This window comes from Ammospiza caudacuta, chromosome 8 (assembly GCF_027887145.1).
Source record: "Ammospiza caudacuta isolate bAmmCau1 chromosome 8, bAmmCau1.pri, whole genome shotgun sequence".
Classification (NCBI taxonomy): Eukaryota; Metazoa; Chordata; class Aves; order Passeriformes; family Passerellidae; genus Ammospiza; species Ammospiza caudacuta.
This window is the reverse complement of record NC_080600.1, coordinates 17,827,902-18,116,259: the sequence shown is the minus strand read 5'-3', so window position 1 is coordinate 18,116,259 and position 288,358 is coordinate 17,827,902. Positions and strand designations below refer to the sequence as shown.

The 288,358-nt window shown below is 40.8% G+C and overlaps 6 protein-coding genes and 4 non-coding genes across 12 annotated transcripts; 2 read left to right on the top strand and 8 right to left on the bottom strand.

Annotated features, from left to right (window-relative positions):
* Positions 1 to 2,764: 2,764 nt before the first annotated feature.
* CARF (calcium responsive transcription factor) lies at positions 2,765 to 34,016 on the bottom strand. 2 transcript variants are annotated; one of them, XM_058809533.1, is made up of 19 exons: positions 33,919 to 34,016; positions 29,847 to 29,968; positions 28,117 to 28,356; positions 26,998 to 27,118; positions 24,815 to 24,944; positions 24,344 to 24,428; positions 20,495 to 20,684; positions 18,189 to 18,309; positions 17,141 to 17,284; positions 16,475 to 16,708; positions 15,917 to 16,079; positions 14,869 to 14,944; positions 13,143 to 13,273; positions 11,786 to 12,149; positions 10,607 to 11,311; positions 6,885 to 6,984; positions 6,225 to 6,267; positions 4,346 to 4,399; positions 2,765 to 3,305 (listed from the first exon to the last, which is right to left on the bottom strand). In XM_058809533.1, the coding sequence occupies exons 3-15, from the start codon at positions 28,297 to 28,299 to the stop codon at positions 11,193 to 11,195; spliced, it is 2,061 nt and encodes a 686-aa protein (XP_058665516.1). In that variant the 5' UTR covers positions 28,300 to 28,356; positions 29,847 to 29,968; positions 33,919 to 34,016; the 3' UTR covers positions 2,765 to 3,305; positions 4,346 to 4,399; positions 6,225 to 6,267; positions 6,885 to 6,984; positions 10,607 to 11,192. The 2 variants fall into 2 exon arrangements, with proteins under 2 accessions (XP_058665516.1, XP_058665515.1); XM_058809532.1 differs by lacking the exons at positions 2,765 to 3,305; positions 4,346 to 4,399; positions 6,225 to 6,267; ... (1 more) ...; positions 29,847 to 29,968; positions 33,919 to 34,016 and having other exon boundaries at positions 10,467 to 11,311; positions 28,117 to 28,244.
* Positions 34,017 to 34,203: 187 nt separating this feature from the next.
* On the top strand, positions 34,204 to 42,116 carry WDR12 (WD repeat domain 12). The gene is made up of 13 exons (XM_058809529.1): positions 34,204 to 34,291; positions 34,373 to 34,467; positions 35,500 to 35,594; positions 36,243 to 36,349; positions 37,170 to 37,285; positions 37,679 to 37,833; positions 38,485 to 38,530; positions 38,720 to 38,805; positions 38,972 to 39,112; positions 39,223 to 39,328; positions 40,236 to 40,368; positions 40,884 to 40,956; positions 41,664 to 42,116. Exons 1-13 carry the CDS (start codon positions 34,251 to 34,253, stop codon positions 41,739 to 41,741), a joined length of 1,272 nt encoding a protein of 423 aa, XP_058665512.1. The 5' UTR covers positions 34,204 to 34,250; the 3' UTR covers positions 41,742 to 42,116.
* A 23,932-nt stretch (positions 42,117 to 66,048) lies between these two features.
* Positions 66,049 to 89,862, bottom strand: FAM117B (family with sequence similarity 117 member B). Its single transcript, XM_058809748.1, has 8 exons — positions 89,334 to 89,862; positions 82,418 to 82,569; positions 77,941 to 78,033; positions 77,356 to 77,469; positions 71,575 to 71,718; positions 70,336 to 70,561; positions 69,386 to 69,506; positions 66,049 to 67,485 (listed from the first exon to the last, which is right to left on the bottom strand). Exons 1-8 carry the CDS (start codon positions 89,860 to 89,862, stop codon positions 67,167 to 67,169), a joined length of 1,698 nt encoding a protein of 565 aa, XP_058665731.1. The 3' UTR covers positions 66,049 to 67,166.
* A 9,693-nt stretch (positions 89,863 to 99,555) lies between these two features.
* BMPR2 (bone morphogenetic protein receptor type 2) lies at positions 99,556 to 203,671 on the bottom strand. Of its 2 annotated transcripts, none has more exons than XM_058810009.1 (13): positions 202,757 to 203,671; positions 151,331 to 151,504; positions 149,897 to 150,076; positions 123,976 to 124,086; positions 123,366 to 123,457; positions 121,108 to 121,338; positions 118,096 to 118,210; positions 116,368 to 116,528; positions 115,101 to 115,248; positions 114,016 to 114,152; positions 111,071 to 111,243; positions 108,758 to 110,019; positions 99,556 to 107,060 (listed from the first exon to the last, which is right to left on the bottom strand). In XM_058810009.1, the coding sequence occupies exons 1-13, from the start codon at positions 202,830 to 202,832 to the stop codon at positions 106,813 to 106,815; spliced, it is 3,108 nt and encodes a 1,035-aa protein (XP_058665992.1). In that variant the 5' UTR covers positions 202,833 to 203,671; the 3' UTR covers positions 99,556 to 106,812. The 2 variants fall into 2 exon arrangements, with proteins under 2 accessions (XP_058665992.1, XP_058665991.1); XM_058810008.1 differs by having other exon boundaries at positions 99,556 to 107,063; positions 202,757 to 203,668.
* A 22,560-nt stretch (positions 203,672 to 226,231) lies between these two features.
* NOP58 (NOP58 ribonucleoprotein) lies at positions 226,232 to 251,493 on the bottom strand. Its single transcript, XM_058809351.1, has 15 exons — positions 251,353 to 251,493; positions 249,048 to 249,124; positions 246,991 to 247,043; positions 244,769 to 244,893; positions 243,638 to 243,774; positions 242,410 to 242,474; positions 240,989 to 241,123; positions 239,983 to 240,128; positions 238,911 to 239,037; positions 238,112 to 238,275; positions 237,289 to 237,423; positions 236,030 to 236,091; positions 233,399 to 233,532; positions 228,442 to 228,563; positions 226,232 to 227,757 (listed from the first exon to the last, which is right to left on the bottom strand). The coding sequence occupies exons 1-15, from the start codon at positions 251,395 to 251,397 to the stop codon at positions 227,701 to 227,703; spliced, it is 1,584 nt and encodes a 527-aa protein (XP_058665334.1). The 5' UTR covers positions 251,398 to 251,493; the 3' UTR covers positions 226,232 to 227,700.
* On the bottom strand, positions 238,658 to 238,743 carry LOC131560985 (small nucleolar RNA SNORD11). Its single transcript, XR_009275037.1, has one exon. It is a non-coding gene; the product is annotated as a small nucleolar RNA SNORD11 (small nucleolar RNA).
* On the bottom strand, positions 239,804 to 239,887 carry LOC131560986 (small nucleolar RNA SNORD11B). Its single transcript, XR_009275038.1, has one exon. It is a non-coding gene; the product is annotated as a small nucleolar RNA SNORD11B (small nucleolar RNA).
* On the bottom strand, positions 241,755 to 241,842 carry LOC131560989 (small nucleolar RNA SNORD70). The gene has a single exon (XR_009275041.1). It is a non-coding gene; the product is annotated as a small nucleolar RNA SNORD70 (small nucleolar RNA).
* On the bottom strand, positions 246,660 to 246,748 carry LOC131560988 (small nucleolar RNA SNORD70). Its single transcript, XR_009275040.1, has one exon. It is a non-coding gene; the product is annotated as a small nucleolar RNA SNORD70 (small nucleolar RNA).
* A 3,800-nt stretch (positions 251,494 to 255,293) lies between the features above and the next one.
* Positions 255,294 to 265,833, top strand: SUMO1 (small ubiquitin like modifier 1). The gene is made up of 5 exons (XM_058809385.1): positions 255,294 to 255,407; positions 260,388 to 260,462; positions 261,668 to 261,745; positions 263,368 to 263,439; positions 264,275 to 265,833. Exons 1-5 carry the CDS (start codon positions 255,396 to 255,398, stop codon positions 264,341 to 264,343), a joined length of 306 nt encoding a protein of 101 aa, XP_058665368.1. The 5' UTR covers positions 255,294 to 255,395; the 3' UTR covers positions 264,344 to 265,833.
* Positions 265,834 to 288,358: the final 22,525 nt, after the last annotated feature.

Here is a 288,358-nt window from a genome sequence, read left to right as displayed (position 1 = left end):
AACATCAGTGTACCACCAAAAGTATTAGGCTGTAGTTAATCTCTGAAACTTCTTATCTTACTAATGTTAATTATGCTGGCTGACTTTATGGTACATCTTGTTAGCACCTGTCCCCAGTGAAACTTTTTCCATTTTTGTAGTTATTAGCTAATCTCACTAGCAATCTCTCATTTTGCAAAGGAGTTCAGAAGTCTGAAATAAGAGGAATGGAGAAACTTTTGTTCATAGATTAAACTAGATGAATAAAAACATTTCACTATGAAAACATCAATCTTTTTCAATCTTTTTACAATTGCAACTGATGGACCCTAGGTCACAGCTCCTGAAGATACTAGATTTGGTTCCAGTGTAGTCTGCCTTTTTTTTTTTTTTTTAAGATGTTAAATTCACTAATTCACTTTGCCTGATCCAAGGAAAAACCTCAAGTTTATGGAATACTTGAGCACAAAATATTTTTGGTAGCTATGGAACATGGATAATCATGGACTTTTCCAGAGCAGCTGGTGGCTAAATAAAAAATGAATAATTCCTTTCCCTTTTATAAAACTTAGAAAGAAAAGAGAATTGCCATATATATTACTTCTATGGCCCTGACATGGCCAGGAAAACTTAACAAATAAATTATACACAAATAAACAGTAAGACAATAATCAATAATGAGTGATACAATTGGAAGAAAATACTTGAAGTTACAGTGAAAGTACAATTCTTTCTGAAGCTCATCTAATTCATTATCAAAGAAGTCTTTTTCATCCAACTGTTCATAAACAGTTTTATGGACAACTAACAATTCACCATGTTTCTTGTAACAGAGACTCTTCCCTTTATAGTGAAATGTGAAGAGAGAAGATGAAAAGATTAATTTAGCTAATGTTAGGAAGCTATCCATCAATTTTATATTCCATTGCCCCCATTATAAAGCAGTAAGTGCATCATAGTACCCTGACTAGGAACCCTTAATGTCCAGTGCCAGGTATTTTCCAAAGATGGTGTAAGAACATTTATATAAAATTTACCCTCTAAAGGAAGTTCCCTTCTTAATCAGGAAAATAATCTCTGGAAAGCACAAGAATATACATCTCATTGCCAAACTCTGCTTATTTCTTTTCCCAAAGTTAACAGCACTTTCACCGAAGATGCCACTCACCACAAACTTTGCCCCATTCTGAAGCACTGCTAGACACAACACTGGGGAGATGCCACACCCTTAGCACCTGTAAGAACAGCTTTACCAAAGTATATAAAGTAGAATCTACTGCTGCAGCATCCTCTCCTCAGAATGACTCTCCCATGCTCAAACCTGTAAAAATATATCTGGTATTGTTTTCCAGCTGAAATGTAAGGGGTTAGACATGTTCCTGAGTTAATTCTCCACCTGAGGTCTACTCTAGTGAAGTGAGTATGCTGGACTTGAAAGGCCTAACCAGAATACATCCAGAAATGGAATTCCTGATTCAGACAAGGTACCCTACTTCCTTCACACAAAATTAATTCTTAAAAATAAAAAATTAAAGGCAATAGTGACTTGCAGTGATCAAACAGACATCAGGATTTTCCACTATGACTTGTGCCCAGATGTAAATTTCAATATTTGAATCAATATGAGGAAAGCTAATTTAATTTATTGCCAATTAAAATGGATTAAAGCACTGAGAAACAAAAGCAAATTCAAACAGCACATTCCCTTCCCATTGCCCTCTTTCCTTAGACTCAACTTTGAGCCCCCAGCTTCTCTGTCTCCCCTCATCCAAGGCAGCACAAGGCAAAGAGGAATATGGGCATTGCAGTCTGCAACAGCTCCTTTCTGTTGCTCCATCATGGTCCTCTCCACAGGCTGCAGTCCTTCAGCAGAAGCCTGTTCTGGCATGGCTCCTCTGCAGTTCCTTCAGAAAAATCTGCACCTGCTCTGGCATGTGATCCTCTGTGGTCTGCAGGGAACATACCTGCTCTGGCACCTGAAGCAATTCCTCCCTCTCCTTGTTCTCTGACCTTAGTGCTGAAAGGGCTGTTTCACCTTCTTCCTCACTCCTCTGTGCCATGCAGCATTTTCCCTTTCTTGCAGACCCCTCCCCAGAGGTGCCCCAGCTTCACTGATATGCTCAGCTGTGTGCTGTGTCCATTGCAGAGCTGCCAGGAACCAGCTGTGTCCTGCACAGGGCCACCCACACCAGGGCACCCGAACTCAACACAGAAGCACAAACTCAAAGTTGAACATTAAGAACTTCCTGGCCATCTCCTGTGCTCTCTTTCAAGCTGTGCCCAAAGAGTCATTTGTGGGACACAGTGGGGCAGACCCACAGACTGAGCTGGACTCACAGCAATAACTTTGTACTGATAAGGTGCTGGTGCACCAAGGGCAAGACACTGCTATCACCAGCACAACAGCTCTGCATTTGTGCTGGCCTATGTGGAGATACAGGTGCAGGAGCAGAACCTGTGGCAGGTGCCTCCTCTGAGGACTTCTGGAGTGAAGGGGGCAGTGGAGCTCACCCCAGTATTTCCCACTCCTTAAGCAAAATGCAATGATAGCTTACATTTCAAACAAAACCCTCAAACAAAACTGAGGACAGAGAAATTTTCTAAAATGATAAATTTGTTTCTGTGCTGCTCTGAGTATGAGAAAGAGGCAACAGGAGAAAGGCAGAAAAGTCAAAAATCAGAACATGTTAAAACTATTTCCCCACTCCCAAAAAGCAATGAGTACAGTGGTAGGAGACAACAAAAAATTGCTAGGCCAGTGAGAGGTAATTTTATGGCTTGTATTATGTGCAAAGTTAGAGATGCACTAGCACCTGACATGAAAAACCTGTGCAGCCAAGAAATTATTGTGAGGATATTGATTTTAAACTAGTAAATGCCTCTTTCCACAGATCATCTGTTCTCAGCAGAAGTCAGGTGAAGAAGGTTCCCATTTCCTTCATCTCTTTCCATGAACAGAACAGCTCAGATGTGATAACAGCTTTGTCAACAGCCAAAACCACAGAGTTATCAGACCAGTTTGCATTCAGAAGATAACCAGCACACTGAAGATAAAAGCAAAATACACAATTAACATTCTAGCTTTTATTAGATGTGAGCTCAGAGCATAAATAGTAACAAAATCAACAATTAAAAAGCAGTATATTAAAAAAAAACATTTACCATCTAAAGTGAGCCATTTCAGCAATAAGAAATTGCCATCTTCAGCTGTAACTTTGAGAGCTTTCTATCTCCTGCAAGCAGTTTTTTGCAAACTTGTCTTCCTCTTCTGTTCTCTGCTCTGGTCTCTTGACAGTTATCTGGAGCGCTCTCAGAGGTAAGTGATCCTGAGAAAACAGCAAATGAACTAAGAGATAAAAGTGGAAGACAAGGGGGAAACACCTGCACACTTCTGACAACTGAAGTGTCCTCTGTTAGAAACAAAATTTCCAGTTCTCTCTCACATTTAATTTTATCTTTAAAAGAAACAGCTATGCAAAAAAGTTAAATTTATGTAACTTAACAGTGACCTGATAAAACAAACTGAACTTAGATCTATGATAGATTTTTAGGCCCAACTTGTGATTAATTTGCAGAAACACTGTTAAACTGTAAGCTGGCTGTGGGGAGAAATTGAGATTTGTTTTCTTCTCACTGCTGACTAGTGTTTGTCAAGGAACATATTTAAGAAAAAGTATTGTGTAAGGGCAATGCTATGTAAAGAGCAGGAATGCCTACTTTCCATTATATTCTTCAGTTGCTTATTCCTTCTACCAGCTCCTATTCCTAAATTAAGGACACTTGAGGGTGACTGTTCTGGGCACTCCCAACTCTCTGTACATTTTCCACCAAGTTTTCATACACAGAGACTTTATCTTCCCTTAAGCTGGAAAGCAGAATTCCATGAGCCATCCTTCAGGAGATTAATATCAGCAGCTTTGTATCAGGCAGAAACACAAATGCAGCTGTTCTTGGGAGCTGGAAGATTTATCTTCCACTCAACAAGCACTGCAGAACACAGGGGCATGGCCTCAGAATTTGTCCCTAGCTCAGACAGAACTCAGATTAAGATCAAACTCACAACAGAAGGCTCTCAGTTCATGAGATCTGACCATTTTTGGCACCACTGGTATCACTAAACCAATGCAAATTCCATGCACAAAGAAAATTTGCCCCATCTAGAACTGATGTGACAGATGTTAATCAACAAGAGGTGGTTTGCAGAAATTGTTACTGGCATGCTGTCAAGTGACCAGGTAGATCATGCAAATGAAAAAGTGCCCTCATGTGATGGGACAGGTGTTAACTATGGACTCTGGTGTTAGATGCAAGACACTGAACACAGCACAGATGGAAGATCACCTACAGAGAAAGAAAAGTGCCAAACCTTTCAGGCTCTAAGCATGGTGGTTTTGAGGGGTAGTTTGGAATGCTTCATGTTCTGGATAAAAAGAAAAAGAAAGTGAAAAGGCTTTGGTTATTTTAGGTTATTAAAGGGCTAGAAATATACAACATTATTAAGTTAAAGCTTACTCTGTAAAAAGTGTGTATCTGAAAGACTCTGGATAAAAGCTCTCTGCTGTTTCTTTATAAATAAGCTTTTATTTACTTTAATAAAATGCACAGAGACAGTAAAGAGATCAAGGAGATGCCACTGGCCTACAGTTTCAGTATGACATGCAAAGATGGCAATGTATGAATGAGTATTCATTAACATTTTAGGACACACTCATAAAAATATTGAGATCTGTCAAAACACTAGGCATTTTGTTGAGTAGACCAGAGAGAGTCAGCAATAATACTAATATTCTGAAAAGGAAGATTTACTTTTATTCTCTATTGGAAAATCCTCTTCCTCCCACCAAAGAAAGTGCATTACATAGAAGTCATGTCATCAAATTTTATTCTCCTCTGTTTCATTCCTGCAGGTCCTCTCACAAGATCTTACACACTTTCATGCTCTCCACGTTCCTTGAAAGCTTGTAGAACTTCTTGAGTGGGCAAGCAGAAAGAACAGCTATGTCAGCACAGAGACAATCACTGCTTGTCAAGGCTGCTTTCAGGACTAGCACAGACAATGTCAGTCTAGCACAAGGACACTGGCACTGAGCCCCCTCTCTCACTGATCTGGCTCTCCTATTGTCATTTGATTGCCACACCCAATTATGTTCTAAATAGTATCTACAGAACAGAAACTGTTCTCCAAAGAGCAGAAATATTCCTATGATCTTTCCTGGAGCCACTGAACTGTCAACACTTGACCAAGGGAGAGAGCTGAATGTTTACAGTATTTTAGTGGCAGTTTATGCTGTATTGGCACTGTCCTGCTATAGAAATCCAGAGAAATTAGACAAATGTCCAAATGGCAGATCCAATAGTATGTAAGCTTTTGCCCTCTAGTTCCTTCCTAGTTAAGACCCAGAAATCAACTCTTGTGAAAGCACTACACTACAAACAGATTTTCATGATGAGCCATATCAATCCCTGTTAGAAAAAAGATGAGGAGGAGTGAGAAATTTAATTTGCTCAGAACAGCATGCTCTTGTTTAAACAGGCAGAATGTCATTAACAGAAGCCAGTACATGCCAAATGACCAACTGAGCCACACTGCAGAGAGTGAAGGATGGTTGTAGTACAAACATGAATTCCAATTACCCACATAAAAGATCTGAATATCTGCATCATTTAACCACAGATAAGTGTAATTAAAATAGTATTAAAGAACTATGTGCAAACAACTATAGTCATATCTCCATTTTATTTTGAGGTACATACATCTATATATGTATGCATATGTACTTTAAAACTACAAAGTATCCAAAGGTGACTTGTGTGAGGGACTATCATATACACGCTTTTTGCAAGGTGTCTTCTATCTATCAGAGGCTAAAGACTACTGATGAGAATTACTCCCACAGCTCCTATTTTCCTGTCCAAGGAAGGCTCCTTAGGACAAGGACACTACATGTAAAGCTTTCCATGCTTTTAAAACCCCTTCTGTACAAGAACAGGATGGGGTCCTAGTTGACAAACATGTACCAGTAGTTTGCATGATACAGCAATACTATTTATGATCACTCCTTTGAAGACTCTCCAGAAAACACTTCAAATCCCTTCAGAAAATAAACATTTCATTTGTCATGTGCATCAGAAATGGAATGGGATACTAAGATGTAAGAGCTTACATTGGAAAAAAAAAAACAAAAAAACATATGCACACACATTCCTGTTATTTGCTCTCTCCTCCTTTTCCCCCCAGATCATACCTTAGCTGCTGTTTTTGGATAGGCCAGCTGGATAGCTTCTGACCTAAAAAATTAACATCACCTGTTTTACACATGGCTGGTTTCATTCATTAATGAGGTGCATTGTTTTGGGGAGAAGATAATTGCTACTGATGGGATAGGCTCTGAAGTCTATTCCTACAAGAGCTTTGTTCAGAAAGGCAAGGCAGATCAAAGATGATTTTCTCATCAGAGACCAATAAAGAGCAGTAACTTTTCCTACCATCCTCAGCTGTATCACACTTTCTATCCCTAATGGAACAGAATCTTCCTACCTAAACATCTGAGAACCTGTCTGCTTGAACAGCCTTAAGGGAGAAAATTGCACTTTTGCCAACAGACAGACAATTTAATAGGCATCTACTACCCACAGCCAGAATCAGGAATTCAAGTGGTATCAAAGAGGTCAGCCCTAACAGCTGGCAGAAACCATCCTTTCCTCCTTGTTTTATCAAATCTTTTCAGTTGCTGTGAATGTAAATGGTCTGTAAAATAGGGCTCCTTCATACTCATCCCAGTAACAATGATAAACCCCTAAGCAGGCAAATAAAAAACCTTAATGCAATTTAAAGGAATATATGTACTTGTGATTGTGGGGAAAGAGGGAGAAAAACTGATGGGGCAAAGCTCACCAGTGTTTACCTGTGCAGTGAACTCAGCAGCTCCTTCAACAGTCCAGCAGTGAAACACTGAGAATTGGAGGGCCTGAGGGCATGGGATTTCTGTGGAAGCCTTAATAAGTCTGAAGAAAGAGACATTTGGGCAGATACTGAGCTGCAGTCAGTGGGATGAGAAAAGCAGCAGGTTAATTCAGTTGGAAAGAAAAGGTTTGTTTTCCTTGGTAACAGGTAAAGAAAAAGAGTCTACAGCCCTGGGCTGAAGCTTCAAGAGGAGTTTCTTCTTTATATCAGAAGCTAAGAATGGGCACCTCAGACTATGGGGAGTCATTTATCTGCCTCTGGTGCTCACCAAAACTGAAGCAGCTTTTCTGCTTTTAAGGGCAGGGCAGGCTTCCCTTCTCTTCATACCTTTAAATTCCTACCATGAACTCACACTACCCACTACTGGCATAGAGAGGACTATGGATAGACTCAGGAACTGCATTGAGCCCTTGGGCTCTCAACCCCAAAACCCCCCAGGCACAGCCCCCATCTGCCCTCCCAGCAGGATCCTTGCTTTTCAGCAATTTCTTCCACCTGAAGTAGTTCTTCCACCTGAAGCTTCTCCCTGAAGCTGTCTTACTTGTTCTCCATCATCCTTAAAATCCACTGCCCTGACAGAGCTCTTGCATTTCTCCCCATGAGCCCCCATAGCCACAAAATAGACCAGTACTTGAAAAGAACAAGTAGTTTACATTTGAATAGGAATATTTTACATTAAGTTACTATAGAAAAAAAATATACATACACATACATACACAGACATTTGTGCCTCTAAATTTTGTGGAAACTGCAATAATTTTGTACCACAAAAAGCACTCATTACCAGTATTAGTTTCCGTCCAAGAGGCCTCCAGCCTTGAATGAGAGCTATACATATGTACCTTTTTACACCTTCTCTACATTTTACCAAAAGGTTATCTTTGCATGCACATACAGAAGCACATCTCTTTTTGTAAAGCAACCAACCACTCTTACAGACAACCAACAACAATAACTGGATAGGATAAGTGCATAGGATAACCAAGGATAACTGGAGAATCAGTTGTTCATTTACAGTACTGTTGAAGGACAGGAATTCTAGATTTTCAAAATAAGTGCTTGCACACAACAACCACAAGAAAAAGTAAACATCTGCAATTCCAACACAAAGTAATAACCAAGTACTCTGCATCAAGCTACATAGATTACTCTGAAAAATCAGCCTTGAGTATTCTATTTAAACAACTTTAACAATTACACGTGGCACCATTTAATTCTGATCTTTTTCAGATACATAACAGTCTTCTCTGTAAAATATAGGTGGATATTAGTGAAAAAATACATTAAATCAAACATAGAGACTGGACATGGGGGTGAGTTCATATTCCTCCTTCAGCAACACGCACAAAACAAATGTAAAACACACTTTGAAAAAGAATTATTACATTAAATTAAAATAAATGACACAGTAATAAACTGAAATATGTATCTGGAAGACAAAGAACTGAAATACTGCAAAAATTAAGAAAACTGAAGACAAAAATGTGAGTATTGACTCAAGAATCATTTAAAATAAATTTCCCAATAAACAGAATAACAGAATTGCAAGTCTGATCCCCAGCTCTTAAAAACAACTAATTCTTTATTGCTTCTTTAAAATTCTTGCAACTTTTTCTTCTATTGTTTTCAGAGTACCATGCAAATCAGGATAGAATACAAAATTAATTTCAGAACCTGCAATTCAAGATGGTTTTCTCCAGCTGTGAGCAGTAGGTCAAAACCAGAAATACCACCAGAAATACTGTGCAGCACAGGAGGAAACTGTAGCTCATGGTGGAAAGAACTGTGCACAAACCAGAACTGTTAATGAGGGAACTAAGCAAGAACTGATGGAAATATAACTTGACTTTCCTTAAGCTTTTACTCCAATCACAAATGTATTGTCTGCTTTGAAGAGAACTAAAACGTCTTGCTGGTAATCTTTAGCTGTAATTTATTCTTTTGAAAAGAAGGATTCTCAACAATGAGGAAAAATTCTTAAAAAAAGAGCAATATAGGGAAAGAGAATATAGGTTGGAATGCAATAGTTTAAACTTTAAGAAAAGCTGGCCATGATGGAATTATTGAACACAGCAGCATAGAAGGAGGTAACCATTCTGGTATGCAGTTTTTGAGTTGGAAAAGAGAAGGGGACTGCTGAGTGAGTGCTCCAGAACTAACACTGCAGCAGACAACTTCCATCTGGGAGATATTTTGGCAATTAGCAAAATGACCTACCAAGAAAAACCACCAACAAACAAATAAGGCAAGATTAAAAACCCCAACCAAATAAATAAGTGCCACAGGTGAATCTTGTGGGATTTTTCCTACCTAGGAACGAGTAAAGCATACCATAAAACAAGTCAGTGTAGATACTAAATATTAGAGGCTCCGAAAAAATGGAGATTTTTTTTAATGCACTTGCCTGATAAAATACTGGCTCTTGTTTAATAAGAGCATAATCCTGTTGGAAAATTCTAATGGGACCTAACCCAGAAACATTAGCTTTAAACAAATAATATTTATAATGTTAGTTAGCCACAGAGAAGTTGATATATGTTAAGACTAAGATATAGCACCTAACAGATTTTGCATATAAAGGCATTCGGAACTCAAGTTCAATGTAAGGCTTTTGAAAGTTTTAGCTTTAAATAAAATGAAAAAGTAATTTTAAATCGCCACTGTTTAGAAGATGTTTGTGAATGCTTGAGTGCAAGGTAAAGTAACAATTTAAAAATGTTAACATTTTGGTTCATATAATATTCACAACACTTTCTTCTCTACATAAATGAACTAATAAATTTCCCTGGGGTTATTTGTTTGCTTGTTTTCAAGTCTGAAAAAGAGAGAATCCTCACACTGGATTCTTCCACAGCATGCAGAAAAAAACCCCTATTTTATGATCAAGCTCTCAACTAGTTAGCAGGAACTAATAACAAAAAGGCTCCTATTGCTGTATAGAAACTACTCTGAATGTTGCTCTAGGAATTCAACATCTGAAGCAAACAATGCAATTGCTTAACTTGATGTTTATGTTGTTATTAGTTTTAGTTCATTTACAGCTTTAAATTGATTCCAAGTTATTTGTAGGTGTGATTTTTTTTCTAAATGTCTGTCACACATTACACAGCTCAGTGCTTGTCACTTACTATGGCTTTACCTCAAATATTACTAAACTTTAATTTTTATCACATTTTATTTTGTAAAGATTCCTGGTAATTATTTGAATTGTATGGACCACATAAGTCTTAGAATATGTCACCTTTGAAAAAGATTAGTTTATTTTCTGAATGTTGTGGTGACAGCATACTTGGACATAGTGCTTTGATTGCTTCCTTTGTTTTCTTGGGCTTCTCTTTGTTAGGAATGTATCCACAAGCCCTACATACCAAACAACAGCAGCTTAAATCACATTTGTCTGAGCTGATAGCTTCAAGTACTCAAAGCAAGAGGTAGATAAGCTGAAATGGCAGCATCAATCATTTTCCATGAGAAAGACTCCTACATTTAGTTGTTATGACCAACTGCAATCACAGTACCGCTGCAAAGGAAGGCTGCATGCATCAATGAACCTCATTATAAAGCCAGAACTTAAGTTCAAAGGTGTCAAGTCAAAAACATTCACTGTTACAATTCACACACTTTTCTTTATCATACAACCTTATGTTCACCTGGAAACCTCACCTTTCTCCTCTCCTTGATCTTCACACCATTAACATTATGATCAGGTCAAAGTTGCATTTTCTTAAGCATCCATGTCCTTTATCACTTTGAAGTTTAGCATCCTGGACCTTCCTTTTGTCACAAAACCATTGCCATACTGATCCACTCTGCTGTTGGATTCTGTGATCTTGGAGCTGACAGATTCTATGGTCTCTGTAGTACAATAAAAGTCAAGGGTTTCAAGCAGAAAATGTGAACCCAGCATTGTGATCCACATTCTAAAGCTAAGGAATTAAATTGTGGAAGACCTTCAGAAACAATGAACAAAATGACCATTTGGATAGAATCCAAATTACTCAAAAATTGAAACAGAAGAGTGAGGTGGTGTTCCACGGGGCAACGGAATGACCTGGAGTTGGCAGTGAGCCCCATCAGTCCAAGCAAAACAGCTTTCTATCAGAAGTACTCTAAAATATGCTTATTCTGAAAGTCATATAGAAATTAAAAAAGAATGGCAGTACTTTGAGAGCACCTGCCTTTCCTTCCAAGACATTTAGAGTTCTCCAATTTGAAAATCCTTCCAGGCTTCACAGGTGAAGGTGAAGAACTATGGTGAGGAACTGTGGCAGTCTCTGATTTTATCTGTTTCCATAGACAATGCTTTCTCTCTTGGTTCTTGTTTAACTTGGCTCACACAAGTAACAACACCCTCTGTACTTTCTTCAGCTTAAAAACAAAACAAAAATCAAACACTGAAGTTCAAACTCCATTGACAACGCTTCAGCCCCAGTAACTGTGCATTTAAAAGAAAAATATTTCAGGAACTCAAGCTAATAGTTAAGGCATATATGAAGTTTACTGCTTTTTAGCTTGATAGCCAGTTATGTCATCTACTGTGCTCTAAAGCATTGCAAGATGACATGAACTTGCTCCAGTAAGGCTCCCCTCAAGTAACAATATTTAAACCAATTTATAAAAAAAAAATAAATGTTTGGAGATATAAAATCTCTTCCACAAAAAACATCTTTCCCCTTTCCCACAGAAAAATAAAAAAACTAGTTAGAACTGTCTGAAAGAAGTCTGTCTTGGAGTTCCCCACTATCAACACATTTGTCTCCTTTCTTCAAGACACACAGAACAAAATCCACTGTATTTTCTCTATTCTATTATTGACATATTATTGAGAAAACTACAACTTACTAAGTGCTGGCTGGCTGTCCACAATCCGTACTGGGATAGTCTGCACATCTCCCAAGAGAATCTGCTGCACTCCTCCTTCCAGGCTTCTGGAGTCATCCACCCCTTCGCCTGGCACCAGCTGGCCCATGGCAAGCAGACTCTGATCAGAGGCAGGCAGAGCCCCAAAAGCAGGCACAGCAGCACTGTCCTGTGTCAGGCCAGCACCTTGCAGACTGTGCCCCTGACCCAGTGCTAGAGAATGGCTGCCTATTGCACCCCCCAGGGAATCCAGGAGACCTGCAGGGCTGGGAGGGGAATGGTTATTTACAGCTAGCAGGGCTGTTGATCCGTTTGTCGAGGTAAATGCTGACTGCAGCTGTAATCCCTGTGGAAGAGAAGGCAGAAGTACCAACCTAGGAGTAGTTACAGCAGAAGGAGTTTGCATTTAACAGCATGTATTGTCTAGGTGGCTTCTGACTTCTTACTCATTAACTCTTCTGAACACTCAATCCCAGCAACTCTAGGCTCAAAATGTACTTGAAAACAATTAGGACAATGGAATCCAGCAGCATTTAGAAGATTGCTTCTGACCATAAAGTTCTAATTTTGGATTGATGTTCAGTTTCAGATCATTCCCCAGTACTGTCCATTCCCACAAGAGGTGGGTACTACAAGCTAAGCACACTGCTTTAAATAAAATGATGTGAGATGGAGTCAGGCTGTCCTCAGAAAGAGAAGAAACAGCAAGTAGAACAGAATCTTACTACAGATCATTTTTCTAGAGAAAAAGTGCATTTTGTTGGGGTTCAAGAAATACGAAGGCAGATTTTCAAAGTAGTTAAGGAAGAAGGATAAGAGAGCCAGCTTTGAAGGGAGATGAGCTTTAAAAGAAGCTCTTTTAGCATGACATTCTTATCCCTCCCTCTCCAGCCTTTCAACCTGCATGTTTACAGCTCTGAGCTAGAAGCAGTTTCAGGATTTTAAGATATTTTCTTAAGAGGCTGGAGAAGGATTTAAAAGGAATAAACAAGATTGTCTTATCTCCCTTCAGTTTTGTAGCATTTTCATTATGAAATGACTGGACCGTGGAAAATGAACTTGGTTTGAGGTGGAAACCCACTGCTGTTATCCTCTTGGTTTTGCCTTCACAGGAGACCCTAACTTCAAAGTGTCAAAAGATGGAAGTGGGATCCCCTGCACCACAGCTACCTGGTCAACGTGACATGCAGGAGCAACCAGAGTAAGAGCTGACAGCTACTTCCAAGTGCGTGTTACCCAGCTACGTTTGGGATCTGCCGAGAGGGAACATGCTGTTCTAGCTTGCCTCCAGCACCTCCAGCACAGCATGTTTGATGTTCTGTGCATGACCTGACTGTACCTGAAGCTGTGCAAATATCTTGGGCTGAAGTGAGGAGAGTGAAGACAGCAGCTGAGCTGTTTCTGGTACCAAGGACTCCCCGCTCTGGTTGGATTCTGCTTTGGTGATGACTGACTCGACTCCTGAGCTCCCTGTGGTGCCAAAGTGAGGAAGCAGACAGTTATGACAAATCTCTTCTTCCTGTTTAATAAAAGCCTCCCCTGTGAACCAAACTCCCTTCAATCTCAATACAGATATACAGAAGACATACATATCCATACATATATGCTGTTCTCTTTGCAGAGCTTGGTTGCTAAAGAAAGAAGACTGGGTATGAGAGAAAGATGATACTGCAGGAAATTTGTATGTACCTGTACAAAGCAAAAACCAGAGGCACCAATAAATCTGTTCTTGAGAGCAAAGTAATTGCACCCTACACTGTGCTTTGAATTTGTAGTCATAAAATAAAAGCTGAAACATTTCTAGCAAAGCAGCAAATAATTTGACAATAACTATACCTGAGTAAAGGCTTAGAAACACACAGGTATCAAAAGAAAGGATTGTCTTTCAAAATAAAGATCTACACAGGAAATTTTCGGTGTCTCACTACTCCCCATCTTTGTGAAATCAGCATTAACTTCCATGCAATATCATCTAAAGTCCGTTTATCTGGAGGTCTTTCAGCCTACAGGTTATATAATATCCTCAAAATACTTATTTAATGCAAGAATGATGCACCTAATTTCCTGAAGTTTTGCAAAAACTGAGATTTGCTTATAACAATTTCTGCAAGAAAACTTCTCATGAGATCATTCCTATTTGAGCTACCCAGAACATTTTGGTTAAGCTTTATGCAGACACAGGCAGACAGTGCTCAGCTTCTTATTTCTTAGTTCCACTGTTATGGAGGTAATAGAGGAACTTGCCCTGTGAATGCAGATTAGTCTGGTGAATGCAAAAATTTGAAAATTATCAATTGCAAAAGATTTTCTATCAGAAAATCACAGGAAAAAATTCCAGCAATCTGAGTGGAGGTACGTTTTTCAATATATATAATGATCTGCACTCTCTTAACTATCACAACTGACCAGAAGACACATACAAACCTATAAATCTTCTTGAACACAAGTACTTCAAATATTTAGACTATTCTGAATATTATACAGAGATCCCATACGCATACATGAATGTTCACATGCAGGAAGAGATAGTCCTCTCCCTGAGCTGTATTCTATAGTGACACCCCCGGGAAAAAAGGTAATAGTTCAAATCTCTACTTGCTACAAAGAAAATTGGATCACATGGAGATAGGGAGCTCTGCACAAACAAGTTCTGTTACTGCCTGATTTCTTAAATGTACAGTTGTCTCCATTTGGCACAAGTTGAAATTAAAACAAATATGTATATTAAAACATATATGTGTATATACATATATGTTGAAGTGAAAACAAATATGTATACAGTTCATATAAAAGTTCACTAAATTTTTTGTTTGCTTGAAGATGCTAAATAAAAGCCAAATTTATAATTTTAATACTTCTGCCAACACCATCATGACTACGCCTATTTTTCCACACATGCGGTCAAATAAAAAAAAAAGTAAACCAAAAAAGTTATGGCAAAATAATCCTTCTTAAGTTCACCTGAGTGACAGGACATGACAGCAACCTCCTGGGAAGGAAAATGAACTTGGGTGACACAGCTAATAAAAGACATTTGGAGACACAGGTTACACGTGCAGTCCTACCATCAGAAGGTGCTGAGGCAAACGCAACCGTCACTGTTTCTGTGAGGACATTCCCACTGTCTGTGGTCCATTGCAGCTGAAAGGACAAAGAACTCAGTTCTCAGAAAGGGTGCAAGCTTGTCTACAGGAACACAGGCTCAATACAGGACTGATAAGAAAACAGTGTCTAAAATTACATTTGCTTACTTCTTTATAATTAGGCATTTTAGGACCTCTAGATTCAGAAAAAAAAGTACTGTAAAAGATTTTTAAACATGCAGTGTGTATGAGGAAGATTATCTGCTTTACCTGCTCTTAAGAGTTTAATAGATTTTAAAATATAAAATAGTGAAACCATTTGGCTAACTAACAAGCACACTCATTCACCTGGGCTACACCAGTGCAGGGAGAGGGAAAAGACTGATGACACAGCATGATTTAACAGTGCTGTTTGTCAAAGCTGATTTTAAATCAGCCATTTCTTAGCAGTTAGTCTCATAACTGGGAAAGTTAGGATCACTGTGTACACTTCAATACTCAATACATGGAAGAAAATTAAGGAACAAGGTTTAACAGAAGATTCAACTCCAACCTCACTGCACTTACTATAAAGTGCATTTATTACTATCAACACATTCAAAATGTTTATTAAGTCCTAATTTAGACAGCATCTGAGACACACTTCACCCCCATTTTTTCAGCTACTGAAAAGTAGTAGTAGCTTCTTCAAAACATAGACAGTGACAAAGGCATGAATAAAATTTTATGCCACGTGTCAATTTTTCTACACCAATGGCTTCCAGTTCATGCAGTCATCAAGAAGTGCTAATATGGTGTCATTTGTCAACCAACTAACAGCAATCTACTGCTGACAAGATAAATACTGAATAAGGTCAGAAGATTTTATTCACATTTAATCCAGTCTTACTCAGCCACAGATTCCACTAAAATATTTCTGCTGGAAATATAAAGTCACAGAAAATTTTGGATGAAATACAGCTAAGTGGTAAAATTAAGATTTCCAGTATTTAACTCCAAAAATCAAAAAGATACACAAAGGCCAACATACCGTTGCTGGGATACTTTCTGAATCATACACCATCTCTCCATTCCGTAGGGACTTCTGCACTTCATGAATGTGGTTCTTGATGTCATTCACAGTGGGGAAGAAGGACAGGTTATGTCTTTCTGGCACTTCATCAGGTGTGAACAATTCTCTTTCCACATACTTTCTGTCATATGTTAAAGGACATTTATTACCATACTAAAATATATTCCATTATTTCCTGCTGTTAAGAGACCCTGTTACCTTCTCCCTCCCATTGTTGCAATGACAAGACAAAAGCAAGCTAGATTGATCTACTGAGACAGTTCTCTGTGCATTGGCTACAGAATTTGGAATTTAAAACCCCCATTTATTCAAGTAACTTTAAAGAGTACAGCAGCTCTTTCAGGAGGCTATCTACAATGATATGAAAAGATATCAAAAGTTGGGAAAAACAGACTTATGACATCTGGGAATTAGATTCAGTAATGCACCAGCATTGCTCTTTAGCTGCAAAGCAAATGAATCAATTACAGAAGTAGATATAGCACTATGGGCTGAGCACTGCAGACAGTTCTGTACCTTAGCTGCTTCCTCACTGCATAGACCTGCTCCACTCCCTGAGACACCAGCTCTCGGATCTTGTCTGCCACTTGAGGATGAAGTCGAGAAGGCAGAGTAGTGTTCTCATCCCTAATGACCTCCTCCTCCTCCTCAGGAGAAGACATAGAAAGATGGGATGGTGAAGGAGGGAGGCAGGAAGTTTCCATCTCATGATATTGGTGGGCTTGCTGAGTAGGTAACTGTACATACCACCTAGCAAGAAGGAGAGAGGTTATACACACAATTCTCAAACAAAGGCAATAAATTAGTGTCTTGGGGGAACAGTTGAGGACTACCAACAACCTAGTCAGTGTGACAAATTTTTACAGCCCCTGAGCAAGAAATTGTCTTTCAGAACTTGGGGCCTTCTCATACCTTTCAATGCAAAACAAACTAGATCAACCCTAAAACAATACAACTATTTCTATCAATATCCTGCATGGAAATACCTGCTGAAGTTCCTTAGCTTAGTGCTTAACACATTTACCAAATTAATACTTCACTGCCACAGAAGTCTTAAAGACATTGTGGATTTTTTTACTATTAACAAGTGACTAAGTAAAAAAAAAAAAAAAAAAAAATCAAGTAAAATACTGCTCTTTTCGGCTTCATTTGTGAAAATAAAGAAAAAAGTGGAAGTTTCACCTGAGCACACCACCAGCATCTATCAAGTTCTTCTTCAGCATGTTGAATGCTTTCTCCTGCTCCATTCTTATGATTTTCTTGTCAATTTTAGGGTCAGTAGGAACCCTGTATTCTGGAAACTTTTGGACCTTTTTAATATAGATCCTTCCAAGGAGGAATAAAAAAAATTCTCCATCAGTATACTTTGTCCTTGGGAAGGGAAAGGCAAAAATCCCACTTACTTCATATCAGGCATTAATATAGAAAAAGTTCAAGCAGAGTGATGTCAGGTGTGAGGAGTCTCTAAAAGAACTTCAAATTCTTAAGGATATATTAATAGGTATGGATGCTGACAGACACACTTCTGGTCTGGAAGCCACTCAGCCAGAGTGATTTTACTCCTCAGCAAAAGCCCTCGTCCCTGACTATAGTAAAAGCACAACACCAATTGTGAACAGGCTGCAGTTCACCCAGCTATGCAGAATTGAGCACATACAGACCTAGCTGCAACTATCATCAAGCACACTCTGAGCTCAGTGAACACTGAACAAGCACCCAGGAGAATGCTCAAGGGTGAGGAAAAAAACCATTAGTGTTGAAGAAGGAGAAAATCCCCAGTGAACAGGAAGAACTGTAACTCTTTCAGCACACAGGACATGTGCTAAATTAGGATAATTGACTGATATCAGTGCAATTAAAAGCCTGAAGAAACAACAAATAAGATGACAAAGTTTTAGAAGCAGAAATAGTCACCAAAGGAAACCACAATAACTTGTGAATGCTCAGGTAGATAATGAATCCCACTTGTATTTCATAGAGTGATGTATTGCTACTTTGCTATTTTGCAGAGAACCTATCAAATTTCAGCCTTATTCAGTCAGACAGGACAGCATTTCCTCCTTACCTCTACAAAAGTATCAACCTCAAATTATCAAGGAGATAAAGCAAAAGAGCTACAAGAGCTGTGAGTATCAGCTACCATCCCAAACCAGTGCTCTGTCATGGCTCACAGAAAGAAAGCTTTCCTAGGATGCTCAGTCACTCTTACAGCTTTATATATAATTCTTACCTTGCTGGACAAGTGGCTTTGTACAGCTGGCTAGAGGTGCTTTCCTGCTCACCAGCTTTTTTGGGCTGAAATCCTTTCCTCCTTGGCCCATATTGGCACTCCATTACAATGGCTCTGCTTCCTGGAAACAGAAAGTAATGCTCTCTGTTCAAGGAACCACTTAATTCATTACAGTAAAATACTAACTACAGAAGAAATGAGAGTTCTGAAGCAGTCATTTCTGTTTGCCATCAGGCTCTTCAGAAGGCAGAACCCTCAGGTACAGCAAGCAAATACAATGCAAATGCTTCTCTCCCAGCATGTAAGAACACAAAGCACTTTAAACCATTTCTCAAACTTATTACACCTCACAGCACTCCTCAAATATGTGAGGGCAAAATATTGGACTTTGCCTGGTGAGCACCAGTACTTTATAAGATCAGAAGTCTTGCAAGCTATCAAAGGAGCACAGTACTGGTAATAAACATAAAAAGCAGAACCCCCAAAACAACAGAAAAAATCCCCAGCTGAAATCAAAGGTGTGATGGTTTTGGCTGGGATAGAGTTAACTTTCTTCACAGCAGCCAGAGTGAAGCTGTGTTTTGGATTTGTGCTGGAAGCAGTGCTGATAACACAGGGGTATTTAGTTACTGCAGAGCAGGGCTTACACAGAGTCAAGGTCTTTTCTGCCTCTCACCCCACCCCACCAATGAGGGGGCTGAGGGACACAAGAAACTGGGACAGGACACAGCTGGGACAGCTGACCCAAAATGACCAAAGTCATATTCCATGTCATGTGGCATCATGTGCAGCATATAGAACTGAGGGAAGCAGGAGGAAGGGGGGGACATTCAAAGTTAGAGTGTTTGTCTTCCCAAGTAACTGTTACAAATACTGTCCTGGGGATGAAAAGCTGAATGAATTCCTTACTTTGCTTTGACTGTGTGTGTATGGATTTTCCTTTACCTTTTTAAACAGTTCCTATCTCAGCTCATGAGTTTTCTCAATTTTACCTTTTCAATTCTCTTCCCACCCTGCTGGGGGAATGCGTGAGCAGCTCTGTGGTGATTTCCAGCTGGGGTCATACCATGAGACAAGGTCAGCAGACATTTCCAGCCTCTTGGCTTAAATCAACACTTCAGACCATGCTGTCCCATAAAAGCTCAGCCTTGCAGTTAAGAAATCCTAACTGCTAAATAACAGTTTCAGCACAGTACACCCATACAAAACCAGGCAGGCTCAAACAAATACTGCTTTGCTCTAAACTAAAATTAAGTGACTTCTTCCAGTCAGAACTCTAACAAAAGGGATTGACAAGCAAAGCATTAAAGTGGTCAAGAAAGGAACATCTTCCAAATTTCTTCCACATCATGTTTAGTTATATTTTATTTATAGTTTGTGTACTCAAGTAAGCAGGCAAGGAGCTGCCTATGCCACAAGTGATATACCCAGAAACTTCTGAAGTATTATATAAAAGCAACATAATGTGTTTCCATAAGATACCAAATGATCTAGATGAAACTAAAGATGTCTCATACGCATGTTGGGGAAAAAAAAGAGTAAGTTGCTTTGATTTTATTTCTTAGTTTTCTTTTACCTCACAGTTTATGGCTGACGCTTTAAAACTGGTGCTAACATTTCCCTTTTTCAGCAACTTTCAGGGAAAAAAAAAGGAAAAACCCCAAACATAACTTATATGTCACTCATTTTCTCTATGTAGCAAGTAAAGCCCGTTCATTTTATATCCGAATTAAACTCTTGGCAACTTCACGTATGTACTGCATGAGCTAAATATGTAACTACCAAGCTGTGAAGCCTGCATGAACATTTCAAAAAGAACCCCAAATGCTATAAGTCTCTCTGCTGAGGTCTGTTGATGATTATCTTGCTTGTTTGTTTGGCATTTTGAATTTATTTATTTATTACTTTAATGTTTGCAATTTAAATAGTTTATTCACTCTTGTGCAACAAACTCTTCTAAAGATCTTCAAGTTAGGCAAGAATAATCGAACAAACTCTTACCCTTACAAGACCTTTCAGATCCTAATAGAGCAAATGAGACCTCTCCCTAAAGACCTCATCACAAGAACTCCCATCAAATGGTACTTAGCTAATCTCTAAAGAACAAAAGGAAACAATCACAGCAAAACACAAAAAAGGAAACAATCTCCTTCAGACTCTCACAGCAGTGTGCAAGCTGCTCCCTTTTTTATGTTTGTGTCTCAACCTTATCAGAACTAAGGAACAACATAAAGATTCTTCTTTGCGGCCAGCTGGGAGGTGATGTTGAAATTTTGCAAGTAGTTATTAAAACAAAAGTTAGTTACCTGCATTGACAAAGGGGATCCCATCATATGGGACATACTGGGATTTCCACATCAAGCGTGTGGCGGGTTTGGCGGGGCTCGGAGACTGGCGCGTGCCCCACACGCTCTGTGTCTGCTGCTTGTGCAGCGCCAGGACGCTCTCTAACTCTGCCTCGCTCACGCAATAGCCGCGGTACGAGTCCCCAATTCTCTGCGTGGAAAGGACGGGAAACAACAGCATTATTCACCCAGCTGACTGCTAACACTACGCGTGAAAGCACTCAGGGACTCCGGCAGCTGAGAACACAGGCCCAGATTTTTGGCACTCCATGTTTTTTGTCCCCACAGTAGTATCCTCATGAAGAGATTTATCATAGGATCTAACAGAAGAGCAATCCCCACTGAGGTCAGGAGTTTGTCAGTCATTCAAGACCCTGAGAACACCAAGAGCCCCTAAAAAGGTTACAGTCACTGTCAACTCTGATTTCCAGAGGACAACTTCACTCCTGTAGTTTACCACCAACACATACTTCTGTTGCAGTCACTGACTAGACAAATTAGTATTAGATTAAGGTTTTCACTTGACTGCCATAGAGGAGCTCTGAATCCCTAATAATTGTCTCTGCATCTACTGCAACACACACTGCACCTGCCCATACCACCAGTAACTGTCTCACCTACTTAGTGCACTAACTCTGAAATGAATGTCTTACACAACATCCCTCCCAGCCTTTGAGGCACTCTTGATTCTCAGCATTACACAGAAACTTACTATACCAGATTTGCCATGTGCAAACTGAGGATGGTTTCATTAACTCTGCTAATGTCAGGGCAACTCCACAAAAATTGCATCTAACTTGACTCAAAGAAGTTATCCAGCTACTCAGTAGTTCCTACTCCAGCTACTCAGTAGTTCCTACTCCAGCTACTCAGTTCCATCGCAGTTGTTTCAGTGCTGGTCCGCCAAGGCCAGCCAACAAGCAATAAAATTACTGGAAGAGAAAAGAACTTTTCATCCAAACTCAGAATGCAACACTTGCTTCTGTTCATATGCAGCTGAGGGTCAGGCTGGCCAAGCAGCTGTAACAGCCAGAGTAGTTTGCCAGCTCAGTCTTAAGGTGTTAACAGCAGGAAAAACACATGGTGAATGAGTACTAAGGTCTCTGATTGATTTGCCACCTTCACTGACAGAACAGCTAGATGTTTAAATAATACTGACAGCAAAAGAGCAACAGTGTCTCCCCAAGGTTATCAACAGATACCTTAGCAACAACTGCTTAAAACCTGCCTCACACTCATCTAAGAAAAACAGAATGTCTGTGGTTAGCAAGACCTGAAGTCAACAATGAACCAGTGACGATCTTGTGAATGAACTGGGCCAGCACAGTGCTGCTGCTGCTGGTGCAAGGGCATGCACGGAGGGTTGTGTGTGCAGTGGGTGAGAGTCACTGGGACACGAGCTGCTCACACCTCAGAGCTCACTGCTCTGCAGGCACTGCTGCAGCAGCTGACCATGTCTGCACAGGCTGCACTCACACGGCTGTGGGAGCAAGAGACATTGGCAATCGTTTAGCTAGAAGTTATAAATAACACTTCTGAACAAAACTTGATCTGAAAAATTCAGGAGAAGGAAAGCAGCCTGAGAAGTACCAGAACTTCTTTCTTTCCAGAAGTCTGGAATGTTGCCTTTCAGAAGAGGGATTACAGCACCACTGCACATAATAAATGCTGCAAAACCTGCTGTTTTTTTTTTACCCATACCTTATACCTGTCACTAAAAATAGGTCACTGACTTTATTCTAGAAAGATGAGAAGACTGACAAAACTGTTGTGCCAGAAAAGTAGCAAAAACAGTTAAAGAACTCTCTCCTATTCTGGCTTTTGCCCAAGTTAGATCATTTTCCCTAAACTGGTGGAAGGGGAGGAGGAAGACAAGAAGAAAACCATACAGCACGCAAGATCCCTGCTTTCTACAGGCTTCACAAATAGGAAAAAAATGGACAAACAAGAGTACCTTCCTCAGACAAATAGTGGTTAATTAATGTAGTTTTAAATTTAATTGTATGGTTAATTAATGCAGTTTTAATTACATTTTATTTCAGTAGGCTGATACATGCAGGAAATGCATTCTGATCAGACCACTGAAAACTAAATACAAGTTATTAAAAGAAACTGTTTAAATTAACTCTGCAACAATGTAATTACCTTGAAGCAATCACATGCTCTTCAGCCCTTTAACTCCAAGGTTCAAGCCAAAAAATTGAGTGATTCCTTCTTTCTCCCCTGGCCTTGCCTCAGCAAAGTACATAAAAGCTAACCCTAGAGTACACACATCAAGACTGCAGATTTCCTTGAGGAAAGGGTACAGAGGCACTTTGCAGTCCAGACACAGCAAGTGTAAGCTGAACATTTCGAGGCAGCCAGCTTTTACTGCTCTGTGTTTGCGCACAGTCCCAACTGCCCAAGGAGTCATTGGCCTTAGGAGAGCAGTGGCTTCCCCTGCTGACACCTTGTGTGTCACAGAGACTGCAATACTGCTTTAAGCTTGTTTCAATTCTGGCAGACAACTCAAAGAGTGGAATTGTGAGCTGACATATCCAAATTGGATCTCCAAATTTCAGTAGGACTCTTCAATTTTGCTACTAGTAACAAAACGTTTTGACACCTGAAAGATAATTGACACCTCAAAATCCCAAATAGCTTATGCCCAAAAAAAGGCACAATACATCCCAGCACTCTCTGGTGGATCAGGGAGGATTAATGCTTACAGGCAACAGTTCTGCTGAACAGCAGAGGGAGATGTTTGTGTCCTCAGAACATATTGAAATAGACACTATTTGTATTTCCTTTTCTTTAAAAAGAAGAACCTTTCTATAAATGTCACTGTGAATTTTAAACACGGTAGGTGAAATTTCTTGTAATAGAGAGACAAAGCAGATCCTAAGTCCTCTGATACTATGATACCAATTATAAATGATTCAGATAAGCCTCATGGATGTTAAGACAGGAAAGAACCTACCACATAGTGCTAAAAACACAGTGAATTTTATGAACTAACTGTCCAACTGATTTAAGCAACTGTTTCTATAAAAATGGTATCTCCACCATGGAAGAATTCAAGCTAAGAATTTTCTGACTACTTAACATTTATGTGGACATAAGAGTGGACGGTACCACCTGTATTAAATAAATGGCATAATACAAAAGGAATAGATTAATATATTTAATTTTAAAATTGTTTCTAAGCAGATACAGAAAGAAATTCAATGTCTAGGTCCCTCAAACTTCTAGTTGCCAGTGGCCAAGCCAATAGAAAAAAAAATGGGAGAAATATCTAAAGAGATTACGCAGCTACAGAGTATTTAAAAGCTTTCCTTTTAAAAAGTATTAAGAGAAAGTAAAATAAACATCTGTCAGGAAGAGTCTGGCAGCAGGAGGAAGGGGTAGCTGGTCTCAAGAAACTTCCCACCTCAGACTTGACACTGGCCAATCACATGGATTTTGATTTCCATGTGATAACACAAACCACATGGACAGTTGCAGAAGTCAGCAAATTTTGCTCTGTCATTCAACAGCAAACCCTGTTGAACAACACGTGGCACATAATGGCTCTTCCCAGCACTACAAGGTATCAGGTTTTCAGCACCACTTCTTTTAATTCAGGAGCAGTTGATGGTCAGTTATTCTAAAATTCTCAAAATAGAGAGGGATTTCACAGCATTTTATGTGTTTAACTGTGCTAGCAGTACCAGTGCTATATACCAAGAAGCTTGAACACTTCTACAGTAATAAATGATTCCTTTCAAGGAACAGGAACAGTGTCTCAGAGGTAGATGATAAAACATTCTGTCAGAATTCTTTGTGACCCACCTCACAGTTCCTGAGACGGCGTGCCCATGCAGGCGTATTTAGTGGCAATGGCTGAAGAGGGATGGGAAAAGAATCTTCCACTGCCCTGAAAAAAAAATAATAGAAGTCTATACAGATATTCAGAAAAGCAACAACTTAGTCTAAACTACAGGCAAGATCAAATCAGTGTATTATGTATAATCCTAGAGCATATGATCAAACTATGGATATTGTATTAACATGCCTTAAAAAATCTGTGGTTTTCATTTTCATATTCTATTTAATTGTTAAAATAACTTACAGTGAATAAAAGTATTAAAAAACCCCACTGGTTTCTACATTCAAGTCCTCCAAACATTCAGTACACTGTGTGTTCATAACCTCTTTTCCATGGTAATTTTGTGATAACCATTGCAAAAACAAACTGCAAGAAAAAAAGGCAGTGCTAACATTGCATCAAAGTGATTGTTCATCCTTTAACCCCTGACCTACCTGGTGGTTGTTTTTTTTGATACAGTGAGAGATGCCTGTGGATGTAGAATGTAACTGCTTGCACTGTCTGCTATGGAAGCCACCACCACAGTCTGCAGATTCCCATCACCACACTTCTCTTCTGAAATATCTTTACCAAAAAAAAAAAAAGCAGCTTCCTGATTAATAACTGAATATAGAATGAGGAAAAACAAGCTATGATCAAACTTTGTATTTGAAGCAAGCATTTTGATGTAGGAAAGAAATTTTATAGATGATAAAGTAGTCTAATAGTTGTGAATCAGTGCTCAAACTCCATGTGCTCCAGTGCTCACACTGGCACACATATGAAGATACACTTGGTAAGGCTGCTTATATTTAATGACTATGGTAATTGTGAAGGTAAATAATCAGAGCAATTTGCAAATTACTCTGCTTTCAGGAATCCATATAGGATTGCACAAGTATTTGGTTCAGCTGCAAGTCACACACTGGTTGCTTTTAAAACAAGAAAAAATGAGGTAATGATATTGCTTTGTACTTAGAAAAGAACACTCAAACAAGAAAAACAGGCCTCTTGTAATTGAATCTGACATGCTGTTAGAACAAATGTTTTAGCCTTTCTTGGTAATGGGGAGCAATCCACAAGCCAAAAATTGCTCTTAGATTGAAGCCTGTGTGTACAGTTAAACAAAAACATAATGGAAAACTGTGAAAGCAGACATTCAATATTTTGGTCTCAACAAAAACACATGAGGTCTCTTTAGATGAGGGATTTTTGCCCTTCAGTTATGAAAGCTTCTTTCCCTCATCCAGAGAGAGTGGTAAGCTATTGACACAGTACAGAAATGGATCCACACAAAGCTCCATAAGAAGATTCCTAAGTGTGCACTTGGATTAACACCACTCTGGCTCAAAGCACTGGTTCCTCCTGCAGGGACGTGCCCTTAAGACACTACAGGCTACTCTGAAGTCTGCACCATTCTGGCATTACCACCATGTGCAGACAAGTGAAGCTCAGGAGCTGACAGGCCACTCTCCTTTCTCTTCTACCTCCACAGTAAACTGGCAAGTCTTCCCAACTGTCTAAAATGGAAATGCAAAACTACTATTTAATATTTCAACTTAGTGCTTACAAAGAGTAGCAGCAATTATTTTGTAACTAACAGCTCCCAGTCAGCTTTAAAGTAGAGTAAGACTCTGCTGTAATCAAACCTGGTTTTACCCCTGAAAGAGCTGGAGAGAGAGGGAAGGTTGAGCATTAGGGTAGGAACAAGTCTTTCAATGCAAGGTCAGGAAAACATATTGCAACCCTAAGTGAAAAGAGCTAGATCACTGCTTGAATGCCAAATCTTTCTTCTATTCACCCAGCACCAGGACTCTACTCTTTTTCTGAGCTATCATTCCACATGAGCACTTAGCCAGTGCTCCAATCTTGACAACTTTATAGAGAGAAGGAAAAAACAATTTAAAAAACATTTGAGAGTTTAACAAAATGCGACCACCTCGTTCTCAGTCTCACTCTGTGAATGCAACCTAGTACACAGCATTTTGCCATCCACCAAGGATTGCAGATAATAATCAATGCTTTCAGATTTCAGTATGTCCATTTCCTAGAGAAAACCTGAAAGTTTGGCTTCCAGTGTATCTCAGCACATGCTTAAAATGTGACAACTAACACATCCCAATGAACGGAAAGTTACATCTTATTTTCCTTGACTGGGAACTGAATTTCTACCTAAATGATTCATTCTTGGCTTCATAGAAGATGCATCATCACCAGTGATGTCTGGAACAGAAGATTTAATGTTCTTCTGGCCTGTCTGCATTACAGAAATTAACTACTTCACTCACAATGAAGTAAACAAATACTGAACATTTGAAGCCAATAGTACAGCTGGTGGCACAAATATCCTTATTAAAGGTAAATAAAGCAAGAAACAACTCTGTGCTTTATATGTTAATCTAATCTACCCATCACATGCCCTTCAGAAAGGGGGCATAATAGCTCTCATAAGCTTTCATTATGCTTTTGCCCAGCAGGAAATGTGGTGTGGGAGGCACCAGATCCACAATCAGAAAGCAGGTTCAGGGTGCATTCTGTCTTATTCCTAAGGAAAGGAAAAGAGGTGCTTAAAAAAGACCATGGAGGATGAGCTTAGTCACAGGAGCACAAACCCTCAAGTCCCACAGCTTAAACTCACCCTGTGTGCTGGTCACATCCAGAAGCTGACCTGGAGGAATAATCACTTGGGTCACTCCTGGCTGGGCAGAAGGAATGACATGCAGCACCTGCCCATTTTCTGACTGGCTGGTAACAATCATCTGGAAGGCAGTCACACAGAAGGATTAATGGTTCCAGTTTGTATGGTGATCTTGCAGCATGACTGGGTTTGATTATTACCAGAACAGGAAATATTTTGCTTAGAGTTAGGAACTGTATATTTACTTGACTTTACGTAATAAGCAAACTGTCTCTTTATTGTCAATTTCTTAAAATTACTTTCCCCTTTTAAAATAGGTCTTTAATTAAAGAAAGAAAAAAAAAAACAAAAACGGTACTTGACCTGATTCTACATTGAATTACACATTTATTTGAAACTGACAATTCTGCTATTACACACAAATACCTGAAAGCCATTCATAGTTGGATTCACTGTAACTCCACTCATGGACTAGCAGAACTAATAGTAACATAAAAATTGTGAGCTTTATTTCTAAGAAACTGACCTCTATGGGCAGCATTTCATGCAAAAGCAGAGAGAAGAAAAGTCCCAGGGCTTAAAAAAACAATACAAATTCAATCATCTGGGATTCTGAAAAACTTGAACAACTTATCGTGGTATATTTACACAGGACATAATTACACAGGACTCTGGGTGAGAGAGTTACCTTTTTTACAAAGTAGGTGTTACAAATTACAAAGTAACATTTTAAGAAAATTAATTGACGGAGAAAGGTGAAACATAATGACTTAGCTTACTGCTAATGTTCTGATTCCCCCAAAAAACCAGAGATTTATCCAGGGAATATAGAGAAAGCAGCAGCAGTAGAAATACAAGATCTTGTCACACTGCAGCATCCAGGCTCAATAGTGACAAAAGACATCAGTTTAAAATTAGTAATGGTTGCAGACAGGATGTGCCTACCTGAAGAAGGGCAACTGGAGCATGAACTGTACCACTGAAAAGTTCCACCTTGTCGCTAGATATAAAGTCTGAATCAGCTGTTGCTACACCAAACCACCAGTAAGAGAGCTCTTCAGCGAGCTCCCTGGTGTGTGAACACAGCCGCAGGCCTGCCTGCCCTGGGTGAACACTCACCATGGGTGCACCGGGCCCTCCCAGGGGCTGCAGCTCACACAGCGGCTGCCTGGGCTGCTCTGCCCCGCGCAGTTCCTCGGCAGAGCAGGACCGCGCCTGGGGAGGGCTGCCCGACAGGGGGACTGCGATGGGCAGGGCTGGGGCAGAGTCGCTCTGGCCGAAAAATAGATCCCTGGAATCCATGCACCTCAGTTGCTTTCACAGAGGAAAAACAGTAAAATGTACTTTGAGCAGCAACTTCTATGAAGGGAAAAAAAAAACAAAACAAGAAAGAGAAAGGAACATTTAAAACCAGAGTGCTATAGTGTATACTCAGAGGAGCTCTTGTCCTTCTGGACCAAGAAGCTAACACTAGCAGTTCTACTTTTGTTTTCTACTTCCATTCTTATTCCTGCTTCCTAGAATGAAGTCTCTCTACTAAGACAAAAGAAAATCCCTTTCGCTCAAAATCTACTCCCCAAAAACCATGTATCACTTTAAAACACCTCAATCTGCCCAGAAACTGAGACTTATACCAAAAACAAAACTGTAAAATATTCACCAACTTGATTTGAAATCCTAGATACTCTTCCACTTGGCCTTTCCATACATGCATTTAGCTATGAAGAAAAAAAATCTCTACACATTTTAAAAATTCTTTACAACAGAAGAAATACAAGCAACACAACCTCTGATTCAAGGGCAGGAATTGTACAGCATAAGATCAAGAATCAGAGTTTCAAAATCTTAAAAAAATAGAGTGTATCTTCATCAAGTTTGTAGAACCAAAGTCTTAGAGTACATGCCATTTTCATTAAATTAAAGAGCATAGGCACAAATACTTGTCTTGTGGAAACTCTGACAACAGAAACATTAAGCATGTAAAATAATGGGAAAATAGGCAGTCCTTGTGACAATAACATGTCAAGGTGTCATTTGGCCAATGCAAGAAGGGCTGCAATTTGTTCTATTTCTTGCAGCAACTGCACAAACAACTCTGATGTTTTTGCAATAAAAATTAATACACTACAAATCAAAGAATGAGGAAAAGTGTTCCTAAATTTTATCTAAAGTCAGATTAAATCTAAACAGCCCCATCAAAAATTCTGCAGGTATAAATTCTGTGCTGAAACTGTCTACAGTGAACTACATCAGAAAAGCAGCACCAAACAAGTGGCACCTGTTGTGTTAAAGCCATTGTGCACAGACCATGAGCACACAAGTAAATCACTACGTGAATGACATTTCATGTCAGAAAAACATTCAGCAGAAGAGGATTCATGCACAGAAATCTCCCCACATAAGAAGATCTGGCAATATCTAATAAAAAATACATGAAAGACTCCTCTCCCTCAATGCATACACAGGTGTCCTGCATCCCTGGACTCTTTATTTGTCACATTTGGTCACTAAGCAATGCCACCTCATTTTCACCTGTTCTGAACCTCTCCTACTCCAACACATGTCACAAAGCATTCTTTTTTAAAGAGTTAACAAAATAAAACATTCATTTCCTCAGCACTATAGTAGGAAATAATCACTGATGGTTGTCATTACATGTAACATCTGGATATTCATCAGTTCAAAACTGAATGGCACAGGAACCCAAGGGAAGGATGCACATTCTTAAAAGACATGATGCATTACTCTAAGGGCAAGAAAAACCCCTGCATTGATGAAATAGCATATTTGAAACTCATCAGAGTGGAGGTAAAGGAAGCATCTACAAGGACAAAGCATTCATAGCTCACCTGAAAAATCTGATCATTTGTTTCTGACTCTCCTGTAGCATTACAGCTGCCTATGAACAAATCATTAGATCCTTCCATAGCAATATCATGGTCAGCTTCACTCTCTTCCATTACAAGGTGACCTGAAAAGGTTACAGAAGTTCATTTTAGCCTTCTGCCAGGAGATTGCTGCAGGTGTTGTCTTCAGGTTTTACAAACTCAGTGTCACAAGTTCTAAAGCTGTTGCAAGGTAACAGCAAAGCTCTCCAGAAATCCTTGCCTCCTTATCACATTATTACTCACTGCAGAAAAATTCCAGTGTGCTGCTCCAGGAGTAGAGCTTAGCCTTTTATATGAGACAATTTGCTTGATTTGTCATTGCATACACAGATACAAAACACACATACACCCTCCCACGATTTTCATCTGAATATGTCCAAAAGCACTGAACTAACAACCACACACATCCAGAGAACACTTGATATTTAGGCACATGCCAGCAGTGCTTTATAAATACATTAGTCACCTTCTTCCATAATCACCAGACAGAATTTGCATTATGCAACTCTGTCATGCAGACATCTTGAAGCAAATCAATTTGTTTTAAAGGCTTATAAGACAGCATATAAAAGAAATAAAATTACTGTTGTTAGTCTACAGTGGTATGCTTCGGGCAGAAAAAAAACACCAGATATGGAAAACAAAATTTGGCATTAATCACGTGGTGGAAGACAAAAAGAGTTCCCAGCAGTTCAGAGATCTACCTCCTATCCCAAAGGAAGCTTCAAGATACTCAGCTGCCCATTGCAAACCTTCAAACAGACAGATAATATTGGACAGTGAATTGCCACATGCACAGGACAATGCTCTCATGCACACAGCACACCCTGTAAAGCAGCAACCAATCCCAAACATTCACAAGCAGCAGGACAAAATGACAATTAATTTGGCCCCTGCCTAACAAGAGTTTACATCTATAAGACTACACACACAACATACCCAAATGAACAGCAGAAAACTCCTGTAGTTTGGGGTGAAGGAGGGGGAAGGGTGGTCACGATTTTTCCCTTCAGTATTTTATTTTAAAGACAGGCTGCATTATATTAGCACATGACTCCTACCAGCTGTATCTTCTTCACCACACCACGCAAGCAAATTCCTCAAGATGGACCTTCTTGGCTCTGGAATTTCAACTGTTTACAGCTTTTGCAAGGAGACTGTAACAGGCTAGAGAGTAACTTCAAAAGAACCCTACAACTCTTAAAGCACAGATTTATTCTGCTTTGCAAAGGTATAAAGGACACAAAGGCAAAGCAAATCCACATCTCCTTGGCTTTTGAAGCTGAATAAAGCATCGTGCTGATACAAACAACATTGAGAAGTTAAGCAGCTCATATGCTCAATATATTAATACTTTAATCTAAAGCAGATTTATTTTTCCATTCAATTTTCAAGTGATGACACTCCAGACCAAGTTCCAAATGAAGTTACCTCATGTTTACCAAATATTTTTGAGCTTTGGATCTGAGAACAATTATAAGACGTTTCAGTTAAAATGTCTGAAGCATCTTAGCAGCAAATGGAAAAAAAACCCCAGAAAACCAGATTTCATCATCACTCAGCCATTTCCTCTCAGCTCAAAGATGTAAAGAAGAGACAGCTGTTTTGCAAAAGCAGCACATTTAGTTCTTTGAGATAAACTGAGTTTGTTCCAGATACCGATAACACGGACTCCGAGCATGCTGGAACCCAACAACAGAACACAAGGACAGCTCTATGGGGACACACCATGACCCCAGCAGCCCAACATCCTGTAGCTAACAATAGTTAATAACAAAGCTCAGGGGGAAAAATCCAGCAGTGAGGTAAATACACAGTGATATTTATCCAGCTTCCTTTCATAGGCAGCGCATATATTTTATATTTGCGTTTAAAATAATCCCTGTGGTACAATTTTGCCCCATGATTTTGTCAGATCAGTGTTGTAACCTAGGCAAACCACTGGCACACACACCACTTGGAAAATCAACTTCATGGTTTAACCATCCAGGTTTCATTAACCCAAGTGCTTGTGTGCAACCACAAACAAAAATTATTATTTTTTGTCTAAAAGAAATATGCTTCTACAGAGGTGTACAAGTACATGCACAGTTAATGGATCTTACAGTTGTATAAATATTGCTGAAGAATTCTCCAAACAGGAGAGTTAAATCCTGTATATTTATGTATACGTAAGTATAGGAATATTTGTTAGGAACGTAGTAAATAACAAGTAAGTATCACCTCATAAACATTAAGTGAGCACCACAAAAATTCCCACTGTAACACCAGGGCATCACACGTTTAACAGGTGGCTAAAGGAGAAATGTTGAAGTTTAACGTTAGTGTACAGTGGGAACAAGAGCTGCATCCTCAAAGCACACAGGCAGATCACTGTGCCTCAGCTTAACACAACTCCACTCCCACCACTTTATAGGCTGCTTCCAGATTCCAGTATTCCAGGGCCATTTCCAACACATGAGTTAGGGTATTTTAATGCCACAGGTCTATTTCCTTCACCCTGCTTCCATTTGGGAAGCCCTTTTCTCAAGTAAAGGGAAATCTATGGCCATTGTTGTCCCAGGTTCACCTCTACAAAGACAGCAAGCAGCCACAGAAACTGCTACCACAGGCAAACATGATAACCATGATAACCACATGAGCACTGTAATCAGGGTGCTGGTTATACTTAACAGAAAATACATACAATTGAATGCTTCACCATCAATTTCTTTTGAGTTTTCTACAAGATTATAAGAAGACTTTGGATAACTGCATAGCTTACAGCAATCAAAATTCACTGTCTGAAAAAGCTCCCTTTGAGGACATTTCTCTACAACAAATTCACAAGGGCGCGAATTACAGCAAAACATATCAGGGAGGAAATCAGGACATAGTGATACTTCCCAGTAAAGGAGTTACAATTAGCTTTGTCAGCCTGTACTAAGTTTGAGATTTAGCATTATCTCTATCACGGAAGAGGAGGCAGATGCTGTTAAGAATACAGAGAAGATCTGGGGACTCACACATAAAAGGATTCTCAAGTCAGTTTTTGGAAGACAACGCCAATAGCTGGAAAATTACCCTGTGTCAATTTCGCTGACAAACAACGCTAGGTCTGTGAAGTATGCTTCAGAAATAGATGAGATTTCAGAGCCTCACGAAACGGCAAACACCCAGCACCCGCCCGCTCCAACACCGAGTCACCACTCAGGGAAACCCCGGCTGCTCCCAGAGGCCACGAACAACTGTCAGAAAGGTGGGGGAAAAAATTTTATAAACAGCGCAAGCACACAGCATGTCCTCACACAAGCAGCCTTCTCCCAGAACACCAAACTCACTTGCAGCTTCTTTTTAAGTCCACCGCGCGTTGGATTTATTACTTCTAGTAGGCAGTTTATTGTGGGTGTGCCGCTTGACGTGCAGAGAGACACAACCCGAGTGACTCCGAGCAGAGACCACCGCTCCAGCGACCCCGGGCGGCACACGGGGCACTGCCCGGCCCGAGCACAGCCGGGACACAGCCCTGACAGCCCGGCACAGCTCTGACACATCCCGGGCACAGCTCTGACACAGTCCGGCACAGCCCGGACACAGCCCCGCAAAGCCCGGACACTGCCGGGACACTGCCCTGACACAGCCCGGCACAGCCCGGACACAGCTCTGACACATCCCGGGCACAGCCCGGACACAGCCCTGACACATCCCGGGCACAGCCCGGACACAGCTCTGACACATCCCGGGCACAGCTCTGACACATCCCGGGCACAGCCCGGGCACAGCTCTGACACATCCCGGGCACAGCCCTGACACATCCCGGGCACAGCCCGGGCACAGCTCTGACACATCCCGGGCACAGCCCGGCACAGCACAGGCACAGCCCTGACACATCCCGGACACAGCCCTGACACATCCCGGACATAGACCGGCACAGCCCAGGCACAGCCCGGGGCGGCCGCCCTCAGGAGCGGCCCCAGGAACCGCTCCCGCACCTGCGAGGGACCCCGGAACGCGCCCCAGCCCCGAGGAGCGCGGAGGGCACCTCAGCCCGCACCTGTCGCACCCCTCGGCACCACAGCCCCGCGGCGGGGGCGGCGGGAAGCACCGGCCGGGGCCCCGTCGCGGCGGCCCGGGGGGAGATGCCGGAGCCGCGTTACTCCACCTGGGCTCGGCTCCCGCAGCCCCGCCGCCATGCGCGCCTCCGCTCCGCGCACGCGCGCCCGCCCTCAGCTCGGAGCTGGGCGGGGGCGCGCGGGGGGCGCCGGGAAGGCGGCGGCGCGCGGCCTCTCGGGAGCGCGGCGGGCGCGCGGCACGCGGGCGGCGCGCGGGGCCGCGGGGGGCTCGGCCGGGGCGCGCCGCGACACGTGCTCGGTGCCGGCGACAGCCATGGCGCAGCTCACGGCGCGGTTCCGCACCGAGAACCGCAGGTGAGCGGCCTCCCCTGCCGGGCCGGGGGTGGGTTCGGGAGCGGGTGACGCGGAGGCGGTAACGGAGCGCTGTGCCCGCAGGTTCGCCGTGGAGGATGTGCCCTTCTCGGTGCCCGCGACCTCCGAGACCACCGACCTCAGCCACCTCATCAACAAGCTGCTGGCCGCAGCGCACGGTAGGTGCCGCGGCCGGGGCGGCCCCTCGGAGCCCGGCGTGCCCCGTGTCCCCAGGCCGGGCCCGGCCCCGCGCGGGCTGTCACAGCCGGCGGCACCCGCGGGGCCCCGAGCCGGTCCTGCCCCGCCGCTTTGGCCCGGCTGCCTGCCGTGAGGCAATCCTGGAATTGATCTGAAACGCTGCGGTACCGGCGCTGCCGGGCATTCCCAGAGAGATCGACCACAGGCTGGAATGCTCTGTGTGCCCGGCACCACAGGCCAGGCTGCCGCAGCAGATGGGAATGGAAGTGTTGCTCCAAACCTGGCACAAGATCTAATGAAACCAGAGGTTTCGTTTTTATAACAGCCTTTAAGAAAACTCAGCTATTCTGTCGGTGCTGAAATGGGCCGACTGACTTGAAAGCTGATCTGGGAAAGCCACTTGTGCGATGTTGTTGGAAAATCCCATCTTCTATAAGAAACTGGGTCAGTGGTATTATACCCTGCTTCTTGAACCTTTTGCAAGTTGCTTTCAACCCGTGACATTGCAAACAATTCTGAACAGAACACTGGTCCACAGTGCAGTGCTTCTGCCAAAATGCAGAGCCTTTGTCATTTATGCCGTTATGAAGGGAGAAATACGAACCAAAAGTTCTTAGGATTTTCCTACTGTTGCCACAAATACAGGGCTCTAGCTGGTGGTAATGAGAATGGCACCTACGGAACAGTCAGGAAGCACCACTGGGGTTTGAGTACACAGAGCTACAGAGAAAATACAATAAGAGGCAAACAACTCTTTGAACCCCAACAGCAAATTTTCCTTCCTCTTAAATAATCCCACAGAAGTAAAGGGCTGCCCACTTAAAACTGGGAGAAGAAACTAATTGGTTGGGGTTTTTGTTCTTGTTGTCATTTGTTTTGGGGGTTGTTTATGTTTGGGTCTTTTTTAAACTCTTCCTGGCTCCATTTCCTGAACCATTCACAAAATTATACCATTCTTGACAGTGACAAATAAATAGTGACACCTTAACATTGATTTTCCCCATTTGTTTCAGAGGATCACAAGTATGTGGAATTTGACTTCCTTATCAATGGCCAGTTCTTGCGGTTGCCGCTGGTCACACACATGGAAATGGAAAACATTTCCACAGTAAGTCATACTCAGTGTCTCTCCTGCTTGGGCAGTAGAACATATTTAGCCAGTTTGCTTCAATCTGATTTGGATATTACACTGTTGGCTGGGTAGATTTCCTTGCTCAGTTTCATTTCTTTCCCAGGAGAATTCCCTATATTTTTAAATCTATTACAAACTGCAGTGATTAGAGACTGCAGACAGAGCAGTGCAAGGATATTATCCAATCTGTTGTCTGTGTACAGTTCAGAGGGAAATTCTTCTCTTATTCAGTTCATCATTGGACTGAATACATTTTTGTCTCTTATGGTGGGGGATAATGGGAATGCTTAATATTACCTCTAGAAAATGTTGCAGTGTTTTAGACACCAGTTTTGTATTAGTAAATGTAGAAGAAGAGAAATGTAAGAAGACTGAAATCACTTGCTTTTGCTTCCAGCTTGCTATTAATAGTAATTTGATAAAAAGATGGAAAGCAATGTAATTCACACTCTTTTTTCTAAATATTTTTGTTCTACTGATGTGGCAAAGAACTTGGATACCAAGACCTTTGCTCAATAAACTTGTATATTTGTGCCACACTACAGTTAAATTTTACTGTTAAGTGATTAAAAAAAAACAAAACCATGCTACATCACTAAATAAGTATTTTGTCTGTGAGCTCAGGAAGAAGTGGTGGAAATAGAGTATGTGGAGAAATACATGGCCCCTCAGCCAGAAGAATGCATCTTCCACGATGACTGGATCAGTTCAGTTCAAGCCACTGAAGAATGGTACCACACTAAGCCAGTTCTAAGTTTTGTCTTGCTTATTCATGTTCCTCCCTGGTATCAAATAGAGTGGTATTTTCTCTTTAATAATCCCTTGGGTGGGGTTTTTTTTCCTCTTAGCTTTTTTTTTTTTTTAACCTGTCAAGTCAGGTACTTGCTTTTGTAAGCAGTTCGCTTGTTATACTGTCACAACAGTGACTTTAACACAGGTAGAAAACAGCTAGAGACACTGAACTTGAGATATTGCTTGTACAAATGAACAAAATAAATGCTGTTTAGTATCCTTTTTCTTAAAGGAAAACAAGTTTTCCTCATTACTCTCTTTTGCTTAAACCCTTGACTTCCAACATTACACCCATCAGCAACAAATAGAATAGCTTACCTTTCTCCAGAGATTTTCCTGAAAAAAAGCCAAAGAGGCATCATTGCCTTTTTCTACTGAATTTTCACATTTATTTCCCAATGAGCTTGGTAACATTCATATATTAAGTAGAGATTTGAAAATGCTTTGAGAACCTCTGGCAACATAGTAAAACTAACAAATTGAGTTTTGAATTATGTAAATTGTGTAAGGGATCTTAAGTCACATCAACCAGAACATGCAGTACTCTCACTGCTTGTCTTTCTAGCCTGTACTCTTGGCCTCCCAGTTGCAAGGGTTTAACAAAGCTTTGCTATGTAGCAAAAAGACATGTTTTCCTCTTTCATGCTATTTCTTTTAAACCGATTTCTCTGCTAATAGTTTTGCCACGTTTCTGGTTGAGGCTTTATTTCATAAAAACATTTGTTGGTCTTAAAGATGTTTCCAATGCTGTACCTGCAGGATATTAACTGGCTGCTACGACCAGACTGCTCGGATCTGGTCTGTGGAAGGAAAATCCATCACCACAATAGTTGGGCACACAGAAGTAGTGAAGGATGTGGCGTGGGTGAAGCAAGGTCAGTATATATAGCAGGGGGATAGTAGTAGTTTGATTTACTGGGTGGGGGGAATGTTAGCATTCCTTAACTATGAATATTTAATTGTCTAAATGTAATTATTTAAATCTCTGTCAGTGGTGTAAGAAATTAAGTCGTGGTGTGCAGAAAGTAGTCCTTTGACAATAATGAATATAGTCACTTTAAGATGGTTGTTTTCTATCCACCCTGCAGTCTCCATTAGCAAATGCTGGTGTATATGTAGTTATAGTAACTGTACTTGCAGGGCAACATGATGTAAACTGAAGCACATATAAGTTTCTGTCTATCTGCTATTTCCTCTAGTATTAGAATAATTATTTATAAAAACCTTGGAAAGCTGAGTTGGGCATGAGTGTAACTTTTCTTCCTCAGATAGTTTATCATGCCTGTTACTCAGTGCTTCCATGGACCAAACTGTCCTGCTCTGGGAGTGGAACGTGGAGAAAAACAAAGTGAAAGCCCTTCACTGCTGCAGGGGACACGCTGGCAGTGTCGAGTCCGTGGCTGTTGATTGCACAAGAACCAAAGTGAGTGACTTCTGGAAAGAAACCTTAGTGGTTTGGGATTTAGCAGCCTGTACCTCAAAAATCCTGGTTTTGTCCTTGCATGGGTATTCATCATCATGATTTTATGACAAAGTGATAATTTCCCAGTTTTGTTATGAGTGGTGGCTATTGAGGATTAAGAGTGTCACATCAATGCTAAGCCATAGAATCACAAAATCATTTAGTTCAGAAAACAAGTTAAAATTTAAATGCATGAGAATTTTATGCTATAATGAAGTATTTTCAAATTTGACCTAAATTTTCATGGCAGTTTTGGTGGGAAAAAAATTTCCAGAGTTCTTGGAAGAAGCGGGTTATAAAGAGGTTTTTTCCCTTCACCCAGGAATTCAACAGTTATGAGCACTCCTACCAAAGGTGGAGTCACTGCTCCCAGCTTGACTCAATATCAGACAGTTTAAAGTCAAACTTTTTGGTGCTGAAGGAAATAGGTATTCTGTAGATATTTTTCCTACAAAGGAAGTAGAAAGAATAATTTGATGTATGCCAAACATTTTGGGGGGGATTTTAGGAGCCCAGCACTGTTACTTGTGTGTCAGAACCCATTTTTCAAGCAGGTCTCTCTTCCAAGGTCCATCTGAATCAACATTTAACAAAATGTTTCTGTTTATACAGTTCTGCAGTGGATCCTGGGATAAGATGTTAAAGATCTGGTCTGCAGGTAAGATGTAAGTTTTTAAGGTTATACATCACTATGCTGAGTTACTGGTTTAGTTAATTACACAGTTTCAGATCTTGTTATCAGCTGCATGATGGCTGTAGGCACCATAAATATGGGGATTTGCTTAATTACTTACATGGAGATGGAATTCAAAAATCTGTAGCTCAAGTCTCCTGTCTTCTGTCCCAGTACCTACAGATGAAGAGGATGAAATGGAAGAAGCAGCTAACAGACCACGGAAAAAGCAGAAAACTGAACAGCTTGGACTAACAAGGGTAAGATGAGCTCTGGGTTTGTTCAGGATTTTTCTTTAGAAGTGTAGCCACAGCAAATAATTTCTCTTTACTAAAGGTAACTTTAAAACTGCTGGTATGTCTCAGGACAATCAGACTCTTTTATTTGTTTGATAACTGACTCAAATCTGTCCCCATTGTATTTTAGACTCCCCTGGCAACCCTGTCTGGCCACACAGAAGCCATCTCCTCTGTGCTGTGGACAGATGCTGAAGAAATTTGCAGCGCATCATGGGACCACACCATTAAACTCTGGGATGCTGAGACTGGAGATCTCAAATCCACTTTGGTGAGATCATTATACTCGGGCTGTAGGTTAGCTGAGTCCTGCTCAGAGAAAAAGAAAAAGCTGTGTAAAATAGTAGCTCCTGTCTTAGTTACTGTTTTCTTTGCTGACAGACAGGAAACAAAGTGTTTAACTCTGTCTCCTACTCACCCCTGTGTCGCCGCCTTGCATCAGGGAGCACCGACAGACATATCAGGCTGTGGGATCCTCGCAGCAAAGGTGAGCTAAACATGGTGGTCTCAAAGGTGTTCTTCAGAGTCAGAACTTTGTCCTGTCAAGAGACATCTCACAAACTTTTCTGGTCCCTCTGCTTGGAACCAGCCATTTGGGGGCTTTTATTAAATACAAAACTTACATCTATTTCCTGTATTCTGGTGCAAGACTTGTTTTAAAGTCTTACCTAAGAATTTAGAAATTATTCTTTTTTTTTTTTTTTAACTTACTAATGAATGTCAACTGTGCAGTTGCAGAATGGATTTTTTTTGTAAGGTTCAGGCTGAGGCTGGTCTGATAACCATTAAAGTGAAACAGTAGTCACTTGGACATGGTACCATATTTCATAAACAGATGGAATTACAGATATTATGGCTGAGCCTATCAGATTTATTGTCACAGACACATTTCATAGAATGGTCTGAGTTGGAAAGGACCTTAAAGATCATCTACTTCCAACCCTCTGCCCTGGGCAGGGACTCCTTCTACCAGAGCAGAGTGCTCAGAGCCCACCCAGCCTAGCCTTGAACATATCTCTTTTTGTAGGTACTGGAAGGCCACAAATAGTAAATAACATTTACTTGTTTAGCTTCTGTAAATCTAATCCAAAGTTCACCAGCCTATTACATATTGCTAATAAAAATAATTTTTTTGGTTGGTTAAAAAAAATCTTTGAAAAGGAAGTTTAGTGACAAGAAAATACATTCTGAGCAGTTTCAGGTTGGTTTCTTTTTTCTTTGGTTTAGTTTCTTTCTTTGGGTTTATTTCTTCCCCAAAACTTGTGTGGCTTACATTTTTGTTCACTTTATTTAGATACTTAACTTGAACTGCAATTGCACTGGATTTTGTATACATCTTCAAATGCTGGTTTCAGCATCTGCTGACGTCTGTGTTTTTTCCTCTTTCTATTCAGATGGCTCCTTGGTTCTCCTGTCTCTGACTTCTCACACAGGCTGGGTGACATCTGTGAAGTGGTCACCTACCCACGAGCACCAGCTGATCTCTGGTTCTTTGGACAACATTGTGAAGCTTTGGGACACAAGGAGGTAAAATAAACCTGTGCTTGTTGTTGTGCAAAGGCACATAAGCTTACAGGGTGAGCTACCCCTCATGAAACGGAAAAAGCAGTCAGTCAGTAGAAACACCTGTGGCATTTGTGAAAACCCTCTAGGTTTTGGAAGTCAACCATAAAAGGGAGAAAAATACTTTTAGGCTACCACAGGGCTGGAAAGCTTATGCTGTTGAGCAGCATCTACACATGGAAGAAGGAAGCTGTAATAAATTCTTCCCAACAAGTGACTGAATTTCAGTCTCCAAGTTGTTTGCAAGTAGATGAAAAATGTTGTTGCTTTCCTCTTTGGGGATGTAGGAGAGGAAAATACTGATGTGATTGGCTCTGGGGAAAGCAGAGGAAGCATCACAGATGGTCAATGTCTGTACTCTCTCAAAGTGTTTATAACTGCTTGATCACATCTGTTTGATAGCATTGGGATTGCATTTCTGCCTGGGAGCAGTTGTTGTCTGTGATTGCTCACACAACTTCAAACCTGTTTTTCACCAGCTGCAAAGCTCCTCTGTATGACTTGGCTGCTCATGAAGACAAGGTTTTGTGCGTGGACTGGGCAGAAGCAGGGGTAAGAATCTGAAGAGCAAGTTACTTGATTTATATGCATGATGTTTAAGAAGAGAGCTAAGAGCAGTCATGGGCTGTTACCTCCTTATGCTTAAAGCTAGAAGAGAACAGGCAGCTGTAGTTGTGCTGTGTTTGATGTCTGGTGATGTCCCAGGCACTGCAGCGTGTCCCCACACTCTGCAAAGGGGAAAGGTGGGAGCGGGAGCTCTGTGGCTTTAACTGAGCTCAGTTAAACAAGAAGAGACAAGAACAGCACTGCACCTTACTCAGAGAACACATGTTCCAAGGTAGCCTCCCACCATGGGGACTTAAAGCATGAAGAAAAGCTGGGGCCTGGCCATCAGTACATGTAGAAGGGGAAACTGTAGAATCCTCTAGAGCAAGCTGTTCTGCCACTGCAGTGGTACACACATATTTAAAATTACCAAAACCCCCATTCTGTGAATGTTCAAATTCTCAGTGTGGCTCCTGTTCACTGTAAAAGTCAGGAAAAGCTTTAGCAGCTTTCCTACACAAGTTTCAATTCTAATTTAAGAGGAGAGTAAGAGACAAAGTTGCTTCTGTACTCTGATTCTGGGATTTAGTCATGCATTAACAGTTCATAATTCACTGCTGCTTTTTACAAAGGAAAGAAAAACTGAGTCCTTAACTTCTGTGTACTTATTTTGCTTAGTTCTGATATTAATCACAGTTTCCTTCTCTCATTAGTTGTTACTGAGTGGAGGAGCAGACAACAAACTGTATTGCTACAGATACCCAGCTACAGCCTCTGATGTTGGGGCATGAAGGTCAACAGCCAGAAGACTTTTTTTTTTATAAAGAACGATCTCTATGTGCATCTCTACACAATCAACTTCTGAAGAAGGGAGGAGTTTGTTGCTCAGAGAGCTGTTCCTGGTTTTGTATTGGTAACCTATATCCATATTTGTCACAGAAAAATAGGAAAGCCCAAGTGGAATTAATGTGAAACAAAGCAAAGGTAATTTCCTCCCTTCTGGATAGCTTTGAATTAACATCTTTTAAATTACTATTTGTATGGCCCTTTTAATAAGAAGTAAACTGTTTGCTGATACTTACAGAAAAAACTACTCAATGACTAAATTATTTTTTGAGTTTACCTGCTTTATGTTGGGGAAAAAAATAAACCTTTTATCAACAGTTCATTGGTTTAGTGTGTCATTTCAGATAAAAATGAGATTTCAGCTCTCCTCTCAGTCTGGCTGTTGGCAGTTCTTACGATTTAGTCCTTAATTAAGAACCCAGGCTTCTTTCTAGGATGAAGACTTGGTATGTATGCAGTATAAATAGCATACATTTATATGATGATATACAGGAACTTGACAGATTTATTGGCAGATGAAATATTCCATATTTTAGTGGCTCATAAATTAGGGTTGTAGATTATAAGAATGCCAGCCTTGCACTACAGTACTTGTGCTGCAGTACCACTCATGTGGTGTCTGGGACCTAAGGATGTGTAGAAACAATGGTGGATCACACAGAGAAGGCAGAAGTAGAAGGAATTTGTTCTTACAAAGAACAGATGCAAAGAGGTGCAATAGCTTTTAGGTCGATAGAGAATAAGCACTATTCAAACATGCTCAATTTCTCTGCTGCTGGTTTTGCTTTGAGTTCAGCATTCAAATGCAAAAGCTTTGCTGCAGCTTGTTAGATTACATGCATGTGCTGTTCAAGCAGCACCCTGTTAAACTGTGTGCAGACCTCACTTGAATATCCTCACCAGTGCCTTGGCTTCCAATCAGTGTGACACCTGTACAGCACTAACAAGTGAAATGCTTAAAGTAATAACTGTTCTTTGAAGAGTGGGAACTCTAACCTCCATGTTTATAATATAGTCATATCATATATAAACTATATATATACTTCATATATAGTTCTGAGTAAGGACTTTTAAGAAATATCAAAGAGCAAAACTGGTGAAAATGACAAAGGACAGGGTAAGGATCTCTGATCCCTTTGCTCTGCAAGTGAAGTACTGCAACTAACAACTTATATGTCTAAAGACTCATTAAAGCAAGGTAAATAAGCTTAATATGGTTTTCTTGCCTTCCCAGAAAGATTTACAAAACACTTCTTAAAAAAGATTATGTTACCTGAAGTGTCAGCTTCTCTTAGACTAATATTATTTAGACTCAAGCAAACCCAGTGGCATTAGTTGTTTTAATTTCAGTGAATCCATCAGATCTATTTGTTACCTGTAAAAAAAATACACAGAATGTATCTAAGAAGGTAAGTTTTGATAGACCAGAGTGACAAGCAGGAGCGTTTTTATACCCTCCTCTTGTCTGGAAAAGTACTGTGGCAAAGGAACAGCCAGAGAAGGAACTAAGTAAACCATATTAACATGAAGTGATGCCAGTGTGAGTACAATGTATTTTTGGAATATATCCATTACCACTGTCCATAAATTATCCTGAAACCAATACATTTTACATTTGGCTGACAATTCTTTCAATAACCTGTAATCTTAAGTAAAATGTTTTAATAAGACTTTTGAACATGCAGTCCTTCCATTTAAAATAATCATGTGAAATTACAGTGATCAACATGAGTTGATTTTAAAACTGCAGAAGAACTGAGTCAAAAACATGGTAATCCAGAGTCAAGGTGCTGATGGTGACTCTACTCACAAAAAATAATTCCTTCCTCCTCTGAAAACCATTTCTGCATATTCTTAGTGCCCTAGCAGCATAATACAAAACCATAAAGAATTTTTATGTACCAACTGCCAATTTTGCTTAAATATAAAAGTGATTCTACAAGGGAGGTTAACAAAGACAATCAGCTAGTGCAAGATTGACCTACATTTGTTTTTTTATTGATGGGGGGTGGGGGTAGGTTTGTTTTTGAGAGGCTGTGCAATGCACATTGTTCTATTTCTTTCTTTTCACTCTGCACTAACACCTGGCATGAACTGTCCACCAGCACACATGTGCTGCCTCTAAACACAGCTCAAACACCACCATGCACTGACACACATCAAAAGCATTAGCACAAGACAAGGTTTCACCTGCTTGGTCCCTGGCTTAGTGTCACATTTGCATTTTCTCTTCATGTGTTTCCTTTTACCCAGCTGGTTCTTTCAGCTTTCTTCTTGCTTTGAGAATTTCATCTTTGCTTCTGGATGGCTGCCATCCCTTCCCTACAGCCAGCCCTGGCAGAGCACTGGTTTTTCTTTCTTGTTGGCATTTGGGTTTTTTAATCTGTCTTCTCTCAACTGCAAGACTGAATTAAAAACAAGGGAAGGGGGAAGGAAACATTAAGTAAAGTAAATATTCCAGTGACACACAGCCTGAACGTGTGTGTGTGGACAATGTAGACACAGGAGTTTGGGCCAGCAGTGCAGATCTCCAGCCAGCACTGCTCTGCCTGTCCCTTTCAACTACAGTCCAGAGCCCAAGGTGAGATTTGCCCTTAGTGAAGATAAACTTACTGAAGTTTTGATGGGTTTTGTACAGGCTGATAAATTTCCAGGATAAACACAACATACTCCTCTAGATTTTAGCATGCATACCTTAGGAAACAGATCTAACCACATATGCTTAAAGTGACTTCTGCAATTTAAACAAAAGTGTTTCACTGAGTTCAGAAGGAAGCGCAAAGATAAAGGAATGCACTTCTAATGAAAACTCCTAAAATGTGAGGTTTTCTCCTGAATTTTCTGACACTTCTGCAACAGAAAGCACTAGATAGGCACATGCACAAACTCCCTAAAGGAAAAACACACTTTTGGTACACTCCTATGTTAGTTTAAGTCTTATTAAATGTGGATAGAACTTGAAGAATTGCAGAATTTTTAAAGGCTTTCTCATTACTGAATTAACTGAGAGTACAAATTATCTCCAAATTTGTGTGATGATAAACATGATTCTCAAAAAAGCAAACAACCCCTCCAAACAACAACAAGCAAAAGTCCCAAACAAGCAGCAGATTTAGGCTGATCTGTTCCATGACCTCTGAAATTTCAGCATGTGCTCTTTTCCCTTACTGTGGAGAAGGCAAAAGGTTTTATCAGAATAAAACTTAATGAGAACTAGGTAAACACACTTCAGATTTCTACTCTCCGTCAGAATGGGGCTGCCAAGCTGGCCCTGACACACCCCAGTCCAGGGGTAAATACAGTTTATGGATTAACACCCTGCTTCAATTTGAGATACTTCATTGGCTAACAACAAATTGTATTGGCTTACATTGCAATTTATAAGCCAAAAAAAGTCCCATCAAGTTTGAATCACCAATTTTGTTTGATGTAAGCTCACTGGCAGAGATCTCAAATTACAGGCAGAATTTGGGATGAAATTAGTTGCCATGAAAACCAACTTAAACTGCCCTGTAAATTGCATGAAAAAAGTGGCTTTTCAGCTGCCAGTGAGAAGCTGGCTAAGTCTGGTCTAGGAAAGACAGCTGCTCAGTCTGGATGAGTCTATCAAGCCATCCAAATCAAGATGTGTACTGTAGGGAATACTGAAAACATAACTCAAACCACAAAAATGTAAATTTCTGTAGCAATTTCAGCAATCATACTTGAAACCTTCAAAATGTTGATTTTGCATGTCTTTGCAATCTATTCCATTGGACAACTAGCAGCCTGTGTCCAACAGGGGATCTTGGTAGAAAAACATAATGGAACTAAATAAACATTGAAAGAAATGCTCTGTGATTACTACTTACACTTTCAGTCTATAATGTATAATTTAAGCAAAGAAATTTCTTTAAATGCTTGAAATTACCTCTGAATGCAAACCAGAACTCACAAGAAGCTGTATAGAGAAACATGATAAGCCAGTTATAGCAAAACATCTCAATAATCTATATTGCTTATCCAAAAGTCCCTCCCATCATACTTCCTACTGTCTATGGTCTATAAATTTAGAATAGGGAAGTACTGATCTTCAGTCAGTCCACAGCTGTTCTAAACTGCATGTGAAAGACAGCTGAAATCCCTTGGAAGAGCCTTCAGGAAATGCTCAGTGAATTCATTCCTCTCCTTTAACTCTCTCTCTATCCCAGTTCTTGAAAACTATTAAAGTCTGTTATACACACATGCACAAACCAGAAATCTCTCATGGATTTCTGCTCCCAAGATAGGCAAAAAGAAAAAATAGGTGACAAATCACAGAAGAAATACTGGAAATTGATTCATTCACCAAAGAATGAAGATGATTATGTGGTAACATCTGATGCAGAGCTGGATGCCAAATTTGTGATAAACCTATGGACCATGAGGAGAGTCAGTATGAATTAATAGTTGGAATATGAACACATGAAAATGGCTCATTCTCCCAGCCAATAACAAGTACTAGTTACTTTCAACAGGGCACCCTCAGTTGCCTGTATCATTTGAAAAACCCAAAAAATGCTATCAATTAGGTTGATAGTGTTAGAAAAGACGTTTTCTGAAGTTGTTCAGCACCAGAGAGGAAGGCAATCTTAAGCTATTTTCCCCTCTCATGTTGTCACCACCATACCTGTGCACACATCCCTGCACACATTTGGTGGAACAGCTTAGCAGGTTTGAGTTTGCTTCAGGAACCAAAGTGGTACTGCAGAGTCTGGCAGCCAGGCTGAGAAATCTTTGTCACATGGACTTGTTTGGGGATCAGCAGGTTGACAACACCAAATAAGCTACACTCTCCTTTTTAAAAATACTTGCAGCATTGAAGGCTAGAGGGTGACATAAATTCCTTGTTTGTGTCATTGCAAGCCTTAGGCACACTGCTGATTGAGCAGTGGATGTGGACACCCAGAGCCATCTGTTCAAAGCACAGACTGAACCAAAGTCTGCAAGGTGTGGCATGGCTGTGCCTTAGTGGGAAGTGTTCATGCTATGATGCTTGGGATTCACAACAAACTTGTTTTCTAATGTCTCCTGTTAAAAGCCACTAATTCATTTTCTACTTTAAAGAGCACAAATTCCCATCTCTCTCCCAATCTTTTCCTCTCAGGTGTTGTATAAACTTCAGCCCAAGTGTGAAAAGATTTGTGCAAATCTGCAAAAACTTTTTGATCTTAAAAAAACAAAAAGGTCAAAATTTGACAGAATTTCCCTGAGTTCCACTGGAGAGATCTCTCAGGTCTCAGATTGGTAGTTTGTTATTTTGGTGGATTCTGAGCATAGGATGAGCTGCTAGAATTTGCTGACAGTAGGTTTTTAATACTTAGAGTAGAAATCAAGAATACTTTTGATGTTACACAAAAGATCTTGTTTCCATCTTACATCAACATGCAAATGGTCCTCTTGATATAAGCATACGATATGAAAGAATAGTGAATTTAACAATCATAATGTTTTGCCTTTAGATTTAAGAGTATACAGAGACCTTCAATGGACATTCTCTGCTGTTTCTCAGAACACAGTACTTATCTCCTGCAGCTATAATGCTAAACAAAGTGTCTCCTAGATCTAAACAGCACAAATTCGAACAGATCCTGGTTTCAGCTAACCTGCTCTAATTCAGAGCATGTCAGTTAATATAGTGAAGTCTATCCAAATCAATGGCATTAATACAGATTTTCAGAGAAGCTTACATGCAGCCTGTGTGCAATTTACAATAATTAGATCTTGTATCTTAATGTAGCTGAAAACTGAGTCAAACCAATCTCCAAAAAATCAACTACTCCATGTCAGTGAAGGCTTTTCTGACAGGAAATAAATAAGATTTGTCTTCATAGTAACTAAGCTTTGGAAAAATGGTGAGGGGGAGGAGATGATGGTTTTTCTCCTCTTCTAATCCAATCTATTTGAACAGAGGAATCAAAACAACAGCTGTTTAGTGCAGTGCTGGCGCCACAGAATCCAGCATGAACTCACCAAAGATGAGGAGATGAGGAGGCTACACCTTCCCTATTTCAGCTTTGCAGTCTCTAGGCTGCTGTGACTTAAAGGTGCAAGTCCAAATGGTCCTGTTAAAAAGCAGCCATGACTTTTGCCAGGAGAGCAGTTTCCAAGCTGTGCACCATCCCACCACACACTACTCTGAACCTCTGCAGTATCCATAGGGTTTGCTTGCTACATGTAAACACAGGATTATGAGACAAATCTGACCAGATCATTGTTGAGAAAAATATTATACTACATACCAGAGAAGTCTGTCTTAATGAAAGGATTCTCTATTGCTAATACTTTCTCAGCCTGCTGCAGTATAGTGCAGCAACTGAAAAATATTTTCACTTTTGGGATGTCTGAATTGTAATCTCTTATATCTTGGCCGACACATTTGAAGGCAATAAGTTTGCTTACCTAGCTCAAGTATAGCTTTTGCCATTTCCTACCTTCCTTTTGTATTTATTTTTTATGATTTGTGATACAACAGTTTGTAGGGCTCCTATTCAAAAAAAGTTGGAGAGAAGCAAACTCTGTAGCAGTATCTTGCCATTGACTCTCCTTTTGCTATCCACTCCCTGGTTTATAAGCCAAGTATCTAGTTTCTTATTCCTCACAGGGTCAAGAAGGTAAAATCTTCCTCATTTTAAATAGACCTTTAGGCTAGCACTCCAATATAGCAGACACTCTGGGCTCCCAATGCCATGTATTTCTCTTCCTACACACATTTGAGTCCCTTGTGACAGCAGGGCCAGGGCAGCAGGCTGTATTTACCTTTGTCCCACCTTTTTGTCGGTGACATTTACTCTGAGTGCCTGTGCTGTTAGTTCCCCCCACCCTGAGAGGGGCTCCTGAGCACAGAAGAGCAGGGCTGAGCTCCAAGGAAGCACAGCCTTGGCTCAGATGCAGCCCTGGCTGCTGACACCAGCCCGGCACCACCAGCAGGCCCTGGCAGGGACCTGCCTGCAGTCAGACCTCTGCACACCTGTGGCTGAAGCCACCACCCCCTCTCCAGGAGCTAATCCTCCCTCCTGGGTGTGCTCAGAATTACTCTTGGTGAAAGGCACAAGGAGCTTGGATCATCACCCTTCTCTGACTTTTTTCTTGGTTGCATTTCATAAACTGCCTACAAGTAGCACTCAGCACTCATCAGTAACTAACTTCCACTCTTGTTTCTGTTCTTCATGTTGCTAAGAAGCTTAATTGAATTGCTATGAGATAAAAGAATGCTTCTATATTTTAAATTTTCTACCTGAACTGATTATGTCCACAAAATAATAAATCAACAATTTCCTGCTAAAAAGTGTTATTTTTTAAATGTTCTTCCATTCAAATGGCCTGTATAAAGATCTACTACTGATCAGTAGAATACTGATGGGGACTTTATGGTACAATACACATCAAAAAGCTTCTCATAGTTTCAGGTTATTCTTTCTTTTCTCCTTCTTTTTAGTATTCTTGTTATCTAAATAAGTACCGAATGTGTAACATTAGGGATATACAATCTCTATCTCTCCCTAGATATATATTTATACAATATATAACACCAGGGCACATTAAAACATTTATGATCTCCTGAGGAAGTCACTGCTTGGGATTGACCACAGAGATTAGATTTGGGATTTCACTAAAAAATACATTAATGCTGCATTTTCACAAGTAAAAGAATAAAAAGTCCTCTGTTAAATATTCAATCTAATTATACTTTGCAGGGACTATTACCAAAGCTGTAATTGTAATGAAGAAATAATTTTTATAATGCTTGAAAACTTCAATAGCACATTATACTGAAAAACAGTAATTATGGATTAAAAAAGACTTTGTGTCTTTCCAATTAAAATATTAAAGTCCAGCATAATAATATGCAATTGCTCATGTGTTATTCTTTATAAATCATACAGTGTAAAATGACAACTAACGTGGAAAGATAGTGGAAAAGAAACTCCTCCTCCATTGCACCTTTACCTCTTAAGCCTTAAAAAAATCACCACCAAAACCATCTTGGGATAGTAAAATCAATATTTGACAGATATTATAAAAACATTTATGGGAAATGGGTTGGAAATGAATATTTAAAACTACATTACAACTGCATAGCCTTTTAAACTGCTGTTTTCAATGAGCATTTCAAAAATGTTAATCAAACCTATCTAAAATGCTTATCAATATACACATAAAATCATATACACAAGTGGTTTCTCATTTATTTTTAACTTTTTGCATTTCTGTTATTTGGGGAATCATTTATACACTATAACTTACATATAAATCTATTTAGATATTATAATTTTTTAATAAGTTTCCATAAGTTGCAAGAAAAAGAACAGAAAATTTACCTTATAAAGTTCCTGGAAACATTACTGGAAACATCTTATTTCCTGCATTCAGTTAGAGACATTTTAGTAGAAACCCAGCAAACCTCACCATGTTTAATAACATGGTAAAATATTTACATTTATCTTCCTTTGTAGCATGCCTGTATATCCCTTAAACATTTTTTTCTTCCCAATGTCTACCATGTCACCATTGTTCCATGTGAAGTCTGACATGTACAATAATGACTTTTTTTTTATTTCACTATTCCCCCACCCCCAGGTACCCTACATCTAACTGCAAATGTTGTTAAAATCTGAAGGTTGTTTTATGCACCTTAGCAGCTTGGAACAATGTGCTGGTTCTGCCACCCTCAGAGCTCTCATGATAAAAATTGTTAATAAATTGGAATTGCCACATTTTATTTTTATATTACTTATTTTATAGCCATATCTGAGGAGGAAAATAAGGTAGAGCTCTTATCAATGTCTCAGGTAGATTACAATGTAAGCCAATCTGGATGCAAAGACATGTCATCATTAGCTGAAATACATACTGAGGTATTTATTGTATCTCTAAAGTGAGCTCAGCAAACAAAATAAAACTAAACAAATCCCCTCCACAGCTGGAGAACAACCCCCTGTTGTTCTCTATATTTGTTATTAAAACTGAAGAATGTGCTTACCACCATGAACAAGTCACCATAAAAGAAACCTTGCAATGACTTTGTATTCATTTAGACAATTCCTTCCCAAAGTCTTTCCTCCATCTTCCGTCCCTCCAGTTACTCTTTAAGTGCTTTTCTGAGCAAACAAAAGGGAGAAGGGGAACTTCTTTTCTGCCTGAAACACTCTCCTCCAGGACGACAGTGTAATTATATGCAAAGTGCACAGTAAAGTGTAGAAGATGTAGCAGGGACTTGGTAACCAAAAAGATTGTGTTGCTAGGGGAACAGGGGCAAAGGGGTCTGAGTGGAAAATTTATACAGACCTTTAAGAACTATAAATGCTGTAATTAGTGCAACAAACTGCCCCTGCTTGCACTGCATAGCCCAGGTCTCCCAATCCCCACAGTCAAGATGCTGCAAAACAAAATGAATCTAAGCCAAAACTGCACGTCTACTGCAAATAGGTTACTGTAAAAGAATACCTTCACTTCTCAGTTTTCACTTTTAGGAATTGAGGAGGTTATAATTACTATCCAGTGTTTAATACATTTTTCTCCAATAGTTGGTCAATGTCTGCACAATAGACATGATTACATCACATAAGCACAAAAACCTCATAACAATAGAAATCTGTAGGACTGGGACTTATTCTCAGTTGTTTTAAATTCACAGATTCTCTAATCAGAAACAGTTGCAGGTAGTATACTGTAGAGTAAGAGTCAAAGACTGAACTTCTTTTGCCTTTGCATGTTCCACCTTCCACAGGTTTAGATGCAGATGGAAGGAAGGGCTACCAAATCTGAGTTTGAGAAGCTGCAGGGGCACAGGCTGGAAGGTGAATCTGCTTTAAGGCAGTCACTGTACCTGTTGTCACATTTCCTGTAAGTCTATCAGGTATCTGCTCTATCCAGACCCCTCCTGCTCACCTGCCCTTGCCAGTTCCCCATGATTTGAGTGTGCATCTTCCCATGCTAAGTATGGATCAGATGCCTTTGTTTGCCTGCCTGCAGGAACGACCTCTCCTGAGCTGCAGTCTTGTACAGTTCACTCATCTTTTTCAATGAAAAACTTCAGAATTTAATTTTTTTTTCAACTAAAGAAATAAAAGAGGAAGAATTCTGCAGAGCCTTCTAGGAAGCAACACAGAGAAAGGCTAAGCCCTAATTCCTTGTCTTCTTCCAAGCAAATAGTTTCTGTGCTCATTCACCCCTGAATATTCCAATTATCCTTCTAATCCAAAAACTACCTGCACAAGCACCTGGACATGAGAGCTGCATTCTCAGTAGTGAGTTTTTAAATTTAGAATATTTGAAGCTTTATGAAGAAGCGGCTATAAGATTGGATTGTATTTTTCAAGCTTGGGATGAGGCTTTTTAAAAAAGTTAATCAAATAGGAAGCCAAGTGTTTGAGATGTACATATTGTAGAACCAGACATGTAAACAAAATGCAAACAGCAGCCAGCTTGAAATTAGTTCAATGAATTCTTCACCTGTAATTCTGTAAACTGATTGAGCTCATGTCCAAAGGCCTTGAACAGCCTGTGGCTTCTCATTTGTATCATTCTGTTGCAAGCAGGCAAATTTCTTTTATGCTAAGACAGGCTTTCTTACAGATAGGAAGTTTCAGAAAAGGAGATTGATGAATTCAGCACACTCAAGGTCATTCCCCATGGTAATTTGCCAATGTGTACAGAAAAGGAGAACATTTATTCTCCTTCACCCTCACTTTTTCCTCTTTTAAATCTTGCTGGCCTTATTGTTTATTAAAATTCCAGCTATAAAAATATTTTTATGGAATTAAGAAATCAGATTAAATTAGTACATGGCTGTAGAGCATTGTAACTTAGAAAATGGAATCTTCTTAAGTGCGACCAAAATTTTGGCATACCATCATCTTCCTGAGGAAATACCAACAGTCCCAGTGTTACGAAGTACAACCAGAATTTCTGTAACAGTTTCTAAACCCATTATTGAAACTATTTTTACAAGCAGAAACTTGAGAGAACATCATCATTACACATTGTGCACTGGAAGAATCAATAAATTGGAGAGATGGAACAAGAGGTCATTGTGTTCTCTTTCCCAAGAAAGATTTTTTCCTAGCCATTAGAGTAGTCTCCCTTAAGCAACCCCAGTGAAGAATGTGGAGAGGAGAAAGATGACATTTCCAGAAATATCAGTAAGCAACAAGCACAAAAAATAAAATACACTCTTGAAGAATCATAAACATTCTGTACATGTTTCATTAGAAAGGAAATAGCTGCTTCCCAGAATTCTCAAAAAAAGCCCTCAACTAAAAAAAGACTAATTTCTAATCTTCTACTTGCAGCCTTTCATGTTATTTCTTTTTCATGTTCTGAACACACATTTTACAGCGTGTCTAATATTTTACCCAGCTAGCTGAACTACCAGGAAGAGGAAAGTTAACCCTTAGATTATTAAACCCTTGAAACACCTAAGATAGTTTCCCCGCAGATTGCATGGTAGAGTTTAAAGGTCCAGGACCATGGTAATGAGGTCACAAATGATTGTGGCCCTCTTTATCCTGGGCCACTCACCCACAGTGCCAAGCAGTCCCTCTGTACACAGGGCTCACATCTGCAGCCCTTAGGACTCCTTGTTTGTCCTCTCTAAGCGCAACCCCAGCTCTCAGTCTGTCCTTGAAGCATATCAGAGCTGACCACCCCACACTGGTGATGCAGCACTGGGGTAGAGTTGGCACACACAAAAAATTGGCTCAATTTTCACCTGATCCCCCTTTGGGAGGAAGGCAAAGCAAACAGTTTTGTTTTGATTCAGATTTCAATAGCAGCTGTCGGAAAGCCGCTCAGCACTTTGGAATGTCAGAAGCAGTCCCTTTGAAGCTGGATTAGAGGGAGATGGAGACAGCCAAGAGCACTGAGAAGATAGCTGAGTAACCATGGAGTAAAACTTACTGCATATTCACAGACAGAAAGAACCCATTCTCTGTCACATGCAGCTCACCCCCAAATCTTGCAAGCAAGGCCCAAACTAAACCTATTCCTTAGGCTTGTCTAATCCATTTTCATTAAATAACTGTGTAACATGTACTAGGACAAGAACTCTAAAAATAAATCTGCCGGTCTTATTGGAGGGGAAGCTGCAATGCCTGCAAGCCAACAAAAATAACAATTTTTCATTCTACTCACAGTTCAGGAAAAATATTCATGTTTGCCAAATTAAAAAAAAAAGACAAAACTGATGGGAACGGAAAATATTTTCATGCCGAAAGAGGATATTACAAACAATTGAGACTCAAAGTCAAATGTCTCTTTATCCTTTTTAAAGGAACTTTCTGAAATACAACACCCAATTTTTGCAAGAATGATGTAACCTTTAAACAATACTACTATAAACACTTTGTCATCTAACTTTCATATAATTATTTAACAAATTACGATGGAGCTGACCCACCCATGCCTACATATCTGAGAATTTCTTCTGGCCTCCTGGCTTTAATTTTCAGTCCTTCTGGCAGTATTGAAAAAACTGAAAAAGAGCTGAAAATTTCAGGCCTACTTTTATTTTAGAAGTTATTCCAGAAGTTCACAATACAGAAGTTCAATGAAGATACAACATGCAGATAAGCAAGACTGATGATTCTCAGATTTGAGCCTAGAAAATGGTTTAAAAAAAAAAAAAAACCCAAGAAAAGTGCCTATAAACACCTTTACTCAAAACTATTTTTTGACATTTCCTCAGAAGAGAGGGTAGGTGGAACAGCTTTTCCATGGGATCAGCCTATATATATGTATACCCTAGGGCTGATCTAGACAGCACCTGGAAGTACCAGCAGAAGCATCAGTGGTTTGGGGTCACTTGGCCTGTTCAGCTGGACAAGAGGAGGCTGAGGAGAGACCTCACTGCAGTCACAGCTTCCTGTGAGGGGAAGAGGAGGGGCAGGCACTGATCTCTGCTCCATAGTGACCAGTGACAGGACCAGAGGGAATGGCCTGAAGCTGGGTAAGGGGAGGTTTTAGATTGGATATTAGAAAAAGATTCTTCACCCAGATGGTGGTTGGGCACTGGAATGGGCTCCCCAGGCAAGTGGTCCTAGCACCAAGCCTGCCAGAGCTCAGGAAGCATTTGGACAATGCTCCCAGGCACAGGGTGTGACTCCTGGGGATGGCACTGTGCAGGGCCAGGAGTAGGACTCAGTGTCCCCTGTGGTCCCTTCCAACTCAGCTTATTCTGTGATTCTATCTCAACCATCATTCCCCTCCTCTAGCTGAGATGGTTTGAAAAACCCAGCAACTCTGTACTGAAACATGATAACAGCAACAAGAATATTTTCCACACAAAGCTCTGCAAGAGGAAAAGGAGAAAGGAGTGTTTCAGCCTGAAAGACCAGGAGTCACCCAGCCTAAGACAGCAGCACACATTTTCAAATGCTTCCCAGTCAGAGGCACGTGCATGATAATCTGAAAAAGAGAGGAACAGCTGGCTCATTAATACATTAGCCACATGCAGGGTTAGGATGAATCAATTCAGCTACAGCTTCAGAAGTGCCAACACCTCTACAGAGAGGAAAAGCTTTGCTCTGCCCTCTTATAGTGGCCAACAAACTTCTATGCCACCTGCAGAATCAGTTACTCCAAAGCATGAAAAAATTTCTGCAGACCCTGGACTTTCAAATGAGAACATGCACTCATTTAAGAAATGCCAGTTGAAATCTACAGCAACCAAATGAAAACTTCACTACTTATAGAAATTAAGTTTTCATCTTGAAAGTAGGTTATGATAGTTATCTGGATAAGTTTACACATAAAGACATTACATCCCACTGTCCTACTTTACACATGGCTAAGTTTTGCAAGAGAGAAGACAACTAGAAAACTGAAGGAAGTAAAATTCTGTTATGTTTTGGCAACTAGAAAATTGAAAGAAAACAATTAGTCAATTCTCAATATATCACATCAATATTCTGGGAATCTGGATCCCTTACTAAGTCCTGATTCTTTCAGCATTGATCAGCCAGAAAAAAATACATTAAGCATTGGATTTAGAATTTCATAGTTTGAATGTAGACTCTTAAAATGTATATTTTAAAATACTCAGCTAAGTTGCTTTTGCCAGACAAAGAAAATAAGAATCAGAAATAGACTTGAACTGAGCAGATTAAAATGAATTCTTGTAGACTTTCCAGTAAATCCACAAAAAAATCTTTCATTTTTAGAATTCAGGTGCAATTGTCTTGTATGCAATAAATACAGTTCTAGTGTTCCTCAAATCTGTATCAGTAATTCAGCCCCCCCAAAAAGGTAAGAACCACCATCTCTAATTCTTACAATAATCAGGTCTTGTAAAGCATGTTTTATAATGTAAAGTATGTAGTGTTCAGCACTACAATAAATTCAGAAAGGAGTAACAGCTGATGCAGTTAATAATATCTACTGGAGCATTATTTCCTTAAGCTGCTCAAAATTCAAGCAACTAGAATAAGTACTAATTTATAATAACTGAGTCACCACAGGGTAGCCTGTGCCTTGTACTGAATCCAATACCTCATATTTTACAGCATCTTAATCCTGTAGTTGACATCCAATCCACTACTTCCCAAAAAGTTTTTAGCAAAAGTGATAACATCTGAATTTGCAATAGGAAAATGAAACAACATATGACCTCTTGTCCTATGGATCTTTTAGGCTCCCACAAACTCATTTTTCTCTCTTTGAGAGGTCAGCCACATTTGGCACTTCCCAGTGCAAGCACTACACTACAATGTTGGCCAGCAGTACCACACTCCTGGTGCAGGGAGAGAATTTGTTCTTTACTTTGCATGCTCTAAGCCCACTACTGCCAGAAAATGTTCCAGTAAGAGAAGGGGAAAAAATAGTAATATAAACACTCTTATCAAACAGCATCTGACACTGGCTGCACCCAGTCTCAGTAATGGAACTCAGGCTGAAGGAAGGAGAAAACGTTCAAGCAGATTGCATTCTATTGGATTATGAAATACTTTTTGGAAGAAACACCAAGTTTGTACTTGATTAGGATCTCAATTCTAGGTGGTCCAAAACATGGTTTGAGTTGCATTCAGTGTGTGAAGTACTCAGTCTACCACTTAATTGCATGGACCAATTAATTCAAGTTAGGCCAGCGCTTTTAGTTTGTTGAGACAAGAACATACTTAAGTTACTTTTTTTTTGTCTACAGATCTATCCTGAGGTCAATTAAAATATTTTATTATTTAAAATGTCTTATTGTATTTAACAACAAACATTATCTTATCTTTTCTTCTAGCTGTCTAGAATAGTATCATAACTGAATTAACATAGTTCAGTAATTTTGCAGATCTGGATCTCCTTTCAAATCCAGATGCCACTGGATATTCAGTGAACTGCTTAATGTTTAAATAGTTATCCTGTGGGCAGATATTGACAGTATTTTATTACAGTGGTCTTTAAAACAGACTCATTTCATTTCACTGCTACAAAAGGGTTTAATATCCTGCTACAGACACGTACCCTCACCTGGTGTGATGGTGAACATTTAAGTTCCAAGAACAACAGCATTAAAAGGATCCTACTATGAGTTTTAAGAGAAAAATCTGTCTCTAACACCTTGGGTTTGTGACATTTTGGAGCTGTTTGAAAGCCTATTAAGCTGGTATGGTTCAATGCACGTAAGATTTGATTTGTGATGCATCAAAGAGGATAAAAAGGGGGGGAACTAGATCTAGCTAATTATTTTTTATCCCATGGCCATCTAAAAATAAAATCCCTGGGGTTACGAGGCAAATAGTAGTTCCAGGAAAATACTCCAGGGCATACCAAGGATTCTTTTTAATTGTTCTATCTTCAAGGAAATTGCATGCTTACGACTCACACCTGAGACAGCAAAACTGTATTTGGGACATAAAAGTGGGTGTGATGATGGTAAAATTTCCCAACCCTGAGAAAGCCATGAACCTTGGTTTTTCATAGAATCATGTAACAGCTTTGGTTGGAAGGGATCTTAAAGATCATCTTGTTCCAACCCCCCTGCAGTGGGCAGGGACACTTTCCATGAGACAAGGCTGCTCAAAGCCCCATCCAATTTGACTTCCAGGCATGGGGCATCCACAGCTCCTCTGGACACTAAAAGCTTTGGAATTGTTCTGCTGTCTGCAGTTTCACGGGACCTTCCTTGGCAACAAAGGTGAGACTGAGCACAAATTCTGCATTGTTTCTCCTGCAGTTAGAATAGAGATGCAGTATGCCAAAAACGAGGCACGGTTGAAATCTTGATATTGCCAAAGAAACACATGAAACACCCATGCAGACTAGGCCAGGATGCAGCCCTTTCATGAATTTGCCCATGAAATGTCTCTGCCTTAACTTGCAATTAACTTCTTGCAGCACCAAAACCAGCATCAACTCTCTATGGGTTCCAGTAAGGCCAAGACCATGGATAATCACACTGCAAGACAGAGTTTGAAGATTTTTTTTTTTTAGTTTATGCTGCTCTTGCCTTCCTGATCCTGTCATTTCTGACTGCACAGCAGTGGGTTTTAAAAGCTGTTTTGACTGGGGTTGTGGCTCTAAAAAGAGATATATGGAGCCACTGGAAGTGCTGTGGAAGAAAATAACAGATATGTAGGCAATACAGCTTTAAACAAGCCATGTAACTGAACACACATTTGTGAAATGATGCTCCTTAAGTGGCTGCCTGTGATGCTGCCCAGAGATCCCAGCGTAAGATCAGAATCAACCTCTGACTCCTGAGCTCCGGGACCTGCTGCTTCCCTTGGGTTTGCCTTCCTATGTGGATGGATTTGGTGATTTGGGATGGCAGCTGTCACACACCTGCAGGAGAATGCTGCCATCCATCCTACTCTTGGAGCAAAACCAGCTCCCTGCAGTCCTACTGCAAGAAATTTTTCGAACTTGGCAAACATCTCCCTGAAAACTGAAGATAACTTTATGGGCTAAAGACATGGCTTAGAACTTGAATCAAAAAATCATTACAAAAAGGTCATTTTTTGTGTGAGGAAAGGAAATTTTTCCATTGAAATTGCAGAAACATGCTACAGAACAACCTCTTAATGAGGAATTAAGTATCTACAATTCACAAATGGTTGAGAATGTCTAAAAAAAACCCCCAGAACAACCCTAGACCAAATTGCTCTACTTAAACAGGAAATAGAAAACAAAAACTTCATCTCAAGAGAGAAGTAACTCATAATTATCTGACTGCTCAGCCTAGTTTGTGGTGTCCCAGCTGATGTTAACTGTATTCATTACAGCAAATATAGGTAATTTTGCAAAACTGCAAACCATAAACCAAATTCTGCTGTAGCCCTTCATCTATTCTACATAGCACCTGACTACATCTTGCAGCTAAGCAGCACTTTCATGAATCCTGTATATAGAAAAATATTTTTCAGAAATTACTAAAATCTTGCAAAAGCCACACAAAAGATTTGGGCTAGGCTAGGCCAGGATGTACCTTCTTAGTTAATTTGTCCAGTACAAGATGTTGTAGGTCAAGTTCTAACTTGTAATTAACTTCAGAGATTTGGAAAGATGAAGGGCAAAGAGAACACTCTCTTACCTGCTGCCTGCCTGACACACAGAGCCAGATTAATTATGGCAGTTTCACTGTTCAGTTACTTGAAGTGAACCCCCACTGGGAGAAAACAGAGAAACCTCCCTAACAGCCATTTCCACCAACAGTGAAATTAATGTTTACAGTGGTCAGCTACACATCTGTAGTTGGAGAAGGCATCCACAACAAACTGTGCAAACAGTTTTCTAATCAACAGCTTAATCACAGCAGTTACATCCCCATGCTCATAAGTGTAGGAATTAATGAACAGTGTTCTACTTTGCTTGCAGTAATGAGATTTTAACTTACTACTGAATCTTTTCTTTACTACAAGCAATGTCACCACAGTGTGAAATTGCTATTGACCACAGACCTGCTCCTACGTCAACACAAGCATCAGTGACAGGGCCACAGCCCAGGTTACGTGAAACAAGAGTTCTGTAAACAGACAGTGCAGGAGGAGATGAATCAGGCTTGTTTGGCAGGAGTAAGACTTGGAAAAAAGCACATGCAGCGGTGATGAATCCAGCCAATTTCAAGTGTGGGAGACCTTCACCTAAATTATCTCCTCCATCCTATTCTAACTCATGTCTGCACTACAGAGCACTTAACCAGGACATGTCTGGCAATGAACAGTGCTTCTGTAAATGCTGTGTACAGATGAAATAGTGTTAGACAGCAGCATTTCTAAAGTTTGGAAGTCTGGGTGGGATGACTATCGTACATTTCCAAATGCTGAGTGGAGAGCCAGGAAAAGGACAGCAAGCGAATATGATAAAACACAAGAAGCTTTGGCTTACAACTTCTATAGTAATTTGCTATGCAGTCAGATATAACCTCAAGAAGAAACTGAGATACCTGAGAAATCTTCCTAGCAGTCTCCTGCCTGATTATCTTACAATCTGAAGAAAAAAAAAAAAAGAGCAGCTATTTAACTGAGGAACATAAGTGCTTATAATGCAAACAGCAAATCAAGAACTGGAAGATGGTCACTGCTCACCAAAGAGATGCTCTTTCCATTCTTTCTGTCTTCACAGATGATCTTCATCAGCATCCTAATGTCTGACAGTTTTTCTATATGTAATGCAAGGTGCGAAGGTATTTTGAACACCAGACATATTTACAGTAAAATCATTCTTACATGCACAAAACCAGAAATACTAGATTTGTAATCAGTGGTGAAGAAATAGTTTGATGGAGAATGAGGTCATAGACTATTTAATAAAGAATCAGATCCTGTTCATCTGGAAACAGGCAAACATCCACAGACAACTGAACAGATGAAAAAGACTAAAATCTGAGAAAGTACCAAATGCTCCAGATTTCATTGACTGTGAATTACTCTTTTAATTTCAGCCAAGCAGTTTTCCTACTTGGATGCAAATTGACCCATGGTCTCTGGTTGTGAAATGCACAATATTGGGAACTTGATGTTGATGTCATATTTATTGTCCCAAACTTTTTCACCACTGGAAAATCACAAGCTAGCTCGGCCTGGAGGGACACACACTAGTAATCCTTCAATTCTTCAAGATTCCAAGAAATCTGCCTCTCCATTCTGAAATGAAATCTAGCTGACAATGATTTTCCAGAAGGGGAATTGCTCCAAGCCTTTTACGCAAATTAGACCAAAATTTAATATAAGACCTAGCAAAAAACCTCCAACCAAATAATTTATCTAGTTTACCACCTCTAGTTTACAGAAGCTTTGGCTCCAAATTCTGCTCATGAAGAAAGATGCTTGTTTTGAGTAAACAGACAGGTGTAGGACATGAGACTATTTCAACAATCAGCCTAAGCGCCTCCTCAGGTAGGCTTCAGCAATTGCATTCTACTGAACAGCAGAAGGAACCTACCAGCAGGAATCCAGGGCTTTTCCTCAGTCCTGCTCTCGTACCTTCACTCCAAGGAGAACACATGCTGAATCCTTCTGTTTCCAAAATCCAGGACTTTAGGCACCTTCCCCTAATGTGGAATTGTAGTGTCCTCAGGAACTGACCAAACTTACTGAAGATGAAGACAGGGAAAGGCAGAATTTTCAGAACTGTTCTCCAGGATGCACTGCAGGAACGAGGGTATGAATTAAACAAATACTTCCCTTCTGATTATTTTTTTCCAAAAGGGTTTAAAAAGTGCTTATTTTATTTGTAGTAAATGCCCACTACCCTCAGGGCAAACGCTCAGGCAAATCTCCAGACTGTGCAAACACAAAAACCCCTTGCTACTAAAAATAAATCCAAGATTAGCCCATAACTTCAAGTGACAACTTTTTATTTTAGGCAAAAACAAAAAAAAAAGGCCAAAAACATTCCGCTATTGCAGTTTGTAAAATTTTCACTGTTTTCAGTAGAAACAGTTCACAACTCTGAACGCAATATTCAAATAACATTGTGCAAAATTGTACTGGCATAACTACACATAGCAAAAAGACTAGTGTAAATCAAGAATTCCATTGAAATTAGTTGAGCTGCTCCAGTTTTACAACAGTGTACATCACCTCAGAATAGGCCCTTTTTTACAGAACATCCCTGGAATTCCTCTTGCTTACAAAAATTGCTTTACATGCAACAAGTAACCTATCAGTACAACATAAGCAAGAACATCTCCACAAGTTATCACAGTGTAACAGAGGAAAACATGTCAGCCAATTTCATACAAAGGCAAATCTAATGGCAGTTTTGAACATCCCTTGACTGCTACCCTCAAAAATTGCACATTTTAATAGAAGAAATAACTTAGAATGAAGCCAAGCTATGTTCTTAACTATCAGTACATTGACAATTAGGATGTATTATGGGGGTTGTTTTCTTTTTTTAGCTTAGTAGATTTTTCCAAAGAGAGTTGCTCCAAAAGTTTGTGTAATAAATGTTAATTTGCAGTGTTATCAGGCCAAGTCCTCTTCTGCTATTCAGATAGATCTGTTAACACTACAGAAGTCTCTGTAGTCAAATACAAATCCCAATGAAGAACTATTAAACAAAGACCATACCTTAAGCATTTACTGACAACATGCAATGAAACCAAGCAAGCAGTACCGGGACTCCATTTCCATTTGGAGCATTCAGAAAGAGACTGCTGCAGTTCAGCTGGGGTACAGGACTGGAGTTTCACAGAACACTGGTGAGTAGTTAACATTCTCCCCCACTTGATGTGCAAAGTAACAGTTTCCAAATAATGTGTCTAAGTAATTCTTTGCATAAACAGAACACTAAGAGTGGAACTGATTTTCAGAGATGCTGAATGCTCACAAACTCATATCAAGAAAATACACAGGTACATCTGGCAGTGATTGGTAACTTTGTTTTCCTGTATACCCATAATCAGAAAAACAATTCTAAAAAGAACTCTTTGATCACAGTAAAACCAATTGTTCCCCAGTGCTTTTCACCTCCCTAGGTTATGAAGGACTTACCTTCTATTGCCTTTCCTAACAACAAACATTTTTGGTTTAACATATATCAACCTGGCTCGGGTCTAAGTCATCTGATGAAGGGCACACACCAGAACTATGGAATTATATGGAGAAAGCACAAGTCCTGATGTTCTCAAGTGTTTGGGTGCTTTTATTTCCTTTTTGTAGATTATGTTAATCTAATGAGGACAAGTAAGAACAACACATAAGCTTTGCTCTGGAGATGCATGTAAAGTGTGCATCAGTTCTGGAAGAGATCAGCTCTGCAAGTCTGTACATGGGAAAAAAAAAATAATAAAAGGTTCTCAAAAATACCAGCTCTGTCTCCAAGCACACAAATTAAAGCGGCAGACCTGTTTGCATGCACACAGTAAGTCAAACAGAAATCAAGACACCCATGAAATCACCCTGCAGGAATGATCTCTGTAACTGCAAGTCTCTGGTCACTTCCTATGCTTCCTCCTTTGCCCTCTCAGCTTGATGGAGAAGGTGTCAAGTACTCAGCAAGGAAACATTTAGCAAAGAAATATGGACATCACTGGCACTGAGTTTCTGCGAAGACATCAATCAGCATTTTAGAGATGTTAGGGAGAGAGAACAGATAATACTTCAGCAAGGACTTAATGTGCTACCACTGAATTCTCTTAATAAGCAACAAGACATTTGGCCTGAGGCAGAGGAAAGGTTAATGGATATGACTTTGTTTCCTTCTTCCCAAAAAACTCAGTCTCAGTGTTTTTCAACATTCTCAGACTCTGAATTCCAGGAAATTGTATTTTAGAACAAATCAAAAAATAGCCCTGAGACTAAACATACTTTATAAGAGCTGCTATTGCTTTATGTAAATCAAACACAGCAATCATTTACCGCCACAGTAAGTAATATTTAATTTTCACTCCCTTTTTTGCTCACTTGGGATACATACCTGAAACCAAGAATTTCTTTCCAAGATATATGTACTTAAGCACTGTCTGTTACTTTACCAAGTACTTAAATGCTATAGGATAATGGCACCATCAAGGAAAGAATAGCTGATGCAGGTCAAACTTTACCAAAGGAGCCCTCTTCTCCTGTGCCTTGAGTTTTTGAAAAAACAATTCTAATAATCACAACTGTCACCACAGACTTTGTTACAATGCACTCCTTCCTTATGATTTAAGTAGAATTTACAACTGGAGTAACAGCATTTAGTACATCTCAAAATCAACTGCCAGTGTTATTGAACACAACCACCAGCTTTTAAGTGTGGCTAGAAGTGTAGCATACCAAGAAAACAAGAATATCAAATGTATCAAGTTGTGCATAAAAACAGATCTTTACTGTTTCTTAAGCTACAAAGTAGGCAATAGGGGAACTGACTAGGTCTATGCATAGTTAGGATTTTAAGTAAGCCAAAAGAATTTGAACTCTTTCAGTAAAACTGTGCTTCTGTGATGCACAGGTCAGCTCCCTCCAAAAATGAACATCCCACTCTATACATATAAGAATTTTTAAAAAGCTCCATGCACTCTCAAAGCTATTTGCAAATCGATTTAAATACTTCAGCTAGCAGCTATGCTATGGCACAAGACAGCACATAAAAAATTTAAGGCTAATTTTTGTCTGCACACATCAAAGCTGTCTCAGAACAAGAGCTGTCATATTTTCTTAACTCTGAGTCTTTAGTGTGGATTTGTAATAAACTTGAGCTGCCACAGCAATAGTAGAGTTGTCCTGTATATAAAAAAGACTGAATGTTGTCCTGAATGCTGTTCTTTTATAAAAAGCAAAAACTTCACACATTTACATTTGGTTTTTATCAGAGCAGCTCACTAATTTGTACAGTACATTGTCCAATAACATACAAGGTAAACTACCAGAGAGATACTCAAGTTCTACAACAACAGGTGCAAAAGAAAGTCCTACGGTAAGAAAGCCCACTGCTGCTTGGGAGAGTCACAATGTGATGAAAACAAACATCAGAATGCATTTTGGTGAAGTCAGTTAAGTGTCAAGGCTGTAATAAAGGCTATTTGTTAACTTTAGCCCTTCTTAATGGTTCTTAACCATTCAGTTAAGATCTCCTAATAAAGCACTAGGCAGTTTGGCAACAATGAAGTTCTTTACATGCTACTGTTACAGAAATAGAAAACAGACTTAAAAGCACTTCCTTCACCTGAATATGATCCGGATCAGTCACACCAGGTTTAAACAAACCTATCTAAAGCAGTATATTTTAGACTTCAAATTGCACTGTAAGTGTTTCAGAAGAAACAAATTAATACCCACAAAGCCTAGAAAAGAACTATCAGCTGGCAAGATTACACAAGTTTGGTGCACAAATCTGCTTATTTTTAAAGCTCTGTTCCTCAACAACTCCAGGTGACTGGCAATGTCAGTGTAAATCAAAACTGTTACTTCAAAATAATCCTGTCCATTTTCATGGGAAAATAGATAGTAAGCCAAATTATTCTTGTCTGCTAATTTAACAGGTGAAATACTTTTATACCTTCTGGTACAATTTTAATTTACTGGGTTTTTTTGCATAACATTTTAAAAATACTATAAATAGAGAACTTGCACATTCTAGCATGATTTACACTTACTTGCTGAACGAAGTACACTGCAGCCATAGTTACTAATACAGAACATAAAGGAACAGCAAATATGCATCAAAATTATGATGATTATCTGCACACATATGCAAGGGTTTTTCCCCTAAATCAAATTGTTTGCAAGCAAATCCATCATCTTAAGCACTGAACAAGACTGTTGTATCTGCAATATCATCTTTAAATAGTTGCCATTATGAGGAGACCTGAGAATACAACTGATCCATGGAAACTATGTCGATGGAAGTTGTGTATATGCAAGTCAGGGAGACCTGCTTGTGTGTAACAGACCAATATTCAGACCCAGAGACTGTCCACAATGACATTTACTTTGAAATTACTGAATCTAACTCTGTTAAAGAGGTACAAGATCAATTTGTTTTATAAGTGACTATGACACTGGTATTCAGGTCATTGGAGCTTTCTGCATATCTATAATTGTATTAACTCAAACCCAAGTAATGCACTCCAGGAACACATGAGAAACCTCAGTGAAGTTCCTGAACAGTTTCTGTTTGCAGTTTCCTGCCCCCCCCCCCCCGCCCCCCCATTTTTGCCTTTCACTGTAATTTCAAAGCAACCATTAACTGCCACATTATCAGGACAAACCAAGTATCAAAAAATCCTGTTTTACATGCCAGCCTAAGCTGCTAGTCAAAAAGAGAGAACACATCTGCTGCTGTAAACTTCTGCATAACAGATATCATGCCTGACAAACGATCACCTTCAACGGACACACAAACACCACTATGACAAAAGGGAGGAAACCATGCACAGGTATTTCAGTACTATGTGGCCAGGGTCTATAATACAGTGATGAATCACATCAGAGCAAATTTGTATCAAGAGTGATTAATGATTCAGGCTGACTCATAAGGATCTAAGCAAGCCTGTAAGAGCCAAGTATTTTCTGGAAGAAAGCATACTGAGTAAGAGGATAATATGTTTTTTCCCTACATCTGCACAAAAATTCTATGGACAAATAGAACAATAGCAGGGCAAGTGCTTTAAAATGCAATTTTCCAGCCAATAAACCAACACTAGTAGGAATTCCGTGAAGGAAGGAATTTTAAGAATGTGACTTACCAGAAGCACAAATTTTTGATATCAAAAAATTTACACAATACACTAACACTGTTTTTGCATACTCTTCTTTTTAAAAGTTTAAACATATTAACTTGTTTTGCTTTGTTTAGGTCTGAGGCTGTTCAGCAAGGTCACATAATTTGAGATTGCTGCAATAGTTCAGCAATCCTTTGGTCCCATGAGCTGTAAGCCAGCAAAGTATAAAAAAATCGTTCCCTACCAAAGGAAAAAAAAAAAAGGGTAGGGGGATCATCACCAGGAAACACCATCTGCTACAAACCAGAAAGGCAAAATTTTGTTACAAAATACACATTTTCATACAAAAGACATCTTGCAAAACCATCTGATTGCCCCTCCCTCTGCAGATTACAATGGTAAATGGGATCAGCTGGCTGATCTTGAGACTTGTTTTAGTGGGGAAAAAAAAGTCAAGAGGACACACACCATCAAAACAACTGGTCCTTTAAATGGGAAAGGATTATGATAGTCTTTGTTTTCACCAGTGTTTAAAAAAAGCAGAAGAGAAACAGAACCAGAGTCTTCCAAAGCAGGAAGTACAACAGCATATCAGCTGCTGCATCCTCCTGAACTTCTCAATGTGCTACAAACTGTCAATTATGCAAACAGTTTTGATTATGGCAGTGCCATAAATTGTTAAAACAATGCGTGTGTGTGATCAGAAAGGTCCGGTCAACTGGTTCCATTTTTTTCCCAGTAGTTGCCCAGAAAAAAGTCAAGACAATCTAAATTATTCTTCAGCTTCCTCAATACATCCTGGCTGCTGGAGCAGAGAGCTCTGTGGTATTACTGTACTTGTTCCACGAGAGATCCTGTCTTGATCTGTGCTTGTAGTCAAGGAGGCCATAGAAATGGGCTGTAACAAACCAGGCGTCATGCTGGAGGAGACAGTCAGGCTGTGTGTAGTGCCCTTAAGTGTGAGATCCTGTGTGGGAAGAAGTGGCTTGAGGATGCTGACAAGACAGAAAGCAGAGCCACTTTTCGGAATGAAATTCACTTTGTTCTTGTCAGGGCAATAGAAGGCTGGAATTTCGTGCAATGGCTTTGGCCTAGAAATAAAATACACACAATAGTTTTATGGAACAATCAAATTCTGCCAATGGCAGGGATGCACTGCTGAACACATCACCAGAAACAAGTTGAGGTTTCAATGTGAATTATTTCAGCTACTCAATAATGACTTAATGACACTCACAGCACACAGCAAATGACAAGATGGTTTAAACTGCTTGTTTAAACATGCTGCAACTAACAGCATGTTCTTAGGGCAGGCTGTTTCCAAACCAACTTTATGCTTGATCACAAACCCTATCCATGAATTAGCACATTCATTATACGAGAAAGAATTTTCAATCATGTTCTCCAGAAACTGTCACAACCCAACCAGTTCTGCCCCACATACAGACACTATTTATACAGTAAGCCCTGTGAAAGAAAGCTGGCATAGCAATGATCCTAATACTGCATATCTCAAAGGAGTTCATAATCATCTGGAGTTGCCCTTTTCTATACTTTTGCCTTCTTTGCATGTTCACATGAGTGTGCCCTGACTCTCCGCAGAAGATGACCCCAATCTTACTAAAAAACTCAATGCAGAGAGTAAAATGTAGTTTTCCTGATCAAGCACCTATCTATACTCGGGGAAGGAGGTGCGGAACACAAACGTAGATCCTGACTTGCAGTTTTGCCATCTCAGCATGGAACTCAGCCCAAGACATGCTTTAAGAAAAACAGAGCTGGAATGGAAATCATGGATAGCTTAGGAATGCCTTCTGTGCTCTAACGCTGCAATGTAAATCTACTTACAGTAGCCAAAGTCTACTTTAAGACAGAACTATAGAAATCTGCTTTAAATTCTCTCTTTATTGCTTGAAAATAGCCACCAAAAATTTTTATTCACTTTTTGTTGTTGCCAGCATTGTCCTTCAGCCTATAACCTCTCCTTCCCTTCCTTGTGTTTGTAAAAGAGCCATGTTCTCTTCTGTCTTTGTTTTACTAAGCCAAGCAAGCCAATCTTCCAGTGTATTTTTGTAGAGATACTTTATTGTAAAAAGAAATCCTGCTTATAAGACAGGGTACATTTCCATCCCAGCTGATTCTCCCCAGTGTCCAGAAAATTCAACCCCACTTGTAAATTTCCTTCCCAAATGAAAATCCTGTATAGGATTTTCAAATAGAAATTACATTAAACAAAAGGTTGAGCTTTAAATAGTTACACTCATGTATTCCACATACACATAGAATTCAAGTAACAGATGTGCAAAGATGTTTTTTCATCACACTGCAGTGTCTGAGGACTGCTATGGCTGTGCAGAAACTTCTGCAGAAGCCTGTTTCACTCTAATATAAGAGGATTGTAACCTATCTATACTCCTTGTATACTCATGTGACAAGATGGAATTTTTAACTGTAGGTTAAGATTCTAGTATACAAGTGAAATAAGGGTATAAAAACTACTTTGAAATAATAATAAAACACAACCTCCTAGAATATTCCCAAATCACAAGAGCTGGCTTTTCCAGAATAATCAAAGCAGCAAATACTCAGGATCAAGTTCACTCTTCTGTCACTAGAAGTTTCACAACTACATTGATTTAGCTGAAAAGGATATGGTCTTCGGAGTCTAGATTACTGGATGTGCCTGTCAAGCTGTGACATACATTAGCTGATATTACAGCCTGTTAACACCTCTCCCACTATCTGCCAGGTAAGAGATTCCTCTCAAATTATGCTGGTTTTTAAAAAATATCACTCAAGATTTTAACACTAAATTTCAACAGTAAAATATATACAGATATGCCAATATATAGTCACACCAAAAAACAGAGATCAGGTTGTTAGCATGGCTTTAGCAACTGGACTAATAACTTCTGTCTGACACAAAATCAATAAAGCAATAATTAATCTGATTCTTAGATGTTATTTCTTACGTAGCAAAAATCAACTTACAAGTTTTCCTCAAAGACTTTCACCTTTTCACAGCCCTCAGGAGGTTCCCGCTTGAACATGTAGCTGTTGTTGGGTTTTGGCGAGGTAGCGTATTTTGGCAAGGGAGAATTATTCCCATTTTCTGCAGGAAGAGAGTTGCTCATTATATAAATGTGACACACTATAAAAAACCACAAGAGCTACCTTTAAATGCCCCCTGAATTTTAAGCCACTTCATTATCAATGTTATGAAATTCAAAAACATTTCATTTGCCTTCAAAGCCTTCATTTGCAAATAAGCTTTCTTATCTCAATTTCTTTCCTTCTTTCTGTTTCTTCTTATAACATTTTCAGGCTCCTCTGCAACATCTGGTCATTCCTGGACATTTTCAGTTTTTAACTGCAAACCTAAATCTGTGGTTCTGTACTGTCACCACCTACCCAAAAGAAATGGGCAGAAGCCATATTCTTTAAAAAACAGAACAGGTTTATGTTGAATTATAAAATTCTCCTAGGATCTCTCAGAAGATTCCAGATGAAAGAAGAATAATTAAATAAACCCTAAACACTTAAACTTTTATGGGTATGTCTATGAAATGCTATAAGGTTGCAGATTTTGGCCAAGATCATAAAAAATACTCAACACAAGCAAAAGGACTACTGTGCTGTTTCACCTGATACTGTACATTGTTGCTTCTTCAACCTGCTTAAAATACTCAAATAATCTATTATTTAAAAGAAAAGCTTTTTGGGAAGCACATTCCTCAGTCACATCGATCCAGTTTTAACTAATATGTGTGCACACATACGGAGCATTTGGAAAAAACCTGGTCATGTACAAAAAAACATACAAAAAAGCCCACATTCTACCATTTCTCTATGGATGCAGGGAACAAACCCTCTCTTTTACCGATGCAGTTACGCACATCGCACAAGTTCAGCATTGTTGAACTTTTAAAGTGACACAGTACCTTTATCTCTGGAATCACCAAGCAGATCATCTGCAGAACACGGGCTTTCCTCCCTGCCTTCGTTGCAGATGGTGAGAAAGGAGCTTGGAGACACGGACTGGGAGCGGCTGCTGTTGTTGCTGCCCTTATCTGCCCCACCGGGGGTCTGGGTGTCAATGCTGCGGGTGCTGCTGCTGCGCTGCGCCAGTGGAGGCGGGGCACGGTGCCCGTCTGGGATATCTTGAGGCTGTTAGAATTAGAGGTATCAGACAGCTGCTCTTGTCTGCATAGCAATTGCTTTAAATCCAGGAATGGTGAGGGTCTTTTTGGGTTTCATAAAAGCATTTAAGAAAGAAAATTTTATTTGTTACATGCAAATTCAAAAGAAACTAAAATGTCAGATTCAGAAACTAAGGACAACAATTTATAAGATTTCTCATCATCACAAAATTCTTGAGGCTGGAAGGAAGCTCTTGAGATTATCATCAAGTCTAACATCTCTGCTCAAGCAGACTCAGGTAGAACAGTGTATCCAGGACTCTGTCCAGTCAAGTTTTTAATATCTCCACAGACAACGATTCCACAACGTTTCTGGGCAACTTGCTCTGGGCTTTACACACCTTCACACATTAAAAAAAAAAACCCAAACAAACAAAATCCTAACATTTTTAAATTTATGCCCACTGCTCCTTTCCCCATCACTGGGCACTACTGAAAAGAGACCAGCTCCCTCCATTTCTGCACATGAGATGTTCATGTACATTGATAAGATCCCCGGAGCTGTCTCTCCTCAAGGCTGAACACTCCCATCTCTCTCAGCTTCTCTTCATATCAAAGACATTCTGGTTCCTTAATCATCTTCACAGTCTGTATTTCTGATACCTTAGTACTAAATCCACCTCTAAAAACCACTAAAATAAAATGAACATTAAAAATGGGCAAATTATGGTTCACCCAGCATAGGGATACTTCAGCATGGGCAAAAAAAATTAATACAAAACCTCTCAAACCAGACATTTTGCTTTTCCCTGTTTTACTGAGGTTTCTTATTTAGAGGAAAAGGTTCAGATTCAAGCTTTAACTCTTTCATTCCTTTAGCTTTCCAAGAGACTTTTCAACTTAACCTTATTAAATAATAAATTAAAATATAAATAAAATTAATTCCAGACAAATTTAATTCAACAGTGCAAAAAAAAAGTTTATGATCTCAAAGCAAAACAAAAATAATTATATAGACCAAACATGGTGGCAGATACATACAACAAGTTGCTCCTCTTTGTCTCCTGTCTCCTTAATTATTATCTCAATCTCTTGATTCAATCCTTCTACGCTGTTTCGGAACCGTGACCCCGTTGATTTGGTAATCGGTATCACAGGAACGAGAGCACTCTTTGGGATGTGAGCCTAAAGAACAGAGACAATAAGAAAACAATGTAGATTTATATACAAAACAAAGTTACTATTTCTACCCAAAAGTGACCCTTGAAACAGAACACATCTACATTTGAGTATCAAGGACTTATACGAAACCTTAGTGATTGTGTTCAAATGGATGCTTGAACTGAAGGCAGACGTCCTGAATTTTGTTTCCAAACCAACTTCTAGCAGGAAAAGCTACATAACCTAGTCTCAAAATCTCCCTTGATATGGTCTGCCTCTAGCTTGACATAGCTTTACAAGTGAAAATGAACCAGTAAACATTTAAATGTAAGTAATTTTGAAGCCTTTGAAATACATTCACATTTCTCCTAAAGTGAGCTATACCACAATGTCAAATCACTCATTGTTGGATGGTAACCATGTTAAAATGATATTTTAATGGAAATTTGTGGCCACCTGCAATAACATGACACATGCAGAAGGAAAATTGTTCCACAAATGCAAGATTGCACTATGTTAAAAATTAAGACCAGTGTATTAACTGTATTAAGACAGAATAAAACATTGTAAAAAACAACTTAGGGAGACTTCCACATAAAGAATAAAATCCCAAACCAAAATGTTAATACTTAGTTGCTTCAGAAGGAAGATTAACAGTTTAAAAATCCAGTGTTTCAAAATATGCACAAAAACTTCATTCTCAGAAAACACATTACTGAAATTTCCCAGAGCTCCCTTTGGCACACGACAACTTCTTGAGATTTCCCAGTTTCTCCATTAGCATCTGCCCTCCTGTTAAAAAAGTCTCCCTGCCAGAACATTAGAAGATTCTATACTCATTAAGCAGTGATAATGTAATACTTTCTGCAAAAATTCAGTTCAACTCAAAGAACAGCACAACACACTGAAGTCACAGTAGAATTCCCACGTAAAACTCCTCTAATGAATGAGGGATCAGCATTATCTGGTCTTCAAAGTCTGTTTTTGTTGGGGGGGTTTATTTTAATTTTTCCTTTAAGTAATAAGACTACATAGACACCAAAGCATTTTAATTTCCTGTGTACATTCTCAAAAACCACACAAAGCTTGTCTGGCAGAAAACCTACCTCAGAAAAATTAATGTACACAAGACATTTTAAGCACAGATCATAATGGAGACTTCTTATCACAATCACAAATCTCTACAGCAGCAGAACTCATGAATTATATTTGTTCTACTTTCCTGAAACATTAGGTTAGCCATAAAAAAAACCCCAAAACCAAACATTTAAAAAAGACTTGCACAAGAACTACAAAAGCTTCTGTTCAGGAAATGCTTGTCACTCTGTTTCTGTCAACAAAAATGAAACAGTCTCATAGTGGCCAAACTTGTGAAGAGTCTCCCAAGTCTTGCCTGAAGATGAAAAAAAACCACTGGAGAAGAGCACAAAAAGTCTGAGAAAGTAATCCTGCTAATTCTGTTCCAAGCAAGGCCTTAGATCAACAATCCAGTAAACTAATACAGGTTGGTGTGCAGTAACAACATAGATATATCAGCACAAGTTCAGGCACTAAAGGCTGTTTATGCACCCAGTTATTCAACATACACATTCTTAGGACAAACTGAGCTTGTTAAAAAGTAGAACACAAGTATGCTTTAAGATTTCAGCAGCCATTAGCAAAATGTGGGAACTCTTCACCTTTAAATGATTGCCTACCATAAAAATTCTTAGGTTCATGCTACTATTTGAAGAGCTCAAAGTAGATTCCGTAGAGTTCAATATAGTTCAGTACAGCATGTTTCACTTCCAGGAAAAATAATATTCTGTACCTGACTGAGGATGATTTCTTAGCCCAGGGTGCTAGAGGGTGGAAAAGGAAGGAGCTATCGTGACATGGGTGGAACAATCAGCCTCAAAACAACAAACTTTATTACAAATACTGCCTTCACAGAGGTCTGCATGGAGATGCAGGAATAGGCTACTAGCTCTGGACCACTCATCTGAATACCCAGGAATGCTCACAAGGAGGCAAGGTGCCAATCACAGGGTAATAATGACTGTGCTCACACAGTAACACATTGGCACAGAGTTTTCAGTTCTGAGACTTACAGGTATGGCATACACCCATGAGGCAGGAAAAAAGGGTGATGACAAATCTAAATTGTTCACAGGCATTTCAGGAAAAACGCTCAAAGCTCTTCCAATTTTTCACAAGTAACAAAACTAAACAGAATCCCAGGGCTTGTGATGCTTTTGCATCAAGCCACCTCTAGGCTGAATGTATCATGGTAATTGTACTCAAAAAAATCAATGTTCCACCTAGTGAGCTGGTAAGAGTGACACCAAAAAAACCAAGCCCCCAACACTGTGAACTGCATGCAGTTGATCTCAGTATCAATCAATTGGTCAGACACTGGGGACACAGGGTTGCTAGGAAAATGAAAGGAGCAGGGGCCTTGATGGTTCGGAGTGCCACGTAAAAATGTAGTATCAGCCAAGTGCACTGAGGAAAAAAACATTATGTTGCAAAAAAATAATCCATTTATTCTTCCATCTGGTTTCAGTTCTGGCCTCAATTCTAGCTTCTTCCGTATACCAACACTGAGAATATAAAAAGATCCAATTGTTTTGACTCCTGTTCACAGATTTAGTACCATGCAATTAACTCAAAATGTTCTCAGAAGCATCCTGAGATCACCTGAGTAGGCTATGACATTTCTGCAAACTTCTCTTCCAGTTAAAGAGAGACAGAAAGGAACATTTCCTGAATAACAAAAAAACCACACAAACAACAAAACAACCATTTGTTCTGAAAAAAAGCTGTAGTCAACAGCAAGGGCTTGATCCTCCCCAGCTATTTCCTGATTGTGAGCAGAGGGTCAGGAACAGCGAACAAGCTCATTCTATGGAGATTGTGCAGATTTCTTTCTTCACACAAAAATCGTATTAGAAAGAAGCACAAATAAACAACCAATCAGAAGCTCAGCTAGCAAGAACCACTAAAAATTTTGCTGTAATTCAAGAATTGCAATAAAGTTTAAGTATGGAAGAAAAGAGGAAATAAATCCACTAAAATTTCTTCTTTTAACTAGAAGAGAATGCCATTTTCCAAATGTTAAACAGAGTTTACCTGGTCTCTGTGAAGGAACTACTGACACAAGTTCCTAATACTTTCTCACCTTGTGAGGAATCCAACTCCTTGAGCTCAGAAATCTTTACATGACCCTTTAGAGTCAACAAACACAAAAGTTTCCTTCAAGCTAGGAATGTAAAAAATAATTTCTAAATATTCTAATTACTAAATTCTGGTTTCCACACAGTCCTTCCCACAAATCCTGAAGGAACAGAGCTGCTGCCAAAAATTCTAGTTTAGCAGCTCTCAAAAAAAGAATGAGAAAACACAGGAACTTTGCCCTTGATGACTACAGCTATAGATTTTCACAGAGTTAAAAAACAGCTGCTAAATGCCATTAATCTAAACGCTTCACTTAGTCTTTGAATCCTTCTTTAACTTCTTCCCTTTGGAAGTAGCTTGACACAACTGGCACAGAATTCACCAAGAAAAACAATGTTTTGTTTTGTAACAGTCCTGGAAAAGCTGCTTTGCTTCAATTTACATTTCATAGTTTGTTTCATGAGCCCAAAAACTAATTATCCATTGCACAATATTTTATTCAGGCACTACAAGATTTGGCAGAACATAAAGACATCCATAGCAGAAACAAAATAATAAAACTATCATGCTGTTTAAAAAGTTATATACATAATTTGGGGAGGTATTTTTCAGAATAGTAGCATTGTTGTTCATTTTTGAAATTAAAACTCACTAAGATGATCTGTGCTAAAGTGGCAATACCTTAGCATTCAGAAACCCACAGGTTTGTAGAATGCCAAGCAAATCTATTAAAATGCATGTAATTCTCCAGTGTACTAAAGGGCCCACATCAAAAGTCCTTCAGTATACTTTTTGGTTGAAAATGTCCTCAAGTTCTACAAATTCAGAAAAAACCACCTTAATCTAGTATGCTGCTCTGTATTTTCTTTTGGTTTGGTTTTTTTAACCAAAAGTTTGACACATGTTGTATGTTGATTTTCATGAACTTTCTCAAAACCCCCTAGAAAGGGATTGGGTCAGTTGTCTTTCTTTATTCATGATTTTGGACTGTTCTGACTTGAGCAGTCAATAAAATCAGCACCACAGTACACTGCACCCACACTTCAGTAATTCCTAAATTGCTATGTCAAAAAATGTAATTCTAAAAAAAATTCCTAAATATTTCCAGTAGCAGAGAATTCAAACTACCGACAAACTGAATTCAAGAGGCACACAAATACTGAAAAGCCATGACTGCTAACTAAATGTCCTACAGCAGGGATAAGAAGTTAGGGTCTGAGACAAAAGGGGCTCATGACTTTTATACAAAGCAGGAGTTAAGAACAGCAGAGTAGAAGAAATTCAAAACACTATTTTCTTATTTTCATTCTTGAAGTAGAACACACTCAGACAAGCTGACTTTGAAAGAAAGAATGAAAAAACCTGACCTAAATTATTTCCATAAGGATGGAATGACAGAAATGAAAATTTTTATTATTATGATATTTGTTGGAACAATTAATGTCATTTCAGGAGTAATTGGGAATGTAATTAGATTTTCAGAGAAGTTTCACAGCTGAACTACTTTCTCAATTCACAACACTGACAGTTTCCTAGTTTCTTTCAACTACATTGCCTTGCCAAGGCTATTGTGAGGGATTTGTTCGTTTTGTAACTGTCAAAAAAATTGTGTGTATCAAATGTACATTCATGAGATATCAGTAGGGAGAGAAAAAAAACTTTCCTTCTGAAAAAACTTACCAAACTTTTCTATTGGTTTTTCTAAAGTTACTCAACAAAAACACACTTGAAAAATGATCTGTGTTTTTGAAAGCCTTTAATTTTTTTACACCTGCTATCAATTGAGCTAAAAATATTACACCTCTGTCAACCTGACCTCATTAGAAGCCTTGAAATAAAACCGAAACTGCACATAGAATGTGTGGTGGCCTAACCATCACATTTTTTGTAGAAGGGATTAGTACTTTAAGTCTCAAGGCAGAATAAATGGGAAAAAAATACAAAATCTTAAAAAGGCTGAATGATTTTATGAAATGTGTAAACACTTAATCTCATGGAGTAGCCCTTTGTCAGGTAAACTCTCTAAATCTCATCACAGTATTAGATGAGTGTTTGGCAAGACAAAATGTGCCCAGAAAAGCTACCTTTCATTAGAGTACACAGTTTTACCAGCAGTTTGCTCCATGCCATACTCTATGTGCAAAGTTGTAACTGTCACAGCAACATGTAATGAAGATGGTCTGTAGTTTTAGATTTAACTTAGCTGTCATCCTTTTGTGCAACCTGCAGAATGCATTTTAAAAACCTTGCTTCAAGGACATATTTAACTACCTGAAATTATCTGAAAGTGGGAGTTCAAAGCCAGCTCACCCAAGTAACCAAAAGATCTGGGCTACCATTCACTCAAGCAGCCAAAAGAAAGCTCTATTTCATAAAATTCACCTACAGCTACAACATATAGGAGTCCGTGGCATTTCTAAGTTCCCTCTAATAAAAATCACAACTTTGAAAGGATCTAAAAGTAGTATTAGGTACCCAATATGGGCAAAAAGCACTCAGCCTTACCTGACTGTGGTTAATGGCTGCATGGTTGCCATGAAAAGGGGACTGCCTTTCCTTGTCCCGATGATGCCTGCTGCTGTGTTTGCTTCTCTGCAGCTGTTGACGCAATTTTGCAATCTAACAAAGGAAAAATTCATGTCAGATTTCAACATGTGTATTCAGGTACACAGGTAATTTCACCCATTTATTCCATCACTTAAAATTATTTACTACCATAACATTCATAATTACTGCCAGCACTAGATTACATTCAAGTTCTTTCAAATCTAGTATGCTGGCTAGCAGTTCAGCTGATGCTCAGAAGACACCTCTAGAGGTTTAGTGAAAGAACTTGAAATACATAAAATTTGAAAGTAGTGAGGTCACTGCTGTTATTTCCCTCTTTGATAAAAAGATGCCACTCACATTTAACATTTTCTTTCCCACACATTCAGATAGCAAATGAAACTCAATTTCATATTTTGTACCAAGCCTGCCATCTGTATAATTACACAAAGTAATAAAATACTCTTGCCTTCCTGAAGCATCATGGCAACAGTGCATACCAAAAAAAAACATTTAATCCAAAGTTCTCAAGTAATTTCTGACCTCCTTGAGCTGTTCATTGCTGCCCCATGATGATGAACGTTTGTGTGAGCTTCTCTTCTTTTCTAAATATTCTTCAGCCCAGGCACTTTCTGTCTGTAGGAAGAAGATTACAGGACTAATTAAAAAAGGTAATTGCTACTTTCTGGCAGAATAATTTGAGACAAATTAGAAAAGAGAACATTTAAGATATGCTAGGTTCAGAACTGAAAGTGAACAGTAACTAACTAGAAGCCTCTCTCACAGGTAAGGTACAAAAAACCAGAGTGGAACTATATAAATAAAAAACCCAAATCCACAACTTTCAGACCTAGCGTAATATAGAGATGTGCTAGTTTCCCTTCCAAATGACCGAGCATAAGGCAGTACTCACAGCCAGACGTACCACAGGCAGCTACAGAGCTCTGAAGAACCACTGTGAACTAGGGGAGATTTCCTGCACAGATGCTGACCTTGTTATTGCTGAAGCATTAGCAAGGGTGGCTTGGTGTAAGCACTGTGAAAAGCCTGCACCAGCACAGCTTCAAAATCACGTTCTTGCTCTCAAGAATGAGAAGGAAAGCAAAGCATATAAGCACCACTAGAGCTATTGCAAAGCACAGAATAAATTTATTAATGCCTCAAAGGGTTCCAAGTTCACAGTTGGTCCAGGCCAAGCAGAAAGCAACATAGATAGTACTAAGCTGGTTTCACTGAACCAACAGAGCCATTAGTGTTTAATAAAAAATCTCACAAACATATTGTGGTGAAGGAGTTTTGAGAAATGCAAGGTATCATTCAGACACACAGTATCTCACGTAAGGAAATGCACAGGCAAGCCTGTGATAATACTGCATGATACTGCTTTATGGGCAGTTTGTGTTCCCACCTAGCCACCTCCAGCAATGTCTTCAAACACAGTGAACTGCAAAGGCGCTAAGAGGACAGATAGTAGCATCTATCAGTCTCTGAGCAGTCACAGGAAGTAAGGGGAAGAATTTCTGGAAGTACTTTACACACTGAAAAAGACAGCAAATTCCTAGAAATTCACCCTTGCCACCAAGCAGTTCTTGGCACACAGTGGTGATCTAGCTAACCTCATTTCCTGGATATCTCACTTTCTCCTATCGAGAAGAACTTGGATTGCCTCCAAGTCTTCGCATCTACAGTGTGCCATGGCTGGTTGTTCTTAACATGAGACTAACAGTTTGCAGAAGCCACATGCTGACCTTTCCTAGCCCAGCTGCACTTGGATCACAGAAACTCAAGTCTTTTGTGGTATTAATCCCTATTTTGCAGGGAATATGGAACCTTAACCCCAAATATACAGGTTGCAACCCCACCAGTTTCAGTTACAGACACAAATTTCATATAAATGAAACCTCCATTATCAGTATTTTTTAATCTTCATCATTCCAAATCAAAAACTAACTAGGACAAATCTGAATAATCAAGTTAATAGGGTTGCTTTGAAATTCCTATTTCATAGCAAAACTAGAATCCATTACAATCTGTTTTTCTAGAAAAGCACTCACTGATCTTCATAATAAAATAGAATAATTGATAACCCCCATTTCCAAGTACCAGTCTTTGTCTAATCAATTCTCAAATGTCAGTCAGGAGTATCATCCTATCCTCTAACTCCTGGAACAGTAAGCTTTAGCTACTAATTCTAGCTTCCCAACTCAGCACAGTCATTACACTTGCCTACAGGAGAATAATTAGTCTTTGCCTTTAATTTATATTCAAGACTGACTCAAGATTCAAGAATTATTTAATAAATTAATATCTGATTCATTTTAAAGTATTAAAGTTGCTTTAATGCTCATCCTCAAAACAAATAGTTAGAAATCTTTTCAGATTGAACTATAGGAAACCCATACATCAAAACAGAAATGCAATACTATTTTAACAAGCCTTCTCCTATTCATTCCCCAAATTTTGATTATTATATTTATTATCAAGAAATAGACCAAATAACCAATAGGCAAAGTGGGATTTATATTTCTCTGTTTCTTGAAGTACTACTACTTGCTTATTAGTTCTTACCATGCTCGACATCCTCCCACTTTCTAGAATTACAAAGAAATTAATTTAAGGCTGAATTTATTACAGACAGTAGAACATTTCAGAAAAAAAGTCTTAAGAGGCAAAAACTTTCCAGTCAAAATGAATTATTTAAGAATTAAAAAAACACCAAGTAGTTCTCATTTAACTTCTAAGAGAAACATGTTTCATTCAAAGCAAAAAAGATGAGATGATTAACACCTGTTTTATGAGCACTTAATAAGTGTAGGTATGAATTCTAGCCAGACCCTTGCATGCCCAATAATACACCTATTCATCACCCAACAACTATTCTCCACGTACACAATTCAGTCTAGTTTTATAGACAGGTTTCATCAAAATCCTCAGTTGCAGGAGGAGTCTGACAGAGACAGTCTCTGCATGACCTGAGGTCCCTTACACAGCTCTCAGCCATGACCATGGGCATTTCTAGAAAGGCCTGCAAGCTGCAGTGTGCCACTAAATGCTGTCTCTTCCCAGTCTGCCTCCTGAACAACTCTGCTCCCTGTGCCATAACTCCATACAATCAAGACACCCTGCTTACTCAACTTGAAAGCCTTTTATAACATTGCCAATTAAATTCCTGTTCTCAGAATACATTCATTTCTTGTCAGACTTTGTGAAATCTGAAGTTACACACACTGGAACCAGAGTATCTCACCAGTGAAACTTCATCCAAATACAACATTTTCAGAGAAGCTGAACAGTACAAATGGGCAGCCTGTATTATCTTGGGAAACTAACCATTGTAAGTCACATTTAAAACTTGTCCCTAGCTCCGGTGGCTGCTCTCAGGAAGATGAAAAGCAGTAATACCTCATCAGTGTCCTATCAACATCAGCTTTGGACATACAGATGTATGTCTGTAGCCCTAAACTTCCTACTGATTTGATAAATTCTAAATCAGGAAGTGCAAACAGATCATTCTAGTTCTCTCAGAAATACACCACCATAAATCACCACTAAATATTCTCATTCTGCAGAAATATCTAATGCCCTTTAACCTTGCAAATACATTTCCTTTACAAAAGCCCCCCTACCCCAGCAGTTAGATGTGTCAGAATTGGAAGAAAAAAGCCAAAAGCAAAATGCAAGCCAAAAAGGACGATATCTGGCAAATACAGATTATAAAAGCCCATGATTCAGAACATATCAAAAATAACCTGAATGAGATCAACTGAACATAGCAAACACTTTGGCAGCAGTACAAAAATACAATTATTTTGTAAAAAGTATTATTCTAAGGAATCAAATAAGAAAATAAATTGTTAGGACACCCATATGGGTTTAGTTCTGCCCTTTAATGATGCCTTTTAATAACTAGGCACAAACAGCCTCATATCTTATATCATACACATTTCTTCATTCTCCTCCTCTTACTTCAATATGCTTTTTTTTTTTCCACCCTGTCTTCTAACCATTTTTCTAATTCATTCTCCTTCAGAGAAAGGATTTGAGGAACAAGTTTTCTTCTTCACCCGCTCCTAATTCCACCTTATCCACATGGGCATATTTCCCTACAAAACACCTTCCTTCTCCACTGATCTGCTCTTTGAGGTCCTTCCCACAAAAGGCTGTGGATCTCAAAAAGGCCTTACAGTAACACTGCAGATCTCATCTGCTCAACACCCTACATGTTCTTAAACACTGCAAACTACATGGACACATTTTTTCTACTGTTACCAAACCTAACAGAGGTTCAAACACAAGGATGTCCCATATGCTATGAGATCCACATTCCAACTGCATTCTGCTTATGTTCTTTGGAATTAAGGAGACTTCTTGTTGAAAGTCTGTTCCAGGCATAGGGATTTCATTCAATCATTTGTTGGTTCTGTTTTTACAGGTGGCATGGGACTGAACCTTTAGATCTTGTGACATTTGGTTAAGCAGGTGATGTTTATTGGCAAATCATGTATTTTTTAACACTTTCCAGTTGAGCTAGATTTCAACACCATTCAGGGTTCAAGGAGGCAGTTCTTCAATGCATATAATTCTATACTTGGTGCACAAAACCCAGGTGAACATCATGGGGCTTTTACTAGCAGAGGATGAAGAGCTGGAGACAGACATACATCTAAGGATACCTCACTAAGTTCTCTACATAAATCTAAAGTACACAGTACTTAATTCCAGCGCTATCTACTGTACTGCACCCTGTAAGAACAATAAGAATACAGATGCACAAAGCACTAGTGTTTTCCTGAGGCAAGAAGGAAGTGGAGCACCTAAAAGATACTACAGTTCTCGGCCTTTACTTAAAGAATGCAAATAATTCACACGTGCAATAGCAAAGGTAGGATTCCTGCAATTTGAAAGTGAATAGGAACTTGTGAGCAAGAAAGCTAAAGTGAATGTTTTCAAGGGAAAAGCTTCTTACATTTAAATCCTGTCTTCACACTTATGTGCTGCCAAGACAAAAACTCTGTCCTACCTGTGTGGCCTTGTCTCTCATACAGGGAGCAGCTTGCCCGTGGTTATCCCGAGGCCACTGTCCAGCGAGGTACGGAGCAGCGAGCGTATCCAGGGAAGAGGTGCGGCGAACAATGCTGGAAGGGCTTGATGAAGGGGGCCTTGATTTGTCTGCTGGAGCAAGAACATTTGATTACACAGAAATCAAGAGAGCCTATCCATTTCAACAGTCTACAAGAAATCATATCAAATTGGAACTATGTTATTACGTACACAAGATACTTTTAATATGGAAATTAAATTCACTTTTCCAAGCTCTATTCTGTTTGAATAAGCTTGAAATCTCTTTTTAAGGTTTCCTTAAAAACATTCTTATGTCACAAATGTTGCATTAGTGCTTACACACCACTATTTACTCCTTTAAAACTCTAACAGTCATTTATCTCTTAAATGATGAAGGTGTAGAAATAAAAATGGCTGATTACACATAGATAAAGGTTAATGAAGAAAAACTGGGTTGAACTTTTTCAGTTTAATGCTGAGCTTACAGTTCTTCCCACTAGTCCTTCACCTACATCACTTCAAGGGACACTATAAACCTGCATGCTTCAATCACCCAGCACATGACATATGGCATAGCCCTTAGATTCAGAAGTCAACTTTGATATGGTAATGATTTACATTTTACAAGCTAATTGAGACATCTCCTCCCTTTACATGGTAACTATATTCATATTTGCCTGGTGCTGTATCTTCTGCAACACCTCATCTGTAGTGTATATACTGGCATCCTAGTTCAGAACAACTTTGATACTGAGAGGAATCCTTACTAAAAAAGGTTAAATACAACAACCATTGGAATTACTATGAGAAGGAAGACTACTGTTAAAAATAAAAATTTGTATCTATCTCATCTGTCAATGATGCCTTAAGTAAAGTGTTAGTAAAAGACTACACCACAAACCATGAAGAATAAACACTGAAGAAAGTTTGCTCAAAACAGTAACTGAGGTTGGTAAATTTAGGAGATTGATAAGCAGAGAAGACCCAGGGTTTAGATATACGTACGTGTTCACACATTTTGAGATGAAAAACGCAAATCCTGAGATCACAATGAGCTAAGCTTACTATCATCTCATCTACTACCCACAAAAAGAATTTCAATTATACATTAAATAATTGTGCATAAATCTTACCTATAATTAATAGAAAGTCCTAAAATACATGGCTACAACACAGCAAGCATGATTCAGAAATCACATGGAAGCTTTATAAAAGGGCAGTGGAAAAACTCAGTCATCTGTCCTCTCTTGCTGTGCTTTAGCATTAATTCTGCACTAAAAGTATTTGTATTATACATAAACTCATTTACAGGCAAAGAAAATTGTGCCTGATTAGTGTCTGAGTGCTAGTCAGAAAATAAAACCACTGACACCAAAAGACCAAAATTCAATTTCTAAGCTGTTGCAATCTACTAAAAACACATCTGAGAAATACTAATAAAACCTGTTGCGTATAGTTTTCAGTGGAGTGGACAGAACCTAAGTCTAGTGACATTCTACACTAAATAGCCTGATGCAAATTTATTAGAAATGTACACACTAAATATGTGGGAAATATTTCAATTCAACTATAAGGAAACAATTACTGGCACTATAATCAGCCACACTCACACAAAGCAGCCAAGAAACCTCATCTGCTTTATTATTTCTACAGTACCAACAATGATACAACCTTACTACTGAGCTCACAGCAGATTTGCTCTCAAGGTGTAGCAGCAAACATGTTTTGGAGTTTGCACTTAAGACTCCTATGTCAAAGAAATTCTCTGACTACTACTACCACCACACTGAAGGGTCTGTTTGTATCTTATGACTTCAAAACTATTCCCTTTGTGTGCACTATTGGACAATGTGGCACGCTAACACAACTGCCATTCCTTAAAAATTACACTGGCTTCCAAAGTTAAATCAAACATGTTATTTGCCTTAGAATTAGCTGCCATATCCTCCCTGTTTGTTTTTCTTCTCAGTTATTATTCTTACTCTTCAAGAAGCTTCTCTCCTCTTACCAAGGGGAAACAGAAAGGATGTGAAAAAAAAAATATAAATCAGGAAGTGTACGTAGTCAGCCACATCATGTGCAAAAGCCACTGCAGCAGACAGCTTCAAAACTGGAGAAGCAGAATCTATTTCTCTCTCCTCCCTGCCACAAACAAAACAAAAAGCAACTGGAAGACTATTTTGCTGAACAAACAGAGAGAATGAGAACTGAAGAGCCTGTTTACTATTTAAGTTCAAGGGAAGCTGCTCATTTTAAGGCAGAAAGCCTGTAAATACTCTCCTTTCCTATGATTTAAAAACCCATTTAAGAAATTCTGTTTTCAAATTATTTATATTTAGATGGGGCAATGATGTTTGGATATGTTTTTACTTTTCCACCTTCATAACCTGTTTTTATACAAATTCAAAGTCTACTACACAATTCTTACTGTTTCAAAACATTTCAATGGGAACATACACAATGTTTTCACTGCACTTTCCCCTACAATACTTGAAGCAAGTGTTCAGCTGCTATTTTTCCTTGATGTGACCTACATAACAAGAGATCTGCCTCCACAGAGATAACAGTTACAACAGCTGTGGCTGATGAAAAACAATGGAGCTGTTTCATCAAATAGACGCTACTTAAATATTAGATCTCTTTTAATTGGCCTGATTATCTCTCTAGTATTTGTGATAAATATCAACCCTCCTATCCATCCACCACTAGTATAGATTTATTTAGAAATTAAAATCTTTCTGCAATCCAGTCTCAAGCAAAGCAAATGAATAGAACAAGCCCAAGGCAAACACAGAGAGCACAGATCAATGAAGTCCATAACATGGGGAAATAACAAGCAAGCTGCCACGTCTTCACCAGTCTCTGTGTACAGGTGACCAACACAAGCTGCTACAGGTGACCTGGTGTCACACACACCACCTCCTGCAGAGCAAAGGCACCTCCAAAGGCAGCAGAAGTTCAGGTACTGCAACAGTGGGACTGAAGAGCAAAACTGAACAAATACAGACACTTACCAATAACTAACTAAAAGGTATGAAAGAAACTAAGAAACATCATCTAACAAACACTTACTGTGAGAAAACAAGCAGCAGAAAAGCCCAGGATGCCACTGAACTCACAAAATTCCCTGACAGTTTCACTTAAGGAACTTTTTATACAAGTGGGCTACCCAAAGCAGTGAGAAGGGATGAGACCCAAGCAGCTGCTCTGGCATCAAGGCATACAGCTGACATTTTTGTTCTGTTTTGGTCAGGCTTTTCCCCAGGAAGGACATTCATGGGATCTCTCCCATACACAGCTGGCACTCTCATCTTCTCCAGAACTACAACTGATCTCTGGGACTTCACCTGTATTTCATGTTTCATTAAAAGAGCTGAACAGACTCAGTGCACTAAGAACAGACACACCACCCAACTGTGTACACTCCCTCCAGAAGATAATCTTGCCTATCATCATCACAAATTTGAAGAGAACTATTCACTAGTAATTCAAAATTGTTCCACTGTAGCAGAATGACATAATGAGTGGTGTTTTACAAAACCAAACCTCAGAAAGCCCAAGATGTTCAAGCTACTGAAGTCCAATAAATGAAAATATTTTTAATCCAAATAAGTGCACTTCCCCAAAGTGCTTGCCACAAGAAATGTACAGTATGATGCTGCAAAAATGAATTCACTTTCTTTACTCCTACCATTTGTCAAACAGCTAAGGCAAGCAGAGCAGGAATATAATGGTACACAAAGTCTTCTCTCTTACCCAAGAGCAATATCTTATCCTACAGTAATATCTTTCAAAACCACTGCAAAACCTTGGTCATTAAGGTTGACAGGTCTGCAGCTACACAAGTAGGCTTTACTATTACCCTTCCTTAGACAAAACAATTAAGTTTTCCTCCAGATAAAACCAACCAATTTTTCTCCTTAATTTTCAGACTGAGTTTGGATGTCCACTACAGTCAACTGGAATATACCAGAAAGTCCAGCACCCAGCAAAGAACTCTCTCACTACCTCAAGGCACCTGAAAGTAAACAACTGCTATGGCTCTGGTCTTGACCTTCTTGTTTACTCAGCCAGGTACACTGTAACATTCTTGCAGCTGAGCAGAACAACTCCTCTAAGATGTGTTTCATATAAGGACACAAATAACAAGATTCCATTAAATCTTAACTCAGTGAATAAACCAAGGTAAAACCAACGAAGACATAAATGTGTAAGCTCTAGCTCATGTTACAACAGTGTACTAGTAGGTCAAAACAATGGCCTCTACTGGGCTCTTCAGCTTGCAGACAGCTGAAGAGGCATATGGGAAAACTGAACCAAAACTGGAGATTGCAGGACAGACATTGCAGTGTAGAAATGAGGTCTCAACAGAGATGGGAAGGGCAGAACACAATAACAGGCAATTGGAAGCTGAATTCTGGGAAAGAAGTGCTAGAGACTACAGAAAGCCAAAGTAAAAGATGAAAACCGGGTAGTAGCAAGATCTAGATGTCTGGTCATATTTAGGAGGGAGAGAAGTGGCAAGAAAAGCATGGAAAATTAGAAATTGTATGACAGAATCTTCAATTTGTAAATATGCCATAGTCAACAGAAAATTCAGTTGAGTATTTCCAACATTTAATTGCAATTCAGATCAGAAAACAAGGGCTAAAAAAACCCTCCAAAAACCACACCCAAAACCCACAAAAGTCATATTTGTAAATTCACAAGTTAGGGTTCTCAAGTGTAAAGCAGATTCACAAAAACTAAGTTCAAAACTATTCAACTGTTTCCCAGGAAAGAAAATCTGAAGAATATGAAACTGAGTCTGAAGCACACAACTTATATTTAGATACAACTTAAACTTAGATACAACCAGTATCTAAGCTCAGAAAAAGCTATCATTTGTCTAACCTCAAGGTTCATTTTTATCTAAAGAAAGAAGCCTGCAGCTGTAGGAATGAATGAAAGCCATCATTAACTGAGAGCAAGAAACAGAAAAACCCAAGTTATTCTGCAGCAGATTCTCACCAATACCCTCAAATGTCCTGTGTGTCTGCACAACCATTGCCTCATCAGTAAAAAAAGTTCCACCTCCATGTTCTCAGCTAACACTGTTTACTCATTTAGATGAGGAAAAAACCTGAAGTTAACTCAGCCTCTATCAAGCACTGGACTACACAATACAAATGTTAAGCAATAGGAAAGAGGTTTAGCTTGCATTTGGGGCCAATACAAGTACTGCTCAGGAACTGCAACATGTGGAAGCAATTAAATGGACACCACTCTTCTGTTTTCACACATCTTGCAGAAAGCTAGTGGAGTTATCTTAACACAGGAGAGTGATCAAATGACTTCTTTCCTTACACATATTAATTCTTCAAAGCAGTAGAGAGGCCAGCATGGTTTCAGCAGGCTTCTCCACAGTGACTCAAAGACAGTGCAATTCTCCCACCCTAAGCAGTCTGACACATGCCTTTACAAACAGTTTGTGAACCCGGACCTCAAGGCTAACCACACTCTTCCTCATTCTCCAGGCCAGCAGATTGCATCTTAGGCAAGAGTTTCATGAAGTTCACAGGAAGAAGACAGGATTTTGTGATATGTATAAAGTCTTTCAGGTTACTGATTAACAAGAACCTCAAATGAAGAATACACACATTCCTCGATCCAAAGCCTTTAATATAATACAGCCTTAATAAAACCCTCATTACTCTTATCTGAAAAGTGGAAAATCAAACTCAGAACCTTATCAGTCCTTTCTTACACTAGCAGACTAGGAGGCACACAGTCATCTTGTACCAACTGGTTATGATTGTCTCATTTGGCAGTACCACTCCTCAAAAGCCAGGACAGGAAAAAAGAAAAAACCCAACGTGGTAGTCTGGTTACAATCATTATTTTAGAAAGGGGGAGGAGTATTAGGAGAAGCAGAAGTGTTAAAGAGAGGGCTAGTCCTAGATTTCCACATATACACTTCTGCATATTAGTCAGCTTTACTCTTTAGATTACCACAGGCAATTTCATGGAAATTAGTAGCTGCAAGCTTTGGTATCCTAAAAGTAACAGATTTGAGGACATGAGCACAAAACCTCACTAATGTATTTCTGAGTAAACTTTTAACCCAAATATAACAACGACTTACATATGTCAGCCTCTATTATCCTCAGCCTGATACCATATATTACCTATATTTAAGCATTCCCAGTAAGATTTAATTATTCAAGAAGCTAAAATCCACTTTGTTACAACACGTATGCTTATCACCACGCTATTTTCTATCTTCACTGTAGCACAAGCTTGTCATCACTCTCAAGCACACACGTCCTTCTGCAGGGTTCATGCTGAAAGCAACTACTAAGAGAGATACTGAATACTTTTGTTCTACACCTATGTGCCATGCCTACAGCACTAGTTAGCTCTTTAATTACAAGCTTAGGGACACTGTTTGGATAACACCACATACACCACCTGGCACGAGGTGTGCAGAAAGGGTAAATGTGAAGGCTTCACAACAGCCCCCAAACACCAAATTCACCTTAAGTTTGTGCCCAAGCACCCTAAGTACATCTACCTCCTGAATCCGAGGCAGTACTGGCGGTACTACAGAAGGGGTCACAACCCCCACACGGCACGCTTGGCTCTCTATTCCTCCTCTGAAAGCCAGGGCGCAACAGAGCAGCAACAAAAGCAACGAGCCCTTCCACGCACACACACCCGGCAAGCCCTGCCGCCGGCCAGAGAAGGGGCAGGGCGAGCACCAGCCCGGGCACAGCCCCGTCCCTGCCTCTGCCCCGGGGCACGGCACGCTCCAAGGCACCTCCGGCCCCAGCCCTGCACCCGCGCCCGGCCCGGGACGTGCCCTTTGCCACCGGCCCGGACCCCCCGCCGCTCACCTTTGCAGACGGGGGAGCTGGGACTCTTCCTCTCTGGGGAGCTCCTGCCCTGCTCCGGCGACTGCCGCCGGTGGTGGTGCCGGACCCTGCCCTCCGGCAGCGGAGGCACCGGCGAGGAGCAGGGCGAGGGCCCGCTGGCCGGCGGCGGGGGCGGCGGCGGCAGGTGGTGGTGCCGCGGGGGGCTGCCCCGCGCCCCGCCATGGCCACGCGTGGGGCTGCCCCGCGAAGAGGCGCCGCCGCCGCCGCTCCCCGCTCCCCCCGGCGGGGCCGTGGCGGGGCCGCCGCGCCCGCCGCTGCCGGGGGGCGCCGCGCGTGGGAGCCCCGCTGCCGGGCCGCCACCGCTCCTCGTGGGGCTGCCATGTTGTTGCTGCGGCTGCTGCTTGAGCTGGAAGGGCACCGTGGCCCGCATGGGCTGGAGGCGGCTGCTCGCTCCCGCTGCTCCGCCGCCCGCCGCCGCCGCGCCGCCTCCCCCCGCCAGGGAGGTGGCGGGGGTCGGGGAGCCGCCGCGCCTCACGCGCTGGTGGGACATTGTCCGTCGGGAGCCGGGGCTCGCGGAAGGCGGCCGGAGGCGGGGAAGAGAGGGAAGGGTGCGAGGCGCAGGCCGCACCTCGCGGTGTCCGACGCCTCAGGCGGCGGCTACGGCCGCCCCAGCCCCGTCCTGGTTCCCGTCCCGCTCCCGTCCCCTCCGCGCCGCTGCGCCCGCAGACTCCGTGCGCCTCATCAACAATAGTGCCCCGGCCGCGCGCCCCGCCCACCGCGCCCTCCCATTGGGCGCGGCGCCGCTCCGCTCGCGCAGCTACGGCGCGCCCATTGGCTGCGGGGCGCGCGCCTGAGTGGCCGAGCCCGCGCGGGGGCACGGGGGAGCGCGGGGCGGGGGCAGCGCTTAAAGAGCCGCACGCGGGCGGCAGCGGGGCCGCGCTTTGCCCCCCGCACGTGCGGCCGCGCAGCCCCGGCGGGAACGGGGCGCGCTCCCGACTCCCCCTCACGCCTCCCTTCACACCGGGCAGAGCTGCGGGCTGGCGGTGACTCTCCCGCCTCTCGGTCCCGTTCTGAGGGGCCATTATCCCTACTCCATCATTCCTAGCCCGAGGTGCGCTCCAGGAGGGGACGGGGCTCCACTGCGGTTTATCCAATCGCTTTGCCACCAGCTCGGTGTTAGCGATGATGGCACCAGAAACGTGGGCAATATCCAGGCAGACTTGACCCTCTTTTCTCTCAACTGCTGTGTTTACTCTCCTCTGTTAGGTCAGATTAGTTGCATCTTCATTGTAATATTTTAATAATATTTGTTAACCGCTGGTATCCTCTTAACCAAATTTATACATCAGAGCAGTGAATGAGTGCATGAAACAGGCCTTAGTTCATGTGTTTGGTTATTTAGATGCAAGGCAAACACATGTTAGTACCCTCAATACGAGAAAGAATCAATAAACCTTTTTTCTGTCTCTATTGCAAACGCCTTCTGAGCTACCAGTACTTACACAAATTCTTTTCAATACTGCTCTACAAGTTGCATGTTTAAACTGAAAAGCATTGCTATGATAAACATGGTGTGACAACAATTTACATATTGGTCTCTGTTCATCTTAGTTGTGCTTGGGTTTCTTTTTTCCTCTCTCCTTTGCTGTTTCTGATTGAAGCCAACTTCACTCAAAAATCCCTAATTCCCCTTTGAAGAGCTCCATCCTTGTGGCTGACAAGTTAAACAAACCTGAAAATCAAGACACTGGTCCTTCTTAAGGATGCCTGGATACTGGCCTACCTAAAGCCTTGAAGGGTAAAGCTCTTGTTAGAGTCGAGAGCTGTGAGGGATCAGTCTGGCCAAAGAGAACAGGACAGATGTAGTGATGAGGCTGTTGTGAAGTAAGCTCTTGCATTCTGGATTAATTACATTTATTTTGAAAGGCATTATGCTCTCTCACAGGTACTGTAAATGCTAGTAATACGGCCTGAAGGAGAGCTGCAAGGGTCAACCAAAACCTTCTGCAAGAGGCCGTGCCCAGTCCCCAGAATTACCCTGTGCTACCCTGAAAGTGGCTGCCAACTGAAGGCACCAGAAGCCCGGCAGGTCACCATCAGCCCTATTGTATCCCTTACTTCAACTGTGCAATTTACTTGTTACCTTGTAAATCACACACAGGGACACTTCTCAGTCATTTTCCTGTAGCCATCACCAGCACCGCTGGTACAATGTGGCAAGGCATCAAAATCCCAGACTCATAATTAATGAAATATCTGGGAGACAGTGTTCTCCTCACTGGGAATGGTTGAGAGACAGTATAAGCTGCGTACTGTATCATTGGGGATGAAGGGATCTTGTAATTCCCTCAGTGACTCCATGTACATATTGAAAAAGAGAACCTCAGCTTTAAAGCTCTCCACAGGTAGACACCCAAGAGGTAGAAAACCAGCACCCAGCACGTCTGGAGAAATAAATGGAACTTGTCTGCTGCTTTGTCCTTCAGTAGTTTCTGTGACTCATCTGGGGGCAACACAGCAGAATACATTTTTGAGAAGGGGAAGAAAATAGTTCAAATCCTTCTGAAAGCCCATTTTGCCACAACACAAAGCAAGGTCAAGAGACAAGGAGAACAAGTTTTTGGGAACTAAATGGCAAGATGACATCATCAGAACCCAAGGGATGCAATCAACAAATAACAGCTATGCTTTCACCAACTGGTAAAACACCATAGCTAGAGAACAACCCTACCTGGAGCTGCTGGCAGAAAGCACCAGGGGAAATGTTGACTTTTCAGCTTCTCACCCAGTCCCCCCAGCAAGGAGGCTGGGGGGCACAAGAAGCTGTGGGGGCACAAGCAGGACAGCTGACCCCAATGGGACAATGGGATGTTCTGCACCACAGCAGCAAGCTCAGCATGTGAATGAGGGGGAAAGCTGGCTGGGGGCTGCTGCTCAGGGGCTGGCTGGGCAACTGCAGTCTGCATCACTTGCTTTCTGTGTTCTTCTATTATTGATATCTATATTATATATATATATAGATGTAATATCTACTATATTATATTAATATCTATTATCATCATCATATGCCCTATCGAACTGTATCTCAACCCACAAATTTTCATTTTTTTCCCCCTCAGTTCACTTCCCCCACCCACTGGGAAAGAGCAAGTGAGAGAGCAGCTGTGTGGGGTTAACCTGTCAGCTGCCTGACAGGTTAAACCACAACAGCAGCCCAGAACAGTGTGGTTATCCTAAAGAAGGTTAATTTATGCAGCGTTTGTTTCACTTCTTTGCTGAACTTTTCAGTCAAGAGCAGAAGACGCAGTTCTTCCCTCTGAGTGGGCGACAGCACCCACTCCCAGCACCTGTACAGTTGTGCAGCAGACTTTCATCCCAGTTTACACTCATCAGAAATACTGGGAAGCAGTATCTCCCAATACTTGCAAGGAGTGTGCCATAAAGATACTTCTAAAGCACAAAATATTCTGCATGCATTCTCACTCCTGTTACTGTTTTGAAGAGGCCAAAGTGACAGGTACTGATTCATATTTATTTTCATGCCTCATGCTATGGAGCCAAGTCACGACTTGGATTGCAGAAGATACCTGTTACAATTATAGATAGTACTTCCCACGTTATTGTCACACTGCAGAGATGACACTGCTCCACAGAGTAGCTGTGAGAATATAAAGCACAGCATTTATGTGCACTGCTCATCATCAGTTGTGTTGCTGTGCACGCAGCAGACGTGAGAGCTCGACATGTAAAGTCATGTACTCAGCCCTGCTCCAACACCGTGTACTTCTTACATTCATTTGTTTAAACTGTAACAAATGTGTTACAACAGGATCTTACTCCTACACCTTATGGAAATAATGGAAAGAGCTAAAGCAGGATTATGAACTTGAAAATAGTTTTGAAACTCGTTTTCAATTACAAAATAACCCAAACCCTCAAAACAAAACCCCAGCCCCAGATAACTTGGATCCAGATCCCCCAGACTCTCCTGACAATTCACACCTCTCAGGCTCTGGGTTTCTTTCAGCTGTCACCTTCCTTTCTGCCTGCACACTTTGCCAAATGCTGTCCAGGCCACCTCTGAGCAACACATTTCTTATGGTTTCATGTGGAACCTCTAGGCTGGGGTTTCTTCAAATCCATGACACTCTAACTCTGGCCACAACACCTAATGTAATGGTGCCAACAGTGATCCAAAAAACAGGAATGAAACTCCTCATCACCACAGAGGCTGTGAGCCTTCTACCTTCAGCATGTGCATTTGCCTTTTAGTGCCCACAGTCACTTCAGCGACTCCAAATGCCCTGGAGTCACACGTGACCCCACGTACACAAGCCCCATCTCTGTGTCTCCAGCTCCTCCCTGCCTGGAATTTTTATCAACCTGCTGGCCCTGGTCTCACACAGCAGGCTGCAGTGCCACCCCAGGAGGCGGTAAGCACTCCCACAACCCACTGGCTTGGAGGCCTTCAGCACCTATCCAGAGTCCTGCCAAAACCTGCTGGGAGATGGAGCCTGTCTATGGCAGAGAGCCCCTTGTGAGCAAGTTGTTGGCTCTTCCTTAAAATACAGCCGGTGGTGAATGCTGCAGATCCAAACAAATCAATCCAAAGGCGGAAGCATATTGAATGCCCTCAAGGGCAGACTGATCAAACACTCAGAGCTGCATGAACAAATCTGGAACCTGCTGAAAGCAGGGATGTAAACAAGTCAGGGAACTGTTCAACTGCTAACACCAAATGAAAAGCAGAGAAACAAGGGTCAAAGAGGTTTAACTAAGCTGAGAGGCCCAAATCCCACTGCACGCCTAATAAAACAGATAATACTTAGGGAGCTTTCTGGTACTACAGACTGAAAATGTGTGAGTAGTACTGCTCACTGCTCATAATAATATCTATGAAAAATGTTCTGTTAAAATAATAGTAATAATAGTAAACCTTACAGAAAATAACTGTACTTCAAGCAGCTTCAAATATGCTATTGTCTTATTCCAAAATTAAATAAATGCAAAGCAGCACATGTAGAGGAGCAATCTACTGCCTGAAATTGGTTTTTTTTAACCTACAGTTAATGTAAGTAATATTGAAGGTTGAAAGACTAAAGATTCTGGGAGTCTGATCTAAACATTGGATTATGCCTCAGGATATTTCATCGCATTTCTCATCTCTCTCCTGCAGAGTGAGTTTGTTCTGCTTGTTTATGTGGGTGTTGAACATCAACTGGAGAAAAAGACATTTAAAAAATAGGACAAATATAATAGAATTTGCTTCACACAAAACCTGTAAGAGCCTAGTTAATATTCCAGAATATCTGTGGGGATTTGAGAAGGCAAACAGATTGAAATAAGGTATTAAGATTAAAACAATAAAAAACAACAGATGGGACCTTGGACATAAATCAAACTCCCGGCAATAAGAAAAATGCAAAATGCACTTCTGTCACATTTTGTAAGGTACAATCCTTAAGAAAAGTTGTCACAGAAATAACATTCAGAGGCTTCAGTGCCTCACTGACATTAAGATAACATATTTTGACAAAGAAACTCAGTTCTCAATGTAACACTTACATGCAGGCTTGGGAGATGCTCCCACTGCACATTCCTGGCACACATAATTATCTGGGAGAAGCACGAGGTTAATTTCTTTAGAAGCCAGTGCCAAGCTCACCTACATGTGACATGTTTCTCCATGCATATAGATCTGTTTTCTGAACATCTGTTAAAAGTCAGCAGCAACACTAAGCAATAACCCTGTGGTGAGTGTCCAGCTGCTGAAGGAGCAAATGGAGCCTCACTTTCTTCAATGATGGGACCTGAAACTGTTCTTGGATGGGGATGAGGGAAGAGAATGAGCAGCAGGCAAAGAATGTTGTCCACCACATTCCAGAATCTTTTTCCTCAGTAACACTGAGAGAAGTGGCCAAGTCCAGTTAAAAAAGAGACAGTCTAATCTAATCTCCCCCAGGTACCCTACAAGATGCTGAATGATAATTTGCACATGATTCCTCTATTTCAATAATAAAACTTTCCTACCTTTTAGGAAGTAAGGAATTTTTTTTTATCTTTCAAAAACTTAGCATTTTTAGACTTATTTACAGAGCTTGCAAATATACTAGATTTGTCTGTATTTGTGTTGTGTTTAGACATGTAATGCATTTTTGTATTTCTAATCTCATGTTAGAAGAACATGTGGAAATGACAGAAGAAATTTTTCATTTACAAACATTAAACACTGATTGCACTGGCAAGGCACCAGCACAATTTCTGTACTGTGAGGACAATGGAATTACACACTATGAAGTATTTGTTTCAAATGTTGATATTATAAATTAATTTGGTAAGTGGCAATATTTCTATACTGTAGGTTTTATGACCATGTTGTAGGATGATAAACATCCTATGTAAGTGATGAATAGGCATGTACAGACACTTAAGAGAGCAGAAAAGAGAGTTCACTCTTTCTGATTCGGGCCTAAAATCTTTTGCTTGTACTTGTTCATGTAACATTTAGAAAAGGTAAAGAGTTGGTGGAAAGCATGTTGGCATGGTTTATTCAAGCACTGAGAGGCAGTGACAAAATTATTTTTCTTCTCTCTCCACAGACATATACTAGCTCTGTAGTTAAACTAATTAACTCGAGCAGAGCGTGTGATGAAGCATGAGCATGTGATTCTCCAATTTGGGAAAACACTTACTGGGAAAGAATGGATCAAGCAGAGTTCTGAATCCTCCCTTGCACTCAGCCATGGGTGGCAGGGGAGCTTTTAACTTGCTTGGTCACATCTGAAGCAGACATCAATTTGTCTCTGTGGTACCATCCTGTCCTCATGCACTGCCTCTCCCATTCAGCCTGAGTGCCTCCGGGAGAGCCAGAGAGCCACCACTGAGAGAGAGGATGTCATCTTGGAGAGGAAGAAAGCACAGGTGGGCAAAGCCCCAGCTCTGCTGCTGTTCACAGCCAACTGCTCAGACAAGGTGTCAGGCTGATTCTGCTCAGCAGGAGCAGGCAGACATCTCCAGCAGCTGTGGCTGGCATGGCTGAGCTGAAGCTTCATCATGGCCAGCCTGCAGGGTGTCCCTTCTCCTTGAGGCCCACCCGAGCTGTGCTGGGCTGTCCCAGCTCCCCCAAGGAGGGGCACCTGCCTCAGGCTGCACACTGAGTAAGAGCTCAGCCTGCAAGAGCTGCTCTCAGCTCTGCCACTCACCAGCAAGGAGCCAGGCTCTTCCAGCTGGCGTCCCACCAGGGCTCATCCTGAAACAACTCTGCCCTTCCTCCTGCTTCCCTCCCCCCCTTCCCCAGCAGAGTTCCTCTGCCTGCCTCCTGCACCTCACCCCAGGACAGGGGAAGGACTCCCGAGGCTGTTGGTTTGCCACAGGAGAACCTGTGAGCCCTTCCTGTGGCTGGCTGCTGAGCTGGGCTTAACACAGTGCCCAGATCAGGTCTTCTTGACACTGCTGCTTGCTTGCCTGGCTGCAAATACTTCTCATGTCACTCTCAGTTCACAGCTTATATAAATGGATGGGAATTTCTGCTTGTCCGTGCCTTAAAAGCACATTTCTATCTCTCATGATCACAGGGCGAAGCTCAAACACATGATTTAGTTGCATTCTGGTTTTCCAGAAACAAACAATAAATAAAGTTAGCCTGCTTAATGGTGATTTTAAGCCAGCCACTTCTGAGGCCTGATTCAGAATTGTTATTGGTCCTGCAAGAAAATTCTTGGAATGGCAAAAAAAAAAACCAAAAAAACAACAGGTTCTCAATAAAGTGTTTCCACCTCAGCAGAGATCAGTCCTGCAGGAAATTCTCTGGTCATCCATACACACGTTGGTTGCACCAGTACAGCTGATGTGTGCATCAGCAATGCCTACCTCCTGGGCTAGTCACACCTGTACCCTGCTACAGTGAGTAGTGCCAGATCTCATTTTTTTAACCAATCCAGAGATCTGGAGGTGCTAGAAGTTACTCTTTACAACACATCTGCAAGGATCAATTATTACCTTCCCAATAAGAGGAAAGAGGAAATGGGACAAAGGTAAAGAAAGGGAAGGAGATGGAGAAAACAGGTGTAATTTCAGTATTACAGCAGACTGGCAAAATACCAGTCACTGCAAAGCACACAGACTGCCAGGAACAAAACCAGGAACAGAGCACAAGCCAATCTCACTCCCCACAGCCCCTTGTGCACAAAAGTAGCTTAAGAAAGCTGTATTTCTAGTCATTCTGATTAGGAAATCTGATAGCTTGTGGCATGAATTTCTCCCAAACAAAGGCTGGAGTAGGTGACAGGGGAAAGCAAACAGGCCTGTACCTTTCCTAGGAGCTGCCTGCAGCCTGTCACACTCAGTGGCACGGGTAAAACGAGCTGTACAACCTCTGTACCCTTTTTATCACAACGCCCTACACTATCCTTTCCTGCTAGCACTTGGCAGCAACAACAAAGAAATTGGGCCAAAGACAAATGCTGAGTTCTACAGTGTTGCTGATGCCTGAAACAAGTCTCCCTACCTTCCCTTCATGCTTTCTCCTTCCTCAAATCCACCTCGTGTACTTGAGGTGCTGCCCACTGGCTTTGGGCTTTATCTGCCCAAGGCACCTGCCTGCTCTCTACTCACTCTATGTCCCTGTTCTCAAAAGGACTTGATGGACTGTAATAGAGGGTGCTGGAAAGCTCCTGTCCTGTGAATTGAAATGCACCTGGATCAGTTGTTTCCAACATTTCTCAATATGTGCATCCTTAACATTTTTCCAGTGCTCATGTGAGCCCTGTCTGGAAATGCCATTTGCTCAGACACTGCACAGTAAATACAGCTAAGGAAAGACTTGCTTTCCTTAATCACCTCCCACAGACCAGCTGTCCTCAGGCAGCCTCATTTGTTGTCTTTGTAAAAGAGGCATCAGTGATCCCCAAAGCATGACTTCAGCTGAGATCACCATTTGTGGATTTCTCACAGACTTTCCCTGTAGTACTGAGAGCTGAAAGAAGATCCCCTGACATAAAGGAGAATACCCAAGTGTGCTGCTTAAATTCCAGGAATCAAAACATTTCAACTCTTCCCTGGATGGAGAAACAATGTTTCAGGTTAACATGAAAGGCTGGATTTATAGAAATATTTTGGTATAGTTGAGTTTTCCTGCCTATGGAAAATGAACCTTCTTATCCAATAGAATGTGGTTTGGGTCATGGCAGTGAGCCGATGTGTATAATCTCCTGCACGTGGAGAATTTCCATAACATCAGAATTAGCAAGAAGTAAACAGGGAAAAAACCCTGAATGGAAACAAATGGAAGACTGACATGGCTGTGTTCCACAAAGTACGTTCTGCAGCTGCATCACTGCTCTGGAACAAAGGGGAATATAATTATTGTTGTTTTATTTTCAATTCCCATTAGCAAACCAAAAGCAAGTAAAAGTGGTTATTTCTGCAGGGGAGAGCTGGCAGAGGTGTGTATGAGGTCACACAGGGAAAGCATGAGGAGACTTTCTTAAGTCCAAGTAGCTCACGCACCCAAAGAAAAATCTATCAGTAAAATTCACCATTCACACTCTGTTCCTGCAGGGCTGAGTCAGGCTTCTCAGATGCCCTGAGGATAAGGCTCAGCCACACCTGCTGGGGTAGGGCAGGACTTGGCTGCTTTTACTGTCAGCCAAGCTTAAAGTGAGAATTGCTTTTGGGGACACAGCTACTTTTATCACGCTGGCTTCCACTCCCAGCGTGCTTCCTGCTTCCAGGGAAAGCAAGGCCCGCCATGGTCCTTTCCTGTAGCCAAAGGTTTCTAGCTTCACTCGTGGGCTGAGATGATTTGCCATACAGGCAGATACTCAACCATACACTACTTGCCTCGGTTTGTTGTTTCCTCCTTATTTATGACAGCAAGAAATGAAGCTCCTCATTCTGTCTCCCTTCTTTCTTTGATTTTTTGAGTTAGTTCTTTGGCCAGAGACTTGTATCACTTATTTGCTTGCAAAAAGAATCACTGTGGATAGAGAAAAATAAATTAACAGTAATTGAGGAGGAGAGATAAATCAACATCCAAGCTGGAGAATGGATGCCACCAATCTGTGTATAGAGGAAAAGTATCAGTCAGTGGAAATTTGCAGCATCCTTCTACTATAATTCAATCCATCTTTTTCAGTTCAACCAACCCACACATATGCAAGGGGGGTTTCCTCTTCCTCTCACTCCTGGAGCATGTTAATACTCATGGCCAATAACGATATGAACCACCAACAAAAGACCATGCTTTTTGTCATTAATATGATCTTTAATAAATGGAATAATGCACCATTTTTACAGCAAGCCTTTTCTCTCAGGCCTAAAGAATAGCCTTTTAAATGTTCTTATCCAATGTCTCTGTATCAATACAATCTCTTTATTTAGGTTTATATATAACAAAGCAATTCTTACAAGTATTCATAGAAAACTCTGTAGTGGCTTTAACAATGTCAGCTTTCATAGTGGCATCCACAGATGATTAAAAACCAAAAATTAGCTTTTTATTTCATACTCACACTGTTCCATGAAACACAACTTATACAGCATAGCAAGGGTATTGCGCAGCTTATACAAAAGAAATAACTGAAAGCAATTATTTATAAATTCATACATGATATTTCCTCAGTCGTTTGAGAGGAAAAACAAAAATACCCGTTAACAAAAGGGTTCTGATGAGACTCCATATTCTAGGATTTCTCCCCCTCTTCCCCCAGAAAAGCTCGCTCAAAGTACAGCTCTCTTTACAGTCTTTCATAAGGAAAATGGCAGTTTCACATCTTCTTACTTCAGCCTTTTACAGAAGACCAAACCCTAAAAATTCATTCTTGCCATGTTTATTTTCCTCTTATACTGCATTTGGGGGGAAAATAATCAACAGCAATTGTAAAACATTATTCCAGCTTATATAAATGTGAATAGAGCACGCTTTCCTCTAGAGACAAAAAGCAGACAAGAAACATATAAACACAAACCGTTTTAAATACATTTCAACAGTGTGAAAGAGAGAGAAGAGTCACCAATCAGGAAATTCAAAAGTGACAAATGAGTCAGCTATAACTTGCCTGTTTGTTCTTGTGACTTCTTACAAACTACAAAGACCAGAAACATTAACTATTTTCTGAATAAACAAGACTGAAGTGTGAAACTTCATGATACAGTTCTGAAGCACAAAAAAGAAAGTGAATCAAGTGCTCTAGAAATAAACCTCACACGTTTTCTGTCTTAAAAACAAGTGAATGGGCTACAAAAGTGGAGGTTTGGGAGACCTTGGAACTAGAAAGTTATAAAGGCTAATTATTTCTGCTTTAAAATAGTTACCAGGTGAGACGCTGTGCCACGATGGACACACTCCAGTGATAGATCTGCAGAAGCCTGTAAGGACTGGGAAGAAATCCTTCCTTCCTGTGCTGTGGTGTATGCATTGAAGTTAACCAACTGAATGACTTGCAAATTCAAACAATTGCTGATGAAATCAGCAATAGGCTTTGAAAAATGGCTGATGATTACACTAAGTAATTAGCGTAACTCCAACTAGTTCCTGCTTATTATGCACACGTGTATATTAAGCCACAGTGAAATAAACAGAAATGGCTGTAAGAAGTAACTTGTATTAATAATGCACTGCTAACACAGACCTGCATGGAGCCCAGATCAACATTAAAGGGCCTTGGTGTAAATGAGGATTTATCTTGACTTGACTCTACCCTTCCACTCCCACTCCCCCAGTGCAGTCCCACTTCCTGACAAAGCCACAGCTGCCCTGTGCTGACCCAGCTCCACAGCCTGAATCCCCAGCTGCAACACCCAGCAAGGCCCAGGAGCCAGGGCTGCCCCGCACTCCCACATTCCACATCAGCTTTCCCAGGGCTAATCCTCCCCAGAAACCTGTAACAGCACAGCCAGCAGAACCCACCCCTCCTCTGCCCACTGCCAGAGGCAGACTCCTGCTGGATTCCAAGGGCGCTGGGCTCAGCCAGGAGCCCTGGAGGTGCCCATTCCCTCAGGAACACAGGTGCTGAACATAACATCCATTTGCATTTGCAGGAGCACAAATCTGTTCTTGCAGAAATGGAAGTTCTGCCTCCAATTTTACTCGGTACAGAAGAATCCCCAAATGAGAAAACTGATTTGTTACTCTTTCATGTCAAAACTGAACCTACTTGGGGGATGGGTGAGATCAAAAAGGGATGTATTTCTATAGCTACAGTTTCATATGACAATCTAGAAGCCTAAAATGCAATTTGATTTAATGGACTAAAATACTATGTTTAAATGGCAACCACACATATAACTATAGCTACTACATAAAAAAGCCTTGTAAAAATTATCATGTTTTAAGTGTTTTGGGTTATTTTTTGATCATTGAGAGAGGTATCTTAAATTACTCAGCTTCAAATAAAGCTTGTCATGTGCATTCCCAGGCTTCTCTCTCTCTCATATAAATCCATTCCACCCAAACAATTAGTGACAAGTCTGTCACAGGAGATCCTGAACTACTGGACTGTGTGTCACAGTCTGATCCCAGCTTTACTGTGATGCACTACAGACAATTTTAAAATGGCATGTGAAAAATCCCCCCCACATTATACTTTCTACCAGTGCTACCATCTGATGCTGTAACTCACAGAATTTAATTCTGGAACTTACACACAACATACATATGCATCTAAATACACACAGAGTTTACATAAAAATATATATATCTGGCTGCACTGCAATATGTATAGTTTTTTCACTGAAGAAAGGCTTGAGGTTGAACAAAAATTAGTAAGCATGTTTTAAAAAGAAGGTTAATATAGTTACCAGTTAAAATGGGTACTGGGAGAGCAGACAGAAAAGTTCAAATAATCCCAATTTATGCACAATATTGTTGTCCAGCCTATGATCTTTCAAAGACTGATCAATCCAATTTCATTTTACTTTGATGAGCTGCTAAAAATCTTCCAATTAGATATCAGGTTATTTATATGCTACTGTGCTTGGCAATTATTATTTTTATGGCTTAAACCCAGCCTATTCCAACAATGGGACCAGCCATCATTTTTATACAAGTAAAAACTACAGCATAATTAATTTCTAATGTACAGATTAAATATGTCAATTTTAAAATTCACCCTAATTAGGCAAGAAATGTCCACAGTAACATTTCAATGGAAGAATAGTTAGGAACTTTTGTATTTTTCATGTAAAGAACATAACGATCTGAACATCAACACAGTAATGTTGTATTAGTGGATATTTTTTAACATTTAAAAATGGAATATCATTAGAGCAAAATGCACTGAACACTGGAACTAGGGCATATACAATGTATATATATATCTTTTTAAGTAAGTATTCATTACTGTTAAGTTTGGGGCCAATAATTTATTCCATACAATTAAAGAACTTCCTTATTCTCCTCTCAGAGACAGGTAGGATGCCAGATTTCTTTTAGAGAAAGCTGACAGGTAGGAGGATGTGAACTTTCTCAACATATTTATGAGGTGGGAGATTTTTGTTGCTTGTTTCCTTAAAATTGCCAGCATCTATCTTGCATTGTTTTGTGCCCAGTGCACTGAAAAAAAAAATCAAAATGTGTTGCCTTTGAAAATCAGGTAATTTTCTATATGAAAAACTAGAGACAAATGAGCGGCACCAAGAAAGCAAAACAAGAATGGAAATGTTGTTTCTGAAAACATTCTAATTATGATACCATCAGATGGTTTTCTTTTAAATTGGGAATACCTTTACTTGAGCTGTGCAGTGTAAGTGCATCTTGGAGTTTCAAGAAAGGCCTTGGTAACACTAACTGGCTGGTATATCAAGCTGTAAAGCACTATAAGCAAATTCAGGGAAGTGTTGCAGATAATCTGACCTATAAATATCAATTACAATCTGAGAAATACCAATACCAACAGGCATGTCTGTTCAAAGGGCTAGAATTCACAGTCTAAAAACCATGTTACGTTGTATCTCTATTACAGGAAACAGAACAAGAGACAATGCATTAACATAAACAACTCTCCTGCCTTCTGCTAGTAAACCATTTTCTATACCCAGCAAGATGTTGGATTTTGTCTTATACAGACAAACATCAAAACTGTTTGCTCTACCATTTTACTTGAATTCTCCATTATAAATTACATAACAAATATTCTACTACTGCCTATTTGACAGTGGTACAATTAATAGGTATTTACACTACCATTCTATTTTAATTTTACTGTATTTATCTTGTCTGCAATATACATGAGAAATTGATGGAAAATTATCAACTTTCATAATTTACCTTTTTTTTTGAAAATCAAATAAGCAAAATCATAACTCACAAGGAAATGAATCACATTTGGTTTCCTTGTTTATTGTACAATAACAACCATCCCCGTGTTTGATTTGTAGAATTCTTTCTCTTCCATGTATTTTGTTTGGTTAAGGACGATTCCCTGCAGCAGGAAAATTCAATTTCATTTAACTTAGAGAGATAGTATTCTATGGACAATGGATTATGTGGTGTGAGGAAAATGGCATTACTAAATTAAACATTAAAACCAAACTTGTAACCTGATTTAATCTAGCTGTGCAGAATTACAGTATTTTGGGACCTACTTTAGAGTTTGCTTTGACTGACCTTTAAAAAAGAATAGATTTTATCTGTTTAATCTACATTTCCTGATAAATCTGTATTTCCTGATAAAGTACATTTTTCTATCATTTTACAAATTATATTTATCCATGGTAGATTGCACAGCCAATCTTGCTACTAATTATAATTGATTCCAAAGGCCCTCCAGCAAGTAACAGACAAAGGAAAGAAAGAAAGTATTGTTTAAGAATGTTGAAGGAAATCTGCAGAACAACATCTTCATCTGGTATTAAAGTTATTTTGATTGCATTGATCACAAAAAAGTTGGATTTCTTACAAAGGCATGGCCTGCAAAGAAAGGCTAAAAGGCTGGTGCAATTCTGTCTCAGCAGAAGGAAGCAGCAGTCAGAGAAGCAATTTTTCTCTCCCCAGAATAGTTTGATTTAGTAAGAGTCCAAAATATTGTTTTCAGCCCACATTCTGAAATGCTGATGGATGATACATGCAAGGCAAAGAAAAGTCATTGGGATAGGAGTGAAGAGTCCTCAAGACCACGATCAGTGCTTCCCAAAAAACACCACCAAGCACCCCAAACGGAGACTCACAGGAGGCCAGAGGAGAGGAGAGCCCAGTGAGCAATATGAATAGAATGCCAGAAATTCTGATTCAGGTCTTGAAACCCAGCTGGGCAACTGGCAGGTTTTCAACATCTGGGACGTGAGACTGCAGCAGATGGGAAGCCAGAGAGTGAATTAAAAGTCAAACCAGAAGAAGGCTGTGTTTTCAAAAAGGGGTGATATAAGTGCATTTATACAGGGGGAAAGCATAATTATGCCTCAGAGACGAGAGGTACTATTTGAACTGGTGCTTAAAGAACACAGGGAGCTCAAAATGTGCCTTGTGGCTTGTACTTCTACAACTACACTTACTCAAAGTCTGCATTTATAGTGCTATCTCTTGGAGATATCTAGGAGAATCTAAGAAATGTTAAGAAGTGTTACAAAAGAAAATCATAGCAATCAAGAACAAGCAAGGAATTTTGGGCAACAGCAAGAATCAATCAGATGTAAGCAAGGCATGTATTAGATTAGCTGTATCAGCAGATAGAGAAGAACAGGGTTGGCAAAGTTTACCTCAGGGGGAAAAAATGGTAAAATGGCAAGGAAACAAATGAGCTTAAAAGCAGAGAGCATCTGCTTCAGTCAGCTGAAAGGACACAGGCTGGGGGAGGCAATTGTTTGCTGCCAGTATCCTGCCACAGGAGTCTGGCAGGCTGACTGAATTGATTTTCTTTCTTTGAACATCACCAGTTTTCAGATGAAGTGATAAATCTTTGCTTGTTACCAAAGACTGACGTGATACATCTTTTTATATCCAAATAGTTTTTACTGAAGGGTTTTCAATTGGAAAGAATTCTCAGGTGGAAGGCTGTTTCTTAGGTGGAAGGAGGTTCTAACTAATAAGAAAATTATTTTCTTTCAGTAGACAGTAAAACCAATCATTCAAAAAAAATGAAGGGTTTACTTGAGATAGTGAATAAACTATTTATCTCAATACATATTACATTCACATTCACTGACAGCTAAAATCAATGTGCATACCAACTGAAAGAAGGGACTAAGCAGAGGGGAAAAAAAACCCCAACCCTCCCCCACAAACACCCATGACTTTTAAAAGCATGCAATAAACCTTAACAAGATGAATGAGGGCCTCTAAGAACTCTGAAGGGAGGACGAGTTTCAACTCAACTTGGCAACAACAATCAATTAGGATGCACCTACCTGCATAAGGAATCAGGCTCATTTTTACCCCTTCCTGTCTGTAAGGAGGTAAATCAGGAAAGACTTGTGACTCATCACCAAACTGTGTTGTGCCAAGTAAGATCGATGGTTTTTTTCTCTGTGTAAACAAAATATGTTCACAACCTATCTTCACTCAAGCTTTTAAAGTATGACAATTACTAATATTTCTGAATAAAATGTATTTTTCAATGTACATCATTAGTGATCTAAATAAGGTTTTACATAAATACAGGAGGTGAAACTGCACACAAAATAAAATGGAAAAATGGCTGACACTGTCTCCTTACATTTGTTCAACATTTTGTTACTTAGCTTCACAGGCTGGCATCTACTACTATAAAGGAAACACATTTTGATTAGGGAGGATCAAAAGAAAGGTACAGAGCTCAGATTGTTTTTTTTTTTTGTTCCTTTTTTAAAGCCCTTTCAAGTTGGGGAAAATTCATGCATTGTCACCTCTGAGCACAATGTGATAATGGCAGCTGCTTCAAGCTGGCTACAATGTGCAAAGTTCACTGTCATGACCGGCTGACTGCTCAACTGTCAAGGAAAAATTAACAAATACAAAAATGGGAACATGTGGCAGTTTTAGAAACACACTTTTCAATAAAGCCTACTATGAACTATAGACTATTGCACATTTCAACATGACACAAGGAAAATAAGGGGTTCAAAAGAGAATACACTTTGTAACATAGAAATATACAGACTAGCTTGTGCACAGAAATCAAAACATGGTTACAAGACACCACTGCAGTCAAACCTGTCTTATAGTCTGCTTATGTTCTTAGTGACCTTAAGAAACTGGTCCAAACTGATTATCAGCAATACTTTTTTTTTGTTACTTTTTTTTAAAAAAATATTTTGAGACCACATCTTTGATACACATATATATATTCCGTGGTCAAAACAGACAGACTTAACTTTAGCGATACTAAATAAAAGTGCAAAAACGTTCAAAAAATAAAACAAAATAAAAAATATGGAAGCATAAGCTAAAAATTTTCTGCATAGCTGAAATCTATTTAAAGCGAGTCCTTGGTAGGGGTTGCTGACAGGAGGAGAAAGCAGTTTTTTAAAATGTCTTCTGCACGTTTGTTTCAAATAACGCAAAACAAAGGTGGGCTTTTGAAGCGCTTCACAGGCAGTTCACCCCTGCGTCCTTCGAGACCATGGTGGTGGCAGTGCCCCCCTCTGCAAGGTACACAGCAGTGCTGGATTTGGGGGGCACTGCCTGCTCGCCGCCGTTGTTGTTGACCTCGCAGTGCAGCGGCTCCGTGGAGATGACCCACGTGGACGGACGCCACCGCTTGAGCGAGTACGGGGTTTTCACACGTTTCTTGATCTTCTCTCCTGAGCCTGATTTGCCATCCTGTGAGGAGTCACCTACTGAAGGGAAAAAAACAAACCAAAACAAGAAAACAGAACAGAAAATAGTATTATGAGGAAGGCGAGATTAGACTGGAGTCCAGAGTTGTTACTTATGTGAAACAGAAACAAAGAACAAAATCTACAAACACAGAAGCAACTGTGGGGCAGAGGCATGACAGGTATATCAACTACAACAGCTGCCACTAAAACAAGGGCTTAGATTCTGTTCTCTGTGAGAAATTACTTCACTGAAGTAATTTGTGTTACCTGGAGTGCACATGGGCATCAAACAGGAGAATCAGCATTTGACATTTGAGGGGCTTTTGCAATCATAGTATCTTATATCACCTGTAATGGGAGGTACAAAAGAACATTGCTCCTACAGGACAGCAAAGGCTAACACTTAAATAGTGCAATGTTAGGTCCCCTAATCCTACTCCACCTGGCAAAGCATTTCACCTGAAAACAAAATAGTCCATTCTCTGTTAAGACATTAAGTCAGGATTTGGAATGCTGGGTTGTAAAACTGGCAGAACCAACTTTAACAGTGATAATACTTCAGCAGTTGATATCTGATTGTTAAAAAAAAACTTTATACAACCCCTTCTTTTAAGTTAAACTTCAATTAAAGAAAGTCACTGCAATAATATTTTTTCTTTATCTTGGTAAGATTTCAACTCACATCAACATGTTAAGACAAAAATGAAGGTCTCCTACTTAAAAGGAAGGCTTAAACATTCCATTGCTGAATATTCAATTACATCTCTTGAAAGATATGTTCTTGTTTGGTTTTAAACCTTTTACTTCCAAAGATGCCTGGCATCCAGTTTACTCCACTAGTATCACAGCATCTTCCTAAACACACTCATGAGATTTGCAAGCACCTTTCAAGACTACAGTGACTTCTGGAAATATATTTTCTTTAAAATGGACACCAGGAGATCTTTCCAATAGCTCAAACAGGCTCAAATCCAGAGGATGTACCTAATTTAACTATAACTACATGATTACATTCTTACTGTAAAAAGGAGAACCCCATTGCAACCTCTTAGACCTCTGGCCATAAAACTCTCAAGGAAGTTTTTCTGAAATAAACTATTAAAATCAATTCCTTCTCTATTTACATGGATTAATATTTATGTACATGGCAAACTGATGAAGAATTGTTCTAATTGTTGGAGCTAGGACAGCAAAGTAGAAAATGCCTGACTGTCCATTTAGGCTGGGCTAATGCAGTAAAATCAGTTGCTTTAAAATCATGAAGCATATAAGTAGTTACTATAATAAATGATTTTAATCAATGCATCTTAGAGACAGCTACACTTGAAAGAATGAGGAAAAGTAAGGAAAAAAAGGTTTAAAGTGCCCCTGCAGAAAAAAAAGGACACTTTTCCAATATGCTTTGCAGCTACCAAAGGTAGAAGCCTTGTAAGGAATAATGAAAGTTAACCTAGAGACAGAGTGGATGGGTTAGAAAGAGACAGATTTATTCTGTGTATGTAGAAGGATGATAGTGATCTAATATACTGGAAATGATGGAGACAGGACTGTATCAAAAAGACAGAGGTTGTGCTGACGGAAATTACATTCATATGAGATTTAATGAGTATGCTTTGAGGAGAAACGGGAGACAGAAATAATTTCTGAGCAGATATATGCAGTTATTAGGTAGAGAGGTGTCAGGGAAACCGTTCAGCCCTGCAGGCACTTACACTGCATACTACTGCTATCCAAACTACTTGTGGCTGACAGATCCAGCGAATTAGGCCTCTGTGCTCGTCTGCTCTGGGTCTGCCCAGGATTTCTCACTACACTCTGGATGCTGGCTGCAGCAGTGTCTGGACAGGGATTACTGTTGTTGTTGTTGGCGTTCGTTCGCCCGTTGTCCAGCGGCCGCTCCCTCCTGTCCACCAGGCGGTCCAGGACACCTTCATCGTGGCCGACCTGCTGCTCCCGCCTCAGCAAGGGCTCGTGCTCGTCGGGACTGGAGTTGATATTCAGCCGACTGTCCTCACCACTGAACTGGTTCTGAAGCATTTCCTGGGCCCTCTGTGCCACCGAGCTGCTGCTCTGGCCAGAGGGCACTGTGCCGTTGGCGTACTGGGCTGTGCCAGCGTGAGAGTTCATGCCGTGGCTTCTGCCAGCCACCCCGTTCATGGTCACCGTCACCACGTGAGGCTCTGCAGCATTGATAGTGTTCATCTTGGCTACGCCCGTTTCCACTTGCTTCAAGTTTGATTTGTGCTTACCACCGAATTTTAACCGTGGCTCCTTGGTTGAATTTTTGGTGTTTAGAGGGAGGCTAGTGGGCCTCTTCGGTAGGTTCTGCTGCTTGGGTAGAGGATAGACCTGAGCAGCTGGGACATCCGGGATCAAACACGCCTGACCGTTGGTAGCTTGTGTGAAGTCCTGCTGCCCTGTCACCTCTACTGCAAGTTTTATCAGTGGGTAAAGCAAGCTGGAACTAGTGCTGCTCAGTGGATCTGGCCCACTAAACTGCTTAAGTGAATGTTCCATCAGATTCTCATCAGAGCTTTCTTTCAGGTTCTTATCCACTTCTTTTGGATCCAATTTATTTGTCTCCAAGTCCTCCTCGGTTAGCTGCAGACAAACAGGGGTGGGCCCACCAGGCTGCATGACATTTGTAGTGTGTAAGTTTGTTTCATCCGAGTAAGGCATTTCGGAGATGGTGGTCATGCCGGTGCTGGGAGTGAGGCCAGCTGTATTGGTGGTGGACAAAGTGGTGACACTTGTCTCGGGACTGGGGATGCGAGCTTGTGCTTGCTGCCGCTCGTAGTTAATGGAATTTCTATTCTTTTCCCCTGAAGTCAATGGTGTAGTGGACATTGAATGTTCAGAAGAAATGTTCTTTACTATGCTGTCAGTGTGGTGGATTGAATCTTCAATGTAGGAAGAGGAAGAATAATCTGGATATGGCCTTATCTTTGATACACGTCTGTGATGCGACAGATTCCTTTAGGAAAAAATAAGAGGTATTAAGACTATATATGTAAAAATCACCTCATACTATAATGTCTCTCATTTAACAGTCTTTCTGTTTATTTTCATGCATAAACTAAGCATAGACACTGTACAAACTGAGGTATTTCAGCAACTTCCTTGAAAAGAAAATTGGTTTTACTAGGGCATAATTTCATTATAGATGTTATCTCCTAGGAGAACAGTAATGTTCTATTTGTCCACTATGCTGTTTGTCCAGTTGGCAAACAACTGCTAAGGTTCTGCTCTAGATGCAGAGAAGTGATGGTGAAGAAGGTCAACAAAAACCCAACAGACTAAATCAAGAAAGTGATTCTGGGAAAATGTCACAAGGTCCTAACCCATGAAAATGCTACTATTTTGACAATTTAAGTATTTTATGATTTGAACATAGTATTTTTTTCATGACAATGAACAGTGTCATATATAACAACATTATTCTTCTCTCAAATCTGGATTTCTAGAGTATACTATTAAGCCCTGAAGTCAGCTCTGCAAATTGTCATTCCCTCTGGATCATATATAAGCAGAGAACATGCAGCACTTCTCTTGCTGTGGTCAGAAGAACAACTTAAACAATGGCCCTGCACTTTGTTAACTGAAAAACTATAGGTTTGAGACTTGGTAATTTCCTGAACTCACACTGACTGCAAATACAGAGTTTTTAGCAGAACACTTTAACAGAAGTTTGATGCATCATTTAGCACGTGTACTTAAAGACAATTCACTTTGTCATTTCCCATCATGGCAAGCCTGCTGGGACAGTTTGCCTAAGCTCAGTTTAAAAGGCCCCTCTGTGAGAAATACAGTTGTATACATAAAAGGTGCCTGAATTCTGGGGACACACAGGAGATCTTAAGAACACAAGCAATTGGGATTATGCCATGCAATACCCATATGCAGACCAGGTCATGTAACACACATCACTGAATGGGTGCAGCAAGCTGTAGCTTCTGCCCTGGAGTGAGCCAAGCGCTGCATTGGGCATTCCCTGCTGACTAAACCCAAATGTGCTCTCCTCTTACCTCTCATTTTGCATGGCAGTTGACATAGGATTGACTGTTGGACTAACTGATTTATTTCTCTCCCAAATCATCATAAGCTCTGCCATTCTCTCCTCAGCACACTGTGCTGTTAGTCGAGCTTCTGCATCTTGATCCCAACAGTCTTCAATAGTTTCTTTAAGTGACCTCACAGCCTGCCAGGAGACAAAACCCCTTTAAGTTATTTTACCTTTATACTGTTTTATTTTATTTTACCTTTTTACTGTTCTATTTTACTGTTTTATGGCAGCATTCTGCATGCCTGAAAACAGTCACAAGCTGGTGAAAGAGAGAAACAGAAGATACACAATTTCATTCAAAGCTAATTTAACCTAATACTAGCAATGTGCAATTTAATATTAACACACGTCACATACACACATCAACTGGGAAGACACTTAGCAAAAGCTACATTCACCAATGTCCATACAGCCTTCAGCCAGCCCTCTGATGGATGCATGCTCTGCTCACTCTCCTTGCCTTATGAGAGCTGTGTACTAAGGTTTGCTGATATTCTGGAAATGATGCCATGGTTATTCTCACAGTTCTGCTAATGGTCACTGCTTTGCTCCCCTACACTGTATGCAAATAACAGCTGTGCTCACTTCATCATCCTTGTCTTCCTGTTTACCACAGTGTCATCCAAATGTCTCATAAATATCAATGAATTTGTCTGCACCGTGGGAGGAGATTTTTCTTGCACTTGTTTTACAGGTGGAGAAACAGAAACATACACGTGTTCCTGGCATCACACTGTGGGATGAGCTGTACAGTCAGGATTAGAGCTCAAGACCTCCAAAACGTGCTGCCATATGCTCAGGGAACTGGAGAGGAAACAACTGAAATCATGAGCACTGAACACTCCTGTTTGCCCTCTATCTGGAGTACAAAAGCCAGGCAGACATTTCTGGGCCCCTGCTGCCAGCCCATGGCCATGGAGAGGATCTGGTCTGCCAGCACAGCTCCCATATACAGCCCAGCTTTAACTTCCCCAGCACTGAGGACTGTGCAGAGTCCCAGCTGGGCACTAAGGCATTCAGTGAGTTCTGCTGGCTGTCTGTGTGCCAGAGCTGCCTCATGCTCTGCTGGCAGTGGAAGCCAGGACCAGCTCTGAGCACGAGCCAAGAGCTCCTTGCCCACAGAGCGAGCTCCTGGCACGGCTTGCATCTGGCAAGCACTGCTGCTTGGTGATGCAGCTCTGGCTGCACAGGTGGGGATGAGCTCCCCCACAAGCAAACCTTTCATCTCCCTTCCCACAGCAGATCACACAGGGGATAAGCCAATACCCTCTTGGCTTATGTATTGACCATGTATTAGATACAGGAGGTTAGGATGCGGGTCCACAGTGAGGTTATCTGGAGCTTAATTTTCTACACTATCTGCCCTAGAGTGCTCATTCAGATATTATCCTAAACTGGCATAGGGTGGAGGAAGTTGTTTGACCCCTGTGATTATTATTCTTTTCTCTTAAAGAAATGGTGTAGATAAATTCTTAGAGCTGGAGTTATCACCATTTTGATTATACAGAAAAAAGATTAGTAACACCACAAGAATGTGCTAGGCATTTTAAATATGGGGATCATCTAATAATGCTGGAGCCTATCAGCTTGCTAGAACATAATTAACATTTAAAATGGCAGTCTGCAAAACAAAACAAACCTTGAACTGTTTCAGTATTAACTGTCTTCAGAAACAGCTGTCAAGCTTGGTTCTTCCAACGCCACATTTGTCAACATGGCTATAGTTAAAACAGCTGTTGTTTGATTTCCTATATAGTTTGGGCACTGATTTATCTTTTTTCCTCTTCCCCCTTTGCCCCTGAGACTGGGTGGCCAAAGTGTGCAATAAAAGCACCTCTCTTGGAAGCTCTCAGCTGGGTTACAACATGTTTTACTGCAGTGCACCTCTGCAGGCTATGCTCCTCTGAAAGCAGGCTCCTACCGATTCACACCAGGTGAGGCCTTGGGCTCCTCCTGGTCTGCACAGCAGCTACAAACTTATCAACCACCAAAGCCTCTGAAGATTGATGGGCATCATTCAATATGGGAAAAACAAGAAGTATCTTTCTAAATAACAGCCAAACACGCCATTTTCACACTTGCAATTCAGCTGTGTTACCTTGTATCAGGTGGAACCCAGTCACTGTTGGCACTGCACTTTGCTCGTAATAAAAGACAAACAGCCCCCTCTAAGCCAAGGGGATTCACATTGCCTGAACTTTGCTGCACATGAAAGAAGCACAGACTCTCACCAGAGTTCAGCTGACTTGCTCTAACTTGTTGGCCCACAGCAGCAAGGTTCTAAGCCATAGCTACACTCACTCAAAACAACAAGCAATATTATAATGTTTATAGTCTTGAGAAAAAAATTGCAGATCAAATGAAGCCATATAAAATCTTTTATGTAGTTAAAATGAAATTATTTCTAAAAGCTTTAGTCTCTGCAAATCTTGGGGTCTATACAAGTTCAAAAAAGTTTATTACAATGTTTACCAATTTTAGTTTTGGAAGAGTATATTGATGTTTTTGCCAGCTATTTTAGTTGGTATCCTAGTTCAGTTTTATTCGTTTATAAGATATCCAAAGGCAAAAAATGGCTTTGTGTTTCTCATTCACAGAGAACACATGAGCACTTCATGCACAATACTACAGACAATGTCTGAAATTAATGTAACAGGTTATCTTTGGTAATCACACTGCAGCACGCAACAACAATAATAGTATTTTTCCTTAAAAGAAATCTATCTTTCATGTCAATAACTTTTAAAAACTGAATTCAGTATTTGAGAAGTCCATGCAGAAACAGCTCTCAATCCTTAAATACTAATAAAGAGGAAAAAAACCCAAAACCTAAAGAACTGCTTTTAAGAAATGAGTACACCCTAAAGCTGGTTAAATCACTGTTTCTTTGAAAATATTCTCCCTCACCAGGCTGTTCTCCTTCCATGCTTCAGGGAATTTTGGTCTTTGCTTCTCTCTAGACACCAAGACTTGCATATCTTCAAAAGTGGGATGGTTTCCGACTTCTGTCTGGAAAGCCATCTGGTACTCTGGCACAGATTCCCCTGTTAGCAAAAGAAAGAAAGGAAATAAAATCAATCACAGATTAAAAGGCAGAGCAAAGGCCTTCAGTTGATGAAAGGCATTATCAAAGTTGCTGACTAACGAGATATTCCCCACTTTCCCCAAAGTCTAACGTCCAAAAAAGCTGAATTAACTGCAAATAAATTAAGTGCTGTTCAGCAACCTTTCAAAGGATAGCATCTTGAGACTGTGCTGGTTCAGTGGCACGTTTGGAATGTCTTTGGGGCCTGAAGATGACACCAACTTTCTGTGAAATGCCACTGACTGATGATGTTCATGTACTTCATTTGGGAGGAAGCCCAGCAGGATTACAAGCCTCTGCACACCAAGTACAGCTGTGTGACTGCAGAGACTATGCTGCATTTCAGATCCATTCTACATGCTGGAGCTTGGGCAGAAGATGGTGCATGTGGCACCAATCTCATGCGTAAATTTTAAGTCCACTTCCTTTTTTGTTTATGTTACAGGTAGGCAGGATTTCCCTCAATTTTCAATGTCCTATCACAAACAAAAGTACAACTGACTAAAGGCTACGTTAAGTCACAGCATGTTTTCATGGTGAAAAGTCTGAAAGACACTTCAAGCACGTCTATCAGTTCTCAGAACTGGAAACACTGCCTTTGCCATCAGCCTAACTCTCAGTGTTTTTAAACTCTGGACAGTAATACTAACAACAATAATAATGCTCAAAAGGCACCTAGCATGAGGCCTGCGAACCGCCTGAACAGGTCCTACCGAGCCTTCGGGCAGGAGCCACACCTCGCCCCCCGATGTCCTGACAAGCACCACCTCGAACACTAGATGGCACCGACTCAATGGCAGAAGCAGCTGAGGGAACGGCTTCCCTTGTGCACTTTCGGGCTCGGGAGCAGCTTTGGGCGCTGGTGCCACTTCCTATTGTTACGGTTTTCTGCAGTTCTTTTCCTTACCTGGGAAGAGGTCTGTACATCTCATGAATATCTCCCAGTAGATCAGGCCCAGAGCATACATATCTACTTGTTTCAAGGCAGATTCACAGTCCCTCAAGTTCACTGCTCCTTCAAGCACTTCTGGGGCCATGTAGCGAATCGTACCAACCTGGGCAAACATCACATCAGAGCTTCACATCAGGAAGAAATTTCCAAATTTAAGTTTTTTAGTGCCCTATTCTGCTTGGTATTCTCTACAGTTAAGGAAAACACAGCTTGTTCCTAATCAATGTCCCCAGTTTATTAGATTCTTACCAGTCTAGTCATAACAAAACCTTTCCCCTACTCTGTCACTGTCTTGTATGTACCAAAACAAAATTATTTTGTCCCTTACTTAATGTTCTCAAATGAAATATGATATAGCTGAAGTGTTTCTTTTTTCAAGTTGCTTTGTTAAACACCAAGGTATGTATCATAAGGAAGAGGATCCTGCTGAATAAGAAACTTGTTCTCTATTCCTGGACTGTCAGGAAGGTTCCACCCTACAACTCCCACAGTCAAAGGTTATTAACAGTCTTGGAAGATACCTATTCATTTTCACTCTGATATGTGGTAGAGTAGAGCACTTACTCATCAGTACTTGTAGGACAGTATTTTGTCAAAGGACTATTCTACAACCCTGAATTTTAACCAGCAGTTTCCCTGTTTCTTTTATCAGTATGGAAAGATCTAGATGGAGCTCTTCTGCACTCCATATTATCAATTTAGCACTTGATTTCTAAGGGAGAGTGATTAGCACTGTGTAGCATGTTCTTTGAATGACATATTAAGTTTTTCTGTAAAAGCACAGATAACAACTACACTGAACTAATAGGTACTTTATTTAAAACAGTCTCACTGTATTTCCGTAGCCTGTATCAAATGTCAAGCAGCAGATGCAGAATGTGGTATGTCACTATTTCAGAAAAATTAACACCAAAACCAAAAATTAAAAACAAAACCTAAGAATGTTTGGTCTTCAGTTAGCATTTGCAGTACAAAACCAAAGGGACCTGTACCACATAATCACAGAGAACATGGCAACCAAACTTACCTTGTGTCTTCTCGTACCTCACACAGAAACTTCAATCTGCCAATCTATCGCCTTTCAAAATGGCAGGTTTGTGATGAGTATTTTGAGAATAAAACCAGTTTCTTCCTGGGGAGGCTTCAGCCCCTTCTCACCCATCCTGCATTTCTCATTACAGAAATTGTACCAGCTGAACATTCATCCAACCATTGTACTCACCTCGCTAATGGCTGCATTGTCTTCCTCACCAGGTCGTACCAGCCTGTTCCCAGTCAGCTTCATGGAGAGCCCAAAGTCACTGATGACACACGTGCCATCGTTCTTCACCAGCACGTTGCGGCTGTTCAAGTCACGATGCGATATTGCAGGTTTGTAATGCTCTGTTTGGACACACACAAGTGCTTTTACCATTTCAGCAATTCCACTGCTTGGCAAAATGAGAGAACCTCGTTATGTCTGCTCAGCTATTATGAAAAAAGGAATCACTTTATTTTTTAGAAGGCTAATGTTTTTGTTTCTTTATAATGAGCTCCAGAGGAAGCTTCCTAGAGAAAACTGACTGGCACCCAGAGTTTCACTGTATCTATACGATATATTAGGCTACTGCCATACACAGTTCTAATGTTCACCAACACTCTTCTTGCCAAGGGGTATTTCAGCACGACTTTGGCAGTGGAGACATTGTACACTTAAACACAGACCTGCTGCCACAGCCCCAACAGCCATTCCAAATACTCTCTGTCACTTCCACACTCCTGTGTCAAATGCAGTACCAACTATTTACATTACAATTGGAATTATCACTGGCACTTATTCACAAGGTATGCAGACAATATTATTCCAGAGAGTCTGAACATGTTCATCTTGCAATGGATCTGACCTTTTCCAAAGAATAATCTCAGTTGTTCCTATTTTTAATTTATTTTGTTAGTAAAGCAGCCAGCAGTACAGAACTCATTTTAGTATGGAATTTATTCTACTCCATGTGTTCCCTCCTAGCATTCACAGACTGTGGCTGTCTCTCCTTTATGATGGAAAGCTTACACATTTTCTGGTTGCTAATGGACACACCTGTCTGCACTTCTCAAAATGATGAAGTTAAGATGATAGCTGTAGCTTCAATGGCACATAGGAATACTGATATGAGTATTTTCAGCACTTTTAATAGCATCTTTAGTTGTCATTCTTTGCTAGTGCTTATGCTTAAGATTTGAGATATATAGGTTGAAATTTTAATCCAAACATTAGCACCTCAATGGAGATATAGTGAAACCAGCCTTTTATTTACTGCCAAAACCCTAACATTTCAGTGCCAGGCCATATTCTGCAGCCTGATAGATCTCAGAATATCTACTTTATAATTATGATACTTCAGCTGCTGAAATATGGGTGAAGCATGCATGCAGATATAGATAGATCCCAATCAATACATTGTCACAGCTAGTACTCTAATAAAGTACCAGAAAATCCAGCAGTATTGTTTGTACACAGCAAAGATTAGGCTCAAATTCTCAAACAAAAATCCAGAGACATGATAAATAAAACTACAGTGGGGTTAGAATATTTAATTTGATAGCATACGGTTCACACACAAACTAAAAATTGCTTTGGTGATTTCTGAACTGCAAAAACAGACAACACCTCATCTGTTTACCCTCTGCCAGAGAGGCAGGCAGTGCTTCAGCTCTTCAGTAATCTGTTGCCATGATACAGCAGCACTGCACAGCTCTGCCTCCTCCTGCCTCTCCCACCTCGGACCCAGGGCTGTCACACAAGGGCCACAGAGCCACAGCATTGTTCCCAAGCAGGGAACAGAGCAGAAGTTCTGAGCAATCTCTATCTACATTCATCAATTCCTACTCACAGTAGGATAAAAGAAAGGCTGGAATCTATGACTTGACAGAAATAAGAATATACTGAGACCTTTGCATCCCTTCCTGGCCTTACCTCCTCGAGGCAGCTCCGTGTGCAGGTACGCCAAGCCCCGCGTTATTGAGTGAGCCAAACGACAGGAGCTCACCCAGTCACTTGTGTGGAGACTCAAATATTTGCACAAAGAACCCTGAAAAGAACCCCAGAAAAAGAAAAAACAAAAAAAACCCCACAGATTAAAATCATTATCCAGTAGAATAACTCAAAATCTTTTGGAGACTCAATTTTATCCACTGCTTCTAAAAGGTATAAACCTGTAACTGCTTTTGAGTTTACCCATATGTTTTAAAACACAGTATTTCACCGAAGTTTCATTCCAGTGCTGCCATTTCATTTCTCTAAAGTGAAATATGAATTTTATCACAGAATAGCAGGGACTGCCTCTAGAAAAAATGATATTAATTATAAAAGTCTTATTGCAGAACAGAATAAAGGTAATTGCTGACATAACAGCCTGGGTTTCTAAAATGTGGGCTTTAGACCATTATTACTTAAGCTTTGTTTTTTTTTCTTGGCTTAGTGGGTTGACATTTCATCCCATTCTAATGGAGGCCACAGGACTGTTGTCATAAGGTGACTGGCAAGTATTCACTGTAACCAGCTTCAAGATGTTTCTGCTGCAGAGCCTGCCCACCACTAGATGTTTTTTAAGCCAGCTGAAGTCTGTGATTTTATGCTTTTAGTGAAGTTAAAATGATAACCAGGAAGACTTTTAGTCAAGATTTAGAGGGAGATACATTTGTATTTAAGACTATCTTGTGAGTCATGAGTTACACATTAAATTGGGGATATTCATTCTGACTTTAACTTTTGATAAAAGTGATATTTTAAACAACCAGAGATTCTATTTGTGTTTTAGAACACTTTTTCTGTTGTTCTGAAGAGACAAGAGTGTCTGACTACTGGGGTGATAATTCTGTGGCTATTACATATTTCCTACCACATCATGCTTTACAACTGACTCCCTTACTGACCTGCTACACCTCAAAGTCCCATCAGAACAGCATGCTGATTGATAAATGCACATAGCATTCCTTTTACTTCCCTATTTCCTTTGGTCTGAGGGCATGTTTGGATAAAAACACAACCTGGCTCAAACCTATCTGTCTTGCTTTCACCAAGGAAACACCAAGAACAATTTTCCGTGTAAAAATCCCCTGGCTTATGTGTTCTTATTTTCAGGAAGGAAAGTATTATGACGGAGAATGATGTTTTGGATGGGGAATATTTCATCTGCACATCTTGTATTGGTTAGTCCTTATTGAAATCAGATTTATGGCTCCAGTTTGAACACTGGAATTCCCTTCTAGCAGGGCTGCCACAGCAGGCTTCCTTTTCTGCTGTTAACTCCACATACAACAGAACATCTGCTCACTAAAATACAGATCACACTGTGCATTAATTACACCTGCTGTGCACTTTTTCCAATGACTTCCAAACAACAGTGGATTGATTTTAGACTAATCTTGCTGTTCTTAATACCACATTGGGAAGGAATCTGATAATATGAAGTCATAAGCTTCATCTGTACATTTAATCAGGTCATTAACAGAGCCTATTTACATAAGCAACAAGACACAATTTTCAATCAAATTACATTTCAACTGAAAATCCTTTCATTCAAGAAAATAGCAAAACCAGATCACCTCTGAAGACAGTTATGCCATGCCTCCTAGGAGCAGAATACCCACTTGATTTTACTTAACTTTCATTTTATTACATGAAAACATGCCAGTTTTGTCAGAATCGCATGCTTTGCCACTGTCCATCTGGTATGGGCACAACTGACCTTTTTCATGGTCACTTCCAGTTTCTGCAACCTCTTCTTAGATGCCTGTCTTGCAAGCTGACCTGATAGAGTGTGTTCTCACTTAGAAGTTTCAGTTAAGTCACTTTTTATATTTGTGCTTTGCTGCCTTAAGTTTGTATATAGTGCACAAGTGTGTAAATACATACCTATGTTTAAGGCATGTATTTACATGTGTGCATTTAACTTGCAATACAATCATATGCAGAGAGCCTAAAAAACCCTAAGACAGGCCATCATTATTGCTATGTAGCACTGTCCTGCTCCTTTCTGCTATTCAAATAAGCAGCTGTTGTCCATAAAAGATACTGGCCTCCATAAAAGATCAGGCTTCAGCCATTCCCTTCACACTATGCAGGAAATACAAGTTTGCTTACTTGAGACTAAAAAGCTTGAAGAAAATTATTTAATTGAATAACTAAGGTTCTTTCCCATATACAGGCAAAAAACTCCCCCAAGATAAATTGAGACACCATTTTTTGCATTTTCATATATATATCCCCCACATACATTTTATGATCTTTCAGGAAAGCTATTCACATTTACACTGTGTATTTTTTAAAGGTTTCTGTTTCTGTATATGTGTGTACACACACAGAGCATGAAGTTCCCTAATCCATGAATTTGAGAAATACAAGCCTTCAGTTAGCTGATGAGATTTGAAGGTTCTGGAAAGTAAGGCTGCCTTCTTAAGACATGTCCTACATCATCAGTATATGCTACAGAAAGCTTTAAAGAAGATACCAGGATAAAAAGTCACCATGATTTATAGTACCATAAACTCATTTGACAACGATCTTGTATCTATTACATTTCACTGTAAAAAACCCCATTATTTACAGCTATTGAACAATGCCATAAGACAGAGATAATGTCTTAATATTAAGAAGTTTTACATTTATTAGATTACTTTTAAGTAAAAACAGCTCTTCAAATTCTGTCATTGAATAAAGACAAAATTGACTAAAAAAACCTTGCACCAAAACCAAGACCAAGTACTCCAGAGCTAGGAATTTGTAAGACTACATTTGGTAGCACTAATCAGGAAGTCTAAAAAGGTATTACAGTAACCCACAATAAGATCCATTAAAACTGTCATTGATATGGATTATTTTTACATTACTGTGAAAGAGGCACCACCAAAACCTAAAGTACATCCTTTTCATGTGGCTATTCTTAGGATTCTTAACCAACCCTACTGATTTTCTTGAAGCACTTACATTGGGGTAATATTCCATCACCAATAAATATTCCATCCGGCCATCTGCAGTGAACCTCTCATCCCCCACAATGAAGCGGGCGATGTTCTCGTGCTCCATCAGCGGAATCCTGTAAATGTTCCTCTCATTGACAAAGTTCTGACGATTGGCAAAAGAAAAGACTTTCACAGCAACTGGGCGTTCATCTAGGGAACCTTTATACACTGCTCCGTACCGCCCCCGGCCAATCAGCTGAAAAACAGAAACAATTCGTTCACAAAATAATAGGTGAAGACAAAACCTGAGTTTTCACTCTACAAGAATTGTATGCCAACTTTTATCCTGACTTACACTGTAAGAACAATGAAGATAGCGAGTATTTTGTAATGAAAACCAGAATTAGAATAGAATGCTTTCATAGAGGCTATTTGAAGTTAGAAATCTCAGCACAAGCCAACATAGGCTTTACTAAATTGATTTATAATCTGAATACCCATACATATATAATAAATAATCTATTCAGTATTTTTATATACAGAATCAATAAAACACATCTGTTTAGTGCTGCTAATTCTCTTACAACTTTTGCCTACTAAAGATTTATAGCTTTTATGTGATCAATTTCATTTCACTCCAGAAATCACAGACTTTAAGGGAAATATTTTAGGTTTAGGACAGTTTATAAGCTGTAACTTTCAGGTTAGTAGTAACAAAATATGCATTTGTAGTGCAAAATAGATGCCAAAAGAGGTAAAAAGATTTTAACAGAAGGGAGTAATTAATTCCTGACTACCTGTGAATATTTATTCTAGCCCCCACTATATTAGACAGTCTTCAAGAATGGCCTTTCACATCTCCATAGTAACTGCAGAACAAAGAAGCAATCTCTAAGCCAAAATGCAGGGCCACCTTCAAGAAGAGCCCTCATTTCTAAAGCTCAAAAAATTCCAACTACATAAGAATTTAAGCACCTATTTAAAATAATTTTCAGGAAGACCCACACATGAAACTGTAAGGATTTCATTAGCCATTTTTTAAACTTTTAAAATACTTACAAATAGAGGAGGAACAGAAAACAGAAGGGATAACAAAAGTAATGTTCCTAAAGATTATAAAATTGTCTTACAGGAAAGTTTTTATAAATAAAGTACCATTTAATTGAGAGACTTTCTGTTTCTCAGTCCTTTGATATCACTGGGTTACAAAGCAGCAGCAAATCAATTCAAGGTATGAATATGCAATGTAATCTACCCACAGAGATGTCCAAAGGCAAGCACAGGTTAAAACATTTGTCCTACAACACCCTGTGACTGGAGGCAAGGGGTCAGCTCCTTAGGATACAAGAAGCAGGACAGAAGACACCATAGCATTTCTCTCTGCCAAGTTTCAGACTTGGAGAAAGTCACAGCTTTCTCCAAGACTGCATTATCAGTACAAGTGCTTTCATCTGGGGCTTTGCACACTTCTACAAAACCCACTGATAGACTCTCCTAAACTCTGCCTCAAGTCCTTTTTTGGTGTCAGAAGGCACCTAAGGTTCTTTGCTGATCAGTGCTGTCACCATTAGAGCAACTCACACTGCATGTCTGCAGTCTGCATCTCCAGGTGGGGTTTCCACTGGGAAAAAGAAGAAAAGCACCACTCTGCATCTCAGTCATTCTACTCATTTTTTCCTGGCTAAAAGGTTTTAAAAATTCCATATGCTATATCAAGCATACCAACTGGAAGCATAACATTTTGCAGTTTTGTGATGATATATCTAACACCAAGCTGAGCAGAAAGTTCTGGTTGGCCTCTAGTTGCCATGGAGCTGGATAGCGCCCCACAGGGAAGAATGACTTCACAGAAATGCACCATATACTAAAACATACTGCCCTATGTGCAGTAAATTCTATTTTCCAAGAGTGTTACTAAAGAATTTTAAATTTCTGCAGTAGGACACTGTATTAAAAGCAAGCAATGTCAAGCAAAACAGATGGATCTTCTGATGCAATGCTGAAATATAGCACCTTCTAATTTTCCCCACTACCTGCCAGAGTTTCTTATTTTGTTCTCAAGGTAAAACATGTTCTAGCTAATGCCAAGAACATTACTAAAAAAATTAGACAAAATGTACCTACAATAACCCTTTTTTAATTTTAATTTCTTCTTGAAGCTGTGATTTAGAAGCAAATATTACAGGAGCACTGATACACTCATTTCTGTAACTATGCCTGGGATATGACCACAAGCATTATATTGAATAAAAATGAAGATTAATAACTGAGTTGAATATTTACCTCTAACAACTTTAGATTATCCAGATCCAATGAGGGCTCTGATGCTGCTGCCTCCATCATGTTCATGCTGTGCAAACCTTGTTTACGGTCTCCTGGGGGAGAGGGTGAGGAGGAAATCAGCCAGTTTCCTTTCTGGACATGCTCCAAGTGAAAAAAATGCAACTTACCTGGGACCTGGCAGAATTACATATTGTAGGCAAGGATGAAATAAGTAAAAAGAAGTCCTGTAAAATCTTCTCAAAGTCAGCAAAATGAGCAGTGAAGTGCTGATAAGCCACAAACTACAGATATCTGCTACACAACTATTTTGATAATTCAAAGTCACTGGCAATAACTATAAAGCATGTTCACCACCTCACTTAAGCTGTGCTGAGCAGAGGATTTGTAGAAGAAAAATGGGTCCCAAAATGCCAGCTTAGAGAAGTCATAACTCTCTCCAAACTGTTATAAAAGGAATATCACATAAAATGTCAGAGAGGAGAAAGGGGAGCAGCATTATGTACAAGCATATAACAGGACTGAGGAGAACAGAAGACCTAAGTATAGCTCTGAGCAATAGCCAAACAAACAATGGAAAAAAAACAAAGCCAAAAATATTGTCAAGCCCTACCTGCAAGCATCCTGTATCCAAAGAACAGAGCAGCTATGAGAACAGCCAGTACAGACACAGATGCCAGGGCAATAACGATGGTCTCATCTCGATGAAAAGAATGAGAAGAATCTGAAAGCAAACAAGATGAGGACTCTTTAATTGTAAATTTGACAGAATCAACACTATAAAACACGTAATTGTTATTACAACAATGAGAAGAAAAATGTACTCTGGATTGTCTAACATCCCACATCCTTTTCCCCTCAACATTTAGGGATGGCAGAAGAGCTGATCAGCCCAAAACCAGCTGGGCACACATCCATCAGCAGCCTGGCCCAGGCTTCCCTTGCCCTGCAGCGAGAGGCACTGACAGCAGAAAGTGATCCTTCTTTCTATCTGGCAAAGTTCAGCACAGCCATACAAGGCCAAGCTGATGCAGCTCTCATCTGTTATCTGTACCTTAATCCACTTTCCTGGTATGAATCAGGTTTGTCACCTTTACAAGGTTTCTTTGTTGTTTTATCCCGGACAAAAATCTCAGTTTGCAAACTGGGCTGCAAATATGATGAAAATTGAATGTTTCACATTCACTCAAATACCTAAAACATACATAAGTCCACTTAAGCAAATATTTCAAAATACTTGGGGGTTTTGATTTGTGTAAGTGCTCAGATAATTTTTGGCATAATTCTTAATACACAAAAAGGCAGAAGTATCTCTACAGACTGAAGCAGGAAACCTGAAACAAAAATAAAACACTAAACAAAATTAAATGAAACTAGTTTTATTGAGTCTGTTGTAAAATATAATTTGACTTTTTGTCAAAATTAGTTTCTTGCTTTTTCAGGTTTTCTTGGTTGGGTTTTTTATTTTCCCAGAGAGGAAAAAAGATTCCCTGAAAACATTTGTTAGTGCCTTGAAATGTTCCTCCATGTCAGAGTCCAGTCTTGCTTCTTGCAGGCCTATAAAAATCCAGCCACTTTAATACAAAAAATTATTAGTGCAGATACTCTTCTGGTGTCAGAATCACTGGAATGTGGCGCTACAAGACCTCATTTACTTTGGCTTCAAAACCAAGTTTGGGAACTATGTTTAAACATGTCTTACATACTGCAAAAAGTACTCCTTAAAAGACTGTAATGAGACCTAACTAGGCTAAAACCACAAAATATAAAATGCACACAAAACTTAAACATTGAATAAACTTTTAGGTGAGACTGAAATACAATTTATCCCAATCTATACTATCTGCATAAACTGACAAATTTACTTTTCTTGGATTGCATTTAAAAGAAATTCAACATTATTCACTACTTCATATTCCCAGTATGGACATACACAAGAGAACCATGTAAGAAGGAAAAGCAAATTTAAACGACAACAACTGTCCTTTTTACATAACCACAACAGTAAGGGGAAATAATGAAAAGCTGGTAAAATAGAATGCCAGAGAGAATTTCAGCTGTGACAGAAGTATGTGAAAAATCACCTATCAAAACCAACACGGAGCTCATATCTGATACTCCCCTTAAATAAAAGAGAGCTTGTGATAAATCACAATACCATCAAATTTAAATTTGTTCTGTCAAAAGAAATACCATCACTACTGGTTTTGGTAAAATAACTTTCACCATGAAAATAAGATATTGGCATAGAACACTAATGTGTAATATGAGCTGTGACTTCTGTAGTGAGGAGATGAAAAGATACACATTACAATTGTCATCTAAATTATGTATTCAAAGCATAGGCATGCATATATATTGAAAGCCACAACACCATAAAGGAAACTGTTACATTATACAAAGCTATATGAAACATGACACAAGTGCAAGCAGATGAGTAGCTGCTGGCAGGGAAATGGTAGTTTTGACGTTCATATTTTTATGAATGAAATTTACATTTTATTGGGCTATCTTTTAAAACATATATTAAATGTGGAGGGTTTTGCATCAGTTCAAGACAGTGCCTAGCACGTACTAAGGAGTAGCAGGTTTGCAGAGACTGACCCTTGGGTTATAATCCCAGCTGTATTTTCGTTGCCTGCACAACTAGAGCACAGCCATTTGCTACCTTCCCACTGCCAAATAACCAGCAATCATTTCCCTCATGGTTTGCCAAATGATATCTGGTGCTCGAGTTTGATTGCTCTTCTTTAGTTTTCTGTATAATCAAAGGCTTAACAACATGCCTCCATCAGGAGGGCCCTCCTCTACCCTAGAAAGGATTTTGCTGTTCAAGGGCATGCTGAGCAACACGTTCTTCCACAGCTCTGGCTGCCTTGGCACACTCCCCTTAGAAGCCTGTGAATGTTGACATTCTGCAGGCTGAAGAGATACCAGAAAATCTCAAGACAGCATTTTGCTCCCATCAGCAGCTGAACAACACACAGAGAAAAAGGATAATTTCTCTCTCCTTCCTTGATGGACCATCCTTTCTGCAGCCTTTTTCTGTTTAGTGGCTAGCTGTGCAGCCACCAGATAACCTCAGACCTCCCTGACCTTCCAGAAGAAAGAATGTTTTAATTTTTTTTAAGCAGAGTTGGTTCATAAGAATTTTAGATTGAGATATCTTGAACTAATTTTCAATTCTTACAAATATTTAAAAATAAAACTGTCAACATTCCCACAGCCAAATCAGTCTGACGGTGCAAGCTACTACTGTCAGGATGATGAGCAATAATAATAAATTTAAGAATAAATACAAATTTCTTAGTAAGGGTAAGTGAGCATCTCAATGGAGTGATAACATGCAGCTCAAAACAGCATGAGTGAGTAAAGTGCTGTGTGTGACAGCCAGTCCTTTCCCAGCAAGGACAACTTCACTATCTTTTGCTTGTAAATCTACACCAAAAGGAAAGCACAAAAATCCCACCATGACAAAAGGCCCAGACAGCTCCAATGCCTCCCTCACCCCCAAAAGTGCTATTTCTATCAACCCTCCACCTGCTTTGTAAAACAATTACTTTGGATGTTGTCAGATTATCAATCTTTCTTAAACAGAACAAAAAGGATATGTCACTTATCAACCCAGTTTCAAAACCTTCCAAAACTTAACAGAACTTTAATTAACTCACTGTTTTTATTAATCCTTGTCTGGATATATTTAATCTTTAGTCTTTCACACCATACTCACCTTTAAATGTCTAGCTAAGAACCATACAGGACCTCTCAAGGCACATGGAGAGGTTCACATCTGCTCTTTTATATACTTCTAAGTAATAATTCATACAAGTTTTTTATATGCATATGAACAAGAGTCATGTTTCTCTTGGTATTATTTGGAGATATGTTTTAACTAACTCACCAAAGGCACATCAGTGTAGGTCAATAAAAGTAATCACTAACCTTTAAGCAAGGCACTTTTAAAATAAGGATGTAAAATGCACAAGTACAGAAGTTTCTTTTCATGCTTTTGTCCATGAACTCATGGTCTGGGTGAAAACAACCGTGACTCATTGTGATTGGGACATTCATTATGAAAGGTATGGTTTGATATTACATTTTTCTGAACTAACACTTGGTTGGTCTTCAACTGTTGACAAACCCTCCCTCAAATCAGTGGATTCTGCTTTTCAAGTTGATTTACAGGACCAGACATGTGCCCTACAGCTTCAGTATTTCTTCATCATGTCATTGTACAAACTGACTTTAAACATGTCTAACAACCACTCAATAATTCATTTGAGTTTTTTGAATCATTACTAATATTTGGGTACATAGTGACAAATACCAGCTGATTCAAAAACACTGTTTTCAAATCTCAGACTGGGAGTGCTGGTATCTCAGTATTATTTCCAAAACAATGTACTGCATAAAAAAAGCAATGCCATAAAGGGCAGAATTAGCTGCAGACTCTAGACAATCCAATAATTAAGGAGTTGGCTGCTGAACTAAATTCTACCGACAGTTGTACACAGAAGATCTTGTCAGAGCTTTCTCCTATTTATGTTAGTGTAACTGAAAGGAAGGCTAATGAAGGTGCTTGTTTCACTGCTACTTGTTACTGAGGCTTTTATTTCCAACTTCAGCTTAGGCTCTCTCATCTACACCAAATGTGCCACAACAAAAAATTGAAACCAACAGAAACTGCTGTAAGGCCCAAACAACCTTAAAAGCCAATTTCTTACCCCACTTGAATGGGAAGGGGAGCACTGCTCACAGATCTACTGACTCTACAAGCAGCAGTGCAGAGATTCCAGGTGGAGGACACTCAGCATGTACACACTTCTGTCTTGGAACATTTTGCTAGTTATTCTTACAGTCTACCAATCCCATCACAAAGAAATATCAAAGCAGACAGTGTAAATTTATTTTTTTTTAAGTAAGAAAAAGAAACAAAGCACAACGCATCAAAACAGAAGGACAACCTCCTTCTGGCTGGGGAGCAGCTGGTAGCCAACAAGCCACCATTCCCAGAAGTGTCCTGACCTCATCATCAATAAAGGGCTTGTTTTCAGGTTCCAAAACCCGAGTACAACAGCTCCTGTGTATGGAGAAGGTACACACAAATAATTGGGAATGAATTTCAGAGCAAACCATGAAGAGGAATGCTTCCAGTATTCACTTAGAAGTGAGTCATCTGGCTGAACCCAGCCCTGCTCTTGGGACACTCCCTGCAGGCACTTCTACCACATGAAGCATTTCTCTCCCTTTTCTCAGACATGACTGCCATAACGTTTTCCAAGCACTTATACAGTATCTTTGATGAATTGAGGTTTTTGGATTAAGCTTCCATACTACCACACATGGAAGCTGTCAAACTGCCTAACTTCCTAACCTTCCCCAGGAATGACATACAATGAAGAATAATATATGAAGAAGTGCTAATGGCATCAGGAAGAACAATATTTTTTACTCAAAGTAACTTTTCCATTACAAACATAAGCTTGTAATATTAATTAATGCAAAAGTATTCCAACTGTGCCTATGCTTGAAAAAACTTTTTTCTCTCTAATTTAACTTTCAAAAATTAAAGCCTATTTTGCAGGCTTCCTGTTTCCATAATTTAAAATCAGCATTTATCCTATGACCAAAGAAAGTTGTGAGAAATGAGAAAAAAACTGAGGCAAAGCCAAGTAACAAGAGCCAATGGCAAATGAGTCTGTAAACATACAGAACTCCTTCCTGGGAGCCAGAAAGGGGATGCACCATTCTTCTATCTTCCCTCCCCTTCAGCAAATACTGTGAGACCTGCAGACAGGAGGCTGCTCTGGAAAAAGCACCAACCAACCCACCACTGCCAACCACCACCATAGCATCAGGTCAAGCACCCACATCTGTGCTCTTGGAGAAACATTCCAGCCTGGATGATGAACTGTGAGGAAGCCGGGCAAGTTCTCATATTTCCTATTTCACCATTCAACACATTGTTTCCCCAGTACTATTACTGAAATGAGAGGGCATGAAGCAAATGGAATGGGAAATGAGGAGAAGGGAGGACAGTCTCTTCCCTATGGCAGCTGAAAGCTGTCCAGAAATCTTCTCTCTAACCCTACACCAAAGGTGCTACACTGCAATGGCCAGAGAGCTGCCTGGGACACCAGAGAGGTCACTATTACAATGAGACATCTAAAGAGAGCCATGGGAAGAGGCACTAAGTGTTAACCAAGTTGAAAAACTAGGAATCTCAAGGGAGAAATTCTGATTGTGTAATTAAAGGCTGTATCCCAACACAAACACACAAAAGGATATGGCCTTGAAGCTGCGCAAGCAATGACATTGTTTCCTTCTAATATCTGAATATGAAACCTTGGGCTTTGGAATGCTGTTTCAAAGCTACATATTTACGTGGTGGTGATCATATAATAAAGGGCATTTGCACATAAATTTCCACCAGATCTCTATAGTGCTATTAAAGCTTTTCATTCCATTTTCAGAAATCTGCCTGCTCTTCATGTAAATGACTCACAGCTGTGTATCTGCCACACACTAGTAAATAATTCTAGAAAATATATGTGTGTATTTAAGTTTAGAGACGCATTGTATAAAACATTTTAGACAAACATACAATTATTCTATATAATCAAAACCAGTTTTAAAAGTAATTACCTATGTTCCCACAGAATTTCTGGTAGCTATGTATCAAAAGCGAAGTGATCTTAAAGCCGATCAGTACCAAAATATTAACATTTAATTAATTTGCCATATCACACATAAGTAGCAACATTAGTCTTAACAAATAAGGAAAACACCATGCTTGAACCCTCACAGCACAACAGTGACATCTGATTGTTCAAAACAACTACAGCTGTATGGACTCTGATCAAAGTCAGTAAAATTACACAGGGATTCAAAAGATCTGCCCGTACAGATCACTTTAAAAAGAAGCAGAGTCTTCACGCCATCCTCCAACTATTTCTTTGATGTGATAGATTCAATATGTTCATAGCCAATCTGGTGCACAAGTTGCTCTTCCATGAAGGAATCTCAGTGATAGCAAGGATGAGATCAGAAGGAAGAGGAAAAGCTTTTGGTTCTGTCACCAGCACAGTGTGAGATGGAGACTGCAGGGTGGGGGCAATGTGGCCCTCAGCTGCAGATAACTGCAAATATGCTCTGCACATCAGAAAGAGGCCTTTCAAGTATATTTAATTCAACTTGCTTCTAAAGTCACATTTCTTTTCCCAGTAGTCCTGCACAATTTTCATGACATTGATAAGATCTTGATCCTTTGAAAAAACATACAATTAGCAATCTTTTCCAAGGGCTCACAGACCTCAATTACAATCTGCTTATCTGTTTTGTCTACGCAAAGCTTGGATCAAACGTGTCCTCAGAATTCTCCACAACTAGTAAAACATGCATCCCTTACTGCGTTCTAGCAGCACATTCCAACCAAACAAAAACACATCACAAGGTCTTTTTTCCTCTCCTCCTTTCTGCACAGTAATCAACATTTCTTTCTGACCAAGTGACCATTGCTTCATTCCTGATCCACTGTCCTGCAGCAACAGAGTACAGTCTTCATCACATTGGAGCAAATGACAAGAAAGCCTCTGATATAAGCACTGTGCCAGAACAACCCAAATTGTTTTATGTAAATTCTAAGTTCATTTAATGCAGGGGACAAAACATGTAAGGGGAAAAAAAGTACAAAATTTTAACAAAAAAATTTAGTAGCCTTTTAGACACCAGGGACACAGGTCAGATTATCATATAATGAAAACAAGAGTCCCATCTACACATTTAAACATATTATTTTTTGTTCAGTTGGAGTTACAAGGTTGGAATACCTTTAAAATATGGTCTACAGACATTTACAATAAACTCCAGCAGGAGCTGTTCCAAATTTTCTATTAAATCTATGTATAGCTGAGAATGATGAAAGGAAAAAATAGCATTTCCTAACAACTTCTGCTATTGACCTAAGCTTTTACAGGTGCATGTTTTAAATCAACTATTACCCTAATTCTGTTTTATGAACCCATGTATAAGAGGTAAGTTTGCATCTTTCTGTAAGCATTTGACAAATTATTAATAAAATTAAGATCCATGTCAAAATTTTGTAGTAGGACTACAAAATGTTATAAACATGACCATCTCCAATACTTAAACCAAAGTTAAGGTTAGGAACTACTCTTTCACATAAAATTTTGGAGGCACTTGAAGGCACAATGAAGTTGGCAAGATAACTTCTATGGAAGCACAGTGCACACGCAGATGGAAAACACAATGGGAACTGTATTTTTTGTGGGAGATGGTGCAACATTCTTTAACAGAATAATCCTGCCAATCCATAACCCTAAGGCAGTTTTCTTTCATAACTGAAAATGGATGTTTTCCCTGGACTTAACAGCAAGTCTCTGGTTTCTAGTCTATTGGCTTAGATGAAACAGATAATTTGCACTTGCTTCCAATCATTACAGTGTTTGAAGAAAAGATTTAAACAGTCACAAATATGTTTCCACTTTGCACTCAGCATCATCATATTTGACTGATTTTAACTTTTTATATAAAATTTTATAAACTCATTGTCATAAGGTGCCCTTTATGACAATCTTTTCATATTTTTCCCCACATCGGGAGAGCTAAAATTTTAATGCACTTTTCACATAATCACATCACTGTGTGGAACCTGGATGTCAGAAAGCACCAGTCTCTCATGAGACTTGCAGTAACATCAAAACCTGTCACTCATGCATTACAGATCCATCTGCCTCCTCAGTGAATGCCTCAAAACATCTTGGGCTGTAAAATTTATTTCCCATAATGTGCTCCAGAGGAATCCTGCTATAGCTGGAAGTCAGTCATCCGTGGTGGCAGAGTTTCAGCAGGCAGATCTCTCTTCAAAAATCTGCTGCTGGAAAATGTAGTTTGAATGCAAGCTTTGTCTCTAAAAGCCCTCCTCTGTCCTTCTCTGGTGTACTGGCGTACTGGCTGCCACCAAGCACCCAATCTGGAGGTTTTTTTGATGCTGAAGATTGCCATGATACATCAAAATCAAAAATGAAGCAAGAGTGGTAATGTCTTTGGCAGGAGAGTGGGTTATGAAATCCCTAAGTGCTCTTTCTTTGATGACTAGATACAGAGAGGTGAATTAGCAACTTGTCACGTGTGCAGAAGAAATTAATGAGTTCATCAAAACCCAACAAAACTTCTCTTCCTGCCTTTTCTTCTGGGAGTTCAGAGATCTTCAGTATAATTTCTAACACTACTGAATAGAACCTTATAATCATGATGTATGTAAAATAAATAGCAACCCTAACACAAAACTAAATCTAGGTTATTCTTTCTGAAGTTCCCTATATACCAATAAATATTTGATTACTAGAGAGATAAAAGAAGTATCTTGCTTCTATAGTCAAACTGTTTTTGAGTACACCTCAACTTTACCTTCAAGCTAAATGGAAAGCTAATTTGAGCACTTAACAACATACTGGGGACATCTTCCATATTGAAACAAAAGTCAGAAAAATGTTTTTTAATAAAAAGGCTGAAAATAACATTTACATTATCCCCTTACATTCATCTTGGACCAACAGGACTTCCTGCTTATCAAACCAAATGGTAACACCAGCTTTAACATGGCACACTTCCAGCCTCTGCAATGCACTGGATCAAAAACTACATGTGCTGCAATGGAAAAAAATGAGCGCTTCGGAAAGCCTCTTTAAAGATATTTGAAGTTATTTTAATTCCAACAGGCTGAATAGCCACATATTCCATGTCTGTAATGTTCCCAGGCACCAAAAATAGAGCCCAAAAAATTACATCAAAACACTGAAACGCCTGTTTTTATACAGATGAGCTACCAGCCAACCCCTCAGATCCTTCAGGAAAGGCAGCTCAGACCCCTGGTGCTGCATTTTTCATGTCTGCAGGAGCGATGAAGGCCAGGAATGCCGTCCGCCCGGCAGTCGGGCTGCCCTGCTCCCAGAGACACCCAGGCCCCGCCGGCACCCTCCGCGGTGGGAAGGGAGGCAGGGCCGGCAGGGCGGGACGCTGGGCCTGTCCCAGCCGGGCACACCCGAGGGAGGGGCAGCGCCTCCGTTCCCAGGCACGGCCAGAGCTGTGCTGCTGCTCCCGCGTGGGCAGGGACACCGAGCCCTGCGGCCTGGCAGCACAGCTGCACACCTCCCCTCACTGCCTTCCAGCAATAGCTCTTCTCTCTTGTCAACCTTAGCAACGGGCAATGAAGAATGAACTGATTTTATTAAAAGACATGATTATACAGGGTGTTTATTCCAAAACATTTCCCTAAGCATGCAAAGAAATCTGAATTATAGCACAATTTTAGGCGGCCAACCTGTTTCAAGTAGAAGCCCAAGATCAATACAAACAGGGTAAGAACGAGTTCTGACAAAATCTTCCCTTATACGATTGGTTTATGTCCTGGTATTCCAGATGTAATACCCTAAATCAGCTTAATATTGTAATCCTCAAGTGTAATCCTCAAGTGTAGCAAGTATTATAGTACTAAAACTTAACTTCTCCTACTCTCTTTAATTCAGGAACATATTTCTGTACTTCTAGTACAACTCTGTAGAGCGTACATTCTTGTACATAACAGGTTTTGTAAATTTAAATTTGAAGGCTTACACTACAAAGTTGTGCGTTAAACCTGTCTGATATTTTAGAAACATTCACACTTAGTAAAAGATTGTTTTGTCTGGCTAATACAAATTCAGACAATGCCTGTATTTTGCCAAAAGGTACACATCTGCTCTAGCTCTTGCTATCATGGTTTAGAAGGAGAATGTAGCGTGAATGTACACGTCCTGTTTTCCGATTAATCCTACCTACTTACTCTCTTATTTTCCCCAATCATCATCTCTACCTGGCCATATTCTAACTTTAGCAAATGCTTTTTCTAGGACTGGAAAAATATTTTTGAAGTCTTCCATAATTTTAAGATGAAAATAACCATTACATTTCTCTATACTCTAGCATCGTACTGGTTGGTATTACCAGGTATGTCCCAGATGAAATGGTTATTAGAAGGAATTGAGTGATGAAGCAGAAAGTTGGGATCAGACAGAATTCCCCCTCCCGCCTCACTCTAGGGCGCCTGCAGAACATGTGAACAGCATCTCCCCTTCTCTTCCCCAGGACCACTGGCAGTCTCACTCAGTCTGCATCGGTGCCTCAGAGTCTCAGTCCTGTTCCTCACTCTGTTCCACCCAGCACAGGCCATCCCTGAGGACACTGCTGGTGAGCAGAGAAGGGTGGCAGAGCAGCTGAACCTCTCCTGGTTCCTGCTGAAAGCCACCTCTCCTTCCCAGCTGAGAGGCCATAGCAAGGGCTGTTTCCCTCTACTGTCCTTGCTTAAATGGAGATTCAGATGGTTTCCGGGCAGGAAGAGCCTCCCTCTCAAAGATACTGCACAGATAGGAGGTACAGCTATTTGGGGACATCCTCAAGCAGAAGGAAACAAAGGACAGAAAAGGCTGTGGGAACCTGACAATCCTGTGAGGAAGAGGCAGTGGCAGGGCCAGCACGTGGCAGGGCAGGAGCTGACACAGTGAGAGGCCCAGAGAGGAGAAAGGCTTTAACCTCCCGAGGACCCCAGCAAAATCAATAACCTCCTGTGCCACACAGCTTCTGCTTCCAAGGCACCAGCTGCAGTGACCTTCTTCAAACAGAAAACTGCATCTTGTATGAGGGCACACAAGTGCACCTTAGATATGTGTAAATGCATTTTCTTTTCCTAAAGGAAAGAAAAAATTTCCAGAACTTGAAATATAAAACAAAGAGAAACTTAGATTGTGTTTCTGGCTCTGACACAGAACAGCCTGATCTTAGGTAGGTTACTTTGCTTCTTAGTGCTTTATGTTAGCTAGTTATATAATGGGAAAAACAGTACCTCCCCTAACTTCAAAGGTTATTCTGATTACTTTAAAATAGCATGAAGATGAAAAAGGCAATAATGATAAATAGCAATCCTTAGTTTGCACTTATGCAAAATCCCTCTACAGATCTAAGTGCTTGATTTCAGATGAAATATAGACACCGTTTGATGTTCAGCTCTTGCAGCACAAGTGCCAGCTCAGGCATCCCTTGCCTCCTACTCCCAGGTGCTGTTCCAGCCCAGCAGTGCCCAACAGCTGTGCTGCACAGCCATGGCTCTGCTGAGCTCCAGCAGCCAGCAGGGAGGCCATGGGAGGGAGGAAGGACCATATCTGAGGCAACATCCCTGCCAAAATAAATATACATCCATCAAGTACAAAGGCTGGCATCAAAGCTATCAATTCGTGTTACAGCTGACTTCACTTGTATAACATGTTCTGTCTGCCCTACAGTAACAAACTTGTTTCAAACCAGGAATAAATATTTCAACACAAATCTGAATAGGTCATGAGGAGACATTTCATAATCCTATGGAAATGACTTGCAAACGATGTTGGAATCTGCATGATTGCTAGATGAACTTCACAGACTGAATAAAACATATTGAATGATATGGCTTCTGTAACTCTTCTACTTTAAACATATTTTCCATAATAAAAACTTTCTTAAATGAATCCCTGAACTGGTCACAGCATTGAGTATTGGTTTCAGCTGTTTCAATGATGCTGTACAATTAAACTGTAAGTCTAAAACCTTCACAAGACACTTATTTACACAGATGCTGTAGAAATTACAATGGAAAAAGGAGCCTTTTAAAAAATGAATATAAAGAAGTCTTCTGTCAATCTAATTTACTCAAATCCTGACCGTACCATGAAATCCTATTAAATGAAAGGCAAAAACCTCAAGTCCCATTAAGCAAGTAGAAATCTTTTTTTGCAAAACAAAAAAACCCAAAATTAAACTTGTGACAGACTCCTTTCTGACAGGTGCTCCTGCTTTAACACATCACAAAATATATGCAGCTATAGGCAAGGTTTTCAAATGGCTCTTCTGGTTCCCAACTGGTCACCATCAAAGCATTTCTACACTTCATTGAAGACACTTTTAACACATCCTAGTTTGGTCACTTGAAATTTAAGACACCCTCAATCACTAGTCTAGATTTAGGAATATGCAACTCTGTAAGCCTCCTCAAAGTGAATATACATAAGCAGGACAAAAATGAGGATTTATGATTGCAAATCAACTCCATGCTTTCAGCCTTAACTACAGTTTCATAGTTGGGTTTTTTTTTTTCCCTTTTTTTCCTTGCTTATTCCTTGTAACAACTCACAGGTAATTGCACCAGTTATGCCTCTGAGAGGATATTGTCTTATTATTGTTTTAGACAAGAGTTCTGGTTCCCAATCTATCCTTTAAAAAAGGAAATCCAAGTGTTCTGTGAGTTTCATGACACTTACACAACACACTTTCTACTTTTCTTTCTAAGCTGCCATTTCCTGAAAGGTTTCAACACCTGGGAAGGTCTGTCAGGAGCACAGTCCACTGCAAAAATGTATGAAGTTGTCAAGTACTTGACCACATTTCCACCAAACAATCAAAAGATAGCTCCATTAGAGGTGGAAGCTGATGGCATTTGCAAGAACATACCTGCTTCTCACAAAAACCTGCACCTACCTGTAACTGTTTCATTCCATAAGCATCTAGAAAGAATGGAAAAGCCTGCCTTCCAATCTCATTTCAATTGCTCTATTATAACACAGGCTGGCATTATGCCAACAGCACTTTTGGGAATAAGATCACCCATTACAGTGATTACAAAGGCAGGGCAAGGAATTCATGTCACGCTTCTGGCATCAAATGTGCTAGGCTACTCATCAGCTTTGGCCTAAGCACTATCAATGCCTAAAAAGTGGTAATTTCAATTCTTATACAGGTAGAAAAAACTAGAAAAAGCTCTAAATTTACCTGCTTATGTCCACCTACCAACTCACGTATAAGTGTGCAGGCAGAAAATGAACATGTGATGAACATTTAGGGGACACACGATCTCAGCTAATCAAATACTTAGTGCTGTGTCCCCTTATACAACAGGAAATTTTTGTTCCACAGCAATCATGGCACAGTGACAACACAGCCAGAGTCTTCTTAAATGTAGGACTGTGCTCAACTCCACTCCCTGCTCTGAGTAGTCTTCTACAGACTATAGTGTTACACACCAGCTCAGTGTAGGATCAAGCTCAACAGAGTTGGGAGAACCTGCTCAGACTGATATCTTTAGTACTTTATTTCCCTTGGTCTATTCTGGAATATCTAGTGAAATCAAGGATTCACAATTTATGAGTTTCCCCTCCCTTAGCAATATTTAATTATTATTGTCTTCATCACAGGTATCTAACATTTCAAGACTATTATGAAAATTTTCCCCTCCAAACACTGAAATCTCAAATTAATTTAAACCTTTTCCTTGATGCACTCCCTCCCACTGCTCTTACTCACTATTCTCTTGGTGCCAGGCAGAAGTGTCCCATTTAACCCTCCAAAGCTGGCCAGGGACAGCCTGCACCTCCCTGGGCTCTGTGTGCCTGTGCCAGCCTGAGCAGGGCTGGCAGGGCCTGGGACAGCAGCCCCAGAGTGCCTGGCACAGCACTCAGAGATGTGTGTGTGATGCTCCTGCCTGCAGTCTCTACTTATTTCACCCCCACACAGCTCCAGCTTGCTCCACAGATGCCATGAATGGCTCTGCAGCTGGGAGTGGCTCACCCAGGGTGAGCAGGGCTCCCCCAAACCCACAATGGGGGGCACAGCCCAGCCTCACCTGCAAGTAACCAGGGCAGGATGGGGCTGCTGACCCTGCTGATACAGAGAAACTCAAGTAACTCTTCAGACTCACTGAAAAAACTTCTCAAAAAACCAGCTAAAATATTTTCTGAATGTTCATCTGTCACTGATTTCTCTGGCCTTCCGTGCCTTAATTTGCAGTAAGTTGGCACCATGTTCTCTCTGCTTTCCCACAGCACTGTGAAACAGCAGTCTGGAATTGCATCCAAAGGAAGAACACTGCTCAGTGCAATCCACTGAGGCTCAGCATCATCCATTTTGCCTTAGTCACTGCAATTATATCCTCAGAGAACAGAAATGGAGAAAAACAGAACCACAGTTTGAATACAACCAATTTGTATTTCCTGCAGTTTGAATGTCTACCCTGTCAGGAGTTCATGTTGGTGTGAATGTGGCTATTTTCTCCATGCTTGGGGGTTATTTTGTCTGGTTTTTCTATTGGGGAGCAGGGGGTGGATTTGGGTTTTGCTTCTTTTTGAAGTTTTTATGTGTGTATTATATCGGTTTTCATTTTTTTAAAGAGAAAAACCCCCCAGGTCAAAGGAATACATACATAAAAATTGTGCTTCTGTTTTAATACACTAGTACTAATTTATTGGGGTTTAAAGCTCTATTTCTACATGCACCACTACTTTTAGAGTAGGTTAATGCTTCAGTAGGAGAAACAGCTACAGCCAAGCAAAAATGATCACAGTGGCTCCATACAGTTGGTTCAGCTGTTTAGAGCACATATCAGCAGTATATTCCTTCAGACAGACACATCAGCTTGTGAACACAGACAGAAAGTGCACTGAACCACAACTCAAAGAGAAAAAGAAATAAGAGAAAAAGAAATATTTTTATTTGGCATATGGGGAAAGAACTACTTTCACTGCTACAGCTCCAACACTTGTATTTCCTGCTCCAGCATTACAAAAGTGAGAAGTGTTTTCACACAGGATGCAAGGATACCTTACACCCTTGCTCCAACTATATACCTTTAAGTCAATACCAATGTCTGGAACAAGGAATTTTTTTGCTAGACTCAGAAAACACTTAGAGGCCTGCAAGCAGATCCTAAATGAGCCTCATGCCACCAGGCCGAGGGAAGGCAAAACTCCAGGCCAAAGTCAAAAGCTGTATAATATCATTCACTGGTACTCCAGAAGCTTTCAAGAAATAATAATGCCAAGAAACATATATGCAGTATTTTGAAAGGCTCAATCTTTCAAATAAATGCATTAAACTGTAGTGATTCAACATCTGAGTCCACCTCACTGGAATGTCAAAGGAGTTTAAAAGAACTGGATCATAAACTCCTATCTCACTGCAATTTGATATTAATGTCTTAGAAAAAGAAGTCTTTACTCACATCTCTAAGAAAATTACAACTCTTTCTACTTCAAAATAAGAGAAAAAAGCTAAAGCACAATTAAAAAAAAAAGAAACAAAAACAAAAGTAATGGAAAATCTTCACACTTCCCTCTTTCAGTACATTCCTTGCCCTTAAAGATTGAATTCCTAACTCTGTCTCTCACACATATCTATACAGCAAATGTTTTTCCATTAATTGATTCTGCATGGAAGTATAGAACACAAACTGAAACAGGGTGAAACTCAGTAAGTTATATTTTAAGGCTAATTATTATATTGATTTCTTTCAAATTAAGAAATGTGTTGCAGAAGAAAACATCTCATACCCAAAAATAAAACACTGATAAACAAACCAGGTCTTCTGAGAAAGAAATGTATGGACTATCTAAATAAATCTGATGTTTGGCTTTTTGAAAGATCAATACCTATTCTGATATTGAAAACATGGAAGCTAAAGTACAAAAAAAAACATCTGCAGACCTCAAACAGCTGACATGAAAAATGAGATCTCCTATCACAAAATGCAGTCCAAATGAGAATTACAACAAGGCAAAAAAGGTCTCTGTCGCACACAAAAATAGACACAACACTTGGTGTCCTAACTCTAATGCTTATGTATTAGTGTCCATAGCAACACCTCACCATTCATTTTATTTATTAAATACAAACCAGCAAAAATAATAATTGTGAATGGTATACATCAACAACAGCTAATTCAATACATAAGAAAGAAAGGAACATTCCCAAACCTATCAGAGAAAGAAAACTGCAACATGACTAAGAAAAGTAACACCACAAAATACCAAGATAAAATAAAAAGACAAAGAAATACTCAGTATGGGTATACAAAAGTAGTAATGGATTGAGGAACTTTTTATTCTTTTTTATTCTTTGTAACTTCATTCAGGTCTCTTTATAACTTTTTCAGGAACTCACCACACCCTAGTCTAACCTATTAGCCACAGAAAGCTTTCTTCATTATACAACCAACACAAATATAAACAGACTTTGGTATCAGCTTGAATCCCTGTTTAAGTACAATTACATCCACAGGACTCTTCACCAAGATTTTAGTGAATACACTGCCATCATCTTCCATTTGGACAGCAACAACAGGAGTTATTCCATCTGAGAAATTGCAGCTTTGCAAAAGCCTGCAAGTGGTGTATAATCAGGGGTAACACAACCATGATAGCACAATGATTGTTCTGGCTCCCCTGGATGCTCTAGGAACTCTGTTAGCCAGAAAGCCAACAGATCACCTCAGGCAACTTCAAAACAACCCTGACATTTCAGTTCTTTAGAAATAATGGAGATATCTATAGCAAGGATGACATATGTCAGGACCTAGATGGCCAGTTATGAAACTTCACATTGAGAATTCCAGAGTTAGTCACATGTTCACAATCCAAACACTTGAGGCACTTAGCTGATTTGCCATTCACTCTTTTAATAAGGATGTGAGCCTTTCCTTGTAAGGAAAACTAATTTAAACCACTGATCCCCAATATGCATCCACATGCAAAGATTTTGTCTGATATGATGAAAGGATGAAGGGAAAGAGATGATCCAAGGCTTCCATCAAGTATAGCTCCTAACCCTTTTTCTACCCCCAACAGAAGGTGGTCCACCCGCACAGCTGAGAAAGAAATCAAATCCACAAAGAAGAGTCTCTTAGTGCATATATACAAAGATAAGCACAGTCTCAAGTTGAGGCTCTGGTTGCAGCACCTGCAAGCCAGATCCAACCCAGCAAGGGCTGCCTGCAGCTCTGCTCCCTGCTTTGGGGGCAATGCTGCCATCTCCACCCACACCCTGCTCTGCACCAGCCTCTGCTCCACAGGAGCCACCTGGCAGCTAACCTACAAAATTCTAGCTCTTTTGTCTAAAAGTAATTCAAGTGTCCTTAGAAACAACATCACACTCTTAACAGCAAATGCTTTATTTACCTAGAGCTCCAAGGATCGTGCGACTGTCATTAGCATTTTACCTCCAGATAGCTCACTCTCTCTGAAGATACAGTGATTGCTATATCATAAGGAAAGTAGCCAGAAATCAATGTTAAGTAATATATTGGATTTTCTGGACCACATTATTTTTCATATAAAGAAAAAAAAAATTATCAAAAACAGCTCAATAAGGAAACATGATTAATGACCAACTTTGAAGGGCCAGCATTTTAAGTGTCTGTCTGGACTTTCAGTCTCCTCTGAGGCATTGTGCAGAGCTACAGCTGCAACTCAGGTAAGACTGAAAAGCAGCTTGGCTAACAGGTTATTCTAAATCAAATGCCAAGAACCTGAAGCTTTCTTTATAAATTGTATCTATTTCAAAACCATGACAGAGAATCAGATTTTTGTCAGCAAACTAGCACATAGTACAGAAACAAGTGAGGCTTACTGAAAATGTCTAATTAAGGAGCAAGAAAAAGACATGAAAGGTTTTCCATGATCTAAACACTGTTCTACACAGATGAGCCCAATAGCACTGAACACCAAATGACCCAATATTTATAAGTGATCTTCTGTTTAGCACTTAACAGCTCCAGTCCCAAGTCTGCCTCTTACTATGCCAGTAGTCTGAGGACAAAGGCTATTACTGTGCTGGGCATAGGGTAGGAATTTATTAGTAGTAGCTGGCAACACCTAGCAGTGCTTTATAATCAAACTTCACAGAGCTCTTGTGCCTTTTAATCTTAACTCCATTCATTGCAAAACTGTTCAAGAAAACCAGAGCAGAGCCATGCTAAAATTCCTGAGGAATCCTTTGTGGGTAACACGGCAGGACAAAGGGGGTTGTGAGAAACTGTTCACAGCAAGCCCAGCAGCTCCAGGCTGCCCAGGGAGACACAACTGCAGCACTTTGAAGCTAATGCCCTCTGTCAGGAGCTGGAGCCACAGAGCAGCCTGTGCACAGCCATTTCTGCCGTTCTGGCTCAGTGCAAAGAGCCTTTAGCATGACAAGACAGGGAAAGCAAGAGATCAACACAGCCAACGTGAAAATAAACATTTGAAAAAGCACAGGGACACAGACAAGCAGAACATCCACAAAACATAAACAGTGTTTCCATTTTGCTTGGCAATGACTTCAATGTACACTACCTTGGCTAATTCAGTTGAGTATGCTTTGTTGAGCAGAGTTACCTAAACAAATTTCATGAGTCTTTAAAGGAGAAATGCTTTCACAGAGCTGTAGTCTTAACTCCCACTGAAATATTAAAATTTACAGCACCCGCCTTAAAACATTTGAGCAATAGTTACTGAAGCCTATCACCATTGGAAAGCCTGTTGATCTATGTCATCCAAAAGTGCACTGATATGTCAGTCTGCCTTCCAGAGAGCTCTCCTACCTATTTCCCAAATTATTTGTACTAAGTAGCAGCATAGGGTTTGTTTAGAATAATGATGATTTGGCATATATGTATTATAGTGCATACTGCAGCATGTGAATAAAGACATAAAAAGTATAGCACCCTTGTCTACTCTCCACTTTGCCTTGAGATGAGGTGAAACAATTCCTTATCTGGTACCTTTATTATTTACAGTCCAGCTTTCCACTAGAGCATTCTGAAAAAGTATAATTCCTAGAAGCCTTATCTACTTTTACCTTGTGTCTGTAAGGCATTCACAATAAAGCCCCAACACACACTGTCACAAAAGGTATCAGCTAAAGATGACATTGAATGTATTATACAACACATAAAAGTGTGACAGTACACAGCATTCCTAGTAAATGGAAAGAGCATCATTACTATATTTGTATTACCCAAAGATATTTGCAGATCTTTAAAGTCTTAGAAGTGCATAAAACATAAGCAAGTAACTTCCAGCTGAGATGCAAATTAGTGCCTCAGGAACTGCACATGATAACAGACTATGAATCACTTATTTACAGATATTGGTTAACTTAAAATGCACGTTTTCACTATTACTGAAGATGGTAAAATCAGCGATTACATTACAAAAAATGTGTGTTTCCCTTTTTAATTTTAGATCTTAAATATGAATAAAATATTCACTGTGGAGTACTAGAAACAAGCAGGCTACTTCAAGGGTGACAAAGATGCAGATCAGACAATTGTATCAAATGAATAAGCTAGAAGTTATGCTCACAGGTACTTGAGAAATTGTAATCTCTAAGGACTCAAGAAAAATACATTTAGCCCCCTAAAACAAAGTACAAATACAGATCTAGTACTTAACAAACACACTACACTGCAATGTCAAGAAATAGAAAAAATCCCACCTCGCATCCAAAAAAATTTAGATTCCAGCATATTTTTAAGAGAACTTTGCTGAAGATCCTTGCTCATGGCCTTCCAGGTCCCAATGCACTACTAATTCCTGCAGTTACCTTTCCCACCAAGCGTGCTCCAACAGGAGGCTGACAAGGCAATAAGGAACATACTCGTAAAAGGAAAAAATTTTAAAAGAGTGTTTGGGTTTGGGGATATTGGTGTCTTTGTAAAAATAATATTTGAAATGTTTCTACTTTTTCAAACAAACATGTTTGTTCTTTTAACATGGTTTTCAGCATTTTGTGGGTTTGGTGCATAGAAGAAATTTAAAAACATTTCCAAAACATTTCAATGTCAGTGCAAGTAAAACACTTCAATTTCATCTTCCTGATTAAATGTTTCTGTAAGAGAAAAAATTTACACATACAGTTTTCTGCCTAAGTATGTTTTGCCTTCACAGCTAACATTTCATATGCAAGACTCCAATTTCACATCAAAGCTTTACTTTTAAATTCAGTAAAGATTCAAATTTAATCTCAGGAGACTATGATGTCTTAGAAGTTAGAACAGCTAAGAGCTGCTACCAACAATCTTTAAGAGATTCTGCTTTTGATAGATTCAGTTTTAATGGGAAGCTGAAGTTACTCGACAAGCATTACCAGTTATCTTGAGAGACTTGCAAAACATTGCACTGGTTCTACAGAAGCTAAGGCTTTCACTTGAATTTCTAAATAACCTTCTATAGCAATTGCTTTAATACTGCGCTTCCTGCAAAAACTTTCACTTCTACTCTTTCTCCCCAACCCTAATCCACCATCACTTTTCCCTCAGTTGCAATGATACAAGACAAAGCATTAATTAGCCCACGTTTCTGAAATCTTATCACTAAGCATTTGTAGCAATGTGTACCCAGTGTCACAGCCCCCTCCACAGTTAATTAGTTTCCTGTAACAAAATAAACAGCAAAAACACCCTACTAAGCACTAAATTTTAGACAGAAATTGGAGGTTCAGGAGAACACACATTTGTTAACAGCTGGCTAAAAATTCAAATATTTCATAATGAAGCCAGTATATTAAAAAATTGCTAAAAAAAGCCCTGTATTTCATTTTCCCCCTCCATCAGCTGCTCCACATACAATCTCTTAACAGAGGGACTAAGAAATCTCCGTGCACATTCACCGGTATCTCCTTCAGCAGCTCAGCAACTTCATTTTCTACAGCCCCCTAAAGCAACTTCCTCAGAGGCACAGTATCATCCTCTTGCATCAAATGCTTAATTGTCTCAAAGCAAATTTCTTTTTTTTTTTTTATATTTAGGCCCTTAATTACTGTTTTACTATAGAACGCCTCCTCACTGAAGAAATAGCTGCCTCACTGACTCCCAATCATTTCAAGGGTACAAGTTTTAATCCTTGTGCAGATCACTCCCACCTTCATCTTTTAAAACCCAAGATCTGCCACCTTGCAAAGGTTTGTCATTTCCTCTTTACATGTAAATTACCTGAAAACAAAAAGAATAATGCACATGAAGGAAAAAGTTTATTTACAGAGTGTTTTTTTTAGATTAGGCAGATCAGAAATTAAAGACCAGCTTAAACATCAGCTACAAACTTAGCTGCTCAGGTGCTGCAACCCAGCTGAAGTAAATACATTTCAATTATAAATTAATATTGGATGCTGTTCTCCAGAAAAAGCAGTTCAAGACAACTGAGAGTGAGCAGGGTTACAACTTTCCAAAATTAGCCTGACATGATCTAATTCAGCTTCAGTGGGAGTTAGATTGGGCCACATGCCCACGGCTACATGAGTCTAACTGCTGCCTCTCAAAAACAATAGTTAAATGAAAACTGTCTCATTACTACCATAATTAACCTGTCCCAGCCACATACATTTGTAATTACTTCTTTTTTTTTAATTGCAGTGTATGTCGAAGTTTCCATACAATTCCATGAGCCCTTCAAGACAGACTTTTACATAGCTATTTCATGTACAGAGCAAGAAGGCTGGCAAAGAGAGGCAAGAAGGTTACACTGGAAAGATAAGCCTGTTATCAGTGTTACAGAGTGAAGAATAACTTCCTTGACAGTGTGAGGTGGTCTCTTTCTATCCAAAACTCAGCGCTCTTATTTAAAAGAGGTTTCCTAAATCCTCCAAAAGTAGCAGCCACCTTTTGCTGTTATGAGATGAAAACCCTATATAACATTCAACCACATGTACCAGTAACTGCTCAACTGTTGCTGCCAGGGATTTTTTCCACATATCACACAAATACATCACCTGTCATAGAAAAATACATTCTTAACACTCAGTTGTTGCTACATTAATTTATTTGCAGCACCAGGAAGCAGCCTTGAGGGAAAAAATAATTAAAAATTGCTCTTTCATCTTGATGTTATTTTAATGTGAATGTTTCATTACAGCAATATATCTATGACCAACAAGAGAGATAATTTAAGTCTTTAGCTACTTAATTTCTATTTAACTGGCTATTATGAATGATTGAAGAACTAATAAATTTGTCTTCAAAACAGTCTCAGAATTTAGGAGGCATTTTGTAGTCATAACAGGCAGATATTTAGCATGTCAAACTAAATATTTGACAAGGCAAACAAAGTAAATACATCTCAACACAATGACCCAGGAAGCCACAGTTGCCCCTTTTTGGAGAGTGTTAAGGGCTGAAAATATAAGATGGAAGAAGAGTGAATCTATCCATGAGAGATTGATCACAGAAGAAGAAAGCACAACTTTCCCTTGTCTTGCAAAAGTGCAAGTTGAAGATAGAGGATGAGTGGTTGTTTCTGAACATCTGCATTTGAGCAGCTCCAAACTCCACAGGCAAATCTTGAAATGAGAAACAAACACCATTCTCCAACCACTACTTCTCCTGGCATCAGGAAACAGCTATCTTAATCTCTGCCTTTTTAATAACTCCAGACTGTGGCTTCTAGACTATCACCCATCCTACAGTATTTGCAAAATTCTAGCTGGAGGGATTAGCAACCAACAGCTACTCAAATCTGCCTGGATTATCTTTAAGATACAAGAGATGAATGTTATGACTACTCAGATGTATGATTGTTTTAAATTACCAGCTATGCATTAGAAAGCAGTAAAGATTAAATTTCAGGCTTCTAGAACCTGTTTGTCCTCAATCTTATTTTTCATTTGTATAAAAATTTTGTTACAGGACAGGTTGGATCACATGTATTTATACTCTAATCAAACAAATTAAAAAAAACAACAACAAACTGTTCTGTTCTACACAGATAGATAGATACAGATAGATACAGTTGTGAGATAAATGTTTTGACATCCTAAAAACAACATTGGCATTATCTTAAATGTTACACTTAATTTTTCTAATTGCTATATGTCACGACAATGATAATTTGATATATCTAACATGTATTAAGATCTTAATTTTGTCTTCTTGAATCATTTATGGTCTAGCTGTATCTTTCAACACACCACTGTTAAGTATCATAGAAAAATGGCAACCAAAAGATTGTATAAAGTAATTGTTTTATTCCATTCTTTTTCTGGGTGGATTTAGCTCAAGGGCCTAACAGTATTCTGCTGTTTCCACAGATCCTTCATATAGCTGCAAGGAAACATCTTTAAAAGAACAACTGCAATTTTCCTTAAAAATTCAGCTTTAAATTGATTAGCATCATCAGCAAGGTCTTCAAGTTCCATTAGTTTTTAAACTACAGCTGAATTCCTGCTTGTCATTCCAGGAACTTTTTATTCTGTATGATTTCACTGGAAATGAGAAAAAAACCATTTACAAATACTTAGTTAACTGTTGGCTGAATTAATCAGGCTTCACATAATTGTACACCAATCACCTCCACTTCAACATTTCCAGGATCATAAGTACAGTTCCAGGAGGTCTCCTACCTTACTTTGGGCCATTCAAGAACTTTATTTATCAAAAATACAGAAGAAAAATAATGCTCTTACAGTTCACAGGCTATAGTGAAATAACCTTCTGCAGCAGATTTCCCATGTGACTGTGACCTGTTCAATTTAATAATCTAAAAGGTATGGAAACACAGATTAGCACAGCCTGTGTAGCTAACCTTGCTAATGTCCTCACAGCACTCTGTCAACTATAACAGGCTGGAAGAGTGCCCAAGAAAGGTATCCAGTAACTAATACAAAGCTTCCCAACAATTCTATAAAAACTAACCTTGCCAAAGTAAGAATTCTGTACTTAATATACGTGCCAAAATATAATCTTACAGCACCAAAATGGGTTCTGGAAGGAGCTGAGAAACCATGAACACAACAGCACTTGGAATGTGGGTCAGTAACACTGCAGGGGTCTGTGTGCTGCAGCCTCCCTGTTTTTTCACCCCTGCAGCTTTCTCAAGTATCCTGTACCTCCAGAATGGTGCTGCCAGAGTGCTGGATGTCAAGAGCCAGGAGCAGCCCCATCTCTGTCAGATGCAGCATTGGTAGAGCTTCACAAACAAAACACCAGAGTGGTAAACAAGGCTATCCTTGCTGCTGGAATGGCCCATCTCCATCTCCTAGCCCAGTCAAAGCAGACAGACACTGTGCTCTGAAGCAACCTCCTTTGCTTGTGCTTATGCCTAAAGCCAAATTTGCCTATTATGAAAATGGAAGGTGACACAATAACACAAAACAGTTTGAGTCAGTAGAAATGTACACTGCAGCATTCAATTACAGCTGGGTGAATTAAGGACTGTGTTACAGATTTAATCCACCCCATCCCCCCCACCCCTTTGCAAATCAAGATAGATCTTTTGGTATCAAAAAATCCATTTAAAATTATTTGGTGATCTTATCACTCAACAACTGAATTAATTCAGCTTGTAATTTTTATCCTTTGAGAAGAACAAGTCCAAATCATTTGGTAATACCCTGGTCTTCCTCTTTTGGGGAGACAGAAAGGGACAAGGAATTACCTTTACAGGTGTTCTTCCTCCTGTCTAATTTCCCTGCACAACACTAACTCCAGTTACATTTGGGCATGACTCTTACCAAAGTCAAGCACAGTCTGTTCTGCACTGCACAGTGACACTGATTCCAAATGGTCATTGTTCACTGCTTCTACAAACAGTACTGTCAACCAAATGTTTTAGCAACTTCTTTACCCATTCATACTGTACACACTTTCCAAGTTAAAGACCACTGGTTTTTAGCATGCCAAACCAAACCCTCATTTTGATCCAATGTCCTTACAAATACCAGACCCTACAGCCATTTTAGAAAGCACCAGTGATAACTATCAGCATCTTCACACTGAAGCTAATTCAAACACTATCATTCCTAAACACAAGCTATTCCTTTGGCATTCTACAGCTGTAAATGCTATCCAATTACACACCTTCATTTCCCAAAATACTTTCCACTGATAAAGAACTCTTGACATACAGAACAGTTGTGCCTCCATTTACATACCTAACTTTATTCAACTTCCTTTTCACAATTCTTATTTAGAGAAGGTTATCCAAATGTTTAGATTAGGCCACTAACTCAGCTTCTTTACATGTTCTTAACTTTTGGAACCCAGCGTAACAGTGTACCTGCTAATTATGATCTTGCTTCTGTCTTACCAGGTTAAGGGGTGTGATCCCTTTATTTGGATCTGTATGTTAGGCTGATTTGATAATAAATAACTGAAAAGAAAATTACATTGCTCAAACTAATATTCTTTGAACAGCATGTCCAAGTTAGCCCTTACCAGAGATATGTCAAAGAAAGAAGTCAGATTTCAGAGACTGTTAGAGAGAACTTGTGATACAAGACCAGTTCTACCACTCAAAACTACCTGTGATTTATGACTGAACAGACAGGCCAAACTTTCCAAAGATACCATAGTGTTAATGAAACCACTGGCCTCTTCTCAACAAAGTCATGAATCTTCTGAATACCTGCACAGGCTTATGAGGTTGAGCATCCAAATATCAAAACACACAAGATTAGAGACCATTTTGAAAAATATAAATTGTATTCAGCAGTTGCCAATACAAACAATCCTCTTATAAGCATTTAGCTCATTATTTGTGGAGCAATGTGGAATATGAGTGTGACAAACTTCCTAAGGGAAGGCTCTGCTCTGTTTGCCATCTCTGTGACACAGAAAGATCACAGGTTTCACATTTAACAGTAGCACAAAAAGAAGGCTCTTTCCCTAAAATCTTTATACCATGCAAAGACAGAAACACAAAGATCTGACTTACTGTAAGGTGTTGTATCAGTGGGGTCAGGAGGTGGGAAGTTTTCTGTGAAGTTGACATTACACAAGTCTGTACTGCAGCAGCAGAAGCGGTATGTTCCATTCTGAATCAAGGAAGGGGTGGTTGTAACTATACACTCCTCAAAGTGACACTCCTGTGGGTCTCCTATATGAGACCAGCAACCTGCAAAAAGAAGCAAATGACTGTTTTTTCCCCCAAGTAATAATAAAATTAATTCTACTGACTGGATCAACACACCTACAGAAATCCATACATTACCTGATTAAACATTACAGAGTGAGGTGAGAACAGTTATCATAATCTGCTTGTCTGACTTTTCTACCATCTTTTAAACCAAAACCTGTAGAATTTCTTTTAGAACTCCCCATGGTCAAGGAGAAGAAAATGTGGGCAGGGAAGAAGGCCAATGTCCAGCTATTGCCTTACTATGATGAAATCTGAATTTCTGAGCCTTCTAAGCAGAAATATGCTATTCCTCATCTCTCTGATACCACAGACCATATCACCATTTTCTAGTCCACAGACTAAATGAGTTGTGACCCAATCCCTTCCTTAGGCCACAAGACTGCATCTACAGCTTGGTGCTTCTTGCATAATTTTCAAAATTCTGCCCTTCCTCATTGTCAGCATCACTGGACTCTTCTACAGGACCACAGCTTATTGCCTGGTTCATACCAGGTCCTTTGTCCCTGCAGCAACTGTTCATTCCCAAGCATGGTCAACAGCAGTTAAATGTATTTATCCACAAATACCTGGGAGGGAAAGGGGCAGCAGTGGGGCGGAGGTGAGGAGTCAAGCTGCTCCCTTCAGCAGACTGCCAGATCAAACAGGAATCATGGACTACAGCTCCACAGGCTATTTGTAAACACCAGCTGCATTTTCATTCAGCATTATACTACATTAACTTGCATCCAAGTAAAAAAGAGAAGAATCCCTGAGAATCATAATCAAAACGTGCCTCCAGAAATTGCAAGGCCCTCCACACTTCCTACCTTCATTCTCCTCACAGAGCAGCACTGATATCTGAAATATAGCTGCAATTTCCTTTGTAAGCAAACATCCAATCAATATGAATATTTTTTTTTTACTTAATAAGACACTTACTGCTAAATTTATCATTACATCAATACATATACTGAAATTCAAGAAAGTCATCTTCCTCTGGATGAGGAAGAAATCTGAATACTTCTTCTTTCAACTGTACATTGATGTCTTTGGTCTCTTTTAGAAGTTATTAATTTCAAACAAACATTCCGTTCACATTTAAAATAGTTAAATGGGAGTTTAAAATTATGCATTTCAACAATGTGCAAGAAATCTAGTTCTGCACCTGGGCAGCTTTGGATGAGATGGCTAGATCACAAAGAAGGGAAATAAGTAACAAAACTACTGCATTAAAACAGAACTGTTACATACCTTGTTTTACAAGATGTATGTCTCCTTCTCTTGTTTTTTCCCAAAGTCCATAGCAGGTACTACCTTTCATGCACAAAATTGTGCCATTCTCTTGGGAGATTCGGCTCTCACTGATTCCATGGTCCTGCTGATAGGGGTCTTTAAATGCACACAGCCGCTCCTCACTCTGGGTAGCTTTAGCCAAAGAAAGAAAAATCATTTTTGTCAGTGATTCCATGCATAAAATATTAACTTTAATAAAGAGATTATTAAGGTCTTCTGAAAAGATACATTCAAAAAAAGCTAGATGAGTAACTACAAGGCACTTAGATGCTATTCAGAAGTACAGCTCAGCAAACATCCAATCACAGTAAGAATTTGTAGTACATTTTTCAACAACTAGATTTCATCCAGTTCTTTAACTCCCATCAAAGCATTGGCAGCAAAAAGATGCAAGATGAAGTAGATTGGCCTTTTGGGTAAAAGAGATTTTGAACTTAAAGTAAAATTATAGCATATGTAATTGTAAATTATTAAAGGTCCTGTATAAAATATCTTCCCACAGATGGTTTATTTCTTTGATCATTCTTCAGCACTACTCCCAGAGAAGCCATGTTTCAGCCAAGCAGACTTACTGCAAGAACACTGCTTCACTGTGTCACCAGCTGGGGTGATTGGGTAAGAAAAACCAAGAGACGTGGATACACGTCTGACTTTTAAGGCTGTTACTATTCATTAGGAGTCAAAATTTGTAATTCCTTTATGCTGAGACAACTATAGATTGCTGCACTATTCAGGCCAGCATTCAGTGTTTCCCAGTTTATGGTGTGGCAGCAGTAATTAAAATAGCACAACTTAGCTGATTTTTCTACTGGTCTGGCAGAGCATGTGTGATCAGTTGAGCTGCATGTCAGCTCAGTGGGGGCAAAACTTTCAGCTGAGGAGAGAGAAACTTCTTAAGCCAGTGTAATTCAATCCCTTGCAGCTCCCCACACTCCAAGAACCTGGCTGGCAGTCCATGCTGCTCACCCACCTCTCTGAACTCTGGTCAGAAAGTCAGCTGCCTAAATTTCACATCTGATTTTTTTAAAAAAACTCTCTGAGCAGAGTTAGTCAAGTTACTGAGTACAAAAAGGTCACACATGAACAGCCAGCACATGCTGCCTGCAGCAGAACTTGCCAGCTGCACGCTGCAGTTTTATTCTCAGAACAGCTGAGTATGCCAGGCGTGAAGCATCTGTGCTGCATTCTCTGCTCCATGACATGGCACTGGCCAGGAGACAGCGCAGCAAAGGACAGCACCCACTGCCGTAAGGGAGCTGCATCTGACTCACTTTGTGAAAAGTCAAAGGAGAAAAAACTGTCACAGAATTATAATTTGCAAGACACAATGGGACAAAAGTATACAGCCTTGTGAAATAGGACACATCTGCTCTGAGAGACAGTAGGAAGGTTTTAAAACCGCTTGCATATCATAGCTGAGTGGGGCTAAGGCCATCCAAGATCTGGTTGTTTACAAAATGCTCAAATTGCACCAAGATAAGCCCTTTCATAACTTGCCTTTGTGAAAAATTGATTTAAAGGAACAGAATTTATGAAACAGCCACACAAATCTGGTTTCCCTATTTAAAAAGAAAAGTAATTTCCAGGAAAGTCCACTTTAATAATACCTCAATATGTTAAAAAAAAATCTTTGAACCCATGAACTAATAGAAGAAGAAAAAAGACCAAAACAAACCAAAACATTTTGAGTTTGCCTTGGACTCAGACAAAAAATAATGACATGTATCGTGTCTGTGCACCACCAACTGAGACAGCTTGAATTGCTCACTTTTCAGGTCACTTAATCCTTCTATGAAACTCCTAGGATCAAGATTCAGAGGTAAGAATATGAGAACACACCCAAAAAAAGAGAAGTCATGCCAGATGCTATCCAATCATACATGTACTACAGAAAATAAAAGTAACTACCAAAGGCTTTTCTGATTTAAAAAGACTGCATTTCCCTATAAGAATACCAGCAGAGGGGAGGATGGGGCAAGCATGAGAAAACACAACACAGCGCTAGCTATCTGATTGTCTATCAATTTTCTTGCAAAGCAATAAAAATACGAGTGAACTTGACACAATTTAACGTCAGATGATCTCAGTGGGAAACTTTTCCAATAAAAAAATAAAGGTTACTCATCCAAGAAGTAGAGTTTTCATGCTGATCACTGCACATTCCTGCTTCGATTATAACTCGGAGAAGCACGGCCCCTGGGGGAGCAGTACCCACTGCAATACTCTGCTGACCCCTGCCCCTTCCCTGATGGCATGGAACATCTGGAGAACAGGGGACATGGAACAAAAGCTACTTTATTTTTCTCTGTGGCCTCTGTACGTTCATTGTTGAAGCTGTAATGCTGAAGAAAATTGGGTAGGGCATTCAGATGTACAGAAACCATCCTGCAGAACAACAGAATAGATGAGCTGCTTCAGTTACTGCTCGTGATTTCAGTACATTCCTGCTCTGGGAATTCTTTCTTCCAGGCAGTGGAAACTAGTCAGATTTAAAGACTTTTAGTACTGGAATACTTCTAGGTCAGGTCCTGAAAGCAGCCTCTAGCCTAGGTGAGTATGCTTGTATGCCCAAAAGAAGTACTACAAAGTACTACTACAAAACCCACACAAAAGTGCTGGAGTGCCTCTTTATAAAAGCTGACCTATTTCAACAGAAATCTTACTCTTCAAGGTGTGGGTTGAAGAGTATTGCTCATTTGGATTTCCACATGTTCCACACAGATGATGTTGTCTGTCAGTTTTCAGTCATCAAGGAAGGCAGTGGGTATGCAGGGTGCATTCTGAGCTGAAACCCATCTCCCTGTCCCTTGGGAGCCCTGCACCTGCAATGCTCCTACACACTCTGTAGGAGCTTAGCTGGAAACAGTTCCAAAGCTGTTTCTCCATGCTTGGAGATAGTTGAAAACTGTCTAGATATGGTCCCAGGCAGCTGGCTCTAGGTGACCCTGCCTCAGCAAGGAGCTGGACCAGATGACCTTCAGAGGTTCCTCTCAACCTCAACCATTCTGCAATTCTTGCATGTCTCCAATGTCCAGCAAACAAGACACAAAAATTATTTCTCAGCTGGGCTACTTGCTCTTTTTTGTCTCCAAGGCAGGCAAGATGGTAGGGTAAGACTAGAACTACTGGATTCTCTTGCTTCAGTTCAAATAGATCCAAACAGACCCGAGGAAATACCTTAATGTTAAGATCCTCATTAAACAACAAGAGCAATTAAAATAAATAACTTAGCTTATGAAGACTGAGGCTGCTGAACCACTTTATTTGACACATCCAGTTCATTTGCTACCTGTCAGAAACATGAAGGGCAAAGTCCCTGCAGACATGTGTGCTCACCAGATATTAGGGAGCCATGAGCAGTTCACTGCAGTGCCCTTTTCCTTACAGATTTCACAGACCCAAGATGCACCAGAGTGTATCCTCAAATCAGCAAAATGCAGAAGCCATTTACAGATCAAGCTATGCAGTGTATCTGCCCAGACATGAAATGTCCCAGCACACAAACACAACCAAGATCTAGCACCAAAGTGGCAGCATAGGTTTCACAGCACATCTGCTGCATGGCTGAAGCCATCCTTTAAAACTCCGAATTTACCTTTATATGGTAATTTCACAGTAAACGCTGTTAATCACATTGAACTCATCACACATTCAGATCTTTTCTAATAGACCCTTTAATGAAATTTCATGAGAGATTTTGAAATAAATAAATGGCAACTGAACGCCTACATGTCATACACCACTGAAAAATTGCCTACTGGAGAAACTGTAGAAGCAACAGATAGGATGACACTGAAGAGGACAAAAAGTAAAACTTAAACAAGAAATTATGAAGGATTTATAATGAAATGTCAATTTTCCATTTCTCTTGTATTTGCATACTAGACAAACTATGTCAAAATACTTCAACAGAAATAATAAAATGAACTCAAGCTTCTGTTCTCTCATCCTGCAGAGATTTCTAACAAAGTCAAGAAGGGAAGCACCATTCCCACCAGTTCTACCAAGGAAAAAGCCAACAAGAGCACGGCAAGCTCTTCAACTCCCTATCACAAACCAGGAAAAAACCAAACCTCAAAGTGAGTTTTGCTGCTCTCCAGCCCATTTTACATCTCTATGTATACAAAAATACACTTTTATATACAGTTTCAGAAACAAACATAAGTGGCATTTGGATTGAATATGGGTGCTCCAAGCAGTCATCTAAGAATCAGAAAATGCTCTCAGCTTTCCTGCTTGGCTGCCACTACTGGTGAGTCTGACCACCACACACACTTCTAACAGACTTTACTTGAATCAGACTGTGAAAACCTATTGTCATTTTCCAAGAATGGGTAAGCAGACTACAATAAATTACTTCCCTGGAATCACAAAGGAACTGGGAATTGCCCATTGTTTCCCAAGTCCATCCTGCGGCTCACGGTTACTGTCGCAGTGGTCTGGGGGCATACAGTTCACCCCCACACCACTATACAGCCCTGAAAAAGAAGAGCAGGGCTTCAGGAATTTCCTTCTGGCATACAGCTCAGGGTTTTATGTGATTTACCATCTTAATCAGTTCTACTGGCAACAAAAGGAAATCTGAACGTAATCACAGAAAAAATGCTATATAGATTTTTTTCACTATTTTCTCCCTGTAATCACGATGTTATTTCCAGCTGCTCAGAAACAGAGAACTGATTCACACTGATAAGTGAATTCTGTCTGTTCACTACAAAAAAACCCTGAGATGTTTACTATCTGAGTATTTGCCTTTTTTCCCCACTAAAGATATTTCTGAACAGCAAAGATCAGAAGAAAATTCCAAGTGCATCTATTGTGTTGAAATGAACACCATTCATCCATACCAGGAGTTTAATCAAATGAATACATCGCTATTGTTTTTAATATAGTAATTCTTTCATGATCACTGCATGTTCTAGGAAAACAACTACTGAAAACAATGAAAGAGAAATACCAAAAGTTACAGCAATCCAACTGCAAATCCTTAGAACATGAGTCATATTTTCATTAATAGCATAGGAAGTTGCTTCCCTTAGTACTTCAGTGATGCTTCCTGACCCTGCATCTATCCCATGCAGTACACAGAATTCACATCAACTGTGAAGCGAGTGGGAAAGGAACAAAAAAAGGACTCAAACGTTACTTGAATGCTACTCCATGATCTAATCATTGGGATTAAAGATAAATAACACACCTTTATGATTAATGCCAGGCAAAACATTTTGTGACTCAACAGTGACAAATAAAAGAATGTGAGAACAGTCTGAAGACAAACCCGCATGCAATCTACAAGAACAGACCTTCTGGCATCACAGACCACACACAGGGGTACCTGGCTGGTAATTACACCAACTGCCTTTAAGTCCATAAAGGTGACAACTTAAAAAAAAGGCAAAAAAAGGTTTCTGAGCATGTTTGCCTGTAATGGAATTTCTTTAAATACAGACCACCACACATTGAACTGGAAATCTCAGTAGGCTGCATCAGATTTGTTTTCAAAGATCGACATTTTTTCTGTAACTTGTCCTTTCAATTAGTGAGATTTTCATCAGAACAGCCTTAGAAAGAAAACCTGTTTTATTTTGGCTCTGTCAGCTTTCTGTGCAACTCTTTTATTTACACAATAGGGGGAAACATCATTGCCCTCGAGACAGGGTTATGAGATAGTTTGCATCAGGAAGACATGCTATTCCAAGGAAGGTACACACCAGGAAGCTCCCCTGAGGATCTTTTCAAATACTGATAGCTGAATTCTTGTGTGATGTACAGAGAAATAGAATCTTGAAGAAATCATCACTTAGCAAATACTCTGTTGCTTTTTTTTATCTTTTTCTCCTCAGAGGCTTTAATTACAAATATTTCTAAATGTGTATACACTTATATTAAAATATATCATAAGCAGATGTCTTTTGAAGGAAGTCGTGCTTCTCCAGACAGACCACCCTCAATATCAACTTAGAGTGGGAGGAAAAAAAGCTAAACTACTGGTAATCCTCCACATATTTATACTTCTGTATTCTGTTTTGTAGCATGTTTGACCAACTGAACAGCAGAGCTCTATACTGACTGGTTAGAAAAACAAATCAATTGTCTGCCTAAGGATTAGGCATGAGGACATGAAGGTCTAAACCAACCTGAAATGGCCTGGAGACTTTTTGAGCAGAAGGTCAGGAGCAGCACAGTGCAACACAAAGCCTGGGAATGTTTGGTCAGGCAGGCTGCACAGCCTATTGCTTTACACAACCACTGGACTAACATTTTAAAGACATGAAGATGAAACAATGGAAATTTGCACAAGAGAATACAGCAGAACTTCTAGGAAGGAGGAAGGAAAGTAAAGAAAAATGCTTCAGAAATTTACATCTGTGGTAAATTTACATATTTTCCTCCCCTCCTAAGAAAAGGAGGGGAAATAAAAACCATCATAATCATTAATTACGTTACAGGACATAATATGTACCTCAAGATATACTGTAAAATATATTTTGACAAGTAACCCTTTACAGTTTACACTTGGTGTTAAAATCTGAAATAATCTGTTCACAGTACACTGCACGTCCTTAGCCTTCGTTGATGAAAATTATTTTGGTTTTGTCTGCTTTTGCTGACTAACATCACAGTTTCAAATGCTGGCAATTAAACAGAGCCAGGCTTTGATTGAGAACTAGTGCCAAAACTGAAACGAATGCTTGTACTGATACCCATTTCAAAGTGATTGACTGCACATGCAGATGACAAAATAACTTATGTTAACTACAAGGTCCTTTGCCCTTGAAACAGACTAGAAAATTCAAGTGTCTTTTTTCTGTACATGGATATACATGGTCTTTCCTTCTTAATCTAGCCTTCAAGCAAGCAAGTAAATTTGAAACCTGTTTTCTTTCCTTGCTCACTTTCTAACAGAGTGTTGTGGGCTGATCAGGGCTACAAGCAGCAATGGAGACATCAGTGGAGCCTTTTCCTGCTGCATTTTCTTTAACAGTCCTTGGGTATCTTGGTGTTTCAGCTTCATTCTGCAGAACCAGTGGTCTGCTAGCACTAAAGACAGAGCCAGACCATGTGGCAACTGCATTGAGTCATGCTGTGTAAAAGGTTCACATTTTGCTTTCCACTCAGGCACTGCTGTCTCAGACCACTTTGGTACACAGTCCATGGCTTCCTCTGGGACCAGCTGCCCCTCCTGGCACAACCTCACTGGCTCCTGGCTACCAACATGTGCCCCCCTTGCAGCCTTACATTAGTGTTGTACATCTCTGACCAGATGCATCCACCACACCAGCAATCTCACCAATTGGAATCAATGTAAATAGCCATTATGGAGAGCCCAAAAAGTAAATTGTCAACTCAAATTCTGTACTGAAGGCCTTGTTCTCCTTTTACCCAATTCACTCTCAAAAGAAGTGTTGCCTTAGAAGAACCCAGCTTATGCAAGAGAAGCCAGGCAGCAAAGAACCAGGATGGCAGAGATTTATTGCTAGCAGCTGACGAATTATGTCGTTCCCAAACGCTGCCAGATTTTATGAAAAAATACCTGAGTTTACTGCCAATAAACCATGTCACTGCCTTATTTCTACAACTTTCTAAATGTTTCTGAGGACCACCAGACCACCTTGCTGTGCAGACTTCATGAGAACCAGACATTACCACAGATGCAAAGTTTTATCTACTAGTAAGAGAACAAGACACAGTAGCAAGAAAGCCAGCAACACCTGTGTTTGGGGTCAAAATTCAAGAATGTCAAGTGAATTTGAACAGTTAATACTGCTTTACATCAAGAGGATAAGAATTTTTCAGCTGATATGGGAAGAGATTCGAGCTGAATCCGTAATGAGGATATTGACTCAGCCAGGGTCAGAGAAGGACAAACTGCAGAATTAAACCCAAGTGTCCTAAAGTCTCCACTACAGCCATAACAAGTTGACCTTTGACTACATGAACCACTAATCAGAGCTTCCTCCACCTTACAATATCTCCTCCACAATGTATACAACTAAACAAGAAAGAATCTACCTCTCACAGTGACTCAGCATTTTCCTTAACATCGTTGCATAGCTGCATTCAGCCAGTATACAATAAAAACAAATGTCCTTAATGTGTAAGTCTGTCTAGTCCAGCAGGTTTCCTCCTTCTATCTTTTTCCCCCCTCTGCTGAAGTCCTGCTGATTTTTAACAAGACAGAATTAAAACAAAAGGCACGCAACAAAAAGGTAGTGGAAAAAGGCTATCAATCTGACCAATATGAAATTCCCAAATATATCACTTGCTAACTCTGAAAAAAACCCTCTGGTATGTTAAAAAAACTGTACCAGTATCTTAGTTCAGTAATTACACAGGACTGATGACATTTTATCACACAACTTGGCACTTCAGAAATAGCTGAAGGCTTACGAGAAAGAGAGTGCAGCAGGTTTCTTGGTGCTGTAAATACAGTAAAATGTCATGGCATTTTAGCATTCACTTCTTAAGCTTTAAAATACTCATCTTTGTCATCAGACTTCAATTTAGAGTCATTTCCAAAAACTTCATTTCGTATCAAAGCAAAATCCAGTCTGTGTGTTCTATATGGAAACACAAGGGTCCAAGCACATTCAAAAAGTCTTCTGAAAAAGCTGTTAAGCTCAAATACTCCTAAGCAGAAGCAAATTAGCATAAAACATGATTAAACCATTAAATAGCATAAAAGCGTCAAATCATAGAATATGTTTGGCACTCACTTAAGGGAGAATGTAATCTACTCATCTAAACACATTAGTGGAGGACAAAGTATAAAAAATTACCCTCAATTCCAAATGCTTGTTTAAAAAATCTTAGAGTTTCCATGAAATTAATAAAGTTGAAGATGATCATTTTCTGTGAGGATTCACATGGCAAAAAGCATTCTTGTGGCTCCAAATCCACTGACTTGTTTGCACTGTCTTGTCTCTAGATGAAATTATTTTTGCTTATTTTACTCCATGAGCAAACAGGAATTCAAGTCTTTACACATAGCTGAATCACCTCAGAGAGAATCTACTTAGACTCACAATGTAGAGCAAAAAAAAATTCAACAAGAAGTACTTTGCAAGCCAGCTTTAAGTATACCTTCCACTTTAATTTCAAGAATTAGTCCAACATGCACTTAAGTTCATTTAAACCCAGATTTCTGGAAAAGCACAGGAAAGGGAGTAGCTGGCCTTCACTGACTCAACAGGATTTTAGACATCCAACTTCTCAAAGTCTCCCTGAAAAATCCCAGTCTACATTTAATCTGAAAGAGTGACTAAGTTACAGGTTTTAAACAAGTCCTGTATTTTTCCAATTATTTTTTTATATATTTTTCACTTCCTAAATGACTCTGTCTCCATTCAGAGAAAAAATAAGTAAATTCATGTTACTGTTCAGCAGTTATGTCAGAATAGAAATCACCACAGCCTTAGTCACACGTAATCTTTTCCAGTGGCCAGTGTCTATTCATGGAACTGAAAAAGCCTGAATTCTTTATCTTTGCCCTAGACTGGAGTTCAGGATTTTTTTCTGGGTATGAGCGTCTGGCTTTTGTTTATCTGGGCTGTCAAAGTAAAGTATTTGCATGGAATAACACAGGAAACTCTGCAGCAAAAGCAATACTAAAGCAAACTAATGATGTGATATTTATCCCCCAAACTCAGACTTCCCACAGCAAAATTGCTTATTTCAGAGTCTGCTTTACGTTCCCTCTAAAAAAGATCTGCTACTTGGTAATCCCCCAACACACGCAATGCACTCACTTTTCTACCTAGCAGGGATGCCATTTCTACTGCAGATATTACTGAAACGCTTTCTGGAGAGCTTTACAGTACCTTAAATCTGGGAAAAGATAGAACCTATACAGCCTGGGTCTTACAGCATATTACAAACATTTTTCCTATAAATATTTTCAGGATGCTGTGAATACGCTGCTGTGAATACACTACTGTGAATATGCTGAAACATTCAAAAACTGGCAAACATTCTTGGACCTGAAGATACAAGGAAATTAAGCTCCAGAATCACAACCATATTTTGCCTTCAGAGAGAAGCATAATCTATTTGGCTTTGAAATCTTACACCCTGAAGAAAAATACAAGAGCAGCAAAAGGCAGAAACTAGCTTCTACCCAGACATGCTTCACCAGGGCTTGAAACTTCTCACCTTTCCAGAATTCCTCACAGAACACATGCTTAAATTCAAAAACATTCTCAAGTCTTTTTCTTCAAGGCATTTATTAGTATGCCACAGAATGCCCCACAAACCATTGTTATCTTGAGTCAAGAGCATGGTCAACATGAGAGCTGCTGAGGCACCGTAAGGCAGCGAGCGCAAGGGGAAAGGCAGCTCATGCACAGGACAGGCTATCGAGGACCTGGGAGAGACTGTGGGCTGCTACAGGAACCTGGGACTCACTTCAAACACTCCTACTTTGTGTTCCTTGACTGAGAGCAGGAATGGAAAGAATTGTCAGCTAAAGGTATTTATGGCGTTTGTTGAACTGGTCAAAACCAGAAAATATTGACTTTGTTTCTGTTAGACTTCAAGGTTATCAGCCCATTGAACAGAGGTCACTGTTCATGTATTTCTTGATGTTATGGTGCTTAAATTGTTAGAAATTTATGGGCACAGCACTGCACTATTTAAAACCAACTCATACATTTTCTTTATGCATTTATTATTTTTCCATTTAAATCCTCGTTGTACCAAAACCAACTTCATTGGCTAAGAAGGTGATAATAGGCAAACTTGTGCAGACTTTGTACAATCAGAAAAAAATCAGTGTCTAGTCAAGACAAGCTCTTCATTAACTCCTGATTTCTAAATGTATGCAGTTAAAAAGGGCATGGTTGGTACATGCAGACAAGCCCAGGTTACTGAACACACTTTTTTCAAGGACTGGCTTTCACATACTGAAGTACAGCACGTCACACCAAGGAAACAACTTCTGGGGACAAGGAAGCAAAAAAAAAATTAAACAGAAGAAGATTGTTTTTAATTATCTCTGTTGATGCTAATGACAGGAAACATGGAAAAGGGCACTCCCAAAATAGACACTCAAGGAAAGGACTGTGATCAACTTGCTTAACATTTTGCATTACACACCTGAGGATAATGGCTAGAGCTATGCTCAAAAGACCATCTGAACTCCTCACCCTGCACATATACCTCAGGTAGCACAGGTTAAAACATCTCTCAAGACACAGCAGAAGTGTGAGCAGAAAACATCAGGTTCTGCAGGTGCCAAGGCAGCCTAATCCACCAGCCAGCTGCTGCAGGGGTGAGCGCAGAGCCAGACTGTGGGGGTTCCCCCACTCACTGCAGCTCTCTACCACAGACACAGACAAGATCAGCATCTCAGACCAGCGGAGTCTGAACTTTTCCTGATTCAGACCTACTTAAAAGGCAGGAAATAAGCACAAACAGCATCTTGGCATTTGGGACTTGTAAGGAAGGAAAAATGCCAAATCTCATTATGACAACCAAAAAACCACAACAGCATAGAGGCTTTACAATGGCAGAATTTACCAGTAAAGAGGTGGTTTCCTCTCTTTTCACTTTTTTAGAAGACTTTAGGCTTTCAACACCAAAAGTGCTATATACACTTATTACAGGGACATTGAAAAAATATTACTTATTTGATTTGGTGTCTTTTGAAACAAAACTGTGATCAAACACTTTGTTAGCCTCTACTGGGAACATTTTCATTTATGACTGGGGACATAGTTTAGTGGTGAACACAGAGGTGCTGGGTTAATGGTTAGACTTGTTAATCTCAGAGGCCTTTTCCAACATTAACAATCCTATGACTGTATGAACTGATAATTTTTTCTTTTAATTTGAGCTAGAAACATTACAAAGCAAATATAACTTTCAACAAACATTTAAACAGCAGCTTGAAATAAATTCAGATCAGGTTTATTAACTCATGTACTTATTTCCTAGAAAACTGGCTCTAATTTATGAAAATTAAAGTGCAACATAAAGAAATACTCATGCTTGCACACACATTATTCATGCTTTTATATAAAAAATAGATGGTTGTACAGATTATTGCATTTAAAATAATCAGTATGCACCTACAAAGTAGGTTTTCTATTCTTTTTAACAGATTTGTATAAAGGAAAACTTACTAGCAATCTCTCTGCAAATAAGAGATCCTGATCGGAGCCTGAATTACTTGACAGGGTGATAAGCCAGATAAGGACAATTTCTGGTGATTAAAATACAAATCCTTCCAGTGTTAAATGAATTTAAGTTCAGTATTTTGCTAAGCAGTTTTATGACAGACATGTCTTTTTTTTTTCCCCTTTAAACATAAACATGGGTATCACAAAAGGGAAAAACCCAGAAAATACACAACTCATAACCTGAATATGTGTTTTAGAGTCTTAAGGCAAGATATAATTTATTCAAAAATATTCACTAAACACATTTACAGGATCAGACAGGTTTTCAGAATCTCTGAGACAAACTAATACTGCAATCAAAGGATTAACAAACCAGCTGCCTATGTGCCATTACAGCTGATTATCATAGACTGTAGACAGCTAGCTTCCTTGGAAAGTGCTTTCAGGAATACTCCATTGTTGCCAGAGAGAAGGGTACCGAAGGATAATGTGATAATAACTCATTATTTTATGATACATAAAAAGGGAATGTATGTAATAGGAATTGCATGAGATTTTTGAAAATCTTGTTATAAACTACATTTACAGTAAAACCTGGCAAAATGAAGAACTGGAGGCTTACTAAACACTGCCATTCAGAGCTAAGGATGCCATGCAGCGAAGGTTTGACTTTTCAGCCTTCTCCCCCAGTCTCATTAAAAACTAAACCAATGCCAAAATTCATCTTGTCATGAGACCTTATCACCTTATACGTGCTAGAATAAAATCATGGAAAGAGAAAAAACCGAACAATTTGGAAGTTACAGGCTTATCTTCAAAATGTTTTCAAGTATCTTTTCAGTTCACGTGTAGAAAAAATTGTAAAATAGAAACTTCCAAGAGCCCTCAATAAAAAAAGTCCTTGCTATTAAATAGTCCTCTAATAGTTTGTTATGTCCAAATATTTTTCCCTCCCTAAGACTGTGAGAAAGAATTATTGTTCTTCGTGGAGACTGAGCTACTACCAAACAGGAAAGCAGCAGAACTCAGCATATTTAAAAAGATACTGATGTGTTTACAGCATTGCTTACAAAAGGAAAGGAAGTGTCTTTAGTTTTCTGCTGACACTAGTAACCAACTTACTTCATCCCTCAGGTAGCTGGTAAAAAAAATGTTTTCAGAGTAGAGCTGTGTATCTCTATCAGAAGTATGGACATGGCATTCTTTTTGCTGCATATGGTTTACTTTGACTAAGAGTGGTTTTAGTCTATGTAACTTGAAATTAAATATTAAATCCTAAGATTCCTGTACAGGCAGAAAAACAGGATCATCTTGATCACAGTATCTAGCTATTGATATGGCCTCTATATCTCAGAAGAGGAAGCCAAAGTCAGAATTTCACAGCCAGTCAAAAGAGGATAGACTGCCTAGGGGGAACTACAGAAGTATAAATATGCACCAGTTATTCCAAGCACAGCTTTCCAGAAAGCTTTTAGATTAAATAGATTATTCTTTCCTACTTGCTTCTTCTCTAGTTTGTCTTTTCTCCCTCACCTTCTGGGGATTTAAAATTCTTTGAACATCCTGTGTCGGAGATGAGATGAAACAACAGCCACTCACAGTTTTTAAATGCTCTGTCTGAACAAGGCAGAGTAGTTAAAGAAAAGCAGCTTATCATAGTTTTATCCTCAGCTTCTTTGTTTACAACATGGTTATTCTCCAGATCTTGCTTGCTGTCTCTATCCCACTGCAAGGTAAACCTCTCAGGTTTGCAAGCTTTTTTCACTCTTACAAAAAATCTCTTGAAATCCCCCTCCCTACCCTTTCATCCAAGTAAAGATGTCTAAGAAGGTCTAAACACAAGTTCATCCACACTGCCTTTGTCTTCTTTATTTCTAAAAGCTGTATTTTCCATTACACCTTTTTTTCTAAATCACAGTTGCACATCATTGAGGACAATGAGGATGAGAAAACGGGAAATATTTGATTGATGTGAGGTTTAATGCTACCCAGCCACTGTATTATTCAGGGACCAGAAAACACTAACAGAAATTAAAATGAAGAAGATCCCAACAAGAGGATCAGTTGGATCTCAGAGGAAATATAAAAGGAACTCATGCTCAGCCTCATTAATCCTTTCCCCCTGCCTCTAATTACTATGTTGTAAGTGCTCCAAGAGAACACTGGACCATAAGGATGTATGACACAGGTATCAACACTAAACTGAAATGCAAATAATGAAAATGTTGGCAGATAAATAAGTCTCTTCTCTGTGAAGAGGAGAACAGAACACAAAACACAAACACAAAAATCCAGGCCAGGTCAGCTTTGTAGATTAACAGCAAATGAAAGTGAAGAATGTCCAGCAAAGATAATGTGCAACTGTTACCATCTGACAATAAACCAGTGACCACCAGTTACAGAGGAAAACGAGCATTATTTCATGGATCAAAAAAAAAGAGGGATTAATTCATTTATGCTTGAGCTTTCTCTACCTAATAAGCAGAAAGACACCATTCCTTTCAGCTGAAGCTCTCTTGGTTCAATACAAAGCCAAACAAGGAACCAAAAGACAAATGTAAATAAAGTTCTAAACAAAAATAATTGGTTTTTTTCTGTACATGAAAGTCAAGTTTCAGGGTATTTTCAACACTACAGAAAAACGTTAACAGGACACAACATTTCTCAAGCTTTGAAAAATACTAACTTGTAACTGAAAACACAGGCAAGATATGTACAATGAACTTCAGCAATCTCTGAACACACCGAGTAGCTTACTCATAAAGTACTATCATTGTAATAGTAGTATTTGGACTTTAAAAGCTAATGAAAGAGTGAGCGCAGAATCTGACCCATGACATTTAAAGTTCCAGGTAGGTTTTACACCACCACAGGAGTCATTACTATGCACCTTTCCACCTCCCTGCTGCACCCCTGAAGCAGTAAGGTTCTCTTTTGCTATTGCTCCCTCCCCTTGATGCTTAACCTCGTTATACCTTACCTTTCAAAGTCCCACCACATTCAGTCCCTACTGATTTTTTTTTCAATCTGCTTATCATTTCCAGGCCTGCTCCCTCCCTGATGCATTTGATAGCAGCTGCCAGTTTCTCTCTTAGGCACCACTACACCTTTTCTAGGTCACTCTATACACACAGCACAGCTCCTGTGAACAGCTGCCAAGTCACCGTCACTCTCACCTAATTTTATCCAAGCTTGTGCAGATATTAATTCCTACTACAATGTAATTTCACAATGAAGAAATTAGCTCCTCTTTTTTAAACCATTAAAAAGTATCAGCAGCAAAACCCCCACACTAACAGATGCATTAAGTTGACACGACACATGGCTCCATTGTGACTGTCTTTGGCATCCCTCAGCCTCTGACCTGGCCTCCACACTTCAGTGTTTTTTGCCCTGAGTCATTTCATGGTGTCTTTATTCTGATTATTAATAAACTGAGACAGGATCCAACTCAGGTTTTCATCCAAATAAATATCAAAAATGTTAAAATAGGAAAGATAAAATCCATCCAGGTTACTATCATGTTGCCTGTTACCACAAAGTTCTCATCAAAGTCCCTACTCAGGAGAAGCAATTTGTTCTCTCATTTTGCAGGATAACATATGTAACTCCAGAATCTGAGGGAGGGAAGGTGAGGACATTCCATAGACCCCTGTGGGCCCCGGTAAATTGACTGGCACAAGTACCTATGGTGGAAGATTCTCTTGGTGAGCCTGCCAGCCAAACCCACAAAGTGACCCACAGGAGCTCACCCGGATAGGAACCCACCAGTGGATGGGCACAGCACTGCAGTAACAATGACTGCAGAGGAGATTTCCCCCACTGGTTTGTTCCTGCCCTCACAAAAAGGAGTCCCTTTCTTAACCCTGTGTCTGCTTCATAACCTAGAGACACCAGATGCCAAGACAAGAGAAGCTCTTTTTTACAGACTCTGTACTCCTCTCCTGCCCATCATAAAACATTGCTCACTCGCAATTTCCAATCAAATTTGACAGAAAAGTAAACATCTCGTGGATACTTGTTTCTGCAGAGTACAAAGAAACCATGCTGGCTAGAGGTGAGTGGCACCAGAACCACTCCAATGGAAAGAAAAGGAAGCACAAGAGATTTTACAGCCAAAGGAAAGATTACTTAGAAGTGCCTCCTACTTAATCCCTGCACAGCAGCCCTCAGAGGGCCTCTGGCAAACACAGCGCTCCCAATTTGGCCAGAAGTTTTCTCATCATCAGCTCTAATCCCCATTTCTCACTTCCATACCTTTTTTGGCATACACATGTCACCATTTACACTTTACTTAAATGGTACTGAAGTTCCGGTCAAGTGCCAAATGGCAGCGTTAGAGGCAAACACCAGGTGAGGGTGCAAGCTGAGAAACACTGCAGAGATCTCCCTCTCCTTCCCAGCAGAGCAAACAGCTTCCCAAGCAAGACACTTGGAACCGGGAGGAAGTGGAAGGAGAGGCACATGCAGTGTCCCGCTGTGTTTTAACCTGAGCTCAGCCATACGCTCCTCACAGCAGCGTCTGTTTGTAAAGCAGCACAAACAACTGAATCCTATGGGATCTACACACACCCCCCCCCATCACCTTCTGCTGAAGCACACACTAACATTAATCCTACACTGGCACAAACAGCATCTCAAAAAAATCAAGAGTTTTGTCTATTAAAATCCAAAACTTACACTTGGCAGTAGGATGAACAGAGCAGACATTCTTTTAATTTCATACAGTTTTCTTGACATGCATAAATTGATTTAAAAGATTCTACTCCAGACACCATTTAAAGGTAAATGAATCTGAGGCTGACAATTTTTTATTTTCTTAAGCTTTACTTTTTATGCGTATTCAAAAAGTATTGAAAAACATCACTGCAAGCATCACTATAGCAACTGCAGCTCTTGAAACTTCCTTGATGCAAGATACTCAGATTCCAGATGGAACAAAATGCCATGTCTATCTTGCTTTTCTAAGGAGCCTCTCTTTCCTACAAAGCCTCCAAGATTAGCAGGGACATCTGCTGCAGAAGTTGCTCTTGCAAAGACCACACAGACTTGGATAAATTCACCTATTTTCACAGTTCTGAAAAGAAATAAAGCAATCAATATCTGCACCCAAATGCCTGCAGGAAATGCCATCAGAACAAGAGTTATGCAAGGTATTTATTTGAGTCCCTTTACAACCCAAGGGTTGACCTCATTAAAGTCAGAGACAGTTTTGCCACATATTTCAGCAGTGCCAGAATTCCACATTTACAGATTTCTCTAGTAGCCCAGCTCTTTGACTCACCATGCTGCATCCAGGGTATTTTGTAACATTTCATTACATCTGCTGCAAACCGATTCTGCCTAACTACCTGGGTGCAATTTGCAGAAAAGGTTGTATATCCTTGAATCAAAATCTTAGAAAAAACTAACAGCAATAGTAACTTTTTAAAAAGTACTATGGAGACTTTTTAAGTTCCAGGGTTGTTTTACCTCTAGGAAAAGACAGAAGACTGGAATAAAGGCACCATTGGCTTATCTTTTTTTATGCAGCCATCCAGGGGTGAATAACACACAATCGTGTATTTCGTTCATTGGTTCCAACATTTCACATAAAGTTCAATGTTATGGAAGCAAGAAAAACCAAAGATCCTTTCAGGTGCCAGTGCAAACTATAACTGCCATTATAATATTCAAGTAAAAATTAGAATACCATCAGAATACATTAGTTCTCCACTGTATTCCCATTGCCAAAACCACATGGATTTAATGAAAATTCTGACAGATTCTCTGGTTTGGCTCCTAGTCTGAAAAATAATTACCCAGACATTTGCCAGGCTCTGGTCCAATCAATTTTTTGGAAGTGGCCCTTCAGTTGCAAGGTGAACTTGTAATATTTTTGTACCTTCTGTGCCAAATGAAGGCCCTGGGCAGGGCTGTGGAGGCAGGAAAGACGAGTAACTCACCACAGCTAACAGCAGGCACAGTGACAGCGTCTACAGAGTGCTTGCAGGCCACCATTTCCAAATGGCAGCATGGTCCTGTACTGGGAACATCCTTATGCCCTGGAGATTCAGCCCTGTGCCCTCCAGTACACATAAATGAAAACAAGTGCTAACACACCAAAGAATACTGCCTATAGTTCTTATTGCAAGTTTCTGCTATAGCTGACAGATGGCTCAGTTCTTATAAGTGGAAGAAAAAACATTTCTTAGCAGACATCAAATATTTGTGCTTCCTTGGCACACCTCTCAAAGAATTCAAGAGCAGGAAAATAGGGACAGTATGAATTCCCATTCCAAAAGGAGAATAAATAATGGAAAGAAATATACAGGTCATTAAATTAATTAACATTGTGCAGGCCATATTTGAAAAATAGTAGACTGAGCTCAATCTATACTTCTCTTCTAGAGCCCTGGGCATAACACTCCAAACAACCTCAGCTGCCAATTAACTGGAGTCACTACAAAATCCATCTATTGCAGCGAGGAATCCGACAGTCACAGTGGGGAAGTACAATAAAAAGGTTTAAGTTACCACTGTCAGTTGACAAATGTGTAAGTAATAACTTAAATTATTTTTCTTCAATAATTTTTCATTTTCAAAATCATAAACAAGGGAGTGTCTGCAATTTCTGATGGGTATCTTATGTGTAGAGTTGAGGTCTGAGAAAAGTTCAAGTAGTACCAGTATCTAACCTGCAAGCAATGATTAGAAGCTACAATCAACAACTGAACAGCAATAACAACTGAAAACATCTCTTAAATGGTTCTCTAAATTCTTAAACCAACTATCTAACAAAAAAATATTTTCTAAATTACATACATGGAGCTTTAGGTACTAAATGCAAACCCAGACATGCAAATTTGATTACACATTTCTGGCACACTATCAAGGCACAGAAAAACACCACATATACTTGTCTGCTTAACAAGAAATGGTTTTGCTCATAATTATTCAGAATATTTAAAACTTTTTTTTTGTGAGCTAAACAAGTTCAAGGAGATCACCTCTCACTTGTGCATATTTTGTGGGGAAAAAGGGTAAAACTTCAATGAAATTACTTCCTTCTAACTATCTCAGCTACTTCTAAGCACAAAGATGGCATGCAGGATCTATGGCTGTAGAGCTCCCATATCTCAAAATATGGCTCTAAAAACGGCCAGCATTACTTAGACTGTGTCAAGGGAACCTACAACTTCTAAATTTGCAAATAGATACATCTTTCACATCTGTCTCAAAATATGACATTGTCAAGCTTAGGGGGGAAAAAAGTTAACAACAAATGCTTCTGTGAGGATTTTTACATTTGTTCTTCAGCCATTCTAGCATTCCTAAACAAATAAGATGCAGTGGTCAGTTACACTTTTCCTACACACTATTATCAATAGCTGTGTACTATTAACAAAGTAAATGTTTGACTTGTCTTTTCCAACTGAGGGGGAAATCTGAGTTTTCTGCTTGGTCAGCAATATTTGCAATATATTTTAGCTTTTGACAGTGTTGTTTTAAATACTTGCAGAACTGCCATTTCTTGAAAAAGAAGTCTACAGAAAGTAATAGCCATTGGTAGATCCTCTTCTCTCTGATGCTGCATCCCCTAAAAATTAAATTAGTATTTTACAAGAAACTGTAAATTAACTGCCTTGAGGCTCAAGTACCAACTATATGTCAATACTTGTGTATCAACTCAGTGATCACTCCTCTCTACACACATAAGATTTGCTAGTAAAAGACAACCACTACACTGACTTAACACCAGTTTGTTCAATCCTTACAGTAATTCTAAATCCCTGTGAAAAAGCAAACAAAAATAAAAAGTACATTTTCTTTCAGAGAACTTATCTGCATTGTAAAGCAAATGTTGGTTTAAAGCTAACTGTAACCACTCAGCAGCACTGCCCCTTGCACTGCCCTGCTCCCAGAAAATGATTAACACCACCGTATGGGCCAGGCTGCTTCCCTCTCTCACCATCAACCCTGCTAAGTTTTCAGACAATACAGGACTATTCAGATCCCCATCCTGGCCTGCTTCTTTATGTCCCTATTAACTGACCTGCAGCTGTACAAACAGCAGTGTTTCACCAGCATACAGTCTCCTCTACTACAATTTATCTCATTCAATAGCACTTCCTAAAGCTTAAGTTCAATGTCTGAAAAACAGTAACAAATACCTTCAAGACATACTCTCTAGTCTACAAAATTATACACAGAGGTCCCAAACAGTAAATTGCATGACAGTCTGTCTACTGCATCTCCACAAAGGGGTTTTGCTGAAATCACAAGTCCTGGGGAGTCTGAGGGGCCATGTGTTAGTTTTATGAATATTCTGACTCATTATCAGGTTCTGTTCTCAAAACAGAAAACAGCACTGTACAAGCTTGGCCAGCACAGCCATCAACAAAGCCACCATTTATTTCTTCAGGTAGAGGAGGTTTCCCCAGCTGTGCTAAGAATGCCATCATCTTCCTAAATAAACTATTAAACTGATGAGGGGACTGCAATTTCTCTAAAAAAAGTCTGGAAAGAGTTGTTTTTTCAAATTTGAAAAACAAGTCAGCAAACACGAGCAAACAGTCCCTCTCACAGCTGACATCCCTGGCTGGCAGCAGGTTGTAACTCATTTCCATGCCTCCCCCTGCTCCCCCTGCAATCTTTCTGGGTAAAAGAGAAAGACAGAAGAGAAATCCAGACACATCCACCCAACACACATCCAATCCACTGTTAAAAGCAATCCACATTACAATGGCTCAGCTACACTAAATTATTCTGGATTGTCTTTGCACAGACATCTCAGGGCACAGTTTTTCATCTTAGTTGTTCAAAACATTCAGCAGGGGAGCACTTAAATGAAAAGCTTTTTATATTGGTGCTGCTTAGAGCTACTGTGTTTTTTAGAAAGTCTTAAATCTCATCCACATCAAAATCATAGGTTCAATACAGAAGGAAAAATGCGGCATCAGACTTGAAAATCCTTCTGCCAGGCAGAACTTCTCAGAATGTGTTCTTTCTTGATCGCTTACAATAGTTCTCTCAGTTACTGAGTATTTCAGAAAAGTTACAAATTTTGCCACAACTAATATAGAGGATATACTTTTAGTATTAGACAAAATTAGTTTTTTGTCTTAAAGAAAGTATTATTTTTATAATTCACAGTTTAATAAAATGGATTTTAATAAGTTTTTTTTTTTAATAATTTACAGATTTCAAAGAATGGGACATGTGAAAACAAGATTGTATTTTTCTAAGGGGGCGATGTTGACGTCTTTAACACATTATTTCCCATTTGATTTCAAGTACAGAACAAGGGCAGGGGAAAACTTTTGAATGTCCTGTTACAGCTATTGTGTCTCACTAACGCCAAGGAAAAAGGCCAGGGACAGGAGGGGCCACATTCAACTTTTACAAGAGCCAGCAAAAGTTACGGCCCGGAGTCTATTTCCAAGAACTCGGCTAACCCCTTCAGCACAATGAAACGCAGCAGTTGATGGGAGAAGCGCTCTTTTCCGTCTCCCCTCCCCTGGCCGGGAGAGAAAGGCTGGGCGCCCGTGCCCTGAATGGCTGGCTCTGCTCCAAGCGGCGCCTGACGAGCTCCCGGCAGCTCCGGGGCCTGCAGCCGCCTCCGAGCGCCGCCAAGAGCCCCCACCGAACGCACGGGCACCGCGGGCACCGCCGCGCCTTTTCCTCCAGAATGAAGTGACAGACAGACGTGCTGGAATATCGCATGGCCCGGGCTTCATCGCAGCTAATCCCGTGTCACTGCAGCTCTCCTCCAAGAAAAGCGGGCGCTAATACCTTCTAACAATTAACAAAGTTTACATATAGCGCTGCTCAAGTCACCTAACATTTGATGCAAAAGAAACGCTTAACTCTTCTAATTTCAATTGCCAGAAACTCAGTTATATATTCAATATTTGAGGGGAAAAAATTCACTAGTAGAGAAGTTCTGATTTCTTTTCTAAGCATCACTGATAGGGCAAATAACTACAATAGGAACCAAATTCTACATAGCAGAAGGATATTAATTCTTTAAACAAGTATCAACAAAAGAAACACCTCAGTAACACATTAGCATCACCACTAACTCAATTTGCTCTAGAATGTAAAGCTCACTCATACTTCCACATTTTTTAAATGACAGTAATTTTTATGTTTCATATCCATATTTTAGATTATCTCCTTTTCTGACTGACTAAAAGCTTGGTTTAAAACAAAAAATATTACAATATAACCTAATTATACAATAGAAAGCAGTTTCTCTGCTTCCCAATGGATCTGCATTAAGTTGCAAGTTAAAAAACAAAATTAGCCACAATACAATGAATTGTGCACAGAAAGTGCTGTCTGTTACCCATTTATGGAGTAGGATTTTCTTGTTTGGCTTAGGGGTTTATTTACTTGAAAAGAAATGTCACTTTTCTCTACAATAATTTGCAAACTTTATTAAAACTGTAATTTGAGTTTGACTATCATATTACAGGGTATAAGCCAAATCCTTGCTAACAAGGCCCAAAACACATCCTTTCAAAAAGATCACTTGCACACAGGAGGGATACTCTGCAAGAAAACACACATTCAAATCCTACTGGCACCCAAGTTCCATCTGAACAGGGTGTAACTTCTGTAAATTAGCAGCAGTGAACCAACAAAGAATCCCATCTCCTCAGGCTCAATGCCAGCACTGCCCAAGCTCAAAAAACCACCCAGGAAATTTACTCCCATTACCATCTTGTGCTGAAAGCAGTTCTCAGCCCTAGCCTTTTGTTTCAAACATAAAAATTATATACACACTATTAAGCAAAGGCATTTACTCTGCAAATCTTAAATCACAGACATTCTGTTTGTAGTATCTAATGAACACAGCAAGTACATCCTAGGTTAGGACCAGCTCTCTCCACCCAGAATGGAGGAAGCTTTTCCCAAAGGTAAGGGAGAAGTTACTGCTTGATGGTGTATCACTGAACAAGGAACAGCAAGATACTGCACCCAATAAAATACCTGGATGAGCTTTAATGAGCACAAAGTGAAGTTGTAATAAATGCTACAGATAAAACCTAATGCCTCCCCACTGCTGAGAGGAAGAAGAGGGTGCAGGTCTCTCCAGATGACACTTGGCAACCGGACTTTGCTCCCTGAGACAGGCATTTCCTAGCGCGCTGCTCAGCAAAGCACTGCACCTGGGTAATTCTGCTAAGGAGAACCATTTAATTAAATACAGTACTAACAGCACACACAGGGTGTGGGAAATACACACAGCAAACAAAAAGTACAGATAAGGAAGATTAAGGGCACAAGAGAAAAGATTCTGGAAGACAGCAGGTAAGTCCATCTGCCCAAGAGGGGCAAAGCATTGGCTGGGTTACCATTGCCATGCAATCCACTCCCACATTCATCACAAATTATATATCCACTGGTCATAACCCAGCTGAAATGTAAAATCATTTTTATGCCTAAATAATGATTTAGTGTATTAGTTATCACTTAATTTGAAAATTAATTAGCGATCCACTATATGGTACTGAAGGAAGGGGCTGCAACTAGCATCATGCTCTCACTTTGCTAATTTAGATTATGAAATACATACAAATGAATGCCTGTGAAATGCAAAAATAAGAATTTATACGTAAGAATATTTGAGAAGAGACACTGATTCTGTATAATTAACAGGATGGAAGAGATGGAAATGTTTGCTCTTCAGCAACCTGTAATTTAGCAAGCTGCTATCACGAAAAACCTGTTATTCCATTTATCATTTTCTCACCAAACTGGACTAAAATTTCAGTCTGGATTCCATTTAAATCTCTGTAACAGTGCAGCTGAACACGGCTCCATAATCACACCACGGAGTATTTGCTAAGTAGGCTATATTTTGAGAGAGAAGGAGGTGAAAGACCTTTTCCTTTAGATACACTAAAGTAGCCTTTGAATCAGACTGAGGGGCAGAGTGAAAAGGCATCAACAATGCCCACATCAGGGTAATGAAGCAGAAAAGCAGCAGGATCAGCAGCAGCAGAGGGAAGGAGCTGAGAGGACAGTGGAGCTCCCCCACCGCAGGCAGGATGGCACCAGTGCCTACATGACAACGCGGTGACAAAGCACACACAGCGCAGTCAGGATGAAGCTTCAGAATAAGGCCATTCACCCTCCACACGCTCCTTCAGGAGCCACTTATGTGCTCTGGAAAACCACACTTGTGATTTATTTGTACCGCCAGCGGTGTGCAGCACAAATCCCCTGCGTGATGCTTAACAAGGAGATGGGAAAATGCACAAGATTGGCCTTTCACCATTCTTAATGTATGGGCAAAGCATCAGAAGATCTTTGTTTCCAGTATGAGAGAAAAGGTTTTTCCCAATGACCAAATACACATCATTTACAAGGATTATCGTGCTGGTTAAAAGGCATTTCAGCAAGCTCACTGCTCAGGGTGTGAAAAGGTCTTACTTAGGGTGTTACACTAGTTTCCCTTCAGCTATTCACTTGGTGCCAGTAACAGAGTACAGTACTTTTGAAATCCAACACTTACATTACATATGTTTTTTGGATGATTTCCAATTCTGACCAGTTTCAGATGTTAGACACACAAACATACAATATTTTCCAGTACACTTTTCTGGTTTCTAAGCAGCAGCAGTTTTGGGCTCTCTAAGTCAGAGATTATAGCATTTTGTGTAAAAAAAGAAAAAAAAAACTCTAGAAATTTTTCTTCTACAGATATGAAATGAGTATTTCTCCTTTTCGTCATCCTATTCTATCCTGCACATCTACCAACTGTCTTTAGAAAGAAACCAACTGTACCAAATTACAACTTCCATAGAGAAGCAACAATGGGCTTTACCCAACTAAAATGCAAATATGGATGTTAAGCAATTCAAAATTTTAAATGCAATTCAATATCCTTTAATGTCATTAATCAATATTCTTTTCAGGAAGGTAATGGCATGAAACAGCTTGCATTAAAAACAGCAGCACAACATTTTGCTAGCAATGACCTCCTTCAATCTTGGTAAGATTTACATCTTTCTCTAGAATTGGAATAGACAATTATAGCCTTAGAACATGTAAGCCGACATTTTAAATGTCCATAACTGACTACCAAAACCATTTGTTTACCAGGTCACATAAAAAAATGAATTATCCAATAGTGTAAAACTTCATTATAAAGTATTACTTTATAAAAAAGCAATTAAGCAGCAAGAAAAGTCTGACTTCATGCAAACCCAAACTGTTTACTATGAACACAAGATAAATGTCTTTCTTTGGCTTATCATTCGAGACCAGTATTCAGCAGAACATAAATGCATCCTTAACTTTGTGCTTATCATTAAAGATTTGTTCATTTTCTGTTGTACATGCCCCAAGAAAATACGATTTTGAACCTGGGTTTTAGCAAGTTTGCAAAAGATCATAAATAGAGTGGTAAAATCAATAGTCTTCATATCCTTCTTTTCTTGCTCATGCTAATATCTCTAAAAATCATAGAGCTGTCTAACATCAAATAGCCATCCTGTATGTTCTTCAAAAATGAACATTACTTTCTAAAAATCTCAAGCAGCATACATATTGCACATTCTTCTGTGTGTTGTTCTTACAGCCTATCCAAACATGATGCAGAACCCCACAGTAACAGCTTGTGTCCATAATGCAGCTATCACTTTACCAAATAATCCAAAACAGAGCAAGATGAAATGGGAGAAGAAAAAAAGACTCCAGTGATAATCAACTCTTCAGTATGAAATATTTAAATTATAAATAGGCTCAGTATAACCCTATGCAAAATTGTACTTATGATTTATTTCAACAAGTAGCTTTTCAGAACAACAGTAATATCATTATTAATATTATTAATATAATAATTTATTTTATATTATTTAATATTATTTTAAAATACATCAAATGTGATACAGTAGCAGAGCTAGAAACAGCTCCTCAGAGCTGTGCAGTTTTTCTGTTTCAATGTCTCTCATCTCTTACTGTCTCTGCCACTGCAGAAGTCTCTCAAAAGCCAGCTATATTAACAGTATACTTTTTAGACAAAAATATCCACATCATTTACATATCTCTATTATTTACATTTTCTCATTATTTTAAGTAACCAAAGGCTCACAAACCCAAAAAGTTCATAAAGCCTTTACCCTCCTTCTGCTAGGGATTAGCATATTTAAGCATTCTAGGGAGGCCCTCATGAAACAAAAGATAAGGGCTGGGAAGTACCACAAAGAAATGCTTCTCAAGTAGGAATGGGTGCTCTAAAATAAAACAAAAAAAGGGAAAAACCCCAACACTTAAGCATTCACACCACTTGCTATTTACCCAGTGACAGAAACAGAGGTTAAAAAAAATCACTGCAGAAATTCAAAAGACGGTAACAAAAGCTGGTGTATCACACACAACCAGCTCAAAGTTATTCAGTTCCTTTTTCCTGGCAGCAAAGGTCTGCTTCAAAGATCACCAAAAAGCAAAGTCCCAAAACAGGCCTCCATCTCCTATAAATCAAGTAAACTATCAAAGGGAATAGGAGAAGAAAAAAAAAGAAATCTCTCTCTCCTCAGGCACGAAGTTCCCAAAACATCAACACTTAGGCCAAGATTTTCATTGAGACAATGCAGTTTTAAATTGGTTTATGTGTTTTTTTTACACACCAGTAGCGAACGACTGGGTCTCTTGTGCTCCACGGACCAATTGTGGTGAGACACATTTTTCTCCTAATCGGCTGCTCAATAACTCTAGACAACCCTGTTATTCAGTAATGCAGGAATAATTCTCTCTCTCTCCTGGGGCCATTACACTGCCTCTCAACCCAAACTGAAGCAGGATTAGCACCATTTTGCCTCTTCCCCTCCACTACTTGCTGTTTCTCTTGAGATAGAGCTGACACTGGTGGAACTGCACAGAGCAGCAGTTTGGGGATGCTCTGGGCAAAGACCAAGCTGGGAGCAGGGGGATGTCAGTAGTGAGCAGCTGCTCTCAGAAGGGTCTCACTGAACCCTGGGGCTGGCAGGGGAGAGAAGGCAAGGCCAGCTGGCTGCCAGTGCAGACTGGAGGTGGGTGGAAGCCCACAAAGGTAGTCCCTGCCAGGTCAAGGTTCAGACCAGCTTCAATTGCCACAGAACTGCCTCCCAGGCTTCACTGCTTCCTTCAACAGCAAACCAAACATCTAACAATTCTACAAATGCAAAGAAAGCAGTGTTTTTGAGCCAGTGGTTATATCACTGAAATAGAAATTTGTACTCATCAATGCTGGCTGGAGGCATGCTAGAAAACTGCTGTTGTGGTCTGATTGTTTCAGTATTTCACTGTGTCATTCCTTCCACACATCCACAAATTAAAACCAAGACCTTTGTCATGGGGAAATTATTCTTTAAATCATTGACTTGTCACAGTGCCTTTATGGGAATTTTACGTAAGTCTAAGTTGTAACCTCGTCCTGCACCGAGTAATTAACAGTATAGAATTGTACAAAGAACAGTAAAACACTAAACCTTTGAGCACTAAATGCCACTGCACTGCATTCTTTGACCTCTGTGGAGCTAAAATGTAACACCATCTATTTCCCAGCAACCTATTACCAAGTACATCTACCAGTTGATGAAGAAATTTCAGATTTCTTGGTAAAGAAATGAGAAATGCAAACAATCTGCTATGTTACTGATAACACTTCAGGATCGCTTGGTTCAATTTTTTTGAAGTGCTTTCATACATTTTTGATAGCTCAGTGAATGGACTTCTGGGTAGTCAATTTGCATATATTTTGATAGAATATGCAAAGAGGCTCTCTGAACATCCCTTTAAATAAACTACAGAGAAAATGTTCATTATTTCAGTAGCTACGAATGATCGATTTCTCTGTCCCAGAGAAATCAGACACCCATACATTCTCTGCATTAAAATTTAATTGTATTATTTACTAACAACATCATTTCCTTCCTGAAAACCATTTTATACTCATCTCTAACAAGCCTCTAGAAACCTCTAGAAGCCAAGTGAAAAGTTGAAAAATTTACCACAATTATATATTTAAAACCAGATTTTTTTTGAAATTAAAGTAAACAAATACACATTGAAATACCCAAATCAAAAGCAGATTGTTGGGCAACCATCACTCAAGCTGAAGAGCAAAATCAGCAATGAGCCTGCTAGTCACAGGTGCCTAGATTCTCTCCAAATTTTATAACTCATCAGTTTTGGCTTTTCAGACTTCCTATTCCCATAGAGCTTCCTGTGAATAATTACTCCACACGAACATTTCTGACCCATCTCTGAGCAGTAAATCTTGTACTTCCTTTTTTGTGCTGACCCTGAGTAACTTCACTCCTGGACAAATACCAGTGGAATTTCAAGTGTTGCAAATAATCAGACATGCCTTTCCTTACACACAAGTATTCATGAAATTCAAGACTACTCGTCCAATGCAAACATCTCAGGTTTTCCTCTAGGATAAGGCAAAGGCACTGGGAACAGGGAGTGTTTCACAGAGAGATGATGTGTAAAGACAGGTGAACCACACAAGACAACTGCACTGTATCACAACAAAAATGACCTTAAATTAGTTTGATGAGAATGAACTTTGATAATAATGGAAGATAAAAAGGTGTTTGATTATTCAGAACATCCTTTTAATTTCCTTAATGTAAATGGTTACTAAAATAAGGAAAGATAAGCAGGCAAATAGCTTCCAAGCCTTTCAGCTTGGAAGGCAGGTGAATCTATCTGCAGATAAAAAAGTTCAAAGATTTGCTGTTAGAAGAAAAAATACACAGCAACACAGTCTTATAAATTTATATCTTATAACTTTGCTAGTTAATCACCCAGATCTTTCATAATGAAGCATTTAACTGCTTAGAGCTTGTAAACCATTTTGTACTGCACATAAATGTTGTATTTTTCCACGGAATTCTACAGCAATTTTCACGTTTGAAGTATTGTTGTGACATTATATTTCATGTTGTTACAGTAATTCATCTTCTCTGCAGAAGAGTCCTGCTTCACCAACAGACATGAATTATGTTATCAGTCTGATACAGAAAGGTTAAGTTTAGATAGCTAAATATGAAACCTTGCTCCAATTACATAAAAGAAGAAATACAGACCATTCTGTACCAGAGGGAAGTGCCACACGCTCTTCAAATTTAGATTTACAATAGGATATAGATGTGGGTTATTAAGAAACCCAGACACTCACAGAATCTAAGTACATACACAGATTGTGTTTCACCATCCAACAGCCTGAAATTCCTGAATAAATAGTGAGCAGGCAGAGCTAAATTTCTGTCTCAGAATAATTGCCAGAAACATAGAAAATTTCAAAGCAGGATACAAAAGCACTGCACTCTCCCACTATTTAACAAGTGTTGGAGCTGACCCACAGCAGGAGCCCCACGAGCTGCAGTAACTCACCAGTCTGGCAGAAAACTAGGTCAGTAGCCCCACAAAAACATTGCTTAAATTTCTGCCAGTTAGAGACTTTAAGCTGCTTAATGAGGGGTTCCAGATGAGTACAAGGGAGAGGAAGGACTACATTGCTAGGAGAGAAGCTGGGAGAGATTTCCTCATGGATTGCTGCTGTAGAAGGATGACAATCACCAGCTCCAGAAGGCTCAGTCTCCTGACTAGCTCCTGAAGGCTCTTGCCAGAATGAGACAAATGGGACACAACTAAGCAAAGAACTCCAAATACCCCTCTGCCTTCCCTACCTCAAAGGGCACTCATTCACCAAACCTCAACAACTGTTAATTGCAGACACTTCTTCAAAAGCAATACCATGCAAACCCCAGATTTGGTATTCATGGTTACAAATTTGTACCTCATCTTTAAAAACATATTAAACACCATCCCCACAGAGAAATTACTTCTGTTTCCCCCAAAATGAAAAAGAAGAAGGGTGGCAGGAGAAGGGATAAGGCAGAGAGAAATGTATTTCTTGATAAAATTATCTACATAAAAGAAGTGCAGCTGGAATTTCGTAGAATTTAGAACAGAATAACTTATTATCTCATGGGTTAGCTATTTTCAAGGTAACAAACTGCCCACTAAACCAAAAATTGTAGGAATGGTGACACTGTAGCACCATTTGCAAATCCCAATGCACTGACCTTGGCAAGCACCATTCTGCATCAAATTAATGACAAGTGAATGTTACCTTTGCTTCCAGCTGCCTAGATTCCATACCAATCATGAAGTTTCCATTTGTCCTACTTGCTCCAAGACCATCAGTAACACAGATTACATATCCAAAGCACTGAAATGCAGAGTACATCCCACTACATGACTATCTGCAGCTGAAAGGATTTGAAGTATTTTCTAGCTATGGTGCACTACCTCTGTGTATATTCAATGAATGCTGCTCAGTTGCAGCTGTTAACAACAACAAATAATTAATTCATAAAAGGGTAACTTACTCAGAACTCTTCAAAAATTTACTATCTAGCCTTACCTTAAACAGGAACCATGAAAAGAAAAAAAAAAATTTCTTACAGTGGTATATATTAGCTCTAAAACCTTCTCCTGTGGGACAATGGCTTGCTTCTAATGAAATAATAAATCACAGGGAATAGTTAAGAATCAGAAAAACAAATGAGACATCTATTACTATTTATGAACAATATTTAGAACGGTTCAGAGAATTTGCCTGCTAGCTTCAGTGACCATTGGGGGTGTGTATGGGAGGAATCTACCTTCAAAACTCATTTTTCTCAGTTCCACAAAACTTTTGAAAACTATCATATCCATAATCACTGTAAACACTGTAAAATTAGGCAATTAAGTCATAGTAGTAAATATTGTAATGTTGGTTAATATTTGATATTGGAGTTAACACCAAATACAGACCTAAAAACTCCCACAGACTTTTAAAGATGTGCTGGCATAACCTAAAGCCTGTAACTATAGTACTAGATAATAAATTCAAGTTTGTAGTAACAATATTTGAAAGGAGCAAGAATCCATGAGATACTGCAATGTAAGGTTTTCTGAAACTTGCCTTAAAATCCAACTGCTTATTTCTGCTGAGTTCCTCCCTGATGTCCACCCAAGACAACCAGCTGCCTCTGTGCCATGCTCTGTTCAGACAAGGCTGTGGACCTGGGAGGCCTGTGCAGTCCATGGCCACAACAGGAGTTTACCATCTGCTGACAAGTCTGTTCTCAGTCAGGTTTTCACGTGGGATGTGGAGGGTGGGAGCAAGTTTGGAGGTAGAGAGAGGGAAGTGTGGTTTTGTTGCTGTTGTTTTAAATATACTATTTCTGCCATACCAAGAGAGGTCAGCATGCTCTTCTCAACAAGCTTGAACTGAAGGGACCTTGTCCACCCAGCCTTGCTAACAATACCCAAGAAGAGGATCTGTGAATCCCTTACAGGTTCTTGATAAGCAAAGCCACAGTGGCTTATCACAAGATGCTATACCAAACACACATTTTAGTCACCTTATAAACAAAACCAGAAAGCTCAACAAACTTCCAGGGCTGCACTATCAGATTACAGAGACAAACCCAGCCAGTACTTCAGAAAACCCAATCTGCCCTTCTGACTGGCTGCCACACAATCTTTACTTCCTTTAAATTCTGCTCCAATTCTACTCACATTGTTTCATTGCTTTAGGGAGCTTTCGCTTCACAATGAGGGCACCTCTGCCAACGCAGCCTTGCCTCTGTAAATAATTTACTGGTTACATGATTTCATCATAAGCAGTGACTGAAACTGCAGCATGGGGGAATTTAAAACATGAGTGTCTAAACATGCACTTAACAGAATCCCAGAATCCCCCTATCATCTGCAATGCCTGGCACACCTGCAGCAGGTCTCCCCTTGCTACAGGAGCCACCAAATATGTTTCATAAAGATGGGGATGAAAAATTCCCTCCAAGAAGGATAATTACTTCAACACAGCCACTGTAAGCTTCACCTGGTGTACACAAAAGTAGGGGGTACTGTACACTGATTCCCCCCATACCTTTCAGCCAGTCTCTCATATTCCTTTTAAGACTGAACACATCTCATGGCCACAGAAAACCGTCTTGAGTCAATTAAGAAACACCAAACATCTTGCTGGCCCCATCAGAATATTACACTGCCTGATGCAGGCACTCCAAACTATGGAGGGTGTGATAAGGTGCCTCATCCACACCAGCCAGCTGCACACCCTCATCTGTGCAGCGGTAATAATGATTTCTTCACAAGAGGGACCACGACAAACAGCTATTTCTCCTGTAAAGGCCTTTAAAATAATCTTTCATACATAAAACTAGTTCTCAGACATAGTTTATGCCACTGGGACTGTCCAAGAGACAGAACACAAAAATTTCTTTCCATTGGGATACAAGGTTTTGTTATTTGAGAGCTTGATTGTAAAAACTGGAGCATGTGCAGTTCTGAGGAGTTTTATGCTCTTGTGAACAGGTCCATTAAAAACACTCACCTGAATACACATTCTTGTGCTTACAGAGCAGAAAACAAGCTTAAGCAGTCACTAGCATGCTGTCCTCCACAGATGGTAGCTTGTTTGAGAAGCACCAGGAGTGGGGACAAGCTGCAGAACAGCAGTGATGTCAATTCTCCATCATTTTAGATAATGGAGTGCTTGCCTGTCTTCTTCAAAAGATTTTGCTAGCAGTTACAGATTTCTCCATACAAATTTCATTTCCCCATGAAATTACTGAGTACTGAATTGATATTTTTTAGAATTTGTTAATAATGTTACAAGACAAAATCAAGTAGAAGGAAAGTTTCCATCAAAATTGCAAAACAGTGGTAATTCAGGTCAAATAGGTTACAAATATTTACATTAACACACTAGGTCTGTTTTGTCATTGGCTTTTTATCATGATTTGGTTTTGTTAAACTGACCACCACAACAAGTACTCCTGTTCTCATTTATTTTCACGTTATTTCATCTCGGTATGTTTATACACATAACCTGAAATTCAAGTTTTAGAGCCTCTTCTAAAAACTAATTGCACTCTTAGCCACCTTTCCAATGTTAGCCAACTGAGGACAGCATTGAGGGACAGTTGGATTGACATTATTTATATTTACTTACTTTTAATTTAAATTGAGAGGGAAGGGAGTAATTACATTTATTATAAGCCAGCCTGGAATTCTGCCTGTAATTAAGGATCTGACACATCTTAGAAGAACTCCATTTTCAGTAGTTTAAGACATTCACCAAACTATCAGTGAGGTCACAGATTTCATACAGCAAGCACTTTTCTACTGAGAAGTTAAAAACAGACTCTGTTAAAACGATGTTGTCATGACTGCAACAAGACTAGAAAAAATAGGTTATGAAGTGCATATTAAAATACCTTTTCAGAGTATTCTGTTGACGAGTTCTAAAAGTGGAAGAAGCTGAATTTAAGCTGTGGCAGACGGGCTGCCTCATACCAAGGGTGTGGCTCCTGGTTGGTTTGCGGCGAGCTTTTTTTTTTCTTGTGGGGAAGTGGAAGGGGAACAGAGAGAGGATTGCTCATTTTCTTGACAAAGTACCAAAATTATAGGCCTCTGAAAAACTTCAGAAGGGGTTGTTAGTTTGGAAACTCAATATTTCACAGACCAGCAGCACTGGACGTGCTCTACAGCCTCCCTAGGACATGGGATTGTTGCACACGCTGCTTCCATAGGCAGGGAAAAATCTGGTGCTTTACGAATACACTGAGGTGAACTTCAGCTCCTCATCCAGCAGCCAAGCACCTACTCTTGTAAAGATGGAACTAAAAGCATGACCCTGTCTTCTAATCTTGCTTTTCCCAGGGAAACACACAAAATAGAAAAAAAAAAAAACAAAAAAAAAAAACCCCAAAAATATGAAGAAAGCTGGTATGTGGAAAAGAGTGAAAAGGCAGAACACAGGTCAGTGGAAAAAGCAGCAGTGGTGCCACTGCTCAGAAAAGCAGACAAAAGCAAAGGAGGTCAAACCCAAATGAAAAGGCCAGAAGCCAGGGAGAAGATGCAGCTGCAACAGAGAAAAGAAAGACTGGAAATGCTTGTGGTCTGCCATAAAGAACAACTCTGCTTTGTAGAAGCAACTTTTTATTCTTCCCTTTCCGCTGCTCACCCTCTAGGTCCCTGGCATTTTTTCTATGATCCTGATCACAATGTTGTGCTTAGGAGAAAAATACTATTGTAGCAAACAGTAGGAAATAAAATGCTCACTTCAAAGCATACAAGAAGATATCTTTTTAATAATATCTTGTTTTCACTAAATGAAGTTTTGAGTTTGTGGCTTTTTTTTTCTTTTTTAAAATTAATTTCTTCCATAACCTTACAGCAGAAATCTCTCACTGGGGTTTCTGGATGCAAGACTGCATATTTGTACTCCATAGTATTTAGAGAATTACATCAACAAATAAAAATTGTAAGATACCATGTATTTTTAATTAGTTCACTGCAGATTCCTGTTTAATGCAAACAAGACTACATGCTACAAGTGAATATTATCTATCCTGAAAGAGGGAACACGTTCATACTATGGCAGAGACAGACAATTGTGCACAAACTGTGTGCATGTGCCATTATCAGAAATCTACTCCTTAGTTTATTTACTAAGAAATCTACAAGGCTTTAAGCCAAGGACAATTCCTCTCTGTCCAGTCTTCTCTGGTGATTAACTCAAATATGGATTTTTTTCCCCAAATGCTTAAACAGATCTTTATTCCATGGCTCTGTGAAGAGGATTCTTTCTTCACACTAGCCTACCTGGTGCTTCAGCCACTCAGTCACAGGGGAAAATCAAGACAGAAAAAAGTTAATCTCCAATTATGTTACCAGCATTCTTGCACCTCACTAAATTTTCATGTGCTTCCAAGTAGTAAATCATTGAAATAACCTTTTCTGCTAGAGATGTCTTATCTTTCCATCTATTAACCAATACTCTACCACACATTCATCTGTATGCCAAAAAAGATTGTGATACTTTTAATTCTACTGTACTTTTTTATTAATATAGTTTGATATCTGTGCCTAGTTTGAATGTTTCTCCACGGTAAAGAAACTGTAGCTCAGTGGCCATGTCCACTTTCATAATGGCTTTCATGTGGCCACAATGTAAGGTTTGGCAACTAAAGCATTTTAATTCAACAATCTAATAACACTACATTGTCCATTTTGGAATTTGGATGCTCAGAGTTCCAACTGTCCAAAGATGACTTAAAATCTTGTCTCCTAATTCCAAAGCAAATAATTTTAATTAAGACCACAATCCTGAGCTTGCTCTCTCTCTCACATACAGAAAGCCTTGAGAAAATTACAAAGCTCACCATTAGCAAAAATAAGGGCTGTTACAAATAGGAAGGGATTGGAAGTCAAATGATTACAAGAAAAAAATAGCCACAACTACTAATTAAACTAATTAAAAACTAATTAAAGTTTCCCCACAGTATGTGTATCTTTAAATTCACCGAACTGCACTGAGAAGCTGGCAATATCTGGGTAAATCCATGTGATCTGCTTTTATTGACTCTCAAACATTAGCCCACTGGACTCCCTCACGCTAAACTTACTACTTGAGATGCAAAAAATTAATAGCTTCAGAAATGGTTAAATGAAAACACTCTTAGGGTTTCATCTGTTCATTTAAATCTCCTTTGGGTCTAGGAATTTCTTGGTATCTACAGAGAAAGCAGGACTCAGAATAATTCCACATGTACTAGTATTAGACACCAAAGCATTCCAGCACCATAACAGGATAATGCTAAGGCTCAAATTACCTCTTCTCTCTTCTACACAGGCAGAACAGACACTTGAAGAACACTGGGCAGAAGAGAGAAACAAAAGTGAAAAAAACCAAAGGAAATACAAAAATATGAAAAAAAAAGAAATGAAAGTAATGAAATTTTAGCAATGTGTTCACGTCTCTACAATTTGTTTTTTCTCACAATATAAAACCCCAACTAGATTCACTCTCAAAAGACAAGGAAGAAAATAAGGAACAGGGAACATTCTAGTTTCCTGCTGCTTCTAAGAAAAGCAGTGAAAGCATGTCAGAGTAAAGAGACTTGGAACTGCTAATTTAGATGCAGCTTAAGATTACAAATTCACTTTCATCTAAAATAAGGAACATCCACCATGTGCCTACCAAAAAAACTTTTTGCTGAGTCATTAAAATATATTTAAGTAGTTGGGCAATTGTACACACTACCTCTTCAGTCATCTGTTTCTTAGCTGCTTTATTAAATATTTCAGAAGCAGCTCAATCAGAAAAGACAAAGAGCATGAGTGGATGATACAAAACTACAGATATTTGGAATCTGTGGCAAGCTTGGCATAACAAGTTGAAGAAATGTAGTGGTCAGGAATGATTATAAAAAAATCAGTTTAACTAATCAGAATTCAAACAGTAATAGGGTAAGGCACAAAGTAAAACACTTCAAAATGTATTTGAAATGACAGCGTTTTGTCTTTTGAACTTTTTGTATAGAACTAAAACAGAGCAGTTAACATTGGTGGGCAAGTAATAAATTAATTTCTAAACCTTTCAAAACAAAAATTTCCTTTTATAATTGCCATCTCTAATAATTGTATGATTTGCAATAAAGCTGCCACTTCTCGTAACTCTTTTCTCTGAGAGCAGCTTTACTTAGTACAAAACCATCACAACCAGCTTTCTACCATGATAAATCTCAAAAATCCATCAGTTTGGGATTGTAATGAATGGATGCTGAAGTGGATGACAATGCACCCCAAGGCAGCAAACCAGGTATGTGTTCTCTTTGCTGGTGGCACACTAAGCAACAGCAAGATACTTCATCTCACTGTGGTCCTCCTCCCATCCACTGTGGATGTATTTTTTAAGTACTGTCATGCTTTTGCTCATTGCAGTCACAGTTGGGCCTCAGTGTTTGCTTTTTCCCTTTAAACATCTGTCCTGCAATAATCAATGTGCACAAAGCAAGTTCTCAAAACACAACTGGTGTTTCAGAACAGAGCACCCAGGGAATGAGACCTGTCTCCACGTCCCAAGAAAAAACAAGATTTATGGCAACTTAGACAATTGTTTAGAGGGGAAAAGAAGCTATTTTTAACTATCCTTCTTAGTGGCTGCACTTAAGGGAGGCTCCCATTTCCTTTCTTCATCTTACACTGCAGCCATAACTACTACTTCCTTTTCCCTCAGCTGTTTTTACAAAATATCAGGGCTTGCAGCTTGCAACTATGCACTGTCTTCAATACAGTCACAGGTTCAAAGCAAAAGCCTCCAAACCAACTGCTTCCAAACCAACTTCTGCCCTGAAGGGCAGCAGGCAACTTTACCTTTGAGTGTATCTATTTCTGTCCCACGCAGAAATAGCAAGCCTGAATTAGGCAGGGCCCTGAGGCCAGCCAGGGGATCCAGATTCAAGCTGCTGTGTAAATAAGTGTACAAGGGGATGCAGACCTCACACAAACTACTACAGACTGTGGTTGTGCTGCTCAAGGACTGCTACTTGGTGTCATCATTTGCACTTGGGACAACTAAACTCCGGTACAGGAATCGGTAAAGACAGACAGCACTGCTAAAACAAGTCTTCTGCAGTCCTTAACAGAACTAGATAAATGCTACCATATGCCAAGTATGGGACATGAGAAAGGAACTCTGTCTTTGTCTTCAGATGGAGACATTTGAGATGAAGACAGTATTTGTGTTCACATTTGTATACATTTGGTGAATAAAAACCGGAAGGATAGGAAGGGCAGAGCAAGCAAAGGCCACTGCAATTCTAAGCTCACTTCCAAAGACTGATCTCATCAGTCTTGCACAATACAATTCCAACACAAAGATGAAAATTCAAAATAAAGCCAGCAGAACTGCAAGTTATCCGCTATCACACTAATGACCAGATACAGATCTCCCAGAGAGCATGATCATTTTCTTTTTGAACTCTCACACCCACCTTCCCCTGCCACACAGGAGTTTACAATGCTGAGAATAATTTTGGGTTTTGTCTATGCAATGACAAATTATATTACCAGTTTGCCTCTCAAAAGTCCTGGAACGTTTTATTAAAATGCACCATAAGAGAAATCATTTGGAAATCTGTGGCATGGAACCTTTATATTCCTCAAGGACTAAAATAGCCCTTCCCACAATTTTACCTTAACTGCCCCTCTCCCCAGATCTTAACCAAAGCTTCTTATGATTCTTCTGAAAGCCTTATTTAAATATGTATCTGAAATCACTTCCTTAATTACTCACTCAAGCTCATGCATGTTTAAAAGAAGTTTGGTAGGTGAGCCACCTCTTGTGGGCTGTACTGAGCCAAGTTTAGGTAGGCAATGACCGTCCTACACTGCCTCTAATCTCACCCCAACAGCATCTCCCCCAGAACAAATTATACATCCACAGTGCATCTGTCAATTAACAGCCTCAGAGTTTGTGTTCTGCAAGACAATAAAAGTAGAAAAACAAAGAAGCCTTACTTTTTGAAAGCATACCAGAAGAGTCAGAGAAGCTAAGCATTCCTCTAGGGAAGAATAAACTTCAGTCTCTTGCACTTCCTTTATGCACCCCAGTTGATCTGAGCACTTATCAAAGATCTCTTTTTAGTAACATGATACAACTCGTTTCTTTTCATTAAAGAGAAGAAATGCATAAAACAGCAATGTTCAAGTGGAAATAAAAATGTCTTTCTACAATAACTGAAGTAAGGGCAGTAAGTGAAATTTAAGAAGAGATAGTATCAAGAAAGAAGCACACAAAGAACCACCTCTGAGCTGGAGGATAAAACATCCATGGGGAAGGGAGAAGCAGGAGAGTGTGCAACTGTGAAAGTCTATTCCCTGCAAGGCCTTGAAATTACCCCTTTTTCACCAGATGAGGCAAGTACCCTGCAGAGAGATACCTCATAAAAACCATCATAGTTCTGCACAAAGCATCTGAACTAAGGTCAGATAGTTGCTATAATGAGTTTAGGGGTTTATATGACTAATTTCATGCTTATTTATAATGCTCTGGTTGTAAGTAATTTTGATTTTGTGAGTGAAAACAAAACTACAGGACTGTGCTCATTCTCTGCTAAGAACATTTGCATCTTCCCTTCTTTAAATGCTCCGCTTGGATCTTAATCTGCAGGATTACAATCTCCTGCTCAAGCAGAACAATTGACAAGGGAGAAGGAAGGATGTCCACAAAGCCAGATAACATAAAATATGAAACTACAGTGTTAAATTTACTTAATTTATCCTACAGCAACTCAGCATCTGCATACTCACAACTTCTTTCCAAGAGCTGTTTTAACACTTACCACAGGTTAGGAACATGCACAGAGTCAATCAAAGCACAGCAGTTGGCAAACTACTTTCCATCTGAACTCACTCTCTTCCTTTACATCTCTTTGTTAACTGTTCTTAACAATTATCCTCAAGCTGTTATGGTGTATCTCACTCTTTGTGCCTCCTGTACTATTAGAGGCATCTGCTATTAACTGTTTGTCCTCACATAATCAAGAAAACTTGAAAATACCTTTCCACACTTTCTTCAATATCTCCCACATTTTTCCACTCCTAACTCCTCTCCAACTAATTCTGGTAGTGTCCATGTAGAGATATGGCTACCAAATCCAGCAGAAGTATTTAACAGGGCTCACTTTGTGCCACATCACACTTACCTCTTAATTTTGCTATGCCTTAGAAATAGACACCATCCAACTTCATAAATAAAATACAATAAAAAAGGCCTTTTCCTGTAAATGCTGTTTGAAAAAGCCAAAGCTCACTCTGTTCCTCTTCAATCAAAGGGAGCTGAGTTTCTACTGGTGCTAATACTTATTGCTATAAAAGTGCACTTCAAACTTTCTCCCACCTCAGCTAGATAACAAGCTTTTCCTTAAATCAAACATAATTAACTGTACAGCAATTCATTAAACCATTTCTCTCAAAAACCACCACTCCTATAAAATGAGGAGGAGCTGGCATTCTGCAGTTCTGACCACATCCCTCCAGGTGAGACCCTCAGCCCCAGGATCTGTGCTGCTGGTGATGGCACTGAGCTCTCCAGGTGCCTTTGTGCCCAGCACAGCACATTGTTCAGCTGCAAGGTCCCTTTTCAGAAGGTGATTAGCCTGCCGTGTTTGCTGCAGATGAACGATGCTCCCGTGCCTGTCTAGACTGAGACTCGCTGGAATGCAGTTACCTCTGCACCTCGCATTCCCACACCTCAGGGAAGTGAGGCAAGCTGCAGTGTTATCAATGACGCGCTGAAACAAACTGCTTTATGTCATTGCCACAAAGGAATTTACTATCAGATCCCATCGCATACGTCACCCTCCTGTGCCATTAAATATTTCAGCTCAATGCAATAACTGTTTGTTTGTGGTACCCCTGCATTTTACACCAGTTGGCTGCAGTCACATGTTGAAAGCACATGTCGGTAACATAAAGGTAAATTCATGACATGCTTATTCTAGCCATCCTAAAAAGAATAACAAAGCCAAGGGTGGAGAAGGATGGACAAATCTAGGAAAGAATCAAGACACAAATACCTTCTTCTGTAATAACACTGGTAAACATCCAGCCAGGATGTCTAGTTTTATCTGGGGAAGCCAGGATATTACGGTAGGCTTACTTCTCTGTATTTCCTGGCAGCCTCAATAAAATGCCTGATCTCCAGAACCTCTGTCAAGTTGAAAGATCTACCCATAAATGTGTACTAATGAATAAAGTATTCAGAACACAGGAATACTAAAAAGGCTTCTGGGATTACACCAGCATCTTGTATAATAAGTATCTGGAAACAGAATATAACTGTACTGGACTTCATTGTACCAAAGTGATTCTGGATTTAAGCTTATAGCATGAACACAAAAACATGAAAAAAGCAACACCGAGAGGCTCAGAACTGGCATCACATCAGCACAGAAAGGGAAAAGTGACTTACTTATTAAATTTCCATTTTAAAAGAGAACATTCACATAAATGTTCATTTCCCCCTCAGCAAAGATATAAAAGACAAGTTAGCTGATACAGTAAAAAAGTTCAGTATGTAGAATTATCTTGATTTATCTTCAATTAGAAGCCTGTCTAAAGGCTGTTGTGTCTTTGGGTTTTTCTTTTGCATTATATGCATGAACATATTGCAGGAAGACTGGAAGTGCTATACAACAGTGTCATTAAATGTATGCTGAATTCTGATGACTGAAAACTATGGCTTTAACTACATTTAAAGATTTGAACTTGGCCGAAAAGATACCAATATGCACAACAAATACATTAAACCAGCACCAAAGAGAAGGCATATCTCACCTTGCTGTAATAAAGCAACCCTAAAACACAGGTACTGTACGGAAAACTCCACAGCCTTTCAGTCACTTCAATTAAGCACTAGTTTTCACTAATATGTAACAACACATTTATGGAAGATTAATCATAATCAAAAAGACAAAGACATTAAAAAGGTTGAGATTTTAAGCAAATTCTTATTTCAGTTAGTACAACTGTGGATTATTCAGGCTCTCTGTAAAAATGTTCTGTAAATTATTGTATTATATGCCACATAAAAACTTTTTTAAAATGTTCTTTAAAATGGAAGAGTTAAATGTGGAAACAAGTAAAATTTTGCTTTTCATCTGTTTCTTTACAGGTCAAACAAAAACCTGTTGCTGCCATTATCATGAGCATTGGCTACACACAGTGCAGTTCACACAGAGTTCTAGGGCACATTCTGGATTTACTGGCAATTTCAGATGCTTTCTCACTTAGCCAGTGCAAGCTCCCTTCTGAAACAGGGCATCCAGGAGTGAGAGGACAATGCACACTGCCCTGGTGCTACACACAATTCACTCTTCTTCACAATGGGTCTCCTGGTGTTTCATGAGAACCTTAATTAACTGCAGAGCTTTTTTTTTTCCCCACCTATCTTCTCCCCTCATTACTGGATCACCAAGTCTGTTCCTAGTTTTGTTTATACCACATTAAAAGCTCATTCTTTATTTTTCTTCATGCCTTATTATCTTCTCAGCTCAGGTCTTTTGTTGCTAACCCTTCTCCCACTCTTCCAAAACCAGTCAAGAAAATCAACTTGCTGGCTATGATATCACTTTGGCAATATTTGCTTCCCTCACAATATTTGCAGACCCTCACTTCGTCAAGATGAAAGACTTTGTTTTGATAACTGCTTCAAAGTACATAACATCTGAATACTTGTTTCCACATTTAACTCTTCCATTCCTCAACAGAACTCAATGCAACATCCCTTTCAGTACATTCCCTCTTAAATGCCCCCTAGATTTCCTCAGTGAAGTGACTCCTGCTCGTAATATTCTTACCAGTCTCATATATTATGGCACCACTTATTATTCAATTGTCCTATTGTCTTAGGATCTCACTGATTTTTTTCCCCATAACATTGCAAAATGATAAGAAAATATTCTTACATTCTCCAAGTGAAACTACAAAGTTAATATATTATTACTGTATCACTAGTGTTCCTTACTTTAAACAACCCACCTTCTCCCCATTTTTAAAATTAATTTACTCTGTGATGTCATATTTAGACTGTGTAATCCTGTACCCAAAGGCCACATCTTCAGTTTTAAGTAGCTATACAGTCTACATACAGATTAGTAAAATAATAATAGGGGGTTATTTGTTTTGCACACAAACATTCTATTTCAGTATTTCTTAAAATAAGGGAAGCTAAATTTGCTGACAGCTTCCTTAATGGTACTATTTCTCTGACAGGAAACAATAAAAGACAACAAAGTCTCTCTATTTGCCACTTTGGATATTTCTAAGTCTGTATGGAAAAAAATGAGGAAAAATACTAGATTTGAAATTCTTGGCTAAAACAATGAGAAAAAAACTGTGACCAAATAATTGTGTTCTGCTACAACAGCATTAACTACTACATGTTAAATTTAACTAAAATTTAATTAGGTCAGATTCATCTTAGCGTAACTAAAAGAGAAATTATTTAACAGGTCCTGATAGAATCTGGATGTAATTAATAAGTGTAAAGTTTACCCATCCCACAAAATAAGCCATTTATGAAGATTTTTTGGAAGTTAAGAATGCCATGCAAACAGTAAATGTTCTAATATTAAAAGTGTTAGCAGCAGAACATATTGGTAGAATTTTGGTAACACAGTGAGTATGTAGGGATACACACAGACACACATTCATATATACATATATGTTTTACAATTTATCTTCACTGTATCTATGCCATACACATAAGAACTGAGAATCTGCATCTTTTCTATATAAAAAAGTTTACAGAGACCCAAATAATACCGCAGTGGGCACGAGGAATGATTTCTCCTACTGTTTCCACATCTTTCTTTCACTCATTTAAATTCCCTGAGTCATCCATCGCTGCCTGCAGAGCCGAGTAAGAATAGCACAGGAGTTCTTGCCCTCCCCGGCAGCCGAGGGAGCGGCGCGGCAGCAGCGGCAGCCCCGGCGCGGGGCCGAGCCCGGCTCCCGCTCCCGCTCGGCCGCACCGCCCCGGCCCGCCCGGCTGTCTCGGTGCCGGCAGCTGCAGCGTCTCGGCCAGAAATAAGGGAAAAGAACTTCAAACATGCAAACGCTAGAAACCAACACCGCGCTGGCATCCAGACGAACTTCATTGCATGGCTCCTTTTATCCTTCTCTGATTGCAACCGAAATTATTTTAATACAGAAAGCTGCTTCTTGGGCTATGTGCCTGCTCTGCGTATATATGGCAGCGCCACTGTCGAGCTAAAAGACAGCTTCTACAATTTTCCTACAACCTTAGTCTTCTTCACCTTACTATATTGGTTTTACATACCATTCATATCTCAGACAGGTAAATATGATAAAAACTTATATTTAAGAACTGTTAATAATTTTAAAACATCTAAATTTTCAGCTAAGTCCCTTCTCCACAATTAAATATAAAAAAAATCAATTTCTAGTGTTTAGATTTTAAACAAATAAAAAGAGTGACAAAAATTCACAGCACATTATCTTCTGCAAAAAATATGTCCACACCAAGATTTTTGCAGCTTGGAAGGTACAGAAACGCTAAGCCTCCCAAAGAAATCAGCTTTACTGATTTCTCTCTGCATCAGAAGGAAGGACTAATTTTGAAGCAGATTCAGCAACAATGTGACTACAACAGAACCACTACTCTAACAAAAGCAAGCATTTTTTTACAGTGGATAACTAAGCATACTGCTGTCATATCATTTATTTAATATAATCACTACTAGAGAAAATGGCTTTAATGGTATCACAACCCACTATTTTTCCTGATACAATTTTGTGAAGTCTAACAAAGGATTGTGGATTAATTTGAAGTCTTGGGAAAATCTAATTAAGGTTCTTTAACATGGATGGTCTAGGAGTCTTGTATCAAGTATCTGCTGCTTTAATTGTAGAAATAAAATGTTTTATTTTTAACAGAAACCAAACCATACTGAGGAAGTCTCATAAGGGAAAAGCAAGAGCAGTAGATCATGTTTAGTCAGTTGTTCTTGTCCCTGAACTCCATTACAGCTTCTCACACCAGGTAAAGCTGACCTTTGTGACTTATGCAGAGGGAAGTGCACTTGATGCCAGGAATGACGAGCTTGAGATGACACTGCCAACGCCCAACACTCTGATATTAATTAGGTGCTGCATTCTCCAGTGTATAAACTAAGGAGCCAATTAACGTACGTGACCTACGATCATACTTACAGCCATCTCATCACCACAAAAAAACCCAAAAATCCTCTTACCCATCTTTTCTTACACCCATCCTGCTTACAACTCAAAACAGTCAAAGGATATATAGTAAAAGCAGCAGCATAAATGTCAGCTTTTGGCTGGACATAATAGTAAGAGCTTCTGTACTGACCTGCTAGTGGCAGTGGGCAAGGTAATGCAAGGTTCCCTGCACCACTGCCAGTGTCACTGTCTGCCACTTACTCCAGAAGGTGACAGTTCATACCTTGCCATTACTCCTGCTTAAACAAACAATAAACTCCTTTTCACGAACTTCACAGATTGAAGCAAGTATAAATATATGCATTACAAAAACATTCAAAGGGACCACTGGAAAAGCCTGAGTTACAGCACTGTTGAAAAGAAGATCATAAGGAAGTTTGATGTGTGGGGTATCTGAACTACAGAATACACACAGGACAATCAGCTAAATGTAGTTTTGAAGTGTGAAAAACAATGCATACCATTTAAGTTACTCATACAGACTGTGAAGTTCATAAATGGATGATAAGCATTCAGTAAAATGATTTGGGCATTGTTTTGCAAGTTCAGTCAAAAAATTGGCTACTACATTGACTCAGAAGCACCAGTTGTTCCACAAGCAGCAAACTAATTGCCTAGAAATGTGACTCTTCTCCCACACTTCTTAGCCAACTCCCACATCTCCCACAGAGGGATCCCTCATTCTCCCCCAGATCTCCTACAGCATGCCAAGTGAACAGGAAAAAAAAATATTCTGTGCATAGTCCAGAGCAGTGTATGCATCAACACTTACATCCTGGGCTGAGTTATGCTCTTTTCCCTTGAAAAACCTCTACCTTGGAACTTTGTCCTCTATTCCTCTATTCAGTTCCTAATTTTTCATGAAAATGGTAGCAAATTAATCTCTTGAGACTTTTCTCATCTTTCACATATGGTTGAAATTGGCTAGCAGATTACGGAGTTAGAGGTGGAGACAGAAGGGTTCACAGATGTCAGTCTTCTGGGTCCATAATACATATTTTTCCTTCCTTTTCTCACAGAATAAACCAAAGAGAGAATACAGAGTACTGAGAGATACAAAAGGTAGACACATTTACAGTTCAAAACAGAACACACGATTCGAAGCAAACTCAGTAAGGCAACTGACAAAACTGACACATCCCAGTGACTTGAAACAAAATGCCACCACCACCCAAAAGCTTGTGGTTTTGAAACTTACAAAACTGAGGGAAAAAGAGAAGGGTAAAGGCATCATCTGAATGACTGTGTGTCTCATTCATTCTCACAAGAAAGAACAGAGATCTCCCAAACTGCTACCTATAACCATGCTTTGTCTGCCTTCCCAGTGCAGAAGGTTCATTCCACTCATTCTCCAAGCAAGTCTGACAAATGTTCAGACACTATCTCTGTCTGGCTGTCTCATACGCCTTGGTTCTCATCCCACAGCAAACCAGACCCAATCCTTCATCCTTTCAAACCTCTCCTGTCCCAGCCTTTCTTCCTGCTCACCACACCCCCTGACTGACCTCTCCTATCAGATTCTCAGCTGCTCAGCCCAGCTCACAGATCTGCTATTAACACATTAACAGACGTCTCCAGTCACGAAGGCACCATCAGGAATCAAAATTTTGGGAAGGCCACAGTTCTCAAAATTTTTAAAAACTGAAAAATTGCATTTTAAAACACTGATGATCAAAAGCTTAAAGACAGGAACTTATCTAAACTGGTATTCCCTGGCAATTGCCTGTGTATGTATACCACATTACATTTTCAGGTGGATTGCCACATATTAATTATGGCATATCTTAAACAATCTTGCATTATAAAAGAGGCAAAAAAAAAAATCTACTACTGTTGCATTATGAAAAACATGATAATTAAGCACTGTAACAGGCCAGACTACCTAGACAGGCTGTGAAATCCCTCTTCACTGGAGATTTTAGAGATGTTAGACAGACATCATTATCTGTACTTACACAACCAGGCCATGGAGGAAACAGAGAAACAATTCCAGCCTTATGCCTCTGTAAACTTATGCTTCAGAAAAAAAATAAGAGGGGAAAAAACCCCAAAAACAATACACCACCAAAAATCACAAACAGGTAAAAAACAACCAACCAAAAAAAACCCCACCAAAACCCCCAAAACAAAACACCATAAAATCCACACTGTAGAAAATCAGTTTGCATACTGAAATGTTAGTCTTTTGGGGAACAATTCCTGTATTTCACTTATTCTTAAATTCAAAATCAAGCAGTGAGTAGATCCACTATGTCTACAATCTCAATAAAATTAATAATTACTGCCTGCAAGCTATGCACAGATTCCAGTCCTACCCAACCTAAATCATCACCCAGCCTGTTTTATTCAGGGCATAAACATTTTGTTCCAAATGAAACTTTACACTCAGCTCACAGCCCTGGCTATAAAGTTATATTCTGCCCAGAAAATTACAGCACATATTCATAGCACAGCCAGACTGAGTCCAAACACAATGCAGCTCCAGGACCAGGCACTCTGTTGTTAGGAATAAAACATTGCTGAAGAACCCAATACAAATTTCTTGTCTCTTCAGTGAGAAAGGCAGAGGAAAATGGTATTTACCAAGGAAACAATGCCACTGACTATACAAACTACTGATAAATACCTAATGAAATATAAAAATGGGAGCAACAATGCAGAACTCAACAAATATTTTTTTACAGAAATTTGTAGTAAGTGCTAGGGAGATGTCATCAAAATAACCACTTCAACAAACTTCACTGTAAGAAAATTTTAAGAAATACAGTTATGCTTCCCTCTCTGTCCAGGGTGAAGTGAGGTTGGCCTGCCTTCATCAGAGAAGGATAGGCAGACAATTGAGCCAACTTTTTATACATGGTTCCTTTGAGGGGAAAACCATTCACACTGGAGCAAGATATCTGTGTAATGTCTCAGGGCTTGAAATTTGAGTTCCTTGGCCACCAGATGAGCACAGCTTCCATCTCCTCACAGGCTGTGCCAGCAGTGCACAGTGCAGTATCCCAGTACTGAAGTCTGCTTGGGAACTGGAAGCGCCTGAGTCAAAATATCACAGAGGCTCACACAGGCTGATTTACCTAAAGGAAAAAGGCTCTTCCCAGCAGGGTGAACAGCTTGCACAGCTACACAATTTCTTTACACAAGCCCACAGCCATGAAGGCCCAGCCCGGAGTCCAGGCTGCACTTGTGCTGAGGTTATCCTCCAGGCACCAGTGTGCACCTCAAGCCAACAGCCTGGCTTCCATTTCCCAGGCTCAGATTTCTGAGATGACTCCCAACACAAACAGAAAAATAAGCAGAATTTTTAGGTTACATTTGAAAAAACATAAACAATGGGTGTAGCTCTTGTAAATAAGGAGAAATCAGGGTGCAGATAAGTTTAAAAAAACCCCACTGTTTAATATGCAAGATACACAGGGTCAGTTACTAATTTGAAACACCTAATTAGAAGAAATAAGTTGAATATCCAAAGGAGATTATTCCTCATTTCACCCAATTCACATTTCAGACAAATTATGTTGAGACACTAAAGTAACTTAAATGAGCACAGCAGAATTAGATAAAGATACTTCAGTTCACTCATTTTAATTAATAATTAAATTTTCATTAAAAAAAAATCAATCTCTATCCAATTCCTTCCCTGCTTTAATTTTTGAAGCCCTGTTGAACTGCACGGATATAGAATTATGAAAATACTCCCAAAGATAAAAGGATATTCTGTTTGCTTTAATTTTCACCTTATACTTTCTGCAAATAATTTACACATTAGACAATGGAATGCTGTCTACCCTGGACATGTATGCAGAAGGAAAAGTGGTTCAGTATTGCATATCACAGAACGTAAGCAAGTGAAATGAAGAAAGATTGTATCTTTAATATCTGGTCCATACAAACACCCAAACAAAATTCTTTTGCAATACTGGGGAACAGCTCAAAGGTTCACCAACCACCTCTTCAGCCATAAACCCTCATGATGAACACACCAGAATCCTCTACAATATAAAGACATGTTTTTATATGTCTCCCAGTTCTAAACAAAAGATTTAGAAATAACTATTTAAAAGAATTTGAAAAATAAAGAACAAAATGTTGCAAACCATTTTTGTCCAATACTGCTTTTTAAACCTCTACCCAAGACTGCTGTCAGTAAAATGTCCTCACTAAAGCATTTCTCTTTACAAAGACTAATACATTATTTAAACGCAGACTTATCAGATAACTGTTAAGATCTGTATTTTAAAGAGGAAACCAGTAATATTTTCCTTCTAAGAATCAGCAAATATTTCTAGAGCTAGTTTTTTATTATATCTTCAATTAGAAAGGGGAAGGAAGAACCACCTTCTTGTTTCATTCATATTTCAGATTATGAGTGGAACTATCATCTACAACTTCACGGTAAGATTTTTTGTGTCATCTTCTTTATTCATTGTTTTATCTTCCCATTCCTGTCCATACTAACCCCAGGTCTTTGTGGAGCTCTCCCCAGAGAGGTCCAGATATTCTCCTCCAGACAGAAACTTAAAAACCTGTTATCAAAATACTTTTCCTCTGATGTCATGATTTTGCATTTATAGGCACTCAATTCTATACACTGCTGAGATATAGTATCTGTTCACTAATCAGAAGAAAGAATTAATAGGGGTTTCAAAGCTACAAAGGCAGCATTTTCACTCTGATGGGAGCATACAGTTCATACTTTGGGGGAGGGGAAGAGAAGAAAGAGTGTTGGCTCTTTCATGAACATAAAAGGGCAGAATTACACATTAGTGTAGCTTCCCCATGTATAGACATTTTTTTCTGAAATGCAGTGTAAACTTAAAATCAGCCATTAGCTTCCTTAACTAAAGCTCAAATCATCCATGTAATTACTTTTACAGAGGATTATGACCAAGTTTTTTTTTAAATGTGAATTGTTAAAATTTCACAATTAAGAAATAAATCACAATGGGAAAATAGGTTCCTATTCACAAACCAACCGACCAAGCTGGCACCGTTAACACCCTTTTAACAAGGCAGAACTGAAATACTGGGAATGCTGCTGCCAGATCAGAACTGAAGTGAATTGGGTAAACCGTGCAAATGGGCTCTTACAGCACCTGCCCAGCCCTTGGCCTGCTACAAATCTGTGCTTGCTCCTTCAGTAACCCTTCTTCATCAGGGCACAGAAAGGACCAACTCACCGGAGTTTTCACAAAGGCAAAAAAAAAAAGCCTACACTTTATAAAAAAATTAATTTGAAAAAAAAGTTGAGATGCTGATGCTGAGCATTCTTGATTCATATGTGCTTTAATACCAAGATTTTTGACCTTCAGAAGTCCCTTCTCCCAGGAAAAAAAAAAAAAAAGAGGGGAATAAACCAAAAACACTCCTCAGAAACGACCACAGAGAGACGCTGCAGACATCCATCTAAAATAATGGCAGTCAAAGGTCAGGATGATATAGGGAACATCGAGCTTTTCATTTATGAATCTTTCTGAAAGAGACCTCTTAGTAAGCAGAAGCAAGAAAATCAGGGACTATCCAGTCAGAGAAAACTGCCTAAACGTGTGTCATTTACAGGATTTTCCTAATAATGGCAACAAGTATCTTCAACTTTGACAAATTAATTTTAAGACCTCACTGAAATATAACATGGAAACCACCATGCTTGTTGGGTCATCTAAGCAACATCCAGCAATTTTCCTCTGAAGATTCGCTTATGAACTATATCCAGAAGATTACAAAATATCAGGAAGAAAAGCAAGCACTGCAGATTGGATCCCGATCAGTAAAACGACAGAAAAGTCGTAGGAGTCTTCCAAAAGTGCTGGAAAAAGCATACTGCAAGAACAATTGGTATTCCTGCCTAACAAAGCTGGGTTACACTCGAGGGCTCCAACACGTTAATCTGTCACCGTGACAGAAAAGCAAAGGATGCCAGACCAACATACATCTCTTTTCCAACACCCTGCATATCTAACACTGAGCTTCCGATGACAATTAAAAATAGGGCTATAGTATCCAAATATACGAGTAAGGATGCTCTTAGCATTTCTGCTTCCAACTTCGTCATAAAAAAGAGTACCCTTCAAGACCTTTCAGCATTCCTTAATACCGTTTTTTGTGTTCTATAATCACAAGTGACAAAAAGAAATAGCTCCATATTTGCTTCAGACTCTCCAGGGGAAAAAAAAATACACATTACAGTAATTCTGTTACAAAACTACAGCACATGTGTAAGGCCCCGAGAAGCACCGATGCTGATAAAATTAAAAATGGCTGTGCCCGAAGATCCCACAGCGAAACAGGCACAGCTCTGCTGACGATTAAAATATATATTAAAAATTCCTGCATTACCTTACAAAGGGCGAGGTATGCAAAACAAAAAGATTATATATATTTCCAAAACTGAAGTAAGTTATTAGACAAGAGATGCAGATCTAAGCAAAGCATTCTTACTGAGTGCAGGTCGAGCTCATTTACACAATAAAGCAGATTTTATTCCCCGAGACACTTAACGTATCACGATTTCAAAACTTTTATCAGGCTTCGCCGCTGAAATAGATGCCCAGCACTTTGTAAGGAGGCACCGATGTGCCCAAATACCAGCGGACCCCACCCCCTTCCCGCTGCCAAAATGGCCAGTTCGTTCCACCCAGTGGCTACTCACCAGCCGCAGTGCCGAGCAGCAGGGTGGCACTGGAGAGCAGGAGCACCAGCTCAAGGTGCTGCAGTGAGGCAGGCATACCTGGGCAAGCCACGGTTCGAGCCGCCAGCAGAAAAAAATAGGGGGTTTAAAAAAAAAAAAAAGGAAGCCAAACCCCGAAGAGAGGAAATTCCTCTTGCTTTCGCACAGCCTTCCTTAACTCTCTCGGTTTACAATCCCGTCTGGAAGGGCAAATGGCAGATGAGAGGAGCCGTGTTCGCTCTTACTCCATTACAGCCGCCTGCCTTCATGCCTCGGGAGCCGGCAGCGCTCAGCGGACACGGGGGAAGCGCCTGGCTCTGCCTCCCAGCCCCCCGGCATCTCCCCCGTCGGGGAGGACGGCGGCACGCTCCCGACCCCGCTGGGAACCGGGCTATTTCCCACGCAGCTTCACGACATCGAAGAAAGCGCCCGGTTGGGAAGGGAACATATCCAGACGCGCCCACAGCGGTGTCAGTCAGCGCGGGCCCTGCGGGCTGGCCGGGGCACGGCGAGCGAGCTAGGCGCTCACGGCGGCGGCGCGTCCCATCCCGGCAAAGGTCTCTGTCCTCCGGCCGCCCCTCCTCGCTGCCTCACGCTCCGGGGAAGGCGGCGGCGAGGGCCCCTGTTCTCACGGCGAGTGCTGCGGCTGCATCCCGGCCCATCTGCCTCCCGCGCCGGGCGGGCTCCTCCGCGCTGCCCCGGCCCCCGCCGCAGCACCGACGCCACCCCCGGCCACCCCGACAAAGGTGGGGCCCGGGGCGGCGAAGCCCCTCCTCGGCGGCTCCAGCTGCGAGCGCACCCGGCTGCTCTCCGCGGGCGAAGGCCCTTCCCGTCCTCCGCCTCCCGCCCCGAGTTTCCACAGCGCCGGGCAGCCTAGCCCGGCCTCCTCACGCCGGTCTCCGCTCAGCTCCTCCGCGCTGCCAGAGCCTTCCTCCCCCCGCGCCGGGCTCGCCGGCGAGGGGCCGTTCCGCCTCCTTCCCCTGCCCGCCGCCGGCTGCGGGCGGGAGCCGAGCGAGGGCCGAAGCTCCGCCGCCCGCGCCCCCTCTCGCCCGCCCGCCCCAACAGCACGGGCGGCTCCAGACACAAAGGGGAGTCGCTGCAGCCGCCGGCCCGGGCGCCCGTCCCGCCGCGCCGCCCCCGCCGCCCGGCTCCGCCCCGCACCATAGAGGTGGCTCCAGGTAGGCAGAGCGGGGCCGCCGGGCGGAGCTCCGCCGGCTGAGGGAGGGGGCGCGGGGCCGAGGGCGCCGCCACGGGCGGGAGCTGCGGGCGAGGGGCGGCTCCGAGAGAACGGGAAGGCCCCGCTAGACCTTCCTGGGAAGGCCGCGAACGGCCCCCCCCACCCCATGGAGGCTGCCTGTGAGAGAGGCTGTCAGCAGGGACGCGTGAGCTCAGGATTCACAAAAAACGCTGTAACAACAAGAAAAAAATGTTTAGCAGTCTCCGAGATTGCGTCATGTTTGAGCTCGGGGGCCTGCCTGTCACACACCCGGAGCTTCTGCCTCGTCCTCGGGTTCAAGCCCCCGTTATCTCTGTCCCTGTGAGCTCCCCAGGAGCGCTGGCCACAGCACCTACTGCTCTCCTGCGGTGAGCCCAGGCAAGTCATGGAAACACAGATCCCTTAGGTTGGAACAGACCTCTGAGATCGTCGAATCCAGCCTGTGACCGATCACCACCCTGTCAGCCAAGTGCCACATCCAGCCTTTCCTTAAACACCTCCAGGGATGGTGAGTCCACCACCTCCCTGGGCAGTCCATCGCCCTTTCTCTGAAGAATTTCTTCCTAATGTCCAATCTGAAATCCACTCAGCTTCAGCCACGTGACTCTGTCAAGCAAAACCATTATCTACCTCTTAAATTAAAGATATTTTATGATTTCAAAATAAAGTGAGCTCACTCAGCTGTTTGTATACTTTAACCTTTGCTGTATTGCACAGGACCAAAGAGCTGATGGGAGGGCTGCAACTGGAATGCAGTGTTTGATGTTCTGGCCTAGCAAAGCTCTTTCAAACAAGTTTTACTGGCTGTTGCATAGAAAAAAGGTTCTTAAGAACACCCTGCACACTGAAGGCACCTTCAAATCTGGGCATCACCAAAGGTTTGATTATGGGAAATGCTTCCCTGTGCCAAAATTCCTATTCCAGTTTCAAGGGTGAACTACAAGTTCAGAAATCCAATTCCACACCTCAAAATACTGAATGATACTACATAAAATGGTGTTGTTGCAAGCCAGAGTTACAATTTTAGTGATAATAAAAGTTTTCTGCACAATTCCATTCCTCTTCACAAGCCATAATGAATGAAATAGATGTAATCTGATACTTTGATCATCAAGAGAATTATTAAATAAATTGTACTAGGATATTCTTCATTGTGATGCTTTGGCCAGGGTCATAGTTTGACATTCCTAGGGTCAAGGTGAATTTACACTGATAGTTATAAAGTTGCCTACAATATTTTTACTTCTAATCTATGCAGATCCAACATGGATATGGGTAAGACAATAAAATATAGAATCACAGATTGTAATTTGTATTGCCACTTTCCAGAACTGCAACCACACGTTAACCACAGTATCCTTCCTGTTATTTGTGAAATATGAATGTCAAGAAATAGCCTTTAGAAGTAACACCAACACCAACTCTCCCCCCTCAACAGCTAGAACAATTTTACCTCCAAGAGAGGAAAAAACCCCAACACTGAATATTTTTCTGCAGCACCAAAATCCAATGTTCTTTTGTGGTTCCACAGACACCAAACTATGCCACACACCTTCTGCCGAGCTGCAGCTACCAATAAAAGAAGCAAGATCTACTTTGCTCAGAGAAAACAAGAGGCTTGCCATGTGGGTTGCACAGCACTGCCACTGTTTAGATGGTAAAAGAAAATTACTGTAATTGTTTATGACGTGTATGAAAACCTGCTCAGCCTGAAGTAAATGACAGAGGTCGCACTTGTTTCAATAATTCTAGTTTTGGCTCATTAATTAATACTAGGAGTTCTTCTCCACAAGAAATTGTACAAAAACATATTCTGCCTTAAAGTACTTTTCTTTTTTTCTCTCCACAAAACGGATTTGTATTTTGTTCTGTTTTCCTAAAACGAAGTAAAAAGACATGTCATTGTAAATACAATTATTTCCTTTTAGTTTCACAAAAAGGAAATAATTGTATTAAAAATGACATGTCATTTCCTTCATCCAAACCCGATCAAGAAAACACCCTACTGAAGGGCAGGGGGCTGTGCATCTGCTTTGCTGGAGTTTCTATCAGGCCCTTGGATTAATCTCATACACTTGCAATCACAGCAGTTTGCAAGAATTTCCCCTGCTTCCCCAAGCTCTGCTGAGTGCTGCAGATGTTCTCTGCAAGGGCCGGGTCCCCCCAGCCCTGGTCACAGCCCGGTGCCAGGCGGCAGAGCAGGAGCTGTGGCACCCCGGTGTCCCTGGAGCAGGAGCTGTGGCACCCCAGTGTCCCCAGGGCTGGCAGGGCCCAGGAGGGGCTGGCCCCCTCACAGATGTAGAAAGCAGTCGCTGCTGTCTAAGCACAGAGGCAGCTTCCTTTTCCCACGGTGCTGGGAGGAAACCAGAGATCCAAACTGTCACAGTCAGGTTCGCTCATTGTTATGTGCTTGGACAAGAACATATTTATAATTCTTCCTGTGATATTGTTTTATCTGCAAGCTAGGATTTCGCTCTCCTAATGTTCAGCAACACCAAGTAAAACCTACAGAAAAGTAGTCAAAATAATGAAAAATTGCAGAGCTGCAGGACAGTAAATCTGGCGTGCAGGTTCAGGTAAAGATGGGGAGACAAGAGAAAACACATTAAATTTACCAAGATTTAAAATATTCTGACCGAAGAACTGTATTTCCACCAGGAAGAACTCTGACCAATGAAACGACACTACTGAACTTAGTGGAGATAAGACTGTTAAAAACTCTGAGGAAGAAAGGCCTTAGGAAGCAGATGGTCTTTTGCAGCTGTGTTCACTGTTCTCCCAGCCAGGCCGAGGCAAGGCTGCCCCAGCAGCACGGTCATGGGGCAAGGACGAGGAGGACAGTGGCACAGGAGCCAGGGTCTGTGGCTGGGAGCTCTCCAGGATGAGGATCAGATACAGCAGGGGATGTGTATCTTGCCCTTGGGTAGGGAGCTCTGAACAGCACAGGCACAAACAGCACGTGGGGGTTACCCTTTGCTTCAGTGAGACACAGGGAGGAGAAATGCAGCTGATAGGAGGCTCAGGAGTGTCCGCTCTGGCTCAGACTGATGCAGACACAAACATGTTGATATCACTGCACGTAAGAGAAATTAAACGCGTCCTTGTTAGCAGCATCTCCTTTAAACAACACACTTCTTTATTTTTAATTAACTGGAATAAGGGAAACTATTTTCATGCTACCAAGAGACTATTCCAATCAGTGGAAAATAAGATGAACAAAGAATGAAGAAAACTCAAATGAACTATGAAACAATAGCTTGAGTTTCATTTCTTTTCAGAAAATCCAATGTTCAGGCACTTTAAAAAGATTTCTCAGGGTAGGTTCGCTGTTATCCAAGAGTTTTTCAGCGCTGATGCAATATAACTGTTATCATTGTTAGGACTCAGGGGACTGTTCTTTTTGACAGGGTCTTTCATGAAGTCAACAAATCAGTTTAAAACAAGCCATAAATGATATTTGGCTGCCTGTCAGCTTGGCTGGGGTGTTCTCCCAGTGCTGCTGTAAGCGTTGGGGAAAGGATATAACAGCACGCCCAGATATTTTGCTTTTGGGAGATATTTTGTTCCTAATTTAAAAAGAAAGCACCTCCCTAGCATTGACTCTGATGCATAAACATATGTTAGAACAGCCATCAAGATTTTTACAGACTTCCCTACAAATAAATACACCCGTTCTGGATCCTAAGTGATGGCTTAATAAATAATGGACTCGGTACAGATCTCCCCAACAAGTGCCTGCCACTCATTGCTAAACTAGGGAACTGTCAGCAAGATCATCACCCCACTCTTGCTCCTGTATGTGGAGACAGAGGTGGGTCCTGATAAATGGGATCCAAGCCTCCTATAGCTCTCTAGATATTATTAACATCCTGATTTGCAGCCAGAACTCACAGAAAAGACAATAGTGTCTACTTACAGTCTGCTGAGTTAGCAACTACAGCTTTAGCCAGTGCAGCTAAACAAGAAATCACACACAGACATCATTACCTTTGGAAGTGTCCAGTTCCTTGTTTTATATAGATTTTCCCATCAGTGTCCAATCCTGGCTGCTGCACAGTGGCATTAACACACCCCACAAGTCCCCTTGGAGTCAGGGCAGGGAAGGTGGCTGTGGGAGGACCACACTTACAGTGAAACAGACACATATGCGTAAGGAAAAACAATGGAACCTCTGGAGACTTCAGAAGCAGTCTGAACACAGAAGTACCTACCTCAGTCATGGACATGTTTCCTTGGGATTAGGGAAAGGCACCCTCTCCCTTCAGAGCCTTTTTACAGACTACCAGCAGCACTTTCATCTTGTCTGAATTATTGTTGGGTTTTGCTCCTTTTCCAGGGCTTGGTATTACAGGATATTGGGAAAACAGATTCTACAAAGGAGGGACAGAGGGACACCAAGCCTTGACTGAAATCCCAGAGAAGTCCTTTATGGGGTAAAGTCTGTTTCTTTCTGTTCTTTCTGACAGGATGGAAAAGCCCTATCCACAATGGTCAGCCTGTCCTGCCAAGATGTGAGAGTGGCAAAAGCTCCTGTGGCGTTACATACCAGACCAGGCTCTCGTGCACCCAATTCTACCAAAAGCCTTAAGGAAATGGTAAATCAAATTCCCTGCCTCAGAGGGAATTAATTTCCCCTTTAGTCTAGTTAAATAATCTGTGCCAGACATTACTTTTGGCCTTTAGACTCATAAAAATCTGTCTGAGGGCTGTTATGACTTCATTTTTCTTTGTCTCTGAGACAAAGAAAAGAGCACCTACTGTTGAGCTTTTGAAAAAACCCCAAAACATTTATGAGTATGAGCTAGTAAGTGCTTTCAGACTTGAGTTTTTGTAGCTCTACCAGGCTGTTGTGAAATCTACTACAAGGTGAACCACACTGTGCAATGAAGTCATGACAGTCTTTGACATCAACATCCTAAATCAGAAGAGAAGTTTTGTGGCAGCTTTGTTAACCTTTTGATAACAGACTCTTAATAAATTGAACACAAAAATTAATTGCACCACTCTTGTGGCAATCCCCAGAAAGATCTATTTTGATGTTTTGCTTCTTTTTTTGTGGTGGTCTCACATGCCCTGATTTTGGTGTAGCAAGTGGTTTCCTATGGGGAGCCCATAATTGCATGATCAAAGGATCATGTGTGAGGATCAAGACTGGAAACATAAGCAGGTGGGTGTGGGACAGGGAGGCCTTCAGCATACAAGGAGAAGGAGGAGGAAGATGCACACTGTGGGATAAACAAAGGGAGTGTTTTGTTTCTAAAAGGATTAGCAGTGAAATAGTTAATCAGCATTTTTGCATTTCATAATACATTATATTTCCCTGTGATAATGAACTACCAGCAGTGTCGGTAGCAGCTGCTGCCTTGTTTTAGAGATAACACTGCTTAGTCTGTGGAAATCTTATCTCCAGTTTGGGGGTGGAGGTGAGAGAAACTTTCATGTTAGTTCTGAGAAGCACCTCCCACTTTGAATTAAGTCTGAAATCATCTGTTAAAGGCCTTTTACAGCTTGTCTGATTCTCTTGGCTTGTTCATCACAATATGAAATGGGAAATTTGCTGCAGGGTTTTTATCAGTTCAAAACATCACTTATTCATTAAATCCAACAATGGACGTAGTCAGAAATAGAAACGTAATGAGCTGTGTCAGAATCATCTTCTGGTCTGCAGCAATGGGTATGTCATCACCACAGACCTGCAGGGTTTCATTCCTGAGAGCTACCTGAGCCTTCTCACACTCACGACAGGCAGCTGGGAATGGAGCTCGGGGAATCTCCTGCTACTGTTACCTTCCTTTGCCTTCTGCTTCTGGGTTGTTGGGACTTTTTTCTTTTCAGTTGTTAGTTTTTTAATTATTCACTACACAAGACAGTTAGCAGTGCAAGTCAGGTTGGTTTCCAAAAGCCACCTTTTCCTTTTTGGTCTTTAATTTCTTGCAGACAATTTGCAAATTTTAGGTTGCAAACAACTTAAAAATATTTCTCCAATCAGCTCAATACTATCAGGAAGCTAATAAAATGCCCTCAGAGAACAAAATGAAAGCCTGTGATAGACTTGCACTCAGTTTTCCATGGTAGGGGTCCAGAGGAAGCAGCCTCTGTTTGTGCTCATTGCTGGTCACCCTTGAACTTCACATCAGCTTGACAAGTGCCAGGCATTGAACTAAAGGACAGAAGTGGTGTCTTCAGCATGCATTTGTTCCTTGTTATTTTAAATGACAGTGTGGAGGGAACCCTTTTTGCTCAGACTTTTTAGAACTGCTGTCCTTTGCAATGAGAAAAGAGGCATCAACTATGAGCCCAACAGCAGAACTTCTTCAGGTTTTGTCTTCTCTTGCAAATGTGAAAAGGAGTAAAAACAGAGTTGAATTGAAGCCCCTTTTAACTCAGATTTTGTTGCCACTGCAAGCACAATGTCAGAGGGCTGACCACTCTCAGATCCACAGCTTCCAGAGAAAGGTGCTGCGGAGTGTGCCTGCCTTGCATTCCTCCCCTGCATGCAGCCAGCACTGGGAACATCACCTGGAGCAAGATAAAAATAAAATTATTACCTTTTACTAAACCAAACAGGAGATTTCTATCCCTTCTGCTTCTGCCTGTAACATGACATCTGTTGCCTGACAATTTTGAGACATTTTTATCTGAGAAGATTGTTCCTTCAGATCAAGAAATGAGTCAGTACCTCTGCACACCCTGCTTGCTTCTCAGGGATTGATTTGGAAACATGAACCCAACTAACTGCTTCCCCAAAGCATCCCTCAGGAGCCCTCTCCTTGAAGTGATACAGGCCAGGACACCAACTCCAGCCACCAGCATCAGTCCTGCTTCCTGGGTCCTTCAGCTAACATTGAGGGCACAGTTGCTTCCTACCCCTCTGAGTTGAGTAAAATCAATGTCTGAGCAGGGTTTCCCCTCTCTAGCATTTTTGTCAGTTTCACTTTTGTATTTATTTACTTTCAACCATCCCCTCAACTTTGGAGAAGTTGCATTTAGCAAAAGGAAAAACTACCAGCCCTATAGCTCAGCTCTCATAAGTGCTGAAGCTTTCACATTCCCAGCAACAGAAGGGTGGAAGGGGTGTGAAATGAGGGCAAAGAGAAGCATGGACCCTGAACTAAATGTTGAACAGAAAGAGGGAGGAAGCTGTAGGCAGGAGAGAGAGGATCTGAAGAGTGAAAGGAGGAGAGAAAATGTTACAGGAGAGGGTTTATGTTTGAATATGGATTTAAATGAAAATGCATTTTGATTTAACAGAAAGGAAGGTACTAAACTCAGATCTCTGTTATGAGCCACTGACAGACAGGGATGCTGGCTTGGAAGTTTCACAGTGCCCATCTGCAGGAGTAGGTCCCTGGACAGGCTGGCAGATAGTCCTCGACTCAGAAGGAAACAGCAAGTCTCAAGTTTCTCTTGCTTAACCAAAAGCTGTAAAGCATATTCTTCCTGCTCTCCACTAATATTCAGAGCTCCTCTGTGTATTTTGTTGATGAAATCTCTCACCCCAATTCAGGAGATAGCACCATTTGCTAAACATACTCTGCCTTGCTACCAGAAGAGCTTCTGACCTTGTCCTGTCTTCTCCTTAGCATTTGGCAAATAGTTATCTGTACTCACTGTGACCTCCAGCCAGCTGGGTAAAAAGCTCTGGAGCCAAACATGTGCACAAATAATTCCAGGGGCAGCTGTTACTACTGGATTATCTCTTCCTGTGGTTTCTACAGATAGAAATAGTTAATGTATGTTGCAGTTTACAGCTCCTTTCCCTTTAGTACACCAAGGACCATCTTCCTTCAATTTAGGGCCATTAAATCCATCTCAACAAAGAGGGCCTTCAATTTGGTACTCCCCTGTTTTGCCAGATGTATCCTATCAGATGAAACGGAGCCCACAACAGCCAAAATTACAAATCACAGCCCTGCCATCTTTAGCCAAGAAGGTCTCCATTTAATCACTCTTCTCAAGTTATGTGTAACAGAGGCCATTCTGTGCATAGCCAAGCACAGCAGCCCCTCTCTCCAACCCCTCCAGCCTCCCACAGCCCAGACATGAGGTGTTTTTTCACCCTGACGCATTGAGGTCCACGCCTGATCAGAGTTCATTCAACCCGAAGAGCAGCAATGACTCGCTTCCAAAAAATGAGACTATTATGGCTAGAGACCATTATGAAAGCCTGCGTGAAGCTGAGACCAGATGTGTGCTCAGTTCACTCCAAATATTGCTTAGAGCAAAGCCCTGGATTGTTTTGGTTTTGTTTTTTAAACAAAACAGGATTGACAGAATCTCCTCTGTAACAAAAAAGGTTTTCTGATGTTTTTCTGCACTGCTGTTGCAGATGTGTGGCCGGGCTGGGAGCTCACACCCACCGACAGCGACCACAGCAGCTCTCAGAAGTGGATGAAGACGTGGAAGGAGCCCTAATGTGATAGGATGGAAGTGATGGCAATGCCAGCCCATTTAAGTTCAGCTCCAAGAATCAGCTTGTGGTCATTGGGACCATGTTATTCTTTCAGTAGGATGTTCTGTATGAGCCCCTGGAAGTGAGAGCGATAACATGGCTCTGATCACTTTTTGCCTTTACAGCAAACCTTTCATCAGAGGAACCTCAAAGCAACTTGCCAGCAAGAACGGGCAGAACCTCACACTGTGCCTGTGAGATAAGCGAAGGATGGAATAGATTAACTGCTTAAAAGCACACAGCAGCTCTGTGGGATGAAGGAAAAATAAGAAAAAATCCTTATATATATACATACACGTTTGAAACCGTACAGGGTTTTATGGAGAGGCAGCCTGGAAGGCTGCCAGGATACTGAAATTGCCACCCCTACACAACCACAAATACCATGGAAACCAGTGGGGCACTGGCAGGCAGGAAAGGAAATCAGCTGAAAAATGGCTTTCCATGAAATGCAGCCAGGCTGGGACACTGCTCCCCTCCTGGCTGAGGGAGGCCTACGTGCCTAACCACCAGTGCTGCTGCCGGTGGGAGCTGGCCTCCAGGAGAGAGCCATTCCCAGTCCTTTCCCAGCCTGGGGTAACGCTTTCTGGCGGCAGCCAGCGGATGACAGCAAAAAGAGGGATGGCTGAAAACTGCTACATCATGTCAGCTGTGGTGTGGAGGTAATGGAAACCCTGAGTGCCTAGTAAAGCTTCAACACATGCTGGGAGGTATAGGAAGATCAAAGTCAGTTGACATCTGAATGAGGACAGGGAAGGAACAAGTATGTGCAAGCTCCTGCCTGCCCTGTCTGGTGAGGCACGATTAAAAAGCACAAAACACTCATCAGTTTTCCCTCAAAATACTAAGAAAGCACAAAGAAGGATTCCTTTAACCTGAGCGAAAGTACGTAGTACATAAAGGAAAGAGGCCTGGAAAACAGAGCCAAAAATAACAAATGAAACTGAATATAACAGGAATAACAGAAATAAACAAACCCAGACAAGTAGTGGATGAGGAATGAACACACTGTTAATCTGTCAAGTACACCGTGCCCACATCAAACTACAGAGTAAGCCCAGAGAAATACCCAGCCTCCTAGCTGAGCAAGGGCACCTGCTTGTTACCAAACAGCACACATCCCTTAAAAAGTCATACTCCTGGTAAGCCAGAGGAGGAGGAATTCAAGCACAGAACAGCTGTACTCATTCAAAATACTGCTAAGAGGAACAGCGGCATCTTATGAGTAAGCTGGATATGGCGCAACCAGCACCAGGCTTGAGCAAAAATAGCCCAGTGGAGATGAGAGGCAAGTAGAGACACCAGCACACAACTCTCCTTCTGGCTCTCAGCAACTGAAGGGTGCAGAGGTGAACTCCTAAAGAGCCTAGATTGAATAGAGGCAGGGGGACATTTCTACAGAAAAGCAAAGAGGGCTAGAAAACCAGAGAAGCAGCAGAGCAGCATTTCTGCTGCACTAAAATGCACAGAGCTAACAGACCTTCCAGTGGCCACAGGGGAGGGCTGGAAAGGGATGGGAGCATTGCCATGGCTGGCCCTGATAAGGCTCTATCTAGGAACAGGAGAGGGCTGTGCAGCCGAGAAACGGGTCTGGAGGAGTGCGAGAACAACAGGATAACATCAGGCACTTCTCACACAGCTGAAAGACCGCCACTGGTCATCAGGAGACAAGTGCAGATGGGAGACTTTAAAGTGCTGCCAGGAAAAACAAGCTACAGCCAGGGTCGAGGAACATGGGATCCAACTCCTAGTTGTCAGCAATTGTGGTGTATACATTGCTGAAAACAGATGCAGTGCCAGGAAAATCCAACTCCCAGCATGAAAAGAATAACTTAGGAATGATAATGAGAGAAGCCAAAGCAACTGTGACTGTGAATTAGTGATTACATAAAAGTTTTTATCTTAAAGTTATGTTAGGCCAAATCCTGAAGTAATTTTTTCATCCAAGAATACTCCCTTGAGGCCCTGTGATTTGGCCACAAATTGCTACATTAGAAAAAAACCCAAACCAAACAAACAGCTCCCCCTGCCCCCTACAAAATAAAAAAGAAAAAAAAAGGCACAACAAAACAAAGATTTCTTTTTTATGCTGGCTGGACATACATAGCAGGCAATAGCTTTGACTGGCATCAAACACTTCTCCAGCAGGTAGCTGAAGTCCTCTGCTTCATGCCACCATCCAGCATCACGGTGAGGGACAGGCCAATCTTCAGGATTTGCTCCCTTATGTGGCTGCTACCCAGGGAAGTGGGAACTGTGGCTGTTTGGTATGAAGACAAGTACATGTTATTCAAGCTCCCTGAAACAAGTCAGGTACAATCCTCATCACAGTTCCTCCCACTTGGACCTATCAAAGCTACTCCTGAAAAACTGAACATACAGAAGCCTGGGTACTGCCATAAGGAAACATAGCAATCATCACTGCCCACCATGTGCTGAACAGCAATAAAAATGTGTTTTAAAAATAGCTGATCTGGGAAAAAAATACCAATGTCTCAGTGACAGGCTCAAAAGAACAGCAAAAAGATTCTCCCTATCCCATTTCCTGGGCATTACTGAGCTCAGCAGCAGCTCTGAGCTTCACTCCTGGAGGACTCAGTGTAGTTTCAAATGGGGCATCTGCAAATCCCAGAGCCCAATAAGGCCCAAGGAGATGCAGCCACAATGAAATACCTCTCACCTCCCAGAACCTCTCCCCATTCCAGTTGGAGATCATCACACACATGTAACTTCCCTACTCATTTTTGGACTTGGCTTACCAGGAGTAATATGCTGCCAACCAGCAATTGCTAAGGAGGTATCAAAAATAACATGAGAAAGTGAATATTTGGAGCAGGAGACACACCCTTCCCATGACAGATGACCTGCTGTAAAAGCCCTTACAAAAGCAAGGGAATGTGCTGAAATACCTGTTGTAAAATCTGAAGCTTGAATGCTGTGCAGCCAAAAATCCTGGAAATAGTTCTTTCAAATCATGCAAACACTCTGGAGATTCTGAGAGAAGAAATAGCTGGAAATAGTTTTAGATAAAAGAACCTTTCATGCCAGCTGGCAAAAGGCAAACAGATGGATCAGATAGATGGATAGATGGGGCTTAAAGCCACTTTTGTCTCAGCAGTGGGCTGGGCTTGTGTATGCAATGCCTAAGGCAGGATATCTCATTATCTGACCCTTAAATGTTAGCTTTATGAAATCATATCAGATGAAGCTGCAGCCTTCAAAAGCATCTCCCAGCTTGGCAGGACTCTCACCTTCCTCCCAGCAGGCCTTGGGCTACCTTGGTGCTCATGCACAGCCCTCATGTTCTCCCCTGCTCAGAGCATTAGTCCAGGCTCTGACAAAGCTCAGGGAGGTTTGTTAGGGTGCAGGCAGTTTCACAAATACTTGGTCAAAACTCTTTGCTCCCATAATGCAACAGCAACAGGATGACCCCAGAGGGTGAGAAATGAAGGATGCTGTGAAGGCTGAAGGGAAATCCCCCAAACTGTGTTTGAGATGTTTAACAGAAACTCACTGTCAGCAGGATGTGATCCACACAAAACAAACCACAGTAAGCATTCTGTATTTTTTGTACCCTGTGCAGCTTTGAGTACAGGTGATGTTTAGTTTGAGCTGTGCTTTTGATGCATGAATCTAAAGAGGCCAAACTGAGGCACCTCAGAAGGGGAATTACACCTGGTTTGGAGGGATGGGCTGAGGCACAGGTGTGCAGGAGCCCTTGCAGTTTGCTTAGAGCCAGACACCCTCTCCTCATGTGCTTTCCTCATTGCGTGACTACAATGGGGGTAGGGCTGTCCCCAGCAGTGGCAGCTCATTGTCTGTGATGTTTGTCACAAATTGCAAGGACCACAGGCTCCCTCCAGCATCTCATCCCCTGGGACTTCAGTGGGTCACTGCCAGTGAGACATCCCAGTCCTGCTGGATCACCAGCCAAAGCAAACCAGGGTCTCTGCAGCATCTCAACTGGTGTGAAGAGATTGCAAAAATCTGGAAAGACTAAAATAAGTACATGGACCAGGAAGAGTTTAACTTTCTTTTAGAAATGCGTTTTTTGCTGTATTTGAGCTATGCGTCCCTGAAGATTTCATGTCAAAATGGAATTGTGCAATGAATATTAAATGTTTATCAAGAAATTCACAGTTGAAAGTGGTCTGCGATGACAGATCAAAAAATAAAATCCCCTCTGCACCATTTCTATTCTCATTTTTTATGACATATTAATTCATCCAGAAGGACTTTAATACTCACCTTTATAGATATTTTTGCTTTTCACATCAGACATGAAACTTTGCCATCTTGTTCAAGAAGACACTGAGTTACCAAAGACATGGCAGGATTACACCATCAACGTTGCAACATCGAAGGCCTGGCATGACTAATCCCCATGTAAATGGAAAAAGATGGGCAGTCTGTGCAGTGGGTAGGTGCAGAGCCAGACAGTCTCCTCCAGCCCACAGGTGCATGGGAAGCATGTTCCATGCACACAGGAACAGCCTTGAGTCTCTGCACCCTTTTCCTTAGGTGCCTTCTTGGGGACAGTGGCACACGTGGCCCTGTGGCACAGCAGGGCTTGCCTTGTGGTTGCCCCCCTCACATCAGGAGAGTGGCTTAGGATAACGGGGTTGCTCCCAGGATGAATGGTGGATTCTTTGCTTTCATAAGCATGTTCATGGGAAAAAATCCACCTTTGCATAAAGCATAGCACCACTTTTAGCTGTGGTCTTTGAAAGACAAGCAAAACTCTCTTCCCTGTAGAAATGGCACATGAGAGAGCACAGAGACTTTGTGGTCCATCTTAGAGAAGTAGCTGCCAGAAGAAGACATCACCAAGCTGGCTTCTCTTTCCTGTAGGCATCATCTTGGGATGATTCACAGATCCCAGCTGAAGGGCATTGACGTGTCTGTATGATGCAACAGCAGAGCTGTGTCAGATCCAGCACCAGAGCACTACCTTCCAGAGTAAGGACACTCATTTTTGTGCTTGGCAGGACAGTCTAACCAAAAACTTGAATGAAATTGGCCCAAACCTTTCCCTAGCAGAGAGCAGGGGTGGCTGATACAGGCTCCCACAAGGGTCACTGTGGGCTCCTGTCTGTCCATCTGAATTCATTAATTAGAGGAAGATGAAGGCAGGACTTACTATTTCGAGGGATTTGCCCTCACAGGGCAGCATTTCCTGTGGTTTCTGCCATTGAGCTGACAGCATAGGGACCAGAAACAAGAGATGTGAATTAAAGATAGAGAAGCAAGACCTGCATCTTTTGCAGGCATGAAACTTGGCTATGGGTTGGCAAAACAATTCATTGCAGCAATTTCTGAAGGTCAGAGCATCATGAGGGGATAGCAATCAACAGCTGACAGCCAAAGGAAGCCCACATGTTTAAGCTGCATGTTGAGCAAATTTGATTGAGAAATCAGAGAAAGCACAGAGTCTGTTATTCTACATCCAGATTTTTTTTTCTTTTAGGTTAAAAATGCACTTGAAGCTCTTTTTTTGCAGCTTTGACCTGAGCAAACAGCAGTTGTTCAACTGTCAGAGTTGTGAGCTCCAGTGATTTATTCAACTCTCATGCTAGCTGGTATTTCTGACAGCTTGGAGACTCATGTGAATAAATCAGCATTTCAGGTATTATCAACCTAAGTTTCTACACATTCTGCTAAAAGAAAGGAAAATAAACTGGTCCTACAAATGTGTATACCAGGAGTCAGCCAAACCCCACAGGCTGCTACCTGAGAAAACACTGTCTTTTTTTTTTTTTTTTCAGTTGATGGTATGGTGTGGGACATAAGTCCTGTTTCTTACTGCCTGGAGTTACTTTTAGATGATAGCCTAGATTATACCTCCAGATTGCACACTTGGACTGTGCTGTTACATTGTCACAGGCTCTGGTGCCCACAGTACCTGCATTGTGACTCAGGGCAGCAACACGGGGCGTTCGAGGATCATCCACCACCTCTGGCATCCAGTCAAGCCTTGTGCAAACCTCCACCAGGATCAGCAGATGTGCCTGCTCTTACAGCTTACATTGCTGGAAGCTGTCAGGAGTCTCCAGGAAATGCCAGTCAGAAAGGGCTGCAGGCAGCAACAAAGGAAAAATAAATCTCAGCCTAGCATATCGGAAGATATTTAGTACAAAGGAATATTTACAAGTCCTGCTTTGTGCTTTAGGCAGAGCATTTGATAAAAATGGTCTTCTCAGCCTCCTTTATTGGCAAAATGATGCACATCAGTTGGACTTTGGAAACAAAAGGTGAACAGTCTGATAGAACAGATGCCTGGTTCCTGAACAAGGGCCCTGACCCTCACTCCAGACCAAGTGGCTTGAGTGTTCACCTGTAAGACTGAGGCTGTTTACCAGTGCCTGTCTAAGCAAACAGAAAGGTCACCACTGGCCACAGTAGGAGTTGGATCCAGGTGAAATGCTGCACCCAACTCAGTTTTCTACTGATTTTTCAAGAAAAAATAAGCTTTTACAAACCTTTGGAGAATGAAGGCTTTCACTTGTAGCTCTACTGACTTCACCATCCTGCCCCAACAACATAAACAACGCAAATTACCTGAGACTTGCAGACTACCCTGGCCAGGACAGCACAGTTTTCCTGTTTCCACATGAGAGGAAGTATTTCCTGGTTTGCAAGGTGTGGTCAGGCAAAAGGAAGAGCTCCTTTTCTTTAATTAATTTTGTTGCTATTTGTATCTTCACTTTCTTTCATAGTTTCAGGTGCACAAATTATCAGGAATATCTGCTGCAAGGCATAAGCAGTGACAGTTCTTAATTCTGCCTTCCCCTGCCTTCTCTCCCAAAGTAAATGTGAGGCACTTTCCCACAGATGCTATTTTGATCACCAAAATATTAAACCTGCAAACTCAGGGTGGGGGGAATGCCTTTCAAATCAAGTGAATAAGCCAAGGGGGAAAAAATGGACTCAGTCATTTCTCCTACCCATTTCATTAATAGCATTCCACTTCAGAAGGGGCACACGCAGAGCCAACGTCTCTGGGTGCCTGTGTACAGCCCAGCCCCTGCAGTGCCCCTCTCCTGCCCTCCCTGGCCCTGCCATGCTCCTGCCAGGGACCAGAGCTGGCAGTGCCCAGGCAGGGCTGTGTGTGGGGCCGTGCTCCAGCCAAGTGTTTGAGCAGGCACGTACCCCAGTGAAAGGAGCAGGACTGGTTGTGCTTCGAGATAAGATTGTCTGCCAGGGCTTTGTTGGAGGCAGCCTTGCAGATGCAGGAAGGAAAACAAGCTGTAAAGATGGCAAAAGGAGAAGGGAAAATATGCCTCAAGGGAAGCAGCACCGGCAGGAGACAAAGTGAAGGGCACAGTAAGGCTGAGACAAACTTGCACAGCACAAGTCATGTCCTGCATGAAGAACCCCCCTCACTTGTGTGTTCTGCACCTCCAAGGGCAGCCAGTGCTGGGGCAGGGTGCCAGGACCTCAGCAGGAGGTGGTGCAGTCCACCCACACCCCGTGTTGCCTGCAAACTGTCCTGAACAAGCAGCTGGGACACTGGCTGTGAGGCCACCTGCAGCAGGGGCTGCTGTGCTCACAGGGACAAGACCTACCTAGGAAACATTTGTGGGGCTGCTCACCTGGTCAGTATTTCAGTAGCAGCAGGAGAAGCATTTGCTGGCACAGTTTGGAGGACGATCAAAGGCTGCTCCTACAGGAGAGGTGACAGGTGAGGTACAGCAAGAACAGCAGAGCCATCCCAGCAGCCCCTGCTGCTCACAAACCAAGCTCAGCACTCAGGCTCTCTCTCACGTTTGCTTGTTTGGGATGCCTGGTTGTTCTTCCAGATTTAGCCTCCTACTGCATCCATGGGTGAGGCCCTGCATTCAGTCTGTCCAGTGGATGTACAAAGAGAACAAGGACCTTCACAGAGGGTCCACGGAGGGCACCACTTCCTTACAGATGAAGGTTTTGCTGCTTGAGCATCTTGCTTCAAGCAAGGCAAGGATTCAAGGGGAAATCCTAGTTCCAGTTTAGCCCATTTGCATTCACCTGTCCCACAGGTATTTTATACAGCATAGTTTCCTGGTTTATGGCCCTTTCTTCATTGCTCCAATCCACAACAACAGGAGGATGGAGTCTCCAGCTGGACAGTGAGGATGGTGTGAGGGCAGGGAGGCCAGGGGCAGCTGAGTTTTACATGTTGAGGTGGGAAACAGCACTGCACAACAGGTGGTTTTGGTTCTCTGCAGTCTGGAGGCTAAACCCAGCACCTGCAGCCCCACAGGAGCCCTGCTGAGAGCACAGGGAGGAGCTGTGGGCTTGGGACTGGCTCAGTCCTGTTGGAATTCAACTGACTGGTGATAAACTCTGGGAGCCAGACAAGACCTGAGACAAGACCCAAGATAAGACCTGAGATAATCCACACAGCTTCCTGCTGCGCTTTTTGGCTTGATGCATCTCCAAGTTAAACCAGCATCTTGTCCTCACAAGTGGCTGAGCTGTGGTTCCTGGCACACACTGGACCTGGAGCACAGGAGCAACAGGACTGGGCCAGAGGGTCCACAGATGTGCCAGAGCACCGTGGGCAGTTGCGGACCCCAGGGAATGGCAGGGTACTTACAGTGAAAGCCACAGCTGCTGCTTTGTGCCCTGAGGCTCAAGGTCATTTCTTTTTCCAGAACAAGGAAAAGAGACTTGTGCTAAGTACCTCAGTTTGTTTAATCCACCGTACAGAAACAAAAGCCTGAGAGGTTCAAAGCTCCAGTGTTTATTCTATCAGGCTTATTTCTGGGCTAAATAAACCATCAAAATCTAAGTCTCAGCTGAAAACATCTAAACATGCTAGCTGCAACTAATGAATAGTTAGTGTTTGGCAAAGAAAAAGCATGAATCCATAATTATTGTGAGTCACCAGGAGAAACCGGAGCAGTAGCCAACAAAAAACCCCCTCTGAATAACTCAATGGGAAAGAAAATGCCTAAAAACGTGCACATCATCAACACCACATCCTCAGCCCAGGTGAGGCCAGAGGGGGCAGTTCTGTAGAGGATGTTTCAGCTCCCCACTGGTCACTGACCAAGGACCCCATGCCAGTCTCACCAGAAGCCCATCCCTGCATGCAAGGGCAGTCTGACATCCACATTCCCTCCGTGACTCATAGGATTGGACAAGTCAGGCTTTTGCAGACAACAAAAAAAGATAAAAATCATATTGCTTGGGGGAGTGCCAAGCTATTATTTCACCCAATTAGAGTCTTGAACTGTTGAAAGTTAAAAGGATTTCCTCTGCAAAGAGAACATTCCCCAGCCAGAAAGTCTCCAGAAAGGTACAGGCGCAATAACTCCTGGCATTTGGTGTTAGGAAACAAACGTCTAGACAAAGCTGCCTTCTTTTGATTTGTTTTTGATGACATTATTAAAGGATGCTACAGTACAGATCCTAAGACTTACATTTCTATTTTTACACTGTGGATACCTGTGACAGCTTCACACATCCAGAACATGCTGGAAATTATTTCCACATCTTCGGTTGTTTTATTAAACCACTACACTCTAGAAGTACCCTACCCCCTGGGGTTCTAATGGATGGGTATCTCTATTTGCATGGATGGGCTGTCAGGCAGGAACAAGAGCTGCCTGCGCTGAAACTGCCTCCTGGGGAGACCGTGAGTGGGTCTGGGCCCGTGTCAGCCCTGCTTGAGAAGCCTCAGTTGATCTGAGGAGCACAAGGGGCAGCACAGGGGTCTCGCAGGAAAGCACCTGACACTGATGCAAAGGTTCAAATACCCCCTCCTTTCATGCACTGCAGGTGGCGCACCTGGGCCTGGGCACAGGAGCTCTCTCTTGGCTTTCCTCACCCACCTTGGCACCTCCTTGCCCACACCTCCTTGCTGTGTGCCAAGCAAAGCCATGGAGAATTGTACTAAGGGGAAGGTTTTTACCTTGTCCTGCTCTTCCAGGTGGGCACAGGCAGGCTGGCCATTGGGAGGAAGCAGCTTCCCATGCCACAGCACTGCCCATGGTTGCTTCACCATGCTGCAATACACTGATTGAGCAACTGGCAATTATATTGCATTTATCTCTATCTGCAGTGTTATGGTGTTACATTCACAGCTGTCTAAACAGGAGCCTGCCTCCCATCCACGGTAACTTCCATTTTGTGTGACCTTGCTGATCCTGCAGCAGAGAGCAGCACCAAAGACTGAGCTCATGTTTTGGTGCTGCTCCCCACCCAACCAGTGCCACACCAGTTCTAAAAAATTAATTTTAAAATGTGCTTCTACATTGCTACAAAAGCAACCTTATTGCCACCCTGCAAAAGAAAATGTTTGGGTTTTGGCACAGCCAGCTTTAGATCCTTTTCAAGAAGGGGGAGCTCAGTGTGGTTGCCCTGGGACTGGCTGGAGCTTTATCAACAGAGATTTCATCATGGACTTAGACAAGCTCGCTCGCAGCCATTGTGCTGTCAGACAGGTTTCCTTCCTCTTCTTCCCAACACTTCTACATCACATCCTATTGAGAGCTCTTCTAGTGCCTCATAAATAATGCGATAATGAGAGCCCTGTACACTTGTGGGATTTGGGAGGCATTATCTCAGTTTTTAAGAGTGGAATATGAAGATCAGAGATTAAAGGTGGCAAGTCCAATGGGCTGTGATCCAAACAAGAGTTCTTCTAATTCATTCCCCTTACATTTGGAACCCTTTCCTGGCTTGCACAGTCAGTCCAGCTTTTCTACTACTTCATCCTAGCATTTCTGTCCTGCCCCATATCCCTTCTGTCCAGGGTACCTCACAAATTTCACACAGGAACATCACTGTCTGCCACTCACTGTATTTTGCTTGAGGTCTGTAGAGACAAAATTGCTGTTTCCATTGGACAGTAACTAAGATGAGAAATTAAACATCAGAAAATCTATTGTAGATTAATACTGCTGAAAACTTGGGAATTATTGAACATAGGGATGTTCACTCCTGTAAGAGGAACAACCTTTTTCTTAAGAAATGCAACAAAGTGCAAAGGACATGGAAATAAAATGAAAGCTCAGAGCTAGGGCTCACCCTTGGAGGACAAGCACTCCCTGCAGAAGCTCCTGGATTTCCAGCAGGGGCTAATTAAGCATAAGGAAATGCAAGCATGGATGGAGCATTTGACAGCACTCCATGTTAGCCAGAAGAGGCAGCCTCCATCTCAGGGCATCAGCAGCTCTGTGGGGGCCAGGCTGATTGATGCTGAGGGCTGCACATCACACCCTGTGGCTGGAAAGGCACAGAGGCTGAACCTGACAACTCAGACAACAAGATTTCTAGTCCAAATTTTAAGCTGCTCCAAAAGACAACATGCTGCTGTGCTTCTCCCTGAGAAACAGGAAGCTACTGCTGAGCTGTCTATAGTTTATAATAAAATTATTTTTTCCAGTGAAAGTGAAGCCTTGCTGAAGGACCACACAGGCACCAGGATGCAGCACAGACAGCAGGAAGCCGACTTGTGGGATTTTCCATGGAAAGAAATAGTTTGAGAGAGATGGGTGAGCTGAAGGTTTTACCTGAAAAACACCAGTGGTTCTGTCCCTCCCACAGCAGGCAGGCTTTGTGTGATCCCTGAGCAGTTATTGCTGTGTCTCCACACCAAGCACCTCTCACTGCAGGGACACACAAAATCTCAGGATAGCTCTGGAGAACTTCTCCACTGCAGAGCAGAAGGGCTCTGGAATATCTGTGGGTGCTAGGAACAATTTCAGGATGGCTAGAGCAAGCAGGATTGCCTGCAGGAGACTGAAAGAAGCGCACATCCATGGCCTCTAGGCACTGGGGTGAGGGGCTGCTGCAGGGCAGGGCTGCTGCAGGGCCCCTCAATGTTCCCATGAAAACAACTCCTCATGCACAGGGAATGCTACCAGGCAAATTCCCAGGCAACAAACAAACAAATAAAGACTACAGTCTTAGCCTGAAGAAAACACTCATTTCCTGACATGGTGCTAAGTAGCAACTCAAAAAGCTGGATGATGTCTCTGGTGAGAGGGTGCCCAGCAGAAGCAGACAGTGAGCAGCCCCTGCACTCACTGATGCCTATCCTGCAGAGCAGGGATGAGAGCACAACACAGCTGTTCAGTTCCAAAGAAAAAAACAAGCAGAAAACTCCCCTCAAAAAGCCCCAACCCAAACAAAAAAACCCAACCAAACAAAAAAAAGCCCCAACCAAAACCCAAACCACTAATTTTGCCAGGTGCTTTGCAGCTGACAGCCAGCATGGCTTTCCTTTTGGGTCAGTGTGAATGACAAGGAAAACCAGGTAGGAAATGTCCAGGACCTCAGCCAGAAGCTGCCAGGCCCATGTACCTCACAGAACCGGCCCCTCAGAGGGAACACGAGATCTTGTCACCAGCACACTCAGAAAGGCTGCACTGTCACTAGATGAGCACCTGGCAGCTCCCAGAAGGCTGGGCCTGTGGTTGTGTCCCTGGCAGAGAAGTGCAGGCTGTGTGGAACCCCTTCTCCATAACTGCTCAGTCCAGGGGACTGTCAGCTAGGAACTGAAACTTACTGTGGGCTGTGAAGGAAGGATGCCTGTCTCTCCATCTCTCAGTCAACATGAGAATAATTTTCAAAAGTCATGTTATATCCCTTTCAAACTGCCAACCATCCCTTTGAAACACCCTCATTCACCCTCTTCTAGGCTTAGCTCTAGTTCATCAACCATCTTCCACTGCTAGTTTTGGCTTAGAGTAATCCCTATTGGTAAAATGGTCTAAGGATTACATTGTCCTTTTACATCCTTCTGTTCTACAGGTCTTGCTGTTTTGCTTTAAGTGCCATCATCAGTCTGGCTAACTCTTCTTTCTGCATTCAAAATACTCAAAGCCTCTATCCTTACTACTGTATCTTACTACTATCTACTGTAAAGAGATAAAAGGTTTGGGTCCCAACTAAAGGCCTGTCACACTTCTCAGGTAAGAATCACCACTTCTCTGTGCAAAGAGGCTACAATATTTCCCAGCTACAACTACAGGTTTTATTATTATTTTAAGGTGCAAGACTGTACATAAATGCCCAAACCCCTGTTTGTGGAAAACCATGTGTGAGAAAACCAATGTAATCAGCCTGAACTGATAAGCAACCTGAAATGCAGTGACCTGGCCTACAGCGACTGCAGTCTATCACCACTGTTTATTTTCACTAATGATATTTAGCACTTGAGCTGAATACACTTACCAGTGTTTCAGCAGTAGCCCTCGTGGATAGACAGCTCATTGTTCTGAAGATGAGGAGTTTGTAACAGCTCAAACTAGAACCCAGAGTACTTATTTTCCTTTACCTGCTTAAAAGAGGTGATGGCAGATGAGTGTGGTCTATCCAGCACTGAAAAACTTGAAATTTGCTTCCTCTTCTCCACCCAGTATTTCAGGGTCACAGACATTTTGAAAGAGAATAAAGCAGAAGTTCTAGTTAACTGGATATTAAAACCAACATTCTCAGCATGGGAGCAGGAGAGGGAAGACATGCTGCTTCATGACTGAGCTCCAATGGGTGCCTTGGGAGATGGAAGCTGGCCTGCACTGGACACTGGCTTGCAATGATAAACCACTAAAATGTGCTAGGTAAGGAAAGAGGTGAATCTCATTCCCTTGTTATCAGAGGAATAAGCAAAAGGAAGGAAAAAGTGGCCATGCAAAAATAACCTCTCCATTTCAATCCCACTGATTAGATCTACTAGCAACTGATGTTCATATAAATTTTCTGATTAGGGTAAATTATACATGACAGTTCCTTGAACAGCACATACATAATTTATCTGACACATCTGAAGAAACTACATTAATAGTTCAGAGGAAACTGAACTTTATGTCTGGTAGGACTCCTGTTTGAAAATGCATTTACAATAAAAAAACCTAAAGGCAGTAATAGTCAACTCTTCTATTTCATTATGAATACTTTTTAATACCTTTGCTGTCCCCATTTAAACATTTCAGCTTAGATTCATTTTACTTGTCTAGCAAAAAGCAGATTAACTGGAATGGTCTCAGTATACCCAAGCAATCTCAATTACAGCAGTTAAACTCACTGCAACCTTCCTAAGGGGGGAAAAAAGGCAGTTCATATTCTTGATACTGGTAGAACAGTGCATTAGTAACTTGTTACCCATCTCCTCAGGGATCCACTTGCTCTTCCAGGCCATGGGCAGTTCAGTACCAAGGAGCTGCTCAGGAAGAAGCTCCAGTAATCCAGAAAAGCCACCAGATACACTGGCTGCAGTTACCAAAGGTTACTCAGCTGAAGAAACTCATTTCTGTTCAGGTAATACTCTACCACTATACAGGAGAAAAAAAAAGTCCTTCATAACAATTAATAAATTGAGTGCTAAGCACAGTTTAAAAAAAAGTTTCCTTTTCCACCATAAGAGCTTTAGAGTCTTGATCACATGATGCTACTTCAGTGCATCTGTATTCCCACAAGAAAGCAGAATTAGCAAATGGCTGATTTCTGCTACTAATAAAACACTTGTCTTTTCTGTTTCATTACCAGATAGCTGAAGTAATTTTGCCTTGGGTTTGGCTTGGCTGGGATTTAGGGGCTTTTTTCTTGGATTTTTGTTAGTTTCAAGGGTTTGTTTGGTTCTTGCTTTGTTTTGTTTTTAAATCAGGTGAGGGAAATTGCTACAATCACCATGAAGCAATTTGAAAGCTACCTCACATTTGTTCAAAACACGCATCTGAATTTTGTTAGCCAGTGCAGCAAAACTAAAACATTTGGAAGATGCTTAAAAAAGGTTTTATCAAGAGAATACAGTGCAGACTTGGTGACATACCTCAACTGTTCAAAGCATCTTTGGTATCATGCACAGATATTTGTATCCATTTTACAGAAAATGTAGGGATATTACAACCTTTGAAATCTTTAGAGAATAAACTGCAACAGAACATTTACAAATTCAGAACTTCAGAACTGACGAGTCATTTAAAACAATATATCTTAGAAACAGTCCCAATAATGGCTAGAGAAAACAGCAAACAAGTTAAAAGATAGAGGCATAAAATCTCCATAAAAATGTTTTTATTCCTTATCAGTGGAGACTGGTTATGAAAAGAGGACCTATTGTGAGCTTTTAAACAAAAGAAACCAGTAATCCTCCTAATTATCAGAGACACCAGGGTATCCTGCTCCAGGGAGAAGACAGCTATCAAACCCATCTCCTTGCCCTCTTGCAACACAGGGAAGTTAGTTTTCAGCAAGAGGCTAAACAAATTATGTAGATAAATGCTACTCCAAAGCAGCTGTCCAAGGGCCAGTGTTTTCCCCTGTTCCACATCAGTCTTCACCCTCATCTTTCATTTTCTTTTTTTTCTTCTTCTTTTTCTCTGGATTCTGCAAACAAACAAATGTTGCCATGAACAAAGCATAGTGGAAGAGCAAAGCAACACGAGTAGCTAGGCAACAGGGCTCAGAGCCCAAGCATCACCCCAGCTGCCATGCTCAGCAGAGCACAGCCCAGGCCATGTCCTCCCTCAGCTGCTCACAGGGCCAGGGAGGCTGTGCCACACTGTCACAGCTCAGCCCTGTCCTCGGCCCTGCAATGACACACACCAAGGGCACAAAATTCAACCCTGGGTTAAGAACAAGACTTCAGAACTGGGCCAAAAGCTGGGTTTGGTCCCATCTGCTCTGCTGCTCTAGAAGGTATCAAATCAACAGGTACAGCCTCTGCTCCCTAAAGGTCCCAAAGTGGAGACAGATGCCTGTGGACTGGCCCCAAGGGACACTCTTCCCACTAGAAAAGATGAAAAGAGGGGGAAGACAAGAGCTGGGGGTGAGCAGACGACAGGAGAGGAATGGAGGCATTGCGGTCACAAACTTTCCAGATATTATTTTGCAATGCACATCTTCTTGGACATTACAGTGGTGGAGATCACAAAATCAAGTTACTAGAGCAAAACTATTTGCATGCCATGGATTACACATAGAAGAATTTCTCCCCACCCCTCACTCTACACTATGTTTTGGAGAGAATATTCTCAAAAATGATCAGGTAGCTGTGCAATTCTGCCTCACCTCAGTTATGGGGCTGGTGGGGAGTTCCTCACTCATTACCACCTCTTCTTCAGCTTGCTTCTCCTTATCCTTTTTCTTTTTCTTCTTTTTGACAGGTTCACCATCTTCTACAGCTGCCCCTTCTGTAGCACAAAAAGGACAAAAATGAAAGGCAGGTTGTCAGTTATTGAGAGTGCAAAAGGAAACGCTATGAGACAGCAGGGGATGCAATGACTCCTATTTACTGTCTGTGTTAACTTACCTGCAGAACTACTCCCTGCTACAATCAAAACATAAAGCTACTTCAGACAGTGACAGTGTTTAGACAGCACTATTCCCAGCTCCTGGTGAATTCACATCATCCTATTCCTATATGCTGCTCCCAGAATTTAAAACAAACTTGCATGTTTTGTTTGCCAAATTACCTTCAAGTACTCCATGGGAAAAGTGACTGTCCACAGTTTGGCAAGTATTTTTACCAGCAACACAGGAGCAGCAAAAGGACTCTAAATCCCTCCTTAGAAACACATTTAGCCAGCAGTAGCTTGGTCACAACTGATTTCTCCATCTTGATGCTGGAAATTTGTGAAGAAGCAGACTGGTTTTCCTTACTGTTTAGATTGGCAAACACAATGATCTCAATGCAACTTCAAGCATTTAATGCAGAAACACGTTCCTATCCTGGACGACAGGAATTATTTATAATATTATTTATATAAGCTGAGAGGAATGTCAACCCAGAAAGATTTACTAATGGCCTTAGAGTTACTTTTCAGAACAATTCATCAACAGCAGCCCTATCTAATCACAGGGTAATGGAACTGTGATTTACCACTCACTTCCTAGAATACATCCCACAGTCTTAGGAATCTCGAGGTAAAGATACCAAGCAAAAATCATTACCAAGCTGACAGCCTATGCAGCAGCCAGGCTGTTACTGGAGCATACCCAAGTTAAACTTATTTGCACAGCTGAGTCAGTGCTGGATACTAAGTTTCACACAGTACTCATGACTAAGTTCTGAATGCAGCAACCACTATCCTTCAGTAGCTACAAAACTGATGGTGAAACCAGAGGTGTTTGTGGTATGTATCTTTGCTACTGGAGGTTTGACTCAAGACGTCATTTTCTCACCATATGTCCCCCAGGAAAGAACCAATTTTATTTTCAAGAACACTCACTCACCACTTACAAAAAGAACAAGTTCAATTACAAAAAAGACCCAAACCACATAACCTTCTAATGTCTTGATTGTACTTTGTCACGAGTTTAGTTCCTCAAGCCAGAAAAGGGATTATGTGAGTCAAAAATAACACTTCAAACTCTGGCTCTAACATTAGCTTCAGACAAAAAAAGTTGGCTTCAGGGTAAGTAATTTCTAGACATGTCTACAGAAGAATGCAGCCAACACATGCAGTTTTCTGACATCAAAAAACATACCAGAAACAAAACAGCAAAAGATTCTAGATAAAAAAACCTGGTAAATATAACTTTGAGTGGATTGTGCCACAAAATTCACAGAGAACAGTGTGCAAGCATAAGGCATTCAAAGCAGGTATAAAAATAAGTGTCCTCACCTCCCTATGAATGACATGGGGAAAGTAAAAGTAGCTGAAAAATAAGCATAAACTATATTAAAGCCACACTGTATAACAGGAGCATACACATTGTATTTTGCTATGCTACATGTTTTTACTCAGCTGGATTGGTAAGATATACATTTCCAAGAAAAATATTGGGTGATAACCTTGAAAAAATTTTTTCTCGTTATTACCCTAGGTGTCATCAATTCTGACACAGCAGGCAGTGGAACCTGGCACAATTTGCTGTGCAATGATGCACTGGGTGCTCACAAGCACTGTCACTTCTCACAGCAAGCAGCAGAGCCCTCTCTGAAGATTTCAGCTGCTGCCTTCTAGCAAAGCTCATCACAAGGCCTCACATATTTGTACCTAGAATCAGGATAAAGGCTCCAGGGGTGCTGGTCTTTTTCCTCTAGGTGCAATACTGCCAAGTCAGGCAAGGCCAGTGGGGGTTTCTTTGTGATACACAGCAGCTGACAAGGAAACCAATAGCTCTGACTCAGGCACAGAGCACAGAAAGCAGCAGCAGCCTGAGGATCAGTCTGACTGATGGCCCTGGGAGTGCTGGACATCACCAGCAGTAGTTCCACTCACCATTTTTGTCTAAGCTTTTACACACAAGCCTGATGTCCTGGTGTACTCTCCCTCCTCCAGACAATGCTCCACAGAGTGTACAGAATGAAGTGACACTGTCTATCAGAAAAGAACATCCTGCCAAGTTGTTGCTTTTGTGACTTGCAGGGTTCACTCCATTAACACCATTAACTGAAGATATTTCTCTTTTCAAGAGATACCTTCCCAAGTCACCAACTGCTACTATATCCTGATGCTAGATGCAAGCTGAAGGCTTCCCTGAGGAGACTGGCTAGCCCTGCTGGTGGTATGAATTCTGTTTGGCCACATCCAACTGCAGAGACCACAGTCACAAAAACACCTGCCTTATTTCCCTTCACCAACACAAAACCAGGTTTTAACAGCTCCTGAAGTGGATTGTAACTTGTTTCAGGCACTAATCCTTCCACCTGGTTTCCTGATAGGTATAAAAGGTGAATACATACCTCAACCCCCTGCCAGCTCCCACCCAAAGCACTGCCATTCATGCACCCCAAACAGGGAGAGAGAAAACACCACACATCTCATCTTGCAGTAACATTTACACTTCAGGCTGGCATAATGCAAAATACTGTCCCTCTTTACAACAGATATTAAAAGCAATGGTTTGACCAAAACTCTTCAGTGGCAGCTTCCCACTCCTTCCTGTCCTTTACCTTCCTCTTGTAACACAAGCCCAACAAAAAAATCTGGCTGAAGAATGCCTTTTTTTCTGGGACTGCTTTTCCCACCGCCCCCATTTTTTATGCAGCTGCACAAACAGCATGGGGAAGGAGGAGGCAGAGACTTCTTTCACAACACACTGTCTGGATGTGTTATCTCTGACCAGGCAAAAGCTGAATAGAGCACTGCAGCAAAAAACAACAGAGCCAAGAACAGCAGACATTAAAGGCTCACATGCACATTCAAGTGGATGTGCAATATAAATCTTAATGCTGGGACATCCTCTGCACCCTTTTGTGTATTATGTGACTTGCTGAACTCCTCAACCTTCTAGCACCACCAAGCCCCCACCAGCACACTGCAGTCAGAGAAATCATGCTGCAAAACAGCAAGGCTATGCTCTGTCTAGCAAGTGTCAGGGAAATTCGTGTACCCATGCTGAGTGCTCAAATATAATTTGCAAATATGAGGCAATGCTATTTTCAAGGGTACAAGAGGACAGGCTAAAGGGATTAATTCTGCATAGAGGTGACATAAGATAAACACACACTCTGGAAACATTTATTCTATAGTCTGAAGCAACTGGCATAGTTAGCACTAATGCCCAGGTAGTCAAATAAAAACCAGTTTTTCGGAAGGTCTGGGAAAAAGTAGGAGCTATTAACCATACATTTCCAGAATTACCCATCTTTTAAGGAAGAAAAGCAATACATCTGAATCCTGTACTTCAGGTTTAGGGAAATTTGCAAAACAAACAGCCAAACAGCACAGATTTCAGTAGTCCACAAGTGTTCTGGACACTACTTCCAGCTCAAGGCTATCTGCTAAGCTCCACCCAATCCCCAAATCTGGAAATAAAGTAAATGAAGCAAACAAGCAGGTTTGTGTAAAAGAGGACCAACCATTGAATAATAGAACTATGAACTGAAATATCCTCCTCAAACTACAGAAGAGCAGGCTGGAAGGCAACATAATATTTCACCTGCCTGTGAGATGTCAACACTTGCTTTGATAGTGCAAGGCAAGCCCAAGGGAACAATTCTGGCTACAGTAAGGGAAGTTGGTTCAAAAGCAGTAGCTGTGAGAACACCCACATTCTCCAAAAGCAAATGGGCAAAGTTCAAGCTTCCAAAGTACTCATGTCCTTTTCTCATTATGTTAAATACAAGTGAACAAGGCAGAGCACAGATCTCAGCTTTACAGCACAAAGGATTCTCCTTTCCCCCAGTGTAACTTTACTTCTCAGCTGTGTTTAGATTCCTGCAAGTTGCTCCCTCTATGTACAGCCACCATGGACTAAGTGGCGTCTGGAATGATCACACTTCCCATCACCTGAGCATGAAGAGGCATTGAACCAGTGTATCTGCACTCTGATCCCCTAGAGCAGAGCAGCAGAGAAGGCAGAAATGGAAGGCTCTGACAGCCTCACCTCTGCAGGCATGGGTAGTTGGCAAAAGACGAGTAGTGCACAGCCAGATCTGTCTCTAGCTCTCACAGAAGTGACTTTAAGTCATCTTTTTCCTCATTTTTCCCCCTCACAAGTTACACACTGGTGAGAACAGAATGTTTCTTAAAATGAACCATAATGTTAAACTAGATAGATTCTGAGCTGTAACTGCAAAACATTCTTCACACAGTAACTTATCAGAGAAAGAAAGAACTGTGGACATAGTTCAGTTTTAGCTCCCCAGAGAATAACAATTGTTCATGTACTATGTAAATTCACATGGAAATTTCCAAGTGTCATTTCAAGTCAAATTCTGACCTTTTTATATGTTGAGAAAGGCCAGAAAACACTTCTACACAGAATAAAATAGTATTCTTGAAAGAAAATAGGGCAAGTTCTGGTTTTACAGAGAGCAGCTTTTCTGTCTTCAAGATACTAAATACAAACCTGCTGAGCAAGAAATTCTGCAAGAATATGAGCAAAGTTTTGTTTTAAAATGTTCTTACACATTTACAACTGCTTGTAAATTGACTGCAGTCTGGTGTCAGTCACTTTTTTAAATACACTGCCATTCTCAAGGAGAATACCCAGGTACTGTGGCTGGCTGTAACTGCTAAACCCAACTGCAGGATGCAAACAGTGACATGGCAGCAGCACAGGTACAGCAACCAACCTTTCATCTCTGCTTTGAACTTCTTTGCTTTCACTGCAACCTCTGTGTCTTGTTCATCCACCTCCTGAATTTTGCGCTTCTTGGAAACAACAGGAAGTGTCGAGTCACCAGAGGGGTCAAACACCTTCACTTCACTGTAATGAAGAAAAAGGTTTATGCATTAAGAAGAGCAAACCTTCAGGGAAGACCCTGCAGTTGAACATAAACTTTCCAACACAACCTACCAAGAATACTTGAAAATCAATTTTGCTCAGCTGACAAAGCATCTACAGGTAGTGAGGCCCTCCCACCAATACATAAGTGCCTTTATCAGTAATCATGACTAGGAAAGAGATATCCCACAAAGTATAATTGTCTGATCTGAAAATACCAGTTAACTAAGAGTTTCATCCTGGTTTATACCTGCTCAAGGCTCTACAGCACACTTGAATTACCCATTACATTGATTTCTCTGATGCTGAAAGCCTATCCAGCATAGCCATATGGTTACAAGCACACAGCTCCCCATCGCTTAGTGTATTATTGCATGGTATTTGGTATATTATCCCATAACTGTACCCTAGGGGTAATAATACACACACACAAAGCATTAGAAGTAGCTTTACTTCTGCTTTTTCTACACGGCCTCTCCACCATTAAACTGAGAGGGCAAACTCACAAGGCAGGGTAACATTACAGCTCATTGCTGTAGCACCTGTATCACTGAATTTATGGGACATTCAAATATCTGTGTCTGAAACTGACTCTTCTCAGTTACTGCATGCTCATTTGTTCAGTTCCAAACTCCTCTACAGGCTGTCCAGTGCTCTTTAATTGGAACTTGTAAGGGACAACTGAATCATCAAATAACAATGAAGCAGTTCTTTTCTTAATCAGAACAAAATTCCTACTGAAGAAAGAAGTTGTTTTAAAACACTAAGTCTAAAATATTTCATTCTCAGATACATAATGGACATCTGAACTTTTCTAAAATAGGAATCTGAAAAAGATACCTTGCACAGGTTATAAAAGCAACTGAAGCTGAGTGACTGGGCTAGCAAGCATGTGGTAATGCCAGCAGACAGTACCATCAGCTCATTCTCTAAACATGGGAAATTATTGTTATGGGTATTAACACCGCATATCGGTTTAAAGAAATTCATTATGCAGCCTTTTGCAAAAGGTGGAGTCTACTTCAGAAAGACACAAATGAGTGCTCAATGGCTTCCTTGTCATTGTCATAATACTGCTAATTAAAAATAAAACCAAACCAAAAACCAAAATCACAAAAGCATAAATAAAACTAATATAGCATCACTTGCATCTTTTTTGGAAAGCATACAGAAATGTTTCATTTGAATCTCATCTCTAAAACCTAACTCTCATTTACCTTCTGATACATTACTTTAATTTAGCTAATTCAAACAAAATCCATAGTTCCATACAAGACTAACATTCTTGCCCATCTCCTTAAAATACTATTTTAGCCTTTCTAACATGCTCATGCAGCAGTACTGCCATTTTTGTACTACAAGGACAATTTGACAAGTACTGAGTTTAGTTTCCCTTTTAGGTAGCCAGACTATGCCAAATAGCCAGGAATTATCTTCAGATTCTCTCCAAGCCTAGACATGTTTGCAAAGCATGTCTACCAGCAGGAACATGTCCTGGCAGGAGTTCATGATTCCTCATTTCCAGAGGTCAAACCCCAGCATCTATGTTGTCTCTAACAACCTCCTCCCTCAGCTCCTGCCTCCTGACACGCCCTAATGCTTCATTTACTGACTGACACTGTCTGCAAAAGCTGCTCCAGAAATCACAGCCGTCACCACACTTGGAAATGCCTGGCATATGGAAATAGAAGTCACAGCTAGACTCCAGAAAGATGTTTGGGGGCTGCAGATGGGTGCAACAGTGCTAATTTTTTCTCACAGAACAAGCACTGAAACCTGGTTTTGCTGAGCTCTTGCCCTCTCTACACCAAAAGCTCAGCAAAATAAGCAGGGCAAGCTAAGCAAGAAGCCTGCAGCCAAATTAAGCAGTAAACCCAGATGTCACAGCACAGACTAATAATACCTTGTTCAAATCCTCAGATGTTTAGCTGCCCCAGTTGCAATTTACAGTGTCACTTTGGGCACCAGAAACTGTTCTAACAATGTCCAGAGTACAGAAATACCTTATTTATTGCTCAAGACGTGTTATTTATTACATACATGACTTAAATAAGGAGATGAAGCTTCACTTAGAACAAGCGGTGGCTAGTTTTTTTCCTTTTTTCAAGAATAAGTGGAATAATTAGGTCTCCAGGACAGCTTCCATGTCAAATAAATTAATTAATACTCTGATTTTCTCCCATTTATTTCACTTGGAATTGTAATAAATAAAGCTGCTATATATTAAGACCCTGCTTTTTGGGGTGCTGCTGCTAGCACCTAAAGTACTTGCTATCTGATGATGTCAGTGATTTACTATTAGAAAATCTGGGGAAAAGGAAATTCTTGTTAGCAACAGAACTTATTAGCAATGTTTAAATAGCACAGAAAATGTTTCCTGGATCTTAGGTCAACCCAGCCCACAACCAAAAAGCTTTTCAGAAATAAAACCACGGAGAGTTATTTTTACTCAGTCAAGCTGAAAGGAAAAATTATTCACCTCTTGTTTTGATATTTGTCTGCCTTGGCCAAGGCTTTTCCAGTGCCACTAATTCTTCTTATCTACAAGAAAAATTTAGATAGGAAAAACAAATTACTCATAAGGAAAAGAAATCACAACACAAGTTATTCAGCTCTTGAAATGGAAAGACAGATGCATTATGGGTCAAGCTCTTGTGTACTTGCATTAGCTTTACACCTGATTGTAGAGTAGTGACAGGGAGTGTAACTGAGGTGAGCAAGGCTGAGGTGAGAATGGCCTTCCTAATGCTGCTCTTCAAGGGCCCAATCCAAGTAAGGTATATCTAATACTGGATCAAATATGCAACAGTAACGTGACATAACATTGTACTTCCAAATTCCCAAAAGCAGCTCAGATTTGTGCACTTTCTTCCTTTGGCAAGATTAACTGCATTTAAGCGCAGGTACCACCCTACAGCTGGCATTAAGCCACGCTTTAAAGCCACAACACAGGCCCCAAACTAAATTAAATATGTACTTGTCAGGTGATTGGTTTGTCTTTTGGTGTTAACATCTCTCCTTGCCTTTGTTCTGATGGGAAGTTTCACTGTCCATGGAGAGAAAGCAGGTTTTTCTGGACATTTCTTTTCTGTTCTAGTAATGCCAGTACTACAGCACTGGCATCAGGTCTAGCTTGGAAGGCTGAACCTAGCTGTCATTCACAAGATCACATGCAGCAGCCACATAAAAGAGGAAAGGGTCCCTATGCTCCCAGCACCCTGTGCTGATGGCAACATGGAACAGTAGGTGTGGAGAGCCAGGATATGCATCAGGTGGTAGGAGGGCAGTGCAGCAACTTGCAGAATAACATCTTGCTTTAGCTACAGAGAAAGCTCCCGAAGACTAAGCACCACCAGATTCTGTCCAGATTCCAGGAACCAGAGTGGAAAAAATATTGACACAAATGCTCCTTCTAAGTAAAGAGAAAGAAACTATGAAGTAATAAGCCTATCCCTTGCAATTCATAGAGATAGAGGGAATGTAAAGGTGTGATCTTATTAACCTTGGTTGCTATCAAGATTTTTCAGTATAAAGCAAATAAAGACAGCCCTGTAAACAAGAACAGCTGATACACAAATGCCTGCAGCCAACTTACACACTTGGCCACTCCAGCCAAAGCTGGGAGAAACTACAGGGTAAGAGTGACACGTTACTGAGAGAGAAGAGTCAAAAAGCAGTGTCAGGAAATCATACCCTGAACAAAAACAACAGCTTCATGCAGTTCTCTGTAAGACTTACCCCTCTCTCTTCCAAAAGCCTCAGCCTTGTCTCTACTTTTAGTCTGTTCTCAGCTCCCATTTCAGCACTGGTGTTCTCTCCAAGGGCATCATAACGAATAGTCAAGGCAGTCTTGGCTGCCAGCATTCGAGAAATCTGGAAAAGCCAAAAATAATATTAAATGCTAAAACTTAACATAAGGCAGTGTGATTCACTCTGATCTGGAAACCATACCCACATACAAAAGCACAAAGTAACCATTTACTAGCAGTGTTCAGTCCAAGAAGTAATTAGTGTCTCATTCTTTTAACACTGAAATACTGTTAATGTAACACCTTGCTTCCTTGATAAATAGAGGGAAATGTCTGAGACAGCAAGTCAGTTACACATATCCTACCTACTCTACCCCAACCTTCAGACCAGGTTAGTCTGAAGTGTAATTTCCAGATTTCTCCACAATTTAAACACATATTCATCCACCTGCATTATGAAAGACTTTAAGACCAAGCTGTTAAAAGAGTCCAATTTTCAAGAAAGACCAAAGCCTTTAACATCTTAGTTTACTATCACATAGAAGAAAGTAATAACATACCCCTTGAGAAAGCCAGTGTACATCCGAACTCATCTGGAATACACCTGCTATTGCTCAGCTATGTCAAACAGATAGTTTTATCCCCTTTTTTTGAACAGGAGTGAACAATATTCAAGGATTTGTAGGACAGTGGTATTTTCCATGTCACCACAAATCAATACAGTAAAGCAAGCCATGGAAAAGCCTCACTGTGAAGCTCAAGATATTAATGCCCTGGAAAAAGCCAACCCAGTGAAGAACTACGCAGCTTACCTTTCCTTTATTTTTGGTATTGCTTTGTCCCACCAGGGAGGCATGATAGATAAGGCCAAACTTAGGTGTGTCCCTTTTAGTCTTCAGTGCTCTGAAGAGTGCCTTCTCAGCACCCAGCAACTGAACTGTAGAAGCTGGATGTTTTGCCAGATTCAGGAGGGAACCTAGAAAGAGGTGACACAGCAAGAGGAATTTGTCAGAGAAACAGCTAGGCTAGATTCCTGCTTTTGAATAGTGTAAGAAGCTCAGATCCATCTGTTTCCATGAGAGCTGCTTCCCATTTGCTTCCTGAAGGATAGGTAAACCATTTCAGTCTTTCATGCCTCAACTGTCTTGGTTTGATTTGAGCATCAGGAAAGAAGGCTGACTCAATAAAACATATTCCATTGGAATAATGCCTACTCCTGACAGCAAGAACATTTTATCACAGAACTGCAGCACAGATAACTGAAATAAGGCTGCTATCTTGAGCCAGTCTGACTATAAAAGCCCAGTGCTGGTTTTATACCTCACAAGTGACAGAACTACCAGCAGGAGGCTCAGTAAGTGTCTCAGAAGAGGTAGTGACTTAAGTTGCCCTCATATTCCAAAAAGAATTCAGGCCAATTGAGAACTTCGTCATCACAGACTACTACCAAGCTCATGCCGGTATTCTCAAGATTCCTGAAGTGCTGCCTTCACCCCATTTACCACAATATGTGCACCAGGCCTTACATAATGCTGTTAGCTGACCAGCTCCTCAGAGAAAACCTCTGATGAGATCACCTAGGATTCATTCATGTTGATCACTGTAACCCACCTGCATGAGCAATGAGTCTTGCTCCCACTAGTTCTCCCACCATGACAGTGAGATTGGGAGCAATGGCCATCATTCTGTTCTTCAGGTAGTCATAGAGCTGGGTCCGATACTCTGAGATTTCAATCACCTGGCACAGACAGAATTTAGTTACAGGAGTCAGTATCAGCCAACCAAAAAATGGAAAGAAATAAATATACTGACATGAGGAAGTGCTGAGAATTCCACTGTAGGAGACTAACAAATTGCAAAATGCAAACAGCCAAGAGCCAGACTTATGGGAAGCTTTATATAGAGCATATTGCCAGAGCAGAGCTACATCCACGAAGTATATTGGATCTGTTCTGCTAATTCCCTTATGCAACTTATTTTCTCAGCAAAACTCCCGATAAAGGAGCTGATAACATGCCAAAGACAGAGAAGCAGAACAAAATACTTAGCGAGGACATTTTCTTTAGGACAAAACTCTGGAATATTCAGTTTTCACATAAATCTTTGCCACCATTCTCTTGAAATGGGATACATGCTCTTTACTTGTTTCATACAGACACAATTAGAATGCACATTAAAAAGCAGCCTGGTCTAGACCAAGAACAGGAACTCCTAACCCTGCCACTGCTGGTAAAGTCACAAAGGGATCCAACTGACACCACTGAAGTCAGAGGGTGTTTGTTCACACACAGCCCAGACAAGAGCAGGGTAGACTCCTAATTCTTTTGGGGCCTTAGTGGTCCATTTTTAACCCAGGATTCATCACCTAGCTTCCACAGTGACAGATTAAAAAGAGGCTATACAATGCTACTATCTCAAATTCTTGAAAGTACAATGATAGCAAAATTCCCCCTAAAAGTAAGACTGCCACTTTCAGAAGGCCCGGTGCAGGCATCAACAGTCTGAGATGGCTCAGATGAGGTAGTGACTGTGCACCCTCATGTCTGAACATCAGGAAAGCAACAATATAGGAATCATCACTGCCATCACAAGTTAGCACTGCCCTGGGAAAAGCTCTCCTTGGCAGAAGTGGCTCTTCTGAGCAGCAATAGAGTCCTGCTGCTATCCATTCATGTGTACATACCTGATCACAGAGATGGATTATGTTGTTTATGTCTTCTTCTGATACTTCTGTCCCCATGGAAATCTCAGCAGCAGCCTTCACATCCTCCTCAATCTCCTCTGGTAGGATGTCAGAAACATCAGAGGATGCAAAATTGCTTCTGTCTCCTGTGGGGTACAGATGAAAGCATGTTTGTGCTGGGGGCGAGATGAACTAGCAAAAAAGGCACAGAAACAGATGAAGATAAAAGGCCAAAATAAAAACAGTGAGTCAAGTCTGCCATCACACTATTCCGAATTCCTAAAATATATGTCAGTGTTCTGACTTTGTGTTTATACCAACTAGGAACGGTTGGTAATATTAAATTTGAAACTAGAAAAAAACCCAGAAAGCCCATACTACATATTTCACCTTTTCAGTAGCTGGTTGCTGCAAAATTTTCAATGACAATATTAGAAGAAGAGAACTCCAGGAAGCAGACACTTACCACTAACCAAATCTACTTAACCGTTTCTACAACTGGGGGGGAAAAACCGCCTTAAAACCACAACTCTCTCTGGACTGCAAACTTCATTGTTACAAAAAACCAACCAAGCAAACAATAAATCAATACAAAGTATATGAGCCCAAGAGGTGAGGCAAGTGTCCAAAATATGGCATTCTTTCTGCTCTTGTAAGTAATTCTACTAACTGCTCTCTTCAAGAACATCCAGAGACAGGCAACACTTCTCTTTATATCAGTTTTTAAGAGCTAATTTCCAAACTGGTCTGCTGACTAACTGAGATTCTAAGATGTGCTGGTGGTCCATGAAGGACTGGTTGGTGATGTGGCATTAGTTTTCACTTCAGTTTCCAAATGGCAAACTGCACCACGATCCAGATGCAAACATACCCTCCTCTTCTGCTGGCCCCATCTACCCTGCTGCTGAAGGCAGCACTGCTCAGGGTGATGGCAGCTGGACGAGCAGAGTGGGTGTCACACCACTGCCACTCACTCGGTGCCCACTGCCACGGCCTCACCACTCACCGACTTTGCGCACGCATTTGCAGTAGGTCAGGTTATCCGTGATGATTTTGCCCAGCTCAGGGAAGTGCCAGCCGTACCACTCCCGGCAGCGCATGATGTAGTTATTCAGCTCCTTGTCCAAGTCATCAAGAAGTGCTAAAGGAAAGAAGGACAGAGTTCTTTTCCTAAAAGGGCAACCTAAAAATGTGGTACTCTCAAACCAGTAGTATAAAGGGAGACTACCTGAAGTATTTCACTCTTTAAATATTGGAATAAGCCCAACTGCAGTACACTTAGAAGTCTTTACTTTTCAGAGAACTGTGTAATACTACAGAAATGTTGGAATATGTTGGCACAATTGTATAGAAATGTTGGAATTCCCGTAAGCGTGGCCTCAAAGTTCTATCACTGTGACCATCTTGGACAAACTCCCTAACAGCTGCAAAGCACATTCCCCTAGGAGCACAGCAGCCAGTTCTCCTTCCTCTTAGTCAACCAAAGGGCTAGACACAAGGTTGATGTAAAATCTAGGCATCCAATTAAATTTGAGGAAAAAGTGTTTTACTGGTAACGAAACGATCTTGTGTTCCATTACTTGATTTAAGAAAGTAAGCCTTTTAGTTACTGTTATAATATAAATATACCAAATACAAAGCCAACGGGCTCACCATTTACTAGATATGACAAATAACCAGATTTATAGTTTATTAGAGTACAGTACCTACAGTATGTATTGCTAGAGAGCCCTGAGGCTAAAAAATTTCCTGCTAGTGCAATACCAACATTCCCATCTGTTGTCTCAGTGGTAGTGACGAAGGAACTGAATTACATCATTAATTTCAGTTTAACTATGTTTCATCATTGGCAACAGTCTGGGAATTAATATTCCAAACAGGATTCCTCACCACTGCTTCACAGCAAGCATGCAGATTATGATGTGTGTCTCTTCAAGGAAAAATGAGGAATGGGCTTTCCAAGCTGCTTTAACAATTTCAGTCTGTTTCCCATTTAGAAAGCAGGGAGACAAAATGCAGCATTACACATGGCAGTGTGACTTACATAGGAGTCCATTTCTACATTGCCCTCTATGCAAGACACCACCTAAATGATGGGTCAGAAAATGCTATCCTGTGGGGCCTATTCTCACAGCACCACTCAGGAGGGAGGCATGTGGGGAAGGAAAGCCCTTAAAGGACTGAACTAACACAGTCTGTAGTTCAGCTGATTTCTATGCTAAGAAAAAGTGCATGCCAGTTTATTGTATTGCCCTAAAAATGTTCCTGCTTGTGGAAAACACACTTTATGCCTAGATGAACATCAGTGTCCAATTTACTCAGACATCCTAGGAGGAAATTGACAGCAATATTTTTCTTTAGCCAATGTAAAGAAGTCAGCTATCTGAAGCCAAATCCATTAATAATGTAAGCTCTAAATATACTTACAAATTGCCTGGATAATCATGGTATCTACTTTGTCTGGGCTGAACTTCAGCTTGTATCGGGAAAGGCTGAGGAGACAAACACAGTTTCATCAGCATCCTGACATCCTGCTGCAGAATATGCCCCACCTGTTCCTTTTTAACACAAATACAGTTGTTCACAGGTTCATTGAAACCAAGCTCAGTTCTGTGCCACTGACTGCTCTCAGCTGGGGCCAGAAGCCACACTGACACAAGCTCCACAACAGCCCTGACAGGAGTCCCTCCCATACCCTGTGACCAGGGTGAAAGTGAAGGTTATTTGTACCACCTGCTGCAGACACACGAGTGCTGTGGCAGGAAATTAATTGGCTCTTGGTTTTTCTGCATGGTTCCCCACAAAATGTCTTTGTCAACAGCATTTCCAGTTGGGCAGCAGCTGGAAGCAATACACAAAACTGCACCTCCCCCGCAGCAAATACCAGCAACACTAATGTGAAGCAACAAAAGAAACTTCCTGGAACAGATTCTCACTGTCTGAGAAAGCCCATTACCATCTGGCTTTAATGTTATGTTAACAATTCCTCTGTAAGCTACAGTGAAAGTCACTCGGTATCAATGAGGAATTGCATCTTAAAAGTCCTTTTTCAATATTAATGCCCATTTTGTAAGCAAACAGACCTTTAAGGAATTGGCTACAGCAAAGCATTTCTCTAACTTGCCAATGGCTTGTGACAGGACAAGCTAATGTCAGAATATGGATTAAAAAGTGACTTGCTAATGGATACTTGATCCCATGGTGATCCAACAACTTGGTATTTAACTACTACTCCACTAAATCTAAAAAGCAGCAAGAACAAGGTGAGAAGAACAATCCTGCCTTTAATATTTGCATTATCTATTATATGGGTATTTATTCTGCAGAAATCATCAAATTCTGGTCTCCACATTGTCTCTTAGTGGCAATGGAGCTTTAAATGACTCCCTGGACTGCTCCAGACACAGTCCAGAAGTGTACCTTCAAGTATATAACATGAAAAGGAAAGCTACCAGCTTCCACTTTGGGTGAAGATGAAGCCTATCGCTAAAGGGTGGGTGCAAACTGAAAGCCTTTCCTTTTAAAACAAGATTTCAGATACAGAACTATCTTGACTCACAGAGTACAAGACCATGCCACATACTCAGAAACACTTCAAGCAGCACAGCACAGGAAGGGGCATAAAGGATGCAACAGAGCTGCTGTAGGAACTCACCTGTGTGCCAGACCCAGGCACATAGCTGCCATCTCTCGAGAAGGGAGGCCTGTTATGAGCCCTTCGATCTGGGAGCGAATTCCTCTCATCAGCTCTGTAACCATTGGGCTGTGTATACAACTCAAATTCAGCTTCTCCTGCAGTGTGGAAATCAATGGTCCAAAGTCATGCACAACACAACATTCCTCTGAAGTCATTCTTCCAGCAGCCTTACATCATTTTAACTGGTTATCCCACTGCAATCCTGTGATCACACAAGTTTCATTCATTTTTGATGTTTAAGGTAGTGACACCCTCAGTTCCCCACACAGTTAATATTCCACTTTGAAGAGCAGATTTATAATTAATGCTCTATCCGCTATGTAGAACATTCAAGATTTTGAAGTCTACTAGAAACAGTTTGGTCCCAGAAAGAAAATACAGAGGTAAGAGTTAGGAGCTTTGCATCTTTTTCAGAGAACGAGTGAATAACTAGTTCAAAGTCCTTGCTATTATTTACTAACATTAAGCCCTCATTTTGCAGCCTACAGAGTCTCCTAAGACAGCATGAGGAGGTTGTCAGAACAAAGTTCAGTGGAACAGGGAGCAATTGGACATGAGATGGGAAACTGGTATTTGACACCTAGGAGACTCCAGAAAAGGCAAACCACCATCACTGAACCACCTCCTTCCTCTGGGTACACAAGGGGTGTGCACAGCTGCCTGCACACTGAGGAAGGCACAACAATGCCCACTCCCAGAAAGACAATAAATCATCACCCTACTATTGCTGCATCTGTTAGTGAGGAATATGTGTCTGCCTGGCTTGGGTTTTTTGGTTGGTTCCTGCCTCCACTCTTTTTCTAGATTGAATAATTAGAAAATTAGTTTTTCTACTTGCTAGATTTCTAACAAATATTTAAGAGAGAAATCAAGCAAACCTGAAGACCTCAGTGCATTCTTACCATGTCAGTCACCTGTGTTCTCAAGACAACATCTTCCCTGTACACATACTGAGATTAACTATCCTCTATGCTGCAAACACAGCACTGGCAGCATAATCCATTGCTAGCAACTGCAAAATCTCTGGAATCTGACTATAGCATTTCAGTAGCATAAAACAAAAGAAAAAAAAGCAAAATCAGTTATCACCTTTATGACACCTCCAAGTTTGGCATCTGCCACAGCCAACTGCTCGTGGGCATCTTTTGCCACTATCTTCTTGAGAATCTTCTTCAAGTTCTTGCTGAGCTTGCCTTCTACAAGAGCTGTGGATGCTGTATAAAACAAAAAGACCAAAGATGTTGTTTCTTTTCCCTCCTAAAAATATGTAAAAAATATTACTCCTAACTTCATGTATTTATTTTAACTGTCCACAGTAGCTCTAGTCTGAGCTGCAATTACTACTTCACCATGCAATAGTTCAAAATCAATACAGAAGAAAATTATACACATCCTCCTCTGAAGGCCTAAATAAAAAACTTTTCTCCCAGTTGTCTCTCCTTTCTCCATATGTTTTCAGTTCTATTTTTGTCAATTTTGTTTAAGGATCTCTACAAACAGTATGCCATATGCTTTAGATACACGTTTAACATTTCCAATGGCAAAGTTAGATGGGAATATTTTGTGTATAATTAAATTAACAAACAATTTGCCATGTCCCTTAGGCAGCAACCATGATATCCTAAATCGAGTAATGGCTTATTTGCATTCTCTGGTGAGGATAATGTACTATCTAAAGCCCCAGGAATGATGCCAAACTGGACAGTCAGACAGACTCTTTTAATACAGCATGCAGACAGAAGAATCTTTAAAGGATGTTCTTAATTCTTAAATATTAATAGACCTGTAAAAGCTTTACAATCCCACACAATATATTTTAAGCAGGCACTTATACAACTCTGAGGGTCAGCTCTGTGCTCCACTGAACTTCTGGGACTGATACATCTCCACCACAGTAACAGAGCAGCAGCTAGTGATTTTTGGTTTCCAGAACCTAATAACATTTAAGAGTAAAATCAAAGTGCTATGCTGAGTTTCCGCACAACCTTTCTGCAATGCAGATAATTTTCTGCCCTACAAGCTGGCCAATAGCATCTTAACCCTTGAAACAGTTTTTGTCATCTTATTGCAGGGGTTCCATACTGTTGTCTCCTTATCATAAAAGTTTCATACCTTCTTGGTGTTCCTCATGGGCAGCTCTCAGAGCACTGACTCTTCTTCACAAAGCAGCCAACTGACTCCAGTTCCCTTCTCACCCAGCCACCCCACTCTTTTATAGCACTCTTTTCTCATTGCTTACAGCTGTGGCCTGTTAAAGTCAGGCCTGTTCCTCATCTTTGCTAATTGTCCCAGCTGCAACTCCTTAGGGGTAAGATTACTTTCTACACTGTTTTTATTTTCTTACATTCTATCCCCCTGCAAAAGTCACATACATAGTCCTGCCTTCAAAATAAATGAGCCATAAGTAGTCTGAACATCTCCATTTTACACATAAGTCAACTTGAAGCAAAGTAGTAGAAGGTGCTGGATGTTTCTGAGGCTTTTTAAATCAGCCTAACTATACATGAACTGAATCCAAACCTATGCAAAAGCAAAATAATCCAAAAAATAAGCCGTGGAGAGGAACATACAACAGCTTCAATCTCAGCTCTTTTATTTGCATCTCATGTTTCATGGTTGTGTCTCTATTCTTGTTTCTTTGCTTCCTTTGTAAGCTCCCCCTACTGCATCAGAATATGAAGATCTTTAATTATAAATGTGACCTGGAACACTCACCTACTTAAATCATACAGCACATTCAGCAGTAAGTGTCACACCATTTCTCAATTATTGCCTAGAATTCCTACCATTTCTGCTCAAATCAGGCCACACATCAAGCATTTAAGTGCAAAACCCACTAAAATTATTGAATATAAGGTTTTCCATTTTGCTTGAATTCCTGAATTTGAGGAGAACACAGACTTTTCTTAGGCTGAAAACCACAGGCATAACATGTATCCATAAAACCCAGGTGATTGTAATAATGAATGTTCTCTAATACCAGTCTGTTGTCTCAGTGGTAGTGACGAATTGTTGACTCAAATCAGTGATATTCAGCTTCAACAAGAATGCATCATTGACAACAGACAGGCTGTATGTATCAGTCACAACGTTAAACTGCTTAAAAATACGCACTGAAGGAAAAAACTAAACTTTATTACATCTTTACTGCACTATACACTGGATAGGTGACCTCATAACCATCAAAACCAGCTCACTTATAAAACCTGTAATTTAAAAGCTAAGAAAAGAAAGAGCATGAACACAGGCAAGTAATGAGTGAACTAATGCATGATAGAGATTTGATTTTTTTGTAATAAGTGTTAACTCACCAGCAAGTGCTTCTGTTGTGTCCTGAAATTTTTCAAAGTGTTTCAGCTTTACTCTACAGAAATAAAATAGAAGTGCGTAAACAAGTGTACATAAACCACATGCTAGAACCATTTTATCATTTTCTGCCTCTGCTCCTCTATTTTCCCTATGGCTTTAAGAGAGTAAAGACCAATATGCAGACCCTCAAAGAGGACTGAGAGCACTAAACTGGCCAACTGAGTCTGGTGTGACATTTCAGCTGGGTCCCACAATAAATATATAAAGGAAAAAAAAAAGGGAATTTTGATTTGGTATTTCTTGGACCGACATCACCAGAAAACCTAACCCCCCCTCTTTTTGCTTTGTAGTTCATATTTAAAGACAGACATCATCCATTTAAATTTCAACACTGCACCCTGACTGACTGTTGATAGCATCTTTCCACTCATCTTCAAAAGGAAATATTCTGCCTCTGTGGAATGCAGAGCCTGCACAGCTCAGATTTAACATGCTTTCCAACCAAATACATCTTCAAAGACTTCAAATTTTAACTGATACATTGCCCATGAATGCTCAAGTCCTCCCCTGTAATTAGATGTTAGAATACAAGTTCTGAGCTGAGTTTAAGACAAACAACAAAAATTTCTTTAAAGCCCTAAGTGCTGACCAGAGCCAAGAATCATCAGAAGAGTGTTTAACCACACTGTGTCAAATCCCCAGGCACAGCTTCCCTCTACCCCTCACACAGCCTGTGGTGCTGATATACAGTTACAGCTAAGAAGCTATCTCAATCCAGTAAATTCCTTGTCAGGGACAGGTATTTAACTAATCCAGCTCTGATTAACCACTGCTGGTTGTGAGTCAGGTATCAGCAAAGGAAGCAAGGTCACAGATACAGCTGAATACTTGAGTTAAGCATTTGCAGATCCCAACAAAAGCTTCAGGCTTACACTGATGCCTTTTCAGAAAGGCAAAAGAGGAATTATTTTCATCAGAGTAGAGATCCCATAAGAGCCACATCCTGTATAACAAGTGCCCAAGATGATGTCTCCAGGACAAGATTAACCACACTACAAACAGGCAGATGTGGGATATTCCGGCCTCTGCTCTAAGTACTGCTACAGAGCAGGATAAATATGAAATGCAAAGCTTGCTCACATGCATCCATTATAATCAAAGCTGGTTAGAAATCTTCCAATAAAACCACTAGAAAGACTTGGAAGGAATCCACCGTTGTCCCCAGCTTTAGGGCAATTTGCTAGAAAGGCCAATGATTAGTGGACCGTGCATTCCCTGTGCAATTCTGCAGTGGTGCTAACTCTCACTGATGGCATGGGCAGCAACACAGCTCTCAAATCAGTGATTTACACAGTTCCACCTGGATTAAGCTTCATTTTTCCCAAAAAGAACTTTCTGTGAGCACAAAACCCTATCATTCCACTGACACTTCCAGCATTACAAGCTTGGATGTATTTGTCAAATCACCCACATCACCCTAAAGTATTGTTCAACTTTTTTGCTTTGGCAACACATGGTAATGACTTCTGCTACTTAATTACACTGTGAAATATTTCTTTCATTTTGATATTCCATTGTAAGCATCTCAAGAGTATCTAATTTCACATTATCATTGCCCACAGCTTTTACAATACTGAAACCCAAAAATCAGTACTTCATTTTGAACCTCAGCTGTGTGTAACTACAGGCAGCCATGTCCTTCCACAAGCCACAGTACTACCTGTTGCCTTCTTATTGCAGGGGTTCCATACTTTTGTCTCCTTATCACAAAAGCTCCATGCCTATTGGTGTTTCTCATGGGCACCTCCTCAGAGCACTGACTTTTTCCTCTTCACAAAGCAGCCAAGTGACTCCAGCTCCCTTCTCACCCAGCCACCCCACTCTTTTATAGCACTCTGCTTCTCATTGCTTACAGCTGTGGCCTGTTAAAGTCAGGCCTGCTCCTCATCTTTGCTAATTGGCCCAGCTGCAACTCCTTAGGGGTAAGATTACTTTCTACACTATCTTTATTTCCTTATATTCTATCCCCCTACAGCTATCCCCACACAAACCTGCTTACATTTTGTTTGCTTTTTCAGGAGTTTCAAATTCTTTCCATAGACTGTCAACTTCTTGAAGCTTTTTCTCATTCAGAACCTGCAGGAAAAAAAACCACAACACACAACTATATTTCGTTCTTCAACACAGGAGACCTGAAACATTTACAGTGCATCCAACCACTCTGCAATAGTTAACACTGATTGAGTCAACAAACTCATCTTCAGTGATCTCTGTTTCACCATTCTCACTCAGCAGCTTTACCCTACTAATAGACAATAGTGCAACATTTCTACTTTCACCTGGATTGCAGAAGTTCTTCAATAACGGCTGTGTCCTCCTGGATCTGGAACATTAAAGCAAAACCCTCTTCCTCTTTATCAAAACTGGGCTTGCTCCACCTCCTCTACAAGACTCACTCATAACCACAGTGACCCAAACCCAAATTTGCCACTGTTATGGAAAAAAAAAAACCATCCGGGAAATCTAACAGAAAGCAGTGATCCCCCAAGTTACTTTCATTAATCAGAGCTAACCCAAACAAAAAAGAAAACATCTCTGTAAAGAACAGTCGTCACCACAGCTTGGTCGTCAACCACAGCTTGGTCGTCAACCACACCAACAATTGCCCAAGAGTCTAAAGCAATGGCTCAATCCCATCTCTGTACACGGGGAACCCCCTCAGCTTTTAAACAGCACAAGATTTACACTTATGCTCTTGGAACCTATAAGCATTTCACAAAATGTGTAGTGCATGGCAAATTCCCAGAAAATGGCTCAGGAGAATAGTCAAAATCTTTACAACACTGTGTTCTTTACATCTCATTCCTTGTGGTTTTGTCCCCACAACGCAAATGCAATGCAGTTGCAATTTAACCCAGCGCAGAAATCACTCCTAGTACCATGAATTTTGCTCCCTGGAAGATTTTTTAATTCTGGTTGAAGGAGATTGTCTTTTTTTAAACTCAATTAGTAGCTGAGCAAATAAACCTAGCAATTAACGTCCCACATGACTGTGAGGCACAGCAAAACCTTGGGGCAACTCTTCCTTTCCTCAGCCAGACAATTCTTTCCTGCAGTTCATTTTTCCTACACCAAGACCTACAGAATTTTCAGCCTCTATAAACAGACATGGGGACATAAAGAAAATTAAAGACATAGAAACTGCTAAAATCAAGACTGTTAGTGTATAAAAATGACACACCTATGGATAACTGCTGACAGCTGCAGCAAACACTGCAGCACCTCTGCAGATACCTCCCTGCAGTTCTCTCTGTATGTTCCTCCTCCTACCTTTGCGTCATGCCTAGCCTACCTTCAGAAATTAAAATATCAGAATTTATATTAAAATATTGCCTGAACTGCACGGTTTCATCCCAATGAGCAGAAAAGGTTTCAGGGCATAGGAAGGAAATATCGTGCTCCACAGAGCAGCAAGGGCGCAATTCTGCTGCAGGCAAAGGTAGAGGAAACCAGAGCCTTCCTCTCTTCACACCTGCACTCATGTTCACACAAGTTAAACCCTAAGACTAAGTTGGAGGAAAACAAAATAAGGATGTTATGGTCAAACTATGACCAAGCTGGTAAAACTGTACATGAATCAACACTCGAGCAAGACAAAAGCCAGAAAGGAGCAGGACACTGTAGCAACTCTAGTTTAGGCTTGCTCAAAGCCCCAGGGAGCTGCAGCCTGAGCCACCCGCTCAGGAGGCTGGCAAAGCCCTGGGAAAGTGGCTGCTTGTCCCTCTGGGAGAGCGAGGTCGGGACACGAGAATCCTGCGGGGACCCGCACCGTTCCCGCGATCCCGCTTCCAGGCACGGCCCCGCACGGCCGGGATGCGCTGCCCGCCTCGCACCGCCCCCTCCCTCACGCACCCGCGGGGCTCGGCGGGAACAGCGAGGGCACGGCCGGGAACAAAGGGATCAGCACTCCCAAACCCGGGGAAAGGGGCACGGCCACGAGAGCACAACTTCCTACCAAATCCAGGCCGGCAGAGGGGAGGGAGCGAGGGCCAGGGGTGACGCTCGGCAGGCCCCAGCAGCTCTGCTTCTGCCCGCCGAGCACCTTCAGCTTCCTCCGGCAGCCACTTCCGCGGGGCCTCGCTCACAACGCGGCCCTTCTGCTCCCACCCCCGGCCCTGCTCCCCGCCGCGAGGCGCCGCACGGGATGCGGGGACCCTCCCTCCCTCTCTCTCTCCCTCCCTCTCATACCCGTAATTCCCACCGCAGGCCCGACGCGCTCCCCTTCGCCCTCCCTTCTGCCCCGCCGCAGGTCGGCGGCCGCGCCCCGCCGGACGAGAGGCAGCGCGCCGCAGCCCGGGGCTCACCTTGAAGATGGCGTAGCCGGCGGCGGTCTCGAACAGCACCAGCATCGCTGCGGCGGGCGGGAGGGGGGCGGCACGTGCGCCGCCGCACCGGACCCGCTCAAGCACGCGCGCGCCTCGCAGCGGAACCGGAACAGGAAGCGGCGGCGAGCGCGCGCGGGGAGCGGAAGCGGCGGGGCCACCTTCCGCCCGCGAGCCACGTGGCGGGGCCGCGCCCGCGCCCCCGCCCGGTCACCGCCCCCGCCGCCGGTTCGAGCCTCCCGACGCACAAACGCGCGGGAGCCGCCGGGGTCCTCCTGTGGCACCTCACCCGGGCTGCCCCCGCTTCCCCGGTGCCGCAGTTGGCGGCAGGGTCGGCCGCCGTAGATAGGAAGCGGGTGTATTCCCCGGGACGCGGGTGGTCCTGCTGGCGACTTTGTTTCCCGAACGGATCCCTGAGCGGGTGGTCCCCCCGGCGACCCCTAGCCGGAGCGGCCGCGGTGCCGGGGTGCAGGCGGCGCTCCCGGCCCTCCGCACACGGCGGGTTGCGTTATCCGCCCGCTCCGCTCCCTGACCTGCAGCTCATCGCACCGAAAACAGTTTATTTACATAAAGAATTGTTGATAGAGTGCGATTGTGCGTGTTTAAAAGCTTGGCTTCGCCGCCAGAGAAGCACCACATTGTGCTCACGTAGACCACGCGTTTGAAAGCTGCGTGTTTCCCCAGGCTGCTGCCATCTCCCGGGGCAGGGGCAGTCCTGTCCGGGGGAAGGCAGGGCCGGGGCGCTGGGCGGCCCTTTGTGCCCCCCTCCTACTCTGGTGTCCCTTCGGGCTTTGGTGCCACCTCGTGCTTTGTCCTTGGCACAGCCCGGCGCGCACAGCGCCGTGCCTGGCTGACCTACTTCTGTGCCGCGGTCCTGCCGGGGAACCGAGCAGCTGCCGGCCGGTGGGAGGCAGGCGGAGGGCGCCGCTCCTTGCCCTTAGAAATACCCGCTTATTTCACAGGCAGGGTTATCTGTACTGAAAAACAGGCAGAGATTTTCCTCCCCGCAGGAAGAGAGGCTTCGAGAAACGCTTGGGTTTTGATTTATATCAGGCGTTCATTGCTGCATTTTATGCAACCATCTGTATGAGTCAGCACGCTTTTGTTTCCTCCATGTAAGGAGTATGCTGGAAAGCCAACAGTGAGAGTAATCTGTGGACTTGAATCTTTCTGAAATTTTTTTTTTTCAAAGGAAAGTCTTTGGTACTTTACATTACTGGAATTTTCTTTGGTACTTTACATTACTGGAAAATAAACCAATTTTCTTAAAATCTCACAACCAGTAATATTGCCAAAGAAATTAGGTTCAGGGTGGTAGAGAATTTCCAGGTTCCACCTAGTTTTAAAGTACTGTTTCTGGTGGCAGAGGACCGTTATTATGTAAGAGCCACTGTTACTTAGCTGGCTGCCCTAGCTGTTTGCTAGCACTAACCCCTCTCAGGCAAACAAATTGGCACGACGAGACTACAGATTGTTCTTAGGTTAAAGTCTGCTTTTTTAAGAAATCTGTTTCTGATGGACTGAAGTAGCTTTGCACAGACTGTATGTGTGGGGCTTTGAGAAAACCTCTTACAGCTACTGGCTCCTAAACTATACAGCAGCTTGGGAGAAATCCATCAGTGGAGGTGAACTTTATTGGCTTCAGGTGACAGAGATTAAGTGCAGATAGGGAAATAAGAGACATTATAAAACACCTGAGATTTCAGTGAGGCTATCAGGGCACGTACTATTAGCAGTGTGTGTAAATACAAGGCTGCTTTAGGGTTTTGTGGGAAGAAACTCGTGTAAGTACATGTGGTATTTTTAAAGCAGCTTTTGTTGTTTTCTGATTAAGTGTATTCTATGTTGAATTGAGCAGTCGAAAAAGAAAAAAGTGGGGGCTTTACTGCTGTACATCCACAGTTTTCACAGGCTCAGTGGAGATTAACTTTGAAGATCCTGTACAAATCTGGCTTGTGTCCTGAAGAGCTAATGAAGCCACAACTGATGGAATAAGAAGGGAGTCAAGACAGGTGGTGCTACATTTAGTGTGTATGCTGATGAGCACATTCTAACTCTTTATGGTTAGGTATGTGGATAGGTAACTCCATTCTGACTCATGTGAGTGTTAGCTTTTATTGTGGGATTACTTGAGCAAGTTGGGTTTGTGTCACGGTCTGAGACTTTGGCCTTAGCACAGTAAGACTCTGTTTTAAAAAATCCCTGCAGAATTTATAAAAAGCAGTAATGTTCAGGAAAGAATATTTGTCATTTTCCATTTTGTTAGTATTGTGTGTTGTTGGGGAGCCCTTGCATGGCTTATTTTGGTGCTTTGTGTTTGTTATTAAGCTCATAATGAGCTCTTACTGTGAGCTTGGCATGGCATGAACATATTTGGCTTTTCTAACTGCTTGGCCTTGCCTAAAAATGATCTTCTTCATTCTGTAGCTCTGTTTAGCATTTGTTTTGTTTCTCTTTATTTATTTTTCCCTCCCTTGTTAATTCTGAATTGTTTTAACAGTTGTTTAACAAAAATAATTCCCATAAGTCTAGATACTGATTATTCCACTGGCTGGTAAAAGTGCACCTCTTGGTGTAGCTGTGTTTGTAACTTGGCATTCAGTGACAAGCAGAAATGCAGGCAGAGTGCAGCCGCTTTGGTGTTTGGTGTTATTATAGGGGAACATGGCACAGAGCATGGAGCTGTTTGTGTTAATGAATGCCCCCTGCCCAGAGCTAATGCCCTTTCCCAAAGGTAGCTGATGAAGTTAAAACTCTGTTTAGTAGCATGAGGATAATAATCTCCTATTTCAATTGAGCAAATTTCTGTTGGTTCATTGATTTTAATTCATGTTATTTTATGGTTCTGATGTGTGGAGTTTTTTTCTACTTGTTGGCTTCTTAGAGCTAATGCCTGTGCCAGCAGAGATGCCATGTAGGAGTTGCCTGAGCAGTTGGAGAGGGGATGTTAGGAGTCCATGCTAGAGTCCAAACAGCTTGCAACCTAAATGTAATCTTTAAGGTAGATGTTACTTTTTGTGCACACCTCTGAATAGCCATGCTGTGCCAATGTAAAGCAGGGCACCTGTTCTGTTTTAATGATGTATCTTTGCAAATTTCTTCAAATGCACCTGCCTGGGGGCAGATTTGCTTAATACATGCAGATCCCATTGCTTGCATGGTTGCAATGACTTTACAAAAATGCACTGTGTCTCAACAGAAAAGTGAGTTTTGTTATGACATCTTAGTAACAACCTCAGCAAGATATCAGAGGTAGGCAGAATGAAAGTGACTTTTGCTTCAAGATCTGCTGTTGTGGAAAGGGTTATGTGACTTCACGGAATTGTCGGGGTTGGAAGGGATCTCTGGAGAGCATCGAGTCCAACCCCTGCCACGGCAGAGTCACCTGCAGCAGGTGACACAGGAACATGTCCAGGTGGGGTTTGAATGTCTCCAGATATAGAGACTCCATGGCTTCCCTGGGCAGCCTGTTCCAGTGCTCTGCCACCCTCAATGAAAGTAAGTTCTTTCTCAAGCTGAGGTGGAGCTTATTATGCTTTAGTTTATGGCCGTTACTCTTCGTCCTGTCACTGAGCACCACTGAGAAGTGTCTGGCACCATCTCTTGGCACCCGCCTTTGAGGTGTTTCTGTGCATCCATGCGATCCGCTCACAATCTCCTCAGACCGAACAGGCCCAGCTCCCGCAGTCTCTCCTCATGAGCAGAGATGCTGCAGCCCCTTCGGCATCGTTGTGCCATCCGCTGGCCTCTCCCCAGCTGCTCCGGTCGCCACGGTGCCCTTAACGTCCGTCGCTTCTTCCAACGGCGATCGCGCCTCTCGGCCGCGGCCTGGGTGGGAGCCGGTGCCGGTGCCGCTCCGAGCGAGGTCCGGGCGCGGCGGCGGGCGGAGCCCGGTAGGGAAGTGAGCTCAGGCGCACCGGAAATCCCGCCCGTGCCGCGGCCCTGTGTTTGCGCTGCGGGCAGAGAAAGGAGCGGAGCGCCTGCAGCGGCCCAGCCGAGCCTGCCGCACGACACGGGGCCGAGCCATGTCTGACCAGGTACGGGCGGCTGTCCCGGCCGCGGGGGGACGGCACGGTGGGCGCGGCGGCCCCGGGGGCGCGGGAGGAGCTGCCTGCCCCCCTCCCCCCCGCCCGCACTCTCCGCCGCCGCGGGGCAGCCCCGGCCCGGGGCGAGCGGAGTCGCGGTCGCCCGGAGGGCGCCGGGGGAACGTTCCCCCAGGGGAGTGTGTGTGTATGTATGGATGCCCATCTCCGACCTCGGCCAGATTCGGGCCTCTCTGCCCGTGTATTTTAATCCTTTTTCCCTCTTCCCTCGGGGTGTTTCTCGAGGAGCGCGGTCGGGCTCCAGGAGGGAATATTCGGGGGCCGGGGCGGCGTCCGGAGGGAGCGGGATCGCCGCCGGGGCAGCCCCGGCCCTGGAAACCCGGGAATGCAGCGAGGGATGAGCTGTGTTGCACAACTGTTGTTTTCTTTCCGTTTCCATTTCCCGGGTGTGTGGTAGGATGGTTTTCCCCCGGAGCGGGCTTTGTGCGGGTTAGGCTAGGTTTGCCAGGTCCTCTGTTCGCCCTAGGAATGCGAAAGCCTGGTTTTCTCCCCCTCCTTTCTCAGCTGAGCGTTGTTAGCCTGGATTAAACACCCCGTCCTTTATCAGGGCTCTGTCCTGCTTTCGCTCTAAGTAATATTCTCGTTATGCCCCCGTCATTTCTGTCTTCTGAGCCGGGGACCTCAATAGTTGCTTGTACCGCAAGTTCCTGGGTTGCTCGGCCTGGCTTGTATACAGTGCTTTGCTTACAACTATTGCTTTAGGCTATCTGACCTGCTGCTGGAACGTTAAAACAGCGTTCCGGTTTTAATTGGTATTCTGTTTTGCTTTATTTTTTAGTGTTGTCGTCATAGGGCACTGTTTCCTACCTTTGACTTTTCCCGGAGCGTAGCCGTCGCGATAGTGTCAGTACCTACAAACGTTTCTCGTAGTGCTGTGAAGTCAGGAGTAGTACTGGTGCCAGCCGGGAAATGAGAAGTCCCCAGAGACAAGGCTCAGCTTAGGGCATGCCGTGTGTGCTTTGGGGAGCAGCCTCGGTGCAGTGTGAGCGGTGAAGAGGAGCCAGCGCCGTGTGCGCTGGTGGTCTGCCTGCCTCCCCGCCCCCGGCTTTCCGGCACAATGCAGCTGACAATGCTGCTGCTGCCCCTCCGGCCTGTGCCTGCCAGAGGGGCAGCTGCGAGCACAGCGATTGCCGCCTCCTAGGCGGACGCGTTGTCTCTGTAGCAAAATACGTGAAAGTGACTGCATTTTAAAAAAAGCCAAACAAACCCACCGACAATTTCTGAACTAGATTTTGTAGGCAGATGTTCATGTGACCTGCTCTGTAGTTGTCTGCATATGTGAACCAAGGCGTGTTTTAACAAACAGCAGCTTTCATTAGTTAGGTGAATCCTTCCCCAGGCAAGTTCTGCTAAAACACATGTGTATTTTGTCTTTGGGACTCCTTGAAGTATGTAAAATTCCGTGTATGTGATAACCTGTTGTGGCTATGTATTTTAAAGGTCTGTGAATAAGGAGCCTGCTGTTTATTTTTAATAGATAAGCAAAACACTGTTAGACGTGTCATTCATTTCTGGGGGACTGTGCAACAAGAGTTAAACAGATGCTTAAGTGGAAGGATAACGTAAGGTTATGCAGCACTGTAAATCTCATTCATCTCTTTATCAATCCTACAAGAATAACTGGATTACCTAAAATTGTGAGTTGCTTAGAGTATCATTCTTTTTGGCCCTGGAATTAAGTCAAGAGGGGGATCATTTATCATCAGTAACAGAAGGGATTACTTTGTTTTCAGTGTGAAATTGACTTTTATGAGAAGTAGGAAAGAAGAGCAGACTTCAAAAAAAACCCACACGGTTGCTTAGGGGGATCTAAGCAAAAATGAAACAAAACACAAATTGTTTTCCCCTCCCTTCAAGTGTCTTAGGCCGTTTTTGAGTTATTTGAATCTAAAGGTTATCTGTTCATGTACTGCTTATAAAGAATGCTATAGTTTGTATGTAAAAAAATGTAAGTGTATTTGCTTTGTTAGGAAGTATGTTGTACATCTGTTCCTCTAGTAATTTTGGTTTTGATGATTTTTCTTGAAAATGCTGAGAATAGAGTTTGGTTTTTTTTAAGGTTAGACATTGAAGTTTGAGCTCTTCTGCAGATTGGAGGAGGAAACTTGCGATATGTTGCCTCATGATGTTTGTTTTGTGTGTGTTTTGGTTTTGTTAGTTGCAATAGCAATACCAGTGTGCTTCATCCAAGAAATTTTTCGTGCTTTTTAGGGTCCTTATATAAGTGTGGGACAGTGCTAGTCGCCTTATTTTGTGCTCTTTAGGAAAACTGCAATGAAGCCTTTAAAATGTCAGGCATCTAATGAAAAGTTAGGACTTGGAGTGTTGTGGTATTTCTGTTCCCTTTGTGTGGTGGTCTTTTTTTATGTCCTATTTCAGGAGGTACCCTAAAGCACCCATTCTTTTCATAGGGCAAGAAGTCTGGAGGCTTGCTTGCTAATTGCTGATCAGGATTTTGTTAATGAATGCTAGTAGTTTAACAACTTTGCAGTCCTCTTCCTTTCTTTATTCCTAAGTGGTTTTGTGTTGCCTTAACCATTTGGCATTGAATGGCAGTATAGTTCACTGACAAACTGCAGAGAGCATTTTCAGACTTGCTGGGTCTTGTATCCTAGTGTAAGGTATTTTTCTCCTATTTTAAGTTTTGATTATTGGCACTTCTATTATTTGATTTTATATTTTTTTCTCTTCTCCTGAAGCCACAGCTTTCTTTCCTCTTATTTTGTGGGTGAGAGAGCTTATGGGGCTTGAAACAAGCCCCTCATCTTTATGGTTTGAAGACTTCAATTCCCTCTGCTTATTCTACTGTTTGGTGCTTTCCCTATTTGTTTTTAATACCAGAGCCCTCTTTCCCTGAGGGTAGAAATCAAATATGAATCATAGTTTTATCACTCATATTGGCCAGAGGCACTGTCATAGCAGCAATGATCATTAGTAATACCTTGTACAGGATGATTGGGCTTGGAGGCCTGAGTAGGTAGATCTGTTACAATGTACAGAACTATATAACTACTACAAATACCTCTACTGCTGGGATAATATGCTGTCATGCCATTTGTAAAGTAAATTTAGACAGTGACTGACCTGAGATGTCATGCAGAGGTTCTTTCAGTAATAGTGAAACAGGAGCTAGTTTTGAAGCTACAAACCAGATCAGTAGAGATCTGAATCTTGGTCTGATTCCTAGAAGTTAGTAGTGCTGCATTGAAACAGCTGTGCAAGTTATCAGAACAAGTAGCAGCTTCTTGTTTTTCTTTCTGGTCAGGAGTGAATACCAGTGTGTTTCTATTCCTGCAACTAGTCCCAGAAGCTTAGAGTCCAAATGTGTTAGGGAAAACTTTATGGAGCACAGGTGATCTGACTGTGTTACCTGTGAAGAACTCCTTTCATGCTTCTCAAGTGACTTGCTTGAAGGTCTGTGTATGTCAGGCCTTTTGAAAGCCTGGGTTGAGTTTTTGGATTTGAGCTTGAAGGGTGATGAATCAGTCCTTGCTGTTTAGGTTGTGCCTGGATGGGTATTAAAAAAATAAAAGGTATTCAAACCAGGTGGAGTCTCTGGCTCATACTTCTTTCCATTGTGGAAACTGAATTGATCTGGGTTGAGGCAGTGAGTCAAACTGATAGAAAGAACACTTCCTCTCTTTCTTTACTCCAGATTGAGACTGGTACAGCTGGGAAGGGTGTTTGCTGACTTGCCCTGTGCCCTTCCCTGATCTTTTAATGTTCAAAGAAGTAGTGTGTGTTTAACTTCTTTAGGGAGCAGGGGGAAAAAACTTAAAAATGTTTTAATCTGGAAGTAGAGACCTATCTGGATGGACTTAATAGAGAAGGTTATTATTTTGTGTGTTTTTGGCACTCGATCCTAAATTTCAAGCCCAACCATATAAAGGATATTTCTGTACATTTTGCAAAAAATCTCTTTTGGGATGGGAGCCTGTGGTAGACACCTGTACATGTTTTGTTTATTAGAAAAGGATGATTTCCAACATGATCAGCAGGGTACCTGTGGTTATGATTACTTGGGAACAATTCTTCATGGAGCACCCTCTAGATCTGATGTCTGTGTAAATCCCTTTGTCCTGCAGAGGAACATAGCTAAAGGCCTGGTGCAGGATATGTAGTGACAGGCAAGGAATGGGGTTAATAACACCTGATTTCTCCCTTGTTTCATCTATCAACTGGTGACATGAAAAGTCTGATGTCCTTAATTAATGTCTTAGAGCGTATAACACTTAAACCCTTTTGATGAGCTTTAGTGCTCAAGCTGTTATATCAAACTTGTCTGTACAGTTAGTTCTTACCCTGGAAAGATATCAAAACACTGTAGTGCTTGGACCTGCACCTTTTTAAACTTTGAGGTATTGTGGTCTTAAGACAAACTTGTTCTTTTTTTTGTCATAGAAAAGAAGCTAGCTGGCCAGCCTTTTGAAAATAAGGAGTACCTTTGATGCAGTGGGTTGAAAAATGTTTGCATGTTTCACTCTCTTTAAGTTGATAGGGTGTTACAATTACTTTCTGTTTACTCTCATCATGATGTTCCTTTTTTCTATCAAATAGCAGAGCCTCGTAGTACTCTTAGTATGCTTCCTGTGGGTTTTTGCTGTTGGTTGTCCAGGAGTTAGAGGTATAAAATCATACTTCTTTTTGTATGTCATCTATTTCCAAATGGTTTGTCTCTCATTTCTTATGTTCTTCATGGTGTTTCTTTTCTCTCATTGATTGAACTTCTCACAGGTAGACAGACAACCTTTCATAATACTATGTTGCTGTTATTTTTGTGCACACACATACAGGGAAGGAAAGAAGACACCTTGAGTAGTCTGATTTCACACAATAGAAGATGAGAGCTGCCATACTGTCCAGTGAAAATAATAAAGTGTTAACTGATCAGGTTTTTTTATGTATTTCTTGCAGGAAGCAAAACCTTCAGCTGAGGACTTAGGAGATAAGAAAGAAGGGGAGTACATTAAACTCAAAGTCATTGGGCAGGTGAGTTTTTTACATAATTGCTTGTTGACATTTGATGTAGGTGTGACTTCTTGCATGGTAGAAATGACCAAATGCTTTCAGCTCTTCAGTGTGGATCCTCCTCTGCCATAAACTACTTCCAGTTGCATTTTCCAGAAATGTGTATTAGTGTACTCTGGTATGTTTTTTTATTCATTGAGGGATTAATTTATCCAAGGGTATGAATGAAATAAGTGGCAAACTTGATAAATTCAGGTCCTCAAAGTTTGTGTAGTATCCTAGGCATGAGATCAGCTTTATTTTTCAGGGATGGGAAAAGGATTGTTGGCTGCCCTGTTGGTAGATGTAGCAACTAGATGAATGGTGGATTAGAAGTCTGAATTGTGGCTGCATTGGTATGTGAATGTTGAGAATGTTGGCATCTTCTGTGCAAAGAGCCCCTAGCTCAGATGACAGCTAGGATTGTTGGAGATGTAGTGTTTGCTGCAGTTGGGTGGAGGCAGATGACTTTCAAGTCAAGTAGGACTGACAGAGAAACTGCCTTACCTCTTGCTGGCCTAATCAGCAGTTACAAGAACGCATTGAAAAACTGGAAGTGGCCCACATGCTTTTTGCACAGAACCTCTTGCAGTCTGTTTTATCTGTAGCCATTTTGACAGTTGCAGCTACTTGCATCTTAGGGCTAGTGGGAAGGACTACAGAATAATAAGATCTGTGAGTTCTCCTTAGGTTAGTCTCCTGTTGCCAAGTCTGCCTGTATCCTAAGTTCTAGGTAATTACTCTTAATTGAACGAGGTTTCGTATATATTTTGAAGTGCAAGCTTTAACTTGTCTCTTTAGAATCTTAGAGCAGAAATCCCTGCATATGTATGTTTATATTTCATAAGTATATCATCTGGGTAAAGATGGCAGCACAGACTGAACCATGGATGGGTTTTAGTAACTTGAAATCCAAAAGCTCCATGTTGAGCCTAAGGCTACGATGCCATCTGTTTTTTTAAAAAGCGCTTCCTGTGGAAGTACACAGCAAATTTAGTTGACTGATAAATCATCCTGGAGGTTCACATCATGATGCACCAAGGTATGCATGGTGATAGTTAAATCACATTCCATATTTCATGTAAGTTTATAATTTATTTTTTTTCTTAATGAAATGTTTAAAAATAAAATAGATGAAGTTAGCAGTTACTACAAGGAGAGTAAATTTTTTTCTTTTCTGTCCTTAGGACAGCAGTGAAATTCACTTCAAGGTGAAAATGACAACACACCTCAAGAAACTCAAAGAATCATATTGTCAAAGACAGGTTTGTGAAACATTGACATTCTTTAAAAAGAAAATAAAAACCCACTGTGCTTTCAAATAAAGACTTTGGAGGTATCTGATGGTGCAAACATAGTGGATCTCCTTGTTTCTTTTAACAAGTAAAAGTGCTCCTGTGTAAGACAATTGTGAAGTTATACTCTAAGTTAAAGAAATCTGCAATATTAATTGTGTATGTTGGTAAATAGTAACAATTGTTACAGACCAAAAGCATCTCTTCACTTCCAGATTCTGTGGCAGATACTGTGGATTCACAGCTGCTATTTCCAGAAGCCCTGGCCTAGTTTGCCCTCAGCTTTGGGGATAGATGCCTTGTGTGGCCTTTTCTTGGATAAGTGTGTTGGAGTTCACTTCAGGAGATATAATCATAAGTAATAATACTTTGGGGGCTTTTTCCTAATACTTTGAGACAAGTTGAACCTGTCATTGAAGTGTTCTTTCATGAAACGTTATTTTTTGCTGCCTTTCTGGTGTAGGAGGAAAGAAAAGATCAAACACCAGATACATTTGTAGCATAATCCAAATGGTTAAAATTATGATTCATTTAAAGAACCTGTTTTGTTTTTTTTTAAATCATCTTGGAAATAATTAATGCAGCATTCTTACTGACTAAGGAACATGCATGTGTGGAATTCTTTCTTAAAGAAAGAAATAATTGTTTGAGTAAACACAACTCTTATCTCCTGAGCTGAATTCTGGAGGGTCTGTGATTTCCTTTGCAGCAGTCCGTGCAGTTTTTGGTGTCAAGTAGCCTTTCTCTGGTAAAGGGACTATGAACATTTCTTCCCCATTGGGCAAAGGGATTGTTGAAACAGTGTGAAGATCTGTCCTTACCTGAGACAATTTTCTCCCTAGTTGCAAGCGGTATTTGAGAGCTAAGTGATAAAATTGTGTCGTATTCCACATAAGCTTTTTTTTCTCATAACCTGTAAGAGAAGGAAAAGATGATGAGGTGTTTGCCTTATCTATTGATGTGAAGTATGACGTTCTGCCAGAACATGGGCACCTTGTGCAATAGACATACTTTAACTCTGTTTACCTTTGGGATGTTTGTTTCACTTTGTTTGAATGCTGTTTGTTTTTCTTCCCCTCAGCTCTGCTCTTTCTTGTTCCTAGTGCTGAGCATTTGCAGAATTGATAATGGTAAAGGTTGTGATTCCTTCCTGTAGCCATAGAAGATTGGGAAAGCAAGGGTAGGAGTTCATGAAGTAAATATCATGTTTCTCCTGTTGTCTTAGGATCCTTAAATAAGGCTGATGCACTGTTGAGAAAAATACTTGTGTAAACATATCTTGGGAGAGAGGGCATAGTCAGTACTTAATTAATAAATAAAGACAAGTTAAAAAAGCTAAGGAAATGTCCAGGTTGTTTAGCTACACCTCCAGTGAGACTCTGGAACAAACCCATTTTGGCACTATCATACTTTTTGAGTCACTTCTTGGTAGTCTATTTGAATGCAACAGAATATCTGAGCTCGCTGTGTAACAGGAACTAATACTCTTTTATGACTTTGTGTTGTTTTGATTTAAAATGTTTTTTTCTTGCAAACCCATACAAGATTCAGTAAGTTGGGCTTTTTCCTTATATGTGTGTTTCTTTTTTTAGGGTGTTCCAATGAATTCACTCAGGTTTCTCTTCGAGGGTCAGAGGATTACTGATAATCATACCCCCAAGGAGGTGAGTTTCTTCCTAGAAATATGGTTTGACTGTATTTCTTTAACTAGGATCTTTTAGTACAGCAGATAGGCAGTTTAGAAAGAGCCTGCTTGGACCTCCATGTGTAGTGCCCCAGAAAGGAGGGTGTAGTCACTGCTTGCTGGGGGGGAAAAACACAAAGGGAATCTTCCCATTGTTGAACTTGAACTTCAGTATGACTTTGGAATAAATACGTATTGAGTTCACATTTAGTAGATCAAAGTGTAAATAAACAGAAAACAGTTACTTCTGTCCAGTGACTTCCACCAATTGTTACAAAAAAGCAGGAAGAAACCCATAATAATGACCTTCTGGAAATATCAAACAAACTTGTTGACTATGAAGTTGAACTAGTTGCTCTCTCTGAGAGAATAGTTGTAAACAGGCTTTGAGTTGCAAGGTGTAGGTGTTAAGCTGCACTGTGAGCTAGTAGTGCACTATAGATGTAATTTATGTGGCTCCACAGCTGATGCTTTCATTGTGATGTTGGTGATGTCCTTGTTCCCCCTAAACAAGGGGCTTGGAAAAGGGTAAAGCCAGCAACTTCCAGGCTGATGTGGACTGCTCCACAAGTGGGTCTTTGCTGTAACGCTTTTGTTTTGACTCAAATACCTAAGTGTGGAGAAAAATGCCCAAAAATTTGAATATTGTCTAGTGAGATGGAGACTGAAACTTCCTTCACCCCTTTGATGAATTATGATGGGACAGAGGAACAAAGCATTGTATAATTTATCTAGGACCTGCTCCGATTTCATCACACAGATTTATACAATTGTTATTAATAATTATTTGCTGTTTTTTTTCTCTGTTCTCACAGCTGGGGATGGAGGAGGAAGATGTGATTGAAGTTTATCAGGAACAGACGGGGGGTCACTCAACAGTTTAGATCCTTCTGATTTTCTTCCCCCTTAATCCTTTTTTATTTTTAAATAATAGTTCTTTTGTAATGTGGTGTTCAACACTGAAACTGGCACCCCATCTCTGGGAGTTTACTTTCAAGCGTCTGGTATTTTGAATTCTCGTGCTCATTATACACTATTGTTTCTGTTTTCATTGTGCTGAACTTCTGTGATCCAGCTGCAACCTTGCTCCCCTCTTCCCTTCTGCCCTCCCCTTTAGGAATACATGTACTCACATGCATTTGTATGTTCACTGGGTTCGTGCATTTCAGGCACGGAGGCTGTAAGATCTGCCAGGTGGGCGAGTGTTCTTAATGACTTCCATATCTGCCCTGAAGTTTTGATGTGTGACTGTCTCACTCCTGGACTATAACTTTCAGTGCGAGATGAAGTTTTTCAGAGAACTAAACTGTGGAGAAGTTGTGTATCCATAACTCAGAGCTATTTTGCTTAAATTATGCTGATGGCCCAATGAGGAAGATCGACGAGTTGGAAATGGAAAAGCTAGAACTGTTGTCATCTGTTCCTTGCTCCAGAGATGGCTTTGCTGAAGACGTGAAATTGAAAACCCTAATGATTTTTAAATATTACCAGAAGAGCCCAGAAGCATTTTAACCTCATATAGCAATTAGTGCGCGCAGGTATCCATGCAGGAATGTTCACAGCAGCCAACTGGTGTTACTTTGACACGCTTGTTTGTACCTTTTGGCCTGGGACGTGGGTTTTGAATGGACATTGTCTGTACCAGCTTCATTTAAAATAAACAAGAAAACCAATTTTATAAACAACTTGCATTTTCTTTTCAAATGATTGGAAATGAGCAAAACCATTAGAAGTTCTAATTAGGGTATGCTTTTCCTGTGACTATAAGTTGAAGCCAGAAAAAAACTGTGCTCTGTAAATATACCTCATAAATATTTTTTTTTCCTACTTGCCCTCATAAAATACTTGATCTGCTTGTTTTTCAGGTGACTCTTAGAGACTACTAGCTGTTTCTTTTCTTGGAAGAGACTATTCACGTACAGTTACGTAAATCTTCACTTCATGCACAGAATTTAAACTGAAAATGCAACTTGGAAGTAAATAAAGATGGCTTTTAATGTCTACATTTCATATGATATGGTACCATTAAATAATCTATGGTTGATGACATGGAAGTGTCATGGCAGTTCATTGGGCATCATTTATCAGGGTCTACATGTTCCAGCTGCCTGCAGGTTATAAATGGTCAGTTGGAGAACTTGTTACTCGATATGAAAGCTGAGGTGGGAGATAATGAGCAGAGTAGTGTGAAGAGAAGATTTCACTACTCTCTCTGCTTCACCTCTTTCTCAGGTGAATAGGACTTCTTTGGTAAATCAAGTTCCATATAAATGCCAGCTTCAATTACAAGCACATGCTGGCATACTTGGATAAAATAGCAGGTTTTAAGTACTTTTTTTTTAAAATGGCATTTGCTGTAAAGCTAGAGTGCATTTTCTTTCATGCTTGTGGTTGTCCTGTTCCTGATTTAGTAATTTTGTATGCATAGTTGCACTAAGCAATTTTTTAAAGATTAAAATTTTTGTTTACGAAATGTCAGAATATGGGGTTTTCTTAAAGTATTTTATGTAATTCAGTTCTTAAGGAAAGAGATTGCTATGATGATGTAGAATGACACAGCTTTTCTGCATCTACCTCCTATTGCTTTTTTAAAATTCTAAATACATTTGCTTCAGAATAGCAGAAATAAAACAGCCTCGTGACTATTACCAGATCATCTTTTAAATTAAAATGGGTATAATGCTCTTCTTTGTAGGCAAGTTCCTATTATCTCTCTTCTGCAAACTAGGAACTGAAGTGTGGCTACTGGGGTCACTGTGGAAGCTGAAAGCAGAGCTGAGAACTGAATCCACATCCCTGGGGTTTGATGCTAGTACTCAAGTGACTGCCCTGACTATCTTTGCTTCTAGCTGTTCACTTTCCTCTTCCAAATCAGTTTTTATATGCTCATTTATATCAGCTTTCTAGCTGAAGCACTGCATTTGGTTCTCTTGAGACTGTGGAGGAGGGTTTTCTGCAAAATGCAGCTTCAGTAGGATGAAGCTCAAGGCGAAGATTGCTTTTTGTTCTGTAACCTTGTCCTAAAATACATCTCTTTAGTGAGTGCATGTGGAACCAGTGAGAGACTGATTTGACCTCTTTCTCAGGCTGGTTGTGAAGCCTCAAAGAGCCTCAATAGAGCTGCTGGTCTAAAGTCATGCCTTTGCTGATAGAGCTTGATAGAACAATTATAAGGGGAAAACTGTCCCCTGCCTCAAAGATTAATATTGAGAACTCTGTGCAAATTGAGGAGATACATGTGCTGCAGATCCACTAGTGCCCTTTTTAAAGAAGTTAATTCTTTGGAATTACAGGTTGAAATCTGAATTTTAAAGTAAAACCAACCGGAGTTTTGAAGTCAAGAAGCTGGACTTTTTTTCTTTTCTTTTTGAAAGGCCTAGTCCTTTTCAAAGAATTTCTTTTTAAAAACATGGTCTAGAGTGGAAGTTTTAAAGTACTTACAGTTTCCAATGCTGTAACTGGGAATAAGGTTGGTTTTCATATGTTGGAGAAAACCAGAAAATCTTTCCTCTTGCACTTTTTGTCTTTGCTTACTTGTATATTAGAAATAGGTTGGTTTTAACTCCTTTAAAAAAGTGTTGAGAGAACAAAACCCTCTTCACTGAGTCAGTTAATGGAACAGAAGGTGGAAGCTAATACTTTCTTTTGAATTGTGACAATATATTTAGTTTTCACTATGGTGATGTATAAAAGCTTTATTGAAAGGAACTTTACAAAACCATCAGTCTTAACAGCTTTTCTCAAAGCTGCTGTGCCTGGAGGATTTGTGTATTCTCAGTATAAACATGTCTGCATGATCACCAGTTTGATAAAATTAGGATGTTTTTAAGTTAAATGCATAAATGTTGGCAGGATTTAGACTTCAGTTAATGTTAGATAATGCTAAGACACAAATTCTGCCATGAATTTTGACTAGCCATATATTGTTTTAGAACTGCTACAGTTGTTTACTGTAGTTTTTAGCTTTTCATAATTTAAATGGATATTATTTAAGAATACAGTTTTAAAATATTTATGTTGATCTGTGCTGTACATCTTCTGTGTGCACGCTTGAATTATTGCTGTTCAGGTAAGTTTCCTTAAATGAGAAAATCAACCTCTGAAGCACTCTACAGAGACCAGTAGGAATTGTGCTGGATGTTTAGACTGGTTTTGGTTTGCTTTAGAACCAGTACTTAATGCATATCTAACGAAGTTCAGCTCCAGTTTAGAGACTGCAAAAACTCAAAACGCTTCTCCACAGGAAACTCTACAGGAACTGCAATATGAATTGAATCTACAAGTGTTACACTTTGCTAGAAAATATCAGGGAAGCAAAAAAAAAAAAAACAAAACCAAAACAAACCCACAAAACACTTTGCTACAGTTTCTCTGTAATCTTCATAGTCTTTTTATTGCTGAATCTGAAATCTAGTTGCTTCTTACAGTAGCATGTTTATTGCAACTTGCTGTTTTGGAGAATTCCTCCTGAAGTCATACCTTTTTGTAACCTGGTGATATCATTGTTTTGTCTCTTAACACAAAATGGACCAAAGAATCTATTTGGCACCTCAGGTCTGTCTGGATTAATTTCTATTGGCTGACCAAACATTAATGCTTTTACTTCCTGTTGTTGTGATGTCAACACAGACCAGTGCTGCAGTCTAGGAAAATATGTGAGTGAGTAGCAGCTGTGCCAAAAGGTTTCTCTTGAGCCAGACTGGATCCTTGAATTTGAGTGCAGCTGCAAGAACTCTGCAGTGACACATTCCTAGCACCAGGCATTTACTCTTTCATTCTTGTTTCAGGCCTAGCTTTTCAAACAGGTGAACGTGAGAAAACACTCATGGATGGAAGGATGTGTTGAGTGTGTTCCTGTCTGGTAGCTTCCATTGATCATGTTCCTTGGGCTGCTGGGGTGGTTCAGGTTTGTTCTTTGCCTCCAAAGGGAGTTAATATGAGACAGAATTCCTTCTGGGATTAGAAAGCCAGTGCATTGACTTGACATGTACATGCTTGGTGAGCTCATTGCTGGTGCACCAGCACTTCCTTTGACTCTGCCACAGTGTACGTGTGCCTTCTGTAGCACTGAGGCTGGGCAGGAGCCTGGGCTTCCCCTGGGAGTTGTCTTTGAGCAAGGTTCAGAATACCTCCTTGTGGGCCGGCTTGTCCTCCTGTCACAGCACTAAGAGTAGAGCAAGTGGTAGGTGCCAACTGCTGCTCAGCTGTAGTTCTTGCTCGGCCTCTTGTCCCTGGCAGTGCCCGGTGGCTCATAAATTGGCCCGTTTCACAATTTGCAGTGTTTTAATGTGTACTATCCAGCCTCCCAGCTCCTGTGTTCGGAGGTGCTGCAGGAAGTTGTAGCTCTGGAGACTGCTCTGATTGATTGTGTAAAGGTAACCATAACTTCAGATGTTCAGGGAAATGCAGTTGGGTTTCTTTCTGTAATATGTTATAAACACTAAAATGATTTTAGAAGACAGGTGGATGTCAATTGCTGGTGCAATTTGGAGAAATACTGAAAAACTGGTTAAATAGTAAAAGAAGAGTATTGTACCTTGGGGCTGGAATTGATGGCAGTTTAACTCCTGAGGTACCAGTGGTGCTCTCCAGTGTTAACTACACTGATGGAACTCCTACTACAGAGCTATTTTTCTATAGGCTGGTGCTAGGTATAGAGATGCATTGATATAACTGAGGAAAAAAAATAACTTTTTGCTTAATAGCTACATACCTGATTAAATTTAAAAGCTGTGCTTGTGTTTTGGCTTCCTCTAGAGGTAGTCTAGCATCTTCCTCTTTCTTCATTTGCTCCTCAGCCTTATATGTTGCAATTTCTCAGTTTTTTCCTTTGAATTCCAGGTTTTCTATTGCCATGTCAACCAGCTGCTGGCACACTTCCTCTAACCACATTGCCCCTTCTTTTTGTCTGCATTTTTGTCCCTCTTAGAAACATCACCAACAACTATTGGTTGTTTACATGCTTTCTATTTAGAAAATAACTATGAGTTACAGATTAAAAAAATACTGTTACAATACTGACATTACAAGCATTTAATACTGTCTCACACGAGTTTTTCTTAAATTGTAACTGGAGTTTTGTTCAAGCCTTTCTCTGCAGCTGTTTGTTAGAATATCTTTTTTTTTTTTTAACTGTAGATGCTGGGAGTTGGGCTTCGAGAGACAAAACAATCAGATGTAGCATGAATGTAGTAATTGCCAGGAATCTTGCACACTGCAGCGTGGATAGGCTGTGGAATTTCTCTTTTTTCAGGCTGCAGGGACTGTGGCATGGAGGGCTATTGTTACCATATCTGTTTAACAGAGAAGCAGCTTAGGTACTGCAAGTTTGGGATGTAGTGTCACAGGAATTTCAGGCAGATAGATACACAGGCCAAGTCTTTACCAGAAATCCTCCATTCTAATGAACCATCTACTGCTAAAGTAAGCATCAGTCTTTCTAGAGACCATCTGCTGCTCCCTGTTCCTCTAGCTGTTGCTTCTTCTGGAACTGCAGAAGATTCCTGTGGTAATCCTGCTGCTGCCAAATATGTTCTTGTGCTGTTTTCCCTAATTGTGGCTTCTTTGCTGCCACCTCCTCCTCATGGCACCTCCACTCCTCTAGTTTCTGTTTCTGTAAACTAAAATATAAATGATTATTAATTGCTATAGCAACCTTGGGTTTGCTGAGCATTCTTGCCAGAAGAGCAGATCCTAGCCAGAGGAGCTCAGCAGATTGCCAAAGTGAGGGGAGAGAACTGAGAGTAAAGGGAGAATAGGTGCTGATTAGTGTCGTGTAGCATATATCTGGTTGGTTCAGAAATATTTTTTAAAATTACTCTCTACTTTCCTTGATGCTATTTGTAAAGGGGCAAAAACCTGTGTTGCATTTTTCACATGTGCTTTTGAGAAGGATATGAGGATTACAGGATATGGGTATGTGGCTAACATGGAACAAAGATTTGGAGAAAAGGGATGGAGGAGTACATAGGAACAGTTAGGAAAATAAGAGCTGGCAGAAAAACACTGAAATGCATCTTAGTGTAACAAGGTCACAAACTCAGAACAAGAACCCGAGCTATGCAACAAATGAGGCAATGGAAAGCCTTGGCTGACATTTAAATGTAAACAGAATGACAGTAAAATGGGCTATTTTTGCAGGAGGATTCGCACTGAGAGTAGGGAGCATCAAAGAAAATCAAGGAGGTTCATGAAGCAAAGGAATATTCTCCATATTTTGGGAATGTGAAGTTAAGAAAAATAAAACTAAAGGTCTTCCACCTCACTGAATGTGGTTCAAGGTATTTTCCAGCCATCTAGGTGTTCTCAGTCCAGCAGTTTCACTTGAATGCCTATTTGCTTTTCCTGAATTAAAGTTAGGCGGGGCATGACACTAATTAAATTTAAAAGTATATAAGTTTTTAAGCCTTTCTTTTCAGACATGTGGTTAAAACATGCTGCTTCTCCTGCTGGCGTTCTCGGGGATGCCTGTTGTCCCGGGAACGCGCTGCGGTGCCTTCGGGCGTTTCCAGGTAGGCTGCAGCTCCGCGAGGCCACCCGAGGAGGTCGCTGTTGTTCCCGGGAAATGCCGTTCCAATGACAAATTACCCGAGGGACGCGAAGGACGAGATGGTGTCAAATGCGCTGTTTGTGGGAGCAGAACGTTTCAAAAGGTGATTAGAAATGTGATAATTATACTGCACCAGAGCTTGTTTCTGATACTGATCGGTTTCCCAGAGCTTTGCCTCAAGTGTTTGTTGCGTTTGGTTTTGGACTTTTTCCTAAAGCTATGTCAGCAGAGGTAGAGAACAAAAGTGCTCTTAATGCCTTTTTATATATATATATTAATTTTAAAAAAAATGGAATATACTTATATCATTAAGGAATAACCTACATTGCTACAAGATCTTTATAATCACGTCCTGAGGTTTTTGTCAGGCAAAACACTCAGTAGTGGGTTTAGTGTTGTATGGAAAGTGTGGAATATCATCTTCATGAACTCACTGTAAGCTAGGTACAGTAGGTTGAAAACCTAAATTTGTTTAATGCCTTTGATTCACTGTTGATAGTGATTTTTTTCATTATCAACAAAGACTTTGAAAAGTCAGAATTCAGAGTAATGACAAATGGATTAAAATATTTTTTTAAAGTTAATTTAGAAGACATACATGCAATACTAAACTTAAGAAAAATCTAATATGCTGCTAAAAGATGGAACTTTATCTATGCGCGTGTTTGAGAGTTCGGAATTTGCCCGGGAGTGCTGAAGCAGTTTGCTGGCTTCTTCACGCTCTGTTGTTAGTCTTCTGTAATGTTAGAAGATGCTTTGTTGTTGTCTATGTTTTTTCATGCTGAAACATCCTTAGGTGTAGATACATGTTCCTGGCTTGCAAACGGAAAGCAAAGACAACAGTAGCTCTGTCCTCATTCCATTCAAATGTTCCCTTCTCAATGAGAACATTATCCTGACTAACCACAAGTCCTCTGTGCTCCTCTCTTGTTCCTTTTCCAGATCTACCTTCACTTTTTCCATTTGTTCCTACTGCTCTTCTCCATTTCTGTTATTGTTCCTTCTTCCTCTTCACTTCTGACATTGCCTTTCTGCCTTTTTTTGTTCTCTTTCCTGTGAATATTTCTCTTCTTGGCATTTTTCAGGAAGAATCCGAACAAGAATATAAACTTTAAGTGCATTATTAATTATATTCTGTAAATTATTATTTATCTGTTATTAACAGAGATTTAAAATTTCTGAAAGATATATGCTTTAAGTACTTATTAAAGTTGTTTTGACTCTGTGGGAGTTTTCCAGTCACTGTGACCAATGGTGCCTGTTTTCACTATATAGTAAATGTTTTATATATTTTTTTAATATATTATTTTTTCTTCCAGTAGATACTTGCCTTTGTGATACCTGATAACTCTTATGCTAATTTGCTAGTATTTATTGTCCCAAAATATTGTTACTTAAGCTGTATTCTTGAACCTCTGCATACTTTATATTTCTTCCTGTATTTTTTTTCATGTTTTTGAAGTTGTAGCAAGGGAGGGGGCAGGTACAGGGGTTTCCTCCAGCCCCAGAAAAGAGGACACTGAGGAAACGGGTAAGGTCTAAAAAAGCATAAATCTCTGTTAGCTGAGTGGTCAGCTGGAGGATCACAATGGTGAAATGCGAGTGCTATTGACAGCCAGTATTTCTGCAGTTCTAAACTAGGGCTGAGGAAAACTTTTCCAGGAGATTTAGAGATTTAAGATGCATACCTGAACAGCTGCTTTACTTTGCTGTGTGGTGTCTCTTTTAAAGAAGGCACTGGGGAGTGCTTCTGGGCTCCAGGTTTTTTGTGAGTCTGATCTTGGGTATTTACAGTCCTGGAATTGCAGGTTTTGGGGGTCTGGACTCAGTGGGCAGTGGGATGGGTGGGCTGAGGGCTCTTCATGCTCCCAGGCTCCCTCCCACAGCTCTTCCCAGCACCTCTGCCTTGGCCAATTGGCAGGGGAGCATGAAATTGGGGCAGGTGAGCAAAGAGCCATGGATACCTGGTGTGAGGGAAATGCCATATCTGCCTGTGTGAGTGATGCTGAAGTACATGAAAAAAAACACAAATCCTCTTGCTAGTGAGAGTAAAAGAGAGTTGGAGTTACCTGAGCTTGGCTACACCTGTGCTTAGGGTGAAAAATGAGCTGGGGCAGCTGGGGAGCTCTTTCTGGCATGGGGCAGCCCTAGGGCCAGGTGTTGTGTGAAGCCATGCCGGCTGTGAGGCTGTGGGATCAGCCGAGAGAGGGAGCTGGGGAATGGCGGCCCTCAGTGCCCTGTCCCGGGACTGAGCCCCTGCTGCCCCTCTGAGCGGGAGCCTCGAGGGGTGAGGATGTGCTGAGGGAGCTGGGACAGCGCCTGTGAGGGGAGAGAGAGTCTGGCTGTCCCTTAGTGTGGCTGGGACAGCACCTGTGAGGGGAGCCTGGCTGTCCCTCAGTGTGGCTGCAAAGACACCTGTGAGGGGAGCCTGGCTGTACCTCCGTGTGGCTGGGACAGCGCCTGTGAGGGGAGTCCAGCTATCCCTCAGTGTGGCTGCAAAGGCACCTGTGAGGGGAGCCTGGCTGTCCCTCAGTGTGGCTGGGAGAAGACTTGTGGGGAGAGGGAGCCTGGCTGTCCCTCAGTGTAGGTGGGACAGCACCTGTGAGGGGAGCCCGGTTGTCCCTCAGTGTGGCTGCAAAGGCACCCGTGAGGGGAGGGAGCCCGGCTGTCCCTTCATGGTCGCCACAGGTGCCCTGAGGAGGCAGCAGCCATTTTGCACGGTGGATGGTGGTGGCAGAGTTGCCGGGCTGCAGTAGCCACAGCCAGGAAGGAAGGACACACTGGGTAAGTCTTTGTTCTCTGTTTTTATACTCATTTCATGGGAGTTTCTTCAGCACATGTCCCTGCAAGCACCCTTTCTCATCTCCACAGCCCCTCTGCTCCTGCCTGCTGCAGTGTGGGAGGTGCTGGCTGGGGTGGCTCTTGGAGACAAGATGGCCTGAGCCAGGGAAAACTGGAATGCTGGAGATACTGTGGTGATTGTTCTTTCAGGGAACAAACATTTCAGTCTAGAGGTAAATCTGATCTTTCTGTCAATATTTTTATATTTATGTTGGGTTTTTTTTGTAGTGCAGGTAAGTGTGAAAACAAATCATAAATAGGACCCAAGTGTTGTGGTTTTATCTAAATCTCTCCCAGTGATGCAGAATTGCTGAGGAAAAAATAAAGGCAACTGTTCTCCTGTATACATTACAGTTAAGGATTTATGTGAGAGTTAAACCAATGTCCACTGATTTGTGTGGGGAACTGCTGTTTGCCCTTGGGGAGTTGCTGGTCTTTGTTTTGGCTGCTACCTGTTCTCAGTGTACCAGGGAAGCTGTGTACTGTGCACTGAGACCTCCTGGTCCCCTTTACCCCTAACTGGTTAGACCAACAGCTGAGGGAGAAGGGATGGCATCTCACAGTGTGCTTTGAGACAGAGCTTGTCCTCTGCTCCTCCAGCTGTGCTTTTTCAGGGCTGCAGGGCCTTGGGAGGGTGTGTAAGGAACAGTGCTGTTCTACCATTAATCAGTAGTATCTGCACTTCTGTGCGCACATACATCACTTGAGAGTCGACTGTGTACAATTTCTGCAAGTGAGTGATTGTTTTGCCACCTTAACTTTATCCTGATGGTACAAAGCAGACAGAATCTGTACCACAAGCCAGACAGCCCTTAATATATTGCCATTGGTGTCTGAACCATGATTGAAACCAGTTTTTAACAGTAATATAGTCAAAGACATTGCAGGGGAAGGGGCAGGAAGTTTTGCTGCCATAGGGATTTACAAGATCAAAGTTGCTGTCAATTGGGTATTTTCTTTCCTTCTCTCTGTTTAGTGCTTTTCAGAGTTACTTGTTTTTATTCTGAATGTTTCCTGCATTTCCTGATGACTGGGAGATCTCAACTGTTGTTTCAGATTCAAGCTCTATATCCTGTATCTAAAAAAACTGAAAGATCAGAGAGAGTAACAATAAAATGAACAATCAAAATTTAGACTTGATTCTACTTAAGAAAAAGCTTAGGAAGGTGCAGAAAAATCCTGAGGTTTTGTTTTACTCCGGCCTTAACCTCTCAATGTGTTTTGCACATCTGTAAGCCCTTGCAGGTAAACAGCAATCTCCGTCTCTTCCTGATGAAGCCCCAGTTTTCTTGCTAGGTTTATCTGAAAGTACAAGAGTAAAGTAAACTGTAGAAATAAGCAATTATTTAGCAGTAAAAGATTGTTCTCTCAATATATATTTTAAGGGCACTACATGGGAAACCTGTGTTAAAAGAATGAACTTCAGTCCTGGAGAGGAAGGAGCAGGATTTTTCCTGAGAAAAGGAAGCCATTCTGCTTGGGGATATTCAGTGCTTTTCCCCTCAGAGCTGGCCTGTGGTACAGGATGTCAAGGCACCAGCAGAGAGAGCCATTGTTTCAAGGATGTGTGGAAAGCTGCATACATGATACAACTTGCTGGCAGGGCACAACGCTGAACAGTGTGACTCTAAAAGCTCACGTGGATTTCAAAGGAGATAATTCTTGTAGAGAAGGATCTTCACTTTCTAAAAACTTGCTCCCCCTCCCCACAATATCTGGACAAATTGGCACAGGGATCACCCAACATTAAAGGCCCAGATCCATGCCTCAGCTGTTTTTATACTTCCTGTAGTGTGTAGGCTTTAATAAGTTACCCCAAGGTATGTGCAGAGCTTGTCTCAAAAGAATTTATACTGTGGGGGCAATCTCATGTGCCATGGGATATTGGTCAGGAAAGGGCAGAGAAAGAAAGACATGAATTCCAAGTATGTAGTTATGAGTCTTGGAACTGATGTCAAATGTGCTGGGGTTCAAATTCAGCACAACAACATGAACTATGAACTGTTCTTCTTTAAATTGTCAGTTAGCAATGTTGAAAGTGTGCATCCTTAGGTGGGCCAGTTGCTATCACCCTGCTCTGAGCTTCTGACTGTTCCTTGTGACTGTGCACCAGTCCTTTTTGGCATATTGCAAGGAACACAGCATTCCCAGCTGTTCTGTTGCCCAGGACTATTTGCAAAGCTGAAATGGGTCTATTTACTTTTGTTGGGGTATGTGTAGTTTCTTGACAGCTTCATGGTCCAGAAGCAAAACCCTGTAAGAATTGAAAGCCCGAACAAATCTCAACAGAAAGCTTGACCAAAGCTGAAACTTCTCATCTTGCTGCATGCTGGAAGCTTCCTGAATTCTTGATGTTATGTGTTCTTAATTGGCAGAATTTCTTACTTTGCCAAACCCTTCTACTGTGGGGGTAATGAAATCTGAAACCAGGCAAGTTTAGTGTGGTTCTGAATTTCATCACAAATCACATCTCACACTTCTTATTTCTTGCCTGAGGGAGAAAAACTCCAGTATCTTTGTCTCCAGAAAGGAGGCAACGCCTGCATAGTTCCTCCATGCTGGCTGATTTTATGGACTCAGTGATAATTGAGGAAGGAGTCAGGTATCAGCTTGTGTGTGATACTGGCACATAGAGAGAGCCCTGTACAACCTGAGGCTGGCCCTGATGAGACAGCTGGAAAGAAGCAGTGATGGCAGCACGAAAAACAGCATTTTGCTGACATATCTTATGATTGTCACTAAAGGTTAAAGTGCAAAGGCAAGAGCAAGGAAATTACGTATTGCTTAACAGAGTTTCTTCTTTATGTATGGAGTTCTGACTTCAGGAGAACAATTTCAGGTACCCAGGGTCAACAATATATGCTAAGAAAAGCCTAACCTATTTCATGCAGGCTATGTAATAAAAATACCAAAATGGAGAGAAGACTTTAAAGATGAGTATTTTTTTCCAATGACAACCACAACACAAAAAAGAAACTTCCTGAGACAATGTTGGTTTTGTTCACATTTGTTTGATCCTTCAGAAGCTCTTAAGCCTTGTGTGAATTCTCGCTAATATTTTTATATTTCTCACTAATATTTTGCATTTTATTTCTTATCATTTCATATTGTAGGAAGTATGTAAATTACTTTTTCACAGAGCTGAGCAGCTTCAGAAAGTATCAGGAACAATAACAGCATGTATGCTTGCTGCTCTGGATGTTTAGGTCTTATTGTTCTTAGGGGCTATATACTTCTGCTGCCTTGCTGTCCCAATCTTCCTCACTAGGAAAAATGCAGATCAAGTCTTTTTTTGGTAGTTACTGTCAGTTCTACCAGCCATGCTGCTGCTTCTGTGGTCTCATGCTGTCACCACTGTGCCTTGACACGGTGCAGAATGGATTGTGACAATGCTTGGTATGATTCTAACACTGGCCTGAATCTGCTTTGAGGTAGTGGGGGGTATGTACTATAGATTTGACTAACATAATCCTTTTTCCTCTTCCTGGGAGCTGCACTACCTTCAAGAGTTCTAGTACTGAGGAAATCACCAGTGCTCCTCTGGCAAATGTGTAGTTGGAAGGGAAAAAGTCTGGAGTTGTCTTGCTCTGAATCTGCAACAGTGAATAACGGGAAACGCTCACGGAATTACAGTAATGGGAGAGTTCTCTGAAGTTATCTCAGATCGGTGGGTTTCTAAAGCATCCCACAAAACCAGTATGGCCTATAGTAAAAACTGTTTATTTACATTACTGGGATCCTGCAATATTTTGGTGTGTTGGGATGCACCTTATCTTTCTCACCTCTTTTTAAGTCTTTTAGATACTTTTCACCTTCCTATGACCTTCATGATTTGAGGCTTCAAATCTTCAGCAACTTCAGGTCCTTACCACAGTATCTGCACTGCAGGAAGTGGTGCTTTGCCTTGAAAGATCCAGGGACTTCTTGGAAGGTTGTTGTAAGGAGAAGAAAAGCAAAAGAAACTAACATAAAAATGAGTTCTGTGGAAACAGCCCTAGAGGGAGTTTTCAGAGCTGGGATGTACAGTCCTTACAGGCTTACTAACAAGAAATTCTGTATGTGTGGAGTTCAGAAAGGAGAAATCAACTATGAGATGAAACCCATGCTGTGTGAAAAGGTGTGCTTTAGGAACTTCCCTGGTGTGAGCAATGGGTAGCCAGGAGAGTTAAGAGCTTCAGCTAACAAATGCTGGAGAATAACAGATAAGAGAGTGAAACTCCCTCACTAATGCACTGGACTGTTTTCTTTAGTGTTCAAAACAGCAGGAGAGAACTCACCCTGCTCAGTGTTAGCAGTCCTGGCCTGATACACACATGAAAGTTTTGTGCATGTAGAGTACAAAAGGGAACATGTGATTCTTTTCCATCAATTTCCTTTGATGAACTTCTCTCTAATCTGTTCCTTCCCTCTTCTCTTGGACATCCATATGCCTAAAGCTAGGCCAAAGTTACCAAATGCTGCATTGGTGCCAGCATGGCTTTCTGTGCCTCATCTGAGGTGATGGCAGAAACAGAGCCCGCAGTGACCAAGCATCAGCAGCTGGACAGCAAGGATGTTATGTGTTACCCCACATTGTCACTTAACTGAGCTGTATGACCAGGCTGAGGGACACCTCTGCACATGAATCATTTGTGCATAATTTTAAGCATTTGAGCAGCATTTTCCTGGCATCTGGGTGATGCTGAGCTTCTGTTAAGTCAGTTCCTTGGAATAGTTATCACAGCAGTGAAAGCTGTTTAAGAGAAAATGGATCTGGCAACAAAAGCTCTGAACAGCAGGTAGCTGATTCTCTGCAGAGGTAACAACAAAGGCAGGTGGATGCAGTTAAGATTCTAGTCCGAGCACCTAAATTAAGTGGGGCATAGGAGAGCAGTTAAGGAGTTAATAAAGCTTTTGTTGTTCTTAGCAAGAAGTGGCTTTCTGATTTTATTGTTGTCATTGCATGATGAGATCTTCTTACTCAATTATAGGTGGTATCTGTTCCTTGATCCTATTTAAGCAATGGAGATTTTAATTTGTGTGACACTTAAATCCAACAACTAAGCTATTTTAAGACTCTACTGTGTAAAAATATGCATGGGATGATAATATGGTGTCTATCTTTATAGACTTTTATGAGAACAAGAGGACAAAATTTGTTTTGTGGTGCCTGTTCTTCTGTTCAGAAAAGTCAAGGTACATCCGGCTCTTTTTCAAAATATGAATTTCAGCTTCTGAGCTGCATTTGTAAAAGAAAATAATGTGTTTTTTTTCTCAGAAATTGCTGAACAGATAAAGCCAAGGGAAAAAAGGGAGTCGTAAACTTTCTTTGATTCAAGTCTTGAGGAATTAAATTGAGCATTAAAATAGATTTGTACCATCAGTCTCCTTAGACGTGAGCACTGCTAGGCTTAATGAGAAGGTACTGAAGCAGAATGACAGTTTCTTATTAACTCAACAAGACTGGTCTAGCTATTTCCACACTGCTTTTGCTTGCTCATTAATGACCTTCTGCACTATAAAAAGAACAGCCCAAACACTCGAAGCCCCTGGGAAGACCTTTTTATATGGTCTATCAGATGTTAAATGGCCTGCTAGCAGTGAAGAAACAACCCCGTGAAATGCTGATCAGCGTTTTTGTCTTGTACTGGTGCCTAGACAAAAAACTATAATTGATTAAATTGTCTACTGCAAGATAACAAATGCAGGTGACATGCTAAGCCTAGTCACTGATGTCTGCACTTCATTGCAACCAAATCCAAGTTGACTTCAAAGTAATTGAGTTGCAGCTGTAAGTAGCTGAGAAAAGATAAAGCTGTCAAACTTACCATGAACACCACTGTAAAAATGAGTGAACCGCCTAGAAGGAAAATGTTTGTCATTGACCCATCATTCTAAAAAGGCACAAAGTATAGCAGGGAGTTAAAATACCATGGATGTGATTGTTTCCTTTGTGTGCTACCTGGAGTTCTTGTGTCAAAATCTGAGCATCTTCTTGCAGCTAGAGCTAACACTCAAATGCTGGACAGGTCTCCTTTTTTAGCCCAAGCCTCACCTCTACAGTCACTTCCCTGCAGCTGTGCAGAATTGCTGATAATTCTGGGCAGTGCCAGGATATGGGTAGCCAGGTTTGCTGAAAAAGGACTGCTCACTGGGACTGGGAAATTGATAAATCAGGTTGTGAACTTTTGGCAGTTCTTGTCTGGCGGTTTCACTGAGTTCAGTGGGCTCTACTCAAGCTTGTCTCAGTATGGGAGATTGCTGTGGTTGGGGGAGGCAGCTCACACGACTGAGCCTCAAGGTACTTTGAACTCAGTGCAGTGGAGCCTTCAAACACACCATTGTCTGCTCTGAGTGTTCACTGTGTTCTTATAGCTTGGGAGAGTAGAACTGAAAGCTGTGTTAATGATTTTCAAACATAGTCCTTGACTTTGTCCAAAACAAATCTGAGTCTGGAACAGTTTTTAAAAGGAGATCAACTTTGAAATTTTTTTGTTTGTTTTGCTTTGTTTTTGTTCTCTGTTCATCTGAGTTGGAAGTTGGTGGATATGCAGGGAGTTACTTTAGTAGGCACCAGCACAAGTCTGTTGAATCAAGCAGTATCAAGGTACCTATATAAAATCAAAATAAATGTCTGCACAATTCCCTTGGACAGAGATTAATGATTTGACTTGATATGAAATCCCTATCCTCTAACCTGGAAAGCTTGCAGCTGAAAAAGGAATAGTATTTAATAATAGACCAAGACTTGATTTCAATGGAAGCATTGTCTGAGTAGGGACATCAGAGCTTGGTTCCAGAGCACTAGTAAAAAAAATAAAATAAAATAGGCTTTTTATTTATTGGGCACTCAGACTTGAAGACTCCCAGGTGCCTATTAGTCTAAGGGCTTGTCTGTACAGGAAAGTTAGTGTGCAATATGTTGGAATATGAATTTACAGTGCACCAACTCCTCTGTGCTCCCCCTGTGCTTGGATATTTTTAGCACACAGTAATGGTGCCTTTCTTCATGGCAGTTCATTCAGCTTTGAAAATAAAATAAATCACATTCTGCTTAATGCCTGTGTGGTGAGTGAATGCCAAATAGCCAATGCCCTCTAAACTTGTACCTGAACTTCCTCCTCCCACCTAGTACTCAATATGAAGCACTAGTTGAGAGGAGGTACCAGTACTGGTACTAAGGGTGGTGTTCAGGGGGGTTCTGACTTTGGCCAGGAAGATAAGTGTGATCCTGCTTCTCCAGAAGGGAGAAAAATAGCATGTTTTCAGAAGTCTCTGTATATCACTTCTCAAAAAGCTTTGAGAATGTAGCAGTTTAGATCAGAGTGTTCCAGTATAACTCTTTTTGGGAGTTATTTTCATTAATATTTTGCAGCTGACACTAAATAACTGCATCCTTTGCCCAGCCAAAAGGCATGTATGGCTTTTTAATGAGGTTACATTGAGGTTTACTTGAGGTTTGCTTTACTTTCTTACTTGGTTAGTTTTAAGCTCAAATCCATTCAAGTAAATGCTTTTGCTGGCATATGTTGATGAGGCAGTATCAGAGTGAGAACATGGAAGGGGAATAAATGAGGGAGGATGGACATATAGGCACTAATCTGTGGGTTTTGTTTCATTTTTTGTGGTAGTGCTGCAGTTTGCTGTATTTTGAAACCATCAGTGGAAGGTGTAAGGCACCTGGAGAACCCTCCATTTGCTCACAGTTCTTGTAATAAAAATTTGGCAAGGAAACCTGACTGTTGGTGAAGCTTTGAAAAATGGGATATTGTTTGTTTTTTCTCTTAACCTGGAAAGAAAAGTGCAGCAATGACCCTCAAGATAATATCTGGTTTTGGGGGAAAAGGGGAATAGGAGACAAAAATCTTGCTAAATCAGTCTAATCTTGATCTATTCACCTTAGAAAATAAATTCCTTCACCCTTAATTCCTTATTAATTTGAAAATGTACAAGCTTGCATTTAAACATTAGGAACTGATGGAAAATCTTGCACCTTTCACAGAATTGATGCTACCTTGTTGTTCTGCCTCAGGTATCCATGGTATGTCAGAGGAATGCAGCAGAGAACCAAAGTCTGACTTAATCTCTTTATCCTGCATTAATCTGAAACTCCAGAGAGAGACAACCCTGAGTTTGAGGCTCTCTGAATTCAGCATCAGTACTCTTGTTTACTAGAAGAAAAATGAGGGAGAAGCAAGTTATAGGTCGATGCACCTAATAAATGGTGCCACATAAATTAGGCTAAATTTCACACAACTTATTTTTAACTGACTCATTTCCTGAGAAGGATCTATTTTGTCAGGTCCTGCTCTTCTGTATGGTAAAAAGAAACACAAACCCATTAATGCTGAAGTGAAGTATTGTCTTTTTCCCAACTCTATTTTTAAACAAGTGAAAATTATTCCATCCAGCTGGAGAACTAAAGCAGGCTGAAAGTAGCATTGCTGCTTTGTTTGTCATATGTGTGTGCAGAGAAGATACAGCAATCTGATGGGAAGGCTGAGATCCTCACTGGGGAGCTGTACCTGGAGTCCACACATGTTGTTGACTGCAGAGCCCCTTTCTGTGGAGTTCCTTCTTACTCCCAACTCCCTAAGACCAAAGGAGAAGAAATTTGATTTGGATGTCAACCACAGTAAGTTGCCTTCATGGGTTGGCTGTGGTGAACCAGTCAACACTAATTATTGATGGGAACTGGTGTGTGATGTTTGCAAACACAAGTCTGCAGCTAGAGCAGATCAGAAAAAAACCCCCATGTCCTTTATTTCAGTCATGCTGGGAGAAGGCTCGCATCCCAGTCAAACTGTGCCTTGACCAGCTGATGTAGTGCACAGAGCTTTTCCCTGCCTGTGGTGTTTTTAAAGCCATGCTATGCATTGATGTGATCACAGAACATTTGAGCTCATGAACTCCTGTGTTGTAACTGTGATGAGGATAAACCTAAAGGAAGCATCTGCCCTTCATGCAAGGACAGCATAGCTACAGGTAGGAGCATCAGTGTTAGCATAATTAACCCTTTCTTTTATGCAAAGGAATTGAACCCCTACTGAAGTTGTGTCTGTGTGGAAGATAAAATCCTTGACCTTAAATGACTTGCACAAGGACCAAAAGGGAAACTGTCAGGCCGGGTTTTGGGAGCAGCCTGACTCCTGATCCTCTGCTGAAGTTGCTAGACCAAATGTCTCTGTCCATTCATGCTGAATGAATTCTCAGTCTGTGCTACATTTCCTCCTTTGAATAATAATTGTTAATGAAAAGGAAAATGAAAGAATAAGGTAATGACAGATAACACAGAGAAAACATTGAAAAGTGAAGAAAGAAATGTCTGGGAATAATAGCAATGCTGTTATTCCCCTGTTAATGATTCAAGAGCTTTCTGACTGCCATAGAAGCAAAAATGGTACTTGCTGCAGTCTATAGAGATTTGGGGGAATGCAGGGAAAATTTCAAAATTGGTCACTAATGGCCTCCATGTTTGTTCTCAAAAGATACCTCCCCTCCTGCAGGGGTGTGAGGTGGTCTCTGAGATACAGAATGCCCTTGGCAGGTTTAAATCTGTAGTTAATTAATCTGAAATCCTTCCTATCTGGACTTACTGGTTAAGAGAGCTTAATAAATTACTGAGACACCAATCTCAAAGAAAATAGGCAGAAGTCCCAATTATCAGGTTTATCTCTGCCAGGATTGCATGAATGTGCCCTTAGTATCTACTTTAGCTCCACATCTGCTGTTCTTTTCACCCAAACACAAATACTGGTGATTCTAGTAGCTCTTAAATCACTTTTTCCTTCAGACTGTGTGTTTTGTTGTAACTACATTCACCTCCCTTGCTCCCTCCCCTGTTTTGAGGTCAGTTGCCTGTGACAGATACTATGTTTATTTGGTATGTGCAGCTAACCACTTCTGATTTTAGAGAACATGGTTTTAATTAGTTCTCTTCCTCTCTGGTTGCTGAACAGAATTGGCCTTAGGTGGAATTTTTTAATTGTGCTATTGCTGTCTGTTACACAAACTGGAGTTCTGTTTCGTAGAGTAAATTTGAAACAAAAATGAGACTTTTTTTTTGTAGCAGAATTCACAGGACTGGTCAAACTTTAAAAAGTAATGTGAGCAGCTTTTTCACATGTGTACAGTAATGTGCACAGAAGTTCAGGGAGATACTGGCTTTCCTTTCTGTTTATCTGGTTTCACTACTTTTTAAAAATATTTACTAAATTATCTGCTGACATATTTACATGATGTTGTGCAGTTGTGGTGCTGGAGTTGCCTATTTCTGCTCCCTCTTTAGGAACTGGTGTCTGGAGATATTTATGGGGAGCTCCAGGCTTTCCCTTCTCCCTTTTCTCAGTCACATCAGTTCTTGTTTGACTGACCTCTGAGTGATTCAGTTTGCTACTTTGTTGCAGGATTTTTATTATTACTACTACTCTTATTATTATTTTGTACCTTTTCTTTTGTTTGTTTTGCTGGGCTAGCTTGCAGCTGCTGTGAAACACCAGTTACTGGAGGACCTGACTATTGATTTCCTCTGCTGTGTAATACTTGGGAAAACAGCAGACTCTCAGCCAGTACAGGTGAGAGCAGTTCTCTACAACTTCATGGGCATTTGCCAGAGTATATCACATTGTTGGAAGGTTTTGGGTTTTTTTGTTTGTTTGTTTTTACCTAAGACCTTGCTCTAAGCTATTTAAATACACTCTGGAAAAAGCTATCTGTAGTTTGAATACACCAGCCCCTTATCTATACAGCCTCCAGAATCTCCTATCTCCAAGGCCGTGGTTTCCAAGATTTGGTAGGGTTCCTGTGAAGATAAATCACATCAGAGGCATGACCTTTATCCTTGGTGCTATTTAAATAGCTTACATATCTATTGACTTCATGCCTTGTGATTTCAGTTGCTGAAAAGTGAACACTAAAGAAAGGAAGAGTTGACCTACAGTGTATCAACTGAGTGATCTCTTCATTTATAAATCTCTACAAATACAGATGTTGTTTTTAAAAAAATTATCTCCCCAGCACTACTATGTTGTGGCTGGTTGCTCTTGAGAGGGAATCTGTGCTTCCATATGGAACCTAGCAAAAGAAGATACTGATTTCTGTTGTAGATGCTAAAGTTGTTGAGGGAAATATGAAGATAAAAACAAAACAACTGGGAACCTTCTTTGTCTGTGAATAAATATTCCCTAGTGGTTCTTAAGAAAAATCTTTAAATCATTTGCCTAGGTAGTTCTGCATCTTTGTGGGAATTTTCTGTTGGAAGAGAGGGTGAAGATAAAGAAAGTTATCTGCATTTCCCCATAAAGGGCAGTAGACCCAGTATATTACAGAAATCTACACTAAAGGGTCTCCTTGTGTTTCCTTCACTGCAGATGAAGGACTCCATGTCTTCTATATTTACAGTATGGTCCCATTTTCATTTAACTCTGCTCTGGAATAATCTATTAATAAAAAATCCCCTCTTTTTATATTGAAAGACCCTTGGGAAAACTATTTAATGTAAGCCAGTGTGATGCAATGCCTACTTGAGTTGGAGACAGTACAAAACTATAAGCAAAGACTGATTCACTCACTCACCAGCACTGAGGAGTTAACTCTGGCTGATTTACTGGACTGTTCAAAGATCAGAAACAACAAGGGCAGTGCTCAGCTGAGGCCTGGGGGTCAGTGTGAGGAATTTAAAAGATGCATCCTTTTCTTTGGACTTTGTTCCCCATAGGAATATTAACCATCTATTTAGACTGCATAAACTGGATTCTCTATTGTTCTTTACATTTTGAAAGTGCTAAATATCATTGTTCTGGTGACAGATATAACTCTGCAGAGGGATGATAGTGTTACAGGCTTGTGGGAAGACAGACTCAAGTCCTCTTCCTCCACAGTGTTTCTCATTCCTCTCACTCACATAAATGGTGCATACTCTTTTCTTCTGGTCAGCTCTCTCCAAAGACTGTCAAGTTTTCTGTGAAGATGATCAAGAGAGCCACAACGTACTATGAATTAGATTTAAGATATGAATTATTAGAAATAGTTCTCATAACTGCAAGTAATAAAAGTTAGCTCCTGTATGTGGCCTCAGAGCTGTCCTTTTCTGGGCTTTGGATGGCTGTGTAATGTCACCATGAACCATTAGCTGCAATTTTGCATGGCAAATACAGCTGCATTTCACTAGTGAGATGCTTTTATAGCCCAGGGTTTGTTTTTATTAATTTTTAAGTTCTTTGAATTAAATGGCATAGAAATTTCTATTATTCTAACATCTGTGCCTCCATGAGAGCTTGTGTAACCTGAAGGAGCTGTGCAACTTTAAACCAACTCCATAGCCTGTGTCTCTGTGAAAAAATGAAGAAATACATTTGTTATGTTTCTGTTGGTTCCACACTGCTGTTTGCATCATGCCTTCACTTTTCCATCAGCAGGGAAGGTCTCAACAAATTCTGTCAGTCTCTGGATACAGTAGGTTTTGGACAGTGTTGAAAAGTCTGAGGGATGGCCATGGTGGTACAGTTACAGATGAAAGAAAATATTCAGCTGGCACCCTGAGTCTCTCTTATGCTGACAAGGACATGAAAATGTTCCAGGCTTTCTGCCATTTCTTACCTAAGTATAGCTTATCCTTTTGATATTTATCCATTTTACCACTTGATCTGTTTGACCTTATGAAACTTTTCCAAGATATCTTTTCTTACCCCAGTTTCTTCTATAAATTCCCTTTCCAAAGCTGTTACCCTGAGATATGGTAAACTCTCCCAGCTTGAAAAGAAAATGTCTCTATTTTGTAATTTTGAAAGTGTTGTGTACCTTTGTGGTGCTGTAGAATAATTAGTGTGAATAACATGGGAGTTTTTCTGGGACATAGACTTTAAGCCTTATATTCAGACTGTGTTGGGGTGGGAAGCAGATTGCAGAGAAGTAACAATCTGCTGGCTATTGCTTACATAGAGCAATCCTCACTATTTCTTGTGATGGTCTGAAAGAAGCTGAATTGGAAATCATTACGTGGAGGTGTAGCTTGTTTGGATGTATAGCTTGTTCAGATTGACTGGCAGCCATGTGTAAAACGGGCCCAGGGCTGAAACAGCAAAATTGTTGCAGAGCAGGATTGAGCTGGGTTGGCACTGAGGTGTGGGAAGCTCATTTAATGCAAGTTGTAGCTGGTGGTATCAGTGCTTTCCTTTCATGAATGCAGAGTTTAACTTTGCTGCCAGCCTGGCAACATCCCACTGGGATAATGTAATGCAGCTGCAAGATTATTTTGGCTCTGTGCTAAACTCCTTCCCATGCCTTTTTTTAATAGTCTGTCTCCTGCCTTTCCCCATTCAGTCATAAAACCTTTCCTAACATTTGTTCTACTTTTAAGAGCTAGTAAGGGCATGGCAGTTGATAACAGAGCCAACACCCTTCCATAAAAATGCACTTTTCAGCAGTGAAATCTGCTACCTGTTGGGGAATTTCAAGAGTTGATGCTGTGTTTTGGTTTGTCCTCTTTGCTAGCTGTCCCTCGTATCACAAGGTTGGCTAACATGCAGTCTTTGTATTTCTGTAACTATTTAAAAACTGGGCTGAGACTTTGAAATGGAGTAACAATCTAGCTTGCCTGAGTCTTGATCCACTGAAAGTGATATGAAAAGGCCTGAGATCCACTCTTAGGAAACAAGGCATTTTCAGATTATTGGTCCTTGTATAAGAATCAGGGCCAAGTTTGGCTCTCTAGATACTTGACACGTAGTCTCGAGTGTTGGTTTAACCTTGTTGTCACAATTATTTTGTAACAAAAGCAATTATTGATGTTTTAAGTCATGTATCAGTTGCGGTAGAATGAGATTTGTTGTTTTAATCATAACTAAAAGAGGCTCAATTTCTATTGTCAGCTTTCTAGTTCTTACCTATCAATGCAAAGAATTTGAGATTATGTTTAAGCTTCTTACTTCTTTCATAGTGTTAAACCCAGCTTTTAAAATCAGGATAAGGCTCTCTTTCAAGAGAATGAGGAAATGATCAGAATCAGGGTAAGGCAAAGGTAGCTAATTCCACTCTGCCTTTGATTGCATTCTTGTTCAGAACCTGCAACAAAAACTCTCCCAACCCATCCTTTCTCATGTGATTATTTTCTTCTGGAATTTGACCTTTAAATAAAAATTTAAATAATTTTGATTTCTTGTGTGGAAACCACAAATATGGAGGAATGTCAGCTGTAGCAGTGACAAATGTTAGTGTCTTCAGGGGCTGAAACAATGGACCAGGGTGGTGAAAACTCTCCTTCTGCTTAGTTAATTCCTTACTTTTTAATGGCACGAGAGGGGGCCAGGTAAAACTTTCAAAGAACGCCAACTGACCTCAGAGGGAAGGGACACTGCTTTTGTGTATCTGCCCTTTTTTCTTCGCAAGAAGGTGATGACTTCAGTTGCATTAGTAAGAACCATTTCACTCTACAGCCAATGCGGTACATTGATCCAGTTTGTCTTCTAAAGTTCTTTCTCTGTCCTTGTCCTGACAGACCATTCTCGTAAAGGGAGATCTCTTTCTGCCGCTT

Coding starts and splice junctions, on each gene's coding strand:
- WDR12 (XM_058809529.1), top strand. CDS start 34,251: ATGGCGCAGCTCACGGCGCGGTTCCGCACCGAGAACCGCAG. Junction 39,113..39,222: donor GAGATCTCAAATCCACTTTG/GTGAGATCATTA, acceptor CTTTGCTGACAG/ACAGGAAACAAAGTGTTTAA. Junction 39,329..40,235: donor GTGGGATCCTCGCAGCAAAG/GTGAGCTAAACA, acceptor CTTTCTATTCAG/ATGGCTCCTTGGTTCTCCTG.
- FAM117B (XM_058809748.1), bottom strand. CDS start 89,862: ATGTCCCACCAGCGCGTGAGGCGCGGCGGCTCCCCGACCCCCGCCACC. Junction 82,570..89,333: donor CAGCTCCCCCGTCTGCAAAG/GTGAGCGGCGGG, acceptor TTCTTGCTCCAG/CAGACAAATCAAGGCCCCCT. Junction 71,719..77,355: donor CAGCCATTAACCACAGTCAG/GTAAGGCTGAGT, acceptor TCTGTTCTTTAG/GCTCACATCCCAAAGAGTGC.
- SUMO1 (XM_058809385.1), top strand. Junction 260,463..261,667: donor AACTCAAAGTCATTGGGCAG/GTGAGTTTTTTA, acceptor TTCTGTCCTTAG/GACAGCAGTGAAATTCACTT. Junction 261,746..263,367: donor AATCATATTGTCAAAGACAG/GTTTGTGAAACA, acceptor TTCTTTTTTTAG/GGTGTTCCAATGAATTCACT.
- BMPR2 (XM_058810008.1), bottom strand. CDS start 202,832: ATGCCTGCCTCACTGCAGCACCTTGAGCTGGTGCTCCTGCTCTCCAGT. Junction 150,077..151,330: donor CATACATCTTGTAAAACAAG/GTATGTAACAGT, acceptor TTCTTTTTGCAG/GTTGCTGGTCTCATATAGGA. Junction 124,087..149,896: donor CACTGATACAACACCTTACA/GTAAGTCAGATC, acceptor GTTTGCTTTCAG/ATTCTTCTCATTCTTTTCAT.
- NOP58 (XM_058809351.1), bottom strand. CDS start 251,397: ATGCTGGTGCTGTTCGAGACCGCCGCCGGCTACGCCATCTTCAAG. Junction 243,775..244,768: donor AACTTGGAGGTGTCATAAAG/GTGATAACTGAT, acceptor TCCACACTGCAG/GAGAAGCTGAATTTGAGTTG. Junction 233,533..236,029: donor GACAAATATCAAAACAAGAG/GTGAATAATTTT, acceptor TCTTCATTACAG/TGAAGTGAAGGTGTTTGACC.
- CARF (XM_058809533.1), bottom strand. CDS start 28,299: ATGGATTCCAGGGATCTATTTTTCGGCCAGAGCGACTCTGCCCCAGCC. Junction 16,709..17,140: donor GATGCTGGTGGTGTGCTCAG/GTGAAACTTCCA, acceptor CCTTCTTGCTAG/GTGGTATGTACAGTTACCTA. Junction 13,274..14,868: donor TGCCTCAGCACCTTCTGATG/GTAGGACTGCAC, acceptor TTGGCACCACAG/GGAGCTCAGGAGTCGAGTCA.